Raw genomic sequence first — 288,358 nt, 5'->3', positions numbered from 1 at the left:
AGTGACCTTGGACAAGTTAATACATTTTTCTGAACCTAACTTTCCTCATCTCTAAAATAAAGGGTTTGGAATACATAACCTCTAAGGTCCCATCCAGCCCTAGATATATGAACTTATGACTGTTAGTGTATGACTATGGACAAATCATTTAACCTCTCAAATGACCCCAGATGACACTCTATTAATTTACATTGCTGAAAGTAGCTCCCACATTAAGAATTACACACATTTGACTTGAGACAAGAAAGGAGTCTGCAATTGTGAGGATGGAAAGGAGGAGAGACAAGACCTTAGGACACTGACAAGAGGGGCAGACTGAAGGAGTTCACACCTATGGATCATCTGGTAACTTCCAATACAATCAAGCAAGAGTTTATCAATCTTTATTAAGTGCATTTTAGTAGATAGAGAGCTAACCCTGCCACTAATGGTGTCATTTTCTGCCTCTGACACATATTGGCCACGTGATCCCAGACTTCACTTAACCTCTCAAGGATCTAGGCAATTCCTATACTACCACAGAAAATATGATGACAAATTGTTAGGAGCAAGTCTTATCATCTAGGTACAATTGCATCAAATGCATACAGAAATAGATCCCTGAAGCTTAGAAAACTGCAAATTAACATAATCTGTGTCATAATGTTTTTATTTATTTTGTAAAACATTTCCCAATTATATTTTAATATGATTTTGCAGTGCCTAACACTATTTCTCATTTAGTGTCTACTATAGGCAAGATACTGTGCCAGACAAGAAGATACAAAAAAATGAAAAAAAATTGCCTGCCCTGAGGAAGCTTGCAATTTAAGGGAAGGAGCATTTGAACAGATAAATGTATTATCATTTGAGGAGCAAAAGACAATTAATAAATAGGAGGATTAGGAAAAAGTTTCCTGTAAGAGTTAGCCTTTGAGTCTAACTTTAATGTAGTTAGATGTTCTGAAGGAGAGCATTCATGACCTCACATGTCTAAATGAGTATCCTATTGCTTGCCTCTCAATGGGTGGGGAAGGAACTGGAAAGAGGGAAAGAATTTGGGACTCAACTTGTTAGAAAATGAGTGTAAAATATGATTTTAAAAATAAGGAGATCATTCCAGGCAAGAATGAGGAACTGCTTTTCAAAAACCTAAGGGCAAGAGATGGTATACTGAGAGTGCTAAATTACTGATCAGTAGGTAAATTTGGCTTTATGACAGAGTGAATGAAGAGAAGTAATGTAAAATATGTGCTCTAGGTAAACTACAACCAAACTGTGAAGGGCTTTAAAGGTCAATCTGTGAAGTTCTTTTTTGTCCTAGAAATAATAGTGAGCCACTGAAGATTCTCAGGTAGCAAGATGACATAGTGAGCAAACCAGTGATGTGGTCAGTGATCCAGAGAATGACATTGATGGTTTTGTATTTTAGGAAAATGATTTTGGTAGCTATTTAGAGAATAGATTGAATATTGTAGATATTAGAAGCTGAGAATACAGATAAAAAACTATTATAATAATCTAGATGAAAAGTGATGAGGTCTTTAAAAACATTTGTGATAATATTTGTGGAGAGAATGGAACAGATTTTGAAGAGGTAATACAGAGGAAGAATCTAAAAGACCCTTCAGTGTTTATTTGTCATTCAAAACCAAGCCTCCAAGAAAAGTATGAATTGGTCTCAGGTCATGGAAGATCTCCAAAAGGATGTTGAAAGTCATGTAAAAGAGACATAGGAAAAATGAGGAAGAGGAATGAGAGTGATGCAAGAAAATCATGAGAAACAAGTCAACATCTTGGTAAAGGAGCCACAAAAAATACTGAAGAAAATGCATCTTAAAAAATAGATAAGGAAAAATGGTAAAAGAGGTCCAAAAAGCGACAAGAAGAATTCCTTAAAAAGCAAAATTGGCCAAATGGAAAAGAAGTTCCAAAAGCTCACTGAAGAAAATAATTCCTTACAAATTTGAATGGAGCAATTGGATCCTAATGACTGTATGAGAAATCAAGAAACAATAAAAGTTTTAGAAGACAATGTGAAATATCTCACTGGAAAAACAACTGAGCTGGAAAATTGACCAGAGAAAGATAATTTTAAAATTACTGGACCACCTAAAAGGCATGATCAGAAAAAATAGTCTGAACACCATCTTTCAAGAGATTATGAAGGAAAATTTTCTTGATGTTCTAGTAGAACCAGGGAGTAAAATAGAAATTGAAAGAATTCACTGATTATCTCTTGAAAGAGATCCCAAAATGAAAACTGTCAGAAATATTATAGCCAAAGTCCAGAGCTCCTAAGTCAAGGAAATATATCACAAGCAGTCACAAAGAAACAACTGAAGGAGGGTGGAGCCACAGTCAGGATAACACAAGATTCAGCAGCTTCTACATTAAAGTATCAGAGAGCTTAGAATATGATATTCTGGAGAGCAAAGGAGCTAGGATTACAACCAAAAATCACTTGCCCATCAAAACTAAGTATAATCCTTGGGTTGGAGGGGAAGAAGGGGGAGGTGAAGGGAAGTGAGTGAACATTAGCCCATCATCAAAACACACACTCATCACAATTAACCCAAAGGGGGAAACATACACACTCAATTGGGTATGGACATATATCTTACCCTACAGGAAAGTAGAAGGGGAAGGGAATAAGAGAAAAGGGAGGGGGATAGAAAGAAGGGCAGATTGAGAGAGGAGACAGAAAGAAAGAATTTTTGAAGAGGGATGGAGTGAAAAGGAGAGAATAGAATAAATGGGGGAGTAGGATAGAGGGAAATACAGCTAGTAATGGTAAGTGTGAAAAATTTTTAAAGCAAGTTTCTCTGAAAAAGCCTTCATTTCTCAAACATATAAGGAATAGAGTCAAATTTATAAAAATAAGAACCATTCTGTAGTTGATAAATGATCAACCAATACAATCCATTTTCAGATAAAGAAATCAAAGCTATCTATAGCTATATGAAAAAATACTCTAATAATAATAATAATTGATTGGAGAAATGCAAATTAAAATAATTCTGAGGCTCTACCTCATACCTGTTACATTGAATAATGGGGCAGAAAAGTTAAATGACAAATGTTGGAGGGGATATGGGAAAAATGAGACATTACTGCATTGTTGGTGGAGTTGTGAACTGAATTAACCTTTCTTTAAAGCAATTTGGAACTATGCCCAAAGGGGATAAAACCATGTATATCATGTCTGACCTAGCAATACCACTACTAGGTCTGTATCCCCAAGAAGATAAAGAATAAAAAGGAAAAGGACCTATACATACAAAAAATATTTGTACTAGCTCTTTTCTGGAGGCAAAGAATTGGAAATTGAGGGTTTGTCCATCAGTTGGGGAAAGGCTGATCAAGTTGTGGTATGTGATTACAATGGAACACTATTTTACTCTAAGAAATGATAAGCAGGATGCTCTCAGAAAAATCTGGAAAGACTTCATGGGCTGATGCAAAGTGAAATGTACTGTGTACAATGTAACAGCAATATTTTAAGATGATAACCTGTGAATCACTTAGCTATTCTCAGCAATACAACGATCCAAGACAACTCTGAAGGACTTATGAAGAAAAAATGCTATTTGTTCCCAGACAAAGAACAGATGGTGCCTGAATTCAGACTGAACCATACTTTTTTAAGCTTTCTTTATTTTTCTCAATTTTTTGTCTATGTTTTCTTCCACAATATGACTATTATGAATATGCTTTGTGTGATTACACATGCATAACCTATATTGAACTGTTTGCTTTTTCAATGAGGTGAGGTGGGGAGGGAAAAAGGGAGAGAATTTGGAACTCAAAGTTTTAAAATAAAAGTTAAAAATCATTTTGCATGTAGCTGGGGAAAATCAAAATAAAATACTAAAACAATGGAATCAAATACATCAATTGCATTTCAAAGAACATGCACATTTCTGCACATATAGACCTTATTTCGAATAAAAGGAAAGATAACATATTTTCATCTCTTCTCCTGGATCATCTTTGGTCTTTATAATTATATAAAATTCAATTTCTTCCTATCATTCCTTCCACTTCCACTTTTGTTGCAAATATATATATTGTTTCCAAAGTTCTGCTTACTTACTTTGAATGTGTCTTCCAATGTTTCTATGAATTCCTCCTAGTCATCATTATTTATAAAGTAATAATAATGCATTCTTTTCAGTTGTCACATTTTATTTAGCCAATTTTCAGTCAATAGGTTCTGACTTTCTTATTCTTTGTTCACACAAAATATTTCAAATATTTCCTTGATTTAGTAATATATGAGACCTTTGACCTTCACAGGCTACATTCCTACTGGTGAGATCTTTAAGCAAAAGGTTGTAGACAGTTTAGTAACTTCTTTTCATGTGGTTTTGGAATATTCCCAGGACAGATTCATGCTTCAGAGAGGAGTTGACTAAATCAGCTCTGAGACTGTTTCCAGTTCTGAGTTATAGGACTCTATGAAAATTCCTCTTCAGACACACAGAGCTGATTTTATTTTTTAGTCTTTTTCTTTATAATTTGTTTTCACTTTTCTACAATCACTTCCACAAATCTTATATTTTTCCCCCTTCCCCCCTGCTCCCTCCCCAAGATGGCATGTAATCTTATTTGGGTTAAACACACATTCTTATTAACCATATTTTCACAATAGTCATGTTACATAGAAGAATTAAAATGAATGGGAGAAACCATCAGAAAAACCAAGCCAAATCAAACCATAACACAAGAGAAAATAATATGCTTCAGAGTTGTTTGGGAATGTTTTAAGTGCTTTCATTACTCTGAAGGTCTAGGTCTACCAGAAACAGTCCTCACACACTGTGGCTGACACTGTGTATAGTGATCTCCTAGTTCTGTTCCTTTCTCTCAGCATCAGTTCATGTAAGTCCTTCCAGCCTCTCTGAAGTCCCCCTGTTCATCATTTCTTATAGCACAATATTCCATTGCATTCATATACTACAACTTGTTCAGCCATTACCCCAATTAATGAGCATCCCCTCTGTTTCTAGTTCTTGGCCACCACAAAGAGAATTGCTGTAAATATTTTTGTATAAGTGGGACCTTTTCCCATTTTTATGATCTCCTTGGGATACAGTCCTAGAAGCAATATTGCTGGGTGAAAGGGTATGCATATTTTGTAACCCTTTGGGCATAGTTCCAAATTGCACAGAGCTGATTTTAATATAGCATCTTACAAATATAATATTCAATAAATTAATTGAAGGGCCGACACAAGTATGTACATTTGTATTTATGTGCTAAAGGAGAGGGTTCAGGATTTGGAACAAATATTGATGTGTCCAATATTAATAAGGCAGACTAATATTCATTCTCTTTCTAGAAGGGGAGGAAATATGGAAGTGTAAATAAGTTTCCTAAAAAAATCCACCAGAACCAGATGGATTTACAAGTGAATTCTATCAAACATTTAAAGATCAACCAATTCCAACATTAAATAAATTATTTGGAATAATAGACAAAGGGATCCTACTAAACTCCTTTTATGAAACAAATATGAACCTAATACCTAGGCCAAAAAGACTAAAAGTGAAAGAAAGAAAATTATAGACCAATTTCATTAATGAATACAGATGCAAAAATCGTAAATAGAATACTAGCTAAAAGATTACAAAAATATTTTACAAATATTAAGTGGCATTGATACCAGGAATGTAGGAAAGGTTTAACATAAGGAAAACTATTAACATAACTGATTATATCAATAATAAAGGTTTTTTATAAAATCATATGATTATATCAATAGATGCAGAAAAAACTTTTTAATAAAGTACAACACTTTTCTTTTATAAAAAATAAAGAAATCTCTGCATAGCAGAGATTATTGCAAGGAAATGATAGATTTTGGTCCATAATTTAAATACAATTTGAATTTATCAAATTGAAAGAGTCTGGGTGTTGGGGGTGGAAGCTCAATTCCATGTGGACAGTCTCGGGCGGGTAAAGGTGGGAACTTCTAAATCTTAGAGTTCTCATGAGGCCCCCCAGAAAACAGCAGGGAATCGAGGAGTGAGACCGAGCTGTCTCGTGTATTTCTGCCTCTTCCCGTGAGAAACGTGATGGGAGAGAGCTCTCCCCGCCCTCGAGATTGGCCCGGGTCTGGGCACACCTATTGTTATCTAACAGGCATGGTATTCAGGTGCAAACTAAGCGGCCGGAGAGCTTAAGTAGGGTCAGGAAAGCCCGAAGGCACTCTTAGCACAGAGGGGCCCTGACAGGACAGAAGGCTCCATTTTTCCTCTCTTCGCTCTCCCCTCCCCCTCTCTCCCCACTTACACTTCTGCTTCCAATCTCTTATTGTAAGATCTTTGCCTCCTTGGGAGATTTCTCTCTCCCTCCTAAGGAAGAGCTCCCCCTGCACATGTAACCAGGACCCTGAATAAAGCCTAACCCTTGTTCGACTCCGGAAAGTCTCTTCTCTCATACGTTTATCCGGTTTGGCCAACCGAAGACCTGGGACAGGTAAGGTAAGACTCGGGTAGCCCTCAGGCCTCTAGGCCTGGCATCTGGGTATTCATTTTTCTATTTTAAATAATATATTGTTTTTTCCAATTACATTTTAACATTCATTTTTTATACAAAATCTTTAGTTCCAAATTTTCTCCTCCTCTCTTTTCCCCTCCCCCACAAGATGGTAAGGAATTTGGTATAAGTTATATATGGGCAATCATGTAAAACATATTTCCATATTATTCATGTGGTGAAAGAAGAAACAAAACAAAGGAAAAAAAGACATGGAAAAATAAAAAAGTGAAAATAATATGCTTCCATCTGCAGTTGGATTCCATCTGTTTTTTCTCTGGCTGTGGATAGCATTTTCTATCATGAATCTTTTGGACTTGTCTCCAATCCCTGTATTGTGGAAAAGAGCTAAGTCAATCATAATTGATCATTGTACAGTGTTGCTGTTATACTATGAACAATATTATCCCAGTTCTACTAACTTCATTTAGCATCAGAGGATGTAAGTCTTTCCCAGTTTTTCTGAAATCTGCTTGCTTGTCATTTCTTACAGCATAATAGTATTCCATTACATTCATATACCACAACTTATTTAGTCATTCCCCAATTGATGGGCATCCCCTCAATTTCTGATTCTTTGTCACCACAAAAAAAACTGCTATAAATATTTTTTTCACGTGTAGGATCTTTTCCCTCTTTGATCTCTTTGAGACACAGACCTAGTAGTGATATTGCACTAGGAGGGTATGCACAGTCTCATGACACTTTAGACATGATTGCAAATTGTTCTCCAGAATGGCTGGATCAGTTCACAATTCCACCAATAGTGCATGAATGTCCCATTTTTCCCACATCCTCTCCAACATGCATTAATTTCCATTTTTGTTATATTAACCAATCTGATAGGTGTGAGGTGATACTTCAGAGTTATTTTAATTTGCATTTTTCTGATCAAGAGTAATTTAGAGCATTTTTTCTCATAGACAGCTTTTTTATCTGAAAACTGTCTCTTTATATCCTTTAACCATTTATCAATTGAGGAATGATCTGGATTGTTATAAATTCAACTCAGTTCTCAATGTACTTGAGAAATGAGGCCTTTATCAGACACTTGCTACAAAAATCATTTTCCAGCTTTCTGCTGTCCTAATCTTGGATGAATTGGCTTTGTCTGTGCTGAACTTTTTAAATTTAATATAATAAAAGTATTCATTTTACATCTCATAATGCTCTCTATTTCTTGTTTTGTAATAAATTCTTCTCCATAAGTAAACTATTCTTTGCTCTCCTAGATTGCTTATGGTATCACCTGTTATGTCTAAATCATGTACCCATTTTGCCCTTACCTTGGTACACAGTGTGAGATGTTGGTGTCTATCTAGTTTCTGCCATGTGGTTTTCCAGTCTTCCCAACAGTTTTTGTCAAATAATGAGTGCTTATCCCAGAATCTGGGATCTTTGGGTTTATCAAACCCTAGATTACTATGGTCATTTACTACTGTGTCTTGTGGACCTAATCTATTCCACTGATCCACCACTCTACTTCTTAGCCAGTACCAGATAGTTTTAATGATTGCTGCTTTATGATAAAGTTTGAGATCTGGTCTGCCTAAGCTACCTTCTTTTGCATTTTTTCAATAATTCCCTTTTTATTCTTGAACTTTTGTTCTTCCAACTGATTTTTCCTAGTTCTATAAAATAATTTTTAGTAATCTGATTGGTAGGGCACTGCAAAAGTAAATTAATTTAGGTAGAATGATCATTTTTATTATATTAGTTCAACCTCCCCATGAGTAACTGATATTTTTTTTCCAGTTGCTTAGATCCAACTTTGTGTTTAAAGTGTTTGGTAATTGTGTTCATATACTTCCTGGGTTTGTCTTGGCAGTAGACTCCTAAGTATTTTATGCTGTATAACTTGTTGTGAATGGAATTTATCTTACTATCTCTTGCTGCTAGGTTTTGTTGGCAATAGAGGGAAATGCTGAGGATTTGTGTGGGTTTATTTCATATCCTGCAACTTTGCTAAAGTTGTCAATTTTTTCAAGTAGTTTTTTAGTTGGTGCTCTAAGATACTTTAAATACTCCATCATATCATCTGCAAAGAGTGATAACTTTGTTTACTCATTGCCTATTCTAATTCTTTCAATTTCTTTTTCTTCTTTTATTGCTAAAGCTAACATTTTTGGTACAATGTTGAATAATAGTTGTGATAATGGAGATTCTCATTGGGAAGCTTCTAGCTCATCCCCATTACATATAATGCTTGTTGATGGTTTAAAATAGATACTACTTATCATTTTAAGGAAAACTCCATTTATCTCTATGTTCTTTAGTTTTTTTTTTTTAATAGGAACAAGTATTACATTTTGTCAAAAGCTTTTTCTTCATCTACTGAGATTTGGTTTCTGTTAGTTTTCTTATCAATACGGTCAATTATGCTTATAGTTTTCCTAATACTGAACCAATCCTCCATTAACGGTATAAATCCCACCTAGCTGTATGTATGATTCTGTATATTGTAATCTCCTTGTTAGTAGTTCACTTAAAGTTTTCACATTAATGTTTATTAAGAAAATTGTCCTGTCATTTTCTTTCTCTATTTTGGCCCTTCCTGGTTTAGGTATTAGCACCGTATTTGTGTCATAAAAGGAATTTGGTAGGACTCCTTCTTTGCTTATTTTCCAATGCAGTACTGGAATTAATTGTTCTTTAAACGTTTGGTAGAATTCACTTGTAAATCCATTTTGCCCTGGGAATTTTTTTTCATAGGTAGTTCACTGATGGCTTGTTCAATTTCTTTTTCCAAAAAAAATGGGTTATCTAGCTATTCTATTTCTGCTAATTTGAGCAATTTATATTTTTGTAAGTATTCATCCATTTAAGCTAGATTGTCAGATTTATTGCCATACAATTGGGCAAAATAGATCCTAATTATTGCTTTTATTTTTTTCATTGGTGGTGAATTCACTCTTTTCAGTTTTGATACTGGTGATTTTTTTTTATTTAATCAAATTAATCAATTACTTTATTGCTTTTTTCATAAAATCAGTTCTTAGTTTTATTTATTAGTTCAATGGTTTTCTTAGTGTCAATTTTATTAATCTCTCCTTTGATTTTCAGGATTTTCAATTTGGTATTTATTTGGATATTTGCAATTACTCTGTGTGTTCTTAAAAACTCAAGGAGAAAAGATGACTTTTCCCCAGGGCCAGAATTAGAACTGGAACAGTTGCTGCTGTGAGGTATAACATGCTATTGCACCAGGAGTCCCCCATAACTAGAATTCTCTTTCTTCTCATTTCTGCTTCTAAGTTTGCCTCTGTTCCTTTAAAACTCATACATAACCAACCTTCAGCAAGAGATTTTCCTAGTCCTTCCTCCTCCAACTCTGCTCCACATTGCTAGTGCCTTTCTCCTGATATTATGGGGGAGGGGGAGACAGAGAGAGACATAGGGACCCATGTACATAAACTTCTTGGCAATTCCATCCCTCATTGGAATGTAAGTTCTTTGAGGACAGAGACCATGGTTTTACCTTTCTTCATATTCTCAGCACTTAGCATAGTGTCTGGCACATTGTAAGTCATTACTAAAAACTTTTTGACTGATACATTGACTGATTAGATATGAAATTCTGTTTAGGCTATGATAATAACTTTCTCTAACTTTTTTTAAAATTCCCATTAAGATTCAATGATTGAATTCTTTAATAAAAATGCTGAACAAATTGGAATAGAAACATTCTACATCTCCATGATTATTAACAAAAGTACTGCATTTTGAAGTAATAAAAATCCTACAGAACTTTGCTGTTACAAAATCCTTCTAGAAGATAATTGGACCATTTTCTATAAGATAAGAGCAAGAAATTTTAGGAAAACAAATTATACACTCTATATCCCTGTCCATTATTTAATCCTACTCCCTTGCTTTTTTTTGTGAAGAGATACCTTTCACCTCTAAAACATTCTTCTTTTTAGTCCATACAGAAGTTACTCTTTTATTCTTTTCATCTTGAATTCCTAAGTTCTACTAGTTGTATCCTCTGTCTATATCAGTGAAATCCTTACATATTACTGTAGCACCAAATATCTATGGAAGGAACTTACAAAATCATCTATTTAGTTCACCCTCTCCCATTCCTGCCCATTCCCAAAAGAATAGGGCACAGTTAAAAAACAAAACAAAACAAAAAACCTCCCAGACCACACTCTCCTCAGGAATTTCTCTTATATTCTCCATCTCTTATGTCTGTCTTTCTCTGTGTCTTTCTCTGTCTCTGTTTGTCTCTGTGTTTCTGTCTCTCTCCCTGTCAGACATAATGATACTATGTTTGTCCAGGAAGAATCATTTTAAGATGCTTTTCTTCTTTTAAAAGATCTACTAGATTGTTAGTAAAATAAAATAAAAGTAAGGCTGGCTCAATATTGCCCCCAGGTGACTTTTAGAAATCACAAATTCCAGCCAAAGAAGAGGTCTAGCATTTGCACCCTAAGGAATCACACCTCCCCGGGTCTGTAGCACTGTTTAGTCTGCACTTTTAAAATTTATACACAGCAAAATGCCCTTCTCTTGGATCAACTACATATGTTAATATGAAATATCAATCAGAATTTTTTAAAAAGAGAAAAAAATATGACCAGAGAACAGATTGTAAAATTTTGTTTGACGTAGTAAATAGATTAGTAGAGAACTGAAGAAATACATTGTAGAGGGCTTCTTTAGACTCCTAGCAAGCAGTTAGTGTTCTTTTTTCGTACAACGGGATCCTGATGCTAGCAAGGAACTCTCTACCCTTAGTTCAAAGTTTCAAATGCAAGCATCCTCTCAGCTTTTTGGTTAGGTCTCCAAACCTGGATTCTACCTCCTTTGTCTTTCTGATTTCTCCCTTTCCCTCAGATTTCTCAGCCAGTCTGAGTAAGACTCCTCTGGACAGTCTCAAGATCTTTTCTAATACATAGCAGAGAGCTTAACTAAGAATTTCCCACTCTTTCTGGTCTACGGATGGGGGGAGGAGAAAAGGGGAAAACATTGACCCAGAAGTAATGGGGCAATGAGATTCTAGATTTTGAACTGGTAGAGAGACCTCAAATGTCATCAAATCCAATCCCTCATTTTACAGATGAGGAAAATGAAGGCCAGAGAATGAAAATCAGTTCTGTTGGGTTCCTGTGAGGGCACTCACTGGACATGTACCAAGAAGGAAGAGAATTCAGGATCCTCAAGAGAAACAACCCAATTATTGGCTGTCAGATGGAGCAAAACGTATGTTTCTTGCTTACGATTAAGTCTGGATGCCTGATTCTAGGTACCAAGCAAGGCAAAAAAATCTAATATAAAAAATGGACTTACACCACGTTTTAGAAAATGCAAATTCAAAACCTCCCATTTATCAATTTAACTATGCTTACAGTAGATTTACCTGCATTACATTTCTAATAGGCTACCTAGAAAACTTATGCTCATGCCCCATATTAGGGATTTACTGTTCCTTGATCAGCATGAATATATATGTTTTGTCTATCTCTTCATTCATTGATTCAGCCATTCATTCATTTAATCAACACTTATTAAATGACTACTATGTTCCAGGCACTGTACTAAGTAATGAGGATACAAAAAGACGCAAAAGGCAATTCATGACTTCAAAGAGCTTACAATCTAATGGAGAGATCACATCAAACAAATATATACAAAGCAAGCTATATACAAGATAGGAAAATGGGTAGAACATCAGAAAATTTCATGAATTAACAAATTAATAGGAAATGTTAGGAAACAGAAAAAATGAACGTGCATAAAAAAGGTCAGTACTTTATGATGTCAGTGTTCTGTTTTGTTGTTTCACTTAAAATGAATTTGTCTTCAATAGACAAATGTTCAAAGAAAATGAATGGGCAGTTTTCAGAGGAAGAAATTCAAGCTTTCGATAACCATAACAAAATGCTCCAAATCATTCATTAGAGAAACAAATAATAAAGCAAGTCTGAAGTTCTACCTCACACCTGGTTTGCCTAAGATGGCAAGGTAAGAAAAGGACAAATATTAGAGGGTATGAAGGAAAATAAGCCTAGTAATACATTATCTATGGAAATGTGGATTGGTCAAGCCATTGTGAAAAATGATTTGAAACTATGTCCCAAAAGTGATTATAATGTTTATCTCCTTTGACTCACAAATACTACTACTAGGCTTCTGTGCCAAAGAAAACAAAGAAAGAGAAAAGTATCCACCCACTTCCATAAACATATTTAGAGCAGTTTAACCCCACGCTAGAAGCTAAGGGGGGAGCCTGCCGACTACGATTTGAACTCTGAGTATAGCTTCTTTACCTATAAAAGAGTAAGTGTGGGAAAAATATTTTGTGATTTATTATTTATTAATATTGTTTGAACCTAGCTTTATGTAATTCAACATTGTTTAAAACCTAAAAGTTATGTTGACTTACAAGGAATCCAGAGAGCCTACTCAGGTCTTAACTTAGATCCACAAGAAACATTATGTTTTCATTCTACCCAATCACTTTTTCCAACTTTTATTGAATGTTTATACTTAACTACCAGTATATATCTCAAACAAATTCAACAGTACCCTTGTTTGGACTCTATATAATGTGAGATGTAACAGAGATTTGAGAGGGGAGTCTTATCTTTTTCCAGCTCTCACTTGCCAAACCAACTCAATAAAATCTTTTAAAAATATGTTTTAAGGTTTTTGAATTTGTTTTTGACCAACATAAGTCTATCATACATGATGACATCCTAGAGAAATTTGAACTGTGATTATTAAGCAAACAAATTTGTACTTTTATTAAGTATGCGTAGCAGGCAACCTCGAAATGAATTTAGGAGATCTGATTTTTCTTGCCTGAGCTCTTGTTCTTTCAGTGATTTCATCTACTCTGGCCCCCAGTGACACTTTTTAGTATAAACATCTCACTGCAAAATGAAAAAATGCTAAACAAAAGCAGCATTTTCATTTCAACTAAACTCAACAAACTTATAATAAGCATCTATTATGTGCCATGAAAGGCATGTTGATCAAACACAAAGGAGTAAGTCAAATTGGATAAGCTATAAATTGTCCAAAGTTCTTAAAAATCCATTGCAAAGCTTGGTTAATTTAAGAGAATGTCTTGTCTTCTGTCCTGATGTTGTTTTGCTAATCCTTTCTTGACTCCTTCTTACAGGAAGCAACCTAGAGAATAACTGTACAAAGGGTATGTTTTCTCAATGTCCACTTCATATGATAGTACCATTCCTATGAAAATAAATTTAAACTGGAAGTCAGAAAATTTTAACTCTATGTCCTTTTTGACTATTCAATTACTATTAAATTGGGAGCAAAATACTTAACTTCTTGAGTTCCTCAGTTTTCTCTTCTATAAAATGGTAATCATACTTATCCTGGTTCAAAGAACTTTTGTACTTTTGTAAGGGAAAAGGAAGGAAGGAAGGAAAGAAGAAGGAAGGAAGGAAGGAAGGAAGGAAGGAAGGAAGGAAGGAAGGAAGGAAGGAAGGAAGGAAGGGAAAGGAATATCTTTTAACAAGTTTACTTGAAGTGTTATATAAACACTGTTTGTGCTAAGCAGAAGCTGTTACTGTTACCAGTTGATAGTTTCCCTCTGCCTGAAATATTTGGCCATCTTCCTACTACTATTGCTAGAGATCATACCACAAATGAAGTGGAGTCCAAACCAATTTCCTTTTCTACTTCTGAAATTTATCTTCCTTTGTCATCAATTAGCTCCATCGTAATAAGACAGAGAGGCAAAACACTGAAGTTCAACTCAAATGAAAGTAGACTGGGTTAATTCAGAATAACAGAAATGCCTTTTACTGAATAATCACTTCAAGGGCCAAAAATGATGGAGTATTTTTTGAATGTTATGCGTTTCAATTAAATTGTACTCAGGTCATAAGAATAATATTAAAAGAGTTTCAGTAGGTAACACTTTACACAGAATTCTTGATTTACGGTGCCTGAGTACTTTAGCTATAAAGTCACTTTTCAGCCATTATTTAAAGAGGTTTAAGACTGCTTCCTGGAAAAGTTCATTTCCATTTAAATCAACCCCATAACAAGTGGAATTTCATCCTATTTGTAATGCCTGGTGGGACCCTCAAAGTTCCTCTTGTTTATGAAGTAGTCCAGTATAAGTAACTTGCCCTTTTAGAGACCTATTAACTGTGTGTAGAAGGTCATGATAAGCCAGGACCCAGGAACAAGAAACATACATTTCTTTGGGGATTTATCAAGTTTGTCCATTTTTAATTATTTTGGACAGTCAAGGGCTGTGCTCTTTGTCTGTAGCTCTGTGAAATTTATTTAGCTTGATGATACATTATTTTTAACATTGTTCTTCAATGAATCAACTACTTACTTTTTTTTAGTTTTAAATATGTTTACCCAAAATTTCCCTTTTGGCTTGGAGTTCAGTTTGTTTTTGGAGAAAATGTTATTGCGCTGACTAATTCACTGAAAAGAGAGGGATGGGATGACAGTGAAAACAACTTTGAAATTGGTACAAAGTTCACAAAATTACCATCTTGGTAGTTTTCAGAAACGAGAAGATGATCTCATGATCTCATGAACCTGTTGGCTTTCCATATTTCTTACAAAGGTAAATTGCCCACTTCTTAATATTAGGAGCATCTGGGTGGCACAACTTATGGAGTGCTCAGGACTGGAATGAGGAAGATTCATCTTCCTGAATTCAAATCTGGTCTCAGATACTTATTAGTGGTGTGATCCTGGGCAAGTCGCTTAACCCTTCCTGCCTCAGTTTCTTGACCTGTAAAATGAGCTGGAAAAGAAAATGGCATGCCACTCTAGTATCTTTGCCAAGAAAACTCCAAATGGGGTCACAAGAAGTTGGATGTGACTGAAATAACTGAACAACAACAACAAAAATTCATATTATTTTATAATTTGCCACCTAAGCACTGCCCTTATTAAGAACACACCAACTGGGGAGAAGTGGTAGCAATGTCAATTTTGTTGATGATTAGCATTACTCTCTGTTGTTGTTTTTTGTTTATTTGTTTGTTTGTTTGTTTTTACCATGACTGATCCTCTGGATATAGTTGACCTTTTTTTTTTACTTTGTTGTTGACTAGACTCTAAGAAGGCACAGAGAATTACACAGAACATGCCCTATTCTTTCAAAAGATGTATAGCCCTCATGCAGCTCTTGCAAACTACTTAGATCCCATTCAAATTAATTTGCAACAAAGAAAGTGCACTGTGGAATGAGCTCAGGAAGATAGGCTCAGATCTTTGATTTGCCCTTAGTGGGACAGTAGAAATAGTAAAATCAGAACTCCCAATTCTATCATTTACTGTGTAGGTGACCTTGGACAAGTCATTTAACTTCTCTAGGCTTCTGCTTTCCAGTTCTAAAATGAGTGAGGTAAACTAGATAAATTCCTTAAATCCTTTCCTGATATAAATGTTATCCTATGATTCCATCCATGTGACACTAGACAGTTGACTAGCCTCTCTGAACCTCAGTATCTTTATCAAAAGTTTTATTATTCTGCATCTTATACATGAGGATATTGAAGTTAAAAGAAGTTAGTTAAAGAAAGTAGAACTGTTACAAGGCAAGCACTAATTAATAATTTATTCAATTTTTTATTAATATCTTTTTAAATTTATCTCTCCCACCACCCCTATTCAAAGAACTATTGGTTTAGCAAAACTAATCAATAAAACAAACAACTCTGAGAATTCTGTATCCATATGGAATAACTCCCCCCCTTCCCCCAATATCTGAAAAGAAGGCAGGAAGTTTTATCTCTTTTTTTTATGGTCTTAATTATAATTTATTATGAACTAGAAAACATAAAAAGCATTAATATTTCCATATATTAAAGGGACCAAAAAAGAGGAGTGCAGAGGATTCTCTTTTCTTTCTTTTATTGTTAGCATCAATATCACAACCCTTCTACACACACATATGTGAATGTATATATATATGTATACATACATACATATTATGCATGTACATGTGTCTATATGTGTGTGGGTATGTGTGTGTGTGTGTGTGTGTGTGTGTGTATTCTTAGGGAGAAAAATTGCCAATCTTATGTAAGAAACTAGGAACTTTTGAGGTCTTCAAAGAGGATAAGTGTTCTGGGGTTGCATACAGGTGTACGCCAGGCTTAATAGAGAGCTGATTACAAGGAAAGAGTATTGCTACTCTCAACTAAATATAAGCAAATGCAATTGGAGTCTTGTCTGACTCACCAAGTGACTTGCCTGAAAAGAATTTACTTATCCCCTGACTGTTGGCATGCTGGACCTGGGTAAACTTATCCATTCCATACCCCTTCCCTCTCCTTTGGCAAACTGGCCACACAAATCTTTCTTACTTGCTGTCTGTACTTTACAATGGTTAAAGATAAGCTGATTTTTATTACTTTCTTAGTTAATCATAAGCCTATAGGGAAACTTCTTCTTCTCCTTGTTTTTCTTCTCTCTCCCTCCCTCCTCATCTCTTTTTCTCTTTCTGTTTTTCTCTCTTTTCACCTCCTCCCACCCTCCCATTCCCAAAGGGGAGAGTAACTTATAACAAATAAGTATAGTTAAGCAAAGCAATTCTGCACATAGGTCGTGTCTGAAGTATATATTTCATTCTGCACTTCTAATCTCTTATTCTCTGTCCAGAAGTGGAAAGCATGGGTCATCATTCATCCTCTAGAGTCACAGATAGTCATTGCATTGATCAGAGTTCTTAAGTAGCTCAAAGTCATTTTTTACAGTGAACAGTCATATAATATATATGCCTGCATACATATATATATATACATATATTCCATTACACCCATATGCCATAATTTGTTTCCCAGTTAATGAATACCCTTGGTTTCTAGCTGTGTGGTACAAGAAAGTGCTGCTATGAATATTTTTGAACTTATGGGTTCATTCTCTCTTTATTTCAGTGAATCACTTATTCAGCGCTCACTATATCCTGTCCTTTGCTCCAGGGATACAAAGATGAAAGTGAAAGTCCCTGTCATAAAAGAATTTAAATTCTAATGGGAAAGAAAATGTGGGCATAGATATACAAGTTTATATAACGTATAAAACTTTGAATTAAATCAATATATGGAAATCCATTTTGCAGAGCAGCTGCTCAAAACTGCTGATATAGCTAGGTTTCTATGGCTATTCATTTCAACTTTAACCTACAGATATAACTGGAAGCATTTGAAAATGGTTCTGCCAATGGAGCTTCAAAACTGCCAAGGAGAAGTAACCAAACACAGTGGAGGATTTAATGTTAGCACAGAATGAGGTTTCTCAGAGAGTTGATTGTGGCTATCATGGAAGGTTATGAGGATCTCTGGGGAGATTTCTGAGTCACCAAGTCAATCCATTGTTTGGTTTTATGTTTCTTGGAAAGTTGTCTTTTCAGATAGACTTCCCATCTTCCAACATGTATCCTCCAACCAGGGTTTGGGAAACCTGTAACCTCAAGGCCACAAGTGACCCTCTAGGTCTTCAAGTACAGCATCTGACTGAATCCAAACTTCACAGAACAAACCCCCTTAATAAAAGGATTTGTTCTGTAAAACTTAGACTCAGTCAAAAGGATGCACCCAAACACCTAGAAGGTCACATTGATCTCAAGGCTGCAGTTTCCCCAGCTCTTGCCCAGAAACATGTCTCTCACACTTCCCACCACCTATATCTTCTACTCAAGGCTTAATATTTAGTTATCAGTCAATAAATATTTTTAAGAGGCTACTATATTCCAGGCATTGTACTAAGTGTTGGGGATCCAAAAAAAAGAGTCAAGAGACAGTCTCTGCCCCCAAGGAGCTCACATTCTAATAGAGTATGACAATGCCCAAAAGAAAGATGGAAAGTGGAGAAATAAGAAGATATTTGATACAGAAGCATGATCCAGAAATCCAGAGGAGTACAGTTGACTGGGAAATGAAAAGATCCCTGGCTCAGACATCTCCCTTCAGTAGACTTTCTGGAAGTTTCTACCCTACAATCAGAGCAAGGGGCCCCAGGGCCAAAGAGTACAGATGGAGTGTGAGTTTCAGGGCTGAAGTCATCTTCCAGGATAAAGGAGTTTCTGGAACATGGTAGAGAAGTTCAGAGAAGAGCTTCTGGCCATGTTAGCGCAGCCTGATGTAGTGGCAACCCCTTCTCCTCCTCTTCCTCCTCTTTGTCTCTCTCTGTCTCTGTCTCTATTTCTTTGTCTCTGTCTCTCTGTGTGTCTGTGTATCTCTATGTGTCTCAGTCTCTCTCTGTCTCTTTCTCTGAAGTAGAGTTTCTCTAATGTTCTGCTATGGAAAAATTAAGATAGTATTTTGTAACATCCTTTGAGACTTGTAAGAATGTCATTCTCCAGCTGTCATCACCTCAACATTAAGTCAGTATTACCAGTTTGGGGTGAGAGGCTTCTACTTTGTTTTGTTTTTCAGTTTAGTATTAATTTTTGAGAAAGATGGATTTTTCTTTGAACCTCAGTCTTGCATGCAAGTATAAGAAATGAAATATGATGTTAGCCCTTAGGATCTAGGCAGCATGGTGGATGACATGCTAGACTTGTCACAAAGACCTTTAGTTTGAATCCTGACTCAAACATTTGTATTTACTAGCTATGTAGCCTTGGTCAAACTATTTAACCTTTAGTAGCCTCCATTTCCTGATTTGTAAAATCAGGAGGTTGGCCTTGATTGCTTCAAATGACACTCACATCTTTATGACCTCATAGGTTGGGATGTGGAAAAAAAGAGACTGGTTACCACCAGTATCTATTCTTTTGCACACTTTCTCTTGTATAATTTTAAATGTCTTCATTTGCAAAGTACTTAAAATGGTTAGATTTCCATAGTAGAACTAAAAACAAATATTTCTCGAAAGATGTTTCCTGATTTTCCACCTATGCCTTTTTCCCTTTATAAATTGTGGTCTCATTATTTGAAACTATGAGTAATGGAATGATATCTTCATAAACTGAATTTAGGGCAGGAACTCAGGCTTACTGTTTGCTCTACTATCAGGTACTGCTTGTTAATTCTTATAACCTTAGGTAGGTACATTAATATCTTTATTTGTTTAAAAAAGAATAACCAAGACCTTCATAGAGAAGCAGCATGGTATGGACGGAGAGCTGCGCTTGAAGCCAGGATGACTTAGATTCAGCCCCTGCCTCTAACTTATATTGCCTGGCTTATCCTGAGCAAGTGGTTTAACCTCTCAATACTCGCAAGCAACTAAGACTATAAATTGAAAAGAAAAGTGCTGATCTTCGGCTCAAGGGAGTTTTCTCACCTGGGAGTTCTCTATGCCAAGGAAATCACAAGTCTGACATCTGTCCCTATATGCCTAGAAAATGTAAAGCTTTAAGAGCAGAATGATGAATTAACCCAATCATCACCCTATATTGATGGATAGGGTTGTGAAAATGATTCACCCTCAAAATTAAACTTTTTAGGATTAGGTTAAGTCTCACTTTCTCTTGGCTTTTTTGCTTTTCAGATATTATGTACATTAGTATATACTCCTAGGTTAATTTGTTTTAAGTTAAAAGAGACAAGCTGAATTTCCTGGCCTTTCCTCCTAAATGATTTTGTCCTTTAATCAACCTATTTAATCAATTATGTCCTTCAATCAATCCCATTTTGTGGGATTATTTTGCTGCTCCTTTCAATATCTTGATGGTCTTTTATGTAATAGTTATTTCCAATGTTTATGAAACATCTATAGGGTGCCAAGGATTTGTGGGAGGATACAAAAGAAATAGAAAATGTGCCCTCTGACCTCAAAGAATATGTAATCTACTTGTGGGTATGAGATATTTCTAATCGAAAGCTGTAATTAGTTCGCTATGCATTTACTGCAGGAATGCATAGTGGATTGAGTGAAGGCAGAGCTAAGAAGAGATTTGTCCTCTTGCTATGTACTATGGAGAAGAAAGAATTCTCTCTCTCCCCTACAATGTAACTTTAAAAAGGATTTTCTGTTAAAGGTTGGTGACAGTTCATTCTCTGAATTTGGTTGGAGGTGCTAACCCCTTAACAAATAACAACATTTAACTTTCCCAAAGAATCTCTTTCCATATAACCAGTGCTTCCTTATAGTACTAGAGTAATTGTCTCAACATGATTGCAGTTGATTACAACATAGTTAAGATTAATTTTCAAACTTTGGTAACATATTTAAGTTCAGGGGAGGTGAGGAAAAAGTCTAGATCTCAGAAGGCTTACTTTAGAGTTCTTTATTTTGCTATGATAGATGCTGAATGAGATTTATCTTCTTGTTTCCATGACCATGAAAATCTGACAGTGGCTTAGGTTTAAAGGACCTGTGAAATTGTTATTTTTATGGTTACCAATGTGTGTCAATGATTAATTATAATTTATGTACACAACTGTTCATATTCTACACATATGATTCATTCTCAATGCCTACATGTTGGCATAGGCTATCAACAGGCACAGTGACAAGCCAGTTTTGCCTGGGCAAGAAAATCTGGCAGAATTTAGTGCAAATATTCTATGAGGCTATTCAGCCAGAACTTTTGGGCTGGGACTTTTCAAAAAAGCATGATGTTATCCTGGATACCAGATGCTCCGTGCTAAAACTGTTGGACCAAGTAATCCTTTATTGGAAAGCCAAGATGTAGTCCCTGTATGTTGCAATAAACTGGGGTTTTCTACAGTAAGCATTCTACCCTTAGGTGAACTTTTCTAAGACCATACCACAAGCAAAGCACCACATGCCAATAGCATTAGACTGCTAAAATTAGAAAGGAATGATAGTGTGGTGGCTGTAGTTGAATAACTGTGGTCAACAGGGTAGAATTTCCTAAGTTTTGTAAGTAGACATACATCAAAAATATCATGTAAAAATCATTATATTACACTACATAAGGCATTTGAGTTAATGAGAAATCCTGTTCTAGGAAAGAAAGATCTTTATAATGAAATTTCCATTATATCCAAATAGTTAAAAGTTTGTTTCCTTAATGATCACATTCCACACCATTCCATCATGACTAAATTCCATCTACTATTTTGAATTAATGGAAATCCCTTCTCTAGTTGGTTTTCATGGCAATATTCTCATACTCACTTTAAATTTTTATTAAGAAATCTAATAACTATTTTAGTTGGTTAAATGATAAAACATCTCAATTTTAAAATGTGATAGATATATTAATAGTGTTAGGCAACTTACAGAATGCTAAGGATATCGTGAATGGTTTTCTTTCTTTTTTCTTTCTACTTTGTTAATGACTGAAACTGCAACCTTATGCCAGTTAAGGTAAACTGACTTTTGTTCCAAATTCCCAAATCAAAGAAATAAATAAGTTAGTAACTTAAATGCATCTCTTGAAACAATTCCAGAAGGATAGAATCTTAGTGTCAGAATGACCTTAAGAAATTATCTGATCTCATACATACCAAACAGAAATCTGCTCTGTAGTCTTCCTGAAAACCAGTCCATTCATAAAGAGCTCTGGATATGGTTAATTCACTAGCTAACAAAGTGACCCATTCCACTTTTGGTGGGCTCTGTTGATAAGAAAGTTTTTCCTTGTATTAAGCTAAAACTTATCTCTGCAATTTCCACTCATGGTATCTAGTTCTGGCCTCTGAGGTTAAATAGAACAAGTCTTTTCCACATGATAGCCCTTCAAATACTCAAAGAATGTTAAGATGTTCCTCCTAAATGTTCTCTTCTTTGAGCTAAATATCTCTATTTCCTTCAGCAGATCTATACATATTGTTTCCAATACCCTTGTGAACCTTGTCATCCTCCTTTGGATGAGTTTTCTTTCATCAATATTCTTCCTAAAATACAGTGCTCAGAAGTGAGCACAATGACCAACATAACATAAAATAGGTGCTTTCAGAGTTAGAATGATTAAAATGAAGTCAAAAGCAGATTTCAAACTGAAATTAGTGAGATCACCACAAATCCCAGGACAGTTCCTGAATTTCATAAATTCAGAAATCATTTCTAAACTCCTTACCCATGATTATAAGATCTTGAGACATAGAGCTAGAAGGTCCGACTCCTCATTCACTCTCCTTCCGAACTCCATTTTACTTTATAGAAACTGAAACTCAGAAAAGTCAAGTGACTTTCCCAAGGTCACATATATAATAACTGTTAGAGCTAGCATTAGAACCCAGTGTTCTTTTCATAATGCCATAACTCTTGGGGAAAAGAAAGGAAGGTTTCAGTGATTTCTCACTTGAATTCCACTTCAGTAATCAGGCTCTGGGAAAACAATTCATACTCAACACATTCACAAAGAAAGATCTAGAAAGTAGTGAGTGTAGACCAGAAAGTAGAGTGTAAAAGTAAACTTTCTAATTCAGAAAGTATCATATTATTTTACAATTATCAATAAGCTTAGATAAATAATTTGAATCCTTTCTTCAAGCAACGTCTTTCAGCATCTTATATTGTTACTTTCTCATCACCCTAGATTGCCTGACTTTGGATATTCTTAAATTTGTCAATATACACCCTGAAAGGAGAACCCAAAACTGATCACAGACTCTAAAAGAAGTTTGATCAGATCACAGTGGAATGGAGCTACCTTTTCCCTTATTCTTGACATTTTACTGTTCTTAAGGCAAATAACATATTGTCATTAGAGTACTCAATTGTAGAATAGTACTGACTGTTGAATATTTTGCATAGAAAACCCCATATTGAATTAGAAATGAAAGCAAATAGTCCTATATTCACAATGACAAAGGAAAAAACTCTTATTTCTGAGAGTCAGTAGAACTCATATTAAAACAAATGATAACAAATGTGTATTGACAATATCTTTTTGTCCAAGTCATTAGACTAAACTTCCTAAACAATTTAAAGACAGCAACTCTTGAAATACCAGAAATAAGTATATTTTGTCTCCCCCATGAGAATGTAAGCCCCTTGATGTCCAGGATTGTTTGTTTGTTTGTTTGTTTTTTGCCTGTTCTTTATATCCCCAATACATAGGGTCTCTAAACACATATTTGTTGATTAATTTCTAGCAGCACAACATGTCTCCCTAAAAAGTTTTCTATTATATCCTAATATTAATAATCCATAGTTTTTTTTTTTACTTTTATGTAGAGCTATGGAAATACTACTCCATCTTTTAATGGAGGTGCTTATATACAGGACATCTCTATTTAGAAAAACTTGTCTGAATTCCATACAAATCCTTGCCTTCACGCTGACATTCAATATCACTGAATTTAGAGACTTCTGACTTTTCACATTATAGATATTATAACAGAGATAGTAAGAAAATGGATTATACTTCTCCCTAGGGGGCAGTCAAGAAAGCATACCAAGAAAAATTATATAAAGCATAAAAACAAAGTGGAAAAGACTGGCTTGCCAATTTTTATAGCTACTATCATCAGGAAATATTTATTTAGAGCCTATTGGGTTTATGTACTGCAATCAGAGTTTGGTGAAAGATTAAATATTACAGAGGCCAAAATTATTTTTAAAGTAAAAGTCTTTATCTTCCTTAAATATTCATTCTAAGTAGATAACACTGACATTTTTAGCCATTTGCTGGCTGACTGATTTACTTCTAAAAGTGTTCAATTTCAGCTTCTTAATTTTGTAGACAAGGAACCTGAGGAATAGAGCAGATAAGTGTTTTTTTCAGGGTTAGACAGGTAGTAATTGTCTGAGGTGGGATTTGAACTCAGTATTCCTCACTCAAAGTACAATGCCTTGCATATCATGCCATAATGACTCTCAAAGGCACATTGTCATTGGAACTCCATCTCTGCATATCATAGGGTCATTGAGCTCTATAGAACTAGAAGAAACCTCAGAGGCCCTCTGGTTCAAGACCTTCATTTTACAACTGAGGAAACTGAGGCACAGAATTATTAAATAACCAAAGTTACAAAAGAAGTTAACCACAGAAGTGTTATTGGAATCACCAAATCTTCTGACTCTAGAATATTCCATTATACCATATTATCTCCCATTGACAGAAACAATAAATGGACATAAAGTATAATACTCCCCCACCAGTAAGTATGTTGGTAGAAGAATATTTTGAATTACTTTGTTGTCTTGTATTTGTAAGAGTGAAGACAGCATGGTAGAACAAGGGAGTTGATGGAGGGGAAGTATGTTATGGTAATGGAAAAATGGTGATAGTATCAGTGACATTAACAAATAGAACTAGTTCCTAGCTGTTTATGAAAATATTTGAAAATAATTAAATAATTTTGCTGAGAGTGCTTCTGATCCAATATGTATCAAATGTTGTTGGCTAAAATATTCTCTAAATTGAGTTTGGCTATGGATACATATATGGGCCATAGATATGTGTGCAAGCTATTGACAGCCTGTAAGACTATCACCTATCAGGTGTTGCCTAAGTCAGGACAGGCATAAGGAAGGCATGAGAGGAAATTCTTAGGCATAGTTAAGGATAACTTGATGGAGTAGGGGATAGAGGATATTAAAGCCAAGTCAAATGAATAGTGCCTATTAAATGGTAGGTATTGTGTCAATACAAAAACAAACAAGAACAATCCTTGACCTCAAAGAGCTCACAGTCTAATGGTAGAAGAGAAGAATTAAATGGAGGAAAGGAGGAATTCAAGAAGAGAGATTTAAAAAATGATCCAAAAGATAGGATATAGAGGTTGCAGAAAACTGATCTGCAAAAGAATATCAGAGTTCAAGTTTCATGGGGCATGTCTTTAACCTCTTACTAACCAAGAACTCCATCACTTACAAGTAATGATTTAGCCTCTGCTTGAAGACTTCCAGTGAAAGATACATCACCCCTTCCAAGATAGTTCATTTCACTTTTAAACAATTCTAACTAAACAAAAATTTTCCTTGCTTCAAGCCTAAATAAGGCTCACTGCAACATTCAACATAGCCCTATAATCTGCTACCAAGCATAAATCTAGTATATCTTCCACGATACAGTGCTTTAAATATTTAAAGGCAGTTGTCATGATCTGCCCCAGCTCTATCTCCCTGCCATCCTCTTCTGCCCAAGCATTGTCAGCTCCTTCAGCCAATTCTCTAACAGCATTGTTTCCAGTCTTCTCATTAACCTGCTTACCTTCTTCTGGATGCTCTCTAGACTGTTAGTGTCCTTCCTATGATGTGATATACAGAATTGATCATGGTCTTATGGATGTGCCATGTCTAAGGCAGAGCATAGTGGAGCATTCACATCCCTCTCCTAGACATTTTGCCTCTATGAACTCATCAACCTACAATTACATTAGCATTTTTGGCTGCCATGTTACACTGTTCACTCATATCAAGCTTAAAGTCCACTGAAACCCCCAAGAGATGAGGGATGAGTTGTCAGTCAGAGTTCAAAGCCAAGAAAATATGACATATTAGAGAGCTGAAATGTAGGGAAAATTGGAAAGCAAATACTTTGTGTGAACTAAAATTGCTCCCTGGAAGCTTAAATCCTTTTTTTTTATTCTGGAAGCCTGGATGGATGTCCTGCCTCAATGATTCTGATGACCTACATAGTTCTGAGGAGGTATAGCTATCTCCTAATGACTCAGCCACCTCTTCTGAAAGACTAGCTAATACACTTGCAATGAATTGCCAAAGATTCTCAGCATGCTTTCAGTTGGGTAAATAGAAAAGCATCCCAGAGGCATCAAATTTGAGTTTAAGGGAAGCTCTATCTGGAAAAGTTCCCATGTGTACTTGAGAAGGGACTCCCTCTACAAAAATCTCTGCCAAGGGTCCCAACTTGAACACCTCAAGTGCTGGAGAATTTACACAACCCTAAAGCAATCCATTTCAGCTTTAGGATGATCTCATTATCAAAAAGTGCATCTGTGTGTGTTTGTATGTGTGTACATGCACATACATATGTGTGTTTATGTGCATATACATACATATGAGATATGTATATACATTTATTAGCTAAAACATGAGAAAGGCAGAATAGCATAGTGTATAGAGAGCCGATCTCAGGCCAGGAAGACTGTATTTAAAGTTTTATCTCAAAAGAATATAGTTTGGGTGACATCAGGCAAATCATCTAACTTTTCAGCAGTTTAGGCAACGCTTAGTCATATGTTGTGGAAAATTTACTGACCTGAAGCGGTGGAGGGAGTTTGCTTATACAGGAAGTTCCCATACTAATGCAATTGTAATTCTATGCACACATACATACATATAAACATACACACATGCATACATGTATGTGGATATACAGACATATAGGTACATTGTTTGTATAGATATGTATATATACATGTATACAACACAATGTATAGATGTGTATACATGTGTACATACAGATAGACACACATACATATATATATATACACACATATATCAAGTCTAGGATGTAGCTATGTAGGATCTATCTATCTCATAGGTCTAGTCTCTATACTCCCCCCTTCCCCCTGCCTTCTACACATACACACACACACACACACACACATACACACACACACTATCTTGATATAAGATAACTATGGAAATAGATATATTTCAAAGATCTAGTGCCAATTATACACACTCACATTAGATAGATAGATACATAGATGCAAATTGTTTTATTTCTTAATCCTGAATCATAATTTCCAAAACTTTTTCCCATTCTTCCTATTCCTCCACTCTCACCTTCGTTTTGAAATCACCTGTAATTAAAGTACATGTTAGTTTAGTTTGCAGGACCTTGTCAGTTTATTTAAGGAATGTATTTATTTTATTGTCTACAAGTGATGTTGGTATATAACCTGGAGCTAACTTTAGGGCTCTCATTGCCCACCATCATCATAAGCATAGTAGCCCAATGAGATGGCTAATTACCCCATGCAATCATGACCATCAATATGCCTGGGTAAAAAATAAAATTAGCTTTAGGTAAGTTGTAAGCCATTCTTTTTCCATTAAATGATAACACTTTTATGGCTTATGGGCAGCTAGGTGGTGCAGCGGATAGAATGCCAGATGTGGAGTAAAGAAGATTCACCTTCCTTGTGTTCCAATCTAGCCTCAAACACTTGCTAACTCTTTGACCCTGGGCTAGTCCCTTAAGCCCATGTGCCTCTGTTTCCTCATCTATAAAATGAGATGGAGAAGGAAATAGCAAACTACTCCAGTATCTCTATCAATAAAATCCCAAGGAAGGTCACAAAGAGTGAGACATGGCTGAAAAAATGACTAAGCACCAAATATTATGCTTTATTGAGTTTTTTAACTTTATACTGACAACATTCATGTGGATGTGGTTTGTATATTCTACTATTGTATCAATTTATTGGTTATTGAACATGGTAGAGGATCATAGCTCTGGATCTGGGAGAAATCTTAGAGTGCGAGGAAAGGGCTGAGAACAGGATCAATGGTTAAATGCATTCTGTTGGGGGAAGGGCATACATTGTGTAACTATTTGCTCAGTCTCCTCTTTTCTGCCAATTCACAAAAGTCACCATAGATGAAACTGGGTCCTGCACATGACAAAAAGGCCATTTTATATTTTGCGTTTTTATTCTTTTCTTGAGTCATTTTGGCCAGAAAATTCATCATCTGGTCCCCATTCTGCTAGTGGTTAAACTCTCTGTATTTATCTAAACTGGTCTTCATTTAACAGATATATCCATCTGTTTCCAGTACTGTACTTGAAACTTTACTTGTGTGGTTGAACATGCTAGAGTATTAATGAGAACAGAATTTTCATTTTGGAAAGGATTTTACAGGCTAATCTAGCCCCCTTCTACAAAACCCAGACAATCCATCGTCTGCTCAAATGCCTCCAATGGTAGGCAACTCGAATTCACGAAGTCCATTTCATGGTTGAATGGTTGTAGCGTTTTCTCAAACTTAATGTATTGTAAATATAGACATCTAAAGCATTATTCCTGACTTTCTTCTCAGACATTTTTCCTATAAATGATTGGGCATCTATTCCTCTGTTATTTTTTTTATACACAGTTCCCTATTGCCTCTAGGATAAAGCACAAATTTCACTTTTGCATTCCGGGTGCACTGGCCCACTTGTTTCTCCCCTGTCTCTCTAGTGTATTTTCATAGGCTAGCCCCCATGTCTGGAAGGATCTCCATTCTCATTTCTTTTTGGAATCTCTAGCTCACTTCAAGGTTGAGCTCAAGTACCTTCTACATTAGACTATTCTTGATCCCAGAAGTTGGTGGTGCCAGCCCCACAATTATTTTCTACTTAATTCAACTGTAATTTAATCTGTTTACCTGAGTTTGTGATGGTCAGTCAGGGAAGTCTCCCACTGCCCCCACCCTCTGTCACGTCCCCCAGTAGCTTGGTGAAGTCCCCTGACCATCTTGATGGAATTGGAGAGTTCAGGTATTCTTTCTGAGCTATCTAAGGTGTATATTCCTATGGGGGGGGGAGGAGGGCTATGCATATACTCATTCTTGAATTATGAGAGCCTTAGGCGAGAGATCCTGATAAGTCCCCAACAAAAGAAGCTACCTCCAAGAAGATTATGAATAACTAGGACCCATTAAGACGGACTTTTGTCAGAACAGCTATTCCCCTCAATGATCTTTAAAAGTGAGATGAAAGGCCAGGTTACACTCTTGGACTTCCATTTTACTTCTTCCGCTCAGAATATAGACCAGCAGAGTAGGTGGTAGGCCTGGGAAACCTATTCTAGAATCCAGGCCTTCATAACCTGGAAGTTGGACAAAGCTGGCTTGTGGCAAACTTAGGGGAGTTATATGTATTAATGGTAACACCTGGGTAGCTATAAGATTCTCTCAATGAATGCATTATAGAAATAAGCCTTAAAGGGAGTTCTAATTATGGAGATCATCTTCTATATGTCTGACCACCCTTTCTGCATCTCTTTTAATTGGTTATCAAGCAGTTATAAGCCATATCATACCTCCTCACTGGATATATTCTCAAAGGTTCCATCAAAGGCTTTCTTCTCTTTTCCCTCTCCTGTCTCTGTTTCTGTCACAGTCAGTCTGTCTCTGTTTCTGTCTCTCTGTCTCTCTCTCTCATCACCTCCCATAGATTTCATTATCATCTCTATGGAGATGACAAACAGATCTATCTATCTATCTATCTATCTATCTATCTATCTATCTATCTATCTATATCCCAGTCTCTGCCTTGAACTTTAAATCTTCAGCCCTAATTGTCCATTGTGCGAGTTCAATTCTCATTTAGTGAAAGTTGGTAAATTATTTTGGTGCTTGATGTGTTTATGTATCTATTTAAAATCTCCTGTGCATCCTTAGCACCTTCTGCATGTTTTTTGGCACAGTGAAAGAAAGGGTCTTCTATCCACATGCATTTCTATTTTGAATACCTATTCAAGAGCTGATACCCTGTCATCCACATTTGAGAAAGCATGGACAAATGCAAATTTCATTTAGAGATCTTCCTTAAGGACCTCTATTTGGGGACAATGAACCAAAGAATAAAATTATTCCCTTGTGGTCAGTCCCTCTGTATTAGACTCAGTCTTTCCAAGCCCAGAGCCTGATTGTAAACAAAGAAGTCTCATGTCAAAATAAAACATATTTAAAATATTTAAAAATCAAGTTCCACTTCTTAGTAGTAGTACTAATACCTATGTAATTTAAGCATTTTGCACTTCAAATAGAGATTTCACATAATTAGAAAAAATAGATTATACACTAAACAGAATCATAGGAAGAAAAATTAATGAAAATGAAAAGACAAAGAATTCTGGAGGGAATTTAGGGGTAAAAAACTAAAAAAGTTTCATAGTATTTTATGCCTTAAAATTGATTCATTTAAAAGTACATAGTTACTAGGTAAGAATAATTGCATTGATGTTTATTATTGTTTCTAATAAAACATTTAGTTAAAAATATTTTAAAATGACAAGACTTCCTCAAAGGACTAAGATGATCAATAACACACTCTCTTATGGCTATTTTGTTTAATTAAAGAGAATTTGCCAATATATAAAAAAAAAAAAAAAAAAGGAGTGCTTTTCAAATGAAAATATCTGGCCCAGCTACAGAAGCTACTTAAAATGGCAGACAGGGAGGAATATAAAATTAAAAGGTTATAAAACAACAGACACCCTGTAATGTCAGAAAAGGGAAAGAGACAGACTGGTTGATCCCAAAGAGAGATAACAGGACCACAGAAGAATTTCCAGCTGCAGAGAAAGAAAGGATAGACAGCAGGCTGGAGCTGGGTGGGGGGCTGGGGAGGAGACTGGGACTAGGAACACACAAGCAATGTGACAGTTTATGAGTAATCCCCACTAACTAGTCTTTTGAGGTTTTGTGTTCCACACAGGCTACCTTAAAGACCTATGTCTATAATTCGGTTTCTTTTGAGTTCCATTTCAGAAACTTTTAATTTTGCTGTTATTTTCAATGATATTTTTTGAATCAGTTAAAACCCATTCTAAAGATATGCACCACATGTTCTCAGAGACCCACTAGGACAGTGGAGTTCCAGGCTAGCAGCCTGTTTCTCATTAGGGCGAGTAAATAGGAGTGTGTTTACATCCTATCCTCAGACATTAAAGGGACTCCCCTTCCCAAGAAAGCCAGGTCAGGGAATTAGCATTGCTATAAGATGCCTGGAACCAATTACAAAGGCCAGCTGTGATGCAGTCCTGAGTATTGATAGGCTGATATTGATAGGACTATTGATAAGCAAACTCCAGGACTCCTTGAGATGCATAGCCATGTCTGCTTTAGCTTTATGCTCCATTCTGAGCAAATTGAATTTTTGAAAATCCAGATTTACAAATGTGTTAAACAGGAGATGCTTTACAAGAGGATTTATGGACTTTAAAAAAGAACTCTTCACGTTTACAAAATGAGCCATTGTGGGATCCTTTGGCACAGCCAGATTCCCTGGTGCATTTAAAATCATAGCATTTTATAGCTGAGAAGATTAGAGATCATTTAATTTAAATATTCATTTAAATGAATGAGGAACCTGGGAATCAGAGAGATTAAGTGACTTATTCAAAGCTACACAGCCAATCAATGGCCAGGTCTTGTGGTTCCTGGTTTAGGGCTCTACTTCTACCTCAGTTCTACTACTTCATGCTGTGTCTTTGGTTTAGCATACTAAAAATACATCTTAGATTTTGACAGTACCTTAGAGCTCACCTACTCTAACCTCACGAATAATGTGACGTTTCCTAATGGTGTTCTTTATTGATCAGATCTGTCCAAATAGTGACATGGAGTTCCATACTTTGCAAAGCTGTTCATTCCATTATTGCATAGGAATAATTGTTAGAAAATCCCTCATCATGTGACTAAATCTATCCCCCTTAACCTAATTCTGCCCTCTGACATCACACAGAGTAATTCTAATTTTCGTTGTGATGACAACCTTTCAAATACCCAAAAGAGCTATTATATATCCTTCTCATCCACCCCCACATCGATTCATCTTTTCTTTATTTTAAATATTCCTAACTCCTTCTCTTGTTCTGTATGTGATCTAATTTCAAGCCCTATCACCATATTGTCTGCCATCCTAGGGCATGCCCTCATTCATCAATAATCCTTTTAAAAAATAAATGCAATACTCCAGATGTGATTGAAATAGAACAGAATACAGATACTTATTTAAACTTAGAGTTCATTATAGCATTAATGGAATTATAGTGTTAAGAACAATCAGTTGACAGTCCCATTGATGGTCAGGGGGGTGGATGAGAATTTTGCCTTATAATGAGGAAGAACTTTTTGGTATCTAAATGCTTCCACTTTCTCTCCTCTCACTCTCTTATTAACCCTTTATAATCTATCTTCCAACCTTATCATGCCACCAAAACTGCTCTCTCTGAAGTTACTAATCATCTCTTAGTTGCCAAAACCAGTGGAATTTTCTCAATCCTCCTCTTTGATCTCTCCACAGCCTTTGGCACTGAGGATCACCCTCTCTTCCTTGGTGCTCTCCTCTCTCTGGGTTTTTGGGATACCATTCTATAATGCTAATCAGAGAGTTAAAGATCTTCCCTGCCCATTAATGGGCCTGCCCTTTAAGGGAAGCTTGATTAGGGGGGGCCTACACCTTTTGTTAATTTTCTACTGAGGCACTGGTTCTCCAGATGCCCTTTGGCTCTAAAAAATGTATAAATACTCTGAGATGAGGATTTGCTTTGGGGTTTACTCATTGGAAATGTTTGTTTGGCCAGAGGAAGCTCTGGGCAGCCTCTAAGGAGCACCCACCCCTTTGAAAACCCAGATGCTGATACTTCTCTCTCTAGTAACTATGTATGTATGGTCAGACAGTTATCTGTCTGTTGATCTGTCAGCCAGTTGGAAGCCCTGTCTGTTGATTTTGATTTCTCTGTATTTTCTCTGAAGTTTGGAGTGCTAACTTCTTCCTCTGAACTAAGAGAATGATATATGTGCTTGATTAAAGTGATTATTGACCCCTCAAGTTGCTTTCCTTTTAGAAAAGCAGATCTAAGAACCTGTACAGCAGGCCCTCCTGTGTATGTCAGTCTTTGCTTTTTACACATTCTCTCCTGGTTCTCCTCCTACTTATATATCACCACTATTTTTTAGTGTCCTTTGCTGAATCCTCATCCAGATTATACTGCTGGATATCCCTCAGCCTTTTGTCCTGCACCCTCTTCTCCCCCTAAACTACTTCATTTGGAAATCTCATCAGTTCCCATGAACTTAATTATCTCTTTGTTAACAATTCTCAAATGTATGTATCCTGCCCCAACCTCTATGCTGATCTTTAATCTAGCCTCTCCCACTTCCTTTTAGATGTCTCAAACTGAATGTCTAGTAGACATCTTAAACTAAACGTGCAAAACAGAATATACTATCTTTCCCTTTAAAAGTTCCCCCTCCTACTTTACTGTAGAGAACAACACCATCTTTCCAATCTCTCAGGCCTGCAACCTAAGGGTTATCCTTGACTTCTCATAATTTCTCACCCCCCATATATGATCTATTGCCAAAGTCTGTTAATTTCACCTTTGCAGCATCTTCAAATATATCCTTTTCTCTCCCTTATCATTGCTACCACTCTGATGTAGGCTCTCATCACCATATGCCTGGACTATTGAAATAATCTGCCAATGGGTCTGCCTACCTCAAGTCTTTCCCCACTCCAGGACATCCTTTATTCAGCCACCAAAGTGATTTTCCTATAGTGCAGGTCTGATCATATCACTCCCCAACTCAACAAACTCCAGTGGCTCCCTCTCACATGCCAAATCAACTACAAAATACTCTGTCATTCAGAACCTAGCCTCCTTCTACCTTTCCAGTACTCTTACACCTTACTCCGTGAAACATACTTTTGGACCCACTAACACTGGTCTTCTGGCTATTTCACAAAGAAGACATTATGTCTCTCAGCTCCAGGCATTTTCTGGCTACTACCTATGCCTGCAATACTGTCCTCCTCTACTGTACCTACTGATCTCCCTAAGTTCTTTAAGTCTCAGCTAAAATTTCTTTTAAATAATCTTTTGAAGGAAGCTTTTCTCAGGCCCTCTTAATTCTAGTGCTCTCCCTCTTTGATTATTTCCTCTTTATCCTGTATATAGCTTGCTTGGTATATATTTCTGTGTTGTCTCCCCATTAGAGTATAAGTTCCTTAAGGGCAGAGACTTTTGCACAGTGCCTGGCACATAGTAGGCACATGAAAATGTTTGATTTATTGACTGGCATAGCCTTCAAAGAAGTATTAATTCAGTCTTTCCTCTTTCCTGCTCCATCTCTCCCCTTGAAAAATTCTGGCATACATTCCTTTTTTAGAGGCTTTTTCTGTACATTTTTTTAATGACTATCATACAATTTGGGTCTTCTAAATCATTTTTTTCTTCTCCTTTGCTTTGTCCAGATATGCATGTGATTCCAGTTTTTCCTTACGTGCTTCTTCTTACCTGTTTCTTTGAGAGATCTTCATGTTTGGAACCCCATTACCAGATAAAAGGAAACATGGTGCAATGGAAAGATCACTGGCTCTGGAGTCAGATCGAGGGAAAATCTGTGTTCTTACATTCATTAACTGAAAAGTCTTTAACAAGCCATGCGACCCCATAGCCCTTAATCCAATATATCTATAAAAGATGGAAATGGACTAAAGTGCTTCTGAGGTCCATTCGATCCTCTGTATGGAATATCTGTGTTCCCTTTCATCATTCAATTTTATAACACTATTGGTTTCTTTCCCCTTCACATTCCTTCCTCCTTCCAGTATATTCCCTCATATCTCTTCCTGGGCTTCTCTTCTGAGTGTTCTTCCTTTGTTCAATCAATGACTTTCAGAAGAGGTAAGGGCTTGAAAAGCAGCCATAGCCTTATCTCCTTTCAAAATAATAGCTAACATTTATATAGAGTTTTAAAGCTTCTGAAGAGTTTTACAAAGATTCTCTCATTCTATCCTCACAATTACTCTAGAAGATTTTATAGATGAGGAAATTTAGGCAGACAGAGGTTAAATGACTTGCCCAGGGTCACACTGAGTCTGCATTTGAACTCAGGTCTTCTTGAATCCAGATCCAGTACCGTATCTGCTGTACCATCTGGCTGTGAAGGTAGCTTCTTCAGTTTATGTTATATAGCCTATTAATTTTACTTAAGGTTCTTGTTTGGTGAATTCACAAGTTAAAAACTCTGATCACCTTTAGTTTATTTAGTTCTTCAAGGAATGACTCTGAGTTTTCCCTCCCAAAGAAAATTCATCATTTTGCAATGATTATTAAGGCCAGCTTAGCATAAAATCTTTTTTCTAAAAATATATTCCATATCTTTAATTTTTCATGTTGACCAACAGGTTTGAGCAATTTGAAATGTTTTTGCTTGATATTACCCTAATTCCTCCAGCCTTAAGACTAAGTATAACAATAACCCAATTCACTAACCATAATTCCTTAACCTTAAACATAAATTCCCCGAACTTTAGCCTTTGTGTATTTTTTCATAAACAAGTTAAATATAGACTGTTCTTTAGAGCACTTGTAGATAATGCTTATTGTAGTGCCTCTCTAGCACTGTTTAGAAGTATAGTATATAAGATGTTAAATTTGTATGCAATGTGCCTTTAAGTTAAAGATGCAAATGACAAAAACTCTGAAAGAAGGTTCGTTTTTATTGTATTACTGACTTACATTTGGCATTAAGAAAAAGTCTAGACCTAAATGTTGATAGCACTTTTCCAGGGTCAGATATAAAACACCTTAAAAAAACATATTAAGTTGCCTACATTATTCTAGTTCCTAAAGAGAACAATCTATTCTAAAAATGCACTTTGGGTAGAATATAATGTAGTCACTGAACTTTTTAAAGTACAACATTTAAGACATTCATGTAACATTTTAGAAGATGATTATTTTTGTGATAAAATAGACTAAAGTCAAATATTTGCAGTCATTCTCATTGATTGTTTTTACATTCAATGTCTTTTTCTAAGTCATTCTGAGTAACTAAAACAAGTCCAAGACTGACTCTTTGTAAGACTGTGTATAATGATGAATGAGTTTCTATTCAGGACCTAAAATACATGTTCTTGGTTAAAGGCACAGCAATGGATATATTATTTTAAAGGTAATATCTGCAATGATTTGTTATTGACCATGTGTGGTGACAAAATTCAATTTATGGGCACATGACGTCATTGTTCCTCTTTGAGAATGAAAACATGAACAAGGAGCAAAATCAATTTTATATCAATAGAATAATTGGTATAGGCCTGCAATAGAAATAAAAATGCATTCCCAATAATGAGAATTTTGGCTCAGGATGGAAGATGAAAAGGGATACAAATATATCTCTTTCTTAATTTCTGTTATACACATTACATCACTTACTGTTTTACATTCCAAAAGTCTCCTCTGCTTTCTGACCTTAAGAGAAATTATTTCTCAATGGTTTAGATTACTATAGTTCATTGTTCTAATCACCAAACCTATACTTTTTCCTGCTAAAATATGTCTATGTAATGTCAAAACAATCAATCAAATCAATCATGAAATGATCTTTCAGAGAAAAGACTAGGATTATAAAATCATAAGAACTGGAACCAAAAAGCACTTTAGTAATTGTCGGCTCCAACCCTCTCATATTTACAAATGAGGATACTGAGGCCAAGAGAAGGAAAATGTTTTATCCAGGGTCACATAGCAAGTAAGTGAGAGAACAAAGATTGATGCTGAGGCTCTCAGACTCTAAGTGTAGTGATCTTTCCAATACCTCTGGAATGTACTAGAGATTCCTAAATGAGGTCATTTAAAAGTGTTTTGCCTCCAGAGTCACACTGTAAAAACTAAGTATCCCATAATATGTATTTGGATGGACAATCAACAGAGCTGGTCTATTATGACATTTATGTTGGACACATACTGAAAATGTACAGTGATCTGGGTCCAGAGTTGAATAGAAAGAGATTGGGTCAGATTCTATTTGGGAAACTTAGAAGTGTTTTGAATAACCTCCAATTTTTCTCTTAAAAAATCATCTTTTTGTAGATAATTTATTAGGTATGAGTAAAATTTCCCAAAGTTTCATTCTGTTATAAATATTTAACACATTTTACTGATGCTTTTTGTTTATACATCATGATACATCTTCTGGTATGAATCCTCCCTTATAACAAAGAAAAACAAGTTAAGACACTGACAACATTTACAAATATATACAGTATTCTGTCCAGTGGTTCTATACCTCTCTGCATTGAGGGACAAAGTTATTTTTCAATATCTATTCCCCAGAACCCTCACTGTTTTGTTTTGTGGGGTTTTTTTGTTATTCAAAATTCAACTTTGAAATACCTATCTTTTTAGCTACAATATTCTCAGCAATTCTATATGACTGCAAGTCATGAATATCACAATCACCAAAGAATTAAAATTGAGGACCAATAGACAATGTAGCAGCATGTGGTAGATGGGATACAGCAACTGTACATTACAAATGAAAAAGGCACACATGATGTGACAGAAAGATTGTAACTAAGAAAAATAATGACTGGGCAAAATTTATGAGAGCAATGAATTGCCAGTGGAGGAGAGCAAATTTTCATTTACACCACCCCGGTTTTCAGGCAACATCAAGAGATTCAGCAAAAGTCTTTTAATATTTCAGAGGATTTGTAGGAGGACATAGGCAAGAACTATTGATGATGGGCAAGCTAGGATGAATTGTAATCTACAGATGAATAAGGAGTATCCACTTTGATGGGGCCATTGAAATATCAATGAAGTTAGAGCTTACAAAAAAAAAAATCAACGTACTTTACTTTATCTGATATGTGAAAGAAATTCTGCCAGGTAGTGCAAGTTAGTGCAAGAATGATTACCTTTGTTTAGAAGAAGAGGAAATTACCCAAGATCAGGAGCAAAGCTTTAATTGAAGCCTCTTTGTTCTATCTCCCAATACTGTGGCATTTCTACTAGACCAGAACTGCTTCATCCTCTATGCTTAATCCTGGCCATGACCATAACATAAGTTTATAGTAGCTCAAAGTAGTTTCAAGCTGTTCCATTCAATGGATCACTTGAACATAGAAAAAACTTCTCGTTACTATTAAAGGATGAGGAAGAAGAATAGAGGAGAGAGGGGGAGAGACCCTCACCAAAATTAATAGGAAAAAATGTGATTGTTGTTTGATTAGATATCAATTGGGTTATAACTTGTTTAAACTGATTAATTATTCAAGAAATATTTGTTAAGTGCCCATGATGTGCCAAGGATTAAGCTAAGTGCTAAGAATATAAGAAACAAATAGACGACTCCTGTCCTCAAGGAGATTACAATCGAATGAAAGAAGACAATACACAAAAGGAAGCTGGAAGAGGGGAGTGATGGAGGGAAAAGGACATCAGGGGTCTCAGTGGTTAGGGGAAGTGACATCTTATTTCCTGGAGTTGAAACCAGGCAGAAATGCAGATGTGAAGTGGAAAAGTAGAGTTAACTGGAAGGCCAAGTTCTGCCTTCTATAAAGGGAAAGCTTGAAAAGGCAATAATTAAATACCATAATGAAACCAGCAATCCATGCCAGAAACAAATGAAAAAATATTATCATGGTGCCTACTTGAATACATTTTGTTGTCTCCTAGAAGAATATAAGCTCAGGGCTACTTCACTTTTGCCTTTGTAACCCCAGCATCCAGAATAGTGCCTGGCACATAATAGGTATATAACAATTGCTTTTTGATTTATTACAAACATTGATACCGCAAGTAAGCAGCTCCTCATCTTGTTTTTGCCTTTCTTTGTATCCCCAACATTTAGCACAGTGCTTGGCAGATAGATAGTAAGTATTTAATTAATGCTTGTTGCCTGACCCAGCAGGAGTTCTTAACTTGGGGGTATGTGAACTTTTTTTAAAAAAAGAATTTGCTAACTGCTTTTCACTATAACTAGTTTCCTTTGCAATTCTGTGTGTTTTATTTTATGCATTAAAAACATCATTCTGAGAATGAAGTTCACAGCCTTCACTGTACTGCCAAAGGAATTCATGACACACTAAGATAAGTACACAGAACCACTAGAGAAACTTCAAGGGCAGAGATTCCATTTTGGAAATCACTACTTTTCATGGGACTGACATTACTATATCATTGAAATCCATAAGAATACAACTCTAACCTACTCTGATTTTCTTGGTAATCTTTAGAAATTGCCAGTAAACTTTTGTCCCCTTAGAGGACAAAAAATGGGACTCAAGGTAACATAAAAAAACCTGTTGATTAACTGATGAATGAACACATTCCAGCATCGGCTCCTAAGACAAAACAATCAGTCTGATGCTTAGCAGCAGAGTGGGAAGCATCCAGGCAGCTTGGTCCCTGAATAGCTCCTTTGGGACTGGACCCAGTTTTGCAAGTGCCTGTGAATGTCGACACCAATTTTATTGGTGTTTGCAAACTCCTCCATGGCTTCCCCAAGGAACATGAAATGTGATCATCTGGAAAAAATCCCACATGGTTTGCTTCGAGTTCTGCAATAAATATTGTAAGACAAATATCTATTTTGCAAAATTTGACTGATAGTCTCTTTGGAATGTAGCTATTGACTATAGCCACTAGAGGCTGACATGGTCTCACTGACATTTCATACTATAGAAGAAGGTGTTTTGGAGAAGACCCAGATACACTCATGCTGTGAACACTGTCAGGTGGACTGCTTTGATCAGGAGATGGAATAAATACCATGAGAAGAAAGAAGCCACAAGGGAGTTACAGTACTTAAATAGCTTCTCTGGCAGCCATCACACACACAAAAGTTTCCTCTGAGATGTTAGTAATATATTTATTTCCTGAACTTAATGAACAATAATAAGGCTTGGAATCTGCTGCACTTTTCTGGAGTTATCTCATTTTAATTCATCTTCATGAGATATCACATGATGGATTCAAAGGGGGAAAAACAGAATTTTTCTCTTTACTGATTTAATAGAATTCAAGCTATTTAGCAATGTAGTTTGCTTCTCCAATGGTTATTAAGAGGGATATGTGAGCTAGAATGGAAGGGGGTAGGGAGTAGGAAAAAAGACAGAGGTGTGGAAAGCACCTAATCTTCAGCCATGTGCAAACTCAATCAAAGTTCTCTGTAAGGATTTTTAAAGATTCCATTTCCAGCCAGAACAATCTGCTGAATTGCTTTTTCATTGGCTGCCTTGTGAATGGGAATGTAAGGAACAGAAATGCATCTATTTTCCTGGGTGTCACTAAAATTTTCTAAGATGAAATATTCGATGTACCCATAAACTTCAGAAAGAATATAAACACATCCCCTAACTAAAGACTGCTTCAGTGTGCTAAATAAGTTTGAAGTTGCCTGGAGAAAAAGTTCATAAAGTTAAAGGTATGTAATTTTCAGCCAGGAAATAGTTGGGACATTGTAGTAAATTCAAGGCTGAGGCTAGTGGTAGGTAGCTTCCTAAAGTGCCCACTCCAGGGTAGCACAGGGAGGGACCTTTCAACATCATGTCTTAGAAATATATATTATTAAAAATCATAAAATTCTGTTCTCTGTGGTACATAAGCAGTTATCGTGTCCTAAGTTGTATGAGTGACAGCAAAAGCTTGCAGCCTTTGATGAACATGAAAGAAGAAAGGCACAGTTTGCAAGTTCTATCTAATATACACAAATATACAATCTAATCTGCCACTTGTCTCATTGGTGATTCTCTTTTACAAATTTTATTTTATATTATAAATAATCATAAATTATAAGCATCAGAATTTACAAAGAGAACAAAAAAGAGAAGTTGAATATAAACCCATGCACCTCTATTTTGTAAAAGTAGATATTATATTTAACAATATAGTGACATTTTCTTGTTTATGTCACTTTCTGAAACTCTTTTCTTATCCTCAACTTTTCAGGCATAGAAATAGATGAGACTTTGTGGACTAACTGCATTCTAAAAAAGCTGACTTCAAAACCAATTTCCTAAAAGTAGATCCAGTTTTTCCCACTCATTTCCATATTGTTTTTAAATGGGAGGTAGATTAACATGAAAGTACTGAATTTAAAAGTAGAGAATTTAGGTTCTGACTACTACATTGCCTTGGGCAAGTTGCTAATCTTTCGAAACTTCATTTTCCTCATCCATCACATGCAAATACTTCTACTTGCTTTACATACCCCATCAGGTTATTATATGCATCGAATGAGATAAGCAGTTTAAAATATTTTATAACCGTAAAACACTGTATAAATGGCACCCATCAATCATCTTCTTAGATGTAATTGAAAACTTTCAGTGAGGAGATATTAACCTGAGTTGCTAGGTAGTCTGGGAGTCATAGCATAGTATCATAGGAGTATTCTACTTGCCAGCGGTTCCTATCTCTTCATTCATTTTCCAATAGAAAGCTATTGCTATTTGCATTTTTGGCTTTGTATTCCTAGCATCTAGGTCAGTACACTGTACACAGTAAGAATTTAGTAAATGTTTGTTAAATTGAATTGAATTCCCCTTGCACACTCCTCATACATAGACCTGTACTAATTCTGGAGACTTCCAGAATTCCAACTTTCCTTGGACTATAAAAAAATCCAATGTTCCCCATGCTTGTCAGTTCTCTGATAATAATCACCCCCTTCCCTGCTACCACCACCAGTACCACCTAAAACTTCTAGAACTTTTCTTCTTTCCTCCATTTCCTTGATTTACAACATAAGTTACAGTATTACAAATAGAAAATAGATGCCAAATTTAAAAGCATAGGCTGGCTTTATCATTTATGCAAAAATGCAACTGTTGCAGGTCATAGCATTCAGCTGACATAGAGTTGGAAAGCGGATGTTAGACATCACTTAGCTCATGAAGAAAGTTACCTAAGGCTAAACAGGTAGAACATAGAAGAGCTAGGATTTAAACCTAGATTCTCTGACTCCAAATTTTGATTGACATGGAAAGAATTATGTTGTAGACAGGTCCTGAGGTTGGTACCATGTGGATCTTTGACAGGCACTACTCAAGACTAAGTGCAGCTGGAATTGATTCAGTTATTTGTTAGGACTATTAATATTCTAGCACATTTTACCTTCTAATATCTTGCATTATAAGGATCTGAGTACTTGAATGATTTTTTCAGCATGGATGACACCACCACTGATGCAACAATGAAATTCCCCCTTGTCTTCACTTACTGTCAAATTCTTATTTTTATGTTTTTTTCCAAAAATTCTCCAGTAGCCCTTAGGTACCAGTTCTCTGTGACTTTTCTGTTCCTGCCCCTTCCAATGGGCAAACTCCCCTCAGCCAAGGCAACATCCTGACTGCCTTATCTGCCTCCTGGGCAGGTTATGGTGGGACTTTCTCCTTCAATCCACTGGTGGGGATATGGGAGAGTGGGAAGGGGCAGGAAAATTACCCAGCCTCAGGGGCCCTTAAAGCAACCAAAAAGAGAACTACACTGGATAAGTTCAACTACAAGCTTGTGTTCCAAGGGAAAGAGAAAGGAAGGAAGGAAGGAAGGAAGGAAGGAAGGAAGGAAGGAAGGAAGGAAGGAAGGAAGGAAGGAAGGAAGGAAGGAAGGAAGGAAGGAAGGAAGATACGCCCAGATTGTCCTCTTAAACACACTGGGAGTACAGTCCTAGTTTATATATTCTATGAAATATAAAACTCCATCAGAATTTCACACATACACCCTCTCCCAGAACACAGTGACATTCATAGTTATATTCAGTGAAATAATGGAACTCTAGACCTAAATGAATCAAACTTTTAAAAAATATAACATTGCACAGGAAAAAGCCATGTAATTCATGCATTGGGAGTAGAAGGCTGTAGTGCAAAAATAATCCCAAGATATCCTCAGTACTCTTAAATTTGTAACCAGTTGGGGAGAAAGCCACCACTACTCAAGGAGGTCACATGGGCCTATATTAATGGATGGGAAAGATCTTCCCATGCAAAAAATACATTAACAATACAGCATATCTCAACAAAAGAGAAAAAGAGCAGATCAATGAACTGCAACTAAAGAAATTAGAAACAGTACAAATCAACAAATCTCAAATTAAACACCAAATTCAAAATCCTGAAAATCAAAGGAGAGTCTAATAAAACTGAAAGTATAAAGAACACCAAACTAATAAATAAAACTAACATCTGCTTTAATAAAAAAATAAAATGGATAAATCATTAATTAATATGACTAAAGAAATAAAGAAGCAACTAAATGACAAATACTAAGATGAAATAAAGCAACTATGAAGCATTATTTTGCCCATTATATGCCAGTATACCTGACAATCTAAGTGAAACAGATAAATCAACGTGTATAAAAATTTAAACTGCTCAGATTAACAGAGGAAGACATAGAATACCCAAATAACCCTATCTTAGAAAAAAGAAATTGAATAAGCCATCAATGTTGTCCCGAAGAAAAATTCTCCAGGACCAGAAGATAGATTTACAAATGAATTCTATCAAACATTAAAGAACAATGAATCCCTATGCTAAATAGACTATTTGAAAAAGTAAAGTATTCTTACCAAATTCCTTTTATGACACAAATGTTATTTTGATACCTAAACCATGAAGAGCAAAAATAGAGAAACTATAGGCCAATTTCCTTAATCAATATTAATGTAAAAAAATTAAATAAAATACTAGCAAAAAGGTTTTTGCAATATATCACAAAAAGCATACACTATGAACAGATGGAATTTATACCAGTAAAGCAGGGCTGGTTCAACTTAGAAAAACTATCAGCATAATTGACATCCATAAAAAAATAACAAAAATCCTATGATTAAATCATTAGATGCAAAAAAGTTCCCTAAATCCTATTCCTGTCACACTCCCAGAAGCTTTATCCTCTATGTCTAGTCCTTTCCTTAAGTCTCTGTTTTTCTGTCCCATCTTCATTTCTAGTCTCTAAAAGTCCTGAAACTAAAAAAGGATGAAGTGGTTAGGTTGTATAACCTATGCCCACACTATGCTGTCTTACCCTTTCCAAATTATTATTCAGCTCTTAGGCAGAGGGGATAATGAGTTTAGCAGAAAGTGATAAACTATCTGTATATACCCCTCTCACTGGGAGTCTTTGTGAGTGATTGAAATGAAATAAACAGCAGTATGAAATCATCACGATGCCAAAGAGTAATGGATTTCCCCTCACCCTTCCCCTGGCTGCCCTTGAGATTTGAACTTCTTGATCACAAAGCTACCATTGGGCTTAGTCACAAAGCAGGAGATGCTGTTGAATTGGAGCTACCAAATTTACATGAGGTAAACAAAGAGGAACTATAGCAGCTAATGCCCCAAACTGAATGGACAATGGACAAGTAGTGACTGAAACTGACAAAAACTAGTACAACAGACTAGGGAAAAGCTAGCATGGGAGGGAAAGACCTAAATTCTGAGAATGAATTCTATTGAGAAGCTGATAACAGTTGGTGAATAAAGACTGGTTTCTCCCGAGCCTTTCCTGTTACTTTCCCTTTTTGTAGTTTGTGATTCATAGGTGAGGTTGCTAAACACTCCTCACCCCTTATTCCTTTCCCAAGAGCTACAGATGTGGGTGGTTTGAGACTTACTCTCTGCCTCTCTTCACCTTGTTCCTATCAAAATCTGGGAGAGAAATTGAAAGGGTAGGTTTGAAATACAACTGAATGTGGAGGGATTTGCATAGGAGTTCAACTTTTTTTTTTCTTTCCATTTTTGACATTGAAAAACATGTCTGAATCCTAAGAATGTAGATGGTCATGTCCAGAAATAAAAGATCTTAAATAGACAGTATGGGATCTCTAATACTACATATTTCATATTTATAATATTTTAATTACTGTTCCATTGCAATTCCTGAATAAATCTGAAGCAAGACAATATGAATGTAGGTGGGGAAGGGAGGTTGGAGATCAGTTTAAGAATTTGCTATTGGAGAAATCTCTGATGGCCAATTTGAAGAAATTCCATGCCAGAAAGAAATGAAGGCTACCTGACTGGTGTTTTAAGAAGAATGCCATACGTTGGGCAACTCTGATGTTGCACTCCCTCGCTGGATAAGTCACATATTGTCACACTGTCCTTTTTGCAAGTTTATGTAAGGCAGAGCACAAATTGATCTAGACTTCTTTCACTGCAGATACAAAGTATAACAGGGTGACAGTATTAGTGAATTAAGTATCACATTGTTATAGCAATTATATGCTTTACTGGCACAGAGTAATAACAATTTAGGTTGTTTGGTGATGAATTTAACCATAGCAAAAAAACAAACAAACAAACATAGGTTTCTCACATATCTCCATTCAGGGATGTATGTATGGAACTATTGAAACGCTAAGCCATTATAAATATTCATTACATCAACCCAAGTAGGTGAGAGAACACATTTTTTCCTGTTCTTTAAAGGGCAAGAGAGGAGGAAGGTAGTTTTGCTTGATGATTCTGTGTTAGGATATTTCCATGTGCTTTGCAATGATAGTTCAAATTTATATAGAGCTTTAATTTATAAAGCATTTTCCTACATCAATCCTGTGAGGTAAGGAGTCCAAGTGTTAGTATTCTTATTTCACGGATAAGGAAACGAACTCAGAGAGGGAGCTACTTGTTTCAAAACAACACAATAGAAAATAGAAGATTTATATTTGAACTCATCTCTTGTCTCCAAGTCTAGTGCTTATCTAACTAAATCATAGAGCTTAATGAACCTACATTGCCTGCATTGTAATTCATTCAGTCAGTTGATTGTGTTGAAATACCCAAAACCTAAAGTATCAAATGATTCTGCACATAGCTCATTCTCATCCTGATCTGTGGTTGGACCTAAATCATTGGTTTGATATTATATAACATACAGGTAGAACGCATAAGCCAGGAGATTCTAACCAAAATACTTAACAATGATAACCTGAGTAAGCAATAATAAATGTATCGGACCAATTCTACAAATCCAAAAGTGTATTAGTGTGGCTGTTTTCCCACAGCCCCTTTCCCTGAACAAATGTCATTTCCCTTTTCTATCATCTTTGATATTCTGAGGGTGAGAGCAACTCTAGTGATATGAAGCATTTTTAAATACACATTTCTTAGAAATGCATGTTAGGGTACTCAAGATACAGTAGACAATGAATATAGCAATCTACTGTTTGATAAACCCAAGGACCCCAGCTTCTGGGATAAGAATTCACTGTTAGACAAAAATTGTTGGGAAAACTGGATAAAAGTGTGCTGGAAACTAGGCTTACTTCAACTCCTGACACCATACACAAGAGTAAAATCCAAATGGGTACACAATCTAGGTATAAAGATTGATACTGTGGACAAATTGGTGGATCAACAAATAGTGCATTTATCAGATTTATAGAGAAGGAAAGAATTTTTGACTAAAGAAGAGATAGAAAGCATTATGAAATGCAAGATGGATAATTTTGATTACATTAAACTGAAAAGTTTTTGTACAACCAAACCCAATGCAACCAAAATTTGGGGGAATGTAGAAAACTGGGAAAGAATTTTTACCGCTAATGTTGGTGATAAAGGCTTCATTTCTAGAATATATAGAGAACTGAGTCGAATGTACAAAAATACAAGTCATTCCCCAATTGATAAATGGTCAAAGGATATGAATAGGTAATTTTCAGAGGAAGAAATTAAAGATATCTATAGTCATATGAAAAAATGCTCTACATCACTTTTGATTAGAGAGATGTAAATCAAAACAATTCTGAGGTAACACATCATGCCTATCAGTTTGACAAACATGATAGAACAGGAAGATAATAAATGTTGGAGAGGATGTGGGAGACTTGGAACACTAATACATTGTTGGTAGAGCTGTGAGCTCATCCAACCACACTGGAGAGCAATTTGGAACTATGCCCAAAGGGCTACAAAAATGTGCAAACTCTTTGACCCAACAATATTGCTTCTAGGACTGTATCCCCAAAAGATCATAAAAATGGGAGAGGGTCCCACATGTACAAAAATACGTATAGCAGCACTCTTTGTAGTGGCCGAAAACTGGAAATCAAGGGGATGCCCATCGATTGGGGAATAGCTGAATAAATTATGGTATATGAATGTAATGGAATACTGTTTATTGCCCCATAAGAAATGATGAATAAGAAGACTCCAGAGAGGCCTGGAAGGACTTATATGATCTGATGCTGAGTGAAAGGAGCAGAACCAGAAGAACTTTGTGCCCAGCAACGACCACAGTGTGAGAGTTTTTTCTGGTAGACTTGGAACTTTGTAGCAATACAAGGACTTAAAAAAATTCTCAGTGGTCTTCTAAGGCAAAATGCCTTCCACATCCAGAGAAAGAACTACGGAATTCAATCATAGAATGTAGCAGATCATTTTGTGTGTGTGTGTGTGTGTGTGTGTGTGTGTATGTGTGTGTGTGTGTCACGTGGTTTGTTATGTGATTTCTCCCACTCAATTTAATTCTTCTACCAGCATGACTATAGTAAAAATGTATTTAGTAGGAATGTATGTGTAGAACCTATATAATATTGTATGCCATCTTGAGGAGGAAGAGGGGAAATAGGGGGGAGGGAGGGAAAAATAATAATCTAAGTTATATGGTAGTGATTGTAGAACACTGAAAATAAATATAATTAATTAATTTTAAAAATGCATGTTAGGAAAGTTTAGTGGATTCAGACACAATTGAATAAAGAGACCTCAACAATAATTAATGGATAAATGTCAACTTACTTGAAGACCTCTAATGGAATATAGCAGGGATATGTCCTTAGTTCAGGACTGTTTAATAATCTTATCAATAACTTGAGTGAAAATGTCATGCTTAATAATCTGCAAATGACCCAAGTCTGGGCAACATGGCTGACAAATGGGATGATAGAATCAGGATCCTAAAGATTTCAATAAACCAAATTTAATAAAATATGAAGTTTTATAGGTGGACTAAAAAAGTACAACTGTAGAAGTCCATGTAACTCTTTGTGTAGAAAATATTTAGAGGGTTTAGTGGATTGAAAGTTCAATATGAATCAAAAGCACACAAAAAAAGTTAATGCAGTAAAGTAAGTAAGTAAAGTAAGACTACGTTTGGAAGGGCTGTCTAAAGAATGTCCAAAACATCAAAAGTGTACTGTGCCTTAATCAGACCACATTTGATTATTGTTTTCACTTCCTAATTTAGGAAGAATGTTGACAAAGTAGGAAGTCTTTGAAAACCAATCATGTTGAGCAGTGGTGATAAATAAATAATAAGGACCACCAAAATCTGTAGGTATGTATTCCTGAAGTTCACATATTGACTTAGTTTTAAAATGTAATATTATCTATGTGTTACTGCATTTTTATTTATTCTGTTAAATAGTTCCCAATTATATTTTAATATGGTTCAAACTTCACTTGGGAGTATTTTGTGCCACACGTGGTCCACAGCTCATGTTTGTCAACTTTTATGTGGAAGGTAGATTAGAATTGTTTGACGTGGTCCCAAAAAGTATGGCAGTAGTTTATCTGTCAAGTCTGAAACTGATCATTTGTGAACTGTCCCCTTCATGACCTAGGTGATCAGGAAACTAAGCCAATGGCTTGAACTAAGCCCTTGGGCCAAAAACAAAGTCTCAGGAATAGTTTTCTTATCTTTTAAAAAGAAACTTGGCCAGCCTACATGGCAGTGATCCTATTACATTAAGCTCCTCCCATGGGGCTGCTTTAGGAGGAAATCGTTTCCCAATTTTTGAGCAGTAGTTGAAGATCATGTGTGGGATATGTTATAGAGAAAATCACAGATCAATTACCAGTTCTGAGATCCCTTTCAACTCTGAGATTCTGTAATGATGACGATGGCAGTGGTGATAGTGATATTTCCTTTGCATTGGACAAAACTTAATTTACCATTCTCAAATAACATCCAAGAATATTAGCTTATTTATATTAACATATTAGACATTTCTGTTATAAAGTAATTTTTTAAAAAAACAAGACAAGTAATATTTCAAGTGGTCCCCAATCTTTAACCATGCCTTTGCTGGGTGAATTTCTAAAACCTAAAAGATATTGCTCTACCTATGGTTTATTAACTTTTCATCTTTACAAATTTAATAATTGTGGGTTTTTTTAAATGTTAGATATACTAGAGTGATTTTTAAAATTTTGTTATGTTTGGATGATGTGTGGAATATATTCATATAATTAAATATGCTTTTGTGCTTTCAATTATGCCATTTCCCTTGTCTGGAACAGGCTAATCTTCAAATTCCCTCCTGTCTTTTAAGGCTTAATTATACCTTACACACAAAACATTTCCTGACAATACCAAGAGGAGGTTTTCTATGCTACTATTCTAGTACCTGTTTTCTAAGCTAGTTACTTGGAAATGCCTTCTAACCTGCCTTTGTTGTCCTTCATCATATTTTAAACTTGAATTGTTATCTACGTTTTTGTGTATTTTTAAAATTTGATTCCTCAAATAGGCTAAAAGCTTCTTGAGGACAGAAACTTTCTCTTCTCCTTTGTGTCTACAAATAGTAAGTGCTCAGTAAGCATCCATGGGTTTGATTTGCTATGCTGCAAAGCTCTCATGTATTTATGGCCACCATTTTCTGTGTTTGATGAACTAGAGTCAAGGGATATACCATATTCTTCTATAGACTCTTATTCCAGGCTCTACCCTAATACTCTGAAAGCCTTGAGTGGTTCTAATATGATGTTACAATGTTTGCTTATTTCGCTTGATCCTTTGACCTCGAGGTAAACAGTGTTTTCCAAGAGTTTTCAAAGGGTTTTTTCTTCACATTTTGTAAAAAGTCATAGCTTTGAAGAAATATCTTTTCAGCAACTAAGTGAAGTATAAATCCTGGATTGACTTGTTTGATTTCTTAGAGTATTCTAGGAGCATGCCTTTGGCAGCTGGTGCCTCAGGCTGCCATACATATGACCTAACATGTCCATCAGCCAATATTCTGATATTTCAACACAAGCAAAAGTTAGTTGACTCCAACATGTTACAGGTTGCCAAAATTGTAGTCACATTTATAAAGGCAGTCCTGTTCTGTTTTTTTAAATGTTTTAGTGTATATGAAATGTTTCTGTTTAAAATTGGTCCCTCTTTTATGATAGGTATTTCTAATGCAGAGACAACATATGAGTGTGTCACTAACACATGTATATAAATAAGTACTGATGCCACTGTAGGGGGAGTAACATTCAATGAATATTTTGTGGTCTTTCACTTATCTAACTTCTGAATACAATTAGGGTGACACTGATATATTCAGGACCATTGTGTTTGTGCTCTAAAAAGAGACACTGTAGAATAAGATATTGTATTTAAAAGAGGGGACAAACTGGGAGGTAAAGCCGCCTGGGAAAATGAGATTTAAGTGTCTAGAAAATGAGATTAGCTTTCTCCACTAGATCTTTGGTGAAGCAGGGTGAACTGAGATGTTTCAAAGCTGACAGGTTCTTGTGAATTCCTCATTTTCTTTTTTCATCACTGGCTCCAGGAGCAAAGGGCATAGGCCTTTTCTGCCCTCTCATTGTTTTTTAGTTCCGTTGTATTGATTCCCATGTGGGAAATGGTATAACATACAGCTAGAGAGCAGCTAAAGCTTCACTAAAGTGAGAGTACTTTATAATGGCCCTGCAGCTAATCCTATAGATTCTTTCCAATGGCTGCTGGAAAGGTTCTATTGCCATGATTAATAGTAGGTGACATTTTGTACATTTTCTATAAGTGTTTGGTGAAGTGAGAAGGATGCCAGTGTGATCATTTCAAAGTCCTAAGTATCAAATGCCTCATCGACATCAGAGTTGTGGGACAGTATTAGCCATATGGAAATTATAATATGTTTCCAAATAATTATAGGAGGAATTAGGAGCTAGTGTTTGAATTTTATTTTCTTTAACAACCTAAGCTGCTCTAGCTATTGAGGTACTTCACTGTCTATAAGATGAGTCACAAAGTTCTATTAAGATGAGTTCATCATAGGGTAAGTGATCAAAATAGATATCAAACTTATTAGTCAATAATATATAATTAGAAAGATCAAACTCTCTATGTTATCCAGTTTGTTATTGAATACATCCCATTGAACCCAGCCATCCAATCACACAATCTTGTCATTCTGACCAAGGCTACCATTTCTACCCCATCAACAAATAACTAGGTGTTACAGTAGCTAAAGTACTGGACCAGAACTAAAAAAAGCCCCAAGTTCAAATCCAGCCTGAAACCTTTGCTAGCTATGTGACAAAGGGCAAGTTACTCCAGTGCTGTCTGCCTTAGTTTCCACAACTGTAAAATGGGAATAATAATAGCACATACCTCCAAGAATTGTTATGAGGATCAAATGAGGTAATATTTGTAAAAAGCAATTATCATAATGCCTGGAACATAGTAGACATTTAATAAATCCTTGTTTATTTTCCCTTCCTTTCCTAATAAAAACCACATTATATGGGAGTTGTGTTAATTATTGAACATTTAATCTGGTTCCAACCAAAATATTTTCTTGTATTACCCCTAGGTTACAACTCCTGCACTGGCCACCCATCCACACTAGAATGGCTACTTCCCTTTCTGTCTAGTGTTCTAGGACAAATCAGTATGATCACTGTTTCTGGAAAGGGCACCTCAGCTGATTGCCCTATGTCTCATCACCATTCCTGTGACTTAACTTTTCTCTGGTCAACACTTCCTTATGTCTGATGTATTCCTGGCACAATATCTGGCACTGAGAAAGTAATTAATAAATGTTCTTTCGTTCATTATCCAGGTAAAATTTCATTTCACGTTGGTTATCTGTGGCATTTTAAATGACTTGAATGTAGTCTATAGGTAACTGAAATGTCTAAACATTTAATATTTTTAGAAATGGTCTCAAGTCACACATATATTGCAATTCCATACTAAGATTTCAAATAGGTTGTATGTGTTTGTTCTTTGTTCCTGAGCCTATTTAAATTCCATGTTAAAGTCAATGAACATTTATTAAGCACTTATTTTCTGTAGAGCTCTGTGATTGGGTCTGGAGGAGGTAAAATAAAAATTGATAAAACAGTTCCTGACTTCATGTTCTTCTTGTTAAGTAGATTATATAACACATGTATAAATAACTACAATATTTTAGCATTTTCTTGGACAAGTCATTCATCTATGGCCCTTGTTTTCTTTATTGCAAAATAAGAGAATTGAATGAGATGACCTCTGAGGTACCTTCCAACTATAAATATGTGATTCTATGAGAATATATTATCTGTTCATAAAAAGGTGAGAGTAAAATGCTATATAAATTCATTATCAACTGGTAAGGGAAGAATTTCCCCAAATAAGGTCAAATTCCATTTAGGCATACAAAAAGGTAAGAAATAAAGAGGCATAAGGAATGAAAAGGCTATTCCAGGCACTGAGACAGCATAGAAAACAAAGCATGACCATGAGCTATGTACAGGCAGCAGAATAGTCCCAGTTGGAAGAAGCATACAGTAAGTAGAGGGGAAGAGCATGAGATATTAAGTGGGTAGCAGATTTAAGAAAACTTTCAATGCCAGGCTTAAGATTTAAGTTTTAATTGATAGGCAAAAGGAAAGTGTTTGAGAACAGCAGTATGACCTAACCTAAACCTAGAGACGGTTGTGCTAGGAACAGCGTGAAGAAAGTTTAGAAGGAAAAACAGCTGAGGCAAAAGACCTGCTCGAAACCTACTGCAATGGCCCAGGCAGATGACAATGAGGACATGTCTTAAGGTGGTAGTAATGGGAATAGAAAGTATGGGGGAAAGGGTAAGAACAGGACCTGGCTACTGAATTTCAGATTAGCTGTAAGAGGTAAGGAAAAGTGAAGAGACAAAGATGATTCTGAGGATTTCAAGCTGGCTTACTATTGCAGGGTAGAGGCAAGTTGTTTTTTTTTGGCAGGGGGGGAAGAGAAGGGAAAAGGAAGAGGATATACATAGTTCCATTTAGGAAATATTTAGTGATGTGCTGGCATGCACGTACAAGTATTAAGCAGGTAGGTGGAAATCAATGACTGAAGCTTTAGGGGGAAATTGGAATGGCTTTGGAAAGACAAATCTCCATAAAAGATGAGAAGTGAAGGCATGGGACTGGAAGGAATTTGGAGAGAGGAGAAGACAAGGATAGAACCTCAAACAGAATTGTGAAGAGGCTAGAGGGGTGAGAAGAATCAGCAAGAGGAGTAACCAGAGGTATTAGGAAAGAAAGGGGAGAGTAGTATTGCCAAAGCCAGGGAAGAATTGCTACCCTTGGAAAGGGTAAGGGGTGTTTAGTGTCAAATGTTCAAGGAAAATGACCACACGAAAAAAAACCTGAGTATAGAGGTTATAGTTGATTTTCAGAAATATCACTTTTGTACATTATTTTTGATAGTTGTATTTCCCAAAATATTTTAGAGGAATAAATAAAACCCAAAGTTATTTTCAACTAAGAGAAGACAAAATGACATCACTCTTTGCTATGAAGAAACAAAAATGTTGTTTATTTAGAGATCGGGTCAAGTATTCAGTAACAGATGATTCATTGCTATCATAGATGTACATACTCAAAATGCCATGAATTCAATTCCCGTTTTAACATTAATAGAAAGAAATCAGGGGAAAGTGGATGTTGACACTGGAAATTCAGAAGACATTTATCACAAGAGAATCTCAAAACAAAATTACTGTGGGGGAAGCTTTCCATTATGGTCAGCTTGCTAAATGTTCAAGCCTTGCTTGCAAGTTACCTAGCCTCAAAAATATGTCACCCATTGAATAGTCTTCCTTAAAAATGGAACTTGAAAAACTTAAAAGAGTCATTTTGTTGATTTCTTTTAACATCACAGTTCCCAACATATCCCCCTCTCCACACACGCTATTCAGAAAATCATCCCTTATAACAATGAATAAAAAATGTATTTCAGCAAAAGCATCCAATATATTAGGGAAGTGAAATGTTATTTGTAGTGTTGCGTACCCATAGTCACTCACTTGGATAAAGAAGAGACAAATTCTCATATCTGTGAATCGAAATTTAAACTACTTCAGCACATCTGCCCAAGTGTAAGCAAATTTTTTTAGCCTGTACCTTACCATAGGCCCAATTGCAGTCAATTCTTATCAATTTCAGCAGGAATTTGAGTTTCTGAAAATGTAGAGAAGCCCCTGAAAGCCAAGTGAGTGAATTCTATATCCTGTGTTGCAAAGCTTGTGAGATTGTCCAGTCATTGCTCCATTTTAGTTTTTAGTTTTTATATTAGAGCATATATGCTCTATATAGTATAGTTTTTAGTTTTATATATTAGAGACTGGGGCCAATTTTAGGAAAATTTTTAAGCAGAACTTGAAGTGTCTCAATTTCAATGTTTCCCTGATGCAATTTCTTTCTTTTCCTTCACAATTTGGGAAGCCTTTACGTAAAAGAAGACCAAATGGCCTCCAAAGGCAATGGATCTCAGCTTCCCTGATTCAACTTCCTGGCCAACTAAGTAATGGCTTTAAATTACTTGGTATCTGTGTCTGTCAGACTTGCTGTGTGTGTAAGGCTACATGAGTTGCCATATCCTTATGATCTACTGACCACAGATATTTTGAAATGGAGATAAAGGAAGGCGGTGTCTAGAAAAGGTAGGTGGCACTATCCTTGTTGTAGCTTCTTGCTGTCGGGGCCAAATGAACCTCCTGCTTTATAAAATGTTCAATGATTTATGAGATTATAAATTACATATTTATATATATATTTTTTGTGGTAATATATAAAATGATATATAATTATAATTGTGAGATTATGAGAGATGAAATAATGATTTATGATACTATGAAAAATGACTTGTTCACACCAATGTCAAGCCTCAACTACTAAACCAGTTCTGGCATTAAACTAGTGCCTACAGCATGCTCCCTGTTTTCAGCACTTTTGTCTTCTTGAGGCCCAGTGTTTTCATTTCATTTTCTGACTGTTAACTAAGTTGGACTTAGCTTCCTTGGAATGACTTCATGTTTAAAGCCTTGGATTCCAACTGTTAGTCATCAAAATTTACCTATTCCATTTTCACAATATTCCTCAACCCCAACCTCATCCCTTTACCATTCCCTTTAGCTTATTTCACTAGCTAATCTGATAGAATACTCTTTGATCATGTGTGAACTGGTGCTAATAATTTAATGAATTTTCCTTCCTAGGTAACATATTTACATTTTAACATGCTACAAGACAAGATGCCTTAACTCAAATAGACATGTCTAATGGCTTCAGAAGGAGAAGTTAGAATATAAAAGGAGTTTAGAAAAACATTATTAGGAAATCAAGATAAGTGCTATTAACACACAGTAGCTAAAAGGCTAAGAAATTATCATTCTAACACTTAAATTAAATTGTAATGTTGCCAAAAATTTTCATAAAACCAATTTTTTTTTTGTAGCCAGAAGGGTAAAATCTCAATTAAAAAAACAGGAAGAGATAATATAAATCTGACTTTTGAGATAAAATTGTGTTATTTAAGAAGAATTATGGAGGAAGTTTGTGATACAGTAGCTATTTTCACATGATGTCAAAATATCTGAAAAATAAGAAAAAATAAGTGAACAATCCAGATGTTTTATCTAGATGCTTCCAAATTATTTCAAATTTGACATTATGTAAACCTAATATATGAAGGATAGAATTTTAAACTTGACATTTCTATGTTTAGATATTGCATGGTCATATTCAGCATACATATATATATATACATATATGCGGTGAATGACATCCATGTAAACAGAATAATTCAGGTTAAAGTAAATGACACTTACATTCTTTGTATTAATTTTTGCCTGGGTTTATGTGCACCCATCAAGTCACAACTCTGGACATATTTTACATGTTTATGTTGTGGTCTGTGTTTATATTTCAATTGTCTCTATCATTGCAGAACATAAGTACTTAGTCAAAGATGCCACTTTTCTACAACACCACCCAGTGACAAGGAAGAGATACCTTCCAAACTTGTAAAGTTGCTATATTAAGACTAAAATAAGAGGATTATGTAAACAACAAATGAATGGATATTATATACTATTTCTAAAGACCATCAGAAAGGATGTTTTCAAGTCTCTTAAGTTAGCACCACTTTCTCTCAGTCTTTGGCTAAACTAACTTCAAATTTAGGGACTTTCCTAAGGGGAAAGGGAAATATTTTATGCCAGAATGTAAGAATAATATCAAAACTCATGGGTATAATTCTAAATCTCAAGTTTGCACTCTGCTTTTCTTCCCATTTATTTCAGAGATAAATTCACTTTAAAAATACCAGAAAGAAAATAATAAAATCACAAAATGGTTAAATTAACCTTTGGTAAATGAAGATTATGTAGCTAATTAATATGGGAATATTCAAGAATCAGAGAATGAAAGAATGCTATTATCTTAGCTTGAGCATTGGAGATATATTTCAGTACCTTCCCTTCCTTCTTCTCTTTCTAAGTCTTGTTTGGAGCAGGAGTTAGGGAACTAGGCCCTTTTGACCACATTTAGCTGACATACTGAGTGCCTCCATGTCTCTCTCTTAAGTAAGCTCCTCCTCAAAGTGCTCCTTATCTAAGAAAAGGATGTCACGCTGTGTCAAAGATCACTTCACAGCTGTTCTGGTATATTAACTTGATGTTTAAAGTATAGACACTGGCAGTCCCAATTATCTACATAACGAAATACATGACTCCCAAGCAATTTGACTGCAAGAGACATTGAGCATTGCTGCAACAGGACTTTAGCTGACTTCATTCATTTGACATCTCCCTACCCCTAAGTAGCTATGCATTTTCCAAACAGCTCTCACAATGAATATACATGGCTCACATTCACAGGAGTTGGAGGAAAACCCTTATTTTAATCAAGCAGAGTTCTGTTCTTTAGGTCCCTGTCCCTATGTCAATAAAGATTCTTCTTTTCAACATAATTGGCATTATTTTTCAAGTGGTAGTAAATTTTCTTGGAGATTCTAGGTTTGATATGTATATACTAAAACAATATGTATATACTGAAACAACATGAAGTTATAGTGAGTGATGACTTCCATGCTTAAAAAGCCTATCAGTTCAACCTGCTTTCTTTTCCTAAGCTGTTGTGGGGCATCTAATCAGATTTCATGGTTTTATTTACATGTGCAGTAGTCTTTTTTTCTATTCAGATAGAAGCCCAGTTTAAATGTAGATAAGATTCTGTTGGCATGCAATCCATGGAAAGCTTCAAGTGCCAACTATGCTATGTGCCAACCTATTTAGGAGAAATACTGGCTCCTTGCACAAAGGAGGAAAAAAATGAGGCATGAGTATTTCCGATTAGTCTTAATGGGATATTAATTTGAAGATTTATTCTTCATCTTTAACATGCAGATGATAAATCAGTTCAATTCCAAACCCAACTCATTTAATAAAGAGAGCAATGTTGATTCATCTCTTGGCACCTGTCATTACAAATAATACAAGTCTACTACAGCTGCCAGCAATCAAACAAGGTATGAGAGATACATAAAGGTAGAAACAAAGATTGATGGAATCCAAAGGAGGTAGACATCTTAGGGTAAAACTTGAGTGGCCTGAGCATGTAGGTCTTGTCAAGAATCTAAATGAGTAGGGAGCTGGGGTGAAGACTCAATAATGGAATACAAATAAAAAATATTAAGAAAGAGTTTGTACTGAGCTCAAGGAGATTCAGTAATGAACTGTTTAACAAAATTCGTTCTGTAACAAAATCTCTCATTTTATGAACAAATAGCAATATGAGATCAATGATGGTACAATTAGGTGGATCTGGAAATTGTTTGGATCACATATTTGTGGACTCTTATGGTTGAGAAATGTAAAAATTTGAGGGTGGAGGAGTCAGAATTGATTAAATGACCACCTAAAGAATGGTGATCAGTGTCAGCTTGTAGAGACATTTCCAGGGGATCCATCTAAACATCTCTTCTTTGATCTATGTTGGATAGTATTTCCATCAGTGACTTGACTGAAGCCATAGTTGGCACACTTATCAGGTTAGCAAATGATATAAAGCTAGTGACTGGTGATACGTTATATGGGAGTACACATGTAAAAAGATCTTGATATATGGGATCAATGGAACAAATCTGGTAGTACAGTGTCTTTAACATATTAGGTATTTAATTAATGCTTATTGAAATACAATGAATTATATTGAAGAAGATTAAATTTAATTGGAATAAATATAAAGTCCCATAAGGGTACAAAAATTTACTGCAGAAGTGAAAACATGGTGAGCTGTAGCTAGCAAAAATTTACATGAACATCTGAGGTATTTTTGTTCTGTTTTTGCGAACTGGAAGTTTAATATATATCAGTAGTACGATACAGAACATCACAAAAATATGATTTTTAAGCTCTATTAATTGAGACATACTGTCTCATACAAGAAAGATATGACACATATTATTGTATGATGGTTAGAACACATCTGGAAATGAATGCTTAATTCAGCCAATCAATTAATAACATTAATTAAGCATCTACTATGTGCCAGGCACCCAGAACCACATATTAGAAATGATATTGACAAGGTAGAACATATCTAACTTTCTGAGCTCCCCTAAATCTAAGACCCACTGAAAAGAAAAGGTGCTATGGACTACTCTCTCACCATCCATCGATCTTTTAAGGACTTAAAAGGGGATTTGTTAAGAAACTCACAGGTTCCATAAGTATCCATACAATATTAAAAGAACATGAAGATCTCCCAGATCCACATTATATGTATCCACCATGGCAAATTTGTGGAGGGACATGGACAAGAGTAGCAGAATATGGGTAACTATGGGCTAATTGCATGGAATTCACATGTTGATAAAATTACAAAATTGTTGGGGTTGGAAGCTCAATTCCGTGTGGACAGTCTCGGGCGGGTAAAGGTGGGAACTTCTAAATCTTAGAGCTCTCACGAGACCCCCCCAGGAAACGGCTGGGAATCGAGGTGAACCGAGCTATCTCGTGTATTTCCGCCTCTTCCCGTGAGAATCGTGATGGGAGAGAGATCTCCCCGCCCTCGAGATTGTCCCGGATCTGGGCACACTATTGTTATCTAACAGCACGGTATTTAGATGCAAACTATGGGACTGGAGAGTTAAGTAGGATCAGGGAAGCCTGAAAGCGCTTTTAGCATATGAGGAGCCAAAGAGGACACAAGGCTCCGCTTTTCCTCTTCTCCTTCTCTCCCTCTCCCGCGCTTCTCCCCGCTTGTACTTCTACTTCCAATCTCTTATTGTAAGATCTTTGCCTCCTTGGGAGATTCTTCTATCCCTCCTAAGGAAGAATCCCCTGCACTTGTAACTGAGACCCTGAAATAAAGCTCAACCCTTGTTCGACTCTGGAACGTCCTTTCTCTCATACGAGCATCCGGTTTGGCCAACCGAAGACCTCGGGAGGTGAGGTAAGAAGACTCGGGTAGCCCACAGGCCTCTAGGCCTGGCACAAAATCCATTAGAGTATTGGAATGTTATCAAGAAACATTAAATGACAAATATACAGCAGGGGTAGAAGGTTCCACAGCAAATGGAAAGATTAACTGTTTATGAGTTACAAAAGTCTAATAAAGATTGACTTACAACTTAATACTGGCTCTCCAACACGCTTTAAACCATTTGTTTTTCCTTATAATTTCCCTTCTGTTGAATTTGATATTTACTCATAATTTGATTGCCATGGAATTGGTTTTCCTATGGAATCTATTTTTCAATGCAGCATATAGAAGTCTACAGAAGCAAAGTGGCACTGTGGATAGAGTGCTGGGTCTGAAGTCAGGAAAACTCATTTCCTGAGTTCAAATCTGGCCTTAGATACTGACAAGCTGTGTAACCCTGGGCAAGTCACTTAACCCTGTTTGCTTCAGTTCCTCATCTGTAACATGATCTAGAGAAACTCAAAATCTTATGAAAAATGAATGTTGAAAACTATCTTTACATGTAATTGGAAAAAAATAAATACTTTTCTTTGTATCTATTGTATTGTCCCTATTAGGATATGAGCTCCTTGAGGATAAAGATTATTTTATTTTGTCTTTTTATTCTCATTGGCACAGAGTAGGTGCTTAATAAGTACTTATTGAATTCACTTGAAATGGCCCATGACTATGGTTTGAAGGAACATAGAGATTCTTCCAGGTGCAGGTAAATGAGGGTGGTGGTGGAGGGAGTATATTTTAGACATAGGGCACTGGGGAAAAGATGGGGATGAAATACCATGTAGAGGGAGCAAACCATATTATGGAGGGTTTTTTAAAGATCTGGGAGTCATCAGGATGGACAGGATATTTGATTCCATGGGAGCCGATGAGATCACTAAGGGAGAGAGTTTAGAAAGAAAGGAGAAGAGAAGATTCCAGGTAGGGATGGAGTAGGGTATATTCAAACATAGTGGACAACATATACATGGTGATCTATAAGGAGACTTAGATAACATGGTAAGATAGGAAGAGAATCTAGAATGAGAAACTAATCAATTGTGGCAAAAAAAAAAAGTCACAAAGGAAGGAGACTGAAAAGAAAAAGAGCTCAGTGGATTCTGCTTCCATCCAAGAGATTACTGGTGAACCTGGAAAGGGTAGCTACAATTGAGTGGGCAATAAAGGAATCAGAAGTTAGATGTAAGTCCTTGTAAGGGACTGAGACAAGACTGAGAGGTGAGGAAATGGAGGCAATGACTATAGACAAACCTTTCTAGGACTTCAACTGTGGAAAAGATAGGACAATAACTTGTGATAATGCCAGGGTCAAATAAAAATAGTGGTTCATGTTTTCTTATTTATAGAGAAAATCTGGAGATTTTGGTAAAACTAAAACAGAATTGTTCTCATCTGCCCATTCTGTTGGGAGAAATATTTACACGTTTGGATAGGCATCCCCTAGCTCACTGGTCTGAGGTCCTTTGGCTACCCTCAACCTGGTTTAACCCATCTGCCAAGACAGTTTTATTGGGGTGTGGCCTCTGTGCATGCTATAGCTTCTTGGAGCCACAGGTGAGAGGCAGGTGACAGGTGACCACCTGAGGTCAGTGATCCCATACATCTCAGGAAGAATTAGATTACAGAATCACAGAATCAACAAATCTGAGAGTTGGAAGGCACTTCAGCAACCATATTGTCCAAACCATAAACAAAATAGAATCACAACTGTAACATGCCTGACAGAACATTACCAGCTGCTGCTCAGAGACCTCCAAGGAGGACAGTATCTCCTTTGGGATATCTTTAAGGTCTCTTCCAGTTCTAAAATTCTATAAGTCTAAGGAGTTCTTAGTCATGGGCCCCTTTGGCTATTTGGTGAATCCTAGGACGTCTTCTCTGAATTGTGTTTGTTGCCTATATTCATAATTTTTAAAAAAATATCAAAATTTTGTTAGAAGTTAGTGAAAAAAATATAATTTGTTTCTCTTTGAAGTCTTCCATCTACCTGACATCTATTCTTGACCTTTGGGAATTCGTGTCCCCAGGTTAAGAACCCCAGATTTCGGGTTTAACCTTTTTAAGAATGGGAAGATTCATGTCATCCAAATGCAGTGGTTCTCCCTTGGACAGTGCTGGATAAACACTTAAAAGTCTTAGTCTTTTATTATGTTTTGTCTATAATCTATGTAATACCACTATTGTCATGATAACTTTGTCCCAGGTTTAGAAATGTAACTAATTAACTAATTGGGTAACAACTTATATTAGTTGCATTTTAGTCTGCCTTATGAGATTTGGGAAACATATTAACAAACCATCAAGGAGAGTGACACTGTTTTTTAATGTTGCCTCTATATTCTTGGGGTACCCACTCTTTGGGGACTGAATCCCCCAAAGAGACCATAGTTCCTAGCATTAGAAGTTCAATGTTCCAAGTTTGCCCAGGAGTGATTTATATCTTTGTATCATGTGACTTTTGTTTTTTTAAGCAAGAAGGACAATTAAGTGGGAACATGAGGGAGGAGAAATTGAATAGAATGTATGAGACATTAGGAAGTGGAAAGAAAGAAGGAAGAGAAGAAGAGGAGAGGGCAAGGGGCAGGGCTATGAAAGAGAGAAAAGGAAAGTTAATTTTTAAGGTCTAACAGCATACTGGGTTCCAAGATGTGGTGGGTTAACTGAGGAAGCCCCAAATCCTCCAATCTGTGCAAAGACTGTTTTACAAAGAAACAAGTATGTGACACAGTTTCTTCAGGGAAACCATTAACAGCAGTGGACATTTGAACTTCCTTCTTTGGAGATCTTGTACTTACCTCTATAAAGCAGGAAACATGATAGCATGCTTGAAATATTTCTTCCAGAAGTGTGCAAACTCCAAGTATTTATGTAGCATCACTTTACAACAAACAAGACACAATAAATAAAAAACAAAGAACAGATTCCCTGCACTTGAGATCTTGGGATCTGTATATCCTTTTTATTGTTTGTATTGTATTGTGTATCCAAAGTGCATACTTTAGAAGAAAGTTTTAAACAACCCTCCAACATTAGACACAAATAGATTTTTCAGTTATCCTTAACCACATTATATGGGTATTATTGTTTTGAAAGTCTAAAGTACTGCTATTTGTCTGTGGGGGAGGTGCAGAGAGGGAATGAGAAGACCTATGAGTGAACTTATCCATATTAAGTATATGCTGCTACTTTTCCTTGGTGTTCAGCTACAAAGATTATTTGCAAGACACATCATTGTTGGCATGTCTGTCTCCTTCCGTCTCAGAAAGGCTTTTTTCCACTGGTTTCCAATACTCCTCCTTTCCTCCCCTCTCCCCCATATACTGCAACATCCTAATGTAGATGCCTCTTCATTTTCCAAATAACACTGAAGCATCTTCTCAATCATTTCTGTAATTACAACTGATCCTCTATCCTGTGAGTCTGAAGCTTTCTGTAGGTTAAGGTGCATGAAGGAGAATGCCAGTCTCACATGCTCTTTTGAACTACTCCCAACCATTTATCGTGCTCAGGAAACCAGTCTTCTAAGCAGCTTTCAAAAATTCTTAGGAAATGGAGTTACTATGTGGTCATGTGGGTTCCCAACTAACTAGCTGATCATTTTCTAAAATGCATGAATGGAATTTACTGATGAGATGTTGACAGCATATTTGCATCGTGACACTTACATTTGTAGAGTGACTTGCAATTTGTAAATTGCTTTCATATATTTTATCCTTACCACATTTGATTCATACAACCCTATGATATAGGGTAAGAGCAATCTGAACTACAAATTGAAAACAGAATCAAGGAAAGTAGGTCTTTGTTCTCTTTGTGGATGCACAAGAATCATTCTAGTTCCCTGTGTACTTGGAAGGGAGAATTAGATTTTTTTTAAAAGAGGAAATAAATAGAATTGTCTCCAAGAAAAACTTCTTGTAATAATCCCATTTTAAGCTACCCTGGTTTCATCCATGCACCCACATATTCACCAAAAAGAAAAAATCTTTCTTTGGGGAGTGTTAAAATCTTAAAGAACAACATTCTATGGGTGATTCTGGAGTTAAGTAACTGGCTGCTGTTAGCTGCCAAGTATATCCTCAGTTTATTCAAGATAAATCAAGTTCTCTCCACACTTGTGTTCACTGGGACTGAGAACTTGAATTTCAGTGAGACTGAGCAAATTCAGAGGTGAATTAAGAGGGAGGGAAAGAACAGCTTTGTGAATGAAGGAGAATGAGGAAGTAAGTGTCCAGTGATTAGAGATCCCTGGCAGTTTACATATGGGTGTGGAACAGGAGCAGTGGATCTGTGAATGGGAAAGGAGTAAGTTGAGATGATTTGTTAGAGGAAGACAGTTAAAGTGAGTTAATGCTAGAGCCTGCAGACTAGTGACTTTAAGGTTATGCGCAACAGCTCAGTGTGGAAATGGGGGCTATGGTGAGTAAGGTGCATCAGATTCTAAAACTAAATTCTTTGCCAGTATCTGAGCTCCACCTAGTTGCCCCAAGGGGAAAAGTCAGAGTAGGGACTATGGGGTACTTAAACTTGATTTGTAAAATCAGTTTCACTGTGAATGAAATTTCTCTGACAGGAAATATGACTTTAGCTCTCAAGTAAGAGGAGTAGAAGGTCCTTGAGGACAGGAATTATTCCATTAATGTTTTTGTATGCCCAGTGCCTAGTAAAATTCATTTTCTGTAGGAGGTACTTAGAATTTACCTGAAAGCAGTATGCTAGATTATAATTACCACCACCCCCCTCAAATTACAGAAGATATGATCTTTATATTCTAAGGAATTTATGATGTAGTCAACTGGAGCAAGGATGATAATTGTTAAGAAAGATTAGGATAGGACAATTTCAACTGACAGTTAGATAAACAAATATCCAGAAGTTTGTGAGATGTGGGATAGGGACATTTAGTGTTGGGAGCTATAGTATCATAGGATTTAGAGCTGGAAGAGACCTTGGAGGCCACTGAGTTCAAAACCTCATTTTGCAAGAGGTTAAATGACTTGTCTAGGGTTATACACACAGAGTTAGTAGATATTTGAGGCAGGATTAGAACCCATACTTTCCTCATTCTAAATTCATTGCCCTGTCCACTATGCTATGCCTCCTCTTAACTTTTTTAGAAATGCTTAGCTCTTTTACATTTGTGTTAAATTCTGGCAGTTCTAACCTAGCTTATCTTCATTTGTTTATGAAGCTTTATATATGGTCATGTTTTGTGGAGGTGCCATGTACAGCTAAGAAAACAGGTGAACTTCATTTAATCATCTCCAGAGGTTTATCATGTCTAACTTTTTAAAAAACTCCTTAACTTTTTTCTTATTTATTTTATGGCTAGATTTATCAAGTTCTGAGAAGGGAAAGTTTAAGTCCCTCACTAGTGTAGATTTACTGTCTATTTCCTCCTATAACTCATTTAAATTTTCCTTTAAGAATCTGTATGCTATGCCATTTGAGCCATAGATGTTTAGTACTGGTATTACTTCATTGCCTATGGTGCCTCTTTAGCAAAATGTAGATTCCTTGCCTGTCTCTTTTAATTGGGTCAATTTTTGCTTTTGTTTTTGTCCTTAATAAAAGGACTGTAAAACTTGGACTTAGTCAAAAGACTGAATCCAAAGACCTAGAAGGACACATGTGGCCTCAAAACCACAGGTTCCCCACACTTTCTCTAGTACCTAAAGTCAGTGTCAGTACCAACTCTTTCCCCACACGCAACATATATCATCTTTATCACATATGTTAAGAGACAAAAGAGATATCTCATGTTCCAAGACTGAGGTTGCTGTATTCAACCCATTCTTTCTTATCTGACTAAATGTCTTCCATGCTCCCTCACTCTGAGTGAGACCTTCAGCAGTGGCTCCTAGCTCTCTCATCTTAAGTGCTCTTGGTGTTAGATCATGCAAGGAAGCCAAAACTCTAAACCATATATGATCTTCATAGGGGCATATAGAGGTTGATAGGAAGGATCACCTGTGACCTCCATTCGGGAGGGGGAAATATGAGACTCAGAATAGTATTGGTGGTTCAGAGTTGGGGATAAGATGTAGAAGAAATGAGTTCATGGATTCATAACCATTAAAGGTCATTTTAGTGGGTCTTGGTCAAAAGTAATAATAGGATATCTTGGTCCCTCACATCATCATCCTTAATACCTCTCTCAAATGTAATTCCTTCTATCACTAAATGACTAAAATTATCACTAGCCAGTTAGGCATAATTTGATTTTAAGTGAAGAGAGGTTTCCCCATCAATCAAAACAGCATATTGCTCCAAATACAAACGACATTTTCTTTATATATCTGATTTGTATTTAATCTAAATGTAACCTATAACTAAGATCTTAGTTTTATTCTTTTTTTTTCATCACACACATGCACCACTAGATTTATTTTTAGAAGTGTAGAACAAAAGCTTTTTTCAAGGCTTTTTAACTGTAGACTATATAAAATCGATAGAATATAGGCAGTCAGTTGAGGTTAGTTGATCAAGCAATTCTATCAGAATAATTGACAAAAGTCTATACTTACCATGCATCTCTGATCTCATCAATATAGGCATTCCCTCTATCAGTTTATATCCTGTCCTAGACACATCTTTTCATCCTGTGTAAATCTAGCCCACAATCTTGCATATATCTTCTGTACAGTATACTGGAGACCATATTCTAGGTATTTTTTTTTAACATTCTGTGGGTGCTAGTACACCACTAAGTCCATGTCTTTGCCATTCCATAATCTTGCTCCATGGTCAGTCTGAATTCTTTTCTACTCATGCATTTCTTGGATGATCTTTATATTAAATCATTGATGACATTATGATGCAATTTACTTAAGTCTTGATTGCCAATTGAACTATGTGTAATTTCATTTCTTCAAAGATTACAATGTTCTTTATAAGTTTGGTTGAATCAATGAAGGAGAAAGCATTTATTAAGTACCAAGCATTGTAGGAAAGGCTGTAGCATAACTAGAAAAGCAATTCAGTTTCAACTCTCAGGGAGCTCACACTTTAAATGGGTGAGAGAACATATGTAAGAGAATTCAGCTAAAAGGAGGATAAAAAGGCTGAGCTGCCTGAAGGTTAAAGGGATAAGGCAGATGGAAAAGCCAAGTAGCCCTTAGGGTACACTGGAAGTAACTGAGGATCTGGAGCAGCAAGTCAGATAATAAATAAGGTCCAAAGGATTTTAGGCATTCAACTGATTTATTAATGGCAGTGGGGGGCGGAATTTATTAAGTGCTTCCTAAGTGTTAAGCATTGTGCTAAAAGCTGGAGTCACAAGAAAAGAGAAACTGTCTTGTTCTTATGCTCTAAATGGGGGTGGTGGGGCAACAACACATATAAGAGAGTATAGCTGAAGAAAGGCAGGGTGCGGGAAGGATAAGATGTTTGAAGGATATAATACTACTAGAGCAGATGGTAAAGCCTGGAGGTCTTCTTTGGAGGGGAAAAATTATAGTTGATAATTTCCTGCTTATCTCCAGGGGAGAGGGTGACTTAGAGGGTCCTTGCCCACCAGGATTGGGAAGAGAGCCCTGAGCTGTCCCTGACCTAGAATGGACAAAGGGCAAGAAAGGAGGAAGCCCCCTCCTTTTGGTAGAGCAGCTTTTATTCGGCTCTCTGATGGGATGCCTTTTTTTAAAAAACATAAGTTTTAGAAGCTATGCTTACAGAACATTCAATTTTACAAACAATTTTCTTTATACTTTTCTTTTTAAAGCAGGGATATATAATGATAAATGTTTAATGACTTCTCTCCAAAAATAAATGTATGCATAACATATATTTAAGTTCAGTCTGTAATATTAACATTTTTTCCATTACTTTGTTAGGTCTAGACAGTCAACAAAACTGTAAATCCAGCCCTGGTTGTAGAATTTGGTGATTTCTAAGGTGAAAATGTTCGTACTGAAATTTTAATAATTGACTCTCACCAGCTAGTACAAGCTGGCTCCACCACACTCCTGGTTAAAAGCCAATATAAACTTAACAATTCAGTTTTGCTGGCAAAGTGGCCATGTTATACCATTAGCACATCTTTATTGCTTTTATATCAACTCAAAGAATCTCAGTTTTGGAAGAGACCTCAGAAGGTGGCTAGTTCAACCTATGTCTGTACAAAAAACCACCACAGAGTGTACCCAATAAGAGGTCAAGCAATTGTTGCTCAAAGTTTTCTAGTTAAAGGAATATACTGCTTTTGTGGCAGCCCATTCTAGTTTTGGATGATTCTAATTTTTAAGCAAGTTTTTCCTTAATTCATTCCTAGATCCGTGGTTGTTCAGTCATGCCCAACTCTTTGTGAATCTGTTTAGGTTTGTTTGGTGTTTTTGTTTTTTTGCAAAGATAGTGAAGTGATTTGCCATTTCCTTCTCTAGTTCATTTTACAAATGAGGAAACTTAGACAAAGAAAGTTAAGTGACTTGCCCAAGGTCATACAGTAAGTACTTGAGGCTAGATTTGAACTCAGGAAGATGAGTCTTCCTGCTTCAGGCCTGGCACTGTATCCACTGCCCTACATACCTGCCCTGCAACTGATTCTAGTTTTGGATAATTCTAATTTTTAGTATGGTTTTCCTTATTTTATTCCTTGATCTGCTTCTCTGCAATTTTTACAAATTTATCCTAGTTCTTCCTCTCCACCCCAACAAACAAAACAAGTCTCAACCCTCTGCCATGTGACAGTTCTTTACAGACAGCATGTCTCATGTCGTATCTTTATCCTAACAGTTATTCACTCTAGTTTTCAGGCTGTACTTTAGAACACAGAATAGCAAACACGATCTACAGGACTTGGGGAGATGTTGAAACAATGATTGGATTAGAGGGCAGGGGAATGAAAGGGGAGGGTGGAGACTGTGCTGCTAGAAGGGGAGATTTTATAAAAATATGTGGAAAAGCAGAGAATATAGGACTGTGGGGGAGCTAAATAGAGGCAGGCAAGGGCCAAGAGGGTGTTTTCTAATCAGAACACGAAGAGTTATTAAGGAGAGCAATAAGTAAAAGGGGCAAAATGTAAGAAGGAATGAAGTGATTTATTTAAAAGACAAAGGACAAGGGCAGTGGCTTATGTGGTCATGGTTTGGGTTAGGCTCCTTTGCCTACTCTATTTCCCTTCTTTGAGTATGTGATATATCCTTTTGTGCACACAGATATAGTTATACGTTGTTTACTTAATTTTATCTCAGAAAATGAACTTTGTAAAAATGCTTGCAAAATTATAAGGGGAACAGTGTATTTGGAGTCATAGGATTTGAGTTAGAATTCTGGTTCTGCCACTACCTGGGTGGCCTCAGGCAAACCACTTCACCTCTCTCAGACTCAGTTTTCTCATATGTAAAATGAAAGGGTTGGATTAGATGGACTGCTATTTTTCCATCTTTAAATCTTTGAAATATGATGGATGACTTCCTCTGCAGTAATGACTTGTGCTCTCCTCTTCTTTACTAGGCAATTACTCTATCACTATTTCAACCCCTTCCGTGAGGGATTAATGATTTTAAAACATGCTATAGTGTTGATCACAGTGCCTGGCTATAAGAATAATTGGAATTATTTAAACCAAGTATCGGATCAGAGTTAAGAGGCCTGGTCAAAAGAGCAGTGAGTCATGAGACCTGGGTTCAAGTCAGGTTCAAGTCAAGCCGTGTCACTTACTAGCCATGTGACCCTGGGTAAATTGCTTAACCTCTGAAAGCCACCAGCCTTCTCATTTGTAAAATGAGAAGTTTGGATCAAGTGATCTCTTGGTTCCCTTCTAGCTTTGACATTCTTCTATGAGTAAAGCTCCTTAAGAAAAAAAATAGATTGGAATGCCAAAAAAAAAAACCCAAAACCTACTCTATATTTTAAACAGTGATTTTGTATAATTCTTTTTAAAAGAGGATGGTTACTTTTTTTCTTTTTAAAGAGATTCAGTTTTAAAGCTGTAGCCTGAATTGGAGGTTGTCTATATTTTGGCCAATGTAGAGACAAAGACTTTAATTGTACAATTCAATTTAGAGTGATTAAACAAACTAATTGAATTTCTACATTAGGGATGCAAAATCAAAAATGAAAAAAAGCTGCTGCCTTTGAAGAGTTTATATTCTACTTTAGGGAAAAATGTGCATAGAAAATTAAATTCAACATATTTATGAATTAACACAAAATATTTCAATGCTCTGTCTTAGCTCCACGTTTCTTAATCTCATTCTCAATGACCCAGATAATTTGTTCCTGTTAGTTTACTTTTAAATCTTGTTTTTCTCCTCCTCATTCTTTTAGTAACCCTTCTCTCTTTCTGTTTCTTCCTATCCCCCTTGTCAATTAGAGATAAAAGAAACTTTTGTGTGAAAGCCCCTTTAAACCAGAGGTGTGCTGGAGCCAGCTTGAGCCAGCTGGTGAGAGTTAATTGTTAAACTTTCAGTATGAACATTTTCACCGTGGAAGTCAGCAAATTTTACAATCAAGGCTGGATTTATGGTTTTGTTGATTGTCTAGAGTCTAGACCTAAGGAAGTGACAGAGAAAATGTTAAAAATGCAGACTGAACGTAAAAGTGCAAACATTTGTTTTTGGAAAGCCAGTTGTTAAACATGTGATATCCATAGATAAACCAACTCAATAAAGGTTTGTTGGATGCTTTTCTGGAAAAATTTTAAAATGCAAATACCTGGGAAAGGTAACACATTGGCATGGGGGAGTTTCAGTCAGGATGTAAATGATATCAAATTTTTTCCAGTGGCTGGGGAATGGGAAAGGACGGAGAAGGAAGGAGAGAGACAGAGAGAGAGAGAGACAGAGAGAGGAGTAAAAGGCAGGAAGTTTTGGGCAGACCTATGGGGTAGGCAAAGTATTGCTTGCCACAGAAACTTCACAGGAGAAGAAGGAAAAAAGAGTGAAAGGAAAACACAGGGAAACTGAAGTGAAATTTATACTCATTCAGAATTTTGCAGCTATTTATTTTCACTGCACACTTGCAAATTCAAGCTATGAATATGACCTCACTGTGGTCATGTTCCACTGCATGCCTTAGCATGAATTTTCATCTATTTTCTGATATCTATTATAGTATTTTTAAGATTGAGGGTGCAGGACCCTTTAATTTTATAATTAGAAAGGGTTTAAAAAGCAAAGGATTGGTTGGGGGGGGCAGCGTTAACCACTGAATATAGAAACTGATGTCAAACTGAATAAGTTAACTAATCAACTGATAGTAAAGGAAAAAAATAATTCCGTATTTTTTTATTTGATTGGACAATGGATCCAAACCTGGATTGACTCCTGGTTTTGTCATATAACTTATTGAAAAGTGTTTCCTCTTTAAGTCTCAGTTTCATTATTCATAAAATGAGAATTTTCAACCAGGTGATGTGGAACATTCCTTCCAGCTTTAACAGTTGATAATTAAGAGAGCAGAGATATAGGGGTGTGGAACAAGATCACCATCATCCAGGGAATGGTGTTGAGGACAGAAGACAAACTGCATAGACTTCACAGCTATGTTTAGGACATGTCCTCTTTGCCCTTGCTGCACCCCTAACTCTGCAGACCTTCTCTATGATGCATGACACAGAAATTTCTTTTTCGTTGAAGCTCACTCACCCCTGGACTTCTCCTACTGGAAGGCCCCTCTTCCCCTCATGCAACCCCCTTTCCTGCCCATAACCACTTCCTTTGATGGACTAGTTCAGGGAAGGGAAATTTTCAGCCTCAAGGCCACATGTGACCCTCTAGGTCCTCAAGTGCAGGCCTCTGACTGAATCCAAACCTCACAGAACAAATCCCCTTAATAAAAGGATTTGTTCTGTAAAAGCTGGACTCAGTCAAAAGGCCGCACCCAAAGACCTAGAAGGTCACATGTGGCCTTGAGCCTCCACTTTAAGAAGACTACCCAGGCTAACCATGACTTTATTTCCATTCAGGCAATCCCCCTATCTCTCTAGACTTTACCTACCATTCCCTCAAACTCCTCCTTTTTAGTTTCTTTTTATGTATTGTCTTTCCTCATTACAGTGTAAGCTCATTGCTTACTGTCCTTCTTTCTGTTTATATGTGTACTCCCAGCTTTAGTAGATTAATAAGGTGTTTAACACATACTTGTTGACTTGAAAAAGATATATGCCTTCTGTCAAGGTTATTGAAACATAGGTAGCTCTGCTCCATCTAATTCATCCATTTTGTTTGTTTGGTTTGGTACATGATGAATATGTTTCAAAAGGAATTTTATTCCTAGGAAAAGTAGCACTGCTTTTAAGAATCACTGTAATTAGTACCTGTCAGGACTGAGAAGTAGTTAAAAGAGAAAATCTGCACATTCGAGGCAGAAGGAGGAAAAAGTCTGCTGGATAGACTAGTATTGGTAAATTTTCTCAATGTAGAATACTTAGTTTAAGGTATTGTTTTTTTTCTTTAACCTTAATAGTCAATACAATATTTATTAGAAGCAAGATCCTGCATTTACAAATTTCCTTGTTTTCTATGAGACCACAGTCTCACTTTTTTCTCCATCTTCAGTGTCTAACACAGTGCTTATAGTTGAAACTGAATAAATGTTTCTTGAATTAAACTGATACTTTATCAATGATCACTATCTGTATATGCAAGTATATGAAAAAAGTGAATGAAGAACAAATATTGTTTCTCTATTGCTAACTAAAAGTCATCTTTCATTTTACAGAAGTTGGTGATATTTGTAGCACTGTCCAAATGTCTTCCAGTCCATAGCTGGGAAGTGTTTTGCTACATAGGCTACTATATTTGTATCTTACAGTGGGTGGCACAAGTCACCCTGCATTCAGTTGAAGGGAAATGGATGGAAGAGAAGTTGCCTGGAGTAAGCTCCTACTACCTGGTAACTTCCTATTTTAGCATATAATTGTTTCTAAGTAGGTCATAACTCAATTGTTCCTAAGCTGTTGCAGAACTGCTGGTATTACCCACACCCATTAAAATTTAGAGCCCTAGGGCAAACCTGTGCTCGCTCCCACCCTAGTTACTGCACTAATATTTGAACTCTTGATTATGTGGCTCTTACTGAAGTCACTGCTCAAAAAGAGCTTCCTCATCCCTGGTTGGAGCTGACTGTCCTCTAGAGGAATCCTTTAATGTCTTCCTGGGGCAGCTGCTGCTGGCATTTCACAGCATTTGGCCACTAGGATACAGGATCACATGATGTGGTCTGTGCATTTTTTTAGCATTTTGTCTGATCACACAGTTTTTAGTCAGTCCATGTCAATTTACCATTTAGCAACTGTTTGGGAGGCTGAATGGCATTCGCAGCACACACACACGTATATTCTACTCAGTAGACTTGGGTTGTTGTGTTATGTTGACTATATATTCTAAGACTTTTACATGACTAAGCATATGTTGGAGGTGATGCTGATGAGGCTCTTTGGGACCATCCAGCTTCAAAACTGGAACCCATCCTATTAATTTAGAGATGAGAACTGCTAGCATCTAGTTTCTGATCCTTCTGTGGTATTCTTTATCCTAAACACCATAGTGAATGCCACTGCTCTGCAAAATGTTTAGTCTCAAAATTGATGCTGCATTTCTAGTATCTTTAGTCTTTCAAAGGACATTCTACTTTCTTCATTAATTACTATTTTTCTTTTCTGAATGTAGGTGGGGGAATAATTAGCATATCACTGGCTAATTCAATGACACACATCATAATGAATAAAGCATTTATTAAGCTTTTACTGTGTGCAAAGCACTGTGCAACTCCTGGGATACAATAAAAACAAGACAGTTCCTGATTGATTTCAAGGAACTCACATTCTTATAATCAGAGGAATACTTTCATTTCTCTATTGCTGACTCAGAAACTAAAGGCTTTGCTTAGAGTAATGAATAAATTCACTTCTAGATTCTTTAGATCATCAGATTTCAAGCTAGAAGAGGTTTATAAACCATCTGTTCCACTCCATCCTCATTTTATAGATGAGGAAGTTGAGCTGAAAAGATATGAAATTCAATTCAATAAACATTAAGCACCTACTAAGTGCTAGCAACTGTGCAAAGCACTGGGAATATAAAGGAAGCAAAAGACAGTCCCTGCCTCATGGAGCTTACAATCTAATGGGAAAGATAACAGGCAAACAAATATAAACAATGTAAACCATGTACAGGATAAATGGAAATAACTAACAGAGGGAAGGCACTAGAAGTAAGAGGGGTCCTACTTGGTGTAGGAGATGGGATTTTAGTTGGAACTTAAAGGCTAGGGTGATACAAGTAATGTGTCACAACAGGATTTGAACCCAGGCTTTCTGACTTTCTGTATTTGGAAAGTCAGTCACTCTACTCCTTGAAGGATTCTTATAAGAATAGGATGACACCATGGTCCATAGATCACACAAACAGTCTCTATCTCCAATGTCTACACAAATTTGGCAACTCAAATCCTTTCATAGCAATTTACTAAGTGGTATCTTGCTTTAAGCGGGGCGGGTCGTCATCATGGGGAATTTGAATCAGAAAACCTGTTCAATTTCCAACCTTGCCACATGCTAGCTATATAACTGTGCAAATCCCTTAATTTCTTGGGGCTTCATTTCCTTGTAGGCAAAATGGAATTATTTTCACAATATCTCTCAGTGTTATTGTGGGGAAAATGTTTTGTGAAATATAGGATGATATATAAATTCAAGCTGCTTAGTTGACTTATAAACCTATTTGGTTTCTCCTGGTACTTGTCACAGTAGTAGAGTCCTTCTGCCCACATTCATTTTGTCTTTTTATTCATAGTACCTAGTACAGGGCCTTGTAAATAATAATTAATAAATACTTAGTTCATTGAATGTAATTAAGGAATGCTTATTGGATGAGTGAATGAAAATAGTAACTATATATTCCCTGTACAGCTTCTAGAAGTATCTTAATGACAGTATAGGATACTACTGTTTCTAGGTCATATACTTAGAGTAGGAAAGAACCTCATTGGGTCATGTGATCCAATGATCTCATTTTATAGAAAAGGAAAATGAAACCCAGTTGCTTCATTTAAGTGACTTGCCCCAGACAGAATTTGAACCCAGGACCTCTCATTGTAGATGCAGTGTGCTTTCTAATGCATTAGCAATGTGCCTGACTATCTTTCAGATAAAACAAACACTATTTTTCTTTCGTATTCATTTCTGTCCTTGTACTTGGCCTGGAAAAAAAAAAAAACTGGGGAGAGGAAGACAATTTGAATAAAACAATGTGGTTGAGAGGAGAGAGAGAGAGAGAGATAGAGACAGAGAGACAGAGACAGAAAGAGAGAGAGAGAGAGAGAGAGAGAGAGAGAGACAGAGACAGAGACAGAGACAGAGACAGAGAGACAGAGACTGAGACAGAGAGGGAGAGAGAGGAAGAAAAGAACAGGAAACGGTGAAGGAAGAGGGAAAGAGGCGACATCTCTGTACACTCAAATCATTTAATTGAGAAATATTGTTAGTTACATTGGACAATATGTAAACAACATTGTAAAGCATACTTATGAAGGAAAGGGAAATTGTGACACATTTCCCTCCCCAGAGCTCAAAATTAGTTTGGTCAGCTATACGGAGGTAGACAATCAATGAACATGTAGTAAGTGCTTATTAGGTGTAAAGTGTTATATTAAGCACCGGAATCTGGTGTTCACCCAGTGACTTCCACCCAGTAGAATCAATCATTCAAACGTTTTTCCAGCGGTGAGAGACTGTAGTGTCTTTGAAAGTGTTAGCACGGAGTCAAGAGACCTTGGCTAAAGGACACGTAGAGGATGTCCAAATCCTGTTCCCTTCTGTGTGGCCTTGAGTAATACACAGCCTCTGTGGGCCATAATTTCCTCCTCTAAGGAAGGAGGACATTAGACTGGATGAGCTAAGGTCTCTCCTGGCTGGAAGTGTATCATCTTAAATACTGCTTCCTACTGCAAAAATCACTTCCTACTTGTGTGCACAGGAGCTCTCAGACCTCACCTGGGGATACTGGGTACGTAACCTGTTGTGCCCTTAAGAGAAAGCAGAAATCCAGATCTTGGCTTATAGAGCTTTTCCTAAGGACCACTATCTCTTCTCCAATTGCCAACTGCCTAGAGTTTAAGATTTGGCTCATCCAAACTGCCAACACTCTCCACTGATTTTTTTTGGGCTAACACCCTCTGTTCTCGCTTGGGTCCCATGACTCCCAAGTCCTCCAAAGGAGAATGTGTGTGTGTGTGTGTGTGTGTGTGTGTGTGTGTGTGTGTGTGTGTGTGTGTGTGTGTGGTGTGTGGTGTCTCCCACGGGATCTCCGCCATGCTGGTGATGACTTTCACTTGGAACTCTCCCTTCCAACTTCCAGGCTGCGCTAAAACCTGTAGCCGGGGGAGGTGAGAAGTGACTGGCAAGGAGCCGGAGGGGTTGCGGGGGTCTGGTCGGTTGCCCCGTCCCAAGTTCACCCATTCCCCCACTCCCTGCAACTTTACCCAGCGAGGCCGCCTTTCTTCCTAGGGACGGGCCAGCCCCCAGGGCCGAGGTTTTGTGCTCCCGCAGCCGGGATGAGGCAAGGGGACTGCACATGGAGGGGGAGGGGGAGGGGAGGGGACCAGCTCGAGGGCCAGAGGTTTCCGAGGGAAAGTGAGAGGGAGGGAGTCCAGCTCGCCCGCTCCCTCGTCAGCCGCTTTCTCTCACATAAGCGCAGGCAGAGGGCGCATCAGTCATGCCCTCCCCCTGCGACCGCCGCTGTTGCTGCTGCCGCTACCGCGGCCGCACAGCTCCACGCGCTGAGGACGCCCGAGCACCCGGGACCCCGCCGCCGCCGCCGCCGCCGCCGGGAGCCCCGGAGCCGGCCAAGTCGGGGGACTGAGCCGCGGCAGTCTGCGCCGCTGCTTCTGCCCCCCGCCCCCCGGCACCCCCGCTGCAGACTCTCCAGCTGTGGCTGCTGCCCCCTCGGGGGCTTCCTTAGGGGAAAGGAGGGAGGGGGGTGGGGGGAACAATCCGTGGTGCTGAAGACTTTTTAAAGGGGGGGTTGTGTTTATGCACTTCCCCCCTCCCCGAAGAAAAACAAAAGGAGGGAGTGAGTTCTCCTCTCTCTCTCTCGCTCTCCCTTCACCTCCCAGTCTCTTGAATGAGGAGAACTCGGATGTCCGGTTTCCTGTGAGGGTTTTTACCTGACAAGCTCCGACTTTCCCCAGCAGTTACTTGGAGAGCAAGTTGAAAAAAGTTTGGAGCCCCCGCGCAACGGAGCCGCCACCGCTGCCGCCTCTTGTCCGTCCCCCAGGCTTTTTACTGGCTGGATATTGGGGGCAAGGAACACCAGGAGCGCTCATCATTGCAGGGGCACCCAAGCCCCCACCCCCTGCCCCCCCGTAAACGCACTAGTCTCCCCCACCCCTTCCCCCCCGCCCCAACCCCCCTAAGGAGCCCGTTCACCATGCACTTGCTGGGCTTACTCTCCCTGGTCTACTCCCTGCTTGCTGCAGCTCTGCTCCTGGGACCTCGGGCGCCGGCCGCAGCCGCGGCGTATGAGTCGGGACAGGGCTATTACGAGGAAGAACCGGATCTGGGGGAGGCGAAGGTAAGTGCTGGGCTGCCGCTCTTGCTGCCTCTGGGGAGAGGAAAGGGGGCAGAGTGCTCCTGTAAGCGAACCCGTCCGGAGAGAAAGTTTGTGTGGTGTTGTAACCCTTGGGAAGTCGGGGCTAAGGATACAGATTGCATCTCATTTTCACCGAAGAAAGAAACTTACAAACTTCTGTTAAAAACAAATAGGGCGGGGGGGGGGGGGGGGGGGGGGGGGCGGAGGAGGGAGAGGTTAGTTAAGTACCGAAAGAGGTGCCTAGTGATACCAGTGATCCCAATGGATGCAACAAATAGAAAGCCGAGCTCTGCCCGGTAATCCAACTGTTGTAATGCTCAGTCGAAGACAGGGCAGCAGAAGTGCGCCTTCCCAGGCAAATCAAAGGTACAAGAAGGCAGTTTTGTCCGTGGGCATAGATGACCAGTCAACCTACAAGATTTCATTGAGTTGCTGCGATGCGGGGAGGCTCATTCAGGCGCCTTGGAGGGGGTGGGGAGGGGAAATGAATACAAAAGGAGAGCCTAATAACTAGGGAATGATGGATGGATTAAGACGTCCCAGCCACACTTGGGGAAAGAAACTTGTTCAATTTCAGATGAAACTGGAGGTGATTCTTATCACCTCCTTAGGAAACCAAGGTGGTTTTCTCTACGCTGCACTTAGATTTCTTAATGATATGCTGAAGACTAATCGAGTCTGAAAAAGCTGGTGAAGAGCAGTTAGAGTCCTTACTTTCCAGGCTGAGATTCAGCTTGTTTGCCTTCAAACTGCTGTTTCCTTGCTCTTCCAAAAGATTAACTGTTACTCCAGAAGGTTTTAACATGCAACTTACACCTGATGTTGGTAAGAGGGCGTACTTAAAAAGTACGCTTAAAAAAGTTATATCATACAGTGTACCTCATTAAAGCTGCTTATTGTGCCCAGATATCAGTTTTTTTGAATCAGTAAAGCAATGTCTGTAGAACTTTACCATAGCGTTCCATTTCAGTTTTTGGCAGGATGGAAAGGCAGCCAAGTGACATGATGTGTCTACTCTGAGTTTATTGAATTACTTTTCACCTACTCCACTCTTATGTTTATTTGTCCTTAGCTACCATTAACTGGTATGTCAATCTGACATTGATGACAATTTAAAATACTTATTGACCACAGAGAACAGGGGGATTGTTACAGCTTTTCGATAGGCCAAATTGTGCCTTAGAGTTAATTTTCAGAGTAAAAAAAGTACTGATCAAGTTCATCTAGAATTTTTAAGCATCAAAACGTCATGTGCATGAGCAGAATTTTCAGAATATTTGAATGAATGGGAAGGATAACTTTACAAAGTACTTTAATGAGTCTTCTCGTAGTTTGTCAATTTTTTTCAGTGAACTAAACTAAAGAAAATGCATTGTTGAGTTAATTATCTAGCTTTTTTAAAAAATGCAACTACTATTAAACTTAATAAGTTAAGGAAACTCTTTATTAATTAACTATGATCTTAAAATAATTTACAAATTGACCTCAAATTATTATTTTAGTTAAACAATAGAATGGTGGAAAACACTTTTGAGCTAGGACAATGTAAGCTGAGTTGTATAACAGTTAATAACAATGTATTTTATACCCTTTGTAAATAGTTGCCCCTATTAATGCTGATGCTAACTGTAACTTCATCGATGTGGATGATTTAGTGACCAAAAATGTTATAAAATGCAATGTGGCAGAGTTGACACTTTTCTTATGCTTCGAATATTATTGCAAATTAAGCAGATGTGTGAAGTAGTGTTTTATAATGGACAGAGGGCTGACCTTGGAATCAGGAAGACCCAGCTTCTGACATATATTAGCTTTGTGACCCTTTGGGTGTAAAAGGTTAAGTGATGTCACTTAACTTGTGAGTGCCCTCCTCCCAACAAGTCACTTACTTTCTCCCTACCCCTCAAATAACTTTCCAAGACTTCAAGTTACAGAAGAGTTGCTCATATGTACCTCTACAGTTGGACTTCCCTATAAGGATGAAATTGCACATCTGAACCAAATACACATATTCACTTTCTCTTTCTGGAAAAGCAAAGCACTGGAGATGTGTGAGTGAACCATAATTTCTGTTCTGTGGTTTTAAAAATAATTTCTTTTGGTTTTGTTGAAGAATTGGGGAGTTGGGTATGGAAAGGGACATCTGAATAAGAAATCATTTGATAAAGCAGGTATCAAACAGTATCTGTGCTTCTGGAAAAGACAGCTAATTCAACTAATAGAACTGACTTGGTTATTCCCAGTGTGCTATTCTGTATATGGATGTTTTGTAAGGATGTTGGTTTTGGCTCTGGGGGAGGAGGAAGAATCAAATTTAATTTCTGAATAAGTATTAGTAATATGGAGAACAACTAATTAAACAAAAGGTTGATCATCTTTATATACAGAGTTCTTATCCCTTCTTGTTACTTGAGTTTTCCTTTTCAAAGTAAAGAATTTAAATGTCTGGTTTGGGGTACATATAAACTATGTTTTCCTTTTTCAACTCAATTTTACATATAGTTTGATAAGAATATAATAGTGACACTGAATTCTACTTGTTAATACCTTTTTTTTTTTATTATTCAGGACTTTATGAATCCATACCATTAAGCCACTGAGAGCGTAGGGATACCAATCAGTGCCTTTTTGCTGCATTAAATGATCTATAACTCAGTGGCTTAACGGACAGTTCCCATGTAATAATACTGGAACAGTAGTATTCTAAATGGAATCCCAGAGATTTCAAAAGCTTAGATTATTTCCTTGCTTGTCAAATTTATGACCAAAGATAGATTTTTGCACTGGGAGAATCTAGTTCTTTTTCTGTCATATATAGAAGCTTATACATATGTAATTTAAGGATTTTACAACTCAATTCCAACAGTGCCTTACATCAAGGTGAACTTTATCCTCCCCGTCTGCCCAAGGTCATATAGTTAGAGAGTGGTCAAATCAGAAATGAGAGTGAGGTCTTGCTAATTCGTATGTTACACTGGAACTAAGAATCCTATTCCATTCTGTGTAATTCTAAGTGTACAATTTACTAAAAAAAAAATTTTTTTAAGTTTTCTCAAATGCTTAAAAGGACAGGCAAAAAGTGAAAAAAGCAAAGAACTTTGTTTCTGTGGGGATTAAGTTTAGCTCGAACTGGTGAGAAAAAGGGGAAGATGAAAAGGAGAAAATATGAAAGAGTTTAATCAAACCCAAAGGAATAGGAAAACGTGGCAAATTTTCTAATCCATCCTCTTGTCAACATGAGATTAATTGGGTTTATTTGCACTTTGTCATTTCATGCTAGGACATTTGTATCTTTAGAGAGGTCAGTTAATGTAATTAAAACAATATACCAAATAGACATTACTACATGCTAGCTGATGTGTTATTTTGGTGTTAAGTGATACCTGGGTGACCCAAAAGACTATGCCCATGTGGTATACTGCAGTAGTATCCCAAGAGATAGTATGGGCCAAAAATCTTGATTAAAAAAGTAGTATAGATAACGTCATGGACACCAGACTGGTAATAGCTTAGTTAGTGAAATAAGGATATTTTAGTGTATAACATTTGAGGATAGTGATAAGGAAGACCTAACCTGCACAGTATACTCCCTTACTAGGTTAGATATGCCATGTATCTAAGCGTTCTAATAGAGACATTCTGATACTGTTATAATAATAAAAAGAATTAATAGGGGCAGCTGGGGGACACAGTGGATAGAGTGCTGGCCCTGGAGCCAAGAAAACTCATTTTCCTGAGTTTAAATCTGGCCTCAGACACTTAGCTGTGTCACTTAATTCTTTTTTGCCTCAGTTTCCTCATCTGTAAAATGAGCTAGAGAAAGAAATGGCAAACCACTCCAGTATCTTTGCCATGAAGAGCTGGACACCACTTAACACCAAATTAACTTTTCTTTCTATTGTAGATAAGTTATTTTTAGGAATGTGTTTCACATAATAGACATTGATTAGCTTAATATATGGATTAAAAATTTTAATAGTAATTATGATTTAAAAATAACTTAGTTTTGGCTATGGTACTTCACAGTAAAGTAAACTGTGATAGGTTGTTGTGGTTGTGTTGTGTAGTTTTTGTCCTTTACTCTTGAAGAAGACCATGACATTAGGGAGATGATGATATGACTTGCAATTGACTTTGATTTGAGTGAGGGAGGGCTGGGCAAGGTCACGAGCCTCACTTTCTCCTCCAGAGCAGTCTGGGTCCAGTGACATGATCAAGATGCCCAGAATACAGTCAGAGACCCTGCCCATTTAAGCTAAAGTCTGCCCAAAGGGAGGCAAATTTTGATGCCAGAAGTTAACAAGTTAACTAGGAGTTTACTGGCTAAGTTTCTTTCTCAAAGGCCTTGGTCTTTTAGGTTTGCCTTAAAGCCAACTCACTCCTGGATTGGACAACAATAGGTCCCATCCCAAACACCACTTAATGATTGTTTTTTGGGCCCTCCTAGCTCTGAGTGAATGTAAATAGTAACTGTTTCTCTTTGGGGCAGCAACCTTAAGGGTCTTCCCCTCCCAGTTTGATTTTTGGGCTTTTTTTTTTTTGGATGAAAGGGGTCATCCCTTGACTCACTTTTTAAAAGGGGCCTATTCACTGAATGGCTGTTGCCTCACTCAAAGAGAAAACCTGAGAAAAGACAGGTAAAATTTTATATATATATGTATATATGTATATATATACATGGTATATATATACATATATACGTAAATATGTATATAGACACGTAGGTATATATACATACACACACATAGTATTTTATTTTTCTTATTTTCTTTATCATCTGTATCTCTCTCATGTTATTTATAACTTTCTACATTGTATTACAGTTATGTCTTGGCATGTAAATGGGGCCATATCTTACAAGTTTTTCACATTCATGTAGTGTTTTAAGATTTTATACATTATGTTGTCTAATCTTCACAACACTCGAAGTAGGTGTTATTATTATTTCAGTTTTAAAGATAAGGAAAATGAGGATAAGGGAAGTTAACTGAATTTAATCAGTCACTAAATATTTATTAATCTCCTATTCATTTGAGGTACAGTGCTAAGTACTGGGGCTAAGCATTGACAACTCCCAAGATCACAAGGCTAGTAAGTGTCTAAGGAAGGATTTTAATCTCTTTCTCACTCCAAGTTTAGAACTCTATCTACTGTGCCATGAAGCCTCTTTATGTATCTAACATTGTCTAGTAGGGTACTTAGTTACTAACCAGATTTTTGGGCTGAGATCATGTGTTTTCTATCTGATTATCTGTGTTCTTTGATAACAAATGTGTAATAGAATCATAGAATATTATAAATAGAAAAGGGCCTTAGAGAGCATCTAACTTATCCCAGTCACCTCATTTTACAGATCAAGGAACTGAAGCCCGTAAAGATTAAGTGGTTTAAATAAGGTGACCCAGGTCATTAAAGAGTGTGAGATCTAAAACCCGAATCTCCTGCTCCCAGTCCAGTGCCCTATCACCATCAAATATTTGTTCAGATACCTACTTGAGTGCCAGGTAATGTGCTATAGAGATAGAAGGATGAAAAGCATGATTTCTTCCCAAGGAGATTACAGTCTAGTTGAAAATAAAGGGCATATTGGAAATAAAAATAGGCATGTGAAATGCTTATAATAAATACTAAAAGCATATTATAGACAATTAATGCTACAAGAGTATAGAAGTAGAAGAGATCTCTGTCAGTTGAGGCAGCGAGGGAAAGCTCTGTAGGAAAGGTAGAACTCAAGTAGGACTTTATTAAATGAGTAGAGAAAGTTCACAAAGATAGAGGGTATTCTGTGAGCAACGGCATGGAGGCGGGCATTTGCATGGCACGTGGTTGAGACAATGAGTGAAATAGTTTGGCTAGAGCATTTGATTGTGTGAGGGAGGTGAGAAAGAACAATGTAGAAAAAGAAACTAGGGCCTGATTATGAAAACCAGGAATCTGAAATTTATTCTGTCCTGGGCTCTTCTCTTATATCTCTACACTCTTGGTAATCACATTAGATCCCTGATTTCAATATTTTTCTCTACAGAGGGCTCCCCAAACTCTAAATCTAGCCTTAATCTCTCCATAATACCAATTGCTTTGTTGAAATCTCTACCTTTGTCTTTGAGACATAACATATCCCAAACCAGACTTCCATCTTTCTCAGCTCAAAATCACCGTTTTCCTTAACTAACCTATTTCTGTCAGGGACAATTATTTAGCTTTGCAACTTGGGTATCAACATAATGCATTTATTAAGCACCTACTCTGTTCCAGGCACTATGCTAGATATTAATGATAAAGATGGGATAAGGATAGGGACCAAATCTATGATTTCCTTAGAAAAGGGAACTCCTGGTGAGGAAACTCTCTATATGTATGCAGGTTGGTATGTCATCTATGGCTTATAAAAAGTTGCCTTAGGGCAATGGTGTCAAGCTCAGATAGAAGTGGGAGCCACTAATCTGTTCCTAAGGGTCTCTGCAGGCCACATATTAACTTAATTTCACAATGTAATATTAGCTGTACTTTAATGTAATGTTACTTGTTTTCTTATATATTTCCCAATTACATTTTAATTTGGTTCTCATTGCACTTAGGAGAATTGTGAGCCCATAACATGTAGGAGACACATTTGATATTTATGACTTAGAGCATTGGGAAGTTAAATGACTTACCCACGCAGGATATGTCCTAAGGAGAACTTCAACCTTGGTGGTCCTGGATTCAAAGCCCCCTCACTGTCTATTCTGCCATTCTGCCTTCTGGGCTCTTGCCAACATCCTGTTAGGGAAAAAAATACGTACAGAAATATGTAAAAATGCATACATATCCTCAACTATTCACTCTTACTGCCCCCAACTAATAGCTTGCCAAGTTATTATACCTATTATACCACCTCAACATCTTTTACAACTGCCACCTTGTTGTTGAGTTTTTTTTAAGTCATGTCTGATTCTTCCTGATCCTATCTGGGGTTTTCCTGGCAAAGATACTTAAAGAGGTTTGCCAATACCTTCTCCAGTTTATTTTACAGATGGGGAAACTGAGGCAAAAGGATTAAGTGACTTGGCTGGGGTCACACAACTAGTGAGTGTGTGCCTGATACTAAGGCCTGATACTCTTATCAGTTGAGCTACTTAGCTGCTCCATCTTCTTCCTTACTTTTTTCCTAATTCACCGTCCTTATCATTTTTTTGGTTTAGATTATTTGAATAGAGTCTGAGTTTATTTCCCTGAATACAGTCTTTCCTCCTCTAGTCCCTCTTCCATGCAACTTCTGCACTGATATTCTTGAAGCTGAGGTGGGACTGTGCCACTATGCCACACTCTGTTCAAGGACCTTTGGTATTTCTCTGTTGCTACTGGGATCAAACATAGTCTCTTATATTTGTTATTGAAATATCTTTGCTGTCTGGTTTCAAAACCTCTTTCCAGGCTGATTACATATTACTTTACCTCTCATACTGTACACTGCAGCAAAACTTTCTCAAAGAAGGCCTTTCACATACTGTGAGCAAGTTGTAAGTACTCCATATTCCATGGCTAGAATGCACTCCCTCCTGGATCAACCTAAGCACTATACCTTGAGATGTTCTTAGATTTTCCTAAGCAAGTGAAACATGTGACAGAGTAATCTTTTAAGAACCTTAATCCGGAAACAATATGCAGCATAGATGAGTGGAGAGTGGGAGAAAGGTGAGAGAGACCTGAGATTAGAAATCTGGGTTAGAAGATTAATGCAATAATCCAGGCTCAAAGTGATGAGAGGTTGAGGCAGTGGGGAGTGGAATGACTTGGAAGAAGGTGAGAGAGATTTTGAAGGAAGACTCAGTTGACAAAAGTGAGACGTTTATTGGATATTAAAGAAGGAGAAGTAATTCATGCTTTCAAGACTAGGTGACTAGAATGATGCTGGCACTCTTGACAGTTAAAAAATGTGGAGCTGGTTGGTAGGGAAAGCTAATGAGTAGCATATTCATAAGATTTGAAATCACTTTAAAAAGTAACATTGCCAAGGTGAGCACTGAAATTCAATTCAACTGAAACCAGCAAATAATCTGTTCTTATTTAAAGGGAAAGAATGAAATTAAATCAACAGGATTTAAACTGTGGACAACTTTAAGAATAATATTTGGCAAATGTTGAAACATTAACAAACACTACCATAATTCATAGCCAAAATAGCGTAAGTACATCCTGTTACCTCGCATATTAAAATTTAAAGACAAAGTTGGGTCACTGTGTGACATGAAGTCAAGTCACTGCCCCTCTGTTTCCTCAGCTGTAAAATTTACTAAGGCCCTTTCAGCTTACTGTTCCACATCTTGTTAATAACTAGCAAAAAGTGTAGGAGTTTTTATCTACTAAGTGCCATCTCTGTGCCATCCATATGTTGTAGCATCAATAACCTTTGTCTGGCACTCTACAGATTCCCACAGATCATCCTTGCCATCTGCCTACTTTTGGCAGCCTGGAGAGGAGATTTAAGAATTCAGAAATGTACAGTCTGTGTGAGAATAGGAAAAAAAATGCCCTTTCACTTTCTCTTACCTAACATTTCACACATGTCCAGATTCAACAAGATAACTAGTCTTATAGCCCCTAAATGTAATTAGCTGGAGGTGATTCAGGGGGCAGACAGCTAACAGCAGAGAACTGGGATACTGCCACCCTTTTCTTTGTGTTCTACTTCTTGAGTACATTCACATGCTGACATGGTTTTTCTTTGTATATTGTCTATTATTCACATCCTCTATTACATGCCATGTTTCCAAAATAATGCAGAATGGAAGTAAGAATGTCTTGCCTTGAAGGGCATATTTTTTAAAGCATACCTTGACTTCCAGTTGAGTTAATGTTCATCCATGCTCTTTAATTTTGCACTGTTTGACCTTGAAATGTGTGTTTTATAACATTTAAAGGTGAAAATGATCTTGGGAGATGATCTATCTAACCTATTTTACAGTTAGAGAAAACAAGGCGCATGCAAGTTGGTCACACAAATAGAAAGTAAAGGAGCCAGGATTTGAATCCAGATCTTATGTCTCAAAATCCACACATCCTAACCAGCTGATGATTAAGAGACTATTTGTATACATCCTTTGTATTGCACCCTTGTCCTAAGTGAAATGGGAGTCACTTTTCTCAATTGTAAAATGAATAACATGGGCTAGGTGATCTTTAAGTTTCTTTATAATTCAAAAGATTAATGATGGTAGTGGCTGCGTTTTGTGATCCCCATTTGCCATACACAATGGATAGAACGCTGGGCCTGAAGTCAGGAAGACTCCATATCAGCCTCAGAGACTTACTAGCTGTGTGACTCCAGGTAGTTCACTAAACCCTGTTTACCTTAGTTTCCTCATTTGTAAAATGAGCTGGAGAAGGAAATGGCAAACCACTCTAGTATCTTTGCCAAGAAAACCCCAAATGGGGTTACAAAGAGTTCAACAGAACTGGAATGACTGAACAACAATAATTTACTTTGTGAGAGGTTGAAAGATAACTTATTTCATAGGACTAAATGTAAAGCCATGTTTGGATTCAAAAAATTAGACTGAGAGATATAAAATTGGGAAGATATAGAAAAAGAGTACTCATATGAGAAAGGCCTGCAGTTTTTAGTAGACTTTCAGCTGAATATGAATCCCCATTGTCACTCCTGGAAATGACTTCTTTCTCTGAGAAATAGATCAATAACAAAGCAGAGAGAAGTATTCTAATATAGTGAAGAATCAAACAGTATCATTCATCTATAGTGTAATTTCCCACCAAGGCAATCACTTGAAATAACCTTGGACTTTCTTAAGTGTACTTTCTAACTAAAAATAGGTTGTGAGACAGAGTTAATTCATTGTTAGTACAGCAAGATCCAGAAACTTAGCATGATGCCCAATAAGAATTCCTAGAAGTAATTAGTCACTTTTGATAGCTACCTTAATTCTTCTGTGTAACTTCACTAGAGGAGTGCTGGAAGTATTCCCTATGACCTTTCACAAATGAATGCCTTTGAGTGTTGGTTTAGCCAGTAGAGGTCGGATTTCTCCTCCCTCCTCCAGACACTTGCTGTTGTAATTTTTCCCAACTGAATAATCCCTGGTAGCTATGCTTTCTATATGAGATGCACTTGAGCAAGATCTGCTTCTGAAAAATCTAGATTTACATATGGGATATATCAAAGGGTGCTTATTAACTATAATGACAAGTCAGTATAGAATTTCTTCAACCACTAAGGTATGAATGGTCTTCTTTAAAAGTTTAGTTTATCCAAAACTTCTTGCTATTTTTAATGGTTTCTTCTATCATTTATTTTTTTTTGCATGTGTTCTTGGATAATGATATTATATTTCAGAGTAAAACATTATCATAGATAGAATCCATTAGGTCTATATATCATCATCTGCTGGAGACCAGAGACTGTTTCTATTTAATTTGCTCTTCAGAGAATTCACCGTAGTATCACGCGTAAGTGGTTGCTTTAAAAATATCTAGAAGAGATAATTATAGTGAATGGTTTTTCAAGTTCCTTAGTGGTATACTAGTGGTACCAAAGGGTTAATGTAGTTCCAAAATGGTTTTCTTGTGCTAAAGTAGCAATTTTACATTCAAGATATTGACAAATCAATTATGCCTTTAATCAGCCATCCAAGTTACTGATAACAATGTTCACTAAATTTGGCCCCCATGGTAGAACTTTTTATGCACTTCCACTAGAAGCAAGTTTTTTGGGTAAAACCTTTCAAGTAAACAGGTATTGTATCAAGTATTGTAATGCAGAAATCATTTTCTTAGCTTCTTCCCCATTAGCTTAAAATCCATTTAATGAATTTCCCCCTATAAATATTTTTCAGACATGTGCAATCAACTCCATACTTTAAGGATGAAAAATCTGTTTCATTCACTCAACAATTAATTTACTCCCTACTCTGTGTGTGTGTGTGTGTATCACTATGTTAGCCACTGTGGGGAGAAAGAAAAAAAGTATTATTGTCCTCTGATTTATTGTATTCATCTTTCACTTTTTTTCTACATCAATTTCTAAAATATATTAATAAGAGCCTTTATTGGGATGGCTTATACTGTAAACATAATAAGTTTATTAAGTATCTTACCATCATGTTTTGTTATGATTAAAATGATCAGAAAATTTATTAACTAAGAACACAAAGTAAAGTAGAAATATATGAAAATAAATGTTCTGTGATGAAAAAGTAATTCTTTAGGTCAACAGAAAGGATAAGAGTACCATGTAGTCCCAAAGCTATAGTAACCTTCTGGAAAATTCTAACATTAAATATGTGAAGTAAAAAAAAATCAAATACAGCTACTTGAGTAACAAATATAAAAATTAAAGAAATAATTGAGGAAAAAATATTTTCTGTTATTTTATGTCATCCCTATCTACTCTCAACTCTCTTGGACCCAGGTTCAAACCATAAGTAATTTTAATAGTAATTCACCTTATTTGACTCATTTTGCCCCCACTTTGCTCCCCCCTCCATCATTTTGAAACTGTAAAACTGTAAGATGAACTTGTTTCTAGATATTCATTTGATCCCCATACTTACAGATACAAGCAATGGAAATAGTAAATTATTTAGCTGGGACTGAAATGTATGGTAGAATAATGGAATAATAATATTGGACTAAAGGACCATTGACATCCTTTCTAGCTCAGACTCTGTGATCTTGTGATCACATACATTCCTGAGCAAACAAAATCTTGTCCTCCTTCATCCTTGAATAGTTTGGGATAAAAGTTCCTCCAAATTCACTACTCCAGTAGAAAGGTTCCTTTTTAGCCTGAAGATAATGAAATTTTGCCCATGTGGTGTCTTGTGCATACCTCTGCTGGTATAATCAGCTGGCCTCTGTAGTTTACCTACAGCTTAATTGTCCTCCTTCCTTGCTTTGTGGGCCCTCAGGCACACTCCAGGATTCCTGCATTCCTAAACACCCCCATTGGTAGTCTTAGTTGCTCCTCTGACCTCTTGACATGGTCCCCAACACAACAGAACTCTCCCCTAAAATCCCATCCCACCTTTTTCACACATCACTTTGCTTCTTTTTGGGCTATTGCCATATAGTCTCATGGAAAATGGAGTCCTAGCAATTTCTCCCATGAATGATCACAGGCAGAGCAGAAAATGCAGACCTGTTTGTATACCCTTCTGTGAAAATAAAATCAACAAAAATTGCAAGTTGTGCTGAGCATGCATGGTGAGTACACAGTATGTGACAGCTATATTAATGTTGTATACCATAGACCAAGTACAGAGGCCATATGTAAGTCAAACCTGCATGTAGTAAAAAAGTAATATTCAGATACACTGTCCCTACCATCATACCTTAAAGTCATATATAGTGTACCTTCAGTATATTCCATCAATGGGAACTTTCTGGTTAAATGCATAAGTTCTTCCTACATTTTCTTCTGACTGTCATGTATCAGCTTGGTCACCACCCAGACAAATCGTAGCACATCCGTGGTAATCATGTGTCAATTTTTTTGACCACCCTCCCAACTCTCTGGATAGTCAGTAGAGTAGGCTTACTTAGATTTGATAGTTTGCAGATCCATTTCTGGACTGATGAATAACCTAGATGGAATAGTCTTTTCACCCACTCTGCACTCTATAGGTACCCACTAATACATTGGGGCCATCACAGCTGGAGTATTCCACAGGAGAAAGGTTGTCCCTGAATTCTGTTCTCTCCTTATACTCTATTTAGACAGAATGCTTCCTTGGATTGTAAGGCAGTCAATGTTGGGTTTTTCTTCTGCATCCTTTTACACCATTATGTCATCCATATAAGCATTATTAATTAGCTTGTAAAACATCTTCAGACTTAGAAATTTTTCATCAGCTTCTTTTGTATTTTTCGCGAGTTGAGCATAAAGTAACTGTTCAGTCTGTACTTGCTGATTCACACCTTCTGAGAGTCTTAGAGATGAAAGTAACCAGAGAAGGTATGAAGTACTCAAATGACCTGGATTTAAACCCTGGCTCTGCCTCTTAATAGCTGTGTGATGAAGAAAAAGTCACTTCACCTTTGGGGAGCTCAATTTCCTCATCTGTAAAATGAAAGGATTTGTACCAGAATGCACCCAAAATCCCTTCTGGTTCTCAAAGTATGATCCCATAAATCTTGAAGGTATGTGTGTATGGGATGTTCCAAAAGTCTTAAAGTTCTCTCTGTCTCTCTATACATGCATACATACATACACACATGTGTGAGTGTGTGTATACATATGTATATGTATATATGAAGATATATTTCAGAAAGTTTAATTTAGATATTGCTAGAATTGTCCTTGACATTATAGGATTTAACAGCAATAAGGAAAGGGAATCACATAGAACTGGAATATTGAAAGGGACCTCGGCAGCTATCAAGTCCGACCTATATGTGAAAGATATCCACAATATGATATTCTTGATAAGTGACCATTCAGCTTCTGTTTGCAGATTTCCAAGAAGGGGAATCCATCATCTCTCAAGGAACAACATTAATTTAAATGGTAATAATTTTTTTCCTGACATCAGTCCAAAATTTGCCTCTTTGCAACAATTACTCATTGCTCCTAGTTCTGCACTACCATGCCCATTCAAATCCTTCATACATGACAGCTCTTCAGATAATTGAAAATAACCCTTGTTCTCCCTGCTTTTTCTCTTCTCCATGCTAAGAATGCTTAATTCTTTCAACCAGTTCTCACATAACATGAACTCAGTCTTTCACCTGAAATTTAGAGCCCATCTTAGTCTGATCCGTTTATTTGATAGATGAGAAAAGCTAGAACTCTTAGAATGACTAAATCACAACATGTTAGAAAATTTCCTAAAATGAAAGTGTTGAGTTTTCTGTTTCAAATACAAATTAAATGAAGTATGGGTGAAAATAGATTTACTCTTAAAGTTCAAACTTTTGGATGCTAAGCCTAGGGAAAGCATCCTAACAATTTAAATGTAGAGTGTCTCATACTCAAACACAAACCAGAATGTGTGAAGTGATAATAATCCAAGTTAAACAGCTTTCAGGTTTTTCCTATTTGCAATCTGGCTTCATTTGCATCTTCACAGGCAAGATTGTGCCTTGCATTGAAAAGTGATGGTGGTAACAATGTTATTTTCTGTGCTGGAATTAACACCATCTTCTGAATTTAATTTGGCAACAATTGTAATGACTTATTGCTGAACGAAGTTGAATTCTTGCCCATGAATTAAAACTTTCTGGCACATGGAGTTTGTAGTTAAGGGATATAGAACATAGCTACTGGCAGAGACATCTATGTATGAAGATTACAAGGGTTTTTGGGTACATTTTGATTTTTTTTTTAACAAAAGTCATTTAATAGTACACCATCTGTCCATCTTCAAGCATGCATGATCATGTTCATGTTCATGTGCAGAAATATAGAATGCATGTGTTCTGTATAGTTACAGAGATAGTGAAAACTATGAATTCTGTGGGGAAGGACAGTAGAAAGAAGATAAGGTGGTAGAATTAAGTGTTTGAGATGTTATAGAGGAAGGAAGGGCAGAGGACTTTTGGAAACAGAAATGCACTGAAATTTAGGACTAATATAGACCCATGGTTACCTTTGCGAGAGTAATGTCCCTCTTCCATTTTTGTATTTGTTTTTACTCAACTCAAAGTTGTTTAGTTGTCACTCTCATTTGAGTCAAATTTGAACTCAGTTCTTTCTGACTCCAGATGCAGTATTTTATCCGCAGCTAGCTAATTCTTGCCTTATTTCCTCTTATCAAAATTTATCTATCCTTACTCCGAAGAAGTCTGAAAAGCTAACAAGTTCATTTGGAGAGGGGAATAGTTGTATTGGGAAGACCTTTAGTAGGCTAATGCAGTAGCACAAGGAGGGATAAGGAGAGGCTGTAGTTGGGTGGCACGTGACAGAATTTAAAGGGGACTGAAGTTGGGAGGTATTTGAAGAGGTAGAATTGACAGGCCTTGGTAATCCATTTTATATCAGAGAATGGGGAGAGGAAGGAGTTGAAAATAATTCTGTAGTTTTAACAGGAATAACAAGGTGAATGCTCTTCCTACAAGAGAATAACCATGAAGTCATAAGGAAAGCTAGAACTTGAAACAAACCTTAGGAAGCAATGGCTATTACTAATTTTTATTCTCATTTTTCACATGAAGAAATTTGGACTAAGTAGAGTTAAGTACTCATCCATGGTTACATAGCCAGTAAGATAAGAGGTGGCATTTGAGCACAGGCCTTCCTGACTCCAGATGGTACTTCCTCTAGTGCTATATGCCACATGCCATACCATTGGAGATGTGAGTCTGAAGTTAATAAGAGAGACTTAGATTTTGTAATTGCCTATGTGAGATGATATTCCTAAAATGATTTGAGTTGAATGAAATTGGGAGAGAAAGAGAGAAGGAAATGGAGAGGAAAAAGGAGGAGAAGATGATGATCACAATGAAAATGATGACAGAATCAAGGACAGAATATTGGGGAAATAACCTCTGTATGAATCTGGAAAGAAGAGAAAAATCCAATAAATTTGGTGGAATCCAAAAGTAAGTAAATTTGATTGCTCAATTAAATGCAATTTGCTTTGATTTATATTATACTCAGATATAGAATCTATCATTAAAATATCAATTGTGTTTTGGAAACTACATTGAATTTTATAAATATAGAAAAAGAATTCATTTACAATAACTTATTTCTGTTCCATAAAAGGGGGAAGGGAATAAGCATTTGTATTGCGTCAGCTCTGTGCCAGGCAATGGGCTAAATATTTAGGCACTTTTAGAAATATTACTTTATTTGATCCTCACAACAGCCCTGTGAGGGAGGTGTTGTTATTATCCCAGCTTTAAAGTTGAGGAAACTGAGGCAAAGAGAACCTAAGTTACTTGCTCAGGCCACACTGCTAATAGGCTATTCATGGTACCATCAGTTGACTCTAGCATCTATTTGACTTCTCTTCATGTTTTGAGAAGATCAAAAAAGCTTTTTTATTCCATAGAGTAAAAAGCTAAGGAGACCTCAACAGGTTAGGAGGGGGAAAGATTATTTTTAAATTGTTTAATTAGCATAAATCTGCATATTTCATCTATGGTAGTCATCAATCCCCAAAGTCCCATTTTTTGTGAACATATATTTTCCATATATGAGAAATTAAATACAGTATAATTAGTCTTGGAATGTTGTTCAGTCATTTTCATTTGTGTCTGACTCTTCATAACCCCATTTAGAGTTTTCTTGGCAGTGGTACTACAATGGTTTACCGCTTCTTTCACTGTTTTATGAATGGGAAACTGAGGCAAACAGGGTTAAATAACTTGTCCAGTATCACATAGCTAGTAAATGTCTGGTTAGATTTGAACTCAGGTTTAGCACTCTATCCATTATACCACCTAGCTGCCCATGGGCTTAGCTAAGTTTTCTCATTCAGCACCTCTAAATTGTTTAGACTGTTTTGCCATGCAATTTTGTAGGGAGAAGCTTTGTAGCTCCTATCCCTACAGTGATATATTGTATGCATTAGCTTGTTATTCTAGTAAAGTTGGGTTTTATCTCTCTTTTTTAGAATATATTTTCTTATTTTAATCTGGGCGATTATCAATAAACAAAAATTTCAATATACAAAGAAGTATAAGGATTATATAAGAAACTGTGAGCAATTTTAAGTTATATACATACATACACATGATTTAATGAGGTAACAACAAAATTGTTCCATTGGTTTGTGTCCCCTTTTGTACTTTTTATGTTTTCTTGTGAGCATATTTTTTTATCTCTTAATCAATTAACAGAGTCAACAGGGCACTCACAAGATTCTCCTGTAATTTCCCAGCTTATCTCTTAAGGATTTCTTAGTTTAAGCAGTTTCTGGAAGCTTTCTTTACTTGTCCCTTATTGAATTAACAGTTAGGTGAAATAATCTCATAGTAATTATACTGGTTAGTCTAACTTTCCTGAATAGTCTATATAGCTAGATTTGTCTGGTACTGCCAATTTAGAGGTCAAGTGATTACTACATGTAAATTCAGTATTTTATGGCATCTTAAAGGTTTGCATTAAGTACTGTTGGGAGAGGTTTCTGAGTACTGAATCAGAACAAGAAGAACCATTAGTTGGTGTGGGAAATCTGCTGTTTGTGTTGATTCATCAAGGTAGAATGTGCTTGATAATCATAGACCTTCATACTACAATACTCACTTAAGCCAAACTTTTTAGCAGGCTTAAATAAAAAAGTTAAGGGTAGAGATCTAGATGAGTTTCAGTGAAATACAGCAACCTTTCCTTTCTTGTTTCAGTGTTCAGAATGACTGCAAGTGCTTTCTATTCCATTCTGGTTGTCCTGTCTGATATTTTGACTGCTATTCAATAATGTAACTGGTTCTTTCCATTTCCAGAATGTATCTCTTCTTCCTTATATGCTCTTATTTCCTCAAGGCAATAGGTTTTGTTTAATTTCATTAGCTATTTTGCAAGATAATTGTTAGTCTACTATGAGTGCAGCATTATACTCTGCCTTGTGCATCTGTTTTTGTTGTATGATACTGAACTGATATGGAGGAGGAACAAAGAAGAGATACAGATAAATAATACTGAGCTGTATTTAAGTAGCTTATGATATACTCTGTGATAGAAACCTAAAATATTTACATCTTTACAGATGTTTGTGAATGCATCTTTCACTTGTGATAATAGCCTTCTATCTAAGAAGAGGATTATATCTGTCCTCCACATCTGTATGCTTAATACTGAAACAAGGAAGAAAAAAAAAAATAAACCATTAAACAAGGTTACTTGTTCATATGTTTAGAGGGAGAAATACAGATAGTAATATAATTCAACTTTAAGATAGAATACATTGGATTGCAGGATCATAGACTTTGAGTTTGAAAGAACTATGTAGGGTCACCCTCCACCTATTTTACAGATGAGGACATTAAGGCTCAGAGAGGGTTAATGGAACATATTTATATCGCTTAAGCTAATTATTAATTTACAATACCAGGGAAAGTATGTTGCTTTGGCCAGAGAACCTGAGTTAAAATCCCATCTGCACAACACACTACCAGTGTGACTTCAAGTCACTTAACCGCCCTGAGCCTGTTTCTTCTTTATGAAGTAAAGGATTGTACTGATATCCTTTCTCTCTCTAAATCTATAATCTTGTGATCCTGAGCCTCTTTTCTTATTGATGTGCTTATACCCATGATAATCTATGCAAAGTTATTTTCTCTGCAGCAGACATTTCCACCTTTTTTATTTGGGTAATGAGAATTTTTTTTTTCTTTTTTTGCCTACAGGATATCAAACAACCCAGAAAATCTATGTTAATACTTCCTATTTACAGGGTACTGCACTAAGTGGTAGTTTAGATGAGGCAGGAATGTATAATATCAAGGAATTTATAATCTAGTAAATTATGTTAAATTTTAAAAAGGATGAGATTTCCTTTAGAAAGTACAATTGGAGACTATAAACCATCAGTTAAAAACAAAATTATTCTCATTTCTTTTAACATACTTTCATAAACAAATGAAAATTTAGCTGAGCATCATTTTTTCTAGATGAAAAGTGTGTGAAAGGATTTTTTACCCTTGTTATATTCAAAACGTATTATCATTGGAATTGACCAGAGATTCTAAATCCAGAAGAGTTTTCTGTAGCCATAGACCATTTAAATGAGTTTATGGTATTTCTATTTATATCAAGTCCTGTGCTTTCATCCTTTCAGAGGATTATAAAGGTTGGTAAATAACCCGTTAATAAATTAGGAGACTTTGCTTACAAGCTGACATTGCCATCTTTGGTCATGGTATAGTTTCTTACCTCATCTATTTACACAAGGAATGGAGTGTCCTACCACAAACAAGTCTAGTCATAAGAGTAACTAAATCCCAGTTTAGCTGCCTTGGTGTCAAAGTGTGATAAGCCAAGAAGTTACTAGGTGAATAAAGATGAATTATTCTTCTAGGAGTTCAGAAAATCTGACTTCAATTCCAGTATGACCTTAGGTAATTCACTTTTCCCACATTGGCATTAGACCTCAACTTTTTCACTTGTAAAATGAGGAAGTTAGATTAGATGACCTCTAAGGTTCATTCTGGCTCTACTGTTCATAAATTTATATATTTAGAGCTGAATGTAACTTGACCAAGCATCATGGGGCTGAGTCAGAGGTTCAGAAAAGTAATTCAGGCTCTTCTGTCCATTCCTCAACATTTAAAAGAGAATTTTGTAGTAAACATTTTACCTCAGCAAAAAAAAAATGAAGGTAAAACTCAAAGTAAAATCACGTGTATATATGTATATACACGTGTGTGTGTGTGTGTGTGTGTGTGTGTGTGTGTGTGTAAACAATGGGAATTGTAAAAGATTTGTTAAGAGTTTGCAAGTTCATACAGGGATAAAATCTGCATGGGACCTTGAAAGGTATAGGGCCCCCTTGGGTATTTACAACTGAGGGACACTTTTCTCTCAGTCTGTAGATTTCCTCTGTCCTTTGTCAGTTTTTGTCATGCTGATATAAGAAGTGGTATCCAGTTGAAGATCATAGAATGAGATTTTGGTCACCTTGCAACTTGAAGTTGAATTGTGCATTCCTTTGTAGAAGAAAATCTGCATGCATGTCTGTCATTATTTATTTCTTGTCAATATTATTATTTGGTTGATCTTGGAGATTTGGGAATTCTAACTGGCCAGAGCACACATGGCTGAGCACATGAGCAGTCTTTTCTGTATTGCTGATCAGTTTTTTGGGTCATGCAAACTTGGTAAACATTTAAGACCTTCGGCAGGAAGTTGTTATCTAAGGGGAAAAGGATAATAGGCAGGTTCTCACAATTAACTTAAGGATAACAGACAATCAGCGACTTTGGGAGATTTCCTGTCCAGTTCAAATTCTAATAATTTTCTTGAGAACAAACTTAAAAGAAGTGAGCAAAAAGGATGACTGTAAAACATACAAAATACCAGTATTTCTTCTTATTAGGCTTGGAAAAAGTGTCCACCAAAATATATTAGCTTACAAATTAGTACATTAATCTGTCTTAAAGTGCTGAATTTCTGAACTAGCTCTGTATATGCAGTTGTATGCCCTAACATATTTACAACTGAAACTATTGCTTTTAATACAGATAGAGTTTTTAAAAAATACTGCTATATTAGTTGAAAGGATTGGAGTTGACCTTCAGCAAATATTTCCTGCTTATCTTTCACCAAGTTAGATTTTTTTCAGAATTTTGTATTTGAAAAGAAAAATAAGATTTAAAACTAACACCTCCAATTATTTGGAATACTGAACTAGATAACCACTTTTAAGAGATGTTTAACTATAAAGTGTTGCATTATTTAAAGAGAAGGTTGTACTTAACAGTTTTAGAATACAATAAATAATGAATTCAAGGGTGTGGTGCATCTCTTCGCCTCATTTTTAAAGATATTCTTCCTTTTTAAAGACATTACTTTCTCCTTTTAGTTATATTATTATTTTAGTTATTTAGTTATGACCGCTTTAAGGCAAGGTTCTCTTCCCTTATCCTGAAGTGTTCCCCTTCCCCAATTTGTCAACCTTGTCCCCAGTTTTGTAGTTTTGTTTATTATGTTTTATTTCTTTCTTTCATCTAATTATCTAATTCTTCCCACTTTCTTTTTTTCTCTTTTAGTAAATAGAACCTACCTTGCTTTCCTTAAGCTTCTTTTGTTAGTTTATTTTCATATTTTTCACACTTTTTCCTAAGAATTTCCCTTATTTTTATTTACTTTCTTGATGTTCTGTCTATCCTAAACTTCTTTGATTCATGGACCTCGTACTTATATTTAGTCTCTGTGTTCCTCATGGAATTAAAGCTTCTGAAGTACCTATTTTGAGTTCCCTCTTCTAAGCAATTCTGTTATTGCTTTTTAGATTTTGTGGCCTGTAATTTTTATGTGTGTACCTCCTTTTTAAAACTATCAATTCCTACAAGAGATAGAAAGGCTACAAGTATTGCTTCATGGTAGAAACTTTCCTGTATTCCTGATTGTGTGATCCATTTCTACTCCTTTCTATCCCCATGATCATGTTCTGTCTCATTTACCATGAAATCTTTCTTAATTGATGCCTCCAACCTTTCTGTATGTCAGTTACCCCCAGGACCTCTTATTCCTCTTCTCCAGAGGCAGGATGTTATTCCTGGAGCCACTACATTTTCTCAGAGGTAGTGGTCTCAATACAACAAATCTCTGCAGATTATACCCTTTATCAGGTCTTATGTCCCATTACAGCATCTATCTCTCCCTCCATGGGAGTGTAGCATCCCCTTCTAAAATTGAATCAGTATTTCCTCCCTTGTCTTTCTTCGTTTTCAGTCCTTCTCTTCTCTACCTCATCCATTCTACCATTACCTTTCTTTCTATGACATAGCAAATTATTTTTTCTTCATTGTTTAATATTGACTTGAATAAGGTACATTATACATTCCTCTGTATTTTCTCTATCTCCCCTTTAATGTGCCTTCCCATCCTAAAGATTATTCCCATAGAAAATACTGATTCGGGGGAGGAGCCAAGATGGAGGAGTAGAAAGACATACATACTCTAGCTCCGAAACCCACAGCCCATAAAATACCTATAAAGAACTCCTAACAAATTCTGGAGCAGTGGAAGCCACATAACAACAGAGTGGAGGAGATTTCTGTCCCAGTGAGACCTGCAAAACCAACATCAAAGATCCGTCGCACATGACCAGGAGCAGAGCCCAGCCCTGCCTTGGCTGTGTGGCACCAAGAGGAGAAGATCTGAGCAGGCTTCAGGGACAGAATCTCCAGCAGCCACGCAGGTCCCTCCATCCACTGGCACTAAAGGTCAGTGAGAGAGTCTTTTTGGCTTGCTGAGAGGGGAGCGGGATGTCCCCATAACTCAAGCCCCCTCGGGAGGCAGCAGCAGAGGCAGCAGCAGACAAGGGCTCCCAAAGCAGGCAGGAGCTGGGATCCATTGTAGACGGTTTCCACATAAACCCCCTGAGGGAACTTAATCTCACACTGAATAGCAGCCCTGCCCCTGCATAGAGCCCTGAGGCTAGGAAGCAGCATTTGAATCTCAGACCCCAAGCTCTGGCTGGGCAGATCTGGAGCCAAGGTAGGTATGGAGAGGACACTCAGAAGTCAAGCCACTGGCTGGGAAAATGCCCAGAAAAGGGAAAAAAAATAAGACCATAGAAGGTTACTTTCTTGGTGAACAGATATCTCCTTTCAAATGAGGAAGAATAAGGCTTACCATCAGGGAAAGACACAGAAGTCAAGGCTTCTGTATCCCAAACATCCAGAATAAATATTCAATGTGCTCAGGCCATGGAAGAGCTCAAAAAGGATTTTGAAAATCAAGTTAGAGAGGTGGAGGAAAAACTGGGAAGAGAAATGAGAGAGATGCAAGAAAAGCATGAAAAGCAGGTCAACACCCTGCTAAAGGAGACCCAAAAAAATGTTGAAGAAAATAACACCTTGAAAAATAGGCTAACTCAGTTGGCAAAAGAGGTTCAAAAAACCAACGAGGACAGGAATGCTTTAAAAAGCAGAATTAGCCAAATGGAAAAGGTGGTTCAAAAGCTCACTGAAGAAAATAGTTCTTTCAAAATTAGAATGGAACAGATGGAGGCTAAGGACTTTATGAGGAACAGATGGAGGCTAAGGACTTTATGAGAAACCAAGAAATCACAAAAAAACCCAAAAGAATGAAAAAATGGAAGATAATGTGAAATATCTCATTGAAAAAACAACTGACCTGGAAAATAGATCCAGGAGAGACAATTTAAAAATTATGGGACTATCTGAAAGCCATGATCAAAAAAAGAGCCTAGACATCATCTTTCATGAAATTATCAAGGAAAACTGCCCTGATATTCTAGAACCAGAGGGCAAAATAAGTATTCAGGGAATCCACTAATCACCACCTGAAAGAGATCCAAAAAGAGAAACTCCTAGGAACATTGTGGCCAAATTCCAGAGTTCCCTGGTCAAGGAGAAAATATTTCAAGCAGCTAGAAAGAAACAATTCAAGTATTGTGGAAATACAATCAGGATAACACAAGATCTAGCAGCTTCTAAATTAAGGGATAGAAGGGCATGGAATAGGATATTCCAGAAGTCAAAGGAACTAGGACTAAAACCAAGAATCACCTACCCAGCAAAACTGACTATAATACTTCAGGGGAAAAAATGGTCTTTCAACGAAATTGAGGACTTTCAAGCATTCTTGATGAAAAGACCAGAGCTGAAAAGAGAATTTGACTTTCAAACACAAGAATGAAGAGAAGCATGAAAAGGTAAACAGCAAAGAGAAGTCATAAGGGACTTACTAAAGGTGAACTGTTTACATTCCTACATGGAAAGACAATATTTGTAACTCTTGAAACTTTTCAGTATCTGGGTAGTTGGTGGGCTTACACACACACACACACACACACACACACACACACACACACACACAGAGAGACAGAGAGCATAGAGTGAATTGAATAGGATGGGATCATATCTTAAAAAAAAAAAGCAGTGAGAGAGAAATATATGGGAGGAGAAAGGGAGAAATGGAATGGGGCAAATTATCTCTCATAAAAGAGGCAAGCAAAAGACTTTTTAGTGGAGGGGAAAAGAGGGGAGGTGAGAGAAAAACATGAAGTTTACTCTCATCACATTCAACTAAAGGAAGGAATAAAATGCACACTCATTTTGGTATTAAAACCTGTCTTACCATACAGGAAAGTGGGGGAAAAGGGGATAAGCAGGGTGGGGGGGATGATGGAAGGGAAGGCAATGGGAGGAGGGAGCAATTTGAAGTCAACACTCTTGGGGAGGGACAGGATCAAAAGAGAGAACAGAAGCAATGGGGGGCAGGATAGGATGGAGGGAAATATAGTTAGTCTTACACAACACGACTATTATGGAAGTCATTTGCAAAACTACACAGATATGGCCTATATTGAATTGCTTGCCTTCCCAAAGGCAATGGGTGGGGAGGGAGGGATGAAGAGAAGTTGGAACTCAAAGTTTTAGGAACAACTGTCGAGTAGTGTTCTTGCTACTAGGGAACAAGAAATACAGGCAATGGGGTATGCAAAGTTATCTGGCCCTACAGGACAAAAGAAAAGATAGGGACAAGGGAAGGGAGGGATGATAGAAGAGAAGGCAGATTGGTGATAGGGGCAATCAGAATGCTCAGTGTTTTGGGGTGGGGGGAGGGGACAAATGGGGAGAAAATTTGTAACCCAAAATTTTGTGAAAATGAATGTTAAAAGTTAAATAAATAAATTCAAAAAAAAGAAAATATTGATTCACTGATAAGCAGGATGTTATGACATGTAGTAGATCAGGCCTGTTTCTCTACTATTATATTTATTTAACTTATATTTTTCTTTCTATTTCCCTAGGTACTTTCAGAAAGAAATGTCTTACAAGTGTCTCGTTTTGTAGTTCTTGTTGAACTCCACAGTCATCTTCCTCTCTCTAGTCCCTCCTCCCTTTTCTGCAGTAATTTATTTTGTTGCTTATGTTTTCCTTGGTAGCTACATTTATTTCACTTTCTTGTGCTTATGTCTGGGGGTATTTGCAAAGTGATTAATCTGTTCACATCTATTTTTAGTGGGAATATTTTGAATGTCTCTCTTATAGAATGTCCATTTTTTGTTGTTGATTATGCTAAAGTTTGAATTGCATGTTATGTTCAGTTGTTTCTTGAGCTCCTTTGCCATTCCTTTCAGATATTTCTGGAAGTGCAGAATAATAGTTTCAGGTTATTCAAATTTCCTTTATATTTGAAGTTTTTTTCCTGGTCACTTGCAGAATTTATTGTTTGTCACGTGAATTGTTGTATTTAACCAACATGTCTTGGAAAAATATTTTTTCCTGGTGGAAATCTGTAGATTCTTTCAATTGTCACTTTGTTTTGTTTTATTCAGAAATCCTGGGAAGTTTTCTTATATTATTTCTTTCATTATTTGTTCCTTATTTACAATATTCTTCTGGGAGACTATGATCCTTAAGTTGCATCTGTACATCTTGTCTTTGATATTAATATATTTTGTAAGTTCAGACATCATATTTTCTTTTAACAGATGTATTTTTGCTTTCTTGTTCCAGATTATTTTTCTTCTATATATTTGTATTCCCAGTCAGTTATTTACTCTTTGCTTCTTTGGAGAGACATCAGTATATATTCAAATTTTTGTACTCATCCAATTATTTCTGCTCTGCAAGCCATAAATTAAGCTTTCATCATTCTGATTTCTCTCTTGACTTATTTAGGAGCATTCTGCTGTGGTTTCATGGTTTGTTTGGAATCCATAGATACTTTAGCATCATCAGATGTTGGTTTAATTTCCTTTGTCTTGTGGTATGTATTTGGAAATATTTGTTTTTGTTTAGATATGTTGGTGGCCATCCTCATATCTATCTATGTCTATATATAAAATCTTCCAGTTGATTTATATGTTTGTGTTCAATGTTCTAAACTCTTTTCTGCCTAGTAAAATCTTTGGTAATTTCAGTCTTTTTACCTTTATAGTCGCCCTCATTGGTCACTTTCTGACTCCTTCCCCTTCGATGACAGATTTCCCAAGGGCTGGACCATTAAACTTTGTGAGTCTTTTCCCATATTGACTGATACAGTTTTCATCAGCCTCAGTGGTTGCCCCAAATGATTTCATGGGAGACAGAATTTGTACCAACCAACTGCATATCAGGCTTATTTTCTTCAGGTGTACTGGAGCTTGTGCTCTCTTTCTTTCTCTCTCTCTCTCTCTGTCTCTCTCTCTCATTTTCTCTCTTCATCTCCCTCTCACTCTCCCTCTCCTTCCTCCTCTCCCCTCCCTTTTTCTCTCTTCCACTTCTTTCCTCCCTTCTCCTCTCCTCCTCCACCAGCTGAGTGCTATTATACTACCATTCTGCTCTGAGTACACTTGTACTTTCCTATTCCTTTACCTCTTCCCCACTGGAGGAAAAATTGAGTTCTTCTGATTTTTGGCACAGAATAGTGAGGTGAGGACAAGATCAACAGAGACTTAATAAGCAAATTGCTGAGTGGATCCCAGAAACAGGCAGATTGTTTGGTTGTGTCCCCCTGCTGGAGTGTGATGGCTAGTAGGGGAGGAAGCGCTAAATGAGTGCATCAGGGATAAAAGATTAGCCTTCTCTGGTATTAATTTCTCAGGTTATTATCTCATTAGACTTTTTGTTTTCTTGGCCTGTGGAGACAACTGCAATGATTTTGCCTTTTACATATAGTTCTTGGAGGGCAGGTGGGGTTTGGAAAGACTGTGAAGATTAGAGAAAATGTCTAATCTTCTGTCTTGATGTTCACATGACTCACAAGCTAAATACATTATCTTATTTGCTCCTTACAACAATCTTATGAGCTAGGTACTATAGAAATTTTTATCTGTATTTTACATTTGAATAAACCAGAGAGACTGAATAACTTGCCCTAAAGTCACACAGTAAGTAGAAGAGTCAGCATCACAAAATCAGTCTTTGACTCCAATCTAACATTCTTTTAATTGAACCACACTGCTTCCTATCTATGTCTCTAATTTTACCAAATACATAATTGCCTTTCTCTCAAATTTTCATTTGTGTTTTTCATTCAAAAACGTTCATTGATTTTAAATGACTGGATATAGTAGTACATGCTTCTGTAATCTCTGCTGAGCAAGGATGAGACTATTGAATTGCTTGAGTTTGATGGTTGTGAGATGCAAGCTTATCTGTTTGTCTGTACTAAGTATAGTTGCAATATGCTGAGACCTTGAGAGTGGAGGACCATCAGGCTACCTAATGAGGGTAAACCAGCCCAGGTCAGAAAAATAGAAAAGGTTAAATCTGTCATGTCAGTAAACACTGGAATCAAGGAAGTGAGTGACCTTTTCACTATCATACTAGATAAGATAGATTTCTCTTCCTTCTTCTTTTCTTCTTCCTCCTTTTTTTCTTAATTCTCCTTTTTTCTCCTTTTTTCCTTCTTTTCTTCCTCCTTTTCCTTCTTTTCCTTCTCCTCTTCCAGAGTCATATAGGATATATACATATATATGTGTATGTATGTATGCATATGCATTTATATGTATATATGTGTGTATGTATGTGTTAGTATACAGCTAACATAAGAAGAATCTAGAAAATGGGATTGACCTCATATATTCTACTTTACTTTGAAAACATTCACGCAGCTACAAGAAGCTCAATGCTATGTTCAGAACAATGAACCTCTGGTTTCAACCAACATGATGTGTCATTCCATTTTCTGAATGGGAACTTTCTGGTCTAAGTGTTTACAGAATTGTCAGCTCAGGGAGTCATAGCCTCTGCCATCGAAGACTGTAGATTATTAGCCTTATCCCATGGCAGCACCTGTTGAGAAACATATGCTATGTATAATGGACTCTCCTATATTAATATAATCACAAGGCAGCTAGGTTATCTTGTGGATAGAGTGCCAGATTTGGAATCAAGAAGCCCTGAGTGTGAATTTTTCCTTATATACTTAATGAATTTGTTACTTTGGGCATGTCACATAACTTCTACAAACCTTGTTTTCCTCATCTATAAAATGGGAATACCAATAACTTCTACCTCACAGGGTTATTGTAAGGGTCAAATCAAATGAGATAAAATGAGTAAAATGCTTTGTAAAACTTAAAACACTACATGCATGTTAGTTACAATTACAATAACATTATTAAAACAATTCATAACTTCAATTGTCTTTTCATCTAGTATTGATTTTTTTTTAGAAATGGTCATATTGCTTTATCAATAGATAACTATTTCTAAAGACTTTTTGACTGTTCACCTAGCTCAATTTATAGGATAAACAAAAAGGAAAGAAAATTGTGCTCTTTTCTTTTGTTTAACTTTAAACAGGTATTTACTTGACTTCCTATGAGCCTTCAGCAACTTTTATCCCAAATTACTATTTACTTATTGTATGGACAATAAATGAGTCAGTTGCTGTACCCAGACACTTGAGCGTTTTTTTTTTCCTCCATTGGACTCCTAATAAATTCAACACTTAGGCCAGCATGGTCTATAACAGAACTCTGAGCTCCCAGGCCACAATAATTTCATAGGGAATAACTAGTTAATAGTAAATGCCAGATGCATAACTCTTTAAAGTCAACATTGTTTATTTTATTACAATATCACTTGCCTATGTGGAATATTTCAAATTGTTTTCTTTTTTGTGTTTGTGTCTGCTGTATGTAATTAGTTACTTTATCCTTTCTTAAAAGACCTTTTCCAAGTTTGTGTTTAAAAATTGGAACACATATTCTGATTCATATTTGCTTGTGGGTCAGGATGCTAATGCCTTCGCTAAAAAGCACACTAATCCTGTTGGGTTCGAGCCTTATTCATTTTTGACATGATGGTGATTCATTGTTTGTGTTCCTTGAGTTCTCAGTCTTTCTTTTAACTATGACAACCACTGCCAAGTAAGAATTTTTTAATAAGGCCAAAATTATCCAAGGATTAAAAAATCCATTATACTTAGTGTTCTTATAACTAAAAGATCAAATGAGATAATATTAGTAATGTACCTGATACATGATAAGTGCTTAATATATGCTTATTCTCTTACCCTTTTCTCTTCCCTAAAAGTTTGTGATTTTTAGAGTGAACATGAGGTAATGGAAAGAGTTCTGACTCTTGACTATGAATCTCCATTTCATATCACTTGATTTTTTTAAAAAAGTATGTAATAAATTCTGCATATTACTTTCAAAATTGTCCTTATATTTGCTTCCTTCTAAACTTCCTTTTGTTCTGTGCCTTTAAAAAATGTACTTTTGTCTGTCATCACTCCTTCTGAAGTCCCCTCCCCCATGTCTCCCCTTCAGTGAACTAAGTGAATGAATGGGGAAACCTGGAGACATGGGACTTCTGAATTCAAGACCCACCTTTGACATTTATGAGTTGTATGACCCTGGACAGGTCACTTGAACCCTCTAAGTCTGAGATTCCTCACCTCAAAGAAAGATGGACGTAATAGCGAACATTTATACAGTGCTTAATTGTGTCAGGTACTGTGCTAAGTACTTTACAAATTTTTATCTCATTTGATCCTCACAACAACTTTAGGAAGGAAGTTCTATTATTATTCCCATTTTACAGATGAGGAAAGTGAGCCAAATAGGGTTAAGTGACTTGCCCAGGATCACATAGCTAGTAAGTTCTGAGGCTGAATTTTGAACTCCGGTTTTTTTAACTCCAGGCCCAACTCACTCTCTGTTCATGGCACCACCTAGCTGTGTAGCTGACATGACCTCACAAGATTGTTTTGAGGAGATAATGCTATATTACACTTAGTATTACTTAAGCATGCAAAGTGAACAAATTGTGATATAATCACCAATCACCAATAAGGGGAAGCTATCAGGCCTGCCATCATACATGTTATTCCTCTCCTGACAATGAGGTTCTAGACACAAGATGGAGAGATACCTGTTTTTAGACATGGCAACTGTGTGGATTAATTTTATTTACTGATACTTATGTGTTACAAGGTTTCCCCATTCATTCACTTAGTTCACTGAAGGGGAGACATGGGGGAGGGGACTTCAGAAATAGTGATGACAGACAAAAGTACATTTTTTTTAAAGGCACAGAACAAAAGGAAGTTTAGAAGGAAGCACAGATAAGGACAATTTTGAAAGTAATATGCAAAATTTATTACATACTTTTAAAAAAAATCAAGTGATATGAAATGGAGATTCATAGTTTCAGGCAAAATCACTTTTTTAATCAAGTTCTTTGGTGTCAATGAAAATGCTCCTTCTTTGGTATTTAAGCTCAGAATGATATATTTGTAGGTATGTGTATGTATATATGTATATACATATGAATATACTTATGTGTACAAGCACCCACATATGATACTCACTTGATCACATGGGCAAGTCATTTAACTTCTCTGAACTTCAGGTAACTCTTTTTTTTCCCTCTCTTTTTAAAAAATGTATTCATTTTTAGTTTTCAACATTCACTTCCATAAGATATTGAGTTCCAAATTTTCTCCCCATTTCTTCCTTTCCCCCACCCCAATTTGGTATAAGCTCTACATATACATTCATATCGAACCTACTTTCACATTAGTCATGTTGTAAAAAAGAATTAGAAGCAATGGGAGAAACCATGAGAAAGAAGAAATAATCAAAAAAAAAGAGAGAGAGCAAATAATATGTTTCAATCCGTATTCAGATTCCATAGTTCTTTTTCTGGATGTGGACAGTATTTTCTATCATGATCCAAGATTCTATCTTGGATACTTGCATTGCTAAGAATAGGTAAGTCTATCAAAGGTAGTCATCACACATTATGTCTGTTACTGTGTCCAATGTTCTTTGAGGCATTTCCAGGTTTCTCTGAAGTTGACCTGCTCATCGTTTCTTATAGCACAGTAGTATTCCATTACATTTGTATGCCATAGTTTATTCAGTCATTCCTCAGTTGATGGGCATCCCCTCAATTTCCAATTCTTTGCCACCAAAAAAAAGAGCTACTATAAATATTTTTGTACAGGTGGATCCTTTTCCCATTTGTATGACCTCTTTCAGATTCAGACCTAGAAGTGGTATTGCTGGGTTAAAAGATGTGCACATAGCTTTTTGGGCATAATTCCAAATTGCTCTCCAGAATGATTGCATCAATTCACACAACTCCACCAATGATACATATGTTCCAACTTTCCCACATCTTCAGCATTTTTAATTTTCCTCTTTTGTCATGTTAGCCAATCTGATAGGTACCATAGAATTGTTTTGATTTGCATTTCTCTAATCAATAGTGATTTAGAGCATTTTTTCATATGACTATAGAGAGCTTTAACTTCTTCATCTGAAAACTGTTAAGGCAACTTTTTAAGATACAGCTATTAATCTCTGGGCAGCTAGGTGGTGAAGTAGAGGTCCTGGAGTCAAGAAGACTCATCTTCCTGAGTTCAAATGTGGCCTCAGATACTCACTAGCTGTGTGAAACCGGGCAAATCACTTAACTTCATTTGCCTTAGTTTTCTCATCTGTAAAAAGAGCTAGAGTAGGAAATGGCAAACCACTTCGATACTGTTGCAAAGAAAACCCCAAATGGAGTCACAAAGAGTCAGACACAACTGAAAAAACAACTCATTTATGGACTAAGTTATTTATAGAGCACCCAAGTCAATAGAAGAAGTCCCCATACCACAAAACCCAGGTTTGAAGTGCATATCCTGTTATGACTTTTTTTTTTTCTGTTCTAGATAGTCATTTGAATATGAATGAAATATTGGTGGACAGGAGGGAATGATAATGAGAGTAGAAGGGGTAGAGAGTGATGGTGTGCTGTATGATTTGGTTTGCCCTTGGAATCCTGTGGATGGTCTGAAGCTCTCATCTCTCTCGGGATGGTTCTTACAGCTATATTACTTTCAAATTGCTACAATATAAATATTGTTAAAGCGAACTTGGTTCTCATATTTTAAAATAAAATTAGGATTTACATTCTAAGAACTTCTACACAAAGCCCTTTCTCCTGGACAGCCCTTAGTCATATGATTCATAGTCTTATAAAAAAGAATCTTAGTCTTTTCTTTTGTCCAAAAGTGAAGAGAAAACACGCAATTTTTAAGTTCTTCCACTCCATTCTGCTACACCTGGTTAAGAATGATTTTGAACACCAACAAATTTCCAGTTCAGAAAAACTCACCAAACCCCACATTTCCATGTTTTCCTGTAGCACTCTCTAGTAGGTAGCTGGGGATTTAACTTGTCATCTGTTTTGTCTTTTTTCTCTGACTCTCAAAACAGAGAAAGAGTTTTACTTGTTCATTTTTTAGTAGTGTCCAACTCTTAGTGACCTCATTTGGGGCTTTCTTGGCAAAGATACTGGAGTGGTTTACCATTTTCTTCTTCAGCTCATTGTTATAGATGAGGAAACTGAGGCAAATAGGGTTAAGAGACTTGCCTAGGGTCATACAACTGGTAAGTTTCTGAGGCCAGATTTGAGCTCATGAAAATGAGTTTTCCCAGCTCCATGCTCAGCACTGTATTCACTGTGCTGCCTAGCTGCCCTGTAGAGAGACCTCTCCTGGGAATGGAAAAAGCCTAATATGCCTTCTCTGTCATCGGTTGCATTCTTGTGTTTCTTTGGTGACTCTCCCATATTATTGCTCACATTGCCAATTTTAGGTGAAATGGGATATTCAGTGTTGGGGGCCAGTGTCAATAGAAGTCTTTCTATGTCGTGTGTAATGCTATTTATTCAGCAACATTTTGCAATCATGATGTCACAGATTTACAAAGCTATTAACTTTAAAATAAGGAACTTTAAAAGGCAAAGTAAAATTAGCTTTAAAATTAGTTTCCACTTCCTGTTAGGTAAATGGAAATGTTGTGAAGGTGATATTAAAATCATGCATTCATTTTTTAAAAATAAAAACCAAGACTCAGATTCATTTTGAACTTTGGCAAAGGAGAACCTGAATTCTTCATAACTTCACACAAGCTACTTCCTTCCCCCATTTTTGTTCTTACCTCTCTCTCTTGGAAATCCTGGTTTCTTTCAGGACTCGCCTAAAGGGCTACCATTTGTAAAATTCCTCTTTCAATTTTCACTTAGATGGCAATTCTACTTAGATGGCAATGCTTTCTTCACTAAAATTTTATTGTATTCACATACATTATATGTATCTATTATATCTATACATGCACCTATTGTCTCTCCTATTAGAATGTATGCACCTTAAGAGCAGGTCCTATTTAACGGTTGTCAGTGTCCCCAGCACCTGGCACAGCACTATGATTGGCACTAATTTAATGGTTGATATCTCAGTAGCCACCAAGGACAGCATTTGTCATTCAGTCATTTCAGTTTTGTCTGACTCTTCTTGACCCGATTTGGGGTTTTCTTAGTAAGGATACTGGAATGATTTGCCATTTCTTTCTCCAGTTCATTTTACAAATGTGGAAACTGAGGCAAAAAGGTTTACATGATTTGCCCAGGTTCACATAGTTAGTAGGTATGTTTCCTGATTAGAACTCAGGAAGATGAGTCTTCCTGACTCCAGGCCCAGGACTCTATCCACTGTACCATATAGGTGCCAGTGACAGTATAATATAATTTATTTTCATATGATGATCTTAATTTACTTCAAAACTGTTTCATGCCAAAAAAAAAAAATCTTCAGAATATTGTGATTTGTAAGGTAGGGACATCTGGAATTCGGTTTATTCAGGATTTTTTGGATCATAAAAATTTGGTTTGTAAATGACCTTATTCATTCCTTTATTTCACAGGTAAGGAAACTGAGACTCATTGATTAGATGATTTGCCTAAAGGTCACACAGCTGGTAATTAGTGAAAATGGGATTGGTGCTTAGGCTTGTTGACTCATTTAATTTTTCTACTATATCATAATCCTTAAAGGTCAAACTTCAATTTTCTATCAAATTAACATAGAGAACAATATATTCCCTAGCTGTGATGGATAAATTATTATTGCATGTAGGCTTTAAGTATGAAATAGATGATCCTAAAACAACGTTTCAGTCATGATCAACTCTCCATGACCTTGTTTGGGATTTTCTTGGCAAAAATACAGGAGTGGCTTGCCATTTTACAGATGAGGAAACTTAGACAGAGTTAAGTGACTTGCCCAGGGTCACACAGCTAGTAAGTGTTTGAGACCAAATTTGAACTCAGGAAGATGAGTCTTCTTGATTCTAAACCTGGCACTCTATCCACTCTGCCACCTAGCTACTCCCCTGAAGTAATAGAAAGTACAAAATTTGATGTTTCAGAACACTTAGAAAAGATGAAATGTTTAATACAATTAGAGGAAAAAACCTGGCTATCCAAATTTCTCTAACTAGATACATTTAAGAGCATCACTTTTGGACATTATTTTATTGCAAGTAAACGCCCAACAACAAAAAACCAGTCCACAACAGTGAAGTTCTTGGTAAAGGTAATTGTGTGCCAGCGTTTGTCTACCTGATAAAAGCTGGGCACTGAACCAGGAGTTGGTCTGAATGTTATAAATTCCTTTTAGATGCCAGTGCCTAGTGACTACCTTTCCCAAAGGGACCTACATTCAACTCTTCTGGCTGTCCACTTTTAGGTCTTTTTTGTGCTGAAGTTTTCAATGCTTTTGGCAACAGCTGGGAAGTTTCATCTCATGCACATGTGGCAGATTTTTTCTTTCTGGAATCTGTCATCTGGTGTGTATTATACTCAGGCCTAAAAGCTTCTTATGCCTTTCTCAAAGTGACCCAAGGTGTTAATTGGAACCTTTACATGTAGCTGGGGCCCACTTATTTCAGATATGATTTGTTCTGTAAAGCCATGGAAATTAAAAATCCACACTATTCCTGCCAGACATACCAGTTTTTAGGGTAGTATAACATAACATTGGTTAAAAAGGAGAAATACTTTAGAGACATCTACTATTACCATCCCATAATTTTACATTAATAAACTCAGTTTACTTGAGTACAGTCACCTAAGCTTAACATACACAGTTAGCTGGTCCCAGATTTAGTCTCTGAACCCCAGTTGTCTTACCGCTAATCAGAACCCTCTTGGAGGAGGATTTGTGCTTTCCTTTATATTTTCTCCAATTTTTGTAAGAATCCCATTTGACTCCATGTGTAAGGTACAGCTACAGGCTTCAGAATTTTAGCATATAGCAAGGAGAGCTGGGTGACTCAGTGGCTAGAACATTGAACCTGGAGTCAGGAAGACCTGAGTTTGAATTTGGCCTCAGACACTTACTAACCATGTGACTCTGGGCAAGTCATTTAACCCTTTGTGACTCAGTTTCCTCTTCTGTAAAATGAGCTGGAGAAGGCAATGGCAAACCACTCCAGCATTTTTCTCAAAGAAATCTCAACAAGATGTCATAAAGAGTCAGATGTGACTGAAAAATGACTTAACAAAAAAAGCCAAGAGAGGTCAACAGGTTCAACCTCCAGTCACTTTTTGTACCTGAGGGCCTCTGTGAATCCATCCACAATGAAACACTTCCCATGTTAGAGCTACTTAAGGGGCCAATGTGAACATCATCCCTTTTATTTTTGGGAGGGTGCTCTCCCTCCCTGAGAGTAAATTGAAGCAGCTAGCTATTTAAAACAAGCTTGCTGAGCAAGCATATTAGGAAACATGAAGTGGTCCAAGAAGGTTTCTCCATAGCCTTTAGATAGAGTTTCTTGGAGACTCTTAAACTTAGCACATGATTTTGTTCTGTTATCACAAAAGATGGTGGAGGATAGGGACAAGAAATTCATATTTATAGGTTATCTCATGGGTTTATGGTATGTGATATTTATGTATTTTTTATCACATTCTCCCAACATCTCTGTGATATGGGTAGGATAAGTATTGTCCCCATTGTTCAAACAGTCTTCAAAATCTGAGGCAGAATCTTTCCTGTGGAGGGACCTTGACTCTGAAACTTCTCTTTACTCTTATTTTATCAGAGCTTTGGTGACCTTTGGGGTATTGTGCACGATATATCTTTCTGCTCCAGCATTCTTTACCAATTAGGGTTTTGGCTCTTTATTGAAGGGGAATTTTAACTGCTGGATTCCATTTAAACTGTTGTGTTCTCCTTATGTTCATATTTCAATAGTCTCCATGCAATGACTACATTTCAGATTTGATTAAGTAAACTATCACAGAAGTTTTGAGGAGTTTGGCTCTTCTAGCTATTAAAAATATTAATAAGCTTTTGAGTGATCTATGACCAGCTGTAATTTGGTTGTGGAAAAAAAAAGTCACTAGTTACTAAAACCCTTTGGGATTCAGAGGTAGGGAAAGCAGAAAGCTGAGTCTAGGAATTGACAAGGAAAATGTGTGAGAAAAAAATATTTGTATGCAATTCACTCAAAGGAGAGAAAATATTAAACTTGTAGATTATTCATAGCTTTTACTTGAATGTAGATCTTCTGCAAGATTGAGTTTTTCATTATATTCATCATGATGAGAAATTAGGAAAGTATGCTAATTTTTAATTTGGAACATCTGGGGAATACAATTCATGGAGTGAAAGCTTATCTTCTTGTCTGTCAGCAAGTGTTTGCAGATGTCATGTGAAACATTTTAACTACAATTATAAAACTAAATGGAATGTTCGGAGGTGATTCAGGAAATCGGATTGGCTCCCACAGAGAGTACCGATTCTTAGGAAATACTCTGCCCAGTACCAGTTTTTAAAGTATTCAAGCTGCTCTTTTACCTTTTAAAGAGATCAAGTTTAGTATCTCAGGAGAAAAAATAGCAACTCCAGAGCAACAAGGGGAAAAGACTGTTTCAAATAAAAGCCAGTTTTTAATCATTTGTTTATAAACACACAGTAAATGAAAGCTCACTTTCCATTAGACAGTTGTTTCTCTCAGTCAGCAAGTGTCTGAGCTTGTACTAGAGTCGTGTACTCTAGTCTGCAGTAACCTGATAAAGATTGCTATCTTACTAGGTCTGTTCTCTAATGACTGCTTTCATCCCCTTTGGATTGTTAAACATTTCCCTGCATTTTTGTAGGACTGCTTAAATTCAGCTTTGTCACATCATTTCCCAGTGGCTGCAAGCTAAATGGACAAGTCATTAGAATATCTCTAAGTCAATAAGATATATTTAGTGTCCACTGAGTACTTAGTACCTTTCTTAGGAATTGGTGTGAAAATATAAGCAGATTCTCTGCCCTGAAGAGTGTAATCTGATACTTATTGAATTGATTAGATACATGGAAACGTGATTCTAATCTGTGACTGAAGTACTTTACTCATTCTTCTTCACCATTCCTTCTCATGAACTGACAAAAGGATAAAGACACGATCTTATAAAGATCCAGAATATATAATTTGAAAATACCCATTAAAGAAATGGATCCAACCAAATTCTGGACACCGAAACAGACTTTTGTAGACATTTGGAGAATGCACATCAGCTACAATAAATGAGCTTCTTTTTCTATTGCCTGAGTTGTTGAGGTTTAAATTTGTCAACCTCATATTAAGACTGTTAGAAACCTAATTCTTTGCCTATTTATAAGTGGAGTGCAGAGATGAAATTCTGTGGATATAATGTCCCAAAAGATTAGAACTATGCATTTTACTTGTAGGTTGCTGGGCTTAAATAAAAATGATTCTCCCACCTTCCTGAGAACAATTTGGAATCATTGAATGTTAACCTTGGAAGAGATGTTAGCGATAATCTAATCCAAAAATGGAGGTCCTGGGAAGCAATACTGACTTGCAAAGGGACATAATGAATATTTATTAGGCAGTTAACAATAACTAGTTTAAATGCTATGTTCCATAAAACTTGAATCTTGATACTAGATTTTAGTTACCTTTTATATTTTTTCCAGATTTAGCATTTGAACAAGTCTTTATTTAAAAAATATTTAGAGAGAAGTCAAAATAAATTTAAAGCCATTTTGAGTTACTATATATTGAGTTTTGCCATAATAACAACTATATTAAATGTTTCAAAGAGTAGGACTTATATAAATCAGTATTTGTTAAGTGCTTACTATTTACTTGGTGCTGGAGTTACAAAAGAAATTCAATAACATTCCATTTATTTAGTGTCTTCAGGTACTAAAGTATGATACATACTTTCCACCTAACTGAACCTTAAACCTTTAAATATTTTATAAAATTTAATTGTTGTGAGAATTCTTTCTAAGTTCTATTATGTAATTCCTGGGGTAGGAAGCAGTATGTATTGAAAATAATTTAACTTTTTCTTTATGACTCAGGACCACTAATAATTGTCATCTCAGCCAGTCTTCAATATCTACTCACTTCCCCATTTACTATTTCTAGTGTCCACAACCAATTTGTTTCTCTTTTTCTGATCATTCTCTCATTTTTTCTTCTTTCTTCTCTTTCTTCATTCCTGCTGTTCCCCCCACCCCCCATACTCTCCTACTTCTTTGCTTGTGGGATTTGGCTTTTATGATCTGTTTTAGCAAGTTGAAAGACACTGAAGATTGTCAGTGAATTAAAACCAGCAATCAATCAGACCTACTAGGTACTGTACTTGTCAATGGAGTTACAAATATAAGGAATGAAAAAAATCCCATTATGAAATACTTCAGTGGTCCTATTCATCCTTTGTTGCCAAAGAAGACCATGTCATCAGAGAAATAATGACATGACTTGCACTTGACTTTATTTTGAGTGAGAGAGGGCTGTGCAGGTCACCAGTCTCACTTCACCTCCAGAGCCATCTGAATCCGATGACCAGATGTTCTTCAGGATGACTGGAGATGACCCAGGATGAGGCAATTGGGGTTAAGTGACTTGCCCAAGGTCAAACGGCTAGTGAGTGTCAAGCATCTGAGGTGAGATTTGAACTCAGGTCCTCCTGACTCCCGAACTAGTGCTCTATCCACTGCACCACCTAGCTGCCCCTTCAGTGGTTCTAGAATTCAGGAGAAAGAGGAGTTCAGGGTGGATTGAATTTGAGAAACTAGTTAGTGCCTTCAAGAACCCTAAAATTCCTCCTGAAACAAATAAGAAAACCCATTTGTGAGTCCTGTTATTCCTCCAGAGATGGTCTGCAGTCTCCAAGGGCAGTGGAGAGACACATGATAGGCTTAAATACTACCTGCGGCACATTTTGGTCATAGTGACTTGTTTGTAAGAAACAGCATTAAAAGATCTGATCAGGACTGTGTAGATAAGAAAAAAGAAGTAAGTTGCTCTGATACCCAATAATGCTTAAAATAAATAAATTTAGAGGAAACCCCCTTACCTGACACATTGAGCTGATTTATAAAGTATTTATAAAACAAATGTCACATGGGGGAGTGTGTATGTGTTTATTCTTCCCTGGAAATGATGATAGTATCAATGTCTGTTCTTTTATCTCTTTCTCATTTTGTCTGTATCAAGACTTTGTTTAAATAGGTCAGGTTGGAACCAATTATTTTTTTCCTCATTTTTCTTCTTCTAACATGATGTTGATTTTGACCTTTCCTCTAAAAAGTTGGGGGAGGTTAGACTATATATAGATAGGTAATTTGGAAACAATTCACATGTGAGAAATCTTTGTAAATAAATCTTCTTGTAAACTTTAAATACTTTATACCTGTGAACTATAGTCATTGTTTTTCTCTGAACTTTTAAAAATCTATTTTTTGAAGATGTTTATTAGTTTTTTGGTACATGTTTTGATTATGCCCAGTATTCCTGGGGTATTAATGAAAAATATGTCAGCAAGTATTCCCAGTCTTTTGCATCGAATATAACTAATTTCCATTCTGTGCCACAGCTTTGAGTAAAGTAGTTAATTCTTAGTGAAGAGTTGATGGCTTCACCCTGACTAAAGATTAGTCAGCTGTAGCATAGATGCCCAGCATGAGTATTGTCATAATTATTTCTCTTATGTTTCCCATAATCATCCCTACATGTATGCATACCTACTCCTCTGAGAACATTGTATTTTAGAGTAATGCTACACTGTAATCAGATATTACTAACCAGAAAATAGAAATTGGGAAATAGTATTGGCAAAGATTCATTTAAAATTCCTAGAGGTAATGATTTACTTATTCTCCCCTCCCCCCAAAAGGAAAAGTCCCAGTGATGACAAGCCACTAACATATTTGCTTGTTTGATTTGTTTCTTTTTTTTTTTGTTGTAATATAAAATTTCATTGCATTAGTATTTACTCTCATAGTTTAAAACATTAAAAAAACTAAACTCTACTGAAAATTTTTAGATAGGATCATCATTTTTCCAGGTAGATTACTACAGGCTGAATTTTCACGTGCAATTATCATGGCAAATTATGAACTATACATTTTATATCTCTTTGTCTTTTGGATCATTATCCACTAATTTGATTATACTTGAATTTTAACTAAATTTACATTGATCTGTTCCATCAGTACAGATATAGCTCTAAGGCTGCCTTGTATCTCCTCTGTATTAATCTAGTATGTATGTTGTCTTTTCATTAGGAAGCCCAAAAGGGACTGCTTTTTGCTTTTTCTTTGCATCCATATCACTTAACCCATTGCCTGGAAAATAATAATTTATAAATGCTTGTAGATTAATTGAATTTTGAATAGTAAGCATATTTAACGAGAGAGGGAGAATTTATTGGATACTTTCCACCAGAGTGCTTACATGTGGTCAGAATGTTTCTTCCTCAGCGGATAGTACTTCCTCAATCTTATATACTTCATAGTCTTAACTTCTACATTCTCCCCTCCACCCAGAGTTCTATCACCTTGGAACTATTCTTATATCCCGATTTCCTTTGCATCCTCCACAGTAGGGGATGAACCATCCTCTCTCCTGATCATTGCACCTAAAACCAAATTGCCCTCTACAGCTGCCCCTGATCCAGACCCTAACAGACTTTGTCCTGAGGGCAAAAATCCATGCTTATAGGTCTGGCCTTATACAGTGTTTTTAGGACACCAAGGCAAGTGTGAAATCTTTTTGTTTTGTTTTTAAATTAATTTTGGTCTAGACAAATTTATATGTGTATGATTTTATCCACTGTAGGACATTCCCTAATGTGAAAACTTCCATTCATGCAAATCAGAAACTGATTTACAACTTTTCATCTTAGAGTCGCCAGGGCGCTAGGAGGTTCTGTTTCTCACACACAGTCACTAATCTGCACCAGAGGCAAAATTGGAACCTGTCTTCCTTATTCCAAGACTGGGTCTCTGTCCCCTATTCCATGCTGTCTCTCTTGAATTAGTATCTGTTCGTGAATTCTCTAAGCAATGGCTGGAGAGGTTGACAATTTCCATATTTAAACAGAAATGTTAGGGCAGTTTCAAAAATGTAAATAGCCTTTGAGGAGACAAATTGCTTTGAAAAGCAAAAACTGTGCTCTGGAAATATCAATATATTGTGATAAATATGTGGTATATGCCATAAATAACCCTACATGGATTTTAAAGTGTTAAGTGGCAATAAAGGAGCTTATCTAGATAATTACAATGCTTCCTTTATAAATGCCATATAATGTGATATACCATCTTCTACTTTGTCCCACACTAGTTTTGCCTTAAAATGAAGAAAATCATTTTAAGTCTCAGTAGCCTGTTGACCTTACGCAATTACAGAAAATCATATTCTTTCATTTGACTATAAACTGTTTTGATTTCTTCATCAGAAAACTGTCTGTTCATATTCTTTGACCATCTATCCATTGGTGTGTTCTTACAGATAGACTCCTATCTATTTATCTATAGATAGATTATGGAGAGACTTCTATTCTTATAGATTGGCTAAGTTCTTTATATATTTGAGATATTAGACTTTCTCTGAGGATGTGTCTGTAATTTTTCCTCAATTTTCTGCTTTGCTTCCGATCTTAGCTACTTTCATCAAATGTTTTTAGAGCTAGAAAGAATCATAGAAATCATCTGGTCCACATGTATTATTTTGAAGATGAGGGAAATGAAACCCAGAATGGTTAAATGACTTGCCTAAAGTCTCTTAACCTGGGTTGTACTTAGTTAATGGTAAAGCCCCTATAAACATTAAAAGAAGTATTTATGCTTGTGCCTAAGGTGGATCATATTAATTTGGTCAGTCACATGGGCTTGTTGTAAGGGGGAAAAAACTTCCTAACATTTAGAACTATTCAAAAGTGGATTACATTGCCTTTAGGATATAGTGGTGATCTTCTGCCAAGGGTAAATGGCCACCTTCTTTCTATGTATGGTGATGGTTCCTTTTGGGGGTATGGTTTGGATAAGATGGTTGCAGAGTTCCCATCCAACTTTGAAATATTTTGGAGTTTTTTGGTTCTCTGATATTTTTAGGGTACCTTGAAGTTCCTAATGGGGGGGGAGTCTCTTTACAATAAAATGCCAGACTTCTGCCAAGACCACCCAACTGCCCTTGACACATTAAGGTTTGTGATTAATCAGGTAATATTCTGTTCCGTGTCAGAAACAGATGATTGGTTATATACTTTTTCAGGTAAGCTCCAAATAATGGAATCCAAGTCAGGGAGGAAAGGGGAAGTAAGGATGAAAGGAGAAAGAGGTGTGATATAGCAGTTGGAATGGGTCCTTCACCCTACCATTAGCTTACCAAGCTAACATTGGTTTTATTATTGCAACATAAAAATACACACTAGCTATGCTTCCAGATGGACTATTAGTCTCTCCCAATCTATTTTGTTTCCTGCTTTCATGAGAATCCTTTGTATTTTGTCCCCTTTTCTCCCCTCCCCCACAAGTGGATTAATTTACACATTAACATCTTTTTTCTTCCTTCCTGAATATCATCTTCCTGATAACCTGTGATTATTTTCTTGGCAATGCTCCATCACTTTAATATACTACACAGTAAATTTCTTTAAATAAGACCTCTATATTTATATCTACAATTCAACCTATGAATTAATCTGATCCCATTCGAGTTTCATTTTGCTTACAAATGGATTAAGACTAATTGCAGCTTTTATCTGTAATTTATAATCTTCCTAAAGAACAAACAACCTGATCAAAAATATTTTAATGCTACCAATTTTAAATCATAGGTCATTGTTTTAGAAATACTACTGTTTAAAGGGAATTTCCCAAATGATGGCAAAAGAAAAACTCATGCATAGAAGAAATAAGAAATTTTTATACCCAGTGATTTGAGGGACCCTATGAAGATCACAATGCCAAAGAAATCCTCCTCTTCAGTGATAGGTATTTGAAATTTATCTTTGATCCTTGTTTAAATGTATACCCTTATCCCAACACTTAAAACATCATCATCAGTCATTTCAACCGAAGCATGAAGGATGTGGGAATTGATTTTGAAGGGGAAGTCAGGTTAGAGTTTGGAAGGGATAATAGAAATGGACTGAAAGTATACCAGTTTCTTGTTATAGAAGGTCAGGATAGGGAGATTGGGAGCACAGATAATTATGGTTACCCTACAATTCTGCCTCTGAGCGCCACATAGAAGTTATCAAATGAATTCCTTTGAAATAAGATAGTATTTTCCCGTTACTGTCAGATAATAAAATAGTAGGTGTATTTGAACAAAGTGACAGTTTATGGGCTTGCATTTCTTACATGTGGAGCATTTATTAACACATCTTTAACAGTAGCAAGACTCCATCCTATTGGCTTCCTGTGGCCTATGATTTGCCTACAATTCCCAGTGCAATGTGTAAGGAGAAAGGGAATAAATATGTATAGTGCCTACTATGTGCCAGGCATTATGATAAGTACTTTGCAAATATCATCTCAAAGCAAGAAATTAGATCCAGGACACTAGAAGTCAAAAATATTCCTCTGGTGGAAAAGCCTCACCAATGGTAAGCAGGATCATAGAGCTCATTGCATCATATCAGAAGGATGACAGGCTTAGAGTTGCAAGGGATCTTAGTGACCATCTTATCCAACACCCTCATTTTACAGATGAGGAAATGGAAGCTGAGAGAGAGAGAGAGAGAGAGAGAGAGAGAGAGAGAGAGAGAGAGAGAGAGAGGGAGAGGGAGAGGGAGAGGGAGAGGGAGAGGGAGAGGGAGAGGGAGAGGGAGAGGGAGAGGGAGAGGGAGAGGGAGAGACAGAGAGAGAGACAGAGAGAGAGACAGAGAGAGAGACAGAGAGACAGAGAGAGACAGAGACAGAGAGAGAGACAGAGAGAGATGGAGAGAGACAGAGACAGAGAGAGACACAGAGAGACGCAGAGAGACGCAGAGAGAGAGAGAGACAGACAGACAGAGAGAGACAGAGACAGAAAGATATTAAAGACTTTTCCAAGGTACCATATCTCCTGAAGTAATGGGAGTGCCTAAGCCAGCTCTGCTTTGTGACCAGAAAATTGAAAAATAATTCAAAGCATCTGCTTACCACACTATAAACACTTTCAATCGTGAATCATGTTTCCTAAGATGCTACATTCTAAAAAATTATTTATAGTGACAATTGAAAATCCATTAGATTATTATATTAGAGTCCGGTAGGTAACACAATGGATAAGAGTGATGAAATTAGAGGCAGAAAAAGCTGATTTCAAATCCTATCTAAGACACTGACAGCCGTATGACCCTGGTCAAGCCTCCTCTCCACCTTAGTTCCCTCATATGTAAAATGGTTACAATAATAGCCCCTAACTCTCAGTACTGTCATGAAGATTGCATTCAATAGCACACAGAGTGCTTCACAAACCTTGAAGTGCCATATGAATCCTAGCTTGTTCTTCTTCTTATGATTACATACTTCTATTGTTATTATATTTCTAGAAATCTGACTTAGGAATAATTTTATTCATGTTTTGAGAAATTTCTTCTCAAGATTAGACAGGATGTTAACCAAAACAAACAAACAAAAAAAACTTAATGTAACTAGCTAAAAAAGCTTTCTTCCCCTAGTGACCAGTACCTAAAATCCTTTCCATGGAGATAAAGCCAAAAATGTTTTGTACTCCTCCTTTGAAGAGTCTTCTTTAAAAGAATTCTATTAATTCTAAGTATCAGCAGGAGGGGCTAAAATCAGTAATTGGCCAGTGGAAAACAATTTGCTTAACTTTCCCGAACTGCATTTTAGGCAAATTAGTAGAGGAAGAATTAAGTCAAAATTATTTTTTGGATAATCATACTGATATATAGATCATCCCCTTAATATCTCCCTTTCATGTTGGTGGACATTTTTTGTTTACTTTATAAATAACTCTACCACCAGAGGAATATGCATTGTTTCTGGATTGTCAAGAAGACTCCTGAGACCAAAAATCTTTCTCTAAGTCAAAGGCTTGCACGTGTTTCTTCCTAACTTCCTAACTGTATAGAATAAGTCTTTGTGAATCTAGGTTCCAAAAGAGAACTTAAATAAGTGGCAGTTATTTTTTTTTAACAATCATGGTTATCAATATGTAAAGATAGCCCTGTAGTCTTGTGGGCTTCATGCCAGGCTCTGCTCTTCCCATCTCATGGGAGTCGAGGAACTAGCAAAGATGACGTTGATTATGCTTGGACATTCTGAGGGTATCTGATTTTCAGAAATTATTTCTTAGAGAAAGGATGTGAGGAATGATCAGTGGACATACCAGTCAGAGGTTCCGTCATGATTCCAAAACTTCTCTGGGTTTACGTACAGTATTTCATCTTGAAGCCTGTTGCTGGTCAGCGACATGCTAGTATTCATTTTCTTGGCATAAGGAGAATCAATGCTAATGGTATATGAGTTTCAGAGAATCTAGCTACCTGGAAGAGTCAGGAGGACAGATTAGAGCTTTGTTCAAGATTTCCGTGAAGTGAGAATATTTATAGAATGTAGGAGGAAAGAAGGGGCTGAGGCCTCTAGTCCTCCTCAGATAGAAGGATTAATAATGGAATACTTGAGTGGGTGGTTGGGGTGGGAGGCTTGGAATTAGTACTTATATTGATTCCAGTGGCTTAATGGACATGGGAGTCTTCTCTGGGCTTTTCTGGAACATCTTCTTCATCCAGCCTTTTGGACTTCCAGTTTATAGAACTTCAGCCAGGTCTATTGGCAAACCAGTGAGTCAATGGAACAGCTAAATTCAGACTTGGAGAGTAGAAGGGAATAGGGGAATGTAGACCCTGATATCCTGTCAGAGAAAAGAAAAACCTTCTACCCTCTATTCTACTCCAGAGGTATCAAACTCAAATAGAAACAGAATGTTGACTTTGAAAACCACATAATAACATTACCTATGTTGTATTTTATTTTTGTTTCGTTAAATATTTGCCAATTACATCTTAACTTGGTTCAGCAGCAGCTCCAAAGTGGGCAGCATGTTTGATACCTCTGTACTTCAGCATTTTGGAGCATCTACTATCTGAGAAACTGTAGCTTGCCTAGTAAAATGCTTTGCCTATGGACACAGAGGGAGTGATTAGAAAAGCCAGATTCATTCCCAACTCTAATGACTAAATGCATTGTTCTTTTCACTACAGCATAGCTTATTTATTCATGGTCCAAAGTGAACTAGGTAAAGGCTTCTGGGACTGCCTTAGGTCAGAAAGATGAGGTGCTCTCCTGAGCTCAATTTTGACAAGCAAATATCCTTCTGAAACTGCTGCACCAAAGCACAAGGGTCTTCCAGATATCATAGTGAACTAAGTTCCTACATTTCAAGGAACTACTAAACTACCTCTGTCACTGCAGGCAATTCTGAACCACCAAGTCTGTTGCTGGGTTAGGGATTGTCATATTGAGAGGAGGTTTGACTAACTGAATGGCTAGAGACTTCCAGGAAGCAGGTGACCTTGAAAGTGCAGCCACTCGCTGGCAGATGTGGCACTACTTATATGGGTTTCATTGGATTTTGAGATGGAGGGACTTGAGAGGTCATTGAATCTTACTCTTTGTTACAGATAAGAATGACCATGGAGGATAGGGGAGGCAGGGGCTAGAGGATGGGAAGGGGTGAAGTGATTTGGCTGAGGAAGTACAATCAAGAGAGGTTAAGTGGTTTGTCTAAATTCACACTGCTAATTGGGGCCTGAATTAGGAGGAGAACCCAGGGCTTCTGATTCCTAGTCCTGTGACTTCTTTATATTAGTTCCAGCTTCAGAATTAAGGAAAACAAAAGTAAATCCAAGTTAATTTGACTTTGAGAAGTCAGTTGACCAATTATAAATTATTTCCATTTCCTTCCCATTTCTTTGCCTGCATTCTCGATATGTTAGATCACAGTATAATTTAATGAATCATTAGAAGTCCAATGACTAAAATTTCACAATTAAAACCTAAGGAAACCCACAGGGTTATAAGCATTGCATCTGTGATCCCCAAAATAATACAAGTTATTGTCAATATATGAGCTGTCATTTATGAGTAATTTTATAACAATCTTTAAAACCTTGTGGGTTTAAGTACTGTAAACAACACTTTTGGAGTTCTATGTCTGCACCTGGAATGATGATAATCACACAAACATGCCACCAATAATAGTGAGAGCTGAGCCCCCCCTACCCTTTCCCATCATGACTGTAATCTCTGGAAGTCATGAAACAGTACAGTGGGCCAGAATTCTATGTCATAATATCTGAGATCAGTCAACGCAGGGTTGGTCTTATGTAAACTGAACTGTTTTTTTTTTAAATCCATCTGTCTACATTATCATTATCTATCTATCACCTCTCATCTGTCTATATCTGTCATCTGTATTATCTCTAGTTATCATCAAGCTATTGTTGTATTTGTCATTATCTTGCTATTTATCATCTCTGTCTCTATCATCTATCTTGATCATCTCCACCTAGCAACTCTTTCTAGCTATCATCTTTTCTGTAACATTCAGTTTTTAGCTTTAGACAAATCCCTTTGTCTTTTTTGCTTTTATTTGGCAAAACAGAAATGAGTATAATAGCAACTTCCAAAGTTATTCCCTCTCCATTCCTCCCCTTTCTGATTTTTTCAACCACAACAAGTAGAGTTGGTATGGTATAATGGAAAGAAATACTGGCTTTTGAGTCTGGGAACCAGGGTTCAAATGTAGCCTCTTATATTTAGTATCTCTCTGACCTTGAGTAAGTCACTTTATTTCTTCATTTCCTCTTCTGTAAAAAGAAGGGATTAGATGACCTCTAATGTCCTTTCAAACTCTCCCTCTCCCTCTCCCTCTCCCTCTCCCTCTCCCTCTCCCTCTCCCTCTCCCTCTCCCTCTCCCTCTCCCTCTCCCTCTCCCTCTCCCTCTCCCTCTCCCTCTCCCTCTCCCTCTCCTCTCTCTCTCTCTCTCTCTCTCTCTCTCTCTCTCTCTCTCTCTCTCTCTCTCTCTCTCCAGGGGAGGGGAGCCTATGGCCTTAAGGCCACATGTGGCCCTCTAGGTCCTCAAGTGAGGCTGTTTGAATCCGACCTTCACAGAACAAATCTCCTTAATAAAAGAATTTTTTCTGCAAAACTTGGACTCAGGCAGAAGATCACACCCAAGAACCTAGAAGGCCACAGATTCCTCACCCTTGTGTCTAAGCCTGTCTGTTCTAGGATTATCATCACTTTTGTCTTTTTTTCATCCCATTAGTTCCTGAAGTTCCTCCTATCCACCTGTGACGTCTTTATCTATTCTCCAGATGTCATATATCCCAGATTCCTTTCCATATTATTTTGTGCTCTACCTACAAAAAAATGCAACATATGCTGAAAGTATTATTGTATTTCCAGTTATCTGCTGAGAACATTCATGAGGGTAAATAGTAAAGACCAATACAAAATGGAACAAACTTTTGATGGAAGAGGAAGAGCTTTGGAACTGAAATGAAAGGAGCTAGATTCACATCCTGCCTCTGCCACTTAGCATCCGTTTGCCTTTGGGCAAATCACTGAAGTCTCTGAACTCTGAGGGATTATACTAGAGGACATCTAACGTCCCTTCCAGTTATCACTGCTACATAAAATAGTTTTCATATAGACATATGTGACATATGGAACATAAAGTAGCAGAGAGTGCTCACGTGCTCAAATTGGAGTCAAGAAGACTGAGAATTAAGATCTAGAATGTAGAACAAGCCAATATTTGAAAGTGTCTTTTTGCCTACACATTTACATCTTGTATCTATTATGGTATGTTTGTATGTATGTTGCCTGCACGCACATCCATCCACACACACACACTCAATAAATATGTGTATGTATATATGTATATGGATACTTCCATAAGTATATATCTACATATACATACACATATTCTTCCTATATATGTATATAAAGGTAACCTTCTGTGAGTTAAAGGGATGTGTACCATAAACATATGAAGACTTCCTCCAGGGGAATGGGCAAATGAGAATAATTTGTTCCAACAGCCTCAAAGGTGGCAGAAGCAGGCACTGTGGAGCACTTGGAGACTGGTCGGATATCAAAGATGCCAAGGTCATCTGCTGCATCCCGGACCATCACTAGTTGTCTTGACTTTTGTCTTGCCCCTAGAATTTGATGACTCTGTGAAAGAGAGTGAGGCCCATGACTTTGTGCAACTCTGCCTCCCTCAAAATCCAATTCATGCATGAGTCAAGATATCAGACTGTGATGTGATTGGCCCTCTATGAAATGAAGGACAAATTACACATATACATGACTTACATACATATTGCTGTGCCTATGTGTGTATGTGTATCGCATGCATGTACAAATGAGCCTATGCATGCACATATGCATGAACATGCGTGTATACATGTTAGGATCATGTAACAAACATGTGTGGATCACCTATAATTGTATGTGGGTATGTACACATATACAATATCCATGTTCTGCTTATGTGTACACATAAATGTTTGGCATAGCCATGTGTATGCCTATACAAAATACGTTTATTACGCTTGCATTTATATATGTGAGAGGGCAGTGATTAACATGCCAGAACTGCAGTCAGGACAATTCCCATTCAGTTTCTGCCTTTGATATCCACCAGCTATTCAGTCTTAGGCAAGTCGCTTAACCTTTATTAACTTCACTTCCATATTCAGAAACTGGGAAATAATAATACTTATAATCATGTCATAGGGCTGTGGAGATAATATATTTAAAGTTCTCTGAAAACTTTAAATTGTTCTATAAAAATATAAGTTACTGATTATATATCTAATTCAAGTACATTTTATTTTATTTTTATTTTTTTGATAAGGTGACTTGCTGTACTGATACAGCTCAGAACCTGTCTAGACTCACGAGGTTTTTTTCAGTATTCAGTGTGTCTGAAAAAAATTATTACCCTGTTTGTTGCCCACTCTGATGAAATATTGCAAATTTAAATTGGTCTTTAGATGCATAGTTTGTAATTAGACCTGTGCTCAGAGCCCTTGCAGCTTGATAGGACCTAATAAGACTTTTCTTCTGCAAGTGTACTTGTTTATTGAAGGCTGGAGATGGTCATCTCTATGCCCCAGTGAGACATCATAGTGGTAATTTAGTAGAGGAGATGAGTGTCTTATTGAGGAGAGAGATGATAGAGAGATTGATGAGTTGGACATGACTGAGAGTGACTGAACAACAATCAAAAACATCTACTACATGCCAGGCATTCTGCTAAGCTCTGGGGATACAAAAAAAGGAAACAAAACAAAACAGAACAAAAACCAGACCCTGATCTCAAGAAACTCACAATCTGATGATCCTATCTCAGTTTTCTCAGCTGTAAGATTGAAGTCATGATAGCATCTACCTTCCAGAGTTGTTATGAATATCAAATGAAATAATATTTGCAAAGTACTTTGCACAGTGCCTGACATATAGTAAGTACTTAATAAATGCTTATTCCTTAGCACTTTACCCCTTTATAAAATTAATCTGATCAGCCACAGTCAGATACACTGAAACTTCACTTTATCATGGTAATGTCATTTTGCTCCTCTTCGAAAACAAAGGACAACAACTAATCAACCAACCAACCCCTTTATATCTCAAGCACCTACCATAATGGCTTGACATCTATTAAGAAGTTAATAAATGCTTATTGATTGATTATCATTATCCATTAGATTTGTTGGATTATATTTTATGTTCTGTAATATAAAAATTTAAATGTAAGTGGATTTGAAATTATATATTTCTATTTTTAAAAAAATATATATTTTACTTCCTTATGACCTTCAACTGGTATTTCTCCCTTCTATGCTAGTCCTTCTTAGGGAAAAAATGGTGCATAAACTCCTGATTTCTGCTAATAGGCATATTGTCCATATTAGTACAAATATAATAGATGAATATTCTTAAAATGATTATAGGCAAATTCTTTATAGATTGTAATAATTATTTTAAAGTATAGAGGATTTTTACAGTGCTTTATTGGTACGTGCTTATCGCTTGCTTTTGCATGATCAGGAGTAGGACATTTTGCCAAAGTTTTTAGACTCCAGAGAACAAGTCACTTCAAGTTCATAATATCCCAGCTACTTGCCCATGAGGTTGGGCTTTCAGCTTGCCAAAGTTTTTTATATGGACTTTATTTGAGTTCTTTAACCATGTGCAAAACAACTGTTGCTGATGTTTTCAGCAAGGATAAGTTTAGACTACAGTCTAGCTTAGATGAATTCAGTTTGGATTTGCCTCAATGTGGTTGTCATCCAGTCTGTGAAAATATTTCTTTTGTTTTGGAATCAGAAGGAGATTATTAATGAATGGAGTATGACTGGGGATAAATAGGACTTTTGCAAAGTCCTGGTCATTGGAACAAAATAGTCATAGACTAAGTGAGAAAAGGACTCAGTTTGTCCCTATTCCATAGAACAGATTTGGGCTGGCTTCAATAGTACTGTAAGTACAGTTCGATTAAAGTCATGGTATCATGGTATCATGGAGAGAAGATCATAGCATATATTTTCAGATCGCCAATGTGTTATTTTGTTTTCCTTGACTACACTTATTTTTTTTACAAGGCAGTTTTGGTTTGTGGAATGAGATGTTTTGAGTTAATGAGGTGTGAGAATAATGTATGAAAAAGGAAAATGACATCAACAAAACATATAAAATTCATTTTAAAGAAGATAATGCCAGAGGAACTCAAGCTGTAGACTTATGTATCACAAGCCTTATTAGATGGATTTTATTGTTATATGAAACTCCTAGCAAGGAAACTCCTTCTAGCACCTGTTCTGCAATTTTTTGTGTTAGCCTAGGGCATTGAGAGGTGAAGGAGCTCAGCCAAGGTCACATAGTCATTATTTGTAAAACATGGGACTTGAACCCAACCTCTATTACCAGAGGCTGATTCTCAATCCACTGTTATACTGGCTCTTAAACACAAACTGGAAAGGATTAGAGTATGTAATAAGTTATCACCCATGTTTGTTACTCAAGATAAACACAGTCTTGCTGCCAAAAAGAGTGACCACCAAGTTGTGAATTCTTTCAGTCCCGGCAGTTCATGATGACTGTTATGGCATGGAGGTATTTGTAGTTCACATCAGCAGACGGAGTTCCTGTCCACACTCATGAAATCATAGATCTTTGAAGTATTGATGAAAAATATTACTTATAGTGAGTATAGATGAGAAAAGGCATTGATAAGTGCTTTTTGGGAACTGGATGTCCTTTACCAACTTCTCTATTACTTGCTTCCCTGGGGTTAGTCATTTAATCAACAAATGCTTTTTTTATTAAAAAAAGAATGTTAGGAATAGAAAAAAATCTAAGATATCATCTAGTTATATCTTAACATTTTACAAAAGAGGAAACTGAGATCCAGGGAAGTGAAATGGTTTGCCAATAATCATTTAACAAGTTGGTACCAGATAGAACTCAAGTCCGTTGACTTTCAACTCAGTGCTTATCCCAGAATCAATCTCAGTCTCTCTCTCTATCTCTCTGTCTCTGTCTGTCTCTCTGTCTCTATCTCATAAAAGGAATAACAACAAATTAAATTCTGTAAAAAATTACCTTGTGCTATTCCTGAGCTTCATATAGATCAGGCAGAAATCTTAATGTGATTAAGGAAAGCTATACTTGATGACCTCATATTCTATGTGGATTTTTTTTTTTATCCCATTGAAAAGACCATCATGTAAGTGCTCTGTTACTTTGGAATCTAGTCAAAATTTTGTGTATAGGATTATGAAGAAAACAAGGTTGTTTTAATGTTTGTCAGTTTCTCCTACTCCTTGCAATTTGATATGTTTAAAAATTATCAGTTGTATTTTACCCAAATTGAATTTTAGTTTCAAAGGCCCTCCATATACCAATGATTTTACCAGTAGAAATCTTTATTTAACTTTCTACATAAAGTAAGGAATACGTATTGACAAAAATGCCTTTTCCACTCATTGAAGTTCTATAAAGTTTTTATCTTAGGTCTTCGTATGCTTTTGTATATTTTTTAAAACCAATCTCTTTGTTCTTATTATTAATCTTCTCTTTTAAAAATTATAGTTGGTTTTTGGAGAGGTTGATATGTTTCTGAATCTAAAAGCAGAAATATTATGTCCTACAAAAACTTCTCTATTCCCTGCCACTTAGAGATGCAATAAATCTATTTAATTATACATTAATATCTCATATTAAGTAAGCCCAATATAGTAAAATCTATGTTTGCAAAGGAAATCAGAACATAATTTTTCCTTTTACAAGGAAGTTACAATAAATCCCTTCAAAAAGAAAATGTCCTATGATTTTCAAGTATTATTCAGGTTACATAATTTTGTTATATATAGAGTTTGGCAAATGCAATCCTGAAAAGAATAAACAGAGTTAGAAAAATTGAGAGATACCCTGAAGGAACACAGTATAGTTATATAGGCAGAGGACTTGTTATTCAAGAGAGAGACACTGAGGAAGTAGACACCAAATCAGAAGATAACTCACATTTATGTAATACTGTATTGTTTTTCAAAGTACTTTTCTTATAACCATTTGAGGTCTACAGGGCAAGTATAATTATGCCCATTTTACAGATGATGAAACTGAGATTCAGGATGCTTAAATTATTTTTACACACACACACACACGCCACGCATGCACACACACACACACACACACACACGCCACGCATACACACACACACACACACACACACACACACACACACACACACACACACACACACACCCCTAGTAGGAATCAGACCTGGGAAACTACCAAGTCTAGAGTCTCTAATACAGGTCTTCTGACTTCAAATTCAGTGCCCTTTCCAGGATGCTATATTATCTCTTAGGAGAGTAGAATGAAATGATTAGTTGCATAAGGACCCTAGCACCCTTGGCTAAAGTCCAAATGATCCACAATTGAAAGTGTTTATCCAGAGAGGATTGGGTTAACAACAAAGGGAGGTTTAATTGAGCAGGTGGTCAGCATGTAGAAAGTCTGTTGGACTGGAACTTAGTGGGGAGAAACACAGCCAATGAGGGCACAGAGCTAAATTTTCAGCCACTTCAAAATGGGATATAAAACTCAATTACTTGACTTTAAGGACAGAGTAATTAACAGTTGTAGGACTATCAATATCATAGAACTATAATTTCAAGGGATTTTGGAGATCATCTAATTCACTCCCTCTTTTTTTCAGGTGAGAAAACCAAAACTCAGGAAGTTTACATTACTTTTCCACTTTGGACACTTTACAGGCAGAATTTGAACCGAGGTCCTCTCACTCCAGAGTCGGTACTCTTTCTGCTGTGTCATGCTGCTCCCACCTAACCTAAACAGTGTTCATTAAATCCATTCTTCCTAAGGCCAGTACTATTTTGATTTGAGTGTTTAACCTAGACCTGAGAATAATAGATGGAGATGAAATAAACTCATCCCTCCTGGCTGAAGACTATCTTAAGACTGTGATAGACTGCCAGTCTGTAACAAGTCCTAGGACTTGAGCTGCTACTAAAAAGCTGCATAACCTTCCATCAGTTGCTTGAAACCCATGGAAGTTGGATTATCCAGTTCCACTTCTCATGCAATTCTAAATTTTACTATTTCTAATCTCTGAAATAATTCGAGAACACACATGGTATAGAGTGATGGACCAAGTTATTCTGTGCCTTTATCTCATTTGCAGAGAAGACAGCTAGATCTTGGAACAGAATGTGGGAATATATCTGTACTCAATTTTCTTCATCTGCTCCCACTACTGTGCTTTAAGAAAGTGTTATTCTCCTGTTGTCCCAGTACACATATTATGTTTCATGAAGTTTCTAATATGTTACGGGAGCTTATTCAGCCAAATTCTTTGAGTCTGAAATTACTACCTGGAAATAGATTAGGAACTTTTTGGAGGTGTGTTAGCTATTTCAAGCCAATAGTTTCATTGAGCAAAATAGGACAGCTATCATGATGATTGGCAGTAAGATGTATGAAGAAAAGCTAAAGGGATTGGAATGATTGTCTCCAAGTGACAGGATGAAATTTCGTAGTGATCTACATAAGGTCCTAAACTTGGGTTAAAAAAAAAATCAGGGTTATTAAGGTTTATTAAGCCTGAAAAGGCTCAAGTCTTCAAGTATGTGAAGGAGTCCTATTCTGCTGATTAGCTTTTTTTAGCCTCTTTTCTAGAGTACCCACTTCTTGAGGGCAAGAATCTTATCCATCTGTATATTCCCCACAGTATCTTGAGGATGCTTAATAAATGTTTGTTGAACTAATGAATGCTTGAATACTAGAGGTCATAAAGGGGAACAAAAAGGGAAGGAAAAGAAAAGATTTAGGATTTGTATAGGGCTTACTATGTGCCAGGCCCTGTGCTCAGTGCTTTTTTCTCTCAAGAAATTATTTATTGTAACATTATTTTTAGAATTTTTGAATTAGAAATTCTCTCCTCCCACCTGCCACTCCTCTGCTCATGGAGAGGGAAAACACTATGATATTAATTATTCATGTGAAGTCGTGCAAAATTTACTTCCATATTGTGTTGTCTAGTCAATTTTCAGTTATATCTGACTATAACTACTTTTAGGTCTTCTTGGAAAAGATACTAGAGTTAAGTGGCTTGTTATTTCCTTCTTGAGCTCATTTTACAAGGAAACTGAAGCAAATGAGGTTGTGACTTTCCCAGGGTCATACAGAGAGTAAGTGTCTTGAGGCCAGATTTGAACTCAGGAAAAGGAGTTTTCCTGAATCCAGCCTTGGCACTCTATATACTGTACCACCTGACTGCCCTTATTTCCATATTTGCCATTTTGCAAAAGAAAACACCACACATACAAACACACACACAAACACAAACACATGAAAGAAAAATAAAGTTTTTGAAAGTATGCTTCAATCTACACTCAGAATTTATCAGTTATCTCTCTGGAGGTAGATGGCATTTTTCATCATGAGTCCTTTGAAATTGTCTTGGATCATTGTGTTGATAAGAGTAACTAAGTCTTTCACAGTTGGCCGTCATTACAATATTGTACCATGTACAATGATCTCCTAGTTCTGCTCATTTCACTTTGCATCAATACAATTAGGTCTTCCCATATTTCAGAAAAACGGAAACGGAAACATTTTGCTTTTCATTTCTTGAAGCACCATGTACTCTATCATAATTTTATGCCACAAATTGTTCAGTCATACCCCAATTTATAGGCAACCCTTCAATTTTAAATTCTTTGTCACTACAAAAAGAGTTGCTGTAAATAGTTTTGTACACATAGGTTCTTTTTCCTTGAATTCTTTGGGGTACAGAACTAGTAGTGGTATTGCTGGGTCAAAGGGCATGCACAATTTTATAACCATTTTGACATAGTTCCAAATTGTTCTGCAGTTAACAACACTACTAACAACTCATCAGTGTACCTATTTTCCCTCGTCCCTTCCAGAATTTGTCATTTTTGATAGGCTTGAAGTGTACCTAAAAGCTGTTTTCATTGCCTTGCACTAATCAATAGTGATTTAGAATTTTTTTTTTGTATAATTATAAATAGCTTTGATGTGCTTCAAAAAGGAATTCTCGTTACATGATGATTGCTGTTCAGGCATTTCATTCATACCCAAATTTTCCTGACCACATTTGGATTTTTCTTGGCAAAGATACTTGAGTGGTTTGCCATTTCCTTCTCCAGTTTATTTTACAGGTGAGGAAACTAAGGCAAATGGGATTAAGTGATTTCCCCAGGGTCACACAGCTAATAGAGACCAGATTAGAATTCAGGAAGATGAGTCTTCTTGACTCTAGGGCAGGTATTCTAGCTACCATACCACTTAGCTACTCTTACCAATTGCCAAACATAGGGTTTTTAAAGATAAATTGTGAAATCTCTCTCCAAAATGATTTTTAAAAAGTAGGTAGATAAATTTCATTCGGCATTGATTTTGTGGTTAGATAAAACTTCTGCAGGAAGATATGTTGGGGTGTGTGATTAAAAGAAGAGCTATAGATGTATCAGAGAAGGTGCAGAGGAGCAACTGAGAAAAGAATGAAAGGAACTGATAGATAGTTTACTGAAAATATTATTTAGAGGAGAAAGAGGAAAAGTCAGTGAATAAATTGAATTTCACACAAAAGTTGCTGAGTAATCAATAAATGTTTTCCTCAAAAACTAAGACGTTCAAAGGGTTAGATGAGAACATTTTTTTTAGTACTGACATCCATCTAATGTTGTTAATGTTATCAAGTTTATTTTCATGTTTAGTAGCATAGTTCGTGCCAGGGCAGAAATGATGTAAAGCAATTAGTTTGACATAACGGATAATATGAGACCTCCTGTTCATTATCCTCAATTCAAAACCAGAAGTTTTAAATTCAAGACACTTATTTAAATGTAAGTTATACACATATACACCTAAACAAATATACACATACACAAGAAGTCTGTAATGCTATGTTTGTAGTTACTTGTCCACCAACCAGTTGTATTGACTCTGTAATAATCCTGAGTGCTTTTTTTTTTTTTTTTAACCAGATATGTGATTTCATTGGTTTTGGATCTTTGGGCTAGCTTTTGCTCACTTTGCTGACCCAACTCCTATCTAAACTCCTGGAGCAATTATTGCTTGTCCTATGCATTTGGCACTTGGAAGATAGCACCCTTATGTTCTTACTTGTGTTCTGTCTCAACTGGAATGGGACTTCTGAGAATATTCCCCTGTTTTCTTAGGGTCTATTCAATTCAATTCAATGAATATTTCTTTAAGTACACGATCCCTGGAAGGATTTGTGCCAGGGGAAAGAAGGCAGCACACAAACAGAAACAAGGGCCCTTTACTCTCAAGGAATTTGCCTTCTGTTATATAACCAGGCAAATAGGAGGTGTTCAATAAAAGTTTATTTTTTTGCTATCAGGTAGCATGGTATAATAGAAGCTAGAGTCTGGGGTCAGGAAAACTGAGTTGTGAATACCACTTCTGACATTTACAAGCTGTCAGGATGAGTAACCGGACCTCTCTGAACCTCCATTTCCTCAACTCTAAAATTTGGATACTGATACTTGTTCTAGTTACTTCAAAGGGTTGATACTGTAAAACTTAAATGGAACAATGTCTCTAAAGTACTTAGTGAACCTTAAAGTGCCATATAAATGTCATATGTCACCATCATCAGCATTTGCTGATAATAAAATTGTTCTATCCACCTACTCATTTTCACCTAAACACTTATTCACTTTCTCCCAAGTACTTACACTTATCATTTGACAAACTATGTACCTTTCATCGATTTACCAAATTATTCTACTGAGTGTGTCTATTACAGCAACACCTATTAAGTCATTGTGGGCTTTGGGGAGAGGCAACATAGTCTATTCGAAAGAATATTGGACTCGGAATCTACAAGTGACTCTACTTCCTCTCATACATACACATATAAACAATGTGTACATATGTGTGCGTGTGTGTATACATGCATGCATACATATGTATACACACATACATACATATACATATTCATACACACACATATATATTTTGCAAAGCAGTCAGGATTAAGTGACTTGCCCAGGGTCACACAGCTAGTGAGGCTAGATTTAAATTCAGGTTCTTCTGACTCTAGGGCCAGTATTTTACTCACTGTACCACCTCGCTGTCCTCCCCCCCCCTTTTTTTTTTAACATTTTTAATTTTTTTCACTCTCTTATTAACTCCCTGCAGTTTGATGTCTGATCTAATCATTCAACCAAAACTGCTCTCTCCAAATTTACTGATAATCTCTTAATTGTCAAATTGAATAGCCTTCTATCAGCCTCATATTTTTTGATGTATCTGTAGCCTTTAACGCTCTCCTTGATCACTCTCCTTGATATTTTCTTCTTTCAAAGTTTTCATGACACTTCCACCTCCTGGTTCTCTTACTATTTATCTGACTCCTCAGTCTCCTTTGCTATATCTTCATTCAGATCATGCTCAGGAACCATGAGTGTCCCACAGGGTTCTATCCTGGATCCTCTTCTCCTGTATCATTTCAGTTGGTGAGCTCATCATTTCTGAATGACTTCGATGATCGTATCTGTGCTGATGATTGTTTAATGTAGCCCTAACCTATCTAATCTTGACCTTCAAACTTATATCTCCAACATCCTATTCACACTTCCAAGTAGGGGGCTCATAGACATTTCAAATTCATTATGTCCAATACTGAATTCATTATTGAATTCTCAGACCCAGCCCTTTTCCCAAATTTCCTATTGTTATCCAGAGAACCACTATCTTCCTACTCACCCAGGTTCACAACCTAAGTGTTATTCTCTAATCCACACTCTTGCCCATTATGTTGGATCTGTCATCAAGGTCTGATGAGTTCAACCTTTGTTACATCACTAGGACTCTAGCATATGCTATCTCTCTTTCCTCTGACACAGCTGTTACTCTAGTGCATCATCACCTCTTGCTTGGATATTGCAATAGCCTGTCTTTGTCTGACTGGCACAGGTCTGTCCACTGCATTCCATCTTCCACTCAACTGTTGAAGTGATCTTCTGAAAGCACAGGTCTGACCATGCTCACACCCCTCCCCCAATAAACTTTGATGTCTGCCTATTACCTCTATGATCAAATGTAAAAATCCTCTGTTGGGTATTCAAAGCCCTACATGACTTGTTCTCCCTCTCTCACACAGATATTCTCTGATCCAATGACCCTGGCCTCCATGTTGTTCAATGAATAAGTTACTTCATCTTTCAACTCCAGACATTTTCACTGGTTGTCTCCCCATGCCTAAAATTCCCTCCCTCTTCATCTCTGCCTCTTGGCTTCCTTCAGATCTCAATTAAAATCTCACTTCTATAAGAAGACTTTACAAATTCCCCTAAATAATAGTACATTCTCTATGTTGATTATTTCCTTAAACTATGATGGAGTGCTGCAAGCTGTATCTCAAGGCTCAGCTTCTTTCCCATATATGTCAGTTACACAAAGACCATCACACATAATAAATAGCAAATAAATTCAAGTAGATAGAAAACATATCAAGAACCAATCACATTTATACAACACTTCAAGATCTGCACACTGTTTTGCAAAAACAAGAGTGAGAGTCCAATGAAGATGAAATGACATCAGTATCATTGTTTGACTTCTACTAGTAGCACTCAATAGCATATGAGAAGCAGTGAAAACCAGTGGTTGGAGATGACTCATGCTAGTGGTTTGACAAAGTGTCAGTACTACTAACAGAAGTGGCAAAAGGGGCATCAAGGGTACAGGGCAGTGTCAGTAGGGCCAGGACTGAAAGAAGAAATACCAACTAGGGTTTAATAATAGATCAGAGAAAAAAGGAGGTGCAGGAGATCATGGTGATAATGCTGCATAGACTAAGGAAGAGTGAGTTATAGAGAACAGCAGAAAGGTGAGATATAGTGATCAGAGATGAAGAATTCCATATTTAAGAACACAGAGGTAACAAAGTTAGGGATGATTATGAGATCTAAAATATGACTAACGTTATGGATGGCTAAGATAAAGTTAAGATAGAGATCATGAGAACTGAAGAAGTGAAAAAAATGAAAATCCAAAATGCATAGAGGGCATCATCCAATATATTGAAGTTTACAACTACTAATTAAAGTCTTAGGGAAGAGAGGAAGACTATAAAATCTGTACTGAAATGCTTCAGAAAGGAGGGAGAGAGCTACAAGTGTCTGAATTGTTTGATACAGATAACAAGAACCTGCAAAGAATGTTGTAAGGTGCTAGTGGAAGGAGTCTATTTGTGAGCAGTAGTGTTAAACAAAGACTGTTATGACTTACTCATGGCCACATATATTGAGGGCATGGGGATGGCACAGCTAGCACTGTAAAGTGATGCAAAAGAGGTTGCCAATCCTGGTTGACTTTTCTTAAGTCCAAAGATCACCTCACTGCATTTGTTTCCAGTGATATTCACATATGGCACTACTTGTTTTGAATTGTTCTAAACATTATTTTCTCTTAAAATTATTTATGTTTGGCTATTTTAATGGAAATAGAGATTTGGTCATAAAATGTGTTAAAAGGTGTTATTATTCATAAATATACATCTACGTGAATTGCAGCAGGGACCCAACATGGAAGATATCAACCATGTTGCAAAAGAAAACACAAAAAATATAAAGCAATAAAAATAAAGAAATTTAAATATATATAAATATGTGTGTGTGTGTATATTTATATATATATAGTCAGTCTACATTGAGTTCATCAGTTCTCTCCCTGGAGGTAGATAACATTTTTCATCATAGGTCCTTAGATCATTTTCTTGATCAGAGGAGTTAAGTCTTTCACTGTTAAACACTGGATTTTTTTTTTATTTTTTGAAAAACATTCCACTGTATATAATAGCTATCAAATGGAGGGCTTACATTGCCATTGTTGAATGACAAATTCAAAGCAGGTGATTAGTAAATCCAAATCACTAATAGAAAAAAATCAGATCATGAACATTATTCATATTCATCTTGGTTAATTATTAAGTGCATCTCATTTCCCTATTATCTTTTCATTTTTAATGCTTCAATGACCATGCTGTTAAATTTTATGCATGAAGTTACATGGTAAAAACTCCATTATACATTTGCATTTTGTAAAAGCTTTGGATTGTATAAAGTGGAAAAAAATGAAACTAAATTATGCTACTTGTTCAGTATGCATAGTCATGTACTGCTATCTATCTTCCAATCTACATATGTATAAGGTGTATATCGCTATTCTATCTAGGCACTCAAGCAACAAGCAAATTCCTGAATATGGTTAATATATTCAGCAAGCAAGACTTTATCAACATCTAGTATCTGCTTTAATTTGGTAACTTCATATGAATAACTGGTGCACAGTGACCTTGGATAATTTTTGTGGCTCCCTAGTATTCTCAGAGGTTTTATATTCCATGTATAATATAGCACATTTTAATATTCTTATCCATTCTTTGACCTTCTTGGTTTTTATATGCATGCTAAAAACCCACAACATCTACTACAAAAAAATCAAAGCTCTTCTATTCAGACATGATAGTGTGGTCAGTTATTTGAGTAAATATTTCCAACTTGCTTAACTTTCCAAAGCTTAAGTATGCATGAGAATGGCAATATTTAAGTAGGAGATATAACCTCATGAAAAGGAAATAATATGTATCTTTATAGCTATAGATATAGCTATGTCTATCTACATGTACATATTTTTATATTATTGCTCATAATTGCTCTGGGCATCACTGGTCATCTTGATTTTTGTCTTACCAAACAGAGAGAGGGGGGCGGGGAGGAAGGGAGGGAGGGAGGGACAGAGAAAAGAGAGCATGACAACTCTGCAAATTAAAGGACTCTCTAAACATTAGCTTTTATCAATATTACCAATTATCCATCACTCTTGATATATAGTTGTCCTGCCTCATTCTCTGGTTATACATCTCTCTAATGACATCAGAATGAAATTTCACCCCATTCACACTCATTGTGTACCTTTCTATTTCCCTTTTAATTCTTTATAGTCTTCATCAGAGACTGTAGTAAGACTTAAAAGTCACTCAGTCTAAAAACGTTTATTAAGTGATTAATACTGCCAGACACTGTGGTGAGCATAGAGCGTACAAAGGAAAGATACACAGAAGGGCAAAAACATTTTCTGCTCTCAGTGAACTAGAATTCTAATGGAGAAGACAAAAAGTAAATAGGTATGTAGTAGACATATACAAAATACATGGAAGGTAATCTCAGAGGGGGAAGACACTACCAACTGTAGGTGGGGCTGGGAAAATCCTATAGGAGGCAAGATTTTAGCTGAATCTTGGAGGATGCCAGGGAAACCAAGAGTTGGCACCAATAAAATACTGGTATTTTAAAACATGGGCTTTTTTGTTTCTTGGAGAAGCTTTGAGCCATTAAAGGGACTATGTAATTTACCAAAGGCAATCTGGCTCACTTTCTTCCTCTTTTTCAGTTCTGGATCCATTTCTTTGCCCAGCTCCAGTTTCTGTCCAATATATGGTTACTAATACACCAGCTGTTTTGGTTGTCCATCAATTGCATATCATAGTCTGGACAATAAGTATTTTCCAGCCATTTGATTAGTCAGGCTAAATGCTTTGAAATACTTAAGTATCTCATTTAGGATTTTCTTCAGTGTTTATGGGTTTGGTTTGATTAGCATATTGTTATCCGTAGATGGGAACATCTGGAGTCCCTTGCCATCACTAGGAGATCCCTCATATTTAAACTCTGTGTTAGACATCCTCTGTAAGAGTGGCAAAAGCTGTTAACAAGCCTCAGTTGATAGTAATGAAACCACCAACCCTGTCATTTCTTAGAGCAAAATAGGACTCCCTCGCAATCATATACCACAACTTGGTTAAGCCATTCATCAATTGGTGGGCATCCCCTCAATTTCTAATTCTTTTCCACCCCAAAAAGAACTACTACAAATATTTTTGCACGTAGAAGTTCTTTTCTTTTTTCTTTAATCTCTTTGGGGTCCAGGTCTAATACTATATTACTAGATCAAAAGCTATGCAGCTTAATAGCCTGTTGGCCATAGCTCCAGATTGTTCTCCACAATGGTTGAACCAGTTCACTCCTCCACTAACAGTTCATTAATGTACCTATTTTTCATTATCCCCTCCAGGATTTGTCATTTCTGATAGGTATGAGGTGGTACCCTAGAGCTGTGGTACCGGAGAGTTGTTTTCATATGATTTTCTCTAATTAATAGTGATTTAAAGTTGTTGTTGTTGTTTTATATTATTATAGATAGCTTTGGTTTCTTCCTCTGAAAACTGCATGTTCATATTCTTTGACTATCAATTGGGGAAAGGCTCTTACTTTTACAAATTTGAATCATTTCTATACTTAAGAAATGAGGTCTTTATAAGAGAAATTTGATGTATTTTTATATTACTTTTTTCCATAATACCTTTTAACAAAATGTAGTTCCCTGCTTGTTGCTTTTAATTAGGTGTCCTTTTGCTTTTGCTTTGTCTGAGATCATGATTGTTACCCCTTCTTTTTTTTATATTAGCTGAAGCATAATAGATTCTGCTCCAGCCATTTATTTTAACTCTGTGTCTATCTTTCTGTTTCAAGTGTGTTTCTTATATGCAGCATATTGTTGGATTCTGGTTTCTGACCCATTTTGTTATCAACTTCTATTTTGAGAGTTAGCTTACTCCATTCACATTCACAGTTATGACTGCTGTGTATTTTCCTCCATCCTATTTTCTGTTCTGAGACATTGTTTTAAAATTGTGTGGAGGAGAATATTGGAAAACTTCAGCTGGGTACAAGTCTGTATTTCACTATCTTGTCTCTGTCCCTCAACAATAGTTGCTAATATTTCACATTCCACTTGCAATGAATTAAACATTTCAAGTTACTGAAAGCCATCAGGATGAACCCTAGTATACTAATTTTGTTTTGTTCAGTTTTATTGGTTTTGCCCAACTCCTCTCCCCCATTTGGGATTTACTTAGCAAAGATCTGGAGTAGTTTGCCATTTCCTTCTCCAAGTATACCCAAGTAGTCACTTAGCAAATATCTTAGTAAAACCTGAAAGAGTTAATGCAAGTCACAGAAGAGTGAAGCTGTAGATCTAAGACTCATCCTAAAATGATATTTGTTTTTTTGAGGTTTGGAGGGTGAGCCTCTCTTTCTTTGTGTAAAATTCATCATTGCCCCCAAGCATGGAAAGTTTTGGTCCAAAAGGTGAATTTGAGAATAGATGAATAATGTTTTAAAAATAAACAAATGTGTTTTTTTTCTGAGTCAGAGTAATTTCTTTTTTTCACAAAATGTTAGAGAAAGAGGAGACCCTAACAATTATCTAATCCAATTTTACAGATAAGGAAAATGGGGTCTTGAAAAGACAAATAACTTGTAAGGTAAAAAATCTTTAGTACTTGTGTGATAAAGCTGACATTCAAGCCCATGTGTCCTATCTCCTCCTGCTTTTCTACCACGTGATGGATGGTGAGCAAATCTTTCAGAAGTTGAATGAATTTTGGGGAAAAAATGCATAGACTTCAAAGAAGAGGGAAGGAATATGCTCCTATAATCCTATTGAATGTATTGGGCAAATCTTACTTAGAATCATGAACTTCTGAAATGTATTTTGTATTTAGTATCCAAAGAGAGACAACCCGACTCAAAGAGTAATGATTAACACATTGCTAACAACTGGGGGTAAGGTGGTGGTAGGCTAGTTGAAAGCTCTAGGGGTGTGTTCTTGGCCACATTGGATCCACAATTTAGGTCCAGAAGGGGTCTTGGAGGACATCTAGTCAAACTTACGTACTTTACTGATGTGGAAACTGAGTCCTAGAAAGACTGAATGATTTTCTCAGTGTCACACACTTATGTGAACCCAGAATGTGAACCCATGTGTTCTTGACAGTAAGGTCAACACTCTAGCACTCTGCCACATTTGTTTTATTAATGCTTCATAGAAGTTTCTTTGTCCTGGGGTTGCTAATATTCACCTTGTTAAATATGGGCCCAGAAACTAGACACTCACTTTGAACATTAACCTTGTTAAGAGTATGGCTATTTCTCAGAAAGTTGAAACAACTTCAGTGTGGTGTCAGCATAGTTGGAGGCATAGCAGAAAAGTCACAGAGTGCCATGTTTGAAATGAATTCTCGCCAAGGAAGTGGATGAAATGAATATCCCCTATCCTTTACAGCCCTTTTTCCTGTCTGAGCATTTCTTTGGAAAATGATGATAAATTCCAGAAAGCGTAGTCCTGTTTCCCAGTTTACCTTTCACTTTCCTTATGTAGCTTTTGGTTGAAGTTCAGATAAAAATAATCAGTACAATCAGAAACAGTTGCACAGAACAAATCCGTTTACAAGTATTTTAAATGTTTTGTCAAGCAAAGGTTGGTTACACTTTATCTTTTTCATTAGCCACAGCATAATGTGTTTAATATGTATGGCATACCAGGGACTATTTAATTGTTTTGGGTTTTGGGGGTTTGGTTTTGTTTTTGTTTTTGCAATAGTCTGAAGCTTCATCTACACATAAAACAAGGTGGTATTCTGGCAATTATCCCAGTGCTACAGTAATCAAGGTAGCCAATTAGAGAATTCAAGTCCCAAAGTGGCCTCCATGGACAAAATTATCAAGTTTTCATCATTAGTATTTATGATCCAGTTTCTCACAGTTCTTTGTCAGATCTTGCTTTTGTATTTCTCCATTTTTCTGCCCTGTATAGTAGCTATTTATAATGTTTCTTATTGTCTTGGTTTCATTTAACTGAAGTTAGATACAAGAGATGTGTGTTGAAATCATACCTTGGTATTTACTTAGCTATATCATCATTAGCAAGTCACCTGAGCTTCAATTTAATCACCTGTAACATGGGGATAATAATATTTGTAGTATTTAGTTCAAGGGCTTGTTGTGGGGAAAATGCTTTTAATTCTTAAAGCGTGAAGGACAAACACAACCTCAGAGTGAGTAGCCTCCTCTCCCCTTCCCTCCCCTTCCCTCCCCTCCTCTCCTCTCCCCTCCCCTCCCCTCCCCTCCTCTCCCCTCCCCTCCCCTCTCCTCCCCTCCCCTCCTCTCCCTTTATCTTCCCTCTCCTCTTCTCCCTTCTCCTCTCCTTTCCTCCATGGGGAAGGTACACCTCCATGGCCAAAGGCTGCCTTTTCTCCCTTGGATTTACTGGCTACATTTCTTGCTCAAAGAACAAGCCTTAAATGCAGTTCACTCTGAAGCTCATAGATTGTACACCAGGTCCACACACACCTAGCACAGGGTGAATATAATTGCTAAATAGTAACTGTTTCTCTTTTACCCAGGAACTCTGAGGGTCTTCCCCTCTCAGCTTGATTTTTGTTGTTGTTTTTTTTCTTTTCTTAAAAGGGTCTATCCCTTGCGTAACTACTTAAAGAGGCCTATTCATTGAATGGGTGTATCTCACTCAAAGTGAGAGTCTGATAAGACTTTAGACTAATGGTCAGGGTCTCACATTCCACCCTGGGCCATCTCCTGCCAGCCTGATGAATATCAAGCCACTGGACCCAGATGGGTCAGGAGGAGAAAGGGAGGCTGGTGACCTTGCACAGCCCTCCCTCACTCAAATCTTGATGTCATGGTCCTCTTTGGGAACGAAGGACAAACACAACACTGTAAGTAAGAATTATCATTATCATCACCATTGAATGAAGAATGAAGATTCTTCTCAACCTGTACAATGGATTTCGGATAGAAACAATTGGGGACATGTTGCCATCCTATTACTTATTTTTTCTTTTCTTAATATTCTATAGACTATTGCTGGATGAAGTGACTATTTTCTATAATTAGATAAATGCATTGGATGCAAGCTCGTCTCCTATGGATACTCTAAAACATCTTTGGGAAAATTCCAGTAGCAGACAGGATGATAGGAATGATATACATGTAACATCCAATTTCCTAATGATTTTCATTTGTTTCCCCTGGGCTTATACATTTTAGAAACATTTTTATTATATATAGTTTAGAGATTGGATATTTTATATGCAACTATTAAATAATATTCTCAAGTTGTATGAATCTGTATTATGACTGGGCAGTTCTGGACGACAACTTTATCGGTGATGTTGTTCAGATTCTAGTGCACTTATTTTTATTGAATTAACAAGGATATTTTGGCACTTGTATTTGTAACATGGGATTTGTCACCCATGCTTTGATCAAAGATAACAAATTTCTAGAATATAATTGTCTTTTTCAGTAAGCTTTTTTTTTAATTTTTAAAATCCATCGGTGGAATGTGAAATACTTCTTACCATTTCCTTTCACAATTTGAATTGATTAATGCATCCAGTCTCCTTAAAAATGGTTGTTTGTTGTTGTTCAGTTGCTTCAGTCATGTCCAACTCTTTACGATCCCATGTGGGGTTTTATTGGCAAAGATACTGGAGTGGTTTGCCATTTCCTTCTCCAGATCATTTTACAGATGAGGAAACTAAGGCAAATGGGGGTAAGTGACTTGCCCAGGGTCACACAGCTAATAAGGATCTCAGTGCAAATTTGAACTAAGATTTTCCTCCTTCCAGGTCCAGCACTTATCCACTTTACTTAAGAATTACCTTTTTTACAGTTTTGATGGCAATGACTGGGTGTTGGATCACCATGATAAACAAATCCACCTGATGGTGATGATTTAACTTCTCTATGTTAGGGTCTGTTTCTTATTTAATATTTATATTTATAGTAGTCCATGAGGTAATTTATACATAGAAGGTACTTTATAGATTTTTTCTAATTACCAAACATTTATCTTCTTATCTCCTCCTCCTTCCCCTTCCCAACAAAAGAAACAGAATAAATTCGCGCACTGGCCATGTCCAAAAATGTATGTTGAAATCTACATCTTGAGTCCATCATGCATCTGTCCTGAAGTGGGTAAAATGCTCCATTGTTAGTTCTCTGGAACTGTGTGTAGCCATTGCACTGATCAGAGTAATTAAGCCTTTCATGGTTGTTTGCCATTACAGTGTTGTTATAAATTGTGATCACAATTGTAACTTCATACTACGAGTCTTCAAGGATGTCTTAGTAAACTGAACGCTTATATCCTTTAACCTTTAAGGGAATGACTTTTATTCTTATAAATTTGCTATACACACATGCATGTATACATACATATGTATATATGTATATATATACATGCAAACATGTATATGTTTGTGTGTGTGTGTGCTTTTTAGGAATGAGACTTGTATGAGAGAAATTTGCTGCAAAATTTCATGTTTTTTCCCCTTAATTAATTGTTTTTGTCTGCTTTGAATCTTCTTAATTTCATGTAATTAAGATTGTCCATTTTAACTACTGTGATCCTTCCCCATCCTTCCCCCTATACAGAAACTCTTCCCCTTCCCATAGATCTGAAAGGTTTATTGTTTCCATTTACGTTGCTGTGCTCATTGTGTGTATTGTTTTCCTGGGTCTGCTTACATTACTTCAAGTCAGGTGATATAAATCTTTATGTGATTCTTTGTATTCATCATGTTTCTTTATTAGAGCACAGTAATATTCATAAATCAAAATTGCTTACTTATTCCCCAAACAATAAGCATATTCTGTTTTCAGTTCTTTGGTACCATTTATAAATATTTTGCTATGTATGGTGATTTTCTTTTCATTGGTGACCTCCTTGAGGTCTGAACTTAGCAATGAAATCCCTGGGTCAAAGGGTATGGACTAAAATTTTAGACCTTTTGTTAATGAGATTCCAAGTTGCTTTACAAAATTTGTTATTCAATCTTTTTCAGTTGTGCCTGACTCTTTGTGACCCCGCTTAGGGTTTTCTTGGCAAAAATACAGAATAGTCATAAGACTTATTCACAGCTCCATCAGCAATGCATCACTGTGTCTGTCATTCCACACCCCTTACAACATAGACTATTCCCGTCTTTTATTCTTTTTTTGTGCCAGTTTTCTGGGCATGAGGTGAAACATTAGGATTGTTTTGATTTTAATTTCTCATATAATTAGTGATTCTTTCATATTGTTATGTGTAGTGTCCAGTTTTTTTTTTCTTTGAGAACCCTTTGTTCATATGCTTCGACCACTTATCAATTAAGGTACAAGATGAAATGGAAAATTGATTAAAACGTGAAATCCACTGAGATAAACAACTCTGAGCTTCCACCCTATAGGGTCTTTCATTCTCATTTCTTCCTTCACTACAAGCTTCCTTTATTCAAACACTTGAGCTGTTATAATCTCATAGATTTTTGAAATATGTAAGAAAATACTAAGAAAAATATATGAAGCCTGCAACATGGTCAGGACTGACAAGGAAACTGTTCTCCCCTCCTCGCCCCCAAAGATATGCCTGAAACTTGTAAAGAAAAGAATCATGAGGAAAGAAAACTCTTACTTCCTCTCCCATACTCTCAAGCATTTGAAAAAAGCTCTCCCCAAGCACATCAGCTGAAAGGAATTGGAGAGTATTTACCACTCTGGATCTCAAATCTCTTTGATGCTGTTGCTCCAACTACTGCTACAATGTACTTACATCATTCCCTTGCTTCTGTTTCAACTGCTGCTACTGCCATCTTGTTCCAGAAGTCTGGTTGTAAGGTCAGAGGAAAAGAAATGAAAGGAGAAAGTGAAAAATTCAGATAATTAGCATGGTGTTATTCTACTATACGGTTTCTGCCCCTTAACCATCTTTTTTTTTTTTATTTAATACTAGAACCATCAGAAATCACTGTAGTGTCCCTCTTCTTTGCTACATCCTTTTTTTTTTTTAACAGTGACAAGCTAAAGTCTCTTTATAAAAAAATATTTTAGGACTTGAAGGTGGGCAGACAAGTCTATACACATTTACAAACTGGTCTAAGACTGCTGGTTGGTAGGGATGCAGGGAGATGCAGGGGCACTGGTTTGAGTACCACTCACTTCTTGGACAACTTTACTTGCTTGTGCTTAGGTGGTACCCACTTGAGACAAACTGAGTCCACTGTTATGGGCGACTTCTTGTACTGGGCACTCTTAAGGTGCCCTTCTACCAGCTTGGGGGTGACCCAGATGACATGCTGCCCCCTTCTAGTACTTGACCATGTTGAGTGACTGCAGAGTGCTGATGATGTTATTTTGTGTGATGCCAGTCATCTGGCTGAGGTCTTTGATGGACAGTGTGCCCTGGAAGTCCCTCAAGATCTCCAGCAGGACCCAGGACCAGAAACTATGAAAGCTCAGTTTGCCCAATTCTGACAGTGGCTTCTCTGGAGAACTCACTGTACTCTCCAGCTTTGACAATTCATAACTGAAGACAATGAGGAACTTGCCATAACCTCGACACTCAGTGGTCAAAGGATCTCCACAGATATGAGGAGAAGGACTAAGCCAGAGCAGGCAGAACAGCAGCAATGGTGTTCACAGCCAAAGAACTAGTGGTAGCACTTGGTGCAAACAATGTCCAAGGAATGAATGTTCCCATAAACCTCCACACCAGAGAAAAACATGGCTGAAGAGAGTTAGTTTTGTTAAGTTTTCTTAATCTTTCTGTCAGCTCTTGGTTACTCGAGTCATAAGATACCTTGATATTTGTGATACATGTGAGTTTAATACAAGAAATAGCAATGAGGAAGAAAGGGATATGAAGAAGGAAAAGCTGATATTTAGATAGCATTTTAAAGTTGGCAAAAGCACTTTTCCCTTAATAGACAGCAGGGTGGAGTGACTACAGAGATGGCCTTGGACTTGGAAAATTCCCCTCTGCCACATACTGGTTGTATAACCAGAATAAAATCACTTAACCTCAAGGTGCTCTAGGCAACTCTGAGAAAAGGTGCTGAACTCATTATTAGAGATAGTTTACTAATCTGGGAGTTCTCTACACCAGTTCTACATCAGTGAAAACACAGCCCTAGAGTCTCTTGCCCTCTAGAATGTTTTTACATAATCTTATTTGATCCTTACAACAATCCTATGAGGTAAGTGTTTATCTAGGGGTTGTCATGTGACCTGCCTCTGGTCATTCATGCAACTTCTGTGTGTCAAAGACCAGAACTGACTTCAAATCCAGGATTATATCCACTACGCTACACAATGTAGGCCCATTTTGTACTTAATCATGAAGTGCCTCACATAAACCAAGGAATAGTAACTTACATTTAATGAAAATAAGGCCAAGGGATGGAACATGGTACATTTAAGTAGGGGATATGAAAAAATGGGAAATAAAGACCATGCTTGAAGACTTAAATTTGAGAATCAAAAGTTCAGATAGAAGAATTTACAAGGAGCTTAGGATGGGCTTGGTAAAGATAAGGCACCATGTAGTCACAGAAAATAACAGTTTAAATCCAGTGATTTAAGTGTTAAATAAATGGGTCCCAGTGAGTAATGAGAAAACATTATATCATCCCAAGTGCTGTCAGAAAAAAATAAAGAGAAGAAACCCAGGGAAAATATTTTTCTTATCCTTGAGAAATTTACAATCACTATGGACACTATCCTAACTCCTTTTTCCTTCTGGCTTTATTTCATTCATGACCACATTTAGGAATGTCAGTTTGTATTTCCTCTTTCAGGGTTTTTCTTGTGCAACAATTCAAGGGCACAACACGTTGTTTTGGTACTTTGCTAGTACTGAGTCTTCCTCCCTTTCTCAGAGTAAATGATTATATTTTTATCCTATTTATATGTGTTTCATTCTTTAAATTTTTAATTTTATCATGATGATGAACAAAAGTAAGCATTTTCAAATGAGCTATGTATATTGCTTGTTGCAGACTAGATGCCTACTAAAATGCCAATTGATTGATGTTTTGATGGGGCACTAATGATGGATCCCTTAAAGGCCCTGGACTTTTTTAAGGGACCTAGGTTCCTAGTGTTCACCTGAGGCATCATCAAATAATCCTTTTAACTGCCCTTTCATTGTGGCCCTCTTTGTCTGCACCTGTCCCCCCCTTAGACCACTCTTAGACCACCACTTCTTAAATACATACTTGGTCACTCCAAGATCACCTCCAGATCTTCCCACAGTCATACAGTATCAAAAGATTCATCTTGACTCCATTAAAGTGATCAGATACCTTAAGAATCTGGCACCACAAATGTTTAGATTACTTAAGAATCTGGCCCACTTGCATTAGTGATACAAATGCTCAGATTCATAAAATCTGACCAATAGTGTAGATTCTTTAAATCTCACGCAACCAAACCAGTGTTTTAATAAATCTTGTTTTTTATTGAAAGAAGGCTTGGGTTGAATTCATTCGAGGCAGGACCTGTGTCATTTGCCCTTGAATTTCAGGGTTTCCAACACCCCTAGTCCACAACAGTATGATATCTACAAAGGGATAAATGCTTAAAGATATCCCTGATTTTATCATTATAAGTACTCCTTCCTCAGGGTCAGATGACAACCTATCCATTCCTTCTCATGAGGGAATAACTTTTCATGAATTTCTTGAATCATTCTCATTTCTCTTCCCAAATTGTCCTCTTCTTCTCTTACTTGATTTTTAAAATCCTTTTTGAATTCTTCCATGGCCTGAGACCAATTCATATTTTTTCCTGGAGGCTTTGGATGTAGGAGCTTTGACTTTATTGTCTTCTTCTGATTGTATGTTTTGATCTTCCTTGTTACCAATGATATAAGAAAATACCTCCTCACCAAGAAAGTAAAATCTATAGTCTCTTCCTTTTTCCCCATTTGCTCATTTTCCTAGCCATTTACTGGACTTTTGAGCTCTTTGTTAAGTGTAGGATTCCAGAAGCAGCCTCTGCTTCAGCTGCCCTGGTACTAAGGCTGGGGCCAGACCACACTCCCTTCTCAGCCAGGTGAGAGGCCCTTTCCACTGATCTTCAAAGATGTCTTTGGCATTTGTGTAAAGTCTGTAAACCACAGCAGCCATCAGCTATTCAGTTCCCTAAGGCCCTGTCTTGCTCTGTCCACTCCTGGCATGGCCCCCACTGAACTCTGTTCTGCTCTCAGCCCAATGTAATAGACCCTTCCTTGTCAATCTTCTAGATTGTCTTGGGCTTGAAATTTGTTTCAGTTTCTCCCTTTATAGCTTCTACTGCTCTAGAATTTGTTTAGAGTCATTTTTACAGTTTTTTTGAGGGTTTGGGGGGAGAGCTCAAGCAGGTCCCTGCTTCTAAGCTGCCATCTTGGCTCCAGCCCTCATAAAAAGCATTTATTAAATGCTTACTTATGTGCCAAGCATTATACTAAGGTCTAGGGATACAGTTACAAAAAATGAAATATAGTCCTTGCCCTCACTTACATTCATTTTTTTCAAATTTTAATTTTTTTTTGTAGATAGCATTTTATTTTTTCCAATTACGTATAAAGATAGTTTTCAACATTCATTTTTTATAAGATTTTGAGTTCCCAGTCTTTCTCTCTCCATCCCTTGCTTCCCTCCCACATCCCCAAAGCAATTTGATATAGGGAATACATGTGGAATCATGGAAATATTTCCACATTAGTCATGTTGTGAAAGAAGGAACAGAACAACAAGGAAAAGCCACAAAAACAAAAACAAAAAAACAAAAAAGTGAAAATAATATTGCTTGGGTCTACATTCAAGCTCCACAGTTCTTTCTTTGGAAAGACCTCCACAATGAGTCTTTTGGAATTGTCTTGGATGATTGTATTACTGAGAACTAAGTCAATCATAGTTGGTCATTGCACAGTGTAGTGTACAATGTTCTCTTGGTTCTGCTTACTTCACTCAGCATGAATTCAGGTAAGTCCAGGTTTTTCTGAAATTTACCTGCTCATCATTTCTTAGAGTACAATAGTATTCCATTATATTCTTATACCACAATTTGTTCAGACATTCCCTAATGATAGGCAATCCTTGACTTTCTAATTCTTTGCCACAACAAAAAGAGTTGCTTTAATAAATATTTTTGTACATGTGGGCTTTTCCCTTTGTTTGATATCTTTGGAATACAGACCTAGTAGCAGTATTGCTGCATCAATGGATGTGCACAGTTTGATTCCCCTTTGGACGTAGTTGAAAGTTGCTCTTCAGACTGGTTGGATCAGTTCACAACTCGACTAACAATATATTAGAGTTTCAATTTTCCCATGTCTTCTCTAACATTTATCATTTTCCTGTTTTGTCTTATTAGCCAATCTGATAGGTGTGAGGTGGTACCTCAGAGTTGTTTTAATTTACATTTCTCTTATCAATAGTGATTTAGAGCATTTAGAGCATTTTTTTTAATATGGCTATAGATAGCTTTAATTTGTTAATCTGAAAATTGCCTGTACTTTGACCATCTATCAAACAGGGAAAGACCTGTATCCTTATAAATTTGATTCAATTCTCTCTATATTTGGGAAATGAGGCCTTTATCAGAAACATTGACTATAAAAATTGTTTCCCAGATTTCTGCTGCCCTTCTAATCTTCGTTGCATTGGTTTTGTTTGTGTAAAAACTTTTTTTTAAATTTAATATAATAAAAATTATCCATTTTGAATTTCATAAAGTTCTCTATCTCTTACTTGGTCCTAAATTTTTCCATTCTTCATGGATTTTACAGGTAAATTATTCTTTGCCCTCATAATTTGCTTATGTTATTACCATTTTGTCCAAATCATATACCCCTTTTGACCTTATCTTGGTCTAAGGGATGGTCTAAGAAACTATTCCTAGTTTCTGCTGTACTAATTTCCAATTTGCCCAGTAGTTTTTGTCAGTGAGCTCTTATCCCAGAAGCTGGAGTCTTTGGGTTTATCAAACAATGTAGTCATTGACTATCTTGTGTACCTAATTTATTCCACTGATCCACCATCCTATTTCTTAGCCAGCACCAAATCATTTTGATGATTACTGTTCTATAGCATGGTTTTAGATCTTATATGGCTAGGCTACCTTCCTTTGCATTTTTTCCATAAGTTCCCTTGATATTCTTAGCCTTTTGTTCTTTCAGATGAATTTTATTACTATTTTTCCTAGCTCTATGAAATATTTTTTGGTAGTTTGATTGGTATGACACTGAACAAGTAAATCAATTTAGGTTAGAATTGTCCTTTTTATTATATTAGCTCAACCTACCCATGAACAAATGGTATTTTTCTAGTTGTTTGAATCTAATTATATTTGTGTGAAAAATGTTTTGTGGTTGTGTTCATATAGTTTCTAGGTTTGTCTTGGCAAGTAGACTCACAAATATTTTATGTTGTCTGTGGGTTTTTTTTAATGGAATTTCTCTATCTCTTGCTACTGGTGAGAAATTGTAATGTTAATTAGCTAGTTAAAGATCTTCCCCAACTATTGATAGGCCTGCCCATTAAAGGAAGCTTGTTTAGGGGAGGCCTGCACCTTTTGTTAATTTCTAATGCACTGGTTCCCAAAGGTTGTGACTTCCTCTGGCTCAAAAAAGTGTATAAATACTCTGAGGTGAGGTTTTACTTTGGGGCTTACTCATTGGAGGTATTTGTTTGGCCAGATGAGACTTTGGAGAGCTGCTGAAGAGCCCCCTGGCTTTGAAAACCCAGATGTTGATGCCTCTGTCTCTGGTAACTATATGTTTATGGCCAGATAGTTACATCTGTCTGGTGATCTGTGATGTATGTATTGCTTATGGTCAGACAGTTGGAAGCCCTGTCTATTGGCTGATCTTTGTTTTTATGCTTGTATTTTCTCTGAAGTTCAGGGTACTGACTTTTCCCCCTGAACTAAGTGAATGATATACATGCTTGATTAAAATGATTTTTTACCCCTCAAAAGTTGCTTTCCTTTTAGAAAAGTAGATCTAAGAACCTGTACCCCAGGCCCTCCTACGTACATCGGATCCTTGCTGTTACATAAATACTGGTGGCTTACGTGAGTTTATTTTATATCCTTAAGGTGTTTCCAATTAATTTTAATCTATCTTTCCATGGCCCTTTATTACATGTAATTTTTATTGCATCATCTGAAAAGGATGCTTTTAATATCTCTGCCTTTCTGCATTTGATTGTGGGGTCTTGATGCCTTAATACATGGTCAGTTTTTGTATAAGTGCCATGTACTGATGAGAAAATGATATATTCTTTTCTGCCTCTATTCTGTTTTCTCCAGAGATGTGTCATACCTAAATTTTCTAAAATTTTATTCACCTCCTTAATTTCTTTCTTGTTTATTTGGTGGTTAGATTTCTCTAGTTCTGAGAGGGGCAGTTGAGTTCCCCACTAATCTAGTTTTGTTGTCTATTTCTTCCTGTAACATACTCAGGATCTCCTTTGAGAATTTTGATGCAATACCACTTGGTGCACCACTTCCAGTTGTCCTGATCAATATCTGGTCATTGGACCTTAATGGCTGTGGAGGAGAAATTTAGGCTGGTGACTTTGCACAGCCCTTCCTCACTCAAATTAAAATTAATTGCAAGCCATGTCTCATCTCACTGATGTCATGGTCCTTTTTGAGAACAAAGGACAAACCACACACAATATGTTTAGTATTGGTGTTATTTTATTGTACATGGTACCTTTTTGCAAGGTGTAGTTTCTTTCCTTATCTCTTTTAATTAGGTCTGTTTTAATTAGGTCTGTTTTTGCTTTTGGTTTATCTGAGATCAGGATTGTTACCCTTGCTTTTCTGTTTTTACTTCAGCTGAAGTATAAAATATTGTGCACCAGCCTTTTCCTTTAACTCTGTGTGTCCAGGCTTTTACCTTTACTCTGTGTGTCTCTCTACTTCAAATGCATTTCTTGTAAACAACATATTATAAGATTCTGTTTTTTTAATCCATTATGCTATCTGCTTCTGTTTTATGGAACAGTGCATCCCATTCACATTCACATTTATGATTACTAACTGTGTATTTTCCTATAGGGTAAGATAGATTTCTTTAGTCAATTGAGTGTGTATGTTATTCCTTTTTTGAGCCAAATTCAAGGAGAATAATGTTCAAATAATGCTCACCCACTACCTTCTTTCCCTATACTGCCTCTTCATGTGATATAATTTACTGCATTCTGCCTTCCCCTTCTCCCAGAACAATTCTTTTTTTTAACCCTTTAATTTTTTTTATCATCACATCAAAGTCAGCTTATACCCATGCCCTCACCTTCTAACTGCCCTAATAGAGATATAGTTCTCAGGAGTTACAAGTATCATCTTCTAATTTAGGGATTTAAACAGTTTAACCTTATTGAACACCTTGTGTGTGTGTGTGTGTGTGTGTGTGTGTGTGTGTGTGTGTGTGTGTGTGTTTTCTTTCCTGCTTACCTTTTTTTGCTTCTCTTGAGTCTTGTATTTGAAGATCAAATTTTCTGTTCATCTCTGCTCTGTTCATCAGGAAAATTTGAAATCCCCTATTTTATTGAATGTCCGTCTTTTCCCCTGAAAGATTATGCTCAGCTTTTCTGGGTAGTTGATTCTTGTTGTAATCTGAAGTCCTTTGTCTTCCAGATTATTATATTCCAAGCCCTCTGATCCTATAATGTGGAAACTTCTAAATCCTGTGTAATCCTTGCTGTGGCTCCTTGATATTTGAATTGTTTCTTTCTGTCTGCTTGCAGTATTTTCTCCTTGACCTGATAGTTCTGGAATTTGGCTGTACTATTCCTTGGAGTTTTCATTTTGGGATCTCTTTCAGGAGGTAATTAGTGGATTCTTTCAACAACTGTTTTACCAGGACTCTAGGACCTTGGGGCAGTTTTTTTTTTTTTTATCATGGCTTTCAGGTTGTCCAATAATTCCTAAATTATCTCACCTGGCTCTATTTTCCAGGTCATTTATTTTTCCAGTGAAGTATTTTACATTTTCTTCTATTTTTCTTCTACCTCTTACTTGATTTTTAAAATCCTTTTTTAACTCTTTCAGAGGAATTTTGGGCTTGCAACCAAATCATATTCCTCTTTGAGGCTTCACATGTGGCTGTTTTGACATGTCCTCTTCTGAATTTGTATTTGGATCTTCCCTGTTGCCATAGTAGCTCTCTATGATCAGGGTTCTTTTGTCATTGTTTTGTTTTGCTTTTTTCTCTTTTTTTTTAAAGTTGAGCTCTGCCTCTGACATACTGGGGCACTGACCCAAGCTTCTTGTACTGGGGGGCCAGGGTCCTGGTCACTGGCTTTCTCTACTAGGGTCTCTAGAGTTGGCCACTTGCCCACTGTACTAGGGTGACCTGACCTAGTCCTGCCTGTTGTGCCCTGGGTTCCAAGGCTGGCATTTTGCCTGCTCTGCTGTGACTGGAAGACTCACAGCTGGTCTATTGCAGTACTGGCCTGCTTAGCCTGGGCCACATCTGTGCTGTGGCTGAGAGCTTCCTGCTGGCTTGTCTAGACACCACCAGCATTGGGCTGTGCTCCCCTTTTGCCCAAGTGAGAGAGAGCTTTCCTGAAGTCCTTCTAAGTTATCTAGGGCCAGAAAATTGTTTCACTCCATCTTTTTGTGGGTTCTGCCCCTATCATGAGACAATCGTTCTCTCAACTCATACTCGGATTAGTTTTGTTAGTGGATCACTGCTCTTGGATCAAGACGTTATAGTTTACGAGGCCCCACTGGTCCATTTACCTCTTCTTTAGTCATCCAGAGGACACAAGTTTAAGGCAAAATATGGTGAGGCAAAATATGGTATGGCAGAGGAAGAGGAGTAATAATACAACATCACTCCTAAAATTTTGGTGTATCCTATCCCACAAATGAATGCAAATGCATTAGCAAGAAAAATAGATTATCATAAAGTCTGCAAGTAAGGAAGTACGTATATAAGGAATACATAGTAGAGTTGCATACAAGGAGGGGCAACCCATATATCTGTTGCTGTTGGATGACAGAGCTGATGTTTGTTACACTGGTTCTGCCCATCTCTGTTTCACACTCTCCTTTCAAGTCTGCTACAGTGCTCACTTCTGATCCTCACTGCTTCCAGCTGATGTCATGGCCCATGATACTTATACAAATTTTTGGAAAGAAATAAAGCACACCCCCAATAAAAGGAGGAGTCTCAACTCTTGGACCTGTTATCTCACAAACTAGATCCCACATCAGAGAGTAGACCCCACAGCTCAACTCTGAACTTCGTTATCACTTGCAAGATGCCATTGAAATTTAGCTTGGGGTGATGGAGAAATTTCATTCTTCACCTTGCTATCCTCTATAAGAGGAAACTGGGAAAGGAGTAATGACACTCTCTCATATCAACTGCCCCAACTCCTCCCTTCAGAGCTACCTGACTTGCTCTTTAATGTAAATCCAAGGAGCATGGTTGAAGCTCTAAGCTAATCAGCTTAAATTTGAATCTCATGAACTTCAATCCAATCTCATAATAAACAATGATAATGATCAATAATAATATATGGGTGTGTAATAATAAATAATAAACATTTTACAAAATAAACAAATTTTACCGCTCCTCCCCAAAAATGTCAAATCTGTAATTGATTCTTGAAGGGAAGATTTTTAAAACTGAAATCCAGTGCAAATCCAAAGGGATTCAGCTTGGCAGAAGGGATGAAGAGTCAGGGTTGAAGCCAGGCAGAGCTGGGTAGAAATCCTACCGTAGCTTTCTGGGCAAGTTCCTTAACTTCCCAGTGATCCAGTCATCTCTCTAAAACTAGAAGTTGTAAAGTAATGCTGACCTGGGTTGCTACAGAGAAATTCCTCAGGTGTACCTTAACAGAAATCAGAAATCTAGTTCCTAACCCTATTTGATCAATACCTTAATGCCAATTTATAAAGATCAAGAGAAAAGCAATGATTTGCGTGAAATTTGAATGCATAAATGAATGTTGCTTTTGAAAAAGTGTATTTGTAAATAAAGTGCTAGAGTAATAGAAGTTTAAAGTGTTATCATTGTACAAAAATATAAAATATGTTATTTGGGAATTAGTCATCCACACCACTTACCTCTACCTCTTTTCCTATTAATTCTCCTTTGTAACCTCTACAATCTGGGTCATGTTACTCTCAACTCTCCTCAAAGTTATCAGTGATTTCTTGAATGCCAGATCTATTGGTCTTTGCTCAATTCTCATGCTTCTTGACCTCCCTGAAACATTTTGTCAATGTTGTTCATCTTCTCCTCCTGTACACTCTCTACTTGGGTTTTTCTATACTTTATTTTTTTTACTCTTGATCTCTCTGACTGCTCCTCAGTAAGGTGGATCTTCATCTTTGTCACAGCCTCTAAATATGACTTTCCCCCAAACCTCTACACTCTTTCATTTTCTCTCTGTACTACTTCACTTGATGCTCCTTTCACCTTCTGTGACTTTCAGTTATTTTTCCCAGATCTAAATATGTATCCTCTGCTCTGACCTGAGTTTCAGACCCCCTGCACCCCACTTCTTATTGGATATTTTGAACTCGATGTTCCATAGATATCTCAAATCCAAAATACCCAAAACTCATTGTGTTTGCTCAAACCTACAGCACCCCAAATTTCCCTGTTACTATCCAGGGCATCATCATCCCTCCAGTCACTGAGGTTTGCCACATTATTTAATCACAATCACCAAACACATTTTTTTTTCTGCCTCTATGTTATCTCTTGTACATCACATTCTCTCTATTCACTCAGACACTTGTCTTGTTCAGGTCTTCATCATCTTTTGTCTGAACTACTACAAAAGCCTTCTGATTGACTTCTTTGCTTGAAGTCTCTACCTGCTTTAACCCATCCTTCATTTAACTCTCAAAAAATATTTTTTAAATTATAGATCTGTTCATATCATTCCCTTTCTCAGTAAACCGTAGTGGTTCTCTGTTACCTTTAGGAATTGATGGAATCTCCTTGAATATTTTTTTAAAGATCTTCAAAACCTGGCCCTTTCCTAGTCATCATACATATTACTCCCCTCCATAGGGTCTACAGTTGAGTCATACTTCCTCTGTCTAATTCACTTATTCTCTACCTCCCATTTCCTTACCTTTGCCCTCATGGTTCCCCCCTCCTACAATGCTTTCACTTCTCCCCTCTGAATCTGTTGATTGACTAGTGCTAAATCTAACTGGAGTTTGGGAGAGTATTCTAAAATATCTCTTTCTATTTTCCCTTTTTTCATTAGTAGTAGTGAAATTAAAAGCAACAAATAGGAAATTTAATTCTTGGAGAGTTTCTTTTCCTAAATTTCTCAGTCCAAGATTAAGGTGCTGAAAAAGGAGGATGAAGATGTCAAGATTTTGTGCCTTATTGTGTGCTTTTCATTTATACATTTGAAAAATAGAAGGCAAAAATTAGGGCTAACGCCATACAAGAATAATTTAGACATTTTTTTCATTTCAGTGTAGCTGAAACAGTAAATAGCACTCTTAATAATGAAAATGAATAAATACCACCAGTATATTTATATAAGGTGATAAAGACGTTACACTTATACCCAGTAATCTTGTCATGGCTTTAGAAATTGAAATGCAAATTGATGACATTGAATGCCTACTAGGGTTAAATTAAACATCAAAGAAAAATATTGCATTTCCTTTTAAGTTTTAGTGAATAAGGAAAGGACTGACTATGACAAATGTGCTGGGGTGGGCAGACAACATGTCATTGAATTTGGAAGAGGCAGCTAGTCTGTTCCTAAAAAGTAGGCCATTTGGAGGAGTGACTTTTAACAAATGTGTTTTGTTTTTAATTTATTATTGAAGTAGTCTCCTAGCAGTTATTCATGAAGCACTTACTCAGAGTTATGTGCCAGGCATTGTGATAAGCACTGAAGATAAAGAGCAGCCAAAATTCAAAGAAACTTCCAAGTGCAAAAGGAGAACAGATTTCGCCACCAGAAAAAAGAATATACTAGGTATGAATGCAATACCAAAGAACCAGTGATAGGGGAAAGCACTTGAGTGAGATGTTTGTTTTCATCCTTATAATTCCGATTCCTTCAGAAGATGATTTTTAAGGAGAATCAGTAGAAATTTTACCAAACAATATGAATTTTAGCGAACAATCTTGGTTTTTTTGTCCGTTGTTATTTTGATTTGACTCAGATTTCTCCATTTCAAGCTCACAACTAATTTATTTTAGAGTGATTTTGATTCTTTCCTTAACTCAGAAGTTACATCCTAGAGTTATGTCAACATCAATGCATATGTATGAACTTTTTCCAACAGTTATTTCACAATGTGAAATCACTAACTTGTGCAGTTTTTTAAAATTAGTATCATCTGTTCAACTACTTCCTCTCATCTCCCTTTCCCCCCCCATTGTACGGGATATAGCAATGTGGCATCTAAATAAATATGTAAATGCATGATAATTTGAAGTGAGAAAGAACACAGACAATTAGACAGTAGGAAAGATTTTATGTAGGGAGTGACACCTTAACTGAGCTTTGATAGAAGCTAACTTCTAAGTGATGAAAATCAGGAAGAAAATTAGTTTTTGAAAAGGGAAGGAGGTTAGGAAATAAAATCATTATATTTAGCTACTAGTCCAAGATTTGCATATGATGGTGAATTAATGTGAATTATAAGAAGTACTGATACTAAGGAGATGCAGCCAGAACATGACAATCAAGGACCAGATGAACCTAGAATGGTTAAATATTATGCCAGAATAATATCTCATTTCTACTATAAATTATGCCCATGTTAATCCTTGCAGTACTTGGGGGATAAGAACCAAAAATGGGATTTTATTGAAGGATGTGTGTGTGTGTGTGTGTGTGTGTGTGTGTGTGTGTGTGTGTATGATAGATTTAGGGCTGGAAGGAAACTTAGATGAGATCATTTTACCTTTTATAAATAGGGAAGCTGATGCCCATAAAGATTAAATGACGTGCCTAGGTTGTTCTTCATTTCTTCCAGGTGTATCTGACTCTTCCTAAACCCATTTGGAGTTTTCTTGGCAAAAATACTGGAGTGTTAACTTCTTCAACTTATTTTACAGATGAGGAAATTGAGGCAAACCAGGTTAAATGACATGTTCAGGGTTACACAGCTAGTAAGTGTTTGAGGCTGGATTTGAATTCAAGTCATCCTGACTCTAGACTCAGCACTCTATTCCACTGAACCACCTGTCTGCCTAGTATCACCTACCTAATAAATATCTGAGTTAAGGACTGAACCTAGATCTCTCTGTGTATGTATCTGTGGATTTGTGTTTTTATATTTATGTAAATGAGGCTAGAGGAGCATAGATTTAAGAGTTGGAAGGAACATGTAAAGGCCATGAAGTACAATCCCTTCATTTTACAGATAAGGATAAGACTTTGAAAGCTCAAGTGACTTGGCCAGGATCATACAACTAGTATCTGATACACGATTTGAACTTGCATCATGATTAATCCAAATTCTGTGCTCTATATAATATGCCTTCTAACTGCCATTAAACGTATTGAGATATCGATGTAGATATATAAATACACTCATCAGAATGGGGGTTTATACATATGTGTACATGTATATTTGTGTGTATGTATGTACACACAGAGTTAATCCTCAACATTCATCTATTTAACTTTCATGACTTTGGACATTCCTGTGATTTTATTACTAACCTCATTTTCACTTTTCCATTGGCATTCCATGTGCATTCATGGCTATGTGCTGTAGAGGTACAAAGTGAGGAAGTTTGTGGAACAGCTGGTATCCTACCAGATGCTTCACTGCTCCTCATCACCCTATTGTAAAGAGTTCCCAGTACATTCATTGCTTATTTTCATTGCCTTTAAAAGTCAAGTTTTCTTTTGTACTTATGCCCCCAAAGTATAGTGTAAATCCTTTGGACTCTAAGGTGGCATTGAAACCTTACCAATCTCAGCATCTACTGATAGCACTGACTAAATTCCTAGCAACCTCTCTGTTGGTTTTCAGATGGCTACCAAGGTAGAGTGTCACAGAGGTATAGTGTATAGTATAACACCCTCACACTACCATCTGACACAGTAGAAGATAAGATTCAGGTAGTTATTTGTTTTAGTTTTAAGAATTTTATTCACTGTATATTGTAGTATTTATGGTACTGTTGATTTCATGTGTTATGAAAGATGAATATTATCTAAAATCAATTTTTAAAAATTGAGATGTCAGAACAAAAGGTCACAAAATTCTAGAGAATTAGTAGTGAGAAAAATGTTTTGCATGTTACCAGTTTTATTCTGTATGATGCATTTTATGGGTTATTTCATGGTTAAGTAGAAAAGTGCGTATTATCAGAATTAATGTTTTGTTATAAAGGACTGTAGGCAGAAACATGTATTTTCAGCAATTTCTAGCAAAAGATTACAGGTGTTGGTGGTTGGGGGAACCTAACCTGTTTCCCATAAATTCACTGCATCAGCTTTCATGGTTTTGACTTTCACACTATCTTTTAGAAGTGGCACCCCTGAGAAATTTGAGGATTGTCTGTGTCTTTGTGTATAACACTCAGAAAGATCTACTCTTTAACATATATAGAAATAGATCAGGCCTACGTTTTTCATGGACCACCCAAAATCTTTTGGTGTGCCTGCGGGCCACTTAAAGGCTACAGGTTGTACAGGCCTGATATAGATTATATGTGGCTAGATAGATATAGATATTTATCTCCCTCAGTAAAGTTCTACACTGATAAGTGCAAATATATACATACATTAATAAATTAACATCAGCAATTTTTGTGGGACTTAACATCACAGAAGTTCCTGAGGCACTGAAAGCGAAAGCATTTGCTCAGTCATATAACCAGTACACAACACATAAGATGTGGTTCTTGAACTCAAGTCTTCCTAAATGAAAGACTCTTGATCCACTATTCCATGCTGCCATGTGTGTACATATGTGAATGTACATATTTGTGTAGATTTCTTCTTTGTTTTTCTAGAGTAGAAACTATAGTGCCAAGGAAGGGGCAAGATGGGTACTGCTAAATCAGTGCCCTGCCCATAATGAGTAGAGCAGGATTTAAAGGGGAACAAGGAAGTAGCACTCCTTAAGATACCATTTGGCCTTAGGATTCCTGAGTTGGAATAAGAAAGGAGCAGGAGCATAAAAGAACTCAATCTTCTTGTCAGTTCCCTATAACCCCTAGTTTGAGAAAAACTGGGCTTAGAACATGACATGCTAAGGGAAAGATCATGACTTTATAATTCTTTTGCCCTGCTCTAGAATCAAAGTTTGTCCACCTTTGTGGTACACTTCTGAGGCCATCTGCTGTATTTTTCCTTGTGCTATAAAGGATAGAAATGGGTGTTTGGAAAATGGCCATTTAAAAGATTTGTGATGGGAGACTCTAGGGATTTTATTAATTTGCTACTCATTAATTTGGCTTCAGATGCATTCAGCATTCTCCTGCTGCTCATGTCTTGGCCTCTTTGGGGCTTTTTGTTTTGGTTTGTTTTTGCATTTTATTCTTATGAGATACTCTTTAAGGAAAAAAAAGAAAAACTTTGTCAGCAGTTCACTATCAACATGCAGATGATAACCTTGAGCAGACTTTCCAAATAAAACAAAAATAATTGCTAAGCGTTTTTTTTTTTAATCATTGAGCAAGTTTAGGATTGAGTGTGAAGGTCAAAGAGAGATATGGAAATTTCATTTAGGAAGATCTGAGTTCAGGTCCTTGCCTCTGACTCTTAGTGGTTGTATGACCAAAGATTAAACTCTTAACCTCTCGTTACCCCAGGGTAACTCTTTACTACCATAATTCAGAAAAGTTGCCTTCTACATAAGGGAAGGAGTTTCTATGAAAACTGGGAGTTTCTACCCAGATTAAAAACACAGGTCTATATCTGTTAACTGTTACTGTTAACTGTTGGTTACTGACAGCCAATTCAAGATAATTTAAATGGTCCCAGAATGAAAGAACTAACCAAATGCATACCAGCTTTTCAAATTTTAATTTCAAAAGGACATGTAGCAAGTTTAAGTAAAACAAGAAATTCCTATATAATTCTTAAAGTACAAACTCAAATTATAAAAGAGGAATTTGTGATTCAATCCAACTAATATTTATCATGTCATTATTGTGTATGAGAATCTTCTTGGCTCTGGTGTTACAAAGGGTAAGGAAAGTGCTTTGAAAGAATAACTTTTGAGGAGAAAACGCATATACAATTCTAACATAAAGGAGTAATGCAAAGGGCAAGTGCAGGGAAAGTGCTATACAAAAAATTAGGAAGTAGTTCCTAGTACCTTCCAGTGGGTTGAAAAAGATGATCTATAAGGATCTTTCCAGCTCAAAAATTGTGTGATTTTAGTTGGGGAAGTCAGACTAGAAGCCAAGTGACTGAGAATAGATGTGCTGATTTGAATGAATGTCTGTATAACTTTTAATTTTATATTTAGTTCCGAATTCTCTATATCCCTTCACTATTGAGTAGGCAGGACATATAATACCCAATATACATATACAGTTATATAAAATATATTTCTGTATTAGCTATGTTTTCTTAAAAGAAAGCAAAAGAGTTAATGAAAGGAAAATATATGCTTCATTCTACACTATGAGACCATCAGTTCTCTATCTGAAGTCAGATAGCATTTTATGTTATTCCTGTGGAATTTTGGTGGGCCACTATATTCTCTTGGTAGTGTTCACACTACTTTGTATCTGTTCACGTAATCTTCTTGGGTTTTTTCTAAAATCATTCTGCTGGTCCCTGCACAATAATATTCCATCCTATTCATATACCATAACTTGTTTGGCCATTCTCCAAATGATGGGCATCCCCTCCATTTTCAATTCTTTGCCACCACAAAAGATCTGCTATAAATGTTTTTTACATATAGTTCCCCCCTTTTTTGTTGGGGTATATATTCTTTGCTGGGTCAAAGAATATTCCAAATTGCTCTCCAGCATTTTAGCACCAATTCATATCTCCACCAACAGTTCGTTGGTGTATCTATTTTCCCAGATCCCTTCCAACATTTGTCATTTTCCTTTTCTGAGCTAGTCAGATACTAGACAGGCTATTCTGTCATTGGCTGCCAGACAGTGTTAGTTAGGCAGGCCATGTTGCCATTGGGCATTTGCTGCCAGGCTGGGTCAGGCAAGACATTTGTGCACTTTCCTCTTTCAGCCACAGACTAGGGAATATGATACCCTTCTGCCTTCTGCTAGAATGTTGCCATATTCTTTTCCATTGAAGTGCTCCAAAGTGCTGCAGTCAGCAATGACCTTTAGTTAAAAATCTACAGAATATTCTTCTCTTTGGCTTCCTCAGAATTTAAGCTCTGAGACTGTTTGTTTTCTCTAGGAAGAAGACAGAAAATGCCCTGCCTCTACTCCTGACAAATTCGTCTTGACTCAATAGCTCTTTCCCCTCTTAAGCCACTTGAGGTTTCCGTAGAGTGATTACTTTCAATTCAGTCATTTTCAACTCCCATGATATTTTGAGAATTTTAGGTAAATGAGTAGCTAGGGACCATGGTTTGACTTTAATGTAGTCTCCATAGTCCATTTTTTTTGTCTTGCTAGCAGTTTGTATAGTTCAATCCTTTCATCCTTTCCAAAGTGGGGAATTTCTGCTTGTATGTAGAAGCTTTCCCCTTTATACTTCAGTGCCTTTGCTTTTAGTACCTACATATTTTCTGATTTTGCAGAAGTCTCAGGGGCACTGCTTATGTACAAAATACGTATAAAGCAAACACAAAATGACTTTAGTGAGTGAGGGTAATGATAGCTTGGGGGTGGGGAAGGGGGACCAGGAAAGATTTAATGCAGAGGGTGCTACTTATACTGAGCTATGAGAAGAACCATGCCTTCTAAGATGAGGAAGTGAGAAGAGAGAGAATTCTGGGGATCTACTATAGGACAGTGTAAAAGCACTCAGGTGAGAGTCAAAAGTTTCCCCCAGGGGAAGGAACCACAAGCAATAGCAGTCTTGGGAGAAGGCTGACCCTGGGGAGAGGAAGGATGTAAAAAGTCCTCCCTCTCGAACACATAGAATAGAATCCTACTTCTTGGTGTTGGAGGGCATGGGGTGCTAGGTCTGCCTTTGCTATTCTATTGAAAGAAATGTCTGAAACCTCATAAAAATTGAGCAATTCAAGAAGGGGATAGATAAGTTAGGTACAGGTTTGTTCAATAATTATTAAAATATAAGAGATAGGAATAAGCCCTTAAAAAGAAGGAGAAGGGGAGGGGAAAGAGGGGAGAGAGAGAAGGAGATTTATGTACAATAAAATTAAATACTCTGCACTAAAACTTATAAACCTTATCGAATTTGTTACCCTACCCCCACTCCAAAGAAAACAAAATTAAATTTAAAAGATAAAATTTTTAATAAGAATGATTAAAATTGATTTGTGTGTGATAGATTAGAGGGTAGAGTAACATCCTTGTGGTTTTGAGATTGATTCCATGGCCAGTGGTAGACTATTTCATCTCATGAAATGCCTTTGGCTACCCCACCCCCACTCCAAAGAAAACAATTAAAATTAAATTTTAAAAAAGGACCTGAGTTCAAATCTCACCTCAGATACTTGACACTCACTAGCTGTGTGACTTTGGGCAAGTCACTTAATCGCAATTGCCTCATCCTGGGTCACCTCCAGTCATCCTGATGAATATCTGGTCACTTGATTCAGATGGCTCTGGAGGAGAAGTGAGGCTGGTGACCTGCACAGCCCTTCCTCCCTCAAAACAAAGTCAAGTGCAAGTCATGTCATTATTTCTCTGATGGCACGGTCTTTGACAATGAAGGACGCATGCATACATTCCTATTTATTTTATTTTCTATTCTTCTTATTGGAAGATCACCCTAAGTGCCTACTGTGACCAAACAACATATATTTGTATTATCTATGGCCACAAAGACTTTTCTCTTCCCTGCTTTGAACTAACTGGCCATGATAGAAATTGAACTTATAACTTTCACCGCATATATTTTAGGGTATATATCATTAGTGTTAAACATTGTTATTGTTTTTATTTTATTAGATGAATATCAATTTGGGGGATGTTCTTCAATTATCTCTGCCACACTTTTTTTAAGTTGCCCATGTTTCAAACAAATAAGGATTTAATTAATTTATCCTAAGAGAAAAAAAAACCTGCTTAATAAATATGTCTACTATAATAAAGCATACTCTATAAACAAATTTTAGCATTGTAGATAAACTAAAGCTTTCCATTGCACATTTGCCATGAAAGTTTTGTAGGAGAAAACTTGAGCGTGCCTAAGTTATAATCACATTTTTATAAAGTCTTTTTTAGCCAGCAAATTACCCAACAGTAACCTATAAGTCCATGTAAGTACTTTTACAGAAGCTTTAAAGAGAAATTCTATGTATTGATTCAGAATCTCAGAACCACAGAAAATATTTGCTTTTTTCTCAGTGAAATGAGTTTTTGTTTCAGGGTTTATCACATAATTTTAAATGAGCTGCAACATATAGATTTGATTTGACAGCACTTTAGTTATTACCCAATAAATAAATGGGCAAAAGGATATGAACAGATAATTCTCAGAAGAAGAATACCAAACCATATAAAATAATAGTCCAGATCACTGACTGTAAGAGAAATGCAAATCAAAACAATCTGAGATTTCATCGTGTACCCAGCAAATTAGCAAAAATGGGAGAACATAGGTGAGCCAAGATGACAGAGTAAAAGCAGGGATTCCCAGAGCTTTCCCCAAAGGTCTCCAACTACCTATAAAAAATGACTCTAAACAAATTCTAGAGCTACAGAACCCACAAAATGACTGAGTGAAACAAATGCCCAGCTCAAGACAACCTTGAAAGTTGACAGGAAGGGTCTTTCACACCAGTCATGGAGTAGAGCACAGTCCAGCATGGGCTGCACCAGCACAGACAGGACAGAGCAGGCCTCAGGGGATTGACTCATTGATAGTTGTGGCAGTTTCCAGACTTCTCAACTCACAAACACCAAAAAGGACAGTAGAAAAACTCTGTGGGACCTGGGTGAAAGAGAAGCATGTGGTCTGGCAGGTTCTCTCACTAGTCCCAGGGTGATGGGGGTGATAGCTGGCAGCAACAGTGACTGCAGCAGCAGCAGCACTGGCAGAGGCTGTTTCCAGAGCTCTGGGTCCACAGACAGTGGGGGAATCAAGCTGCTGACACAAAATCCCTGAAGCCTGGGACAATACACCCACACTCACCCCCCACCCCTACTGGAAGCAGAGTTCTACCTTGACAAAGCATTAGAAAGTCAAGTGTTTGGCTGGGAATATGAGTAAACATTGTAAAAGAACTCAGAATATAGAATCTTACTTTGGTGATAGGAAGATCAGAGCCCATACACCCAGAGGAGGACAGCAGAGTCAAAGCTCCTACAGCAAAAGCCTCCAAGAGGAATATGAGTTGGTCTCAGGCCATGGAAGAGCTCAAAAGGATTTTGAAAATCAAGTAAGAGAAGTAGATGAAAAACTGGGAAGAGAAATGAGAGGGATGCCAGAAAATCATGAAAATCAAGTCAACAGCTTGCTAAACAAAATCCCAAATGGAGACAGGAAGAGTAAGATACAGCTTTAACAGCTGAACAATAACAATTGATCTGTAAGTGACTACTGTACTTCCCAAGCCTGAGAAAGATAGGAATACCCAGTTTCCAAAAATGTGTGTGTATGTCTATGCATGCATGTATATATGTATGTATGTATGAATAATAAGTGTGTGTGTGTCTATAGGCACACACACCAAGATTAACCCCAAAGAAGATACATGAGAGGACTCCTTCCACTATTCCTTTGCAAAGGGAGGGGAAGTCCACAGATACAGAACCTTCCTTGCATATGATATGACATCAAACTTTATGATTTCTTGATTGTTTTGCTGAATTTTTTCTCCCTGTTTTATATCAAATTGCTCTCTGTGATGGGATGGGGGGGTACACTGGAAATTGGGGTGATCTAAAACCCAAAAGATATGAATAAAAGATGAACTTATTTTAAAAAGTAACCATTTTTTTCTATTTTGTAGAAACTAAACATGTAATTCTCATTATTTGTGCTGACATTTAGGATTGGCACTCAGTTCAGGTACTGCATGTGAACTAGTTTGTATCTCTGATAAACAGGATTTTCAGAATAAGAAAGTAAAAAAAAAAGAATTAAATGCTTTGCTATTTACTATTACTATTTACTGCTTACATTTATGGCTTGTCTCTTTTCAATTTATCCTCCCACCTTTTCCACATAATATTTAGAATTAGGGATGCTGAGAAATAGGCTACATATTTATGCTCAAATAGACCTGTGACCCCATTGAATGAGTCGTTCCCTGCAAAGACACCAGTGGCCAATTCATCTATGACTGCCCATCCTGTAAGACTCTTGTTTCAATCTTCCAATAGGTTAACTATTGGGGGAGGTGACTACCCAATGTTCAGGGGAATTCCCTGATTTCTCTCAGAATCAAGAGAATACAAGTAGAGGATATACAACCCTATACATATACAGCCATTTATATCTTCCTCTTGCTACATGATCTGTCAGTCTTATTCCTTGATCATACATTTCTTTAATGTCATCCATTACTCTGTCTTCATCATGGTCATCTTTGTTGTTGTTGTCGTTGTTGTAGTCCTCCTCCTCTTCCTCCTTCTTCTCCTTCTCCTCCTCCTCCTCTTCCTCTTCCTTCTCCTTCTTTTTCCTCTTCTTTTTCTCCTCCTCCTCCTCCTTCTGCTTCTCCTCCATTTGCTTTGATACAGCTTCCTTAGATCCATATTGTGTTCCTCTACTGTCCTTTTTTCCCCTTATTTTCAATTCTCTTATGGCTCTGGTGTTGCATGCAACAACCCAAATAGAGTATTTGTTCTGAAAAGGTTCTTCCTTTATTTCTGGGAGAAGTTAGAAGTCATGAAAGAACATTTGTAATCAATACAATATGTTCTTCTTTTTAAGTTCTAGGTCTAATTCACTTTCTGTTTCAATCTGACCAATGAAAATATGTTCATAGGCAAATTCTATAGGTTAATCTATTGAACTATATAAAATTATTTGGATTATATGGATATTCTTTGTTTACTTCTTAAAAAAAACTCTTCATAAACCAGCCTTACCTACTAACTTATCCTATACCATCCTCCCCTTCATATACAATTTCCTTAAGAATTCTACTTATACTAGGTACCTTCACTTCCTGTTTCAAACATTTAAACCTTCTACAATCTGGCTACCAACCTCATCTTTCAAAGGAAATTGCCCACTCCAAAGTTATCAGTAATTATTATTATTATTATGAAAATTGACAAATTTAATGATGTTTTTTCAAACCATATCAATACTGACCTCTTTTCGTTGTTTGACACTGTTGATCATTTTCTTCTGAATTATTTCTCTCTTTTTTAAAGTTTTTGTTACATTGTTCTCTCTTGGTTCTTTTCCTATTTCTCTCTTGATGTTTCCTTAATTAATTCTTCATCCATGTCACACTTACTAACCCTACGTATCCCCCAAGGCTCTTTCCTGGGCCTTCTGCTTTTAATCTATACTACCTTATTTGCTATAGGGCAGCTAGGTGGCTGGCTTAGTGGATGCTGAGACTGGAGGCAGGAATAGTTGAGTTCATAACCAGTCTCAGACACCTACTAGCTGTGTGACCTTGGGGAAGTCATTTAACCTCTGTTAGTTCAGGAGGCAGGTAAGTTACTCAATAGCTAGAACACTAAGCTGGAGTCAGGAAGACCTGACTTCAAATCTGACCTCGGATTCTCATTTACTGTATGACCCTCAGTAAATCACTTGACCTGTTTGCCTTAATCCACTAGAGAAGGAAATGGCAAAACACTCCAGCATATTTACCAAGAAAATTCCGTGGACAATATGGTCCACAGGGTCACAAAGAGTTGGACATGAGCGAATAAGAACAAAAATCTTATTTGGTGATCCCATCAGATCCCATGGGTTCAATTATCATCTCTATGCAGACAACTCTCAGATTTTTCTATCCAGTTCTAACCTCTTTCCTGACCTATATTTCCTGACCTAATTGCCTCTTGGATATTTCAAACTGGATGTCCAATAGACATCTCAGACTCAATATGTACCCATCATGTACCATCATCTCTCCCAACTTCCTCCAGAATTCCTTTATACTAACAAGGACATCATCCAACCCTGCATCTTCACTCTTAATTCATCTTCAGTCTTCATTCTCATTCATCCCATATATCCAATCTATTGCCACATCTTGTTTCATGTTCATGACACCTCTTGTATATGTCACCTTCTCTCCAGTTGGGCACCCAACATAGTTGTGCTTTATCACACCTATTAGAATATGGGATAGAGTGGAACATGTTCTGAAGAGAATGAGCATGATGATGAAAAGACTGAAGAGTATTTATAGCAGCTCTTTTTGTGGTGGCAAAGAATTGGAAATTGAGGCGATGTCCATCAATTGGGGAATGACTAAACAAGTTGTAGTATATGAATGTAATGGAATATTATTGCTCTATAAGAAATAATGAGCAAGTGGACTTCAAGAGAACCTGGGAAGACTTCTATGAACTGATGCAGAGTGAAATGAACACAATAACAGTCACATTGTGCAACGACAAACTTAGCCCTTCTCAGCGATGCAGGGATCTAAGATGACTCCAAAAGACCAGGAATGGAAAATGCTATCAACTTTCAGAGAACAAACTCTGGAGTTTGAATGTTGATAGAAGCATACTATTAGTTCCAACTCTTCTTTATATCATGACTAATGTGAAAATATGTTAAATATGAATGTATAAGTAGAACCTATTTTTGACTGCATGCTGTCTTGGGGAGGGGAAGGAGAAGATGGGACAGAAAATTCAAAACTCAAAATCTTATGGAAGTGAATGTTAAAAACTAAAAATAAGTAAATTAATTATTTAAAAAAAACTAAAGACTGTGCCATATGATGCTCACTTGAAGGAACTAAGATGTTTAGCTTGAGGAAATTCAGATTTGTTGGGGGAGATAGGCATGATGACTATCTTAAGTAATTGAGGGCTTGTCATGAAAGTTAGTATTGGCTACATGTTTGACCTCAGAGGACTAAACAATCTAAAGAATACCTTTCTGGTCTTTGTACATATTATTCCCCTACACACATTGTGTTGTTCAGTCACACTGGCCTATTTGCTGTTCCTTACGCACGGTGCACCACCTTCCATCTCTGCATCTTTGTACTGACTATCCTTAATGCCTGTTCCTCTTTCTTCTCACCCCCACCTCATAAGATCCCTGGTTTTCTTCAAGATTCATAGTAAACACCACCTTCTTCAGGATAAGACTTAAAAGGATCTGGGAACCTGGAAATTTTAAACCTATTGTTAGTTGTATTTCAATATGTTTCCTTTGTAATCCTATGTGTCTTATGCATGTAAATACATTTTAAGAATGGGACCATAGTCTTTACCTGGCTGCTAAAGATTTGCACAGTGCAAAAATGGTTAAGAACCACTGCTTAGATGGATACTTTTTAAAAAGACTATCAATGAATCAGAGAATTTCAGAGCTGTAAGGGATCTTAGGGGTAATCTAGTTCAATGTTCTCATTTTATAAATTGGGGAATTTAAAAGACACTGAGTGACTTCCCTAAGGTCCCATAGCCAGTCAACAGCATACCTGTAACTCCATCAATCAATCATTAAACATCTATTAAGCACCTACTATGTACCTGGCACTGTGTTAAGCACTGGCTCAAATGTGAATTTACTGATGTTCATTCGCACAGTTTCTGCAAAAAAAGACAAGTCCTACATCCTCTACAAATAAGCTACATCAAATTCAAGTGATTAAAAAACTTAAATATAATAGTCTCCTAAAATTATGAACATTTATTGGGAAGGAAAGGAAAGGAAGTTATAAAGGAGACCAAAGAGAAAGCACCCATTTTTACGTCAAGTTACTATCTGTGGACTTATTTGTTCTATGAATTTTTAAGTAGATTATAAATGCTGAGGAAGACTTAGCAGTTTTGGGATTAGTGAAAAAAAACAGGAGACAAAATATGGTATTTTCAGATGTAGCACTTCTGGTTAAATAATTCAACTTTGTTTTATTCAACAATGTTTCATAGCAACCAACTCTCCTCCCTGCTATGTTCATAAGGAATCTGGAATCCTTTCGAGACAGAAGCACATAAGCAATCACAAATTCATCTGGATTTAATTGCAATATATAAAACAGGTGTGCATTTTAAGCTCACAGCATTGTGAAGATCAGACTGAGAGCTGAACAGTACAGTGTGCTCAGATCTCCAAATAATCTACACAGTCATATGAAATTATCCCGGCCTCATTATCTTTGTAATGTCTTTCATTAAAAAGGCAATTGTGTGCCCTCAGAACACAGTCAGTCAGCTCATCAGATTTTGTTTTTTATATCTTAATTTGACATTAATGTGAGCTGGGTAGTGTTATGCAGCTTAGGGTAGGGGAAAGAACATGGAGGGAGAGAAACTGAGTTCCCATCACAAGTCTGAATCAACCTGTGTGACCTCAGCAAACTCTCTACTTCTTTGGCCCTGAGATTCCTCGCCTGTGAAAGAAGGAGGTTAGACTATATGGTTTCTCAAATCCCTCCATCTCTAAATTTATGGTTTGGAAGGAAAACAGTAACTGTTGTGTTATTTCAACAAACCTAGCAAACAACCAAGAGACTATTATCACAAGTGCCATTACTTAGAGTCAGCTAGGTGGCAAACGATAGAAAGGTGCACTGGGAGTCAGGAAGACCTGAATTCAAATACAGTATTAGATACTTGCTCTCTGTGGCACCCCTGACTAGTCATTTAACCTCTGCTTGCCTCAGTTTCTTTATATGTAATATGGGAAAAATAAAGCACCTACCTCCCAAAATTATTGTAAGCATCAAATTAAATAATATTATGAGAAAAATATGAAGTATTTTGCAAACCTTAAAAATGCATGTGCTCTCTCTGCATATATACACACACTATATATACATGTATATATATATATACATACATACACGTGTGTGTGTGTTTGTGTGTGTGTGTGTGTGCAAGTTGGCTATTATTTTTGGCGTTAGTAAAAGTGAAAGAAGGAACATAGGAGTCAGAACTGGAAAATGACCTCTTCCTTAGACCTTATTTTGCAAATGAGGAAACTCAGGCCCAGAGATAGGAAAGGACTTACCACAATTTCCACATGGAATAAGTTACAGAATCAGGATTCAAACTTAGTTCCACTCCAAGTAAACTCCTCTTTCCAGAGTATTCAGTCCTTCAGAGGTCCTAGAGTCCAGCCTCACTTTTTAGTTGAGAAAAATGAGGTCCAGAAAATTGAAGTGACCTGTCCAAATAATGGATTGACACAAATAATGACACAAATGGATTAATTCATTTCAGACATGGAATTTGCTTATCCATTTTTGCTGTTGCAGCAAAATGATTTCGTAGACTAAAAAATAATGCTTGAGAATCTCAGCTTTATATTTCATTAATTTATTTTTCTTTTGTGACATTTAAGAAAACGTAAGGTTTGACACCAAAGCATATTTTATGAAAGAAGCAACACATCTCAATATTTTGATTATTCAAGACCTCTCAGTTTGAAATAAGGAAAAAATCTTATCTTAGCCAGGAAGAATTGAGGAATAAAAGAGCTCTTAATAAAAATTTTTCATATGTCAGTAAATTTCAATTTTAGAGAATCAAAACGTTGCTCCAGATGATAATGAATTATAAATTATTTGCTGCGGTCACTCAATCCTTTTTTGGTCATACATGTCTCTGATAATGTTTTTTAATGTCTTCTAAAACATTTGTTTTGTGCATAATTTGTTGTTGGAAACAAGATACAACTTGTTGGTGCCTGTGTGTGTGTGTAGGTGTGTACACTACGCTATCTTATTGTGATTTTTTTTAAATCATAGTGCTTCAAGTTTTATACTCAAGTAGAATCAGTGGGAGAATATTGACATTTAATAAGATGAGCTTTTGTAATAGTGAGCATTACAAGATCCCTGAAAATTCTTCTTATTTTATGACATGAAATTCAACCCTTCTATTATTAAATCTTGAGCTAGTTAGCTCATTTTCTAGATGCACATCAGTTGGGCATTCCGAGATCTTCATAAGTACACTTTTCCAGTCTTTTTCTACCTTACATCTCATCCCCAACTGTGACGCCATCCAGTGACACTGGTCTTACTATTTCTCCCACATGACACTCCACCTCCCAACTCCAGGTATTTTCAGTGTCTGTCCCCTATACCTGAAATTCTTTCCTCATCATTTCCTTCTGGATTCTTTGGCTTTTTTCAAGTCCCAGATAAAATCTCACCTTTTCTAGGAAGCCTTTTCTAATTCTCCTTCATTCTAATGCCTTCCCTTTGTTGATAACCTCCAATGTATCCTATGTACAAGCTTACCTCAGAGATATTACAGGTTCAGTTCCAGACTGCCACAGTAAAGTGTAATAAAGCAAGTCACACAAATTTTTTGGTCTGTCAGTACATATAATAGTTATGTTTATACCATATTGTAATTTATTGAGGAATTTATTATAATATTATTTCTAAATATTTTATTGTATCTAAATAATATTATATCTAAAAATGTAAATACCTTAACTACAAGTACTTTTTTGATTAGAAAATACTAATCATCTGAGCAAGTCATAATCTTTTTGCGGTTCTCACCTCTGTATTGACGAGTACTGCTCATCTAAGTGATGATTACTGAAGTTTGGGGCTACTGGAGCAACTTCTTAAAATAAGATAGTAAATAAGTTTACTGTATCAACTAACTCTTCCTTTCACTTGAACACTTAGAGGCCATTGTAGGGTTATTAGCTGGCCTAATGTCGATATTATTGTGTCTCCTGGAATAGGGAGGACTGAGGAGATGAAGAATGGCCAGTCAGTGGAATAGTCAGAACACAAACACCATTTAGCAATTAAGTTCACAATCTTACGTGGGTGTGGTCTGTGGCACCCCAAAACAATTACAATAGTGACATCAAAGATCACTGATTATAGATCATCATAACAGATGTAAAATAATTAAAATGTCTGAAACGTTGCCAGAATTTTTGCCAAAAACTTTTCCAGAAATACTGCCAAAATGTGACACAGAGACACGATGTGAGTACATGCTGCTGGACGCAGGATGGCCATAAACCTTCAATTTGCAAAAGATGCAACATCTGCAAAGCTCAATAAAGAGAAGGCCAGTTAAACAAGGCATGCCTGTATAGCTTGTTTGTATGCAGTTGTTAGAATGTTATCTCTTTAAGAACTCCAGTCTTTTGCTTTTCTTTGCCTTCCCAGCATCTTACAGTGTCTGCTATGTATTACTTACCTAGTAAATATTTAATAAATGTTTATTGGTGAGTCAGTTATATAAGATATGTATATTAATGGACTAAATGGGATTTATTTGCATTCTGCTTTTTGTCATACGCTAGGCATTATACGTTTTCCATCTGATTCATTCATTTTGAACAAACATTGTGAACAAGTGCCTACTATGTGCCAGGCACTCTGTTAAGCACTAGAGATACAAAAAAAGACAGACACTACTCTCAAGGAGTTTACAATCTAATGGAGACAACTTGAAAACAAGTAGATATAAAGTATGCTATATACAAGGTTAATAGGAAATAATTAACAGAGGGAAGACTATAGAATTAAGGGGGATTGGGGAAGACTTCCTGTAAAAGCTGGGAATTTAGTTGGGTCTTAAAAGTAGCTGAGGAGGTCAGTAGTTAGACAGGAGGAGAGTGAGAGTATTCCGGGCATAAGGTACAATCAAACAAAATGCCTGCAGAGTCAAGAGATGGAGTGTCTTGTTCATGGAATTGCCAGGAGTCTAGTGTGACTGTATCAGGGAATAAAGAATAAGAAAACTGGAAAGGTAGTAGAAATCTGGTTTATAAAGGGATTCAAGTGTCAAAAAGAAGATTTTATCTCTGATCCTGGAGGCAATAGGGAGCCACTGGAATTGATTGATTAGGGGGTGACATTATTGGACCTACACTTCAGGAAAATCACTTTAATTACTGAATTGGTGGGGGTGACTTAAGGCAGGCAGACCCACCAACAAGCTATTGCAAAAATCCATGCCTGAGGTTTTGAAGGTCTGCATTGGAATGGCAACAGCGTCAAAAAGACAAGTGGGTGTAATGTAGAAGGGTTGCAGAGGTGAAATCAGAAGACCTTTGCAACATATTGAATAAAGGGAGAGATGAGACTGAGGAGTCCAGGATGACTCCTGGGTTTCAACGTAATTTCATATAATCAACCAATAAGCATTTTTGAGTACTTTGTATGTGGGAGATAATTGTGATAGGTAGTCCCATGCAAAGACAGCATAGCAGTCCTAGACTTCAAATAGCTTGCATTTTAGTGGGGAGAACAACATGCACTTCTTTAGGTAAACAAAAAAACATAAACAGAACTGACAGAGGGGAATCTTGGAAGGCCTCAGAGGGAAACCAAAGAACAACTTGATGCAGAAGGCAGAGCTGCACCTCAGTATTGAAGGAAACCAGGGATTCTAGGAGGGAGTGTGTACTCATAGGGGAGGGTCAGTGCAAAACACAGGTACAGAAGATGGACTCCTATTTTACAGGAACAAGACCAGTTGGGGTGTACATGTGCATAGAATTGATTTACATGAATCCTAGAAGGTGACTTATGACCAGATTGTGAAGAGCTTTAAAAAGGTGCCCACATTTATATTGTTGAGGTAACAAAGAATTATTGGAGTTTACTAAATTCCATATGCCACAAAGAAACCATGGCTGCTCCTTGCCATTTTCATTAATGTTGTATGCTATTATGGATGTGGTCTACTATTTCCGTGAATATACCAACTTATTTGTCATTGGACAAAAAATTGCACTTTGAGAGTTACATTAGTTAAATTAATACTTGTAAGTAGTCCATGAATTATATGATTCTTAGTCTCCTTTGGCCTTTCCTACCTTCACTTTTAAAGCTAACGTGGACCACACAGAACTCAGGGCTGTTTATATTTTGCTGTTTCATTGATCTGAAGGCTAGAGAATTCATCATTTGTCAATGAAACTTCTGGAAATGTCCCTCTTCTTATTGAAGTAGGCTGATCTTCAGACCACACACATAGTCTATACATACACATGCACGTGCATATCCAAAACTTTTCTAGCTCATTGCAAACACACAACCCAAGAAGAATCTTACATTCTGTTGGCACAGTACTTTAGAACCTTGATAAAGACCAACAACAAACAGACAAAAAACTAACAGTAATAAACAGAAAAAAGACATCAGAGATATAGAAACCAGGTATTTTAGAAACACGAATAGATGGTGATGGAGACATCAAAATATAATCTAACTGGGACAGAGGCAAAAAGGAATCAAGACATGGGCACTGATCCTAAAATATAGGACACAACAAAAACTGAACCTCAGAGAACAGTCCTATGTAAGAGATAGAAACAGAAAGTGAAGTAGTGGTAAAGGGAAGGGAGAAAAGGAGGAGAGAGAGAGAGAGAGAGAGAGAGAGAGAGAGAGAGAGAGAGAGAGAGAGAGAGAGAGAGAGAGAGAGAGAGACAGAGACAGAGACAGAGACAGAGACAGACAGACAGAGACAGACAGAGAGAGAGAGTCAGAGACTTAGAGAAAGATAGACTCAAAGAGGGCTAAATCAGAGGCAAAGAGAGCTAATTTTCAAAGAGATAGGGAAGGAGAGGTACAGAAACTTCCTGAGTCAGAGAGTGGACTTTTGTCATAAGAATCACTGTAAAAAGCAAGGTCATCCCAGGTACACTTGTGAAACTGTACTATCAACTACAGTAGTGGATGCATAGATTCTTTAAATGTCAAGCTAAAGAGATTGGCCAGTGATCTGCTGTTTTAATTTCAAAGATGGCATTTATCTGCCTAAGGAACTGTTTTTTATATTATAGCAGTATTGTGTTTCTAAAATTAGATAAATATTTGAGGTAAAATGTCATCTTCCAAGTGAAAATAATAATGAAATTTTGATATTTACCCACTAAAATGAGGTGCTAGGGAAGAAGACAGTGTATGTGTGTGATTTTCTTCCCTCTTACAGGTCAGGGAATTTAGCAATGATAAATATCTATCTTTTCTCATTCATAAGATCTACCATAGGGCAATTCAATCATTTGGACTAAAGTAGCTTTCCAACCCCTTCAGAGAATTTAGATTCACATAGGGCTTCAATCTAATCTGCTGGGTTACTTCACAAAACAAAGTTTACAAGAATTTTCATCTGTGGATCTAGCTGCAAAGAAGTAAATAGATTTTTCAACAGGATAGCACAACATTAATGTAAAAATGATTGACAGGTAAATAAAGGTCCTGATCATCAACTCATTGTAAAAATTAATCAAAAGGATTTGCTAAGGGGATTTGAATGAATCATTAATTTTTCATCCCTTTGTGGGAGATAAACATCATTGAGACTCTAAGGAGTGTGTCTTTGTAGTCATTTTCTGCTACCTGCCTCTCTGGAATGCCACCAGAAAAATTCTTTGTAAACCATAGACATTTATGGAAATGTGGTTTATTATGATATTCATTAATAAAATAAAACTAATAATAAATATAAGCTACTTTTCAAAGTATTGATTTTTAGGAGGCGATGCCCATATAGCTAAAAAATGTGTGAAATTAGACGGCATCTCTACTCATCTCCCTTCCTCTTTGCTCCCTATTTCTCCCCTCCCATACAAATTCCTAAACATATAAAATGTTTTGCTAAATAAAAATCACATTGTGTTTAATTCAAAGACTTTGAAGTTAGAATAGACTTTAGAGATCTTCTAGTCCAACTTTCTCATTTTACAGAGAAGTAAACTGAGACTGAAAAGGACAAAATATCTTTCCCAAGATCTCTCCCCTTATAAATAGCAAGTATATATAACTACAGCCCAGTTCTTTTGATTCTTTATCCATTTGCCTTATGACCTTTGTACTTGTCATTGCTAATTACCTCAAAAATACAGAGAACTACTTGCCTACTCACCTGTTTTTAGTGGGAAAGTTGCCTTAAGGTCAGCTGAGAATGAGGGAATATTCAAATACTTTTGCTGCTGAATTAATTTTGGGTGAAGGGTTAAAGCAGGAATCACTTACTGTGGTGGGGTTGGATTTTTCTCTGGTTGTCAGAGGGCAAAGATTGAAAGGGATGGATGGGGGAGGATGAAGAGGGCCTGGAGGAGGAATGGGCTAATTGATGTCTCTTGTTATCAAGATTATGATTGAAATTATTGAAGACTGGTAGGAAAAAGGATATTAGATCTCTAGAAACAGAAGAGAGAAAGTACATGGTTCATAGTCCATTCCATTTCATCTCACCCTGAAGTGATAAAGTTAACAGATGTCTCTTTTGTTTTTTAAACAAACTCCATTTGTTTGTTTAAAACTGCATTTCTTTTCCTGTTAGGTCACCCTTAAAAATGCAGATTTGCTAGACACCCAGTTGACCCTCTGTAGCCACAGCATGAGGATGTAGTTAAGGAGTCAGCCCTTGGGAGTCAACCGCAACTGTGAACTTCACTGTCTGTTACCAATTCCTTTTTCTATGATCCCTAATATCTGAAGAGGACATGTGCTTTTAGGTGTGGCAAATTACTCTAACATGATCCATGTGTGTCCTTTTCCTCCTGTGAATTTCTAAAGTTTCCTGGGAGCAGTCAGTGAGTGACAGTTTTCAAGGTATGGGAGGCAACTCACGACAATCTTGGCAAGTCAGCTGAATGGACCACTACCTCTTTCTGTTTATCCAGTTCACTGCCTGGCTCTGCTTCACTGACAAGCCTAGGACCATTAATGGTGTCAACAAGGCCGGAGTGGCATAGGGAATGATTGGGGACTGCTTAGTTCAGTAGAGTTATCTAGGTCCACCTTCACAGCTGGAAGACAGAGATGTGATATATTTGTGTGATCTGGCCCTGAGCCTTAAGTTTCAGTGCCTCAGGGTTAGGTTCCTGGGACACTGGCCCCTGTTCTTGGAACTGGTACTCTTTTTTTATTTTATTAAACATTTCTTATCCCTAAAACCAGACCCTTGTGGCATCAAGCCTGCTGGACCTCCCTGGTCCTTCATCTGGCTTGGCTCTCGGTGTACAGAGATCATTCACACTTAATCCATCGTGCTCTTCTTATGCCATCATTTTCAAGTGCTCTAGTTTCTCTTTTTTCCTCACATCAGTGAATTTTTTAGGGCTTATAAATAGAAGACGTACTACAGAAATTTCAGAAAAATCAGAAATAACATGACAGTTAGAAGTACAGCCTGAAAAACAATCCACCTTTTCTCCAGAGTGAGTAAAATGCTTTTTAGCCTTGTTCTTAAATAATAATGGTGGCCCATGACCCCCTTTATCACAAAACTGTATCCTACCCACATTGCAGTATAGATGAGATTAATACTTTCATTCAGACAATACTACCTTGGATGATTTAAGAATTACCTGACCTAGACTCACTGGAGCTCATTTCTTCCTTCCAGGTTCACCTTTAGCCAATCAAGAAAACAGTTGATTGAACCATAGGTTGGCTAGGGTACTGTCCATTGTGTTACATACCACTTTACCTTTTCCTCCTGCCTCAAAGTCAAGTAGGAAAAAGAAAGAAATATTACAGAGTTGTTTGTTTGCTTGTCTTTACATCAAAAATCAGAATAATTTAACCCGACACATCTCATCTCAAATTCACAACCGACCTTTCCTCTAAAATCTATTTTTTCTGCCTCCAATCACTCAGTTAACATTTGCTAGGCGTTACCAAATGAGGAAGCTAGGTAATACGAGCCTAGATTCAGGAAGACCTGAGTTTAGATATGCTCTAACACTTGCTAGTTGTGTAACCCTGGGCAAGTCACTTAATGCCATTCTGATTCAGTTTCCTCAATTGTAAAATGTGAATCATGATAGTACTTGCTCCAGAGGGTTTTTCTGAAGGTCAAAGGAGATAGTATTTGTAAAGCTTTTGGCACAGTATTTGGCCCATAATAGACTTATTCCCTTTTCTTACCAGTGTCACTAAATTAGCCACAAGAACGTGAGTATTATTCTAGATGCTCAAAACTATTGTTAACCTGTGCTTTAGCTGGTGATATATGTTACAATTTAAAATAATCAGAAGTTTATGCACAGATAAAATAAATCCAAGGCAGAAGTGCCAATGGTAAATATAACCCAGCTCCAATAATTTTTTAAAGATAGTGGCATTTTGTACATACTTTAGATTTCATAAATCATCAGTAACTTTCAACTAGGATCTTGCAGCCAAAATTAAACTTAGGAAATAATTTTTGAACTGACATACACATAGATGCATATATAGTGTATACATGTATATGTATAACAGCATATATACATATATGTGTGTGTGTAATATATATATATTAATTACACACACACACACATTTATTCCTATTTGTCAATATTGTCTGTCATACCAAACTGTGGCAGGGGGTGATGAGATGACCTGTTTCTACTCTAATTTCCTCTCATTATTTAGTAAATAGGTAGCTAGCAGACATAAGAATGGGTATTCTAAAGTATTATGGAATGAAGTAGTCAGTTATCTAGCAACATATAAAATGCCAGACTATAACTGTCGCATCATCATTCTTTCAATTATCTTTCCAGTGTTGTCTCTCTTTAGCTATGCTTCCTTCCTATCGGAAATAAGCAATTAGTTAAGATTTGTAAATAATTCATGTTATAATCACTTTCACTTCTCCCAAAATATTTTGTATTATGTTGAGTATGTATATATAGATATACATATGTGTATAAATATACATATATTTTATATATACCTGTATTCATGTACATTCATATATACATGCACATGTGTGTATTTCATTGTGTATGTGTGCATGTATGTATGTGGTGTGTGTGTATATATGTACATATATATGTGTATGTGTATATATATATATAAATTTTTTTTTTCCTCCAATAGAATGTTAGCTCTCTTGGAGGGTAAAAACTGCTTCATTTTTTACTTTGTATCTACAGTGCCTTGCACATAGTAGATGCATAATAAATGCATGTTGCTTAATTGATTTATGCCAAGCATAAATTATCAGTTGAAATTAAAATATTCATATGCTGAATAATGGTAACTAGTTAATACCATGAGCCAAACTAATATTTAAGGTTGCTTTATATAGTTCCTTTTACATTGTACCACAAAATAAAATTGGTAGCACATCAACAGATGGGATATTTTCATCCATTAGATCACAAATACTTTAAAATATTGAAATAATTTACCTCTTAGTATGGCAGTTCTTAAGAAATCAAAATTGTATCCTCACAAAATGAAATTAACATGGTTACCCTGACTTAAACTAACTTGAAAAATTAAAATCCAAAAATGTCATTTAGTCTTCTAATTGCCTCAATTTTCAACAATTCATTTAACAATCTCAGTGATTTATCAGTCTGTCAATAGATATGGAACAAGCTTTATGGAAATTGATCACATGGCCATGTTGTGCTGTTATGGTACGTAGAGGTACTACTCCCTTCCAAGTGAATGATATTTATAGTAGAGAAAGCAATTGCACACACATATATACATAAATATAATTATATGTGTATATATGGGTGTTTGTATGTCTGCATGTGTATTTTTGCATATGTATGTGCAGGTAGACACATGCACACATGTTTATAGCATTCAGTAGAATTCATTTCAGGTGTTCTCTCCCTTTCCTACTCAGGAGAGAGTAATTCACTCGTTATAGGTACAAAATTCCAAGGAACATGCTACATTATAAAAAATGACTTTTTGTGTTTTCCCCATGATTTTCTGGTTAAGAAATGTTTCTTTTTTCAAAATCCCTTGCATTTATATCTGTCCTTTTCAAGTATATGTAGAAGAATTTTATGAGTTTTGTTGTTCTGGTGACCCTTTAGAATATGCTTAAGTATATCCTATTTAATAAGCATCCACACAACACACACAAAAAGCTATCTAAATGCTTGTCATTTGAATTATTTCATGTTTAAAAATACACACCTTGACAACTAAACAATTTCAGTACTAAAAAGTTAGTTTCCCCTCCAAATTTCAAAAGTCTCTATCATGAGTATCATGGGAAATCACATTTTTGAAATGGAATTTTGTACTCCTATGTTTATTTGGTGATTCTAAAGCAATAATTCCTAAGCATGGTCCCTGATATTATTTTAAAAATCGGTATTTAGATTTTTTTGTTGTTTTTGCTGATACCACTGAAGAAAACAAAAGTAACATAATAGATGGCTGTTTTGTTTGACTTCACTGGAGAATAAGTAATACAAGGGCAAACATCTAATTGTCAGACACCTAAAAGCAACTGTCTATAAAACTGCAAGTGGGATCATATATATTTGTACTTGGAAGAATAATTTAGAACAAATACTCATCTTTATAAAGAGCAGAAATAACCAAAAAGTTTAAATTAATTGTCAAATTGTAACTCCAAATAATAGTTTACTAAAAAAAAAAAGAATGGCTAGTTTTAAAAGCTCTGAATTGATCACTAAGAATTTAAAAAATGTTGTCTTCAGCATGAACTCTATAGCTCATACAAAATAAGTACTGTATTATTTCTTGACCACTTATTGCAGAAACAAACAAAAAGTTATAATTAGCAAATTATAGCTCAAAGCAGTAATTTATTGTAAACCATGCCTAATTTTAAACATTTTGAATTTGTTCAATAAAAACAAAATAATATTTTTATCATGAACAATGCAGTTAAAACAAAAATAGATAGTTTTCTCAACTTTTCTTCACACCTTTATTTAGCATCTAATATGTGCAAGTCATTGTCGCCTTGTCATTCAAGAAAAAGAATCATTGTACAGCAAACTTTAGCTTTTGGGCATCTTGACTCCTCCATCCTACAATTTGAAAAGTAATTGATATTGCATGTTTCTTTAACAGGATCATGCAAGCAAAGATCTCGAAGAGCAGTTGCGGGCTGTGTCCAGCGTGGATGAACTTATGACAGTTCTTTATCCAGAATATTGGAAAATGTTTAAATGTCAGTTGAGGAAAGGGGGCTGGCAGCAAAATGGGGAGCAGCCCAGTCCTGACACAAGAGAAGAGAATGTCAAATTTGCTGCAGCACATTACAATGCAGAGATCTTGAAAAGTAAGTGTAGAAAAGAAAACATGTAAATCATTCCTGGAAATGAAACCAGGAGTGGGGGGAATATCCTTCCTTAACCTGTCCCACCACCACCACCACCTGACTATCTGTACTTTTGTATACAAGCTTTAGAATTTCATAAGCTTAAAGAAAGGGATTGATTTTAAAAGAAAACATATCTTATCTAGTAGTATTCCCCATTCCAATCAAATTAAGTGAGAAATAAATTTGTGTGTTTCTCATGATGGTGGTGAGGCTCCTGGGAGGAAATGGAACTGTGAATACCCTTTTCTGTATGTACATCTAAGTATATTTCATGTGCATGCTCATTCTTACCAGTATAAGTATTCTCCATCTTGTAAATAACCTGATTATTCTTTTAAGTTAGATTTCCTAAGTGTTTCATTTACATGCAATGGGAAGAGAAAAGAGTCATTTTTTCAAAAGTTACTTTATGGTTGATTGTTCGGAGATAATGACTGACTTCAGTAGACTCAGGGTGATATAATAAAAAAAAATTGGATTTGGAATCAGAGGAACTGGGCTCAAATTCTGCCTCTTTCACTTACTGTCCGAGTGACTTTAGACAAGTCTCTTATCTTTCCTCAGATTCAGGTGCCTCACCTGTAAAGTGAAGCAGTTGTAGTGTGGCCTCAGAGGCCACTTTCAGTTTGAAGTCTTTGATTCTGGATCTTTGTGAATCAAATAACATTTTCTAAGTAAGCCCTATGTAGAAAATAAACATATAAAAATAAGTAAGGCATCTCTTTCCCTTTAGTGGATGATGCTTTATTAAATTAATGACCTTGTAGACAGTTTTCTCCAGTTGTTAAATAAAATAATCCAAATTTCATAATATTATTATTAGATTTGAGTGTGTTTATTTACGAGGCAAAAATCAATTTACCTAAAGGAACCAATAATATATATATATGTATATGTATATGTATGTATCTAATAAAGCTTTTCCTTTTTATTGGTAGGGAATAAACTAGACTTTTGAAGCAGCATCAGTCATAACAGCGGTTATAATTTAAATATTTGGGTCAATAGATAGGCCCTTTGCATGTCAGACCCATAGAGTAATTCAAAGTGAATGGCCTAAAATCACTGAGTGTTAGAGCCAACAGGGGAATTAACAGATGAAGAAACTGAAGGCCAAGACAAAGCCGAGCCAGAATTCAAATCCAAGTTTTAGAAGTCTTTGGCTTCCAAGTGTATGACTCCACCATACCATGAATTGGCAAAGATTACCAGCTTACCAAAAGAGAGCAGGGTATCCTACCTTATTTGTAGAATTACTAACACGTTCGGTAGATGCAGCATTGCCGCTTTCTAGATTTTCCGGAAAACTCTTCTGAGAATGGTGTTGGACAGCACCCATCACCCTCTCTTCATTTACATTTGGCTTAATGAAAACATGGGAATGATGTTATTTGTTTTTGCTTGAAAACCGCAAAGATAGTGCATGCTGAAAAAAACTGGCATGATTACCTTGCTGCAGCATTTATAAACAACAGATATTAAACTCTTATTCTCTGAAGGAAGGAGAAAACTGCACATGGATTCCGTGGACTTGTCTTTGTGGTTTTCATAAAGCATAAAACCTTAGGTTGTCTGAAATTTGTAGAAAGGGGTTTCTTTTGAGAAATTACTCAGGTGGGATGTGAGCCCTTCTGCTCCTTATCCCAGTATTAGGGCTATTAGGCTTCTACTTTATTAAAATTCCATATTTCACCAGATAAAGCACCTAAGAGTATGAACATGCTGGTTTTATTCTAAATGTGAGTGACCTCCTGCTGCCATGTTTTCTTTATAACTTATGGACTTCCCTATGACTTGGCAGGTATTGATAATGAGTGGAGAAAGACTCAGTGCATGCCACGTGAGGTGTGTATAGATGTGGGGAAAGAGTTTGGAGCAGCCACAAACACCTTCTTTAAACCTCCATGTGTATCCATCTACAGATGTGGGGGTTGCTGCAACAGTGAGGGACTGCAGTGTATGAACACCAGCACAAGTTACCTCAGCAAGACGGTAGGTATTTCCGCCATGCTTTGAGATCCCTCTTGATGAATATATACTTGTCACAGTAGGTGTGCTCTGATTATACATTTATAAGGTCTTTGAATATTGATCTAATCAGTCCAAAAAGTATGGTGTATTTTCTTTGAGGATCAAAGCGCTACAGTATTTCTCACTAAAATTGTGATGCTTTTTTGTTATTGTTAGGAAGCTCTAAAGAGAGGGAGCAATTCTTGCTATGGTTAGTATGATCCTAATTAAATAAGATTAAAATTATTTTTAGCTTAAAAATGTAAAAAGTGTCATTTAGGTACATATGTGTGCATATAGATATAATATATATGTGTGTATAAATGTAAACTGTGTGTATGTATGCATACACATAATTATTTGGTTACTTTTAAGTACAAATTTAGCTCTTCTGCACATGGAAATATGACAAATTATTTTGTGAGGATGTGGGGAATAATCAGTGGAATGGAAATTAATTAATATAAGCTAAAAAATTCAACAAAATCATGCTCAGTTCAGTGTTTACTAAGAGCCTGCTATCTGCAAGGCTCTGTACTGGGCACTGGAGCCAAAAACAAGTATCTGATCCCACATCTACAGTGTTTCATTTCTTCTGTGTTTTCTCTCATTTTAAATTTTAACATTTTTGGTGAGTAGGAAAGCATGTCTTAAGATTGTTTATAAGTGGCTTATTCATAACTAATATACATGGGGGAGGAGAGGGGAGGGGAGATATGTGTATGAGCCATATATGAAAGAAGAGGCTCACTGCTGAAGCAGCTGCGCATATGGCTTGTTGTAATTACGTAATTCAGCATCATCTTGTTTATGGAGGTTTGAAATGGAGTATGTTTATAGGGAAGGATATGTAGAGGATTGGTGATCTAGGCAGGACTAATTCAAATTCTACCTAGCCTAAGAAAATTCTTATGGTATTAAAAGATTTTTCCAACCCATTTTCAAGGCTGGGCAAAAAAGAAAATTTCAAATCAACTTTAAAATGTAATCTGGTCACATTCTCGTGTAGTTATCTGCAACAAACCAACAAAAGACTCTTGCCCTTTTTGCTAAAATACATAGTAATTTGAAAATCTGATTTTCTCTTTCGAATTTGATAAGTGTGGTATTGATGGTAACTGCTCTTTGGATGTGGGGTGTGAATTTTCATTGACAAAATCACTAGATGTATCAGTTGGAACACCAAACTAGGAGAAGCCTGAGCTCTAAAATCCCTCAAACTTTCCTATTTCATTTCTCCCACCTGGATTCTGTCACCCAGGTAGAAACATTTTAACTTTTTACTGTCCTAATGATTTCTTCAATGAAATGCTGATCATTTTTGCAGAAATAAGATGAGAATCATTCATATAAAATTCTAGTTGATTTGTTTTCTGCCATACCTGCTTACCACCATCTTGAAAGAACAAGTTGACATATCTTCTTTATCATTATTATTTTATTTCTTTCTATCCTTTTCAGAAAAGAATTGCAAGGAAAAATAATTCTATAAACCTGAATTTCCTATTCAACTTTCCTGGGCCTAAACTCTAAAGAATACAAATTGTACATGGTGATTTTGGACCTTATATTCTTCCTATATTTGTCTCACTACACATAGATTTTTAAACAGTATCACAAGTATTCTAGGCTTTAAACACTTCCCAAATGAATGACTGATTTTATTGTTGTTCAGTCGTTTTCAGTTGTTTCTGACTCTTTGCGACCCCCTTTGCAGTTTTCTTAATAAAGATAACGGAGTGGTTTGCCAGTTCCTTCTCTAACTCATTTTACAGACTGAGAAATGAGGTGACTTGCCCAGGATCACAAAGCTAGTAAGAATCTGAGGTCAGATTTTAACTCAGGAAGACAAATCTTGACTCCTAACCAGGCACTCTATCTATGGCACCACCTTATATAGCAAAAATGATACAAACATCTGCATGTCACATACAAAGGAAATAAATTGATTTATCTATTATAAAACTAGTAAGAGATTATCCAGAGAATCATATGGTTGCTGACTGTTAGCAATAGCAGGTTAAATCAACTTGGAAGGCTTTTCACTCGCTAACAAACTTCTGATGTACAAAGTTGGAAAGTACAGTAAAATTGTACCAATTTTAAATGCAAGAGCCAGAAAAAAGAGGATTTTAATACATAATTATTTTATTAAAATAATAGCTAGTCAGTCAGCTAAGGAATTGTTGTTTGAAATTATATGCTATTTTGAATAAGTTGAGATTAGCTTAACAAGATTTTATTTAGTACAACTTGTACATCTTACTACTGAAATATGCACATTCTTTCCAAAATCCTTTTATAAATATTAAGATGCCTACACTGGTAAGGATGGACTGCATTATCAATTAAGTACTTAAAATCTCTATTTTCTAAGTCACTGATTCATTCCACTATTAAATAGGAAATGATTATGTTGCTCAAATATCCCCCAAAAAGAATCATTTCTATGCCAAATTTATCATTATTGCAAAAATATGTTGCTGTTTTGTATTACTATTAAGTTGCACATACAAGAATTTGGTTTCATTTCTTTTCTATACTAAGTATGGGACTTTCTGACTTTTTATAAATTAAAATGTTGAAGTAGATAGGCTGCTGAACTTGAAGTCAGGAATTCCTGTGTTCAAATCTCATTCCAGGTACTCCCCACTGTGTGATGCTAAGTTCGTTTTTCTTGTTCTTCTCCCTCATTTGTCAAATGTAAGGGGTGAATTGGATGGTCTGAAAGGCCCCATCAACCTTTAAATCTGTGATCCTAAAAACAGATCAATGATCCAGATCTTTGGGAAATGAAAAGAAAGATATTTTCTTGTTTATAATATCAGAAAAGTAATTTTGAGACTATTTTTTCCCAAAGGTTTCAATTGTTTCAGTCATGTCCGACTCCTTATGACCCCATTTGCGATTTTTTTGGCAAAGATACAGCATTGGTTTGCCATTTCCCTCTCTAGCTCATTTTATAGATGAGGAGCTAAGGCAAACAGGGTTAAGTGTCTGAGGTCAAATATGAACTCAGGAAGATGAGTCTTCCTGATTTCAAGCCCAGTGCTCTAGCCATAGTGCTACCTACCTGCTCCCCTTGCTCCTAGTCCAGGTTTTTTTAATTGTTTCTTCTTAATTATCGTAGTTTCTTTTAAGGGAAATATCCATGAAAATATAGTTTTAAGATGGCAAGATTCTGATTTGGGACATTTCTTGTTATAGCGTTGGATTCAAACCACATCAATGTTCAGAAACTTGTATTTTTTTTAAGATTTGACCACCTACATTTTTAATTGTGGCAAAGGATATAGAGTATAGTGGCTAGAAGACCAATCTTGGACTTAGGAAGACTGTTTCAAGTGCTACCTTTGATTCATAGTAGCTACATGACCCCAGACAAATCATTTAACTTCTTAATGAATTACGTAACTGTGAAATTATAAATTACAGAGAAATTGTTGCTCTGCCTTGACTTAATAAATGGCACATATTGGAGAGGGCTCGAAGGAAAAATTTGGGAGAAAATATTAAAGGTTTTAAGGATTCTTTTACTAAATAACACAAAAAATAGATCCTTTTAGGTCACTTTAGCCAACCTCTGTAATCTATCCTAGTATCTTTAGTAATTAGAGAGTAAAGGCTAAAATTTTTAAGCTGCTGTACCTCTCTAGCTGCGTGACCTTGGGCATAATGATGGGAAACTTTTCTTCCCAAGACCTTTTTCTGCTGCTGTAGTATTGGTATACCACAGTTACATAATTTGCATAATGAAAAATGATCTGCATATTATTAATTCCTAGCGTTCCCAAAGCTGAATCACTTTGTTTGTCTAGGTAGTTATCCTACTACTTTGTGTTCTCACATTGAGAACAGTCATTCATTTATATATTTAGCCACCACACAAGCAAATGACCCAGTACATGTCTGACAAACCCACTATAAGGGGATTAGAGCAGGAGCTCAATATGTCAGAAGCCTGTCTGAAAGTCTTGGCTCGAGTACTGAAGGCATAGTGTCCAATAGGAAAGAATGCTGAACTTAGCATCAGGAAACATGAGTTTGAATCTTGTCTTGGACACTTCTTACCTGATTGATAATGGACAAATTTCCTATCTATTACATAGGATCCTGGAGAAGAATACACTTTGCATGAAAGCAACAAATGTATAATCGCTCTTCTTACAATATTTTAAAAATCATCTCAAAAGTTTTTTATCTTCCAATCATTTGGACCATGAACATTATAGTTTAAACAAAGCTACAAACAGGGGTAGGCAAAGTAAGTACGTACCTTGGACATAGTTTGCAGGGGGTACACAAGGAACATTTGCAGTATTGCTTTTATTTTAATGTCAAGAAAATGCCACTTTTCATGACACATTGATATTTATTTCATAATAAAGCAAGTCATATTTGTTTAATGGAGGCTCAAAGTCTTCAGGAAGCAACAGCAAATACAGCCAATTTTTCAATCATGAGGGTTGGGAGCACTACTGGGAAAAATTTCCAAAGCTTATCAAGGATATGCAAAAACATTTTCCTGCTCTACACTTAACTCTTCTGTGTTACCATGAGAAAAAGTGACCTTTTCATCAAACAATAAATACTTCAGTGATTTATGGTTGCAAATTTTAAGAGTATCCCTTTTAACTGTCTTTCCACTTTGAAAATAAGGAAAATGCTCTATCTTCCATGTTAGTTGATGCCAATAAAACTCCAAATTCCATTTTCTTTATGGAATATTATCTCAGTTTCTTTGTGATATAAACAAATTGGAAACCTAAGCTTTTATTCAGGGGTTTTTAACCTTGAACTTGAACCTGGTTTTCATAATTATTACTTTGATGGCTGCATTTCAATATAATTGATTTCCTCTGTAATCTTATATGTTTTATACATCTTAAAACTTTATTCTGAGAAGGGGTCCAAAGATTTCACTAGGCTGCCAAAAGGGGACATAGCGTGTTATCCTTGCTTTAGGTAGAAGCTAAGCTAGGAAATTTCAGGTCATAAATGCTGTACTGTTGATTTGGGGATTGATGATTTGCATTTAGCAGTCAAATACACACAGACTGTTTTTATATGGCCACCTTGCCACATAAGACTTGAGTCAAGTGTGAACATGACAGGCATAGAGAAATTTTTTAAAACTATTCATGCATATTATTGTATTTCTATCTACATGCCAAAGTCTAGTACAGGTGGTATTCTACATCAACCTGTCTACATAATCTATATATTCATTGCTGGTTTGTCAGACATCCTCTGCCACCTATGACTGGATGTCACCTGAGACTCTCCTGAGCTCTCTTCTCCTAGTTAGGCCTTGAAATGGATAGAATGTTGGAGTCAGGAAGATTTGAATCCAAATTCCACCTCAGGTACTAGTTATGTGATCCTGGGCAAGTGACTTATTAGCCTTGGTTTCCTTATTTGTAAAAGAGATAATAATAGCAAATACCTTTCTGGGTTGAAATGAGAATTAAATGAGACTAACATATAGAAAGCACTTGGCAAACTTCTAAGTGCTATACAAATGCTAGCTACTATTATTAACAAAATAATTATTATGACATTCTTATTGTTATAGTTTGGGGGTTTTATCTATTTCCATCGGTTTTTGTTATCACCTATATACAGATAATTCCCAGTGCTGTATAGCCAGCCCTAATCTATCTCAAGTCCTACTTCCTAACTGCCTTGTAGACATTTCCACCTGGATGCTGCACCAGAAGAACTCCATACCCCAACATGTCCAAAAGTGAAATCTTTCCACTAAATCTGCCTCTTACCTAACCTTCCCTAGGGTATTACCATCCTTTTACTCACCCATCCAAAACCTCTGAATACTCTCTGACTCTTCTCTCTCCTTCATCCAGAAACCCATCTGGTCAAGTCACTTGGTAAGTTCTATAACCTTGGACAAATCACTTAACCTTGCCATATCCTCAGTATTCTCATCAGTAAAATTAAGGGGTTGCATCAGATGCCTTTTGAAGTTACTTCCAAGCTCTAGAGCTATATTCCTTTCACCCTGGAATTTCACCAATTGCATCTTCATGCTGCTTTCGCTTTTTTCATCCCTAATTACTAGTTGTGTGAATTATTGTAGTAGCTTCTCACTTGCCTTCCCTGAACTCCAGTGTCTTCCCTCTCAAGCTCATGCTTCCCATAGCTGACAAAATAATCGTGATGAGCACATATCACTGTGTCTTCAAAAATTTTAAGTGCTTCTAACATAAAAAATCCATTCACCAAGCAGTGAAGGCCTTGTACAATCTGATTCCAACTTGCTGAGTTCCCATTTTATTTCACTGCTCCCTTTCACGTACTTGATGTTTCAATTATAATTAACCTCAAGGGTCAGTCAGATATCAAAATTTGACCACCAGTAGTTATCCAGAATCAACATGTTATCTCCTTGCTGAACCCTGACAGGATTGCTCATCCACCTTTGGTGTCCACCTGCCACCCAAATCTCACCTGTGGCTCCCAGAAACAATAGCATGTTCAGTGGGCACATCCAGTAGAACTGTCCTCATTTTTTTCCAACCTTCCAGAAGTCTGATCTTACTTGAAGGCTCAGTTCAAAGACCATGGAGGTGTCCACAGAGCCTTCTCACATTAGCCCTGTTGAAAATATTCTCTCCCTCAATAAATACTCCTAGATCTCTTTGCCTGCCTCTCCCTACATTATACTTATCTACGTACATAAGTCTCTGGTAGAATGTTAGCTCACTAAAGGCATGGACTGTTTTGTCTTTGTTTCCATAGTATTTAGCATTATTTCTTTCATGTAGAAGACATATAAGAAATTTTATTGAACTTCGCTGTATCTGCTTTCCTTCCTTTATTCCTATTCTTATACATCCATCCCCTCTAAAGTTGTCATAGCCCTCCTTTCTCATTGCTTCTGGAACTGGTACTGTAGAAGTCCTACCCAGACCAGACTCTTTATTGCCTGAGCACATAATGTGAGCATCTTTATAGAATGTAATTTTCTACCACTCAGTATCATTCCCCTCAGCTCACTGGTCAATGTGCAGGGTTGGAATAGTCCTTGTTCCCTATAGCCACTTCCAGTTTCTCCCCCTACAGCCTTTGGTGTGAAGCTTGCTGAACTCTGACAGGATTGCTCATCCACCTTTGGTGTCCACCTGCCACTCAAATCTCACCTGTGGCTCCAAGAAACAATAGCATGTTCAGTGGGCACATCCAGTAGAACTGTCTTGGTAGATGGCCTTAGCGTCATAATCGATGGTAAATTAGGGGAATATCTATCCCAAGCATGGGAAGGCTTGCTCCAGTCAAATGGGTGGATGAGAACAATTTGTTCCAGAGACCATGAAGCAGGCATTGGGGAGCACTTAGAGCTTGATAAAACATCAAAGATGCCAAGGTCATCCACTACATTCTGGGTCATCATCAATCATCTTGACTTTTGTCTTGCCCCTGGACTTTGGTGACTCTGGAAGAGGGAATGAGAGTGATGACTTTGTGAAACTCTGCCTTACTTAAATCCAATTCACATGGAAGTCAAGAAATCACCCCATGATGTCATTTGTCCTTTTCAAAAATGAAGGACAAACAAGAGCAACCTCTCCCCTTTTAAGATCCATGCCATTTATATCTACCATTCAGTCAAATCTGTTGGTGAGTTACAGGAAAAGTGAAAAACAGGCAGATGAGACCAGTTTGTTCCAACGGCTGTAAAGGCACTGAAGCACATGCTCTGGAGTGCTTTGAGCTTGGTCAGACATTAAAGTTGACAAGGTCACCCCCTGCATCCCATCACATCACCAGTCATCTTGACTTTAATGACTCTGGAAGAGAGTGAGTTTGTCAGGCCATCACCCCATGTTGTCATCGGTCCTCTTCAAAAATGAAAGGTAAACATTAAGACCCAATTGAAACCCTGGTAGCTGTTGTCTGCAGACTCACAGGTCACATTCTTTCCTTTTTCAATGAGTTTAGTACAGGGTTCATAGTTTTTCTCTCCTTTGCAATATCTGTTTTCTTACCAAGGGTCTTCAACGTACACATTGACTTTCCCTCAAGGATCCTAATCTACTTAGTTCCTCAACCTACTCTGAACTACTCCTCCATCTCACCTAAATCCCTAAATTCTTTTATCCAACCACGATTGTTTCACCTCTCCTATGCCTTCCCTTACCAACTCTTTGTCTATAACATGACCTCCAATCCTTTTGCCCCTCAATTCTTTCCTGGGCCATCTCCTCTGTCCTAACTACTCTCTCCTCTCTTCCTCATTTCAACCCCTTGGTGAAACAATTCAACTCTGTACTGTCCTCCTCTTGAATCCCTAGTTTTCTTATTGTATCACCAATTATGCTCTGCCAGGCCTCAGCCTTGTATCACTCCCATCATCCACCACCTTCACTCCTACAGTTATGCCACTGAATAAACGTGGAGACAATCATACATCCATTCTGCCTGGGTCTACTAAAAACTTATGTTACACAATCTCAACTGGAGCCTCTCTGCTTCTAGCAGTCCTTCTATATATGCCTTATCAACTCTGTCCCACTCAACACAATAGCTCTTCCAAATCTTTTATATCTTCTCAAATCTCCCATGACTGCCTGTCACTCCACCCTCTCAGCTGAGAACATTGCCTCATATTTTACAGAAAAATTGAGACTACTTGCTGTAAAATCCCCCTTTCCCCACTCCCTCATTTCAGATTCATATCCCTTCTGCTACTATCTCCTCCCTTCACCTCTGTCTCACATAATGGGGTGACCTTATTCTTTATTAAGGCTACCTGCTCAAACAATCTCATCTCTTCCAACAGATGCCTCCCTCTGTTATTCCCACTCTCAGTTATTTTCAATCTCTCTCCTTCTACTGGCTCATTCCCTCCTGTCTGCAAATATACTTATGTCTATCTCATTCTGAATAAACTCTTACTTGTTCCTTCCGTAACTGCTAAGTATCAAAGTATTTCTCTTCTGCTTTTTGTGCTTAAACTCCTTGAAAAGGCCATCTACAATAGGCATTTCCACTTTGTCTCTTCTCATTTTACCCCCTTACAGTCCAGATTCTGACTCTAACCTCACTAGTGATCTCTTAATTGTCAAATCCTATGGCCTTTTCTCAGTCTGTAGCCTTTGACATTTGATCACCTTTCTCTCCTTAATAATCTCTTCTATTTAGGTTTTCAGGATACCATTCTCTCCTAGTTCTCTTCCAACCTCTCGCACTACTCCTCAGTATCTTTTGCTGGAACCTTATTTGGATTATGCCTTGTAATCTTAGGTGTCTCACAAGGTTCAGTCCTGGGCCCCTTCACTTCTCCTTCTTTACTTGGTGATCATCTCAGCTCCCATGGATTTAATTATCATCTTTATACTGGTGATTCTCAGATCTATGTATCCTACCCTAACCTTTCTGCTGACCTCCAGTTTCACATTATCGACTACCTCTCAGACATTTCAAACTAGATGTTCAGTAGATATTTTTAATTCATGTCCAAAAATAAAACTCATTGTCTTTCTCCCTAAACTCTTTCCTTACTTCTACCTTCTCTTTTACTGTAGAGGGCAACACCATCCTCCTAGTCTCTTGGGCTTTCAATCTAGAAGTCATCCTGGATTCCTTAATATTTCTTACTCCACCCCCTTAACCAATCTTTTGTCAAAGCCTGTTGATTTCACCTTGATAACATGTCTTGAATATCCCCTCTTCTCTCTTCTGTTACTGCCCCAACTCTAGTGCAGGTCCCTCAATACCTCATGCCTGAAATACTGCAGCAGCCTGCTGTTGAGTCTGACTGCCTCAAGTCTGTCCCTACTCTAATCCATCCTCTATTCAACCACTAAAATTATTTTACTAAAGCACATGTATGACTACGTCATCCCACCTACTCAATAAACTCCAGTGACTCCCTGTTGCCTCCAGGATCAAATAAAAAATGATTATCATTCAACACACTTTATAGCCTAGTCCCCTCCTATCTTTCCAGTCTTCTTACACCTTACTTTCTGACAGGTGCCCTTTGATCTAGAGTCACTGGATCCCTGGCTATTCTACAAACAAGACACTCTATGTCACAACTCCTGGCATTTTCTATGGATGGCCTCCATGCCTGGAATGCTCTCCTTTCTCATCTCTGCTCACTAAATTGCATCTTCTATAGGAAGCTTTTCCTAACCTTTCAATTCTAGGGTTTTTCCTTTGTTTATTATTTCCCACTTAACTTATATATAGCTTGTTTGCATGTTTTAGTTTGCATGTTGTCTTCTCTAGTAGACTGTGAGTTCCTTGAGGGCAGGGACTGTGTTTTCTCTCTTTTTTTTTAACTCCCTAGTACTTAGCACAGGTCCTGGCACATAGTAAGCTCTGAATACATGTTTATTGATTGACATTTGAGAGCGTAGTCAAATAAAAAGTATGAATCATCTTGTAGTTACCTTATGATGAGCTTCTCAAAACTTTACTAGGTTGGTCCTTATATAAATTACATGTAGCTTATTACCAAACACATATTCTTTGTCATTGTGTCTTAGTAGGAACTTCCATGGCTTATACTCCATAGGCAAATCTTCAAGAGCCCAGACTCATCTACTCACCACAATGTGGCATCAAAGGAAAATTTTAATGGAAGAGTAGTAGCCATACAAAATGTTCCCAAAGTAATACTGCAGTACTATGACTTCTGTGACACCCTGTATTATGGGTGCAATAGGCACTTAATAAGTGAATTTTTATAGATTAAATTTGCTTTTGTGTGTTGCCTAGGAACCTAAGAGTCATTTATAACACTCTTTCCATGAAGACTATGTGTACTAAATACCAAATTTCTGATTTGTTAAGCATACTTTTGTAATATAACCCTTTTGTACACTATAGACTACCTTTAAAATAGTTTGGCATCATTCATTTCCTTAAAGCTTAGAGTATTTCGTCCCTTTCTTTGTTAGCATTTGCTAATAAAAAACAAACTATGTCTTTATTTGAGACTTCGCTGTTCCATTTCTTTCATATCTTTTTTTATTAGTCTAAGTGCTCAAAATTTTCATAAATCTTGATCTGAAAAAAAGCAGAAGTTTTATGGTTAATTTTACCCAGCAGGATAGTTGTAATTTTGCCAACATACCTTATTCTGAAGGGCTTGTAGATCTTTCAGTATGAACATTTTTTGAAGGGAGATGAAAAATTGAACAGTGAACCTTGAGGGTGTAATTTCTTAGAAACTCTATTTAAAACACTCATTATCAGGGACAATCTCTGAAGAAAAGTATCTTTCTCCAAAGAGCTTAAAATTAAGTCCAGCGGGCCTTTTCTGTTAGAAGCAGATGATGAATATTATGGCTTATAAATACAACATATTGGTATAAAACTATTGGATATTTTACCAAACTATTGCCATTCTATAAGCAGGTTAGAGGGAGATGATCTAAGCCAGGATTCTCAGTTAACTTTAGGACAAAGTTTTGCTAACTGTCCCAAATGGACAAAATTCCCAAACCAAGAGATGTCACTATTGCCTTCAGTAAAGTATTTCCATGTTTAACAGCCTTGTTGGGTAATTCTTCTTTAAGCCCATCCTAAATCCCTTATGCTTCATTTAAGCCCATTCACTCACGGTCTTAGCTCAGTGTCTGTAGAGGGGATCTGGTCATTATCTTCCATGTACATCTTGTACTTTGAAGACCATGCCTGAATCATCAGTGTTTAAATCATTTAAGAGTCTTGGATTTGTCTCCTACACCTTTTTATATTATGATAGACAATATGTATGTACATCACCATTGGTGGGAATGATGAGATGCTAACCAATTGCCGACTGCTTGTTTGACTAATTTGCTACATTAGTAACTGAGCAGTTGAATTCAAAAGTTCAAACAAGCTGGCCATGTGCAACAATGTTATTAAGCATAATTTAGTTTACGTTTTGTTTAGCTAATGTTAATCCCCACTACTTAAGATTAAATTTTTGTGTCCTCTTTAAGAAATTTGAGTGAATAGTGTGATTTTTGTTGTTGTTATCTATGAAATAGTATGTCTGAATTCATTGTGTGTAAAATATTCAGTAGTAACTGGTGAAGTTTCAAATTAATTTTTAGACTTAACCTAGGGATAGAGAACTCTTGATGAAGTAACTGTATATACCAAAGTAGATCAGTACTTGCTCTACAACTTGCAGGCTTAAAGAGTAGCTCAGGACAGTGAGAGGTTAAGTGACTTGCCCATGTTCACAAACCAGCTTTTGTCAGAGAGGGACTTGAAGCAAGGGCTTCCTGATTCTGAGGCTAGCTTTCTATCCACTAAATCAATCTGCCTCTCTTAATTTCTGTAATCAGCTTAATTAATGACAATCATATCTTTTTTTTTTCTACTATACCACTGAACTTTGAGCAATTTATATCATTTCAGGTTATAGTGCCTCACCTTTTGCAAAGAATAGAAAATTACTCTCTCTTTCCTTTGCACTGCATTAACAGAATCATAAATTTGGAGTTGGTAGGAACATTGGAGCTTATTTCATTCAGCTCTGTCATCATATAGATGGGGACATTCAAGTTGAAAGAAGTGAAGGAATTTGCCCCAAATCTCCACCATAGTAAGTGTCAGAGGTGAAAAGCTCAGTCCTCTAATTGCAAATTCATCTCTCTATTGTATCACAAAAGGGAAATATGTACTATGTGGTCCCTGCCAATTTTAACCAGTTATTTTTGCTAACAAAATGCTGAACTCATTTGTTTCTATGTTGCTAAAAGAGTGCTTTTAGCACCCTCTAAATTTAAGTGACCACAGTCAAAGCTTCATTTGGTCCTCCTTAGTCATCTCTCTGATCTAATGTAAAAAATAGAAAAACAAAGAAAAAAAGTTTGTTGAATAAAAATGGAATTTAAATAACCAAAAATTTGACAAAATGTTGAATGGTATTTAAGAATATTAGGAATGAATGAAAATGACATCTTGCAATTACATGCTTCCTCTAATAATCTCATAAACCTGATGCTTCTGAGTACTTAAGACATAACCTCTATCCAAATATTTTAATAAGATTTGGTCCGAATTGTAGAAATCACCCCATATTTGTGTTCTATAGGATAATATCAAAATAGTATCAAGTACTGATTACTTTTTTTAGATGGCCTGACTTGCCCATCATTGCGCATAGAACATATGTGAGAGACAGGGCTTTAAAGTTGGATCTTCCTGAGTCTAAGTCCAGCCTTCTTTCCACTATAGCATATTGCTGCCCTTTTATTGTGATATATGACTAGAAACCTGAAAATTTAAAGTAAATGGATTTATGTTTACAAAAAATATAAAACCCCCAAACAGGAAGTAATCTAAAATAAATGAAAGTTACCTAAAAGTGTAACAGTCCCTAATAGCTATAATAACATGGTTTCAATGTGTACAACAATTTTCCAAAGATATTGTTATGCATTTTTTCAGAGCCAGAAGAACTTTCTGAATCATCTAGTCTAATCCTTTCATCTTTTACAAATAAGAAAATGGAGTACTTTTGATAAAAGGGATCTCTTAGTACAGACAAGTTCGTCAATCTAATAATGTACATAGAAAACTTTGAACACATTTACATGGAAAATAAGTTTTACAAACATCTGTATAATCAATTAGACCATTTTATATAATCTGAGTAATTTGAATCTTATAGTGTTTCAGAATCAATTGCGCTCTGTGTGTGTGTATGTGTGTGTGTGTGTGTGTGTGTGTGTGTGTGTGTGTGTTTGATGGGTACAATATTGCCTCTACATAGCTGAAATGTTCTGGGAATGAGGTATTCTGAATCGGTTGATTTTCTAGGTAACTAAGGCTTAACTTTTTGGTTAACTAAGCCTTTACATTTTGGAATTTTTGAATAGGAATTATTTCTTATTAAACATATATCTAGTTGTCTGTGTATGTATGTATACATGTGCTTTTTAATATTAAGGAGAATATACTTGATTCCCTTTATCAAGGATTTATGAGTTTGCCATTTATTCCCTCCTCAAAAAGAGAATTTAGACAATTCATACCTTTACAAAAAAAAAAATCTGTGAATTGTTGTGGTCAAAGAGATTCATCACAAAGCAGGTAATGCTCCCTAATTATCTTCTCTCAATGTACCTATATTGAGCCTTGGATATATACATGTAAATTCACTGATCTGCCCATAAATGCAACCATTCCAACTAAGGTCTTGCCAGAGCTTGTGCAGCACTGGAATAGCCTTGGCAGATCCAAAGAACTCAATGCTGCATTGAACCATAATAATAGGACAGTGAATACTTAATAACATTATTAGACTCAAAATAATAATTAAAATACAGAATATCAGAGCTTAGACTTCAGAGATCAACTAGTCCAACTTCCTCTTTTTTATCAATGAGGAAGCTGAAAATCAGAGACGGTGGGGAAGTAACTTGCCCAAAGTCAAACTTCTAATATGTTGAAAAGTCAGGTTTTCCTAATTTCCTAATTTTAGCTCTTATGTTAGGATTATTATTAAAAGAGCAGCTAGGTGGCACAGTGAATAGAGTATGTCCAGTCTGGAGTCAGGAAAACCTGAGTTCAAATCTGGCCTCAGATACTTACTAGCTGGGTGACCCTGGACAAGCCACTTAACCCTGTTTGCCTCATCTTCATCTGTAAAATGAGCTAGAGAAGGAAATGGCAAACCACTCCACTATCCTTGCCAAGAAAATCCCAAATGGGTTCATGAAAAGTTGGACATAACTGAACAAAAATTTATCATTATTAATAATATCTATTATTATAGATGACTGCAGAGGCTATTGAATTGCATGACTATTTGCTACTGTTTCAGATTAGATTACAATGATATTTCAGTTTTTCAGCTCTTCTCAGGAAACTGTTGCTATTTTCCACTCTCACTTCTTACTCCTGTCCACTGGTCATTTTCTAGTCCCTTACCTTACCATTGAATCTGTGTTAGTGGCCTCTACTCTCTCATATAAAATTGAGCAAAAAATCATTTCATTCACTTTTTTTATAGAGTAATATAGTTGGGTTTTTTCAACATCTGTTTTTTTTTTTTTTATTGTGTTGTGCGCAGATAATTGTTCACTTCCAGAATCACTGCTGTTTTTAATGGTTGATGTTGCCAGCTGGATAATATGTATTTATTCATCAAAAGGAAATAAGTCCCTGGCAGAAAATTTAGAAAATGACAACTTTATTTCCACTAGTCTGGATCATAGAACATTAGCACCAGGACATTAGTGAATATCTAGCTGGTCAAATATTCTCATTTTACAGATAAGGAAAAGAATTCCCAGAGACATGAAAGTGGCTGCCCATGGACACACAGCTAATTGGAGAGAGAGTTGGTACATGAATGAGTTTCCTTGATTTCTAACTGTATATTCTTTCAGTTATACTAAACTAACTCTTGTAGGTGACAGATTAAAGTTATCACTAAATGGTATATGGCTAAATGTCAATGGATGGATAGATAGATGGACGGATGGATGGATGGATATGTACATGCAATACATATGTATACTTACATGTACTATAGACTTGAAATGTAGTAGTAGTTACAAACCTTTAGGGTTGGATCATAATACTGGTTTTTTTCTGTTTCTAAGTAAATAGGTATGGTTCCAGAAAAATGATTTATTCATTTCTAAAAATAATTATATACTTTCTTTTTTCCTTTGGTTCAATACTTCCACTGACTCAATAAGTATTTCAATTATGAACTATAAAGAGATTTCTCAATTCAGATGCTTTTGCCAGGAAGAATCCTGGCACATATTTATAGGGAAGAGAAGTTAAATATGAGAAGTGAGGGGGAGGGAAGGAGTGTGAAGCTTTCATTTTTGTTCTATGAGAGTGAGAAAATGACAGCTACAAAAAGTAATGATTGATTTTAGAGAAAGAGAACTATTTTATGAACAACACTGAAAATCTAAGCCTTCTATTTCAATTAAACTGTTGTTAAAGAGGCAGTACATCATGGTTTCATCTTCTCAGCATGGTGGATCTTCTTTCTATGAATGCTGATCATAAGCCCTATGACTTGTTATGTTTGGAAAAAAGATTGTCACCTCATGAGTTCTCTGATGTTAGGCCAGTCCTCAGCCAATGGACAGATATCTCCAGATCCATCCTTCAAACAATAGCTTAGTAGGAACTGGTAGAGTTTGTTCTCAGCTGCCAGAAATTTTGAGATCCAATGTGATCATCCCTATGTCACAAATGAGATATTGGAAAGCAATATTTCTTATTTATCACAATGGTAAAGTTGTTTACTTTATTCTTTACTCACTAGCCAGGTAGAACTGCAATTCTCAAATTAAGTATGTCCAATGATTGTAAACAGATAGTTTTTTTAAACAGAAATATCTAACTGAATACATTTTCATCAGAATTATACATTTACATTTTTGTTGCTGTCAAGTTGTTTTCAGTGGTGACTCTTCATGATCCCATTTAGCTTGCAGTCTTGTGAGAGATAAAAATGAGTAAAGGTGCCACAATCAAACCCTCCATGTTATTTAACTCCTACTTCTCCCTCGGGATTCTTAGCATATTATGTGCACCATGACCTCCTGACATGTGTTGAATTAGTGACAGTGGTAGTACCTTAAATAGAATGCTGGGTTTGCAGTCAGGAAGACTCATCTTTCTGAGTTCAAATCTGGTCTCAGACGTGCACTAGCTGTGTGACCTTGGGCTAGTCACTTAACCCTGTTTGCCTCAGCTTCCTTATATGTAGAATGAGCTGGAGAAGGAAATGGCAAGTCACTCCAGTATATTTGCCAAGAAAACCCCAAATGGGATCACAGAGAGTCCGACATGACTGTAACAACTGACCAGCAGCAAAGTACCAGTGTCAATGAGTATATTCCATATTAGCAGAAATTAATTTCTTTTTAAAGTAGAAGTGAATATAAATAGAAGTTCAAATACTTGCTCCTGACACTCCTGTGTCCTACACATCTCCATAGACTACATAGATCCCACTTTGGAAAATGATTCTTGTCTGGACTATCCCAAATCCACTAAGTAATTTTTGCACTCTTCTTTCTTATTCTGCCTATACAGATCTGACTGTTTTTCACAGGTCAGGAAATAGCATTTACTTTAGCAAAATGCCATGAGTCCAGCTGTGAATTAGCTGGTTCAAACTTTTAATTGAAAGGAAGTATTTCGCTCATCCACTGGAACTAAACCTCAGTACTGTGTTTGTTTTCATGGTGAGAAAATATCATAGGAGATGACCAGTCTAGGTCAATGAGTAATTCAATAAACATGAATTAAACACCTACCCTGCATAACTCATTCCTAAGAATGTTCCACATTTTTAATAGTACAGAATACGGTAATGTTAAGAACATATAACAAGTGGCTGAATCCATATTCAAAAACAAGGTAAAGCTATTTTAAAAATTGAGTACATAAGCTATATACACTTAACAAAATAGTGTCAACCCCCAAAGCAAGGAAATGATCAATGTGAGATGAGAATACCTAGGGAATAATTTCAAGTCAGTTATCATAGTCTTGGAAATTTACCTGGATACCCCTATTGGGAGTAATCCTAGAGTGTAGCTGTTATAAATGAGTCTATCTCTCATATTAGTGCTCCATATAGACTCCATCAGCTTAATTTATTTCTATGTGCATGGCACCATGCTAGGTGTTCTGCTGGTCACCAAGTACTTAAAGCTTCCCTTCTCATCATCACAGGACTATATGGCCTCACCTTTGACTTTCTGCCATTGTATTAATTTTCCTACCAAATTAGAATGTTATTCAACTATTCCATTGTTTTGATGAGGATGAGAAATAGGAAATTCTATTGATTAGCTCCAATGGATGTCTTGTTTGCTCATGGTTATTTTCATGCTTTCTCTCTTGTTAGACTACTTGAGCTCATTAGACTCGTTAGAGCTACTTGAGATTAGCATTTAGTTCAGTGCCTGGCACATAGCTGACATTCAGTAAATGCTTACTGAATGACTGAATGTCTATGGCATGCTATGAAAGTAAAATTGATAGGAATTGGCATCAGATTGGGTGTGGGGATGAGAGAGCATGGAGTCAAGGAAGACACCTAGGTTCTGAGCCTGAGTGACTGGGAGAACAGTAGTCCCCTCAACATTAACTGATGAGAACAGGGACTTTTTTGGCTTTCTTTATATCCTTAGCACATAGTAGACACTGAGTAAGTGCTTCATGACTGACTAAATATTACTGATATACACACATATGTAAGTCTATGCATACATGTGCAGTGGAAAGAGAATGCTGGACCAAAAAGACCTGTGTTCAAATATGGCCTTAGACATTTGACTGTGTGACCCTGGGCAAATCACTTAATCTCAGAGTGCCCCAGTCTCCTTCCTCATCTATAAAATGGGAATAACAATAGAACTTACCTCCAAGGCATGTCAAAAGAATAAAAGGAAATATATGTAAAGGATTTTGTGCTATGTAAATATGATCTACTATTATTTTTTACTCAATCTCTTCCTCCTCTGCCTCCTCCTTTCTCTCTCCCTCTGTTTCTCTCTCTCTCTCTCTTTCTCTCTCTCTCTCTCTCTCTCTCTCTCTCTCTCTCTCTCTCTCTCTCTCTCTCTCTCTCTCTCTCTCACACACACACACACACACACACACACACACACACACACACACACACACACTTAGGTTCCCATTCATCCTTGTCTCCACACTATCTCTTTCATACAGTTATACTTTAGGACCTTGCCATTGAAGAAGCACCATATCTTTTTCCTGAATAGATCTCAAGATAAGTAGAAATAAAAACTATTACTTTATAGCTGTTGCTAAGCAAGGATAAACACCCCATTGATTTGAAATACCACTATATTTGCTCTCTTTTTTGGTGATGAGAATGGACCATCCAGTATTTTATTAGGAAATAGCATTAAGATGCATCTAGGAGACTGGGTATTAGAATTTTTCCTGTTACTTTGTTTTGTGATTTTTCTCGTTTTACTGAAACAAGATACTTTTTTAAAGAAAATAGATTTTTAAGCACCACTTAATGCTTTAAAGTACATTTTTAAAAGGAGCATCTGTGATCAATATAAAACAAATTAAATACAATTCCTATATGTCACCAAGCGTAACTTGAGAATTTCTCACTGATATTTTATGGTCATTACTTAGATGAAAATGCTTCATGGTGTGACTTGTACCAAAATCAGTCTTTAAATTCTTTTGATTTATTCCATTCAAGCAATATGTACATGGTAGTACCAGCACCATTCAAAAAATCACCTTGTATATAAATTATACAGAATTCATCTTTGTTCAATATAAAGAGAAAGAAAAAGAGGGCAGTGCCTGGCAAAAGTGTTTGATAAATGTCTGCTACCTTTATGTCTTTGCCAAATGATTATAGTTCGACTGTTCAGTCGTTCTGTTGTGTCCAACTCTTCATAACTCCATGAGGCACATCAGGCACTTCTTTCCTCCACTCTCTCTTAGATTTTGTCCAAGATCATGTTCATTGTTTCCATGATACTACCCATTTCATCCCCTACCGTCCCCTTTTCTTTTTGCCTTCAATCTTTTCCAACATCAGGGTATTTTCCAATGAGTTCTGTCTTTTCCTTATGTGGTCAAAGTATTTAAGCTCTAGCTTCAGTTGTCTGACCTTCCAGTAAATAATCTGAATTAATTTCAGTATTGACTGATTTGATATCCTTGCTATCCAAATGACTCTCAAATGTCTTCTTCAGCACCACATTTTGAAAGCATCATTTCTGCAGCACTCAGCTTTCTTTATAATCCAACTCTCACATCAATACTGGAAAAAACCATAGCTCTGACTATACAGATCTTTGTTGGTAAGATAATGTTTCTTCTCTTTTAAGTATACTGCCCAAATTTGCCATAGCCTTCCTTCCAAAGAGCAAATGTCTTTTAATTTCAGGGCTGCATTTGCCATCTGCAGTGATTTTGGAGCACAAGAATATAAAGTCCAACACTGCTTCCATTTCTTCTCCCTCTGTTTGTCAGAAGTGGTGACGCTAGTTGCCAAGATCTTAGGTTTTTTTATGTTGTTTCAAGTCAGCTTTTACACTTTACTCTTTTTCTCTCTCATTAAGAAACTTTTTAATTCTACTTTCCACAATTCAGATGCAACTGATGTACGTTTTTCTGTGCTTTGCATTTATAAAATTTTGTTGTAGCTTCTTTTGTGGACTGTCTGTCCCCTTGATTCCATTGGCTCCCATTACTAAATGGTTAGTTGTCCATTGCTGTATTAAGATATAACCTAAACATTGCACTTTGTGTGGACCACTTGATACATTCTACCATCTGATGTCAATTGAATTTTAGTTTTTATTTATTAAAATATAATAATTAGTAGATTTTTTCCCTTATCTTGATCAATGATTTTAAGAAGCTATCAAAAAAAACCCTTTAATTTTCCCTGCAACTGAAAGAACTGCTCTGAATATTGTCATTTGGCTAAAATTAACTGCCTTCCTTGCCAACTCTTTCAATTTCCTAGTCTTCCCACAGGCTCTCCACCACACCATATACCTCCTTTCTTTTAATTCAAAGTGAAGAGTTCACTTTCTTCTGAAGGTCTTCAGTCCTTATTTCACAAACATAACCCATAATCCAAACAGACTTTGCTCACTAATTACCCTTGCAATTATTTCCTTTATCTGTACAGTTATTTTATGTTTTTTTGTTGTGCCTCTGAGTTGGGGATATGCCTTGTTTCTTCTTTTATAGTACTTAAAACTATCATGCAAGTGCTTGCAAAATTTAAGAAACTTACTGAATTAGCAAGTGCTACTTCTATACATCTCCAGGTTCTTTTTTCTCTATTATCTGGCATGCTATTCTCCCCAGAGAGACTATACATACATCTATATAGATACACGTATATATGTATATATACATACACACACACACACAGGGCAAAGTGTATGTGTGTGTGTGTGTGTGTGTGTGTGTGTGTGTGTGTGTGTGGAATGCAGACCACCTAAATATCAGAATACCTTTGTTTACAAATATTTGTTGAATTAATGTTTGTTGAACAGCTGGTGAATCATCTTTGTTCTTATGGCAGAGCTTTGCATAAATGACTATTTCATTTACTCTACATAGATGAAGGAAATCTCTCCCTATCTTTTTTCATTAGCTCAAATTAAATCTTTTATTTCCTTCCTTTTTCTCCCCCCTCAAAATACTAAAAGAATAATTTGAATTTTAAGAGAAATCAACTTAACACCATGAGATGCTTAATTTCATTGGTGTGGTATTTCAACCCCTGATACAGATCAAAACCCCCCTACACCTTTGCAGCTGGTCTTCATAGGTCATGGTAGTGGTCACCTTCTGATCATGAATCTAAACGACTAATTAATTGTTCTTCAGCTAAAAGACACAGTGCATCACTGAGTCTTTACTCAAAACCTTTCTGTCTTGATAAAACCTGTCAGAGGTTGGAGTATATTTGTTTTTGACAACTCAGAGTCCCTTCCAGCAATAAATGAGGCATCAGAATAGGACTCTGTGGAAGGGCAGTGGACATAAAGCTGTTCAAGTGGTTGGGTGCACAGAGAGTCCCTTACCATTGTATCTCTTCTTTCCCATTTAACCCAAAGTACCTAGTATGACTTTTTAAATAACCCATGGCATCATATGGACATAGAATTGTTTTTCTTAATCTGTTTTGTTTGTATTGTACAATCATTTACAGATTACTCTCACTTTTTGAGAAATCTCTTGTAATAAAGTAATACAGTTAAATAAAACCAGTAATCCAGTGACCACAATGTTCATGCCTGTAACACCCCTTCCTTCCAATTTTTTCAGATAACAAATCTATTTCTCTCACTCCTACACATTAGAAAAGAAAAAAAAAACAGCCACATACAGTCAATTAGCAGATTTCTCAAAGGATTTTTGCCTACTTGATCATCTTTCTGCTGATATATTCATCAGAGTTGGAGTTATGGCTATATCAGCCCATGCTCTCTGAACACCTATGGTTAGGGGACTGAACTTCGAGTCAGAAAGGCAGCTTGAAATCTTACCTCTGGAACTTGAGTTTTCTCATACGGAGAATGGGAACAATAGTAACTTTAGGAGCTATCTCACAGCAGTGTTGTGAAGCTCAAATGAGGAATGCACATTAAATATTTTGCAGACTTTAAACATCATAGAAATGCCATTAATTGGTTCCATCCTTGGTGTTACTGTAGTTCTCTCAGGTGTACTGATCTGCCTTGTGGGATGGTTTAGCTCTATGGCTGATAGAATTTATTGGAAGGAAGGAAACAAGCCATTCTCTCTGTATCAAATACTTTACAAATATTATCTCATTTAATACAAAACACTGGGAATTAGGTGTTATTGTTATAATTATTATTCCTGTTTTACAGTTAAGGAAACTGAGTTAAATAGAGGTTAAGTAACTTGCCCAGGGTCACACAGCTAGTAAGTGTTTGAGGCTGCATTTGAACTCAGATCTTACTAACTCCAAACCCAGTACTCTATCCATTTCTACCATTATTCTATCATTATTTCTAAAAATAAAACTGGACCAAAGCTATAATGATGATCTGCATTATTATATTCTTATAGCTGGCTCATTCTTCATGGATAGTATTTATATACATAAGAAATCCAGAAAAATAGAAGCAGCAGGATGTTCAGAGTAGCTAAATCTTTTAGTGACTATCACATTAAAAAAATAGAGGTCTAGTGATGTGAGAAAACACCGAAGTGGTACAGTGGATAAAGTGCTGGGCTAGAGTTATTAAGACCTTAGTTCAAATCTAGCCTCAGACACTTGCTAGCTGTGCGACCCTGGGCAAATCACTTAACCCTGTTTGCCTCAGTTTCCTCATCCACAAAACTGAGCTGGAGAAGGAAATGGCCAACCACTCCAATATCTTTGCCAAGAAAACCCCAGAGGAGGTGATGAAGAATGAGACATGATTGAAATAACTGAACAACAACCACAGTGGATAGAGAGAACTGGCTTCAGAGCCAGGAAGACCTGAGTTCAAATCCTACTGCTGACACATACTAGCATTCTGCATACCTGGGCCAAATCATTTAACCTCTCGATGACCTAGATAATTCTCTAAGCCCCTGTGTCATAGAGAAGATGCCAACTTGAATTTGTGAAAAGATTTCCTTACCTGGGAATTCCAAATATGATAAAAAATCATAGGTCCAATTCCTGTTCCCACATGAAAAAACATATGAGAAATGAAATCAGTGTTCTAAATGTGTAGCATAAGTGGCCTTGGAGCAAGATCAAGACCAAAATTCAAGACCTGTCTCTATCCTAGTGGCCCCTTGCAACTCTCTAAAACTGTTGTACATATGATTACTGATAAGAATCTGTAGAGGGAGTTTCTGTGAAACACCATTTACACAGCTGAAGTTTCCTATACCAGTCAAATCATAGGTTTTATTGCCCCCAAATATACCCAGTTATCATCCCACATGTATGTAAATATCGATATGTATGTATATTTATGTATATATAATGCAGCTGTATATACACACACAAAGAATTTTCGAAAATCTACATATAGGTATGTATGTATTACATATTTCATAAGTGTAAAAATAAATGCTTAGTCATGAGATTTGGCTTAGAAGCACAGAGTAAGGGATGAGAGTAGATCAATAAGTTTTGCCCATACCTCTACTATTGCTGATAAGTATAGCTGTGAGTAACACTGGTTAACACAGCCCCATCCCTAAATCTGTCTTCCAAACCAAACCCCATCTCTAAATGTGAGATCATAGCAAGTGACTGGAGGGCACTTAGCTTTCTTAGTTCTAATTCTATTTCCATCATCTCAGTACAAAAAATGTCAATATGAAAACATAGTCCAACTGTACTTAAATTTTCAAAGTCTAACCTCATCAAGCTTTTAGTACTTCATTTTTGCTACATTATTATTATTCTTTTGAATTCATATTTAAAGGTTCTGGAATTTCCAATCTACTTTATTTCACTTAAACATTTTCCTATTTTTATGTTTCATAAAAAATAAATATTCTTAGAGGAAAGAAAAATTGGAATTTTTCATGAATAGGAAATCCAAAACAGACTTGTTATGGTCTAAGATCTCTTTGTAAATCTCTGCCCTTGGTATTAATTAAAATGATTTGTCTGATACTCAGCTTAATCTCATTCACTGTAATGGAAACTTTTTCTCCTTAAAATATTATTGTCTGCTCATTAGTAATGCATGTTAGTAAGCATTCATTGCATTCTTTTTTTCTTTTAAAGTATAATATGAATGAATTCGCAAAGTGCCAGTAAATTTCGTAGGGAGGTCATATAAAACTGATCCCAAATCACAAAATAAAGTGGTAACTGAACCATGCCTATTCAAATTCTATTAAATGTCTTAAATCTATCATTTCTGTGTTCACCTCATAAGCTGGTGATTGAATGACCAAGATGGAAGCATTTGTAACACTTTTCTAAAGGTTCCTTTACAAGTATTCGACACTTGGCACCACAGTTTCCAGACTTCTCAATGCCCAAATGCCAAAGACAGCTTCAGAGGTCAATGGTAAAGCTGTCTCACCTGGCTGAGAGAAGGATGTGGTCTAGTCCCAGACCCAGGGTGGTTGCAGCTATTGCTGCAACCGCTGGCTGCTTCTGGAGTTCTTGGCCTACAGACAGTGGGGGAATCAAGCAGCTCATTTGGGTCCCAGTTGTGGGTGGCAAGGAGGAACTCTGCTGTGACAGACCTGGTGGCAGCTGTGGAGAGGGAAGCCTACTCATAGATCCAGACCAGAAAAGAGTACTCGCAGTCACTCACAGACCAGGCCAGGAAAGGAATAAGCACATGTCCTGGGGGAGTAGGGGGAGAGATGGGGAGAAAAATTGGAATTCAAAATCTTGTGAAAGTGAAGGTTGAAAACTGAAAATAAATAGATTATAATATTCAAAAAAGTATTCAGCATTTGTTTATTGTAACATAAATGTCCAAATTGTTCTTATCACTAAAAAGATATTAAATATTCACTATAATGAGATAAAAATGGCAAAAATTGAAATGTTCTTATATAATATTCATAGAAATTAAAGGTATCTTATCATGTGTAATATTTAATAAAAACAAAATAACTAGATTTCGCTTACATTTCTTAACAGATTCTATTTAATTGCTGCTTCTTTGTTTTTTCCTTTTTCGGTAGCTGTTTGAAATTACAGTGCCTCTCTCCCATGGCCCCAAGCCAGTTACCATCAGTTTTGCCAATCACACCTCCTGCCGATGTATGTCTAAACTGGATGTTTATAGACAAGTTCATTCAATTATTAGACGTTCCCTGCCAGCGACACAGTCACTGTGAGTATGAGCTGAGTCTTTTTTCTGAATCTTCTGCCACCAATAAGAAACAATCTAGAAAGTTGCAACTAGATCAGAGCAATCCTTAGCGAAGCTGTCACTACACAATTCACTTAATGTACAACGCTAAGTAGGGCAAAATGTACCCATGGATCCATTGTCCTAGTAGATGACTACAGAGAAATTATCACATCCATATCAAGTCTTCTATTAAAGCAAAGACATAATGAATTTGATTTCATATCAAAATTATTTATATTTTTATTGTTATAAGCTGCACGGTTTCATGGATGTAGGTTCTGATGCTAGTAGCACATATTACAATGCCTCTCAGCATAGGATTTGTGAGTTTCTGCAGCCAGTCTAATGGGGACTCTTTTCCAACTTATATGGGCTGTTCCTGGAATAACAGAAGTACACTCTTTTGCTGAACTTATTTTTAAAACCTTTCCAAATTTGTAGGACCTGCTAGAACTTACACTTCCTTGGTTTATCTTCCATGAACTAAAGATCACCTCCCTGTCAAAAAGAAATGAAATCGTTTCGTTTATATTTGAATATTTTCCTATTTTCATGACATTTCCCATTCTTATAAAATTAGAGGTCTTGACCACATATACATACCCATATGCACATACATATTGATAGATACACGTAGATTATTTTTAAATGGCAAGAACCAGAGCCTTTCATTTTTATTTTATTCCCTCCATTTTCCGTTAGTTTCAGAAATGGCAACACTTATGCTCTAAGGTCAAATACAAGTCTGGAAGCAGATTTAGGTCTTAAGTCAGTGATGGGGATGTGATCATTACCCACTGCAAAATGATAGTTAGATGCCAATGGTGTCTCCTCTTCTCTTCCCTCTCCCCAAACTCTGGATAACAGTTCTTCAAAATTTGTAGTCACTAAAGAAATGTACTCAAGAACAACAACAAAAACAGTACATAAATAGAAAACATTAATATTTATAAGCTAGAGATATAGAATGCAAGTTTATGTAACAAAATTATATATTACAAGTCTTTTTAAAAAATAAATGTTGTCATTCAGTCATGTTCAACCCTTCATGACCCCATTTGAGGTTTTCTTGGCAGATACTGGAGTGGTTTGCCACTTCCTTCTCCAGTTCATTTCACAAGTAAGGGAACTGAGGCAAAAAGGGTTAAGTGACTTCCCCAGGATCACACAGATAGAGTCTGAGGCCAGATTTGATCTCAGAAAAATGAGTCTTCCTGTTTCCAAGCCCAGTGCTCTATCTACTGTGCCACCTAACTGCCCTTAAATAAATGACCTGTAACTAATATCTGTAATCTGAAGTGCTCAGTAGGATAGTTTAGTGTCAGTCAATATGCATTTGTTAAGCACCTACTATATGCCAGGCACTAGGTAAATCATTGAGGAAACAGAGAAAGAAAGGCAAGAACTGTCCCTGCTTTCAAGCAGTTAACAGTCTAAAGAAAGAGATAACATAAAACAATTGTGTATAAACAAGACATATAGGATAAATGGAAGATAATCAACAAAGGGCAGACACAAACATTGAGGGAAATCTGGAATTTCTTGTAGTAGGTAGGATTTCAACAGGGACTTGAAGGAAGCCAGGAGACTGAGAAAAAGAGGGAAACCATTCCAGGTCCAGGGCACAATCAGAAAAAATGCCAGGAGTCAGGAGATAAAGTGTCCGATTGGAGGACGAGCAAGGAAACAAGTGTCATTGAATTGCAGCATATATAGGGAAAGGAGAGGGAGAGTGTGTGAAGACTAGAAAAATAGGATGGGACCAGGGAAGGGCTCTGAATGCCAATGGATTTTCTGTTTGATCCTGCAATGAATATGAAACCAGTGCATTTTATTGAATGGGGAGAAAGGAGAAGAGTGACATAATCAGATCTGTGTTGCAGAGAAGGTTAATTTGACAAATGGTTGGAAGATGAACTAGAGTAGGGAGAAACTTGTGGCAGGGAGACCAATGAGCAGGTCATCGCCACAATCTAGCAGTGAGATGATAAGGGCCTGTACCATGCCAGAGTGGTAACAGAGTCAGACAAGAGAAGAGGTGTTGTGAAGATGTTGACAGGCCTCCTTGGCAAAAGAATGGCTATGGAGGGCTGAAAGGGAGTGAGGAGGAGGGAACAATACCCAAGTTTTGAACCTGGGAGGATGGGTATTCCGTTCAACATTAATAGAGAATTTCAGATGGAGGAGGAGGCTTTGGGGGAAAGATAATAAGTTTAGATTTGGACATATTAAGTTTATGAAGTCCACAAGGCATCCAGTCTGAGACATCCAATAAACAATTGGAAATGCAATTCTGAAGGTCAGGAGAAAAGCTGGGACTAAATGAATAGATCTGAGAATCATCATTATAGAGAGATGATGGTTGAATCCATTGGAGCTGATGAGTTCACTAAGTGAAATAGTATGGAGGGAGAAGATGAGCAAGGAATGAGACTTAGCACAAGATTCATTAACAGACTGACAAGGAGAACCAGGAGAAAGTAATGGTCAAGAGAGAAGAGAGTGTTAAGAAAAAAGGGTGGTCAATAGTGTCAAATATTGATTTAGTGGAAAGAGCATTGGACTTAGAAACAGAGAACTTAAATTCAAATCCATTCTACTGTGACTTTGGGCAGGTAACTTAACCTTCCTAAGACTCAGTTTCTTTATCGGTTTAAAAAAAAAGATCTAGTTGGACTTGACTCCATGGTCACTTTGAGTCTAAATCTATCATGCTACATAAAAGTTCTTACTGCTGAGTGCCTTAATATTTTAGCATCGAAAAGGCAATATAGATCAAGATGCCAAAGGATTGGCAGATCAAGTTTTTTCCAGTGCTGAATGAGAACATCTCATTTCTGTACACTAGGCAAAGTCTGAAAACTATTATAAAAAGTACTGCTTCTGATGTTTTGTACTTATATCAGTGCTACTTTTACTTTTTTCTAAAATAAAATTTATATAAAGAAAATAGGGTGACATAGTATTTTCATGGAGGTGCGCTTTGAAAACTCAGTGGTACAGTACATCTCTCTACCCATTCAACAAATATGCGTTCAGCATCTACTATACATACAACATTGTGCCATAATCAATTGAGGCTACGCAGTGTAATGTGTTGTCCCTGACCTCAAGGCCTGTATAGTGTAATAGGGAAGATATGAGAAACATGTCCTAAAAATTAAATAATATAAAATAACAACATAAAAGTTGTTACTCAATAGCATGTCACAAAAAACTCTATGAACACCTAAAGTCAAATAAGTTATAGGATAATAAATGCCATTAGTTCATAGGAGAATGAAATCCTTTGGATTGAGACATCTTGCAAGGTGAAAGTAGAAAAGAGTAGAAAGAATTGGGTCAGTGAAATGAAAGGGCAATGGAGTGGAGTGAAAAGAAGGATGAAAGTGGCTAGTAACTATGTTTTGTGTTTTATGGGTATGAACAAGAATTCAAAGGCAAGAATGAGTGTGTTGTGGTCATGGACAATGAATAGAACAGTCTGACCAAATGAAAAAGAGGGGGTCAGATGGGAGGCCAGAACGAGATCTGGTCAGATAGGTTATTAGGTTCTAATTATGAAAAGTATAGAATGTTAGACTAAAAAGTTTGGACTTTGTCATCTAAGAACTGGGGAGTCATGAAAGGTGACACGATCATTGTTGGGATAAGTAAGCCAGCCAACACTCATAGGACTGAGAAAATGAGTCAGTAAGCTTTGTGCTGTTTCAAGAAACTTATCAGTCTCTGGGGCTGGAGCATGTGATGGGAAATAAAGGAATGGCAAAGGAGGGACAAAGGGCTAAATCTAGCTTGAGGACTAGTTTGTTGTGTTTACAATCTTGTAATTCTTTGTAAAATTTTCTGTAATGTTTACTGCAACACTAAATAAAACATGTTTGATTATAAGAAGTTACAAATAGTGGGGTTTATTGAGGAAAATTTCATCCTTATGAGAGCACATCTCCTTTTACTAAGGAACAGAGAGTGAATTTATAGGTTGGGCAGCTCTGACTTGGAACATGGGACCTCAGTGTTTTTGAATTTTTAATCTATAACAGACCCTCAACCCAAATGCTAAGGAGCTTGATTCTCCATTAGTTTTTTTCTTTCAATTTTTAAGTTTCCTTTCTCTTTATTTTTAATTTAAATGTTCTTTCTTGAAGGATTGTATAAAAAAAGAACTAGATAATAAAAATGAAATTACAAAACAGGTTTCAGCAATGTAGCAGAAATGCATATGGTAATCAAGCTGCCAATTAAATGTATGTATTTCCTGGCCACAGGAGCTGTACCATTTCTTCTGTCCAGGTTTTGTTTAGGGTATTCTGCTAACTCCTCCATTCAAGTCTTCGTCTGGAGTGTTAGCCTAGTGTAGAATGCCAGTGGGTTGGTTCCTTCCAGGTTAAGCAAGCATTATCAGGTCTTGAAATTTCTTTTTTTCCCCTCATAGTCTCCAACATAATGATCTCACAAGCTCTCCTGGGTTCAATTAATCAAATTTTGCCCTGGCTCTGTCCTAATCCCTATTCTCTGAGAGCTTCTGTATAGATTTCAGATATGGACTCAGCTATGCCTGTGGTCAGACGACCAATTAGCTGAGTTTCACCACTACAGGTTAGACAATTTATTGTTTTGTTTTGGTTTTTGGTTCTTTTAGCTACAGATACTCTTGAAATTAAGGTGTGTAGGTGGCTCAGTGGAGAGAGTACTGGGTCTAGAGTTTAAATCTAGCCTTAGACACTGACTAGCTAGGTGACCCTGGACAAGTAATTTTACCTCCATGTGCCTTAATCCATTAGAGAAGGAAATGTCAAACTACTCCAGAATCTTTGCCAAGAAAATGCCATGGACATGCTATGGTTCACAGGATCAGGAAGAGTCTTAATGAAAATGAAATCATCTTATCAGATCCAGTAAGCATATATTAAGTCAGATTCAATAAGCATATATTAGTTACATGCATATTTCATGTTCAGCCAAAAAAACCAAAAAACAAAAAACAAAAAAATGAGCTTAAGGATTGTTTTTGTTGTGGGTAGGGGTTGTTTTCACTATTTTCACCACCTACTATGCTGTGCCTTGAATAGAACAGGTGCTTAATTAAATGTTTTTTGATTTGAAATGATGAACTGTTTGGGTTTCCCAAAATCACTGTCAATTTAGAAATTTCAGGCTCTAAGGAATTTTTATTTAGAAATTTTTAAAAAATCTACTCTATTGCCTCTATATTGCCTAAGATTCTACCTTCTTAAAAGTAGTAAAGGAAAATTAAGTGTTAATTATCTGTTGATTAATCATAAGAAAAAAATAAGGAAACATATTCCTTCACTGTCTCCCTAATCTTTAGTCTCTCCTTATCCATAAACATAAGAAAATAATAGCCTCTCAATGAAAATTAAAACTGCTCACTTGGATTAAAACCTTATAAATGGTAAGGGTCTGTCTGTTTTACTTGTTTTTTTTACAGGGTCTAACTCACAGGTGGGGAACCTGCAGCCTCAAGGCCATATGTAGTGCTCTAGGTCTTCAAGTATGAGCTTTGACTGTATCCAAACTTCACAGAACAAATTCTCTTAATAAAAGGATTTGTTCTGTAAAACTTGGACTCAGTCAAAAGGCCATACCCAAGGACCTAGAAGGTTGCAGGTTTCCCATCCATGGTCTAATTCAATGCCATACACATTTCAACAACCGACAACTCAACTGACACTTATTAATTTCCTACTGTTCACAAGATACTATGGTAGACACTAGTGTTGAATTGAATTAATGCCTTTGAATACAAAGGTTGAATGGTACATTACATTTACATAGGGTAACTTAGTTTATTTTAAGGCTGACTCCATAGGAGAATGAAATAGTTATTAGCAATTAGCAATTATATGTTGGATGTGGATAATCTGAATTGTTAAAGACCAGTTTCCCTACTTTGTTGTGCATCATATACTTGGAGATGAAAGTTGAATTCATGGAGGCTGATGAGATTACCAAGGAGAAGGTCTAGAAAGAAAAGATGGGAGAACCTCAGACAGAGCCCTAAGTATAACCAGAGGTAGTGTGGGAGGGATAGTGTTCCAATAAAGGAGAATGAAGGAGTGATCAGTCTGGGAGGAGAAAAACTAGTAAAGAACAGTGTCACAAAAAACAAGAAAGGAATGACTATGTAAGAGATGGAGGTGGTCAGCAATGTGAAATGAAGAGGAGAGCTCAAGAAACATAGGGACTTAAAAAATATCACAAGATTTGCAATTAAGAGATCATTGCTAACTTTGGAAGTATCACTTTCAATGGAGTGATGAGATCAGAAGTTTAACTGAAAAAGACTGAGAAGTAAAAGTAATAAATATAGTGATGGCAACAAACATAGGTATCTTTTACTAGGAGTATGGCTGTGAAAGGGAGGAGAAATATAAGCAGAATATTGGTTGAGGGAATTGGATGACAGGACCAAGAGAATTTTTTTAAGCATGTGGGAGATCTGGGGATTGTTTATAAGCACTAAGGCAGAAGCTAGTTGACAAGGAGAGACTAAAGATTGGGGAGACGGTGAAGGGATAATTTAAGGGGAAAATCTTATAAAGGAAATAGAAGATAAGATCAAAGATACAGCAGAGGGGCAAGTGATATCAAGGAGAAGAGCCAGTCTTCCTCTATGACTAGGATGAAGATGATTGTTGGGAGCTGGGGGAAGGAGAGGGATGATGTCTTGGTGATTTGTAGTATACAATTGGGGAGAAAAAAAGAGGGAGATTCCAACAGAAGGCCTCAATTTTCTCAGTAAAGTAGGAGGGGAGGTTCTCTGATGAGAAAGAGCAGGAAGGGGGTGGCATAAAGTAGCAGGAGAAAAGTGTGGATGATTTGCAACAGATACTGGGGGTGTGTGAGATAGTCAGCTAGAGAAGTAGGATTGCAATGTAGTAGGGAGGCCTCAGCTGAGATCACATTACCAAATTTTATAGTGAACTCAGTTAACAAAGTTATGTATTTACTCACATCAACCTTCAGTAGCCCAGGACTTAAGAAGTTGAGGGCTGAAAAGGTTAAGTGACTTTTCTAATACCTAAACACCTTCAGTGGCTCCTTGCTTCCAGTAGGCTAAAATAAAAGCTCATCAGCCTGCCTTTTAAGGTCATCCTAAATGTGACTCTAATCTACCTTTCTGACTTTATTCCTGTCCATACAAACCTGGTAACTCAATATTCTTTGATTTCATCCTACCCTCCTGTTCTCTCCCTGTCCTCTCTGGGGCAGGGTAGTGTAGGGGAGAGGATGCTAAACTTTCTATGAGGAAGATCTTGAATTGAATCCTGCCTCAGATGCTTACTTTGTGAACCTGAGCAAATATCTTCTCTTCTCTGAGCCTCAGTTTCCTTATCTGTAAAATGAAGAGTTGAACTCGATGACCATCCTCTACAACTCTAAATCTGTGATCCTGTTATCCATCTTTATGTATCTACACAGAACATCTCTCCTCCACCCTAACCTTACCCAATTCCTCATTATTGCCCCATCAAAATCCTTCTAGATTCTCCTTGGGATCCTTCTCTTCCTTGAAATGCATGTACCACCACAAAATGAAAGCAGTCTTCCCCTGCTTCAATTTTCCTAGAAAGTTTTTGTTTCATTTCTCTTTTGACTCCTTTACATTCTACTTTTTCAGTTACCTTCTGAGTGCTTACTATTTTCCAGGCATTGTGCTAAACATTTAGAGATACAAATAAAAGCATGAAAAGAAAGGTAGACCTTAACCTTAAGGAGCTTACCTTCTAATGAAAGAAGACATCATATAAAAAGGAGCTTAAAAATGGGAGTGAGAAGAGATCCATATGTAGGGAAATAATAGCAAAGTCCAGAGAGTCCGAAACAAAGCTGGGAAGGAATCAAGGATGGCTGACCCGGGACTTTTCTCAAAATGGTTCTGGGGAAGACTCACGAACTAGAGAAGGGGGCAGCATTGGAAGGGAGATGATCCAAGGTTCGAGGTGCAGAAGGGAGATTGAGAAGGCAGGTAGGGAAAAGTGGGAAAACCCAAAATCAGAAGGAGAGATAGGAGAGACATTTGTTTTACAAACAGTATAACTGAGGTTCTGAGAATTTATATGATGGCCCATTATGTGAATTTCAACTACATTTCCATGTATTCTACTTTTCGAAACTGGTTTATTTTATGTCATGATATAAAATTACTGAACTGGTTGAAAGTAGTTACATAGAGTGTACACAATCTCTCAACTTTTTCTGTCATAGCTACTTTAATCCTTAAATTCTGTATGTTATCCAAAGGTGTCATGCAACAAACAAGACTTGCCCCAAAAATCATATCTGGAACAATCACATCTGCAGATGCCTGGCTCAGCAAGATTTCATTTTCTCCTCCAGTGTTGGAGACGGTGGTAAGCAAAATGGCTTTCTAAAGATTCGCGCAGATTCTACTGTGCTTTTTTGTTAACATAAATTGATTTCAAATTATAGTTAAAACTCTGATTTAGACAGTGGTTCAAAAATGTCCCAAGGACTCATAATGAAAAATGCTATCCACCTCCAGAGAAAGAACTGATGAACTCTGGATGCAGATTTAAGCACACCTTTTTTACTTTATTTTTCTTAGTTTGTGTGTGTGTGTTTTCTTTTGCAACATGGCTAATATGGAAATATGTTTTGTATTACTTCATGAGTGTATTCAATATCATATTGCTTGCCTTCTTAGGGAGGAATAGGAAGGAGAGAATTTGGAACTCATACTTTTTAAATGAATGTTAATTTTTGAACAAGTAATTGGGAAATATTTAATGAAATAGAACATCTTTTAAAAATCAAATTAAAGCTAGACAGGAAATTTTAAAATAGCTTTGTTATTTGATTCTTTAAAAGATTTGATCATAAGGATTTTTATTATTACTATTTTTTAATGTTGGTGAGGAACATTTAAAAAAAAATTTTTTTGTAGAAAATGGCACCTCTTTCCAAGGTGAACTAAGGTATTCTTCATCCCTTTCCCAGAACAAAAGAAGGTATCCTTACAGTGTTTTTGTCTGTCCTTTCCCTAGATGCTTCAGAAGGATTCCATGATATCTGTGGACCCAACAAAGAATTAGATGAAGAAACCTGTCAGTGTGTATGCAAAGGAGGACTTCAGCCTTCAAGCTGTGGACCCCACAAAGAACTGGACAGTAACTCGTGCCAATGTGTGTGCAAAAACAAACTTCTACCCAGCTCATGTGGAGCCAACAGGGAATTTGATGAAAACACATGTCAGTGTGTGTGCAAGAAAAGCTGTCCAAGGAGTCTGCCACTAAATCCTGGAAAATGTACTTGTGAATGTACAGAATCTGCCAGTAGATGTTTATCAAAAGGAAAGAAGTTTCGGCAACAGAACTGCAGGTAAGAGCATCCGAATCTTTCCAATATTGATGCACTTTTCTCAAATCACATGTAATTTCTTCTCTTGCTGCAGGAATGACTTAATCAGAAAATTATAGTTCAAGATCCAGGCAAACATTAGCCATTGGTATCAGAAAGGCCTGAAAAAACATAGCAGGGGTATGCATATAAGGGGGGAATTTCAGGGAGACTCCAATTCCTAGCACAGGAATAATAAGAAAAGACCCAAGTCCTAGAAGAGATGGAGGGAGATGTTTTATGGTTCATAGGAATTTATTAGGTTAGACTGTTTCACTGGTTGAGTAAGAAAGGGTATGGTATTTTTGGATGTGGCCAGTGAGAGAATTTGTTTTGCTTTGTGATAAATATTTGTTTTAAAATGGTTTTGTTTTCTTTTTTTAAAAGTGTGGAGTGGGAAGTATAGGAAGAGAAAACAAGTGCTTGTTAATTTAAAAAAATAAATCAAAAAAGAAGAGATATAGGCTTTTGGAGCCCAGAGGAGACAGACAGATAAACAGGCATGCTTAAGCCATGATAACAGAAACAGTCTCTTTCCAATTCAGAGTTCTTGGAAAGTTATGAGTCCAGAAAAGAATTCCCTACATTTATCTAGAAGAAATCTTGTACTGAGCCAGAAGAGGAGATGGCTTATTGTGGGATACACATGTCTGGCAAGAAAATTTGAACACACACTCTATCCCAGAGGTTCTTAATATTTTTTAGTGTCATGGACACCTTTATTAGACTGATAAAGCCTAAGAATTTCATTTCAGAATAATGTTTTTAAGTGCATAAAACAAAATACAGAGTATTACATAGGGAATAAATTACATTGAAAAAACATTGTTTTTTCCCCATACAAGTTCATAGACTCTCCAAAGTCTATTTACAAACCCTTTAGGGATCTATGGATCCCAGGTTAAGAACCCATTCCTTAGCCTAACCCGGAAAGAAAACAGTTGGCATCCATTCCAAATGGGACTGAGTCTGGGAGTGAAGATAGATAATAACTCTGAGGTCTTGTCAGGTCCTTTAGCCAGTGATTTGAATGATCACTCCATGGAATGATAGGTTGAATGGTTAGAAGATTTGATTAGGCTATTGAGAGCTGAATCTACTATATCATATGGAAAAATACGTGTATCACTTTGGTCTGAAGGGATAAGTACATGCAGTTTAAGATGGTGTTGCTGGAATTTTCTGACCGACACAAGACTGGGAGTTGCCTGTTGCTGATAGGGCTTAGGGCAGCTAGGTAGCACAGTAGATAGAGCACCAGCCCTGGAGTCAAGAGGACCTGAGTTCAGATCCAGCCTCAGATACTTACTAGCTGTGTCACCCTGGCTAAGTCACTTCACTCAATTTACCTCAGTTCCTCAACTGCAAAATGAAGTAGAGAAGGAAATGGCAAACCACTCCAGTTTCTTTGCCAAGATAACCCCAAACAGGATCATATAGAGTCAGACATGACTAAAACAACTCAACAATCTCAAAAGATAGGGTCTAGTTGGTGAAGATATTTAAGTTTTTGTAGTGAATAGATTATGATAGGGTTGGGCAATCTAGAAGGATCCAACACCTTCTGTTTAAGGCAGTGCAGCTAGGATCAATTAATTAGTTAATCCACAACCATTTATTAAAGCCTACTATTTGCCAGGTACTATGCTAAGGAGACATACACACACACACACACACACACACACACACACACACACAAAAGTCCTTGCCCTCATGGTGCTTTTATTCTATCTGGGAGAGACAACATATACATATATAAGAATATAAAAGACAAAGACAGAAGTAAAATGTATCTGGGGGAGGAGGAAGACACTGGAAACTGGGAAATCAGCAAAGATTTCATCTAGAAGATGGAACATGAGCTTAGGCTTCAAAGAAACAAGCATAGAGAGCTCATACCAAGAGGGCAGTGAATGAACCTCGCCCTAGGTCACACAGCCTTGGAAGCACTGAAAGGTGGCAGACCCCCAGATATATATTTCCCAATTTAAAAAACACTTTTCTTCCACCAACCCATGAAAGTAAGTATTATAATTGTCATCCTCATTTTACAAACGAAAAAAATTGAGACTCAACAAAGCTAAGTGATTTGCTCATGGTCTTGCAGATAAGTGGTGGAACTGAAAGGTGAATCCAGGTCTTCTATCTCTAAGCCTGTGTTTTTTCCCACTTGTACCACCAATGTGATACCCACAGCAGCCACTATGGATATACATATGTATTTCCAGGGTAAATTCGCAAAATATAAACTCTCTTCCTCAAAGACAAAACCAAAATACTTATTCAGATACCAGAAAGCCAAATCCATCAAAGTAACAAAGACATCTATACACCTTACAATGCTGAGAGCATGGCCTTCCCTCCTTCAGGCCTCCCCACAAACAAGCTCCCTTAGGCAAAATCACGCCCTCTCTCTCTCATATTAGTCGCTCTGCTCTGCTCTGCCTGCTCTCTCTCCCAGCTCTGCCTCACTCTATCTCTGCAGCACCCTTCATGCTGCACTCATTCAACAAGCTCCTCTCATCATCAGCTTCCTGTGACTCGAGCCATAAGCTGGGCCAAAACTCAAAGCAAGTCACATGGTGAGGGAAGATCTTCAAATTCTCTTACCATTATACCACTATCACCCTTACATCAATGAATATGCCTGTAAAAATGGGTACAAATTAACATCATAAGAATAATTTTATTTATGAAGGGCTTTCAAGATAAAACATACATTTTTTTCACTTACTTTTACCATGGCTCATTGCAATTTATTTTCTCTGACCATTGAAGTCTTGCAATAGGTGTACAACTTTTTCTCATTAAGAAGTTAAGAATTAGTTTAAGTAGCAGGATTGTGAAACTTAAATTGCTTTTTATCCACCATAAGTCTATAATAATGGCCTTATAAAATTGCTGTAGTAATGTACTTTGTCTGCCTCCCCCACTTACTTTCAATGCATCCTTTGAGAATTTCTTATAACATTTTCTCCTCCATTCACCTATATAAGATCAGTCATTTCCAGTGGGGAGGTTTTCACCTTCATTCCTTTTAGTGTTTTGAATGGAAATCATATGAAATTGATATTTTCTTCCTGCTCATGGCTCTCTCTGTCTATTCAGTGGAAAGAAGTAATGTCTGCCTTATAGGAAACCAAATAATTCTTTGGAAAGATTCATCAACACTGATGAATTAGAAGCTAATAAAATGCCTTCCAGCTGACTAAATCCATCACCATCCTTGGAGTATTGCTTTGTAATCACAGTGACTAGGTTTATAAGTGAATGAATAACAAATCAGAAATACAGAGAAAGTTTAGGAAAGTTGCTATGTTTAGCATATTTAGGTAATAAAACATCAAAACCTAATGTCTCATAAGATCATGGTTCCAGAACAGGGAATAACTTCAGTGGACATCTAGTCTAAGAGCTCTTGTTAGCTTCTTGCTTGTTAACACTCAATAATTTCATTCTTCTTGGATATAAACTGCTCATTCTGAGTGACTGAGACAGGGTGAGTCTAAAGGAAAATAGCCAAGAGAATTGGTGTTAACTAATGACTGTATTGACTCTCTTGAAACAGATAATTAAAGTAGTGGCTTATTTAGCATTACCCTAGAAGAAGGTAGCTAGGTGGCTCAGGGGATAAAGGGTTGGACCTAAAGGCAAAAAGACTTGACTTCACTTACTAGCTCTGTGATCTTGGGCAAGTCACTCAACCTCTGTTTGCTTCAATGGACTGGAGAAGGAAATGGCAAACCACTCCAGTATCTTTGCCAAGAAAACCCCATACAGGGGTATGAAAAGTTGGAACTGAGCAACAACCTTAGTAGAAATATTCCTGAATTAATGTATTCACAAAATTAACTCAATTTTTTTAAAAGAGTAAGTTAAATGCTTACTGAAGAATCTGTGGGAGCCAGAGAACCTGATTGCCTGTTACAGTTTTCGTTTATACTGGACAAGATCCAACCATTAAAAAAAAAGTGCCCATGTAGAATTTGTCATTTTTTATCTTCTTAAACCAGAAGTACTTCAGAATTCTGTTTAAACCCTTTGTTTAGCTGTCAAGCAAATTAAGGCTATGTCGCATTAAAAACATCAAACAAGCTAGAACTTTACTGTTGATGGGTGAACTGCTCTGTTTTCATTGTCTTTATTACTGACCTCATGCATTGAATTCAAGTGGCACATGCTTGAGCATCCACTGAACCAGCTTGCAGACATGTAAGTAGCATATAAGACTTCCAGTTCTATAAGGCCATTACTGTCCCCAAAATGAACCTCATGCATAACAGCATGAAATAAGCACATTCAAATTGCTCTAGGAAGGAAAACACTGATAATACTTCAGTATGTGACATTATAGTGTAGTATCTAAAAGCTGAAGGCTAGAATCAAAATTTTAGTAAAATTATAGGAATAAATCATTACTATTTACATGAAAAAGCATCATTTAAAAGGATTTAGAAAGCAATCTGTGGAAACCTGAAACTTACCCTGATTTACTGCCAGTTATCAGAGAATGCCATTAATTGGCAAAACAGCTATTTGGCACAGTATATCATCTGCATTTTCAGAATAAATTTGTATGAATGACAATAGCAGACATGCTTTAAAAAAAATTCCCTTCCACAAAATAAATTGATGAGAAATATCTTTTTAGGAATGCTTTTTAGTGTTAGTATGCGGTTTTCCCCATAAATATCCTTCATGAAAAAAATTATATTTTTGAGTCTCCATTACAACAACTGTGTAAAAAATGTACTGTTTTGGGTGTTCTCATCAATCTGGATGTTCCCTTTTAGTGATTCAGGTTGCAACCCTTTCACGCCTGACCATCCTGTATGATTTGACCATATATATCATCTAATAAGTGGGCCACAGGAGGTCAACATTACTATTTTTTAAAGTTAAAAAGTCAAATCTCTTCATTTTAATACATTTCGCTGATGGCTATTAAGTTAGTAGACATAAGCTTATAATTATCTTCACTGAGTTTCTTTTTTCTGTCAATGGTTAAGCAATTTTATCTATCTTTATTATTTCTTTTTACCAAATAAATAGCCATTGTTGAGCTATTACAAGAACCACTGAGAAAGAGCTTTTCTGCGCTATTACCCTGATTTTCTATCTTATCTTTTACCTTCTCTAATCAAATTTCATCCTTACATTAACAACTGTCAGTCTCTTAATAGAAAAATTCCACAAAAATATCTTGATTTATACTTGTATATAATTGCATCCTTTATTTTTTTCAGTGAACTTCAAAGTAGCTTATACACCACTATGTATATATATTTTTGTTAATGCTTGAAGTAATAAGTCCATTTAAATAGATTATATCAATTTCCCTTTGCTGGCTTAAAAATTATTTTCCACAAATGTACTCAATGTACAGTAGATCCAAATCAGACTCTCAGATTAATTGCCTTTATTTCTTTGGTTGGGGGCAGCTAGGTGGTACAGTGGATAGAGCACCAGTGCAGGAGTCAGGAAGACTTGAGTTCAAATCTCACCTCGGACATTTGACACTCACTAGCTGTGTGACCTTGGGCAATTCACTTAACCCCAATTGCCTCATCCTAGGTCATCTCCAGTCATCCTGATGAATGGTCATTGGATTCAGATGGCTCTGGAGGAGAAGTGAGGCTGGTGACCTTGCACAGCCCTCCCTCACTCAAAACAAAGTCAAATGCAAGTCATGTCATTATTTCTGTGATGGTATGGTCTTCTTTGGCATCAAAGGATGAACACACACACATATTTAGTTTCCTATTTCATTTACTGTATTTTTTCTTTTCAAATTAAACCATAAAAGAACAGAGGATATTTAAAATAACCTTAAAAGTTAACATATGCTCTATATTCTAATCAATGGACGTATTGCTTATAGACTTATTAGAAAATTTTTAAATCAGATTTATTTACTTCAGTGCCATGGAACAGTTCATTAAATTGTATTTATTGTTATAAGTGATACTCATGACTCTTTATTACATGTGAGATGAACATTTTTATGTGTATTTTTATATGGGTGCAAGCATGGAGAACAACGTCTCAAGGCAACTTTGAGAAACTTTTCTCTTTTTCCTGATGTATTTTCTGAAAAGGGAAATGAGAAGGACTTTTGTAGATCAGTTTACTGACAACATGGCAACTTTTTTTAATCTTCTGACCCCCTACATAGTAATGAACTCACCTGATATTACATTTACTCAAATCAGTGGCAAAACTAGTTAAGATCTTCTGGATCTACTGATATTTTTCCATTCCTCAATTTATTACTGCTTAAAAAATATGACTGTTATTACATATGCATATTTGAGAGTATAATCATGGAATGCTATAGCTTCAAAGTCCCTTAGAAATCACCTTGCCCAACCACACATTATTTTACAACAGACAAAGCCAAAACTCAGAGAGATTAAATGACTTGCTTAGGATCACATGGATACTTAGCAACAGATGATTTTCAGTGATTGAAAAGCCATGTTTGCCTTTAGGATTCCTTTCTTTTTAAGATAGCAAATAGCAATAGATACAGTTTTTTTTTCAAAAATGCTGTTGATCAAAGACATCTGTTTGCACTTCACACGCATTAATATGTAATAAATCAAGCAAAAGAATATGTAGAAATCATCATGTAAATGTTAAAATTCTATAGGAATATAATAAAGGTAAGGAGGTCCCCAAGAATCCTGTCTCTTCTGCAAGAAAGCATCCATGATACATGGATATGAGGCTTCTGAATAGTCTACAACTCTTTGACCTTTCTTTTCTTAAATTAAAACTGTTACTGCCTTATGTATTTCAACATCCTTCCTTGTGTTCACTTTCATATTGAAGTCATCAAGTGTGAAAGTGTGTCTTGATTTGGTTCACAAGATTTTAATGAACTTCTTTATAAAATATTCTGTCTCTTCTCCTTCATGTGATGTCTTATGATCATTTTTTTAATTTGTGCTCATCTCAAGTGCTGGAAGACAGAATCACTGTGTCCCATGAAGATAATAATATCTAGCATTTACATTTCACTTTAAGCTTTGCAAAGTACTTTACATATTATCTCATCTGATCCTTACACCAATCCTGTGAATTGGGTGCTAGTAGAATCCATATATTATACATGAGGAAACTGAGGCATAGGATGGTTAAAACAATTCAGTCCGTGTTCACACAGTTAATAAGTTTCTAAGACAGAATTCAAAATCCAGATCAAAAGCCCTGTTCATAGTACCAGTTGAAAAGAAATGTTTCTTACTGCCGTTGGATATATGACGAAGTCAACTCTAAAAAGTATTTTGCATTTCCAAGGAGATATGAACAATCCTTCACTTCAGCCAGTTTTTTTTTTAATCTTTTGGTTTTTTATTGCTCAATGGTTTCAATAATGTACAACTTTTCATGACCCCATTAGGGTTTTTTTAATTCATCGTTTTTTTTTATTATTAATTTATTTGTTTTCAGTTTTCTACAATCGCTTCCATAAGTATTAGATCTTCTCTCCTTCCCTCCCCAGAGAATGAGTAATCTTATATGGCTTATACATGTGCATTCTTATTAAACATATTTTCACATTAGTCATGTTGCACAGAAGAATTAAAATGAATGTGAGAAACCATGAGAAAAACCAAAACAAAACATAACACAAGAGAAAATATTCTGCTTCATTCTGAAATCCAATTCCACAGTTCTTTCTCTGGATGTGAATGGCATTTAGCTTCAAGATTCCATTGGGAATGTTTTAGGTCCTTGCATTGCTGTGAAGGACTAAGTCTACCAGAAAAATTCCTCCCACACTGTGGTTGCTACAGTGTACAATGTTCTCCTTTCACTCAGCATCAGTTCATGTAAGTCCTTCCAGACCTCTCTGAAGCCTTCCTGTTTATCATTTCTTATACCACAATAGTAATCCATTACATTCACATACCATAACTTGCTCAGCCATTCCATTAGGTATTTTCTTTGGCAAAGATACCGGAGTGGTTTGCCATTTACTTCTCCAACTCATTTTACAGATGAGGAAATGGAGGCAAACAGGGTTAAGTGACTTGCCCAGGGTCACACAGCTAGTAACTGTTTGAGGCTGGATTTAAATTCCAGAAGATGTGTCTTCCTGACTCCAGACCTAGAACTCTGTGCCACCCAACTACCCAATGTTTTGGTTAGTTTCTTGCAAATATATTACTACTCCTATTGTTCAGTTTTTCCAGTAATATCTTACTTTATTGGTAATTGAACAAGTATCTTACATTTAGAGTATCAATACCTAAATTCAAGTTTATAGACAGCCTAAAAATTATGTGATTAATAGTAATTTGTAACCTTTTCTGTTTTTGAATGGCTACTCCATCACTACGGATCACTATGGAATGATAAAGGGACTTCATGAACCTGAAGGCCTTTTGAAATTTTCCTGTTTTTAGGATGTGTTGGCAAGGCCAATTTTTTTTTTCTTCAACTAGAGGACCACTTGGCTAATCAATCTGTGTGTATTTAATTAATTGGTCCTTGGTTAAGAGATTCAATCTGTCAATGGGATTACACTCATAGCCTTTCTTGCACAGGACAACTTCAAAGCCAGTCTGTCAAGGAGGATTTATTAGGCTCTAACACTTGTTGGAAACTGTGATAAATGGGAATTTAAATACAAACAAAAAAGGTAGTTTCTGTCCTCAAGGAATTGCTGAAAAGGATAAGAGAAGTGGAGGGGAGGAACAGGTGGGATGGAGTTGTTTGGACCCCAGCCAGAGGAGATATAAAGAGAAGACTGACCTGGGTGCCACATAACTTAAATGGAGGTCCTAGGAAGATCCTTCCAGTAATCAGAAGGGTCATAGAGTACTGCTGAGGTGTGAATTCCAGGGTTCCAGTGATGTTCCAGGATGAAGAGTACTTGAGTGAGTGTATACTCCTCTGTCACAACCTTTAAGAACACAGTTACCTCCACACTGTGTGACAAGGCCTGGGAGCAGAAGTTTATGCAGGAAATCATTGAAAACCCTAAAATTTGAATTATTTACATTTTGTCTAAATGGAATATGTGTGTGTGTGTCTTTTGGTCTTAAAATATAATTGTAATCTATCTATATCTAATCTAATTACATACATATAATTTCACTTTTACTTCATATGTTTTTCCATATTACCTTGTATTTTTACATTGATCATTTTTATGACACTATAACATTCCGCTATACTAATGTTCTATAACTTATTCAATCATTCTCTAATTGTAGGCTATGTAGGTTAGTTCCATTTTTACATTATTAAAAATAAAGTCTCTAGCTATGTATATTTTTAAACAGATAAGTTCTTTTTTTCTTTCAATTGTAACTTTAGGATAAAGTGCAAATAATAGGACCATAGGATTAAACGTTCCTCTGATCAGTTTTGTGTCTTTTATTATACATTGTCACTTGATGCTCCAAAAAATGTACATCAGTCTGTGCTCCCTCACCAATAACAAGTTAGAGGATTTCTCTACAATAGCTTATATAATTTAAAATTATCTCTACTTATTTAATGTGTTTAAACTTACATCTTAAAGTTGTCTTGCTTTAGATTTTCCTGATGATTAAAGAATTCAATAGTTTCTCATGTGGTTTTTGACAATTTGTATTTCTTCCTTCAAAAATTACCTGTTTATGTTTTACTATTTCCACTTAAAAATTTGATATTCCTATAGATGTATATCAGTTCTTATAAGTTTTGGGTGTCAGAACTTTAACTGTTATAGTGAGAGGGCTAGGAATAGAAATTGTCATTACAGAGAATTCTCTAAGGAGAAAAATTCTTACCGTTATGGTGACTTGGTACTTTCTCTGCAACTTACAAGTTACCTTTAGAGATTAAGCAAGTTGGCCCATGTAACACAGATTGCCTCAGAAGCTACCTGAACCAGATTTTAGAGACCTGATCGATCTCTCTATACACCGTGTCATGCTATCTTTCTACATCTTCTGTCCTCATTGCTATTTGATATATTTATTACCAACATTTCCCCCAATCTGATATTTGTTTTTCTTTTTAAGACTTTTTGGTCATGCAAAATTTTACTTGGAGGAGGAATGGCAGGAGTAGACCAATGATTTCATTAGTAGAGGGAATTCCTAGAAGGGAACTTCATCTACCAATGCAGATCAGTACTCCCTCCATAACTTATTGTCCTAGTTGCCTGGGAGCACTAAAAGTTAAATTTGACTTGGGTAGAGTCAAGCAGCCAACATATGGCAAAGGTGACAGTTGAATTCACATCTTCTTGAATTCAGGTACAATTCTTGATCAACTGTTCCACTTTGTACAATTTTAACTTGGCAGAAGCAAACCCATCAGTGCTGTCTGTTGTAATTTCTTTCATTTATTTGGGTTTTTTCTCATCAAAACAAATGAGATTAAATATGCTATTTCTTTTATTAGCATTGAGCTATATGTTAGAGTTACTGATAATTTTCCCAATTTATGTTTTCATTGACATTTTTCTCTCATTTTAGTGTTAGTAAATTGGAGTTTTCTCTCTTAAAAAATAGATTTGCTACTTGGTTAACAATTGGTTTGAGTTTCTTTAAAAACCTCTTAGTTTTCTATTTTATACCATTTAAAAAATTTTTCAATTAGTCTCCATCTATACCATTATTCTTTTTTCCTTCATATACTGATTCATTCATTTTCTATGTTTTGTTTTTAAGTTGAAGCTCAACTAAATTTCTCTTTCTTTTTCTTTTTTTGTCATAGGGTTTTTATTGTAAACCCAGCAATATGTTCCATGTATAGTTGGAAATATATATATATCTTTTTTTCATTTCCCATTGATTTCTCCTTTAGTTCTATAATTCTTTCTCATTCATATTTCATTAGATTTGTCATTGTGTGATAAAATAGAGTGAAAATATCCAAATATCATTGTGATACTTTGATTGGCCTGTTATCCTGTCAATGTGAATACTTCCTCTACTGGTATAAATTGAAATCTATTCATTTTTTTACCACAGAGGATCTACTCATCACACTGAAAACCATCTTCTAAGTTGAAAAAAAATAAATGTTGTGAATACCAGTAAAATACTTTAGATGACTGTTTTCCTTATGATTAACATATGTATGACCATCCCATTTTCTTATCCAGTCATACTTATCCTTCCTACTATCTTTGATGAAGTTTCCCTTTCATAATAGCTTTCACATTTGGCCCCTTCGCTGTATTCACATGGCTACTTAGTTAAGACCCTCATTATTTCAACTACATATTACAGCACTCTCCTAATTGGTCTCCCTGAATTTTATGTCTTCCAGTTCCAATTTATCCTCCACTCCCACAGCTGCCAAACAACTTTCCAAAAATGTAGATCTGACAACTATGTCACTCTGGTACTCAATCAATTCCAGTGACTTTCCATTGCCTCTAGGATAACAAATACCAGCTCTTCTGTTTAGCCTCCAAAACCTTTTATAAATTGGTCCTAAAATACCTTTCCAGTCTTATTACATATAATAACTGTTCTCTTATTCTGTGATTTAGCCTAATTGGTCTCGTTGCAGCTTCTCTCACGTGATAATCCATCTTGCATGCCTCTGCAATGGCTGGCCCCTGTATTTAGAATGTACTCTCTCCTCACCTCCAACTCTTAGAATGCATTGATTCCTTCAAGATTCAGCTCAGACATGCATCACTTAATCTGTTACATGAAACCATTCTGGATACCCTGAGCTCTAGTATTTTCTCTCCAAATTTTATTTGGTAGATATTCTGTATGTATGTGTATGTCCCCTTATAAGCTCCTTTAGGGATGAGGACCTTTTCATTCTTTTATTTGTTTCCCCAAAGCTTCACCCAATGCTTAGAACCAAGTAGGAGCATGACAGGTACTTGTTGAATGATTTATGCATATGAATATATAGTCAATGGAAATGAGGAGTAAACTGCTTAAACCTAAGTCAAACCATTGTCCTTTGAGTCACCCCTAATTCTGTTGCTTCAGTGGTTGTGGTTACCCAGGCTATGATTTATAACCATATAGCATAACAGAGAGAATATAGGTGTTGAACAGATGGGCTTTTGTGTCAGGAAGAAACTTGAGATCATTATGTGATTTCCCAAATGTGATACAGCCTACTCTCTTCCTCCTGTTCAACTCTCAGGCCATCAGATTTTTATTGTATGGTGCTTGCCCAATGTATATTGACTGATAAACTAACTGAATGGCTTCCCATTTGTCAAAATTTCCCACTACTGCTACATATATTTTTAAAGATTAGTTCTCATAAAATTGCAAAGTTGTCTTTACACATTTTACAACACAAAGGTATATTTGTAATTAAAATAGGATGTTCTTTTGAATGTAAGCTTTAAGCATAATGTAATGTCCTTGTTAATCTCTGTTAATATTTGTATTTGTATTTTTTTATTCATTATCATCAATGTCAAGTTGGTTTTTTGTGAATTTGTGAGGATAATAGTTTTTAGAGGAATATTTACATTTTGATACAAATTAAATTCTCTGAATTTCTCCTGTTTAAACAGTATATTTTGGGATTCTGTTTTTCTATCCATCCCACAAACTTTTTTCTTGTAATTTGGAGTGGAGGTTCCTACTTTCTCCATTATGTAAAACAAAAAAGTAGAGTTCTTATTCTTCTCCCTAAATCCTGTTCCTCCTTGTTTTATGTTTTTCCCATGAAGATCATGGTGGAAGGGTGTGGGGAGGATTGCTGGGAGACATCCTGCAGCCATCTGCTTACTGGAGGAGAGGAGGGAGAGTGTGGCTGTTCACCAAGTCACAGAATGACTCTGTTAGAACACATAAAAGCCTGGGGTTCGTTCCAGTCCCCAAATTCCTGCAAATTTTGCCATGATTATGTGGTCACAGTAAATCAGAAGCCCTTAAATATTTCCTTTCCTAAATTCTGTTACGTGGTACTATCATTACAAAATAGAGTTGTACTTCAAAAAAATTTGATTTTCATAATGTACTCACCATGTGGGTTTTCATTAACATCCTTCTAGTCATTAAGTCGTCTTCTAATACTTTGGGTAGAGTTCTCCCCTTCTCTTTTAAGTTTGATAATATTAATGAAATATTTGTGATCTGAATATGATTTTTGACAGGAATAATATGAGTAAATAATATGAGTAAATATTCACTGTTTTTAACCAAGGTATTTTTTTCCTTCTGCTTTTTTTCCCCTAGTTGTTACAGACTACCATGTCTGGGTAAAGTGAAGCGTTGTGAGCCAAGATTTTCATTCAGTGAAGAAGTATGTCGTTGTGTACCTTCACATTGGAAAAGACCACATATGAACTAGTAAACAGCATCATCTGCCAGTTGAGCATACAGTTTTCTATGATGAAAATCAGACTGTATTGCTATCATTTGGAACTCTTGATAAACAGAGACCTTGTTGGGGCCATGATAAAGACACAACTGATTTTTCCTGAACACTGTGGATGGGGCTCACTTGCGTAAAGAACTCATTTAAGGACCCATTTTCTGCCAATGACCAAACAGCCTAGGTTTTTTCTTCTTTGTGATTTTTAAAAAAGATAATGACTATATAATTTATTTCCACTAAAAATATTGTGCAGCATTCCTGTTTCTAGCAATAACAATTGTTAAAGCTCACTGTGATCAATATTTTTATATCATGCAAAGTATGTTTAAAATAAAGTGAAAATGTACTATAAACTCGTAATTATGCTTACTCAGTCCATTATCCTTTTACATGCTCTCTATATGCTAACTGACATTGGACAAAACTATCAGGTTTTTCTTTTTTCTTTTTAGAAAACGAATACCATGTGACAATTTCTATAAAAATGTGTGTTTGTGTGAGAAGTCACAATGAAGAAGCAATAATAGCCTATACCCATAATACTATAAATCACTATCATGAAAACCTGTAGCCAAGGAGACTGATTTTAGTACTTTGGGGGATATATAATTTCACCTTCATAGGCCATAACATCTTTCTGACTTAGCCAATGCTACAGTTGAAAAAAATGTAATCTTACTACTTAATGGTCTGGTGAGGAGCCTCTTTGAACTTAGTGTCATCCTAAGAGGACACATGCTCGGCTGATCTCCGGGACCTTACTCAATTCCAGTGTTGGCAAGCTCTTCTAGAACTTAGGCTTCCTCAGCATTAGCCTGCGAGAAACCTCCATTTCCAGGACTGCATACCAGGGGTGGGGAACTTGAGGCCTTGTGTGGCCTTCTAGGTCCTTGGGTATGAACTTTTGACTGAATCCAGGTTTTACAGAACAAATCCTTTTGTTAAGGGGATTTGTTCTGTGGAGTTTGGATTCAGTCAAAGGGCCACACTTGAGGACCTAAAGGGCCACATGTGGCCTTAAGGCTGCAGGTTTCTTACCCCTGAAGAGACTATCTTCAGATCCACTTAGCCTAATTTTAAGAGAATGCTAATTTTTTTAAATATTGTTTTCTTTGTCATTTAATCAAAATAGATGGAAACATTTTTATTTAGTTATATTTGCAGTTGCTGCTGCTGAAATTCATGAATTGAGTGATTGTGAACTTGCAAATTATATTTAAGCATTTTCAAAATATTTAGTTGTGTATAACTAAAGTATGCTTTTGCAGATATATTTTGCTAGTTGACATAATTCCTTAGTTAAAATAAGAATCAGAAAAGATTCAAGCTATATTACAGAACCAAAAGCAATATTTATTTCAGCTACACCACAGAAATATTTTTGTTTTTTCTTTTAAATGACAGAAAAATCACAAAACCTTAGAGTTGGAAGGGTTTTCAGAAGGTGTCTAGTCCAATCCATAATAGAGCAAGAATTCCATTTTCCTTGTAAAGAGTCATTCAGCCTTTACTTGAGGGCCTCCATGGTGAGGAAACCAATGACTGCCTTTTGGAATGCTGTCATTGTTAGGAATTTCTCCCCCCCCCCCTTACATTGCCCTAGATTGCAGAGCATTTAGGTAAGGTGATCTGATTTCATCAGCTACAACTCTTGTTATCTCCTTGAGCGTATTGGATACCAACTCTCTGGTAGACATTTTGCTCTGTCCTTTCCAATGCAAAGATCATATTACTTGTCAAAGAAAACAGAATCAAATTCAGATTTGGGGAGATTTGCCTCATTCCTGTCTTTGGTATTCATTGTCCCATCCATCCCAATCAATCGTCTATTCCTTATTTGATTCTACCCTCTTCCTAAATAGAGCTTTTTAAAAGCCTTTTTTTCCTGAACTTTTGTAGCTCTTGTTCAAGTTGAGCACCCCTGACCTCAGTCTTAGAAGACTGCAATACACTACTTTTGTATTGTGTCTAAGCTTTCATTTTCTGTATATGCCTTTTAAAAATCTAAGTTGGTTGTTGAGTTCTTAGTGTTCTTTTGAGAAAACCATCGCTTACCTTTGTTAGAATAATTTTTCTTTTGATTTTTCATAACGTCCCAGAATTTTAGCAATATTATACTATCTTTCCATTCTGTGAACCCTTTGAATTACCAAAGCTGGGAATCCTGTCAAACCATGGCCAACTTGCTTTTCTTTCTCTATCAAAATTCTTTCCTCAAAGTCCCCACCATTATACTAATAATTAGTTCTCCATAAATGAGAATCAGATCCAGAAAATAATTTTCCCTTTGTTGCTTCCTCCATGTTTTTTGAGGATGAAGTGATGAGTGAAGCAAGTCTGGAAATATTTGTAGCTCTGTATTTATCCAAAAGAAAACTCCAGCAGATGTCCATTTAAATCTTTCATAACTATATCATGCCTCTGCCAGTTCTCTGATCCAATTCCTGAACTTGTCATCTATTTCCTCTTTCCATCCTGATTTTCTCAAATGCACTCCAGTGTCAGTGCTCTTTCTGTTTCTGACTTTGTTGATATACACTCAAATGTTTTTTATCATTTTTATCCCCTTTTCTCCCTAGATCTGTACACATTATTCATGTATTTTAGTATGCATAAATAATCACTAATCTCTCTTTGTTTCTTTTGCTTTACCCTACTCTCTTTTATATCTTTAAAGTCTATCTTTCCAGTCCATTTTCAAATCATTGCCTCATTCCGTCAGACTTCAATAATACCAGAAGATCAAATTTGCTCCCTTACTTTTGCATGTCTCTTATGTCTTGCTTATCAGTAACACTTTATGTTATAGACATCTGAAGCCACAGATTTTATGACTGATTTCTTTCTTGGATCTTGCATCTTATGAATTTCTAGGTTTCTCAATCACTATTCTTTCTATATCTTACCTCTACTCTAGTATTTAGCTCCATATGTGTGTATGCAGTTATCTCTCTTTCCCTTCATTTTCACTTTTAAACCCTTTAAATTAGATTTATAGAACTCAAGGTAAATAAACTTGTACCACTCCATCACTAACCAAGAGCTTCTCATTTCCATTTCTCATTTCCATCATCTAAACCATGTTCAGGCAACCAAATGTTCTCAGACAACATTTTTTAACCATCTTTTTACTCCCCAACTCTACTTTTCCCTCCTGAATCTCTTGATGTCAGCAGACATTGCTAACAAAAGCACTTCCAGTTCTTATCAAATAGTCATTGAGGGAAATGTTTTAGCTTCCTTCCAACAGCATCGTTTGTGTCCACATGACTCCTCGTGAATATAATAATCATTAAATCTGACAGGTCTCAGGAGGTACTGTCAGATCTGATATACATGCCTTGGAAAGACAGAAGACTCCTCTTTCATTGCTAGAGAGTCAACAATAACTGCCTTGGAGCCCCTTAGCCCTGGATAATCTCTCACCTTATAGTGCTTGTGGGTTCACAGTATCATTCCTTGGAGAATAAGCAGGTAACTTCTACACAGGAGTTTCTGGCTCCTTCCTCTTCAAACAGAACCAATCATTTATTAACAAAAGTTCTATGACCATTCTTCCCTTTCTCCTCTGTGTGGCATTCTTCTACCTTCTAACTTCCTGACACAGGTAAGGATTTCCTTCTGTCTCCTCAGATAACTTTGATATATTTCTTCCCCAATGAAGTGTTATGCTTGCTTTCTTGTTTTTGTTTCTCTTTGAAGAATATTTCATTAATATAATGATAAACTAAAGAGTAGTGAGAAATCATTCAATGATACCCTTTATGGAATTTTCTAGGAGGGAGTCTAGTCTGCACTTGAAACAGACAATAGCCACTTGTTAGTGACAGAATATAAGCACCTGCAGGTTAGTGCAAGATGTTTGACATTTCAGTGCTTTTCTTTGGAAACGTGTTTCCACTATTATCAAATTGGCATCAAATAAAACACTTACTAAAAATAGTTATGTCTTAAAAACCAAACATAAGAGGAGCAAATGATGGTAGAATTAACATAGAACTTGACACCAAGATTGCCTAGGTTTGATTACTGGCTTATATCATTGTAGGTTAGAGATTTAGAGCTGGAAGGTGCCTCAAAGGTTATCTGATGCAACACCACTTAAAAGAGGAGGGAATGAATGCAGAGAGGTTAAATGAATGGTTCAAAGTAATTACTATTTAAGTAGTACGCACAGAATTTGAACCCAGGGCCTCTGGCTCCAGAAGCAGCCCTCTTTCTACTGTACCATGCTGTCTTGTAGAAAGCAAGTGATTGAGAACAATTCATTTAACTTCTAAGCCCCTCAGTTCACTCATGTTTAAAATGAGGGTAATAACACTGGTACATCACAGAGTCTTGTGAGGAAGGAACTTTATAAAAAAATGTTTTATCAGAACTACTAAATGTCCCCTTTGTATTAGGAGAGCCAGGGGAAGTATAGTTCTACAAAAATGTGAAGAAGATAGTCATCAGCCTAACTAGACAACATGGATTTCAATAATTAGGAAAATATAAATCAGTAAAATTCAAAAGCAAAGTACAAAGATGTTGATGTATGATGTGTACTTCAATATGCTAATGATTCAGAGCAAGTGTAAAAAGATTCAGTTAGCAAAACTGTGCTCTAAAAATACTCTGAAAGGTGATGTTACTGATTTTAGACCATCTTAACATCAAACATTAATTGAGTGTAAATTATATCCTTTGCTACAATGAATTATAGAAAACTGTGTAATTCATAAAGAAGCTTCAAGTTGTTTTGCATTTTGAGGAATAAAACACTTTCTTGAATTTGTTGTATTAATCATATACTATTCTGAGCCATCTGAGTAGGCAAATATGCCCACCTCATATCCAACCTATGGATAGACTTATGTCAAGGTAATTTTACAAGTCTTCAGCACTGGCGAAGAGAAACAAATTTGAAAGTGACTACAACTTCCTAAAATTCCCTCCAAGTGGACAACTTTAAAAAAAACATTGTCACAGGTTAGTATAGGAGAGAGAATAAGACAAAGATGAATTATCTCTCTGCAGCTGATCAGTCAAAGAGAAATCCCTGGTCTATAACATGATCAGTTCAGCTCACAGTCAATAATATCATGGTTTCTCATCAAAATTAGGCCAACGGCAAAACAATGCAGAATGATCTAATCTGTCACTGTCGATACTGTCAACTGCCTTTTGCCTGAAGATTAAGTTACATTAATTTTCAAATTCAACTAAAGAAGTATTCATTTTCAAGCTTCAAGTGAGGATTTGTAAAGAATCCTAGAACCAGATATTAATGATTCCAATTATATGTTATCAGTTTAAAGGAAATTGTAAAGGGTTGCTGACAAATTAGCATCCTATGGTCTGTTGCTATCCCCTCTTTCTCTGCCCCAAAAAAGGAAAAATAAAAATTCCAGCCTGAGTTCTGTCAGAAACGGTAATGCAAATTTGCCCCTTGTTGGGATCAAAATTGTTGGGATCAAAAAGTATAAAAACTGTGGACAAAGACAAGATGCTGCCACAGACTGCATTGACAGATGCTATGTGTACCATTAAAAAAAATTCCCAATCTCTCTACAAAAGTTAACAAATTCAGAGAAGACCAGGGAAGAACACCTATACATATAATTAACCGAATGCTTATTTTGTTAGTGTTAAATTCAATGAAAGTATATAAACATAATGAAAATATTCATGTTAGTTCCTTAAGAGCAGGGAACATTCTTACCTTTATTTAAATCCCACTTGCTTAGCACAGTGCCTGACACAAAAAGTGATTTATCAATGTTTACTAACTTGAGTTTATCCTTGGAGAAAGATATTTAGTTCAATCTAAATTTTAGAAGCAAATGGAAAACAGGTTGGATTTGGAGTCAAAAGACAAGGGGCCAAATCCTAGTTCTGCTTTGTGATGCTCAACAAATCAATTTCTCTCTCTTTGCTTCAATTTCTTTGTCTTTAAAATGAGCTTATGACCTAAGTCCCTTCTAATTCTAAATCCTATGAAGCACCTGATTAATAAATGAGCAAAAGATAAAAATTACAAGTGGAAGATCAGGGTTGAAAACCAAATCATGTGAACTCAGTTTAAAAAGATCAAAGAATTATTGTAGATTTAATTCCAGTGGCATAGGATAGTCCCTTGAGGTGGACTGTGACCCTCACCATATCACCCTTTACATACCTGCTCAGTCTCCAGATTAGTTTTTTCACTCTAACATGCATTGACTCTAGGTATGTGTACCAAAAGATGGATCACGATCTCATGGTTGCACTCATATTCTCTAAGGACCTGGGTATAACTTTGTGGTGGAGAAATCTAGTTCCCCTAAGTACCACTCTTGGGAGCCCACCAATGCATTTTCTCTTTATACTGCTAGCCAGTCACAATATAACAAACCATACAGAAGAGTATAAGCAACACAGCACCTAGCATTATATTTATACAAACCAACTAATCACACTAATACTTTGGGATTTCAAAAATAACCATTTACTTCACAATAAGCCAAGAGAAATAATAATACCATTGCTTATATTCATATATTAAAGTAAGAGCCTAAATAATAAAGCACATCACAATCCATAGATAGATTGGGGTCACAGTCTACAACCACTGCATTTAGTGCCTGTGAGAGTGAACCTAGTGGAGAAGAACCTGAGAAAAGAAAACCCAGGAACTTGGGATGATTCAGAAATCTGAAATGCAGACTTTTATGCCATTGTCCACTAAAGAACAACTGTGCAGAAGACATTGCTTCTTTGCTTAGTAATTGTTGGTGCACAGCTTCCTTCAGCTGAGCAAATCTATTTCTCTTCTATATTTTTATAGCAATTATAAGCTCCTTAGAGTCACCAAACATCTTTAAAAAGGGTTATTCCTGTAGATCTCATCCAGCTAGCTATCTCTGGGCTATTCAAACAAGACCAGATAATTATACACTCACCTAGATAATACACTGTCTAATCAGAACAAAGTTTAAAGTAACACAGTTCAGATGGACTCTAAGCAAGACATATTTAAGTCAGTTCTTATGGACATGAAGCAGCTGCAAAGACTGTCTTCACCTCTGTTTTTCCTTCTAAAAACAGAAGTAGCAGTTTATATCCTTTGGCAACATTAGGTGGGACCAGAGCACAATCGTTGATACTGAAGCCCTTGACCAAGTTAATCAATTGTCTCTCCCAATAATTAAGTCTCTGATCTCAAGCCTTCTGACAACTGACTGCTTCTGTCTATGGCCACTACCAGCAGCAGCACCGTGTGTGATGGTATTATTATTTCTGCTTCTTGAATCTCTGATTCCTCTTATCTTCAGCCTCCTATTTTAGGTTCCTATCTTGTAGTGGCTTAGGTAAGCACCTCCTGATAATAAGTATTGAATATTCACTTGGAAAACTGTTGTCTGTTTAAAACATGCCACCAAAATGATAATATGCAAAAAACTACATAAAATATAGTATCTTCTAGGGAGATAGTTCATCATCATCTATAGTTTTATCAATCTTAAATACATTGTCATCACTTAATAGAACCACAACATTCAAGTTGTAGATTACTGGAATATATATTAATCTCTTCATGTGTATGAATGATATCATGAGTAATATCAACTTGAATAATATGGCACCTTTGACAAGCACATTAATATGTACTTAATCTTATGCAAATTTTCTTCAATGATATAAAAATGTCCTTTGTATTCAATAAGTATAACATTCTTAATCTTGCCTTTCTTCATCTTTTGATCCTAAATCATGTTTTTCAACATCTTCCCTTCTGCCCACTTTCACACTGACATCACAAAATAGCCAACTATATATTAATCTAGTGTACAACACATTATCAGCTTCTTTATCTAATTTTTATTCATCATTCTATGTAAGAAATGGCACATGCACTATCTTTATTGTCACAGTAGTCTATAGTCATTATTCCTCAAGAGTGGAATAACCAAGGATCCCATGGAATTTTGCTTCGTTATCTTTAAAACCTAATGAAAACAACTGTTAGCTTGTTTTATTCATTTCTACTAGGAGAACTGTCCTTCCATTTAGCTTCCATTTAGTCATTTATGCATTTCATCTTCATTTTTGTAAAAAAATATCAGGGATTTGTACACAAGTTTTATGCTAAAATATTAAACTTTTGTAACTCTGGGGACCTCTCTCTGATAATAATCAAGAACCTGTGTCCTCTCTCAAAGTCAAAAGACCAGGAGCTCTCCTTTCATAAACTCTTGCAAACTCTGCTCTTAATGCACATATGGAACTGTAAGAGATCAGTCTCCAATAATGAGGAGAATCTTATGAAATCTTATACAGCCCTATTCTTGAGCCTAGGATTACATTCATATTTGTACACAATTTAAAAATTATGATTCTTAATACATTGCAGAAGAATTAGGGGACTTCTGTGACCAAAGAACTTAATCACCTAATAGGAAATCTGATTAATTTCCCTCTGCATTTAGCTTTGTTTTTCCTTAGACAGCAGATAATCTCTCTTGGAAGCATACTCACCATCATAGATTTAGAAGGAGAAGGAACCTTATAAGTTATTAACTCCAAGCTATTCATTTTAAAGATAAAGAAGACCACAAAGATTAAGTAATTTGAGATTAAGATATTAAGGGTCATACAACTAGTAAATGTCTTGAGGTTAAACTTGAACTCAGGTCTTCTTGACTTTAAAACCAGCAATTACACCACATTGCCTCTCTCAAAATTTTTCAAGTCAAATGAAGCCTCCACAATAGGATGAGGAATTGGAGAATTTTTGTAGAGATTGCTTCCATCAATGGCCATCTTAATGAGATAGATCACAACTCCACATTTTGACTTCATTTTGACTCTTTAAGAATCTTTTTACTGCTTTTTTAAAGATAATGTAAGTTTTCTTTATTCTTTCAAGGTACCTTTATCAAAGTCCTCCTCCAATACCATACTGCAAATAGAAATGACCCTAGGTTCTTGAAGATTATGCAATGGGGTTCATTGATCATTATTTTGGGAGTATGAAAGTGAAGAGTGACAAGTCTTAATGGTCAAGCTGGGGGTGGGGGTTTGGAGTAGACATGTGTCCAAAAAAATTTTGTGCCATCTCAGAACTAGATTAACTAAATTTAGAAAAGTTAGTTACAAGAAATTTAGCCATCTTGCACTGGATTCTTGAGCAGGGAGTATCAGGGAGCTATAGAAGTTTGTGTAGCTTGCTTATTGATGTTCAAAGTGATTCTAATCTGTGTTGGATGAACAAGAATGAAATAAAAGTTTGATTTTTTAAAAAGTAATGAAATAAGCTTCAAAGCAAGGAGTAAATGACACGTGAAGTAGACTCCCTAAAAGCTATTTTATTTTCTTTAGGATTTGTAGATATGTATCAGATAAAATACTTATGAATATCATGGAAGAGAGGAAACATCTCAGAAGGGGTGTTATATTTAGAAGATATAACTCTACAGCTAAATTTTTAAAACTCATTTTAAAAAATCATTGGACTTTAGAAAGATTATAACACTTGCTATCATAGTCCATATCTTTTAAAAAATGTTCAATCCTTGCCTTCCTCATCATGTCCTCCAATCCATATTTATTTTATTTTCTAGTGTCTGTAAGCCACCAGCCTTCTCTCATCCTCCCTTCTTCATGACCACTAACTCTTTCCAACCTTGTTATATCTCATATCATTCAATTCCACTCATTGTGAAGATCTCTTCCACCTTTGACTCTGGAAACTATGGAGACTCGGAGGTCTCTAATAAGATTTTGGCATACACTGTACTCCATTACATGCTTCTAAGACAGGAGAATCCAAAAATCAGAAGGCAAGTCGTGAAATAATAAAATTCATGTAAGACTCATGAAAAAACTCATTTATAGTCATCTCCCTAGATTTGACTTGTTAGGCAACTCTGTTGATATTGTGTATGAACTTCCTGGTCTTTCTTCTGTTAAAATACAGAAAATGGATCTTGACAGCAGCTTGAAGTGCTTACAAATATCCTACATTTAGTCCCTTCATGCCTAAGTATTGCTTCAGACAAGAGAAGCCAAATAGCTATGAGGGTAACAATATTTGTGACATCCTCTGGCCCCCACTGCCTGAAAGGTGTGTAGATTTCAACTTTTAAAGAGGTTGGAGGATTCCATTGGTTTAAGACTCCATAAATTGTGCCCTCAATTTTAGTGGTACAAGTGTCCCAGTTCCATTTTATCATTTATAAGTGAGAAAATCTCTTACCAAGGCATATTTACTTCAAAGGAATAGCTAGAAAAAATACGAAACATTTTCCTCAACACCTGTCCTTTGTCTCTGGTGAGGGAAGAAGGCCACAGTTCAGCACCATTCTTATGTAGCATGAGTCTCACCAAGGTCCAAGTCCAAAGCCAACCTTGGTTTTGTATACTAGAACCATGGCTTCTAGCCTAGAATCTTGGGCTCCACGTACCCCATGTTTTGAATTCCAGTGTTTAGTAATCAATTCCATATAGCTAGAGCTGAAAATAATAATCCCAACAGACTAAACCCCAAGTCCATTTCTCAGGGGCCCTTAGACTAGGAGAAGGAGAAGGTTGTTGAAAGGTCCTTCTCTGGTTACATCATGGGGTCCTCACTTACTCAGGATACAGCCAGAAAAGATAGATAGATGTCTTATCATGTAATTTTAAAGATGCAGCCAGTTCCAGCTACGTAGCCAGTAATAAAAAGGCCACTCCCAACCACATGGTAGGCCAACACATGTTAATATGGGCTTCAAGTCTCCAATCTCACAAAAGTATGGCTCTGGTATCTACCACATGAGTCCCTCTATTTTAAATCAGCTGAGCATATGCCTAACCCTAGTTATAATTCATATGTTTAAATGATGATTCAACTCTCAAAAAAAAATCAAGTTAGTAAAACATTTATGAGATTCTATAAATATTAAATAACTTAATTATCCCGAAATTTGGGACTGAGTCATTTACCAACCACAACTCTAAACTGATTTAAATCTTGTCAGAATTCCTACAAATGCAAGGTATATTTCTAAAGCAATTCCGAGGTCACCCTCTCAATATGAAAGCATTTATGTCTATTGGTCTTTAGTTTCTGCTTAATCTCTAGATCACCTCTCTCCTGAGCGAAGGGCCTGTTTAAGTTGGAAGACAAACCATGGCTAAGACTGTTTGTTGGCTCAGCTCATGACGTTAGAAACAGGATGCTCAAGTATGGCAGTCCAACTGCCATAATTTAAGTGCTTCCTTTAAACCATTTTAATATATCTTTTAGAAATTCGAACCACCACCTGATAAAACACAGAACTCTAAATTCAAAAGAGACCATGGAATCTCAGAAAGACACCCCCTAATGGTTCAAGAGACAAATCAGAAACCTGAGAAAAGAATTTAGATGAGAACAAATGGCAGAATTTATGACCTACAGAGCAGAAATAATTTTCTACATTAACAAAAAATAACCTTGAGTCCACAGTGTCAGGTCTCTGCAAGTGAGTAAACAAGAGTGCCCAAGATTGAGAATACAAATACACTCAAGCGAAGGAAAATTTGGAAGAGTAGAAATGAAAAACAATTATTTTAAAAGAACCCATGCTCTCTGTATACAAGCAAAACACATTGATCTCTAAAAGACAGAGATAATTCATGCATTATTATGCCTCTGTCATGCCAGAAGAAACTTAATAATGTAATTTAAGAAATAATATTTTGAACTACCTAAAATTCTGAATACAGATAACAAAACGTAAAAAGAATTCCAAAATTACCTTCAGAAAAAAAGGTTAAATTAAATATTAATTAATTGAATTGAATTATTAATTAATCAATAATACTTACTTACTTAATTGGACTAATTAAATTAAACAATTCTGATAACAAATTCTCCAAAATGACAAAGAGAAATTTAAATTAAATTAAGGAAAGAAAATTCAAATAGCACAAGAATTGTTTGCACGCACTTACCTGAAACTTCAGAAGGAAATGAAATGTATGTTGCAAAAAACAAAAAGACATCAAAATAAAGTACAAAATGCTACATACCACAAACTTAAGCCTAGTCATCAATGAAAATGATGGAAATTAAATAAAGGAGAAGCATTTGAAACATTCCTGAAAAAAATCAGGTCTGCAGATTATTTGATTTGCAAACACTCCAAAACAAGAGAAATATAAGAAAATTAAATAAATATAACTACAAAGGAAAGCACAAACCAAATCAGTTATCAAGAAAAATACTCATGAACTTATGAGATTAAAAAAACCAGAAGAGTACCAATTAAGAGATTTATTTTAAAAGTACACAAGGCAATAAGAAGAAAATGGCATTTTAAAATTAGAGATGACATTGAAAGACAGCCTGAAATACACTGGACTAAATCTCACAAACTATCCAGCTGGTGAATATTTTAAGAGACTAAATTGCAGAATGAGATGAAATATTGCATAAGAGAGATGAAAAGAGATAGAAGATAAAGAGGAACCAAGTCCATAGCTAACCACAAAAGAAAAAAAGTGTTCCTAGAGTCTCTCAGTGAGAAGAAAGACTACAGGAGAATGGGTCAAATGGCAAACTGGAACAGGGAGTAAGAAGGGAGATTCTAATGTAATGGTGGGTAGAGTCCACTAAAGAAAAGGTCCATCAATAGAGGGATAAATTCTGTACTGGAAGATGAGGACTTTATAATGAGGTTAATTTTGAAAGATTTTTGATAAAAGGAGACAAAGATAATTTCTTCTTAGAGTTTTTTTCCTCCATGGACAATATTTTGACTCAGAAGAAGATGAACCAGAATATCATCAAAATTAGCTTGGGAACTTAGAAGCTTTAATTCTATTAAGAATAGAAAGATACTAAAGAAGAAATAAATATAAACACCATGAATTGAATAAAAATTTAAATAGTTTTAAAATGTGTTAATGAGGAGAATAAGATTTTAAAAAAATAAATCCTTCTTAGAAAAAAGAGCAGAAAAGAAAAAAAAACAGCTTTACAAAGTCTGAGGAGAAGAGAAAAGGGGCAGGGCAGAGATGATGAATGGACCATTTAACTGAGAAGTAAAAGAGAGCAGAAAAATACATAATGAAATAAAGAGAACAAAGAAAAAGAAATTGATGCTAAGTAAAACTCTAAAATTAGGAGAAAGATGGCACAAGGGATTAGGATTGACTGTGAGAGAAAGAAAGTATGTGGGAATTAGATTGTCTAAAAGTGAATTACACAAAAACATTCTTGGAGGAAATAAAATGAGGAAGAAGATGTAAAGAATTCTAATTCAAGAAACAGAATTTGTGAAATAAAGGAAATTTTAAGGAAATGAAGGAAATTTTAATGAAAGAAATTTACACCTAACTCTCATAACTTTAAATGTGAATGGACTAAGCAATTCAATAAGTTAGCAATAAATGACATTTTGAATAAGAAAAATAAACCCCTATAATCTTTTGCTGACAAAAAAAAACATCTAAAAAGCAAAAACTTGGAAAAAATAAAAATAAGAGGAAAGAAGGAAAATTTACTCTACATCAGGTGAATCTAAAAAGGAGTGGAAAATATACTATCAGAAAAGACAAAAACAATTTACAATATAAGCAGTAAATCAATAAATAAGAAAATTTTATTATGCCAAAAGGAACAATCAAAAGCAAACCAAAAATTAATATTAAATTCATATGTTCTAAATTTCATAATGCTTAAATTCATAAATAAAAATAAACTGAATTTGAGGACATAGCAAAACAATAATAGTAGGTAACTTTAATATCCCTTTCTGTGAGCCAAAGATATATAACAGAAAGATAAAGGGAGAAATTGAGAAGTGAATCAATTGTAGAAATTAGAGTTAAAAGAATTATGGTATCTTTGGAATGGAACAACTAAACATTACACACATTTTTCAGCAATATGTGGAACTTTTGCAAAACTTGGACGTTTATCAGGGCACAAATATATAGGAAATAAATAGTAAACATATACTTGCAGACTGCAAAGCATAAAAATAGTATTCAATTTAGAAGATAAAATCTCAAATGGAGACTTAATAAATAAGTGGGTGAGAGAACAAGTCACAAAATGATTAATAATTATGTGAAATAAAACTTGAATGGGATAACAACATACCAAAATTTCTGAGATGCAGCTAAAGCAGTTATCAGGGGAAAACTGTGGCACTAAAATAAACGTTAGCAAAATGGGAAAAGAGAGGAAAAAACAAAATAAGTATGAGGAGATAGTAACAATCAGAGGAGAAATACGTAATTTAGAATTCTAAAAAAACTACAAAAATGATGAAGAAATCTAAAAACTGGTTCTTTGAAAAAATTTGTGAAATTTATAAGCTTTTAGCTAAAATATTAAAAAGAGGGCATAAAATCAAGGCAAAATAGCAAATAAAATCACAATTGAACCAAAAGAAATGAAAATAATCAGAAGAGCCAATTATGCACAGTTATGGACTAATAAAACTGAGATGACAACAGAAATTTAGTTATCCCTTCAGAAATGTAAAATATCCAAACTAACAGAAGACTACATAAAAATAATAAATAATCCAATCTGCAAAGAAAAATAAACTTAAACAGTACCTTTCAAATTATTGTCCATGGATTCCTCAGAGTTACTGAGATCCTTTCAAAAAGTCTGTGAGGACAAAACTATTTTTACAATCATATTAAGATGTTGATTGCCTACTAATTTACCCCTCCCCTTTACAACTACATATGTACATGAGGACAGATTTTCTTCATATATTTGAATCAAAGCAACATATTACAACACATTAAATGCAGAAGCAGATATGAAATTCCAGCTGTCTTTTATTAAGTCAGACATTAGAGAGGTTTGGAAAAATTAAAAGAAAATGAAATAATGCCACTCCTTATAGGGGGATATAGTTATTTTCATTTAAATATTTTGTTAGATAGTGGTTTTATAGTTATTTTTAAATGTAATAAGTTTTGAAATTTCATTAATTTTCATCTCAAATATAATAAATAGCAATAGATGCCACTGACATAAACAAAAGGTCTTTGTTGTATTCAATTTTTTAAAAAACAAAGGGGAAAAAACTTTTTTAAAAAAGTGTTAAGAGCATACTGAAAGCAAAAAGTTTGAGAACCAGTGCTATAAATAAAAATTAATTTAAAAAAAACCATATTTGATGCACTTTTTTCTAAGGATAATCCATACCAATGCTATATAAATTACTCTAAAAAATTGCCCTCCAAAAAACTTTCTACCAATCTCTTTTTAAACAGACAAATGTAGCCTTAATTTTTAGATAAGAAAAGGATAAAGCTAAGAAAGATTTATAGACCAATATCATCAGTGAATGTGAATTTTAAAATTTTCAATAAAATACTTTCAAACAGACTACATCAATTGATCCAGGAGATAATTTTGACCAAATTGGATTCAAAGACCAAAGATACAATTTTGGTCTGACATTAGGAAAACAAACAACATAGTTAATTATATTAAAAACAAAAATATCCCAGACCACACAATTATCTCAATAGATGTAGAAAAAACCCTGGACACAGTGTAACATTCATTTTTACAAAAGGGCTATGAAATGTAGGCACAAAGGGATCTTTTTTCAATATTATTAAAAAGTATCAGTCTAAAAACAAAAGAAGGCATCATGGGCATCAAGAATACATGCTAGAACATTCCCAAGTAAATATAGGAGAAAAGCAAGGATCCCCACTCTCCTCACTGTTGTTTAACATAGTTCTAGAAATGCTATCAATAATAATAATGAGAGCATTAAAAGAAATTAATTTAAAAGAAAAAAAATTAAAGGTATAAAATTAGGCAGAAAATGAAGTGTTGTATGATGGTTTATGCAGAAAGTCCTAGTGAATCAGCAAAGATACTAATTAAGAAAACAATAGATTCAGCAAATTAACAGGCTACAAAATAAACCCTCAAAAATCAGTCTCATGTTTAAATAAAATAATAACATTCAAGAGGCAACAATAAGAAAATCCAATTCATAATAATAAAAGTGCATATAATATCTGAAAACAAAATCTAGCAAAGTACATTTAGTACCCTTTGTAGATTTCACTGCAATATTTCCTTAAAAATAATAATAATTATTTTAAAAGACCTAATATTTACTTATTCTGAACCATGACTGTATAAGAAAAATGATAATAATATTAATATGCATTTACTATTCTAATACTTAATTAAACTACAAAACAATGCTTTATAAAAAAAAAAAGAATGAAATAATAAATTTCATTTGTGGAAACCAAAGATATAGAATATCAAGGGATATTCCTTCCTTTTCTTCATAAACCTCTGTTCATTGAGGTAGGAATGAAAAGGAATCAATACTTCCAGATCTCAAATTGTATTATACAAAGTAGCAGTCATTAAAACCATTTGTTATAGTTTTAAAAGTAGAGGTAGATCAATGCAATAAATTAGAGAGTTAGAAATAATGAAACACAAAAATCCAGTTTTTGATAAATGTCAAAACATAAATTACTTAGGATAGAACTTTCTATCTGAGAAGAGTTTCTGGGAAAACTTTGGAAAGTAGTATACCAGAAATTTAAGTTAGATCAATACCTTACATGATATATTCTATAATAAATTCAAAAAGGATATAGAAGCTGACTGTTAAAGTTCATGCCATAAAAAAGAGGAAGGAAAGCTGATTATGCACCATCCACAACTAGAATAGGAGATATATTCCTAACTAAACATAGTGGCAGTTGCCAGAGATGAAGTAGATTGTTTAGATTACATGAAATTGAGATTCTTCTGAATGAAAAAAAATACACTTAGGATAAGAAATGAAGACATCAGATATGGGGGAAAAATCTTTGTATCCAGTTTCTCAGATCCTTAGACAACTAACAGAAATATTTAAAACCAAAAGCCATTTCTCAGTAGATAAGCAGTAAAAGGACATGACTAGATCCAAAGAAATCTCACAAGAAATCATCACTGTATGAAAGAATGCTCCAAATCACTATTAATAAGAGAAATATACATCCAAATAACCTTGATATTTTGCCACATACCCAGTAAGTTGGCAAAGATAATCAAAGATAGGAATAGTCAGTGTTTGAAAAGTCATAAAAATATAAATATACTAGTGTGCTGTTGGTAGAACTGTGAATTAATTCTCAAAAATCATTTTGGAAAGCAATTTTGAATTACATGTATAAAATAGCTAAAATATCCATAACCATGGGTCTTAAAATTTCCCTAGTAGATATATAGATCTCAAAGAGGTAAACGAAAATCAGAAAGCCTCCGTAAACAACCAAATATTTATAGCGGTGATACAAAAGAACTGGGATCAACAAGATTCATTGGTTGGGGAAATGTTGGGCAAATTTTGGTGCATAAATATACTGGAATATTAACCCATTAAAAGAAATTACGAATATGATGAGAAGACTTTCATGAACTGATTCAGAATTAAGTATACAGTGAAACAACGTATAAATAATAATGATAACAATACAAATGGAAAGAGCAACTACCACAAAACAACTGAAAGTGAATGTTGCAAAATTACAAAGAATAAATTTGGCCCTAATAAAGATGCATGAGAAGACATCTTTCTCTATTTGCAGTGGTGATGGGGTTCATCAGTATGCAAAATAACATGTGTTGTTAGATTTTCTGAATACATTAATAAGTTTTACTGATTATTCTATTTTCTTTCTATTTTATTTTTCCTTTATAATTATTCACTATTTGTTATGGCTCTTTAGAAGGGATTTGAGGGAAATTACGAAGGCCAGTTCCTCTATGGATATACAAGTTGTCTCTTCCTTCTGTCCCCCATAGAATATAAACTCCTGGAGCACAGGGACTATTTCATTTTTGTCTTCTGTATCACCAGTAAATTGCCAAGTATAGAACACATATTGGGCACTTAGTAGATGCCTGTTGACCGATTGATTTAGCACTGAACACATAGAAGACTATGATAGAGGCATTGAGATTAAAAAGATTAAAACTCTGCTCTTACAAATGTAAATTCCCTATGAAGAGCAAGGAAGAAGGAAGAAAAGTCACTATTGGAAAAAGGCAGAGAGGGAAGTAGGAGAAAATCAGAATTGTAATGCCATGAACCATGCAAGAAGGGTGAATTTAAAGAATGAAGAGGTATACAAGGTTCCATTCTCCAGAAAGGTCAGCAATATTTGGTCCACAATATTTGGCAATTGGGAGGTTACTGGAGAAATGAGGTAGCAGGTTCACCAGGAGCAGAAGGTAAAAAAGCTTTTCCAGATATTTGGAAAAGCAAAGAGTAAATAAGACAATATTTTATTGAAGGGTAATATTTCTGAGGAGAAAGGGGAGGAAATGTTAGCAAACATTTTTAAGTTGTATATATTCTTATTAGAATGATACATATTATATATAATTTTTTTATATTCTTATCAGACCTTATAGTTAAAAAAACACATTTTGTTCAATGATTGTCTATAGATCTTTCAATTTTTTTACTGAATTTAATTTAAAACTGGGGAATTTTTGTTTTTTGCCATAGATTATTTAGAAGGACGTAGATTCAGAATTACATCTTTCTTGCAAGAACCAGAGAAATGTTCCAGGCAAGAAGGATAATCCATTCCTTTAAGAGTTAGTTATAACCACATTAGAGTTTACATATTATAGATATGAAAGTACATACTATATATGTGTATAAATATGTGTGTGTATATATGTACATATATATTTCAAATAACCATACCTACATGACATTAGGATTTCATTTGTGCTTGAAAGAAGGAACTTTGTGTTTCTTTGAATCCCCAGAATTTAGCACAATCCCTGGTATGTGATAAGCACTTAATAATGCTTATTGACTCTTTGACTTGGAGTTTGGGATGAAGGCCATATGATTTTATGAACTGTTTCCCTCATAGTTAGTTCTCTGTGATTAAGCCTGAAGCCACAGTTGAATACTTTGGAAGAATTGTTGTTTCATTCTTTTCAGGACAACATGGTCTGGCAAATGTCACTTAACAATTCTGCTCCATATGGATTATTCTGCTGTATCTGATTAATAAAAAAAAAAAAATAGGAGGAGGGGAAGACAGAATTTCCCAATATGTAACTCCCTTATAGGATTAGATCTAAAGATTGCTAACAATTAAATGGCTGCTGGAAATATACCATAACTCAATAAAATAGCACTGGTAATCATCATCTATTTCTATGTTGATTGAATCTATTTTTTAAAACCTTTTTTCCTCCTCAAAGTGGGGAAAAATTTATAGAGGTCTACTAAAATCCAGTGTAAATTTTGTTGAAGATGAACAACAGAAGGTTCAGTCAATGAAGTTCAAAGCATAGTTTTCTGAAGAAGGTTAAAGGTTAAAGTGCAGAGAGTTAGGGAGGGTGGGGAGAAGACCTTAAGAATAAAGCTACAAAAGAGTCTTCAAACCAAACACCTTCTATAGAGGCCCTAAATATGTTAACAAATAAAACAAAAGCAAGAAAAAAATCTATGGCATTAAGAAAAAATGCCCTGAACTCTATTAACTACCAGTCCTAGAAAAGGTAACGTAGCAATGAAATGTGTCTATTAGGTGATTCTTACATTTATATTGAATTCATATAATTTTGTATAAAGTGACTTAACTAGGTATACGTTAGGTAAATGAATAATTCTTGAATATCACTGTCCTTATAAATATTAATTGAAGAATTACAAAAGTCTTGTTACAAAGGGATATTTGGTCAAAGCTCTGTCTCCATGACAATAAATAAATATTTTGTCTTGGATAAATACTCAGGATCATGAATAGCCATGATTTAAGGTTTTTCTACATGTCACATTTTGTTGAAAAATTGAATCAAATAGTGTTATTAGCATTGATTCAAAGTTGGCTTGACTAAAAATTTAACTTTTCTGGTGTGTACAGCTGGGTATTCATTCATTCAACAAATATTTATGTCTACTGTGTGTCAGGTACTGTGTACTGGAGATTCAGACAATAAAAATCATTCCTATTCTCATGAAGCTTGCACCCCATTAGATGCACTCTAATATTAGACAAATTGTAGTGTAGACATGGCCTTACTATGATAACATAGAATGATACCCATACAAGGCTAGAAAGGACCTTAGAAAACCGTTTAGAGGCAAATTTTTACTTTATTTGGAGAGTAGACCACGTAAGCAGAAATCCAAAAGCATTCAGGTCATATGACATTTATATGTGATAATACAATACTGAAAACTGGTATTTATTAAAAATTATAGATTTTTAAAATCCATTTATCCAACTTTTTAAATCCATTTATTCAACAAGTGCATAGAGTGCTGAGCCTCCATTCAAGATGACCTGGGTTCAAAATCTACCTCTGAAATTTAGTAGATTCATGAACCTAAGTAAGTTACTTAGATACATGAACCTAAGTGTAAGTTACACACTCCCTATGTCTGAAGCAACTCTATAGACCAGCAGAGCTGATCAGTTGTTGCATTGATTTCTTTTTCTTTGCCAGTGAATTGATCTCTGCACTGGACATAACAGAATAAGAATGTCTGATAAGAGGGAGCTGATATACAAAATAAATAAACACATTGAAAAGGCACACCTACTTCTGTTTGATGGATTCAAGTCACCTGGTAGAGGTGGATATCCTAATACACTGAAAAATTGGCAGATGTGATGAGACAAATCTTTTTTTGCTCCCAAATTATTAGTTTATTTGTTTTCAGTTTTCAACATTCACTTCCCTAAATTTTAAATTCCCCCCCCTTCCCCACTCCTTCCCTAATATGGCATGCAGTCTCATATGGGCTCTACACATACATTCCCATTAAGTGCATTTTCACATTAGTCATGTTGCATAGAAGAATTATAGGAGATAGGAGAAACCATGAGAAAAACAAAACAAAGCAAAACATAATGAAAGAGAAAAGTTTGCTTCATTCTGTGTTCTGATTCCAACATTTTTTCTCTGCATGTGGATGGCATTTTGCGTCATGAGTCCTTTGGAAATGTTTTGTTGAGAAGGGCTGCATCCATCAAAATCAGTCCTCACAGACTGTGGCTGTTACTGTGTATAATGTTCTCCTGGTTCTGCTCTTTTCATTCAGTATCAGTTCTTATATGTCTTTCCAGGTTTTTCTGAGGTCTGCCTGTTCATCCTTTCTTATAGCACAATAGTATTCCTTTACATTCATATACCACAACTCACTCAGTCATTTCCCAATTGATGGAAATTCCCTCAACTTCCAGTTCTTAGCAACCACAAAAAGAGCTGCTATAAATATTTTTGTACATGTGGGTTCTTTTTCCATCTTATGATCTCTTTGGGATACAGCCCTAAAAGCAGTATTGCTGGGTCAAAGGGTATGCACATTTTTATAGCCCTTTGGGCATAGTTCCAAACTCCAGAATGATTAGAATAGCTCACAGTTCTACCAACAATGAACTAGTTTTCAAACTCTCCCACATCTTCTCCAACATTTATTATTTTCCTGTTTTGTCATGTTAGTCAACCAAATAGGTATGATGTGATACCTCAGAGTTGTTTTAATTTGCATCTCTCTAATCAATAATGATGAATTTTTTCATATGACTATAGATAGCATTAGTTTTTTCCTTTGAAAACTGGCTGCTCATATCCTTTGACCATTTATCAATTGGGGAATGACTTGTATTCTTGGACATTTGACTCAATTCTCTGTATATATTTTATAAACAAGGCCTTTATCACAGACACTAATTGTAAAAATTTGTTCTCATTTTTCTGCTTTACTCCAAATCTTGGTTACGTTGATTTTGTTTGTGCAAAACCTTTTCAATTTAGTGTAATCAAAATTATTTCATTTTGCATTTCATAATGTTCTCTATCTCTTGTTTGGTCATAAATTCCTCTGCTTTCCACAAATCTTAGAAATAAACTATTTCTTGCTCTCCTAATTTGTTTATAGTATCAGCCTTTATACCTAGATTGTTTACCCATTTGGACTTTATTCTGGTATACAGTGTCAAGCATTGGTCTCTGTCCAATTTCCACCACATTTTTTTTCCAGTTTTCCCATCAGTTTTGTCAAACAGTAAGTTCTTATTCCAGAAGCTAGAGTCCTTGGGTTTATCAAACAGTAGACAGCTATAATCATTGACTACTAAGTCTTTTGTACCTAACCTATTCCACTGATCTACCTCTCTATTTCTTAGCCACTTCCAAGTGGTTTTGATGATTGCTGTTTTATAATAAAATTTAAGTGCTAGTATAACTAGGCCACCTTCTCTAGCATTTCTGTTCATTAACTCTCTTGATATTCTGGACCTTTCATTCTTCAGGTGAATTTTGATATTATTTTTCTAGTTCTATAAAATAATTTTGGCAGTTTGATTGGTATGGCGCTGAATATGTAAGTTACTTTGGGTAGAATTTTAACTTTTATTATATTAGTTCAGCCAACCCATGAGCAACTGATATTTTTCCAGTTATTTAGATCTGATTTTATTTGTGCAAAAAGTGTTTTGTCATTTTATTCATATAGTCCCTAGGTTTGTTTTGCAGGTAGACTCCCAGATATTGTTTTAGTCTCTACCATAGCTTTAAATGGGATTTCTCTTTCTATCTCTTGCTGTTGGGCTTTCTTTGTAATATATAGAAATGCAGATGGTTTATGTGGGTTTATTTTATATCCTGCAACTTTGCTAAAGTTGTTTATTATTTCAAGCAGTTTTTTACTTGATTCTCTAGGATACTCTAAGTATATTATCATATATATTTTCATATATATCACTCTACAAAGAGTGATAACTTAGTTTCTTCCTTGTCTATTTTAATTTCTTTTTCTTCTCTTACTGCTAAAGCTAAAATTTCTAGTACCATATTGAATAACAGTGGTGATAATGGACATCTTGTTTCCCCTTTGATCTTTTTGGAAATGCATCTAACTTATCCCAATTACATATAATGCTTGCTAAAAGTTTTAGGTAGAAGCTACTTAACATTTTAAGGAAAGCTCTATTTATTCCTAAACTCTCCAATATTTTTAATAGGAATGACTGTTGTATTTTGTCAAAAGCTTTTTCTGCATCTGTTGAGATAATCATAAGTTTTCTGATGGTTTTGTTGCTGATATGGTCAATGATGTTGATAGTTTTCCTAATATTGAACCAGCCCTGTTTTCCTGATATTGTTGTTGTTGTGTTCATATTTTGTTTTTGAAGAAGACCATGACATCAGAGAAATGATGACATGACTTGCACTGGACTTTAAGTGAGGGAGGGCTGTCGAGGTCACCAGCCATAAATCCTAATGGATCAAACTGTTTCTTTCTCTCTTTTGGCTCTTCCCAGTTTAAGTATCAGCACTACATTTGTATCATAAAAAGAATTTGGTAGGACTTCTTCTTTGTCAAGTTCCCCAAATAGTCTATGTAGTATTGAAATTAGCGTGTTTGAAATATTTGATAGAATTTGTTTGTAGATCCATCTGGCCATGGAAATTTTTTCCTAGGGAGTCCATTGATGACTTGTTCAACTTCTTTTTCAGAGATGGGGTAAATTTAAGTATTTTACTTCCTCTTCTGTTAATCTGGGCAATTTATATTTTTGTAACTATCCATCCATTTCACTAAGTGTCAAATTTACGGGCATACAATTGGGCAAAATAATTTCTAGTTATTATTTTAATTTCCTCTTCATTGGAGGTAAATTCACTCTTTTCATTTTTGATACTGGTAATTTGGTTTTCTTCTTTCCTTTTTAAAATCAAATTGACAAAAGGTTTATCCATTTTATCGTTTCTTTTTATAAAACCAGCTTAGTTTTAATTATTAGTTGAATAATTTTCTTAATTTCATTTTTATTAGTCTCTCCTTTCATTTTCAGTATTTCTAATTTGGTATTTAATTGAAGATTTGCAATTTGTCCTTTTTCTAACTTTTTAAGTTGCATACCAAATTCATTGATCTCCTCTTTCTCTATTTTTATTCATGTAAGCATTCAGTGATATTAAACTTCCCCTACAATCTGCTTTCATTGTATCCCATAAGTTTTGGTATGATGTCTCATTATTGTCATTCTCTTGAATGAAATTATTGATTGTTTTTATGATTTGTTGTTTGACCCACTCATTCTTTAGGATTATTTAGTTTTCAATTAATTTTTGGCCTATCTTTTCATGGCCCTTTATTACATATAATTTTTATTACAGCACGATCTGAAAAAGGTGCATTGACTATTTTTGCCTCTCTGCACTGGATTGTGAGGTTTTAATGCCTTAGTAGTGTTAATTTTTGCGTATGTGCCATGTACCACTGAGAAAAAGGTATATTCCTTTCTATCGCCATTCAATTTCTCCAGAGGTCTGCTATCTTATCTATATTTTCCAGAATTCTATTCACCTTCTTAACTTCTTCCTTGTTTATTTTGAGGTTACTAAGTGCGGAGAGGGGAAGGTTGAGGTCCTCCACTAGTATAGTTTTGAACTCTGTTTCTTCCTGTAACTCCAATAACATCTCCTCTAAGACTATGGATGCTATACCACTTGGTGCATATATGTTTTGTAATGATATTAGTTTGATGTATATGGTGCCTTTTAGCAGGTTATAGTTTCCTTCCTTATCTCTTTTGATTAGATTTATTTTTACTTTTGCTTTGTCTGAGATTAGGGTTGCTACCCCTGCTTGTTTTGCTTCACTTGAAGCATAATAATATTCTATTCCAGCCTTTTACCTTTACCCTGTGTGTGTCCCCCTGTTTCAAATGTGTTTCTTGTAAACTACACATTGTAGGATTATGGTTTTTAATCCATTCTGCTATCTGCCTCCATTTTATGGCAGAGTTCATCCAATTTACATTCACAGTTATGATTACTATCTGTGTCTTTCCATCATACCCCCTCCCCCATTTATGGTTTTATTTCTCCCTTCACCCTTCCCCTCCTCAAAAGAGTTTTGCTTATGATCATAGCCTCCCTCAATGTTCTCTCCCTTCTGTCAATCCTTCTCCCTTTTCCCTTACTACTTCTTCCCTCCCTTCTAACCACTCCCTCCCTTTTCTTTCTCCTTTCCTCTCTCATTGCCTGTAGGGCAAATTAGATTTCTATACTTAACTGAGTATGTTATTCTCTCCTTGAACCAAATCCAATGAGAGTAAAGCTCAAATAATGGTCATCTGCCTCCCTTCTTTCCTCTAATATAATATGATTTTGTGCCTTTCATATGATACAACTTATCCTTTTCTGCCTCCTCCTTTCTTCTTCTCCCATTACAATCTCTTTGCACCCCTTAATTAGTTTTTTGTCACATAAGTTAATTTATGTCCATACCCTGTATCTATGTATATCTCTTTTAAAATGCCACAATAAATACTAATTCTGAAGATTAATAAGTATCATCCTCCCATATAGGGATGAAACAGTTCACCTTTATTAAATAAGTTTTTTTTTTCTTTTTTTCCTCTTTAACTTTTATGCCTCTCTGAAGTCTTGTATTTGAAGATCAACTTTTCCATTGAGCTCTGGCTTTTTCATCAGAAAGGTCTGGAAATTCCCTATTTCACTGAATGTCCATCTCCTTGCCTGAAAGATTATGCTCAGTTTTTCTGGGTAATTTATTCTTGGTTATAGTGAAAGCTCTTTTGCCTTACAGAATATCATATCCCAATTCCTCCAGTCTTTCAATGTAGAATCTGCAAGTTCCTGTGTGATTCTGACTGCAGTTCCTCAATATTTTAATTGTTTCTTTCTTGCAGTATTTTCTCCTTGAGGTAATAATTCTGTAATTTAGGAACAATATTGCTTGGCAATTTCAATTTGAGATTTCTTTCAGGAGGTGATCAGTGGATTCCTTCAATGACTATTTTGCCATCCAGTTCTAGGCTCTCAGGGCAGTTTTCCTTGATGATTTCTTGGAAGATACTGTCTAGGCTCTTTTTTTCATCATGACTTTCCAGTAGGTCAAAAATTCTTAGATTTTTCTCTCCTGGATCTATTTTCCAGGTCAATTGTTTTTCCAATGAGATATTTTACATTTTCTTCTATTTTTTTCATTGTTTAGATTTTGTTTGACTGGTAATTGGTGCCTCATAGAGTCATTAGCTTCTACTTGCCCAATTCTAATTTTTAACAAATTGTTTTCTTCAATTGACTTTTATACATCCTTTTCCTTTTGTCCCATTTTCCCTTTTAATGAGTTATTTTCTCAAATTAGATTTGTACCTTCTTATCCATTTAGCCAATTTTACTTTTTAAGGATCTGTTCTCTTCAGTGAATTCTTTTTTCATTTTGTCAATTGTATTTTTAAAATCATTGGTCAATTTTTCTTCTACCTCTCTAACTTCGCTTTTAAAATCCTTCTTGAGCTCTTCCAAGAATGTTTTTTGGACTTGAGACCAGTTAATATTCCCTTTTGAAGTTTCAGATGTGGGTATATTGTCAGTGCTCTCCTCTTCTGAATTCATATTTTGGTCTTCTCTGTCCCCATAGTAAGATTCTGTGGTCTTTGCTTTTGTGATTTGCTTCTTGCTCATATTGTTTGCTATTGCCCAACTTTAAAGTGGATCTCTGCTTTTGGGGCACAGGGGGCTCTGTCCAATGTTTCTTGTGCTGGGACCTAGGGGCCTATTTACTGGCTTTGTGTGTTGTGGGCTCTGGTTCTTTCAGCTAAAAGCTATGTATGGTGTAACTTACCTAGTGCTGAGCTGGCTGGTGGATGCCAAGGTCAAGGCCACTTGAAGTCTTTCAGAGATTCCCCAGAGTTACACTGAAGTTAGTGGCATGAGGTGTGGAGGAGGGGTGGTCTGGTGTCTGGATGTCTAGTCTGTTCCTCCCCTGTTCCTCCCAGGGTTCTGCTGGATCCTGGACAGATTCAGTGACTAATGAACTCCTGTTGGTGCTGGTGTCTGCCCAATCCCCCTGGCTTGCTAAAACACTCACTTGGTGTCCTGGTGTTGGCGTTTACTGGCTCCCCCTCCAGGGCTCAGGATCTCTTGCTGATTCACTGAGGTGGGGCTTGCTGGAATGCCTCTGGTCCTGCACTGGTCCCCTTCAGCCACTGCAACAGGGACCTTTCCCTTCTATCTCCTTAGCCTCCAAGCTAAAAGACTGTTGTAGCCCTTCTGCTGGACCCACTATTCCAAGATGTTTCCTGGGGCAATATCCTCTAGGTTTTTCAAGGTCAACAAGGGGAAGGTTAGAACACTTACACTTACACATCTTGGCTCCCAGAAGTTCAAGTAGATGACTTTCAAACATTTAGTCTGTGGGGTGATAGCTCCAGCAGCTGCTGCTGCTGCCATGGTCCCTATGCTTCTCTCTCACCTAGCTCTGCCAGACTCCTGTCCTATGTTGAGAAGTTTGGGAGTTGGCACTACTGCTGGTGATTCAGTCCCTCTCTGGTCCACTCCTGCTCTGATATGGTCAAGTGTAGGCTGGTACAGCCTATGACCTCTGAGGTCCTAAAGCCTGACATAATAGACCCTTCCTGTTGACTTTCCAGGGTATCCTGGGATGGAAATTTGCTACACTCTGTCTCCTAGTGAATTCTGCCACTAAAATTTGTTCAGATTCACTCTTTAGAGGTATCTGAAGGAATTTGCGGAAGAGCTCAGGTGAGTCCCTGCTTTCATCTTCGATCTGGACTGTGCCCCCCTACAAATATTAAGAGTAGAAAAAAGCAAATATATCAATTTTCAAAAAGGACAATATAGGACAGAGTATGCAACTTGAAGTCCTGAAAAATTTTTGGACTTAATATTAACAACAGCAATAATAATAGCCCGTATTTACATAATGTTTCACATTATGTTTGCAAAATGTTTTGCATATATTATCTTATTTGACAATTAAAGTTATGATTACCTAATATCTAAAGGGAAGTTATAGTTACAAAGAATTAGAATGACTTTATGCAAAACAGATCACTCCCAATTAGCCTCATTTTCATTTTTGGTAGAGTTATTAAATATGTAGATGAAAAAATACTATAGATATGGCTTACCCATATTTTAGCAAAAGTTTTGATATTATATGCCAAACTATTCTCATGAAGATGGAAAGATGTGGATTAGATAATAAAACTATATGTATTCCAATCAAGTGGGAAGGCTGGATTTGAAGTAGTTATGAATGGATCAGTGTTAGCATGGGAAGAGGATTACAGTCAAATAAACCCAAAGACCTGTGCTTTGGCTTTATTGACTTTTTTTAAATCAGTGAATTGATCATGGCCATAGATGCACATATTCATCAAATTTTCAGATGGCACAAAGTGAGGAGACATGGCTAACACCCTTATATGACAGACAGGATCCAAAAAAGATCTTGATATGCTTGAATACTGGTCTGAATTTACTAAGATGAAATTCGATAGGGTGTAAAATCTTTCCCTTGTGTACAAAAAATCAATTTCACAAGTGTAAGAAGGGAAAATTCTAGAACAGATATAGTCAACTGGTACCAAATCATTTGAATCTATCAAGGACTACTAGGTGCTCTCTTACAATGTGCTTACTAATATTGCATACCAACTTCCCACTAGTAAACATTCTTGTATGTAGTTTTCAGTATCACAGTCAGTCTCACTGGCAATCAAAAGAGAAGTAACAGAACAATTGAGAAGCTATGCCTTCTTTAGTTATTTGAGGTACACAGAGGCTAAATAACTTATTTAGGGTCACGAAGTCAATAAATTTCAAAAGCAGATTTTAAACACAAGTCTGAATGGAAGCCCCAGCAAACTAGGCAATAAATGACATTTTTTAAATCCAGTTTTCCAGGGGTAATAAAAGGATGTCCATTATTACCATTATTGTCTAATAGTTTACTAACAATAGTAGCCATAGACATAAAACAAGAAAAAAAATTGAAGGAATAAACATAGACAATAAGGAAACAAAACTATTACTTTTTGCAGATGCTACGATGATATTCTTAGAGAATTCTAGAAAATCCATTAAAATCTTAGTCAGAACAATTAACAACATTAGCAAAGTTCTAGAACATAAATAAATCCAATCAAATCATCGGTATTTCTATATATTACAAATAAAACCCAGAAGGAAAAGATACAATGAGAAATTTCATTTAAAATAATCAGAGACAGTATATGATATTTGTGTCTAACTACCAAGATACACATAATTATAAAATATTTGATATACAAAGATAGAAAGTAATAACTAGGGAAATATTAATTGTTTATGGGTAGGCTGAGCCAATATAATAAAAATGACAATACTACCTAAGTTAATTTACTTATTCAGTGCCATACCAATCAAATTACCAAAGAATTACTTTATAAAGCTCATAACCAAATTCACCTTGAGGACCAAAAGGCCAAGAAAATGCAGAGAACAATGAAAACGAAGTGAAGGAAGGTAACCTATTAGTAACAGACCCCCAAGTATATTACAAATCAGTAAGTGTCAAAATAATTTGCTGTTGCATGAGGAATAAAATGATTGATTGATCATAAAGATTAGGCACATAATATATAGAAGCAAATGAGCACAGAAACCTATTTGATACTCTCAAAGATCTCAGTTGTTGGGGGAACAAACTAACTATTTGACAAAAAATTCAGGACAAGCTAGAAAGTAGTATGGCAGAAAGTAGACATAGACTAACATCTCAGACATTAAACCTAGGCCTTAAATTCCAGATCCTTTCATACATACTCCAGTTCAGTAGTGTAGGGATGGTCAGAGGTGACATATTTCTCAAGTTTGTAGTTTACACAGAGCTGGGGAGAAAAAGCTAATATATTGGATGATATAATCAGGATTCAAAACAATCTAAACTGATTGCAAGTATAAGATGGAAGGTAAAATCCCACTTAAGGGTTGTAAAAATGAACTACAAAAGAACAGTATGAAAGATGTGAGTAGAAGACATTTATATGATAAGACTCCATAAGTGTCAATAGACTACAAGATTGATGAACCAAAGTGTAATTTGAAATTTTTTTTGCATCAGTTTGTATTAATAAATTAGTATAGTATTCAGAAAGAGAAATGATTATCCCACTGTACACAAAGTATTGTTCATTTCTAGATACAATATTTAATAATATGCCTTTCATTGTTACTTCATATTCATACCTGAATAACTTTATCAAAGTTTAAAAATAATAAATGTGAAGATAGATATGATATCTCCTTTTCTTGCATCTGAACTTAACTTGTAACATGTTGACTATTCACAGTTTCTTAATCCATTCCTTCATAGCGATAGGTTAAAGGGCCTAACATCTTTGGCATCTGGTTTTATTCAGTGAAAATGGAGGGATACAGAAACAAGCTAAGGAAGTTTAGGCATATGTACTTAGTAAAGGTTAGTATAGGTAGAGAAAATTGACTTTGTGTCTTTCATTTACCTTTTATTCTGATTCAAGTTCATTTACATGGCAAGCCAGACATGTACTTAGGAAATTCTAATTCTAAATTAAACAAAGTCTTAAGTCTGGGACAAAGAATGGATTTTTAGATGCTAAATACAGGGTGAAGGAGAATAGACAATATTAAATTGGGGAAATGTCACCTAACTTTTGTTAGCTGAGTATAGTCTAGGCATGACTAAAGAATTGATATTCTGTCTTTGTCAGAAGTTCCTAGTCAGAATACACTAGCCAATTGAACTGAGTTGATGAGAAGCCCTTGAAATAACAAAGCAAGAAGAAACTAAGGAAATTACTATGCCTTCATGATTCACCCATGGAGTTCATGGACATAAAACCCAACTACACTACCTCTTACTTCCTCTCTCTTGATCCCACAATTTCTCACTGTAATATCTCCCACAAAACATCTTAATTCACATTTAAAAGGGGCCACCAGATTTAGTCCAAGAAGCTGGTCTTCCTTAGCCTTCTCACATCGAGAAGTGTTGGGGGCCCAATCTGTGTTCCTTCCCAGAGAAAATTCTATTGGGGAAGATCCAACACCAGCCAGGTTTCTAGTGCTCTTTGTCTCTGGTCCAAAATCTTTCCTTTCTATCCAGTGCTGGATGGAGGGAGTGATGAACATGTTGTCTACTTTTTCCAGGTATGTTTCAATGTTTGTGGTTTGGTAGTGATGGTTTGGTAACGGCTGTTGCTATGGCTGCTGCTGTGGCTGTGGCTGTTGTTGTTAGAATTAGTATTTGCAGTATCTGTGTTTGAAGGTGAATAAATCACTGCTGTGAGGAATATAAGCAGGGATCCCCAGGGATCCTGAAATTCAAGCTGGTGCAGTAACCTCCAACATCTGGGGGTTTAAATGAACAAATTCTTATGACTGCTGATAGTGACAGATTTAGTGAAAATATTTTGCAAGATGAAATATAACAAAGGAAATAATTTATTCATATTATGAGAAAAGATTAAGATCTTTCCTTTCTTCTGTTCTAAAGGTAATCCTTATTTTTTAGAAAAAACTATCCCATGAAATAAAAGTTCTGACAAGAGTACTAAGATGAACAAGCTTGCAGTACAGAATCAGTGACTATCCAATTGTCTTGTCTCAGGACAAATCCAGCTAAATTCAGAGGTTCATCACCAGAAAGCTAGAGATAAAGAGATTTTTTTTTGGTCACAGCAACTCACAAGAACAAATCATTAAGATGAAGAGGGATTATCCTTAGTGGCAGGAAAACTCACAATGATTAAATCATGGACTTTTTAAGTATGGAGAAAAGACATGAATGCCAAATTAATTCAAAAACAGTAGTTTTGCCAGCAAGCAAATAAAATGTAGCTAATGCTATAAAGATTTGCCTTTAATTTGTTTTGTAATTTTGCAACTTATGATCTGTCCATTATTTTCAAGCTTATTTTTCTGAAACTAATAATTCACTAAATTGCATTTATGCTATTATTGCTTTCAAGTAATAGCTCCATACATTTCCTAGTGTTGATTTCCCACGGAAAACCTTTCTGGTAAAAAGTTGAATGAGCCCTGTGAATAGTTGGTAGTGACATATATTAAGAATTGTAAGAAACCAGGAATGGTCCCTGTTAGGCATTTCTATTAGCTTACAAAGTCATTTACTATCTAGAGTAAAATGCTGTTGATAACATTTTTTAATTTAAATATAATACCTGGCACAATTACAAAGCTCTTACTTTGCTTCTGCTCCAAGGCTGTAAGGGCTTATAGTAATTTAAACAAAATATGAAAATGAAGAATCTCTAATTTTCCCCAGCACTGATTTTGAAATTCATTCTACCATTCTTATTGCTTTCTCATCATACTTTCTTCCATTTCTTTTTCAACTTTCTCAACCCTTGAACCTCCAGAGACAACTCTGAAGCATGTTGCTCAGTGATTTGCCTCTGAGGGTATACATCCCATAAGGATTGGCTTTGCTTGAAATAATCTTGTGCAATACCAGTAACAGAGACAGGATCCAAAGACTCACTTTTCTTTTATCTGCTACTGAGGAATATGTGTTTAACTAAATGTTTCCCTGCAAGGCTCCCAGATGACCCAAATATCACCTGATCTCTTTTGTTTCTATTGTTTTATGCAGCCCATCAACTTTATATTTATTCACCAGGGGCACCAAATTGACTTGTTTTGATTACAGGTTTCTTGGCACTGAAAGATAATTTTCAGTACTTTAGACAGCACCCTCTCAGATGAAGCATCATTTTTTCTCCAAGACTGCTTAGATATTGACAGATTGCCATTCCTCATCTTTTCTATTTGATCTCTAGACTAAAATAATCGAAATCTATTCCATGGAGGTCTTGTAAATCTTTCAAAACAAAAAATCAATCATTTTAAATACCCTTCAGTCTCATAAACATCTTGATCTCATATTTCTATATATTCATATTCTTCTAGATATTTTCAGTAGTTTCCTCTTTGAAGTGGTTCCTAGCCTCTTCCACAACAAAGAAGTGACAGTAACAAATTTATTTACAAGATACTATCTAAACAGAACAGTCTATCTGCTCCAAACAGGAAGAGCTTTCATTCAAATGGCTCCTGTTTCCTAATGCATTGCTAGATAGAATAACTTTATATGTAACATAAAATCAGATTCAATCAGAAGTCAAAAAGTCTCAGTTGACTTCCAGTTCAAGATATAGAAAGAGAGATCAGGAAGAGAATAATGAATATGCACAAAGAATAATGAACTACTAAAAGAGATGGGGTCAGGTGTTGATTTTCTCTTGAAACCTTCAGTCTCTTATATCAAGAAATGGAAGAACTCTGTTGTTGAACTTGATGAGTTAGCTGCTTATGGAGCTTTTCAAAGCTAAATGTCTGATGCAAAAAGAGGGTTGGTTAGTCTCTGTAACTTAGATAACTGAATAAAAGCAAAAGACCGGAAATAGTTAGCCAGGTATTTCTGTAATAGATTGAGCATATTTTTGTTCTAATGCTCTAAAAGAATATAATATGGTGTCTGGGTGTCTGGGGCTAAATAATTCCTTAAAATAATAGCAAGCAGAAAGAAAAAAAATTACAGGACATAATGCTCAATTCAATGTTTATTGAGTGGATTTATTAGAAATGTTTTCTTTACTAAAGGGCATAAGGTCAGTTATCCATATTTAAATCAAATATTTTGAAGAATTCTAATAATAGTTATTTAAAAAGACCCATGAATTTGAGAGTGTAGAAATTATTCTCATTTTACAGAAGAGGTACTTGAGGTTCAAAGAAGCTATGACTTAGCCAAATCATACAGCTGGTAAGTACAAGAACTATAACTTATCTTCTGACTATATCAATTTCATTTCAAAGGTATATGTTGATGCTTTTTAAGCATCACCCACTACCAATGTCTCCTTCAACATCCATATAACTCTCTCTAGTAACATAAAAGTATCTTGTTCTCTTTTCTACAGATGATTCCTAAAGTCAAATTTGGGAAGATATTCTATATTAGTCAACTTTTTGTAAGCCTCAAATGAACAAAATTGATAGGAAAAATTGTAACCTAATAATTAGTTGTCAGTAACTTATTTGGTAGAATCCATGTTCTATTGGTTATAACTTCCTAAGCCAGAATCTATTCAATACTCACCAGAGTTACTGAACATTTTAATATGGAAACTAAAATATACAACCCTCTTGTAGGAAGATAGTGATATAGTCTGTGATCATAGATTGTGACACTAAGAGTCAGGATAAAATCTGGAGCAAAAATAGTAATACAATAATAGAGAAGTGGAAGAAAATTTGTCAGAAAAAAAGTCAATGTAAAACTTTAAATGGTGATGATGCTCTTAGTGGGTATTGGAAATATGTGACTCCAACTTATTAAACACAAGCCATAATGTCTAAATGTCTTTTCAGGGTAACTAGAGTAAAAGACAAAATGTTCTAGCAGTTGAGGAAATAAAATTAAAAATGTTACTTACACAATGTCCTGAGGCCAGTTTGGGAAACCAAAATGTTTCTTCATCTACCTCCTTGTTCATCTAAAATTAAAAGATATAATTGGAACTACTGTGGTAGGTTTGTGAGTATCATGCTCATATAGGTTTTTTTTCTTATTATTTGAATTATGTAAAGAAGTTTGAAAAATGGGACTGTAAAAAAAACAAAATGAAATTAACTTTTCTGAAAAGAAATCAGGAAGATAATTTCATTTTGGTTCCCTATGCTCATGAAAAAAATCATTTTAAGTATATGGAAGCTATTATAATGGAGGTGGATAGCCTGGAAGGGAAGAAATCCTGGGCTACAGTACTATACTGGTCTTCTCATATAATCAGCAAAGAAGTCATTTTCTTCTTCTCAAAAAAGTAGGCATGAAAATTACAAATATTCATGTTACTTCTTCAGATAACAAGAGGGAAAGGGTAGAGAGACTATCCCAGCCTAAGAAAAAAAACTGTGAAAACTAGAAAATCAGTCTGTTAGAAATTTCATTTAAACCAATACCTTATACTTCATATCACAAAAGATTCCTGATAGGTGTGACCTGAATATATCAAAATTCATACTATAAAATAAAAGAAAGGAAGCATATCATATACCTCTCACCAGTATGGATAGTGAATAAATTCTTAAGCAAAAAAAGTATAGGGGTAATTAGCACACAAAAAATGTTTCTGCATGGACAAAATTAATGCAACTAGAAAAAAAGGGAAAGTCACTTACAAGGAAATCATTGGAACAAGCTTCTTTAATAATGAATGATATCTAATATGTAGATAATTAACAAAAATAAAAGAACAAAAGTCAATACCCAATAGATAAGTTTTTGTTGTCATTCAGTTGTTTTAGTCATATTTGACTCTCCATGACCCCATGTAGAGTTTTCTTTTCAAAGACACTCAAGTGGTTTGCCATTTCCTTCTCCACTTCATTTTACAGATGAGGAAACTGAGGTAAATAGGGTTAAGTGACTCTCCCAGGATCATATAGCTGGTAAGTGTCTGAGGTCAGATTTGAACCCAGGAAAATGAGTCTGACTTTAGGCCCTTTTCAGTGCGCCACCTCACTGCCTCATAGGTAAGTATTCAATGGATATAAACAGTTTGCAAAAGAAAAACTGGAAAATATTATGAACATTGCAAGCCATCAAGAGGAGGAGAAATGCAAATCAAAACAATCCCAAGCTTTCATCTCACATTCAATAAAATGACAAAAGATAGGAATAGTCAATAGTGGTAGTGCTCTGGAAATAAGGGAACATTAATGTATTGCATTTGGAGCTATGAATTGGTTCTCATGTAGACGATCATCTTCCAGGTGAAGGATCATCCTATTAAGGACGACTCTAGCAAGAATTTTACCAGTGATGACTAAGAGAGAGAGACCTCTCTGTGATTGTTGCAGGACAATCTATTTCCTTTACCCTTATAGAGATGGACAGTGGAGGCATCCCTGAACTCCTGGGAGATAACCTCCTCTTGCCATATAACCTGGAAAATTTCAGTCAGCTTTTGTATGAGCAATGGTCCCCCTACCTTGTAAATCTCATCTGGAATAGAATCAACACCAGGTGCTTTGCCACATGAAAGGAGCCTAATGGTCCTCAAAACCTCTTCTTCAGTTTGGCTTCAGAAATGGCCAAGGAACAGTCAATATGCTGTTTGCTGCCCGACCATACCAGGAGAAATGCCAGGAGCAGAACAAAGGTCTGTACACAATATTTGTAGATCTGACCAAGGCCTTTGATACCATTAGTCATGAGGGCTTATGGAAAATTATGTCAAAATTGATAACGAGGACACACGCATTGTCAGAGTTAGCTCAGTGTTTGGTAATCTTCAAAGGAAAGGATGGGAGAGAAAGAGGTATTAAACTGACTACCAAACTGAAGGTCTACTGAACTGTGGTGCTGACCTCATTGTTGTCTGCTTGCAAAATGTGGACAGTCTACCAGTGCCGTGCCAGGAAACTGATCACTTCCATTTGAACTGTCTTAGGAAGATTCTAAAGATCACCTAGCAGGATAAGGTACCAGACACTGAGGTCCTTACTTGAACTAAACTGCCAAGCATTCAAACTATGCTTCACAGAGCACAACTCCAGTGGACTGGCCACATTGTTTGAATGCAAAATGTATGCTTGCCAAAAAGACTCTTTGATGAAGAACACGCATGAGGAAGGCGATTACATGGTGGTCAGAGGAGGTGATACAAGGACACTCTCAAGCTCTCTCTCAAGAACTTTAGAATTGATTGTGTGATACGGGAGACACTGGCACAGGACCTCTCAGCATGGCATGTTCAGGTGCTGTACTCTATGAGCAAAGCAGAATTGAAACAGCTCAAAGGAAACAGGGGATGTGCAAAGAGTATCCACCCCAAACATTCACACAGACCATCTGTGCTCAGTCTGTGATAGAGCATTCTGAGCTTGTATTGGTCTGATCAGTCACAGTCAGACACACTGAAACTTGACTTTATCATAGTGATGTTATTTTGTCCTCTTTGAGAATGAAGGACAACAACCAACCAACCAATGAATTAGTTAATCAATTCTGAGGAAAATTTTAGAATTGTATAAAGAGAGTGACTAAAATGTCTGAACTCTTTGATCCAGAGATTTTCCAACTAGACGTATATTTCAAGAAAGTCAATCACAAAAAGCAAGGTCATTATATGCCAAAACATTTATTATTCTCATTCAGTCATTTTAGTTGTATCGGACTCTTCATGACCCTGTGGGGGATGGGGAGTGGCAATGGTTCTGGAGTTACCTGTCATTTTATTTTCTAAATTATTTTACAGATGAAGGAACAGAGAAAAAAAAAGGCTAAAACCTAGCCATACCAGGTCTAAAACTATTATAAAACAGCAATCATCAAAACTGTCTGCTACTGGATAAGAAATAGAGTGGTGGATCAGTGGGGAATAGGTTAGGGACATGAGACACAGTAGTCAATGACTATAGTAAACTACTGTTTGATAAACCTAAAGACTCCAGCTGCAGGGATAAGAACTCACTATTTGACAAAAACTGCTGGGAAAACTGGAAAATGGTATGGCAGAAACTAGGCATAGACCAACATCTTACACTGTATACCAAGGAAAGGTCAAAATGTGTATATGATTTAGATTTAAAGGGTGATATCATAAGCAAAGTAGAACAAGAATTTATGATCATACAAGAGATAGAGAGCATAATGAAATACAAAATGGATAATTTTGATTATATTAAATGAAAAGTTTTTGCACAAACGTTAAATTGAACCAAGATTAGAAGGGAAGTAGAAAGATGGTTAACAATTTTTACAATTAGTGTCTCTGATAAAGGCCTCATTTCTAAAATGTATAAAAAATACAAAATATTTAGAGTCAAATTTGTAAGAATACAAGTCAGTCCCCAATTGATAAATGGTCAAATGATATGAACAGGAAGTTTTCAAATGAAGAAATTAAAGGTATCTAGAGTTACATGAAAAAATACTCTAAATCACTATTGATTAGAGAAATATGAATTAAAACAACTCTGAGCCATCATCTCACAGCTATCAGATTGGCTAGTATGACAAAAATTGAAAATGTTGAAGACATAGGAAAATTGGAACACTAATGCATTGTGGGTGGAATTGTGAATTCCTTCAGTCATTCTGGAGAGCAATTTTCAACTATACCCAAAGGGTTATAAAACTACCATTCATCAAGCAATACTACTACTAGGTCCATATGCCAAAGAGAACATTAAAAAGGGTAAAGGACCCACATGTACAAAAATATTTATAACATATCTTTTTGTGGTAGCAAAGATTTGGAAATTGAGAAAATGTCCTTCAGTTGAGGAATGGCTAAACAAGTTATGGGATCTGAATGTAATGAAGTACTATTGTTCTATAAGAAATGATGAGTAGGCAGATCTCAGAAAAACCTGGAAAGACTTAAATGTACTGATGCTGAGTGAAGTGAGTAGAACCAGGAGAACACTGTACCCTGTAACAGCAACATTTTGCAGTGACCAACTCTGAAAGACTTAGCTCCTCTCAGCAATGCAATGATCTAAGACAGTTTCAAAGGACTCATGCTGGAAAATGCTGGCCACATCCAGAGAAAGAGTCTGAATGTAGATCGAAGTACACTATTTTCACTCTTTTTGGTTTTTTTTCCTTTCTCATGGTTTTTCTCCTTTCTTATGATTCCTCTTTTGCTACATGACTAATGTTGTGTTGCACAATGTGGAAATATATTTAATGTAATTTATACCTGTATATTCTATATCAGATTGTATGCTATCTTGGAAGGGGGAAGGAGAAAAAATATGGAACTCAAAATCCTGTAAAAGTGAATATTAAAAACTTTCTTTGTATGTAATTGGAAAAAAACAAAATACTGATAAGTGGGAGATAAGGTGTGACTTGGTTAGGGTCACACAGCTAAGAGTTGTCTGAGGATGGATTTGAACTCATGAAGACGAGTCTTACTGATTCTAAGTCCAATGCTCTCTCCATTGTCCCACCTAGTGGCCTGTAAGTTGGGAGACAAAGGGAGAGAGAAAGAGGGGAGGAAGACAGAGAGAGAGAGAGAGAGAGAGAGAGAGAGAGAGAGAGAGAGAGAGAGAGAGAGAGAGAGAGAGATTTATAAACATTTTTTGTCAACATGTGTAAAATTCCGGATTAATACATTATTATCCACTTTTGTTAGGTAGAGGGCACAGTGAAAAAAGTGCTATACTTGGTGTCAAGAGGTCTTGCATTGGAATCTGGCCTGAAATACTAGCTGTGTGACTCTGGTCAAGTCATTTATCCTATCTATCTCAGCTTCCTCAAATGTGAAATGGAGATAATAACAGCTTGTACTTCCTAAAATTATTTTGAGAATCAAACGAGATAACATTTATACCGATCCTACCATGCTACTTGACACATAGTAGGTACTTAATGTTCTTTGATTCTTTCCTTCCTTAAGTTATCAAGAAAACCATTTGAAATTGGCATCCAATTCTGAGATTCTGGCATTTTGAATGGAAAAAGGCTATCTAGCTCTCTTTGTTGGGGCAAACAATTGTAAATTGCAGGGATGCTCATCAACTGGGAAATGGCTGAACAAACTGTGATATGTGCATGTGATAGAAGGCTACTGTGCTATAAGAAATGAGGAGCTCAATGATTTTAGAGACACATGGAAGGACTTGTTCAAAATAATGGAAAACGAAATGAGCAAAACCAAGAGAACATTGCATACAGTAACAGTGATATCATTTGAAGAATGGTTTTGAGTGAATGAGTCATTTTGACTACCATACATACCCAAGTTAACTATAAAGGACATATGAAGAAAGACACTATCTGTATCCAGAGAAAGAACTAACAAATAGAAGAATGTATACGATAATTTTACATATTTATGTATAGGTATATATACATATAAATATACATATATGTATGCATATGTACCTATTTGTATTTAATGGTAGTCATCTTTGAGACTGGAGTGGTAAGAGGAGAATTAAAAAGGGTGGAAAAGAAATTTATATAATAATTTTGTTGTGTATTTAAATGGAATAATAAGTTGTACATGATGAATTTGTGGTTTCATGAGCAATCATCTTGTTTATTATGCTTGTTTTTTCTATAAATTTAAAAATAAGTAAATAAATTTAAAAAAATGTCTCCCACTATTGGCAGCTCTAGATTGAGGCAAAGAAATATGGTGGTGGTGGTGATTGATGTTGTTACTGTGGCTAATAGAAAAAAAAAAACATATCAATTCTTACATTTTATAGTACTCAACTAAGTTATTACTTTCTACAGAGTAGCTATCTCATACATTTTCATTGTACAACATGACCAAAGATGAGGAAGCAGCATTTTTTCTTGGCTAATATTCTTTTCCCTTCTGATCACTTAAAATTCAATCCCAAAGACTTCTAAAATCTGAATAATTGGGAGAGATATGTTAATGTTAAGTTACTGTATTGTTAAGCTGGGATCATACAAGAGTTTCAGCAGCAAAAAGTATATGAAGACTATGTCAAGTTCATGTATTGTAAATTAAAATTATGAGTCAATAGAATTCATATATTTCAGTGGAAGCAAATAAACAAAGCTGTCTATGGTAGGATATTCCAGAAGATGGTAATATTAATAGGTGGCTGTGCTGTTATAATATCATTTAGCTGAAATAAAGTTTCTAGGATCTCTTGCTATTTCAGTACACTAATAATTATTGACCTGAGAAAGCAATGAGATTTCAAAGCTATCACAAATTCTGATATTTAAGTCTTTGGCTTAGCCAACAGCCACCTCATCCTTACAACAAGGACAGGTGACAGATGAGTCTCTATAGAATGACTGGAAGATCTCCAAGAAGAAGTCAAAAATACAAGTTGAACTAGTAGGGTGATATTTTTTTTTCAAAATAAACTTGGAAACTATTTACATGTCATTTGTGGGGAAGGGGGGGTCCAGAAGAGCTATATCCATAATAAAGAATGTTAAAAAGTCATAAGATCATACCCCACAAAATCATCCCAGGGTTGCCAAGCCAAAAGAAGACCATGTTACTACAAAAGACAAAAATTGCTATGAATATATGTGCATTATAATAGATATATACATACATACATACATACATACATACATACATATATATATATATATATATATATATATATATATATATATATATATATATATATATATATATATATATATATATACATGAGAGAGAGAGAGAAAGAGACAAGAACACTTCCTTGCATTTTGACTTTGGAATTTCTGGCCATGGCTGGTCCTTTCATTTTCCTACATCTTTATCTTTTTTTTCCTTTTCCAATCCAGTCCAACAAGCACTCATTAAATACTTACATTGCTCAAAGCATAGTCCTAGGCCCACATATACTAGGGACTTTTCCTGGAAGGACACAACATTTATATAAATGAGCAAGTACAAGAAATTGTTGACCTTTTTTTTTTTTTTAATGGAGGGGACATACTTTCTGAATTCAGTCTTAGTGAGCTGATTTTGATCACACTTAAAAAATTCCATGAACACACATTCAGTCTTCTGGTGCTTTTCAATGAACCCATCATCTCTTCATGATGCGATCTCTTTCCATTTCCCCTGTGAGCACCTAAGGCAGCTTGCAAAAGTATGCATTAAGAAATCACTTCACAATACATTGTGAATCTCTTTTAAAAACTCTTCAAAACCCACTTTTCTAAATGAAGGAGTTGAGAATGTTCTGCCAAACAAAAGGCTGTAATTATGATTGTGAAGAAGAAAGAGAATGGTGGAGAAACATCCTTCTTAGAGACCAAAAGAGTTGACAAGCTTTGTTGAGTGCCTAACTCTCAAGAAATAGTGAAGGCCCTGAGGATATTCTTATTCCAGAAAGCATAATAATTTCTTCTTAGCCTATAACATTGGAACTTCATTTCATATTTCTTCTATGAGCTCCCATCCCACTATCCATATTGGTAAGTGCCATTGTTAACATCATTCAATTTCTTCTCATAAAAAGATTAAGGCAATGCTTTAAGTTTTGTTTTGTCAGTTTTCTCCTTCTTCTAGCCATACTTGGTCATGCAGAAAGGGAGAAACTTTTTTCCAGCTACTTATTCTTAGGGCCAGCAAAGCCAATTATCCAGGTACTTAACAAAACATAATCTTTGAACAGGAACTAGTTTCTGTGTTTATCCTGTAAAGAGGGTGTGCACTTGGTCAGGGTAGGTGTTGAATCTACTCCCTTGTCCTGTCTTTCATCCATTAGTGGAATGTACTTTTGGTCAATGACTTGGAAACAGGAGGAAAAAGCAAACTGTACCCACTGCATGGCTCTAAAACCTTTCTAAATTTTTATTGTGAGAAGCTAGGGAAGAAAGAAGTTTAAAACAGAGAAGGGGTAGATTGAATAGTTCAAAAGTAAAGGCACATAGTATAGTTTATAAGAGAACTAGACAGCTGTGTTCAAATCACACTTCAGGTATCTGTGTGGCCCTAAAGAAACTTTACATTTTTATGTCTCAGTTTCATCCTCCATAAAATAAGTAGGTTGTACTCAATGACCTCCAAAGTCACTTCCAACTCTGAATATATGACCGTGCATTACATGTGCAATGCTGTAATGGTTTATGTACATTCCTAAGTGAAATGTCCCATCTTTGATTCCTTCCCTGAGAAATAACTTATCATTTTATCTTTGATCCTCCTAAGAGGAAATATCCTCTATATAAAGGGAAATCTATTAATATGTATAGCAGTTTCTTGTTTTTCCAATGACTTTTTATTCTAAGTTAATTTTTTAGTATAATATATGCATATATACATATATATGCATACATACATATGTGTATATGTGTATGCTTAGTATAATTATTTCCAGAATAATTTTAAAGAGAAGGAAACAGAGTCCCAGGAGATAAAATGACTTGTCCAAGGATACACAAGGAAAGGGCAAAGGTAAGAACCTAGGTCCTTGACCTGACTCCAACTTCAGCGGTCTTTCTATTATAGTGAGATAACATAAGCAAATATTAGTGGTGAATAGACCTGCCCTAAAAGTTCATAGACACCAATCTAACAAATTCTAGTTGTCTGTATCAGTAAGTAATTCCAGCCATTAATAATTTCTTGTGATAAAAATAGAACTCTGAAAAAATATAGTTGGGGATCTCTATCCCCTACAGTTAATTAGCTCTAAAGTGTTCAAAGCAATTGACTTGCTATTTGTAACATACTATGTGCCTAATCCATATAGCTCTTTAATGCTTTTTGTTAGCCTCAGTACACAAAAATATTTGAGAAACAAGGAAAGGGGGAAGAGGGGAGACTGAAAGGGAGAGAGTCAAAGGGGAGAGAGTGCATATTTATTTTTTTAATTTATTGAAATTGCCCAATACCAGTAATGTTTTAAGTATGAGATGGGGAAAAAGAATTCTAAAATATCAAAGAAAGGTCCAGCCCAAGACGGTTTAATGAGAACAATACAGCATAGCAAATTTGCCAGATACTTTGGATCCACCATGCATCTAATAAGCATCTTTAATTCTCAACATTACTTAAGTTGTTTCCATGGTGATTATTCATTTCTTTATCAAGAACAAAAAAGGTACCTATTAAATAGGTACCTTTCTGAAACTAGTTGTGTCTCTGTATAGTATATTTTATAAAGAGACATACCCTTCTCCAAACATAAAATGCATGAGGCCAAAGCCTCAAATCTTTTGTTTTTAATGGAAAGAATGCTGGAAAATACAGGAGAAAAAAATCAATTACTTAGTCTCTTATTTGCATAATAGTCAACTTATCTGAAAATGCAAGTACAACAGCTAATGCCAGCTGAACTATGTCAAACTGAAGAATTGCATGAAGTCTATGGTTTTAAGTGGCAAGCCCAAATACAGTTCATATTGAATTAATGCGTTAAATAGAAAACAAGAATGTTATCTGGAGCAACTCATTTGGATTTGGCTTTATATCCATACACATATAAACAACCTCAATGGAGTCATGCAGCTGCACTTTCAAAGAGCACTCATTCATTTTGCTTGATCCTTAACCATTTCTAAGTCAATTTAGCTCTAAATAACTGTATAGTGGCAGAGATACTGTAAACATATGGAAGTCATCACAGAACTCAAAGGTTACTCAATATGAAAGGAAAGGTAACAGAGCTGTGGGGGTAGAAAGTTACCATCTGTTGCCAACAACCTTGACCAAAGAACCAGCCTCTCTTCCAACATAGGCCTATCTGTGTCCAAAAGGGAGGAGAAAAGAATACAGGACTTCTTGAGCAGTGTTGTAAGATGGTATTTTATATTGCTTTTTAAGAAAGTGTTGTCTTAAAGGAGGGAAACAGAGAAACCTTACCAGAACTTTATTGTAGTAGCACAAGATGGCCACATGAATCTAATGTTCCTGGTTGACTGTATCGATGTCTCTGTATTTTAATACCTTGTCTTCTTTATGTCTCTGAGAAAGTTTTAAGTGCCAGGCCATGCTGCTACAGTACTGGAAGTCTTGGAAGCAGAGCATATGCTTGATTTTATGGGTGATAAATCTGCACTGCAAGGTAAGAGGCACTTGCAATCTTTATCCCACCTAATTTTTTTGAATTTTTTAAATGTTTCTTAAAATGCAGTAGACACATGCTTTACTAAACATAAAATTTGTTTTTATAGGACATCCTCTCCCAAAGCACTGAAAAAGAAAGAAGATGTGAAGAAAATATACCAAAACATAAGTATCTCAAAGATTGCTACCATGGACAATTTAATTTTGGAAGGATAATTGAGGTTGGATTACTGAGACATTCTTTCACGTTTTTTCCACTTAATAGTATTTTATCTTTTCTAATTACATGTAAATATAGTCTTAAATGTTCATTTTTATAAGGTTTTAAGTTCCAAACATCCCTCTTTCCCTTCCCCTTTCTAAGACAACAAGCAATTTGATATAGGTTATACATGTACAAGCATATTAAACATATTTCCACATTAGTCATGCTGTGAAAGAAGGATCAAGATTTGTTCTTTGATCCACTCACACTTTAGGATTAGGTTGTTTAGTTTCCAATTAATTTTTAATCTGTCTTTACATGGCCCTTTATTACACACAATTTTTATTGCATCATGATCTGAAAAGGATGTGTTCAATATTTCTACCTTTCTCCATTTGATGTGAAGTTTTTCAATTCCCTACTATATGGTCAATTTTTGTGTAGGTGTCATGTACCATGGGAAAAAGGTATATTCCTTTCTATCCCCATTTAATTTTTGTCAAAGATCTACCATATCTAACTTCTCTAAAATTCTATTCGCTTCCTTAAATTCTTTCTTTTACTTTTGTGATTAGATTTTTCTAGTTCTGAGAGGGGAGGTTGAGGTCCCCCACTAGTATAATTTTGCTATCTACTTCTTTCTGTCACTCATTTAACTTCTCTAAGAACCTGGATGCTATTTCACTTGGTGCATATATGTTTACTATTGATATTATCTCATTGTCCATGGTAAGTTTTAGCAAGATGTAGTTCTCTTCCTTATCCCTTTTAATTAGATCTATCTTTGGTTTTCCTTTGCCTAAGATCAGGATTACTACCCCTGCATTTTGTTTTTGTTTTTTACTTCAACTGAAACATAATATATTCTGGTCCAGTCTTTTACCTTTACTCTATGTATATCTCTCTGCTTCAAAAGTGTTTCTTCTAAGCAATATATTGTAGGACTTTGGTTTTTAATCCACTCTGCCATCTGTTTTCATTTTATAGGAGAGTTCATCCCATTCATATTCACAGTTATGATTACTATGTATTTCCCTCCATCCTATTTTCCCCTATTTATACTTTTCTCTTTCCTTTCATCTTTTCCCTCTTTACCAGTGTTTTATTCTGACTACTCCTTCCCTCAATCTGCCCTCCCTTCTATCATTCTTTCCCCTTTCCCCTCCTAATTCCCTATAGGGTAAGATAAATTTCTATGCCCAGCTGAGTGTGTATGTTATTCCCTCTTTGAGCCAAATCCAATGAGAGTTATGTTCAAACAATGCTTGCCCCCACCTTTCTTTCCACCTACTGTAATAGGTCTTTTGTCCCTCTTCATGTGATGTAATTTACCATATTCTACCTTCTCCTTTCCTCTCCCAATAGGTTCCTTTTTTTCATCCCTTAATTTTTTTATATCATCACATCAAAGTCAGCTTATATGCACACCCTCTGTCTGTGTATCTTATTTCTAACTGTCCTAATAGAGATATAATTCTCAAGGGTTACAAGTATCATCTTCACATGGAGGGGTGTAAACAGCTTGACATTTATTGAATAACTTTTTTTCCTGTTTACCTTTTTATATTTGTCTTGAGTCTTGTATTTGAAAATCAAATTTTCTGTTCAGCTCCAGTCTTTTCATCAGCAAAGTTTGTATGTTCCCTATTTCATTGAATTTTTTTCAGGAATATTTTGCTTAGTTTTTCTGAGTAGTTGATTTTTGGGTGTAATCTAAGCTCTTTGCTTTCTGGAATATAATATTCTACAACCTCTGATCTGTTAATGTTGAAGCTGCTAGGTCCTGTGTAATCCTCACTGTGTCTCCTTACTATTTGGATTTTTTCTTTCTGGCTGCTTGAAGTATATTCTTCTTGACCTTATAATTCTGGAATTTGGCTACAATATTCCTTGGAGTTTTCATTTGGAAATCTTTTTCAGGAGGTGTTCAGTGAATTCTTTCAATGACTATTTTACCCCCTGGATTTCGGGTATAGTTTTCCTTGACAGTTTCTTGCAAGATACTGCCCAGGTTCTTTTTCTGATCATGGTTTTCAGGTAGTCTAATAATTGTTAAGTTATCTCTCCTGATCTATTTTCCAGGTCAGTTGTTTTTCGGATGAGGTATTTTATATTTTCTCCTATTTTTTTCATTCCTTTAATTTTGCTTGACTGATTTTTGATGTCTCATAGAGTCATTAGCTTCTACTTGCACACTTCTCATTTTTAAGGAATTATGTTCTCAGTTAACTTTTGTACTTCCTTTTCCCTTTGACCAATTCTACTTTTTAAGGAGTTGGCTTTTTTGCTGGACTTTTTTTTTTTGCATTCAACCAATGGTATTTTTTAAGGAATTGTTTTCTTCAGTCATTTTTGTCCTTTCTTTTTCAAGTTGTTGATTCTCTCGTATAAGTCTCATTTGTTTTCCCAATTTTTCTCCTCCCTCTCTTATTTCATTTTTAAAATCTTTTTGAGCTCTTCCAGGAAGGTTTTTTATCTTAAGACCCATTGATCTTCCCCTTTGAGGCTTTACAAGTAGGTATTTTGTCATCATTATCCTCTTCTGCCTGGCAGCATAGTAGCTTTCTATGGTCAGGGCTTTTTTCTGGCTTTTACTCATTTTTAGCCTATTTCATGACTTCCAAAGTTGAATTCTACTCCTGGGTCACAGGGGCCACTGTCCCAAGCTTCTTCTGTTGAAGGCAACGGGCCTGACCACTTTCTGCACCAGGATTTCAGGTGCTGGTGGCTTCCTTACTCACCTGTCATAACCCATCCTAGTCATGCCTATTATGCTGGAGGTTCCCAGGTTGATAGCTTGCTTTCTGCACTGTGGATGGAGCCCTCACAGCTGGCCAATTATGTCACTGACCTGCTGAGTCAGGAACAAGGGGCCTCAGTTTCTCATCTGTGCTGTGGCTAAGTGTCTCCCACTGGCTTGCCCAGATATTGTCTACATTGGGCTGTGCTTGCTTTTTACCCAAGTGAAACAGACCTTTCCTGAAATCCTTAGTTATCTTAAGGTGGAAAATTGTTTTACTCCATCTTTTTGTAGGTTATGTCACTCTAGAATCTGTTTAAAAGCTTGATTTAACATTGTTTCCAAGAAAAATTGGGGAGAGAGCAGGCAATTTCTTGGCTTTTCTCCTCCATCTTGGCTCCACCTTCTTAATGGCAATTTCTAATGTCCAACACAAGAGGATGCTTGTGACAGAGATCAGAGGATCTTGGATGTTAAAGATCATATAATAATAACTTCTAGTTCTAGAAATTCTTTGTTTTGTCCCAATCCCAAACACCCAAACTTGTGTAGCTTCTGAAAAAGGGAATTAAAAATGAACGACAACAATTTTTAAGGACCTACTACCTATCTATTAAGCACTATGCTAAGCACAAACAGAGATTTAAAGTTTAAATAGATAGTCTCTGTCTTCTTAGAATTTAGAGTCTATCAAAGACACAATGCCAATGTAGCCAGATATAATATATAATACTGAATGATAGGGATATTATCTTTTCATGCTCTGAATGATGCTTCAATGGATTTGTGATTCTAGTAAGGTGAGTACTTCTACAGTGATGAATGTCACAACCCAGCACAACCTCATTCCCATGTCCTATCCTAATGACTCATTTCCTACATTTTTCTTGTTCACTAGTCTTCCCTTGCCTGGCTACATGACTAGCACATCTTCTTCTCCAGACATGCATCTAATGATATCTTTGTGCCACTTCTCCTCTTTTATTAGTAACATATTTCAACCCAATCATCCCTACCATAGACCTTTCAATATCCCTTTGGACTACCCTAAATTTTAATTCTTCAGAGCCTATGGTATTTCATGACTTTTCAGTCATGGAGCATCACCTAGAAAATATTAATGTTTCAAAATAGAACTTTTTTTTCAAGGAGCTGGGGGGCTATTAAAAAAACTATAGTATTTCCCAAAGACAAGCCAATTTTCTTTCTTCCTCTTCTTCTACTCTAGTTACAGATTTCTGTCCATCCAAGGTATCTATTGTCCACTCAAACAGGCATTCTTCATTTTGGCAGTTTTTCCTATCTGGATATTTAGGCCATGATCTTTTGAAAAATGATAGAATCTTTTTAAGAAGCTCTGCATTGTTCCAGGACTTGATGGATCTGTATAGTATCATCTGAAGAGTATCTGGAATTCATCCATAGGGAATCTCTCTTATTGTGTACTCATCACTGGACATCTTTCATGACAGTGACAAACACTGTAAATATTGTCACACTTTTTCCTCATTTGATGATGTCATCTTTAATGATGCATCTTGTGTGCTTTTAATATAGACATGGAAGATACCTTGGAGGAGGGCCTTTAAGGAGGTATTTTGCTCGATTAAATCAAATTATTACAGTCAACTAACAGAAAGAAATTGTATTCTCTAAACCTCTAAACCTCTAAACCTTCTCTCAACTGTACAACTACAAGAATGTGGTCTGCTATAGAATAACATTTGTGGCAGCCTGTCTGTTTCCTTCTTGTACTTCCATCAAAGATGCCTTTAATATACATGTAAGTTTTTCTCATAAATGTTTTATGGACAGAAGAAAAGTTAGGATGTGTATCACTGGTTTGGGAAATTCTCAATCACTTTTTTATGAGTAAAAATAACTAGCATTTATATAGAACTTCAATGTTCATGAAGCACTTTACAAATATCTCATTTTATCTTCACAACAACCCTGGTCAGTAGGTACTATTATCAGTTCCATTTTACACATGACAAAACTGAGGCAAATGGAGATTAAGTGACTTGCCCAGGGTCATTCATTTAGGAAATGCATGAGGACAGATATGAATTCAGGTCTTCCTGACTCTAGGTCAAGACCTCTATCTATTGTACTACCTTCTTGCTTAAGAATAAAATCTACAATTTTTCCAAGCATATCTTGCCCTCTTTCCATGTTGATTCAATACCCTCAAAATTGTATTATCATCAATATGGACCTCTGATATATTTTTTATCTAGTCCAACTGCTGTTCCCAACTTTATTTTTATAATGCCATTACTATCTCCGTATGTAGAGCAAACTGTGAAATTAAAAATCAGTATGGCCATTCCATTATAATTAGTGGAGAAAATGCCATAAAATATTTGCAAATCTGTTTCTTTGGAATCTGTTTTTTGTTCTCCCAGTTTCATCTTTAAATATTCTTTAGATTTCCTACACTCATTGGTTCTTTCACCAAGTTTTCTAATAAATTTGCTTTTACTCAACTGTTTCTTACTATTTTATGAGGCAATGCTGTTCCATCAACCTATTCCTTAATATTTGATGAGTGAGATTACATTAAAAATTGGTGTTACTCTTGACTGCCATTTATCTTAGCTTGGCAATGAGATTCAGGGTTTACTGGTTAAGATAATTTCTAGATGCTTGAAAAAACAGTTTGGACTAGATTTTGTGAGGTATGGAATGGAGGTGCGGGGAGGATTGCCAAGTAGCAATGAGGCAGAGTTTAGGTACATTGAATTTGCAGTGTTTGAAAGCAATATTTTCCTACTTTTTCCAGGGACCCTCAGTAGTTCCAGAGGAAGAAAATAGTCAGATGGTAAGAGTACAAGGTACAAGATCCCATAGATCCAGAATGATGAAAACTCAGGTAAGTAAGAAATTCTTGGATAGTGGCTAGTGAGATATTAGAGGGAAAATGTGGCCAAGTCTGACAATCAGTAGTTTGAAAGGCATTTAAAGCACTGGTTGTGTCTATAAAGTTTGGTGGAGTTCTGGCAGGTCAGTTAACTGGCAAAATATGTCCTTTGCAAATATTTAATATGGATCCAACCAAAAATCTCATTCTTCCTAAGAATAAAGTAGACTCACATCTGGAAAGTCTGGTTTCCAGTGTTATGCCAACACTGTAGACAACATTCTATTCATTTCAATAGAAGCTAATTTTTTAGGATTTTAGACTCTTCCTAACATATCTCTGTCACTAAATATTTACAAAATGTTATACCAACATCTGTATTTGCTATTTATTACTCAGAAAAGCCTAACAAAGTAGGCCAACATTGTTCTTTTGCTTTGTTCTGAAAAATTTTGAGGAACAGACTCATTAAAAGGTTCATCGGGATCTCATAATAAGTTAATGGAATAAGCAGCACTAGATTTTAATGCTACCATCCCCTATCATAGCCCCAGTCCTAAATTGTGCACTTGTCCATAAATCTGTAATGTACCAGTATGACAATTTCAATGCCTCAGGACAACCTGATGAAGTGAAACAAGCATAAACCAGGTCCAGTCAGTTAATTCAGGTAACAATTTGATTTGTTCAAAATGGATGAGGACTATTTGCCAATCCCGACTGCCTATCTGATAGGTCCAGAAATATCAGATTTCTCAGTTTGTTTATTCCCAGAGCAAGCATTGTAGAAAAATCACACACTTTATAGTCTGTTGTTGGTAATAGCTGAGGAATGGAAATGGAGAGTCACAGACATAGACTTGAAGGAAAACAGATGTTCCTTACTTCCTCATATTTAAGGTTTTTAAAACATGCCTTATTTCAGTGTATTATTTTGCCTTAAAAAAATCAGTCACAAAAATTCAGTGTCTCATACAAAGCAATTCAAAAGCCCCCAGCACTGACTGCTAGCCCAGAAAAGGGTACCCTTTGTGATTAGCAGTACCAAAGAGTAAACTTTTGATAATAATTCAGCAGAAACTATTTGAGAATTCCAGAGACACAGAGCTGGTTTCTATCACTGAAGGGTGGAAAGAGGAAAAAACAACAATTTTGGAAATAGGTCACTGATGAGAGTGGAAAAAAATGTATTGCCCGATTTCACGAATATTTTTTGTTATGTCACAAAATGACAAGGTTTTGGGAGAGAATGTGTAAATTTTAACATCTAACCAAAAGACATAGATTAATTTCTATATGTAAAAGGTCAAATTTATTAGGAAAACCTTAAACATGACTAGCTGATGGCTAATACAATACCTATACTATTATTTGGATATTTCCTTTAAATTCATTTTGTTACTTTGCCTTTCTCTCCCTTTTAATATGCCAGTATAGTTCAAATAAAAGGACACGGGTCCAGTCAAACTTCTGTTCTATTTAGAGTTTGTTTTCAGTTACCAAATTACTGTACTAATCACCCTGAATACAAGCCACATACATCATTTGTCAGGAGTCACAGAAAATTAAAAATTTGGAGCCTGGCACTCCTATACCTATAAACCCCCATTTAAGTTGAAACTAGCATATCACTTAAATGTGAGAGTTCTAATCTGCCTTGGGGCTGAGGTAAATTAGGGTATCCTCACTAAATCTGATCTTCATTTGGTGAACCCCTGTCCCACCCCTAGGCAAGGGGAGGACCACCAGGCACCTAAGGAAATCAAATAGAGATAGATCACGAGAAAATGTACAGGAGTGAGAAAGGAAGGGAAGAGGACAAGGAGGGAGGGATGACATTTAGGATGGGAAATTTTACTGTTTATGAGCGCTTTATACCTTAACGTTTATGATATTGAAACCTGCTGTTTTGAAGATAAATCCTGCCTAAAAGCAAAGAATCATTTACCACACCCTAAAATCAAGACGTCTTTTTATAAGGAGCTATAGCCACACAAATGCTTCTGATTTGGTAAACAGAATAACTGTCACAATGGACCTACTGGGAAGCTCTTGTGAGACACTCAGTTTCTGAGTCATTGTAAGTCTAATGAAATGATTCTTACATGTGCAGGAATTTGCCTTTTCTCCTAAGGTCAAGTGAGAGGGCTTGTCATAACTCTAAACAGTCCTCCTGGACATTTAAACATACGTATATCCAATCTACAAACGGGCTTGAGACCCAACATGTACAGGCATATGAGAGAGAGAGAGAGAGAGAGAGAGAGAGAGAGAGAGAGAGAGAGAGAGAGAGAGAGAGAGGGAGGGAGGGAGGGAGGGAGGGAGGGAGGGAGGGAGGGAGGGAGGGAGGGAGGGAGGGAGAGAGGGAGGGAGGGGGAGAGGGAGGGAGGGGGAGAGGGAGGGGGAGAGAGAGAGGGAGAGGGAGAGAAAGAAGGAGAAGGAAAGGGAGAGAAATGTGTGGGGTTGTGTATATTCTGTTCCAGCTGAACACAATAACACAGTTCTGTTTCTTCTTTCTGTTTTACCTCTGTCAGCACGCCTGATTGACTCTCAAGTGTTTCAAGGTGCCATATCTCTTTGGTTCTGGCATACAATAATGGTTCATTTTTACACAGCCTTTTACAATTTCTACAACTCTGCTCCAAACAGTGTATAATGCAAATAATATTTATCTTCATTTTACAGACAGAAAAAATGAGGCTAGGAGAGGTAAAGGAAACTGCCCAGTCACTAAGCCTGTTATGGCAATGAAAACAAGGTCAACTCTAAATTACTGACATAGCACTCACTAAAATACTTTAGACGATTCCACCATAATTACATTAATTACCTTGATTACAACAACCACAAATAATGAATAACCTGAAATAGCAGGTTCCTGATACAATGACACAGCACCCTTTAAATGCGTGGCAGCAAACTGAATCTTATGATCTGATCTAATTAAGCCATACAGATAGAGAGCCTTTTACACACCTAGGATAAGGCATTTAGAGCTTCAAAGGCATTCTGATTCAATCTTCTCGATTTACAAATGAGGAAACAGGATATGGAGGTAAAATGATTTGTCCCAGGTCACAGAGGTAGGGAGTATAAGAGTGGGAATTCAAACCTAGGACCTCAAATTCCGGAGCCAATGGTCATTCTCTATTGTGCTAGGCTGCCTGTGTCATATGAGAACAGAAAACCAGCTCTTCTGGAGGGAACTTAAGCTTGAGAGACTTATCTAGAGGTCAGAGCAACAAGACTGAGTTGGAGGCCATAAGCTCCAAAAAGCACAGGAAAAGCCTGCAAAGGGGGTTGACTCCTCACCTGTTTGTCATGCTGCAGGGATGACTTGCCAGATACTAATGATATTAGGGTGAGACCAGGGAGTCTCTAGGCATCAACATATACTTGGAAACCAGGTGAATCAATCTGGAAGGAAAAATGCAAAACTCAGAGTCCACAAGGCCTAGAAACAAGTCCAAGGAGAAAGGCAAAGTTACCAAGATAGAGTCAAGCTTGATAAAAACTGACATTTTAGAGTACCTCAAATTAAAAATCACAAATACACATAGAACAATGTGTGTGTGTGTGTTATCTGTTCCCACAAAATCCCTACAATATAATAGCTTAAATTTACATTCCACATTCCAGTCTGGAAAGTGCTTTATATAATCTCAATCCTATGAATTGGGTACTATTAACCCCAATGGACAATCAGAGAGACTGAAGTTCCAGAAGAACAAATGATTTTCCCAGGGTTACAAGCATCTGATGCAATATTTGAACCCATTCCTTTTAGCCTAAGGACAGCCTTTAAATACTGTATCACACAATCAGTCTAGGCCAGGGATTCTTAACTTTTCTGTGTGTAATTAAAGGATCTCTTCAGCAATCTGGTAAAGCCTATGGACCTCTTTTTAGAATAATATTTAAAATACATAAAATAAAATATATAGGGTTACAAGGAAATCTAAGTATACTGAAATAGTTATAAAAAATTAAACCCAAGTCCATGGACCCCAGATTAAGGACCCCTGCTCTAGAGAGAGAGTGGAACTGGAGCCAAGGTCTAAAATGCAGAATACTCAGAAGCAATGACAACGAAAAATACCTTTTGAAGACAAGA

At 36.2% G+C, this 288,358-nt stretch overlaps 1 protein-coding gene and 1 long non-coding RNA gene across 3 annotated transcripts; one reads left to right on the top strand and one right to left on the bottom strand.

The window, feature by feature from the left end:
- Positions 1 to 75,849: 75,849 nt before the first annotated feature.
- Positions 75,850 to 234,417, top strand: VEGFC (vascular endothelial growth factor C). Of its 2 annotated transcripts, none has more exons than XM_072623941.1 (7): positions 75,850 to 76,791; positions 183,751 to 183,961; positions 185,805 to 185,995; positions 211,184 to 211,335; positions 219,625 to 219,734; positions 220,389 to 220,722; positions 233,916 to 234,417. In XM_072623941.1, exons 1-7 carry the CDS (start codon positions 76,648 to 76,650, stop codon positions 234,028 to 234,030), a joined length of 1,257 nt encoding a protein of 418 aa, XP_072480042.1. In that variant the 5' UTR covers positions 75,850 to 76,647; the 3' UTR covers positions 234,031 to 234,417. The 2 variants fall into 2 exon arrangements, with proteins under 2 accessions (XP_072480042.1, XP_072480043.1); XM_072623942.1 differs by lacking the exon at positions 75,850 to 76,791 and adding an exon at positions 77,285 to 78,860.
- LOC140513989 (uncharacterized) lies at positions 76,734 to 121,918 on the bottom strand. Its single transcript, XR_011970423.1, has 3 exons — positions 121,821 to 121,918; positions 83,466 to 83,571; positions 76,734 to 76,821 (listed from the first exon to the last, which is right to left on the bottom strand). It is a non-coding gene; the product is annotated as an uncharacterized lncRNA (long non-coding RNA).
- Positions 234,418 to 288,358: the final 53,941 nt, after the last annotated feature.

This window comes from Notamacropus eugenii, chromosome 7, assembly GCF_028372415.1.
Source record: "Notamacropus eugenii isolate mMacEug1 chromosome 7, mMacEug1.pri_v2, whole genome shotgun sequence".
NCBI lineage: Eukaryota > Metazoa > Chordata > Mammalia > Diprotodontia > Macropodidae > Notamacropus > Notamacropus eugenii.
This window is presented reverse-complemented; position numbering and strand designations above follow the sequence as displayed.

Excerpts from the sequence above, each read along its gene's own strand:
- VEGFC (XM_072623941.1), top strand. The coding sequence starts at position 76,648 with ATGCACTTGCTGGGCTTACTCTCCCTGGTCTACTCCCTGCTTGCTGCA. Across the intron at positions 76,792-183,750 it reads CGGATCTGGGGGAGGCGAAG|GATCATGCAAGCAAAGATCT; the intron begins GTAAGTGCTGGG and ends TTTCTTTAACAG. Across the intron at positions 185,996-211,183 it reads CAAGTTACCTCAGCAAGACG|CTGTTTGAAATTACAGTGCC; the intron begins GTAGGTATTTCC and ends CTTTTTCGGTAG.